Source organism: Aulonocara stuartgranti (genome assembly GCF_965226115.1).
Source record: "Aulonocara stuartgranti genome assembly, chromosome: 12".
Classification (NCBI taxonomy): Eukaryota; Metazoa; Chordata; class Actinopteri; order Cichliformes; family Cichlidae; genus Aulonocara; species Aulonocara stuartgranti.
In genome coordinates, this window is record NC_138948.1 from 22,101,565 (window position 1) to 22,389,922 (window position 288,358).

The following is a 288,358-nucleotide window of genomic DNA, read 5'->3' on the forward strand; positions in this document are numbered from 1 at the left end:
AAAGTGATTGTACGTGGAATATTTTAGCATTATACAAAAGATAAAAAGACATCTTTTAATGGCTTTCTCAAGGACGCACAGGTTCAAAAACCCACATCTCTTTTCTCCTTACTTGCAAAAATGCAGACTTGTGCATGGAAGTGCCTGAGCGTGCATATATGTGTGCTGGGGTGGGGGTGAGATGAACGGTGGAATGGCAAATCATTGAAAGTTCTCAGGGAAATGCTTGTGTCTGACCATGGAGGAGGCAGCTGATTTGGGATAAGGTGTTAGCATAACAAAAAGCCCGAGCCTGTGAACTTGGGGCACCTTACGACCCTGGCGCTGTGGGGATGAATAGTCTTTGGGCCTCCCTACAGAGCACCCCCATGGCTTTCCTGATCGTGGTTAAATTGTTAATCAGGGTAATTTAATATAGTTTTCAATATGCCTCACCTCTCATTGGGAAAGCATTCACCACCTTCTTGCCTTCCCGTCTAGATAAAGTCCCTCCTATTCAAGTGGAAAAGACAGGCATCTCTAGTCTACACATCAGAAATTTTCCTACATCAATCACCCGAAGGCCCTATGTGTGTGCATTTGAGTGCAAATATACGATTATGGGCTGCTCATTTAACTGAAATTTCCAAATTTGAGTGTTGAAGCGTGTTAGCACATTTCAATATCCGGATATGAAAAAGAGAACAGATAAACAAAGAGACAAAATTCTTGCACAGCTTCACCTGACTGTTCGTGAGCGCTGAAACAGTGGTGGCTCGACAGTCTTTGTTGTCACAAAGTGAAATGCTACATGTTTACTTTGACATGTGCTCAAGAAAGGAGGATATGAGATGGTGCCTTAAAGCACTGACCTACCAGACATCCTCTGGCACTCTTCTCTAACCTGGATCAGAGTGAGGTCACTGCAAGCAGTAACTCTGTCTCAGGACAGGTGACGTCAGCTCTCCTGTGGCAGCGTCCAGTAGCTAAGGTGAGTCATGGGCACTGGTTTTAGGCAGTGTGAGCTGGAAAGACCTATCCACCCACACATGCACATCCATACTTGCTTGCAAGGCCCGGGTCCTGACTCTCATCTATAAATACAAACTGTAATCGACGATGACTCAGACACTTCATGGCTCTCCATAGGGAGGCAGAAGATGGAAAGGGGTGGACAAGGAGTCTCGGAACAATGGAAGCAAGCAAGCAAAACCCTGCATTGGTAGGGTTAGTGTATAATTTAAACTTGAAAGCTCTCAGCTAGCTTGGTGGTAGAAAATGGAAGACAAAGAACAGGAAGTAGGGTTTTCTACAAGAAGTACTGAAACACTAGGTGATGCTTTTAAGGGTTGTTTTGAATCAGAATGAAATATGGCTATCACAGTCTTGCCCATGAGTACTAGTTATATACTGAAATTAAGATAGATGACTAAAATATCTGTTATAAAAAAACAAAACTAAAACAAACGATATCATATAAAGCTAGTCACTGGAGCGTTGCATTTATAAACAATTATATAATATCATTATCTGCTTTGTTAAATATTGTGTCTGCAAAACAAGAGATTCTTCTATGTGTGCCAACATGAAAAAAACGAACTATAGATATTGCAATAATTGTTCATTTTATTTCTAGAAAAATGTGGAGTTGATCTAACAGCACAATGTGGTTACAGAAATTAACATTTCTGCCAATGCCAATATTTCCTGTAACCATCTTGCTCCACATATATACTGAAAAAAATGCTGCTTAATTTCTATGAAAAGATTAGGGAAACCTAGTTTGGTGTACTTAAAATACAGCTGTCTAATCAATATCTATCTGGTCTTTGGTCACTTTTGGTTAGTGTTCATTTTAATTATTTTAATGCATGTAATTATTCATTTATTAAATGCATTTAATTGTTTACATGCCCATATTGCTTTTTTTTGTGCTAGTGTTTGCAGTTACATTCACTGAAATTTTGCACAGGATTGTTTAATTACACAAAGTTGTACATGTTGGTAGACAGCTTTGTTTTAATCTGCTCTCACGTCCTGCTACAATTACTGCCATACAAGGTGAAAACAGATCCGAGTAGTGACTTTTCATAGACATGAACTTGAGTTTCTCTGTGCCATTCATTTTAAAATCTGAAGCCCCTCACTTTAAACACCCTAAACGGAGCCAACATTGGAATGGTCATAAACCCAGCAACCCAATGCACTCGCGGTTTCACGGCTTAGTTAATCTCGTGAAAAGGTAAATAAAAAACATTATGTGCAACCGAACCCCTAATATAATAGAACGACAGAGAAACGCTCACTATAGCAGAACATGCGTACCATTGAGCTTTTAATGTCAGCAAATTCGCCAGACACACATCATTTAACAGGGCTTTTATTATGGCACACTTACAGCACTTTCATAGGCCCAGCTTTTAATTGGCTACTGATTGTTATTTTAAGAAATATGGTATAGATAAAGTTTAAATGTACAGTTAGTTAATAGCTTAAAGGGAAGAGAGGGAAGTAATAGTCCAGTAAGTCCAATTAGGTTTTTGCAAGTTTGACATTATTGAACTACAGAAAAACAACTTAACAGAAGCAAAGTGGTTATTATCTAGGAGACTACAGGGATGTACTATATTTATATAATAACACAGAGTAAACTGTTATACACTCTATCACTCTATTGCTGTTACAATTAGAGATGAGGAAAAAATCTGAGTATAATATCTTGAAATCAGAGACGTCTCCACTTCAAGTATTCTCTGAAACGGCGAATGAAACTGAATCATGGAGTGTACCTACGATTGGCTGGGGTTACATAAGTACATTTTATGCAAGACTAATTATAATAACTAAATATATTTTATACAAGCTGTTCTTTATTGACAGCACTTGAAATATAGCATGCATTTTTAATGTTTTACATATTAATTAAAGTGCATGTGTAAGCAGTAATTAGCATAACGCTTTGCCACGAGCAGGACTTAAAACGACCCTTTGACGTGTCAGCCAGCAAACCATGTTCCCTTATTGAATAGATGTAGACTGGTCGTGTGTGCTCTGTATGTTAATTTATGCTGTGTGACTAGATGATAATGCAAGCTTAAATCAACAGACTTCCCCCAAATCCAGACATGTGTCTGTGGGAACTGAGGACTTTGTGCCAGACATATTCTCATCAAACTTTACCCAGGTAACCAAAGTAAATGCAAGTGAAAAAAGTATTATTTTTCTGCAGATTGTTTTATTCTCATCAATAATTGTAGAATATTTTACAAAAACAATTTCTACACTATGCAAGCAGGACTTGTTGGGTAATTTGTTGTAAACAAATAGTTACCGACATAAAAAAACACACTTTAATTTTGCTCTATACTACACTCTGTCACTTGCTCTGTACATGCCTGTAGTCCAGGTTTCAAAGTTTTGATATCACAGGGTTTGTTGTGCTGCTAGTATGACAGGAAATGGAATTTATCAACATGAAAACAAAGATGTTATAGGCCCCTTGAGGGACAGGCTGTAACTGGGGTCAGGACTGTGGGGCCTTGTCTAGACGGTCTCCTTTTGCGGTTGCCGGGTTTCAGCCTCTATGTAACCTTTTCAATAGAAGAACTTGACCCGTGTCTAGTTGTTGTGGGACTCGCAGACAAGGAGACAGGGAGTTATAGGGTGATGAGACAGTGGGAAAGCAGTGGAAATAATAAGTTTTTGGTATTTTAAGTTATGGAGGGCCTGACTTTTAAATATGTTTTAGTGTGATAAACGTCTAAGTGAAACAGCTGGTGTGAAACTGCATTTCTCATTTCCTTTTCAGTGTTCTTTGTAACTTGTTTAACTCTACTACTATCAAAAACTATTAGGGCTCTTGAACTCTTAAGTTATTTATTTTTTTCAGCACCTGGGATCCACTACTTTGGGTTTTCCTTCAAGGCTAAGTACTTTTTTCCTCGTGCATCACTCAAAATCATACCTAAAACATAAAATAGCTGCTCATAAGGAGTCACAATACTAATAAACAGAAAACCACAGGAACACCAAAACATCTATTAGATGCCAAATTCAAATCAATTCCTCCCACTCTCTTAGTTCCTGTCTTGGTGTATATGGAGGGTGCAGGGTGCTGCTACAGGGCATGGTATAATTGAAAGGCTGAACAAGAATACTGCTTGTTTAAACCAACCAGCAGGCAGCGAGGGCATGATGGGAAAACAAAGCCGGAGCCCCAGGAGTGGGTGACACGACATCAATAATGACGGCGCAGAGAGGATCACTGCTTCTGTTGTGTTACCCTTAGTCCTCATGACAACCAGCAGGTCTGAGATACGGCAATGAACAGTTCAAGAATTCAAACCTGAAGTTTGCACAGATGAATTGAGTCAGTCCACCAAGGGCTCACCAGGAAGCTGGCTTCAAAGTTCATTTATTGAACTTTTTATGGAAATGTATCATGACATATGTGCAGTTTGAAGAAAAAACATAAAGAAATTATTCATTCTTATTATGATGTTGTTTTTACTTTTAAAAGAGTTTTCAGGCAGCTGCAAGAAACCCAGAAGAAGTGCTCAGACGAAGCACATGTAACCTAGAGCCTAGGTTTCTACCCTGTACACTGTAAATACACATTTATAACCAGGAAGTTATAGGTGAATGCACAGAATGCAAATAAGCGACCTAGACAATATTGAAAATCTCTGATTATCCCATTTCCAATGTCTTTTATATATATATTTTTTTCAATATATGGGACCATGAGGTATATCTCTGCTATAGCAATTGTGAATTCCCTCAAAGCAGCAGGCATGTGTGTCTCTTATTGACCCATATAAGGAATCCCTGCCTACCTCTCAGAAGACGGACGACCATTTTCGGCAGCAATAAATATCAATGTTGGATATCAATAAATTCATCAGAGAGGAGGGTAAAAATAGCCAGGAGGAAAAGAGGTTAGATTGAGCAGGGAAAAGATGAGGAAGATGAGAGTCGCAAATTGAGAGGAAAAAAAGGAGAGTGAGTGTGAACTAGAAGAAAGACAGAAAGAGAAGAAACAGTTTCGGCCCTGTGGTTTCGTGCCTCCAGAGATGGCTGAACACTGTCAACATCGTACACTTCAAACCCAATCACTCTCCACTGGACAAAAAGAGAAAGACACACATGCAAGCTCATACACTCAAACATGCACATGTTCACACACCATATTACAGGCAACGATTTTTGCCCTTGTCCAGCTTCAACAGGGCAGACTTAGGATGCCGAGACAGCGTTTAACACCTGACAGTTATCATGTGATGTGACAGAGTGAAAGGCATCCTCTGTACTGGTGATGATCACAATTCTCTATCTCCAAGTAGTAGTGCTACAGTGCTGTGCAAAAGTTTTGAGCCAGTCCTCATTTACGGTATTTACATTTTGCTTCCCAGTCATTTTTTAAAGTGGGTGGTCTTCAGATATAGTTCTTCAGGCTCTTTTTTTTTTTTTTACTCATTTCCAGTCCAGTCTTTGTACCTGTCAATTTTCAGAGGTGTGTATTTTTTGGTTAATACTCATCTAACTCAAGTGATCATCCAGTGTTGTTTCTAGACAAAACAGACAACTTGTCAAAAATAATTTGTTCTCATTTCTTTAATTATGTCTACAGAAAACACAACACAATTTGACAGACATAAAATAGTATATTTTGCACCAACATGGTGATTCCCAAATAGCCATTAACTGAACACTTACCATATCTCAGCACTGTGTACAATGTGTCCTTAAAAAATAGAGAAACAGGTAACTAGAGGAAAAACAAAACATGGATGGCCAAAAATCAACTGAAGATCCAGAAGCATCTCTCAGATCTTTGATGGGGTTTTTTTTATTTCTTAAGAACCTGATTTTCAGATATCATCCATCTGCTGTAGTTTTTTTTTTCTTCCAGTTGTCCAGTTTCTCCAATTTTTGTTTATTTGTTTTTCTTTTACACAATCGGACTATAAGTCATGGATTGGCCTCCACAGAACCTGGACCTCAAGATAATTAAAGCAGTGTGCAAATGTCTTGGCAGACAATGGAAAAAAAGGCAGCCAACATCCAAAGAAGAGCTTTAAGATATCCTTCAAGAAGGCTGAAGAACCGTTCTTGAAGACTACTTTAAGAAATTACTTTAAGAAATTAAAAGAAAGCTTACAAGAGAGTTCAGGCTCTGTTGAAGAATAAAGGTGGGCATACCAAATGCTGACTTTGAACCTTGTTAGAATTGTACAGACTCTGTGTTTGTCTTACATGCTGCATTTCCATGTATATTTGTACATATTTCAATAAATAGCTGAATGTACTTCCCATTTTCCTAGCAAATGATAAAGAAATGACGGTTGACTTAAGACTTTTGCACAGTACTTTACAAAAGCCAACATGACTAAACAGATCAATGATGAGAACTGATCACGTCTGTAAAATGATGATCAAATCAAGTCTATCACAACATTCTCATTTAAAAAAGCCTTTAAAAAGTAGGCTGAGTAACCTCGACAACGTTAAATAATAAGTCATCCTTTTTGCTCTTCCAGTCTACAGCTGTGATCTACAAAAAAAAAAAAGAAAAAGAAGGAATGAACACATAAGCAAAAACTGGTTTAAAATGCAAACAAACTATTTCATTGTATACTAAAACACCAGCAGATACTATGGTTTGGAGATCTTCAGCGGGAATTACCAGAGTTAAACACAAACCAAAGATAGTTTCAGTAAGACCTCATTTTTCTCTCTGTGAAGTTTCCAGACTTGGAGTTCTGTATCTTGTCGTCTGCTGGGATCATGCGGCGGATAGTACTTGTGAATCTTCCCCCAAACAAAATAAGATAACACAAAGTCCTGCTATTTGCAGATAAAAGTGAAATACTGTGCCGTCTAGTGAAAAAAAAAACAAGAGGGAGACAAAGAACGGAGCCAAAAAGTTCTATCACATAATAGAGTTTAGAAGTTCTATTCTTTACTTTTCCTCACCAGTAGTTACCAAGGTCATGTTCATGGGCTAAAACACTCCCACCTAAATGTGGAAAGGCTTTTTTTCATTGCTTCATAGCTCTGCATCAATAGCAGAATTCTTCCTGAGTAAGTGCCAGTTAAAGTCATCTGAGGTCTTTGTGTTTCCCAAATTCTCCAGGTTCCATTCAACAGTACTGAAAGATGTAGACAGGTGTCTTATGATTCTACAAAAACCGAGATTCACATCTGCACATGACTGAGTTTGTGTTCTTTGGATTTCACATTCATTCATGAACTACTGCGGTACAGTATTATCAGTGTTCTCTTTCATGGATAGCGCCAGGCTATTGACAAAGTATTTGATGTGATACAAACGCACCTTGTGTGTCTGTACACAATACACACATTGCATATAATTGAGGGACCAACCCAGTTACTGGGTATACTTTGTCATAACAGGAGAACAAGATAAAAATGGGCTTGTAACTCAGTTTCCATTAGTTTTAGTTTTTCAGAACATGACCTTCATATATATTCTTTAAAACATTAACGTCTTCTACAAGAACAAGTAATGTATGTGTGGTTGTTTACTGACAAGACCCATGGAATGAAGAGGTGTGTGTCCTTTTTGGGTCTCTGAACAAACCCAGGTGCTTGTGTTTATCCACACACGTTGCACATGATTGCATCATTATCTACTGGAAGTTACCCATGTTAGTGAAATATGAGAGCCTATGACTTTGCAATGAGGTAGTGTGTACAGTTTGTCTGTTTGTTTGGGGTTTTTTTTTACTTCTAAAGGTTAACCGAGTCACCGTAAACCAAATTACTGCAAGTAAATTACATTCAATAGTTTAAATTTAATTTATTTTAATTCATTTTAAAATTCCATTAACAAATATTTTGAGTTTCCATGACATTTCCTTTCTATTTGATTCAATGAAACAGATCATTTTGGATTCATTTGAACCAGTTTTGCTTTTAATGAAGCTGTAAACAGAAGTATAATTACAGAATACCTTTTTTAACGAATAAAGTAACATTTTTCTTCTGAAGCGTTCATAGTGGGCATGCTGGGTAAGTTCTGCCTTTGCAGGAGTCAGTTATGGAGTTCTTATACGTTTGTTCCATTATGTTGACAGTTGGAAATGTAAACTTAATGGAAATTGGTTGGAAATGTGAAGAGGAGGAACAGTAAATATGGTGCCACAAATAAGTATTTGCCCCCTTCCTAATTTCTTAGCTTTTAACGTTTATTTGTTTCAAATCATCAAATTTTAATACTATAAAAATAATAATAACTAACCAAGTAAATACAAAATGCTGTTTTTAAATGATGACCTCATTTAATAAACAAAAAAGTTACCAAACCTACATGCCCCTATGTGCAAAAGAATTTGTGACCTAAACGTAATAACTGGATGTGCCATCCTTGGGAACAAGAATTGCAAACAAGTATTTGTGATAACTGGCGATGAGTCTTTTATTTCACTTTTCAGGAACTTTGGCCCGCTGTTTTCCATAATTGTTTTAATTCAGCCACATTTAAAGGCTTTCCCACATGAAGGGTCTTTTTTAAGTCACGCCAAAGCATCTTGCTCAGATTTAAGACCAGACTCAAAAACCTTGCTTGTTGTTTTTTTTTTTTAACCATTCAGTAGAGCACTTGCTGGTGTGTTTTGGATCATCGTCTTGCTGCATACCCTAAGTGCACTTGAACTCCAGGGCACAAACTGATGCCATTCTGCTTCAAATTTTCTGGTACAGAGCAGAATTCATGGTTCCATCAATTACTGCAAGTCGCCCAGGTCCCGAAGCAGCAAAGCAGTCCCAGACACACCCAGCCACCACCTTGTTTGACAGTGGGTATGTTTTTTTGTTTTATTTTTTAAGGAAATGCTGTGGCAGATGTAATGAGACTCAAACCATCCAAAAAGTTCAACTTTTGTCTCATGATTCCAGAGATTATTTCCCCAAAAGTCTTGGGGATCAACATGTTTGTGGGCAAATGTGAGATGAACCCTTGTGTTCTTTTTTGGTCAGCAGTGGTTTTTGCCATGAAACGTTCCCAATGATACAGTTTTTGCCCAGTCCTTTTTTTATTGCTTAATCATGAACTCTGACTGTAACTGAGGCAATTGAGGCCTGCAGTTCTTCAGATGTTATTCTGGGCTCTTTTGTGACCTCTTAGGTGAGTAGTCAATGTGCTTTTGCTAGGCCAGTCAGTCCCGGGAAATTTCACCTTTGTTTCAGAATTTTTTCCATTTGTGAACGATGGCTCTCACCTTTGTTCAAACAAACATGCTTTCTTCCTGAACACTTGTGCTACAGTTAGCTGAATTCAGTTTTTGCGGGAGGAGGGAAATGATGAGGTGCTCTACAGTTTTTGAGGAGTGGAGATCTTTTTTTTTTGTTTTTGTTTAATTGCACAACAAGACAAGACTGTGCGATTGGTGAGATGCAGACTACTACACACAGACATACAACTTTGGCTCCCAGCAAGCATCCGTACATACCACATGCTAACACAAAGCTAGCCAAGAATCCAGAGTGATGTTTAAGCTGAGTGGATCGTCACTGCAGCCCAGGAACCAGGTCAGGAACCAGACCATGAACTACAACAGGTAAAACAGGGTAGTGGTGACCCATTAGGGTTTCAACATTTTGAGCCTCCATTCACCTGTACATGTTTCTGCAGTAGAATTACTGTGGCTTTAAAGTCTCTTTAGGGCTATTTTTCATCTTTGCTTTGTTGGTTTTGCGTTCATACATGAAATTGTTTATGTGTCTTAAACTAGTATAGGGGTTTGTGTTGATGTGTGTAATTGCCGCCTCGGGTTTTTATTGTTAACTGGTAATTAGGTACCAGCGGTTTCTGGTCTTTTCACAGAGTAACGTGAAATTGATGTAACAAACATTGTAAAAAAAAAAAACTTTTTCTGGCGAGGAATTTAAGTAACGTAAGTTAATAGGTTACACTAATTTTATGAAAAGTAGTACATAATACATTCATATTTTTGAGTAACATCTCCAACACTGGTGGTATGATTTGTTGCTTATTGAGACCTTTTAGCCTATTTTTACTTTGTCAGGTTCTATTTAAGTGATCTCTTGTTTCAAATTGACCTGAACTTGCCTTTTTTGGAAAGTGGAAAGTTTTGATTGTGATAAACACAGTTAATTAATTATTTAACTCAGGCTCAGGTGCATTTTGGTAGTTTTTTTTCTCCCCTTTATAAATTCTGGCATAATTTATGACCCACATTTACTCTTTTTTAATATTACCATTTGTTTGATGGTCTGAATAATATACACCAAACTAAGAAATCACGTGCAATGTAAGGCTACGTCCACACGTACCCGGGTATTTTTGAAAACGCAGATTTTTCTTTGCGTTTGCACCTGTCGTCCACACGTAAACGGCATTTTCAGTCACTGAAAACGGAGATTTTTAAAAGCTCCGGCCAGAGTGGATATTTTTGAAAACTCCGTTTTTGCATTTACGTGTGGACAAGAAAAACTGAGAAAATGCAGAAAACGCAGCGTCAAACGTGTGCACCTTTTTTGATGTCACACTGTGCGCCACGTTATTGTTTCGGTGAAATGAATTTCTACAATAATGTTACTGTTAATTGTATTCTCTGCAGTGTTTAAATGCTTACATATACACACACAATTACTGTCCCTCCACACATACAACTCGGTTCTGCTTCTATGCCCCATCCTTGTTTACTATTTCCCACCGAGGCTTCTAGACTTCTGATTGGCCAACATTTCTACACGGTTAGGAATATATCGCCACCTGTTGCTTTGGCATGTTCCTAGCAGCGTTTTCCTTCATTTCTGCGTTTAACGAAAATGGAAAATCTCCGTTTTCAAAAATACCCGTGTACGTGTGGATGTAGCCTAAGATAGGATAAAATGGAGGCAGATGTGGTGACCACTAAAAGTAGCAGCTGACAGAAGAAGAAAAAGATAGTAGTTGATAGTAAAGATTTGTGGATTAGATATGCATTTGTAGTATTATTGATGTCAACTTCACCTCCAGCTAATTCAGAACTTTACAGACAGACGCACAGCCCATACACTAACTAACTGTTCTAGCGCTAGCTGTGTTCACAATATTGAGGAACTCTTCCTGAGGACTTTGGAGAGGTCAGTACAGTTCCCATTTCAACATTTACATGTTAAAAAGTTATCATAAGTATTAACATTGCTGGTGCAGATGTTTACATTAGACGTTTAACTGTTAGCAATTATCTCATAGTCACATTAGCTGTGTATTATCATTAAGGTAGCAGCTAGCAGCTATGGCTAACAACAACCCTGTTAATGTGGAACCTGAGCAACAAATGCTATCAGTTCTGCCTCTCTGTAATAATAATAGTTATACGCTTAGAAACAACATGAGTTGGACTGTGTTATAACAGTGAATGCCCAATGCATGCAAAAGCTAACAAAGTTTTGCCCAGTTCCATTTCCCATTCTTTTCTTATTTATTACCATGGACCTAAATGGGGATATAATATGCTTATCAGTTAAGTCATAAACATAATTAAGACTTATCCATCCATCCATCCATTCGCTTATCCTTTTCAGGGTCGCGGGGGGCGCTGGAGCCTATCCCAGCTGTCATAGGGCGAGAGGCAGGGTACACCCTGGACAGGTCGCCAGTCTGTCGCAGGGCTAACACATAGGGACAGACAACCATTCACACTCACTTTCACACCTAGTGGCAATTTGGATTATCCAATTAACCTATCCCCACAAGTTGCATGTCTTTGGACGGTGGGAGGAAGCCGGAGTACCCGGAGAGAACCCACGCAAACACGGGGAGAACATGCAAACGCCACACAGAAAGACCCCGGCCTTATGGTGGAATTGAACTCAGGACCTTCTTGCTGTGCGGCAACTGTGCTAACCACCGTGCCACCGTGCTGCCGTATAATTAAGACTTAAATAAACTTAATTTATAAATATGTTACCTTTGTTATCTGGAAGAGCATAAAGTGAATGAGAAGCTCATTATATAGTTAACGGCTACAGTGCTAAGTCGTTTTTACCAGCTGCAGGAATGACAGGGGAGCTTGCACAAGATTTCATGTTGGATCTTTCAAACTGACACCAAGACATGTTTGAGCTATTTTAACACTCCTCTGACAGTTGTTGTTGAGGCTTCCTTTATTTTGCCATAGTTACCTGCAGATGTGACACCGCTGGCTCCAGGGCATCCTTTGTCTCATCACAAAAGCCACTAGCAGTTGATACAAACATCATTGGACACTCGTGGAATACACACCATCTCACCTGTCACACTGTAACGATCACATCGACAATGTGCTGCAAACACGAGGAGCAAAAATTTACACAGACACAACCCTCAGCTTAGATTCATGTCCCATATGACCACTGACGTGCATCCGTGTGAGCGCGGCTGTGTGTAATGTGTATGTTTTTATGTGTGTCAGTCTGTCTGTGTGGGGATAGTTGGAGGCCATCTTTCATCTCTTGCTGTGATCAGGTATTCTACATGATATGATATGATGATACAGGCCCAATTAAGGGATGGGGCTGTGTGAAAAATGTGATGACAGGGCAAGCGGAAGACTAGACTGTGATCTGACATCTGAGAGGGAGAAAAATAGAAGTGAGAGAGAGGAAAAGAGAGAGAGAGGGAGGAAAAGAATGAGAGGGGCGGTAAAAGAATGGTTTAGTGTGGGAGAGGACAAGTGAGGACAGATGAGCCTGAAAGATGGGTGAAGGAAAGAAGGGAAGAATGATGCTGGTAAAGGAAATGAAAATGGGGTAAGTGTGAGAAAAATAGTGACAATGAATGTTAAGTAGGGAGAAGCAGAGAAAATTAATGTGATTAGAAAAGGAGAGGGAATAATGAAGAGTGTGGCACTTTGGATTTTCAGTGACACCAGATTCATATTAATGAATTGAACCAATTAAAATAAATGTATCAGTCTAATTCATAAGAAAAGCCTTAATTTTATTGACCCCCAATTCTGTGCAGAATCACAGAGACAATGATTTGGTCCAAATGGAATGTATTTATCTCACATATTACATACATAATCAGCAAATAATGAGTAGTCAGGGTGAAAAATAAATATTTAATTGCAGAGTAATTATTAAGTGATCCTCCCTTTTAGCCATGAAGGACCAGAGTTACTATGCAGATCAAAGTAATGTGAGACTGGGCAGTGGGAAGTGTGCGAACAATCTACTGAGTGACTTAAAAAGATAAGATGGCTTTCACAGGCAGTTCCTTGTAATAGTGACCAACACAAGGCAACAGTAGTACTTTAAATTAGTGTCACTAATGAACAGACCTGATGAGGGAGCAGTTTCTTATGATGTAAGGGCAAACTTTAAAGTTCTAAGAAACTAAATAGTGTGCTTTGGTGAAAACTATTTCACCGGTAAATCTTGTGTGACAGCTGTCCTGTAGGGTGAGTAGGGTAACACAGAAAATTACCTTAAGCATTTTGATTGAGTGATTATGCATAATTGCTTGTATTATTCTTGTTTTTGCCATACAGGGTTGCAAGTATTTATTAAAGTTCATTGTGCATATTGTGAGAGTCAGGCATTAATCAAAAACACACCTTTGACCTGCTTAAATCACTGTAATCTCTGTAGTTTGACAAATCAAATATTGGGAGTCAGTAAAAAGCTCTGCACTCACGACATTGAGCCATTCACCTGTGTCAGTATCTTGTGCTTAAAATATTCCCTTGGCATTCGACAAAAATTACCACTCCTGGCAGCAAATATCAGACCCAAATCAGGCTCAAAATATGATGGTTTTTTTTCAGTATTGCAGTCAATGTACTTTGCAGTAGATTCCTTGTGAAAATCTTTGTAAATTAAGTTTGCATGATTCATTTAAATAAGCTCCTCTCCAAATTTTGCATGGGCGATCGTGGCTCAAGAGGAGTTCGCCTTGTAATCGGATGGTTGCCGGTTCGATCCCCGGCTTGGACAGTCTCGGTCATTGTGTCCTTGGGCAAGACACTTCACCCGTTGCCTACTGGTGGTGGTCAGAGGGCCCGGTGGCGCCAGTGTCCGGCAGCCTCGCCTCTGTCAGTGCGCCCCAGGGTGGCTGTGGCTACAATGTAGCTTGCCATCACCAGTGTGTGAATGTGTGCGTGAATGGGTGGATGACTGGATATGTAAAGCGCTTTGGGGTCCTTAGGGACTAGTAAAGCGCTATATAAATACAGGCCATTTACCATTTATTTTATAAAAAGAAGGTTTTGCACTGGCCTTTAGGCTTGTTTGATAAAAATATACAAAATTAATGTTGTTCTGAGGTTGTTTAACTTACGGCCCCTGCTGGGTGATGTCCCTTGTGAGTTAGCTGAATTTTATTCAGTGGCTTTTCAAGGGAAAGTTTACATACCACAGTTTTTATATGCTCCTTCTTCTGAAACAAAAACATTTCCAAAGAGGTGGAATTACGCTTGTGACTTCTATCTTTTGGTGTAACATCCTTTTGTACTGCAGTGCATTGCAGTTATATTGCTGATACTTGAAAGCTAGTTTGGCAGTTGTTGTACAGTTGATATCTTTGAGGGTTATAGAGGCATGTATTCAGGCGGAGAACATTTAAGCCTCAAATTTACTCAATTTTATTCTTTCTATAAGAAAGAAAGACTACTGGAATATTTTGACATTGAATTGTGGTTAATTTGGTGTTTTGTGCTGTGCTGTGTTTTAACTAGAGGCCCTTAAAACTATAAATGAAACCGAATATTAAACTAGTTAAGATCTAGACAACGCTAAAATAGAATAATCGAGGAATATACGCAGGTTTCTATGTCATATTATTTTCTTTACACAAATGCTACAAGTGAGCTCGAGCCATCACTTAATCAATTACAGTTTACAGCAGTTTAAATTGATGTTGCTAACTGGAAAGCAAGGAAAGCCCTTAAAATGACAACTTAATAGACTAGAGAGCTGCACAGAAATGAAAAATAAAGTTGGTTTTTACACTTAGTGGTATTTTTAAAAAGTACTTCACCAGACGCTGGTGTTTGGATACTGTGGGAAAACGCAGGATGTCAGTATGAGTTTGTCTGTATGTGTGTGTCCTTTACATGTCCAGTTTGCATTTTCCAGTGTCAAACATTAGCTTTCTACTTACCTCATGAAGTGTTATGATGTTATTGGTTCGCAGCCTGGTGTGCTGTATACTGGTAGTTGTGCAACAGGAAGGACATAAAAGCTGAGTAATAAAAGATAAAACCAAATTGTTTCTATACCGAACAATTTGTAAGATATCGTGATCCTAATTTGTCTTTGTAATTTAGCGTGTGGATATAATTATATAGACACCTTGACAGCACAAACAGAAGTCAGACTGTACATCCCCCCCCCCCCCCCCCCCCCCAAAAGGAGATATAGACAAAAATAATAATTATTGTAATTCTTAATTATTGCACATGCACTTACGCTTGATTTGACAGACAAGGAGCAGCGTGTCAAAATGGTTCACAGTGTTGAATGACAGAGATTTTCAAGAGGAAGGCTTCTTGGCGCCGACTGAAATTTCTTTCCTCTACATTTCGTAAGTTTGTCTGGGAAAACTACAACTGTGTCAGGTGTGTGATTTGATCAGGACACATAGTGCTTTGATCACACTGCCAGCTTTTATCAGTGTGCATGCTCTTTTCATAACCACATAGGACCCAATTATGTCAAGCACATTGTTCTTTACCTGGAGTGCCACAGCACTGAACAGAAAGGAAGAAATAACTCACACTTAAAACATCACTTATGGGGGAAAAAGTCTTTATTTAGCTGTCAGAAAATATACTTGTTAAATTCAATCACTGACATGAAATAAATACATGTTTTAATGTGTAGAATATTTTCATCTTATTTTAAGAAGTGTTTTTCCATTAAAAAAAAGAAAAGAAAATATGATACCCATCAGAACAAAGGCACAGTAAGTACTATTTTCAGGCTGTTGTAAGACTCTGTATTGCTGAAAGTTTGGCTCCGTTCTTCTTAATCAGGATAACTTATTTACCTAAAAAAAGAGAAATACAAAGAAAAAGAAATAGAAGAGAAATATGAGTTTATCATTACAGCAGTGTTAGATTTTATCACAGGAGTTTATTAATTACAGTTTTAAAGAAAAATATTGATGCTGCGTGGAAACAAATGTACAGCACACAACGTTTAGGAAATACTCTTTAGCTTTCAGTAAACACAATTTTTCCACCAAGATTGGGGAAAGAGTGAGTTATGCTTCATACACAACAAACACATAACCTCCGTGTTTACAGTTTGCCATCAAGCGTGAGGGACGGCATTTGTTGTAGAGTTTCGTCACATCCCAGAGCATGAGCCTTGAATGAAAGGAGCTCAGTGAGCTGCGAGTTCCCAGTGTACTTGAAGGCGACAAAGGCCTCAGCAATATCCGCTGACATTAGTCCCCCTCATATCACACTGCACTTTCCTCCTATTGTTCTCCCTGCACTTCTCACATGTATTGTCTTACATGATATCCTTAGAACCTGATAAGAAGCCCAGTGGAGGTTTTTGTAGCTGAGGACACAGGCCTGGGAGTGTCTCAGGGTTACAGCTGCTTATTATTCTCTAATAGAGAAGCCTAGAAGACTCTAAGGTCTGGGGAACGCCTTACCGGATCCCTGTACCCTCAGCCTAACCTGGGTTACCTGCATTTCCAGCCTTTCCTCCATTACTCCTGCCATACCCGACACTCCCTTCCTCCAAAAAGACATTATGGTATTAAATTTCCTCGAAACCATAGAGCTCGTTGACAAGCATGGAAGGTATTAAGGGGCCCAATACAAATGTATAGGCTGTACAGAACAGCTGGGGTCATTTGAGACAGTAAGGGTGGCTGAGTGTCTCGTCAGCTGCATCAGACTACAAAGACAACAAAGCATGTCATTTTATGAACCTGTGACTGCTGTTTGCTGATTTAACTGACCACTTGAAATAGCTGTAAGAGTGCACTACACCTTTACAATCTGCAATAAATCAGTAACTCCCCAAAGTTTTTTTTTCAGAGAAAACAAGAATTTATGGATGTAGTGTTTTGGCCAGACATGTTTCCTTGAACAAGTTTGTCTGATGTTTGGCTGACAGTACAAAATAGTTCAGGGCTGGCATGGGGTCCCTGGGCCATCAGCAGTCCAACTCAGCCTGACTCCAAAAGATGAAGGGAGGTGGATTCAGACAACTCAAACACACCACCCTGTCTGTTCACAACTCCTCAAGGGCAAACACTGCCTGCCTGTCTGTTTGTGGCAGCTGATCGCAGTCAAAACTACATGTGCCTTTCTATGCATCCTCCTGATGTCCTCTGCTGACACTGCAGTTTTATGCCTATAAGGATGATCCGCTGTATTTGCCTCTTTCAAAAACTTTCAACCAAAGTGTAAAATATTTCAAGAAAAAACAGAAAGACTGAGATGAAGCACACTGTGAAAACTCGTGCTTCAAGATGAATACTTAAAGGGTAAAATATTGTAATATGTTCGTATAACTTTATTATTTCAAATGTCCCAAAGAGAGTTTTGCATCTTTTACGAACTAGGGCATTTTTAATAGTTTTAGCCTTCGTTTTCTTGGTTGTCGTAACATTTCATTGACTGTAAAATTCAGAGAGAGACATTTTGAGAAAGCAGACCCAAGAGTTGTGAAATATGATCTTCCCATTTTTAGCTTTATGATACTGGTTGATGGCCAAAGTCTCAAACAGTGAAAGTGCAAGTTTTGTTGCAGTCTTGGATCTATGTGATGTCAAAGACAATGATATCATCCTTAATGCGGTCACCTCAGTCCAACATCTTTGGCTGTTAGCACAGCAGCCTGGCCTGCTTTCTGCTTGTGAGGAGTAGCCAATCAGAAGACAGTTTATTTAAAAGGAGGTTGGCCTTAAAGGGAGAGGAGTTAAAAACATTTTTTTTCTTTTTTATTATACAGAGGTTGAATTCAGGGACTGAACCAATATGTTTTAGCCATAAACACTAGTAGATTCCAAATATGAGCATAATAGCATAAGCATTGAAATATGAGCATAATAGGTCCCCTTGTCATTATTTTCATCATTTATGTTATAAAATACACACACATGCACACATCTATATTTTAGTTTACGGATATTGTTCGGTGACTTGGAATTTCCCTGAGCGGATCTGTAAACATGTATAGTTGTCGTGCTCTCCATCACAATGCGCATTTATGCAGAAAACACTGGAATTTTGGGGAGTGCTCTCTCCTCTTCCACAAAACAATAAAAAGGATTTCATGTCAAAGTGTCCCCCAGGAAATTGACAAAGGCAGAAAGTAGTATCTGGTGTTGCCCCAAGTTGTAGGAGGAGTTTTATGCCTTAGTCTCCTTCTGCTAACTACTCCCAGTAGACAACAGTCAGATGCTTCCAGTCTCCAGGAGGGAGAAAGTGATGCTGCTAATCTATAGAGAATAAGACCTGACTGAAGTCTATTAGAACTGGAAGAGAATATTTATACAAAGTCAGCAGGAACATGATGTATGTATAGACAGGCACATGCACTAAATAAGACTGTTTATTTTGCATTATGCAGTCTATGACTGGATATGTTTTTCAACATATAAGTGCATGAGCAGATACCGAAAAACAAACTGGGGGTAATAAACAGACATACAGATGCACAGACACAAAAACGAACATCCACAGAGATGTAACACACACACAAACACATCTCTCCACCATCCCATTGCCTGCCTCTCCTCCGTTCTCTGTCTATCTCTGTCCAAGCTTCTGAACCTTTGGGAGACACATTCTTTTTCATCTGTCAGTATGGATGGAAACAGACATGTTCAAAACACACAACAATGGCCTCACCAGCACCAAGGAGGCTCTATGTTTTGTATGCTTGAAGCACTGCATTATCTCTTAAGTGTCTAGCAACCTCAGTATAGTAAATAATGGATGCTCCTCTTCCTTCTGAAAAACCCCCTCTTTCACTTCAGGGACCAGTCATGGTTTACCTGTATAAATGCCCTTTCTGTGTCTTTGGAGAAATGGATAGCACGAAAGGATGTGGGTCAGATGATTTCATTAACACAGCATTTCTCTCTGTGTCTCCTTCAATCAGCCATTTGACAGAGGCAATGTCACTCAAAAGTGTCTTACAGACACCTCCATATCAAATGTTCTGAGAAAAAGGATGCACAGAGCAGGCCATGTAACAATGGAGCGAGTTCGGTTACCTCTGAGATCAGCAGAATGTATTCCATGTCCTTAGTCGGAGACTCCGGTCATTATTCCAGATGTTTGTGGATCATGATGGACTTCTGGTCCATCAAACCTGAAATAACAGGACATGTATATTGTTTAGCGCTGTATATATGAAGACATTTCACAGTTGTTCCATGTAACTAGACTTAATCAGAAGGTGAGGGGCCTTTCCACTTATTGACCTACTTGTTTCTTTTTACCGTTAAGTCAAAGCAGGATTTTGCAAGACTATATTGTGCCACTACATAACTAAGTCTCTTTGGTATCCCTCCCCCGTTCATTCTGAGGTTACATCGAAAGAGTTTCAGCTATTGTGAATTATTTACTTGATTCTCCATTCGGCCCTTTAACCCCTCAGCAAAAGCACAGGCAGTTGGGGTTAAAAATACACTCCCGCAGGATCTGAGTTTGACTCTACATCTGTGAGTGTGTGCTTGTGTGCATTTGTGCTTGAGTATGGACAGAAAGGTGAATTTAAAATATAAAGCAGTATATATTCCATGTCACAGAAAGCATCTTCCTCTGTCTCACTCTTGTGCACTGTCTCCCTTGTGCTGTCTCTCTCTCTCTCTCTCTCTCTCTCTCTCTCTCACACACACACACACACACACACACACTGAAACACATATATGTGCTACTTTATGAGGTACTTTCTGAGTGAGAATCCAGGCCATCCCAGATGGGATTATTATAACACAGCTTGAGCTATGCAAGACTCATGAGAGTGATTGTGTGACTTTGTGTCTGAGAATGTGTTAGTCTGTGTTTTAATGTTTGTTAGGCAGCGACCTGAGTGCACATGAGGGTGCACCTGTCTGTATCTGCGAAAGCATAAAACACACAGCACATAGGAGGAAATGCTGAACCATTAGCAAGAAGAACCACTTACAACTGTGTCAAAGTAAAAAACTGGCTTACAAAAGAGCACATCTATTTATGTTTAGCTTCTGAGTCAAAGGCTAAAGATATATGTCTATCAGCAAACTGAGACTTCAGCAGCTTCCCGGTCTAACTGAGGGAATACTTTCTCTGAGATACAGTATGTGGACCTGAATGGATCTGCACCGACACGTACACACACACACACACATCTACTCTCTTAACTTTCCTTGGCTATATTGCCGTGGTATATCCCTGCATGCAGTGAGGTTGTCATGGATACACCCAGACACATCCGCCATCCCATAAGCGGGGGGATGCTGAGCGCTTCAGAGGGGCTGGCGCCAAACCCTCAGTCCCCATTCTCTACCCCTTCCCCCAAAATGAATTCTGTCCCTATTCTCCCTGAAAACTGGCTCAACCTTAAAAAAGGCTCTCTGCTTGTCAAACACGGAGGCCTGGAAGAAAGCCGGAGTTATTTTTTTTGCTGTGGCCTCCTTTGCTCCTCACTGGAATGGATCATTATGGGCCTTTAAAGATGATGGAATGATGACGAGTAAGCTATAAACAGGGAAAAAAAACACATTGGTACCGATCTGACTCCAGTTGGAGAAAAGCTGAAATCAATGCTGCACCTGGAGAATGGGTGTATATGCATGTACTTTGTGTGTGTGTTAGCCTCAGGGCTGTGGTTAAGCCTGTAGTTCATCCTGAACTGATCCTTTTCATTAGCCATTATCAATAATTCAACATTGCACTTGCTTTAATGGTTTAATGTGGGCAAACCCTCAATCTGCACACATTCACTATGACACACACACACATACACACACGCTCATATGCTCTGCCTAATAGCGCTCGCTCTCTTGGCCTGTACCCAGTGCCACCAAGGTGAATATAGATGTATTATCGTGCACATAACACAGTCAGTGCACCTAAGGCTTTCAAACGTAAAACACCTATCAATCAGATGCACCATTTTGCCCTACCAGAGTCTTACAGTATCCTCTGACTTATAGGAGAAATCATTTTTTCCTCCTTCTTTTTTAAACTGCATATCAAGTTATATATGCAATAAAATGGCACGCCAGCTCCTCCTGTCTGAGATGAGGAAGTGAAAGGGTTAATCTTTTATGACGTGCCCCCTCCCGTTCCTACACTCTTTGCCCTCCCTTTCATATTCTCCACCATGGCAGTGCTCAGTAGCTGCACATATGCTGAAAAAATAATCCTCTTTGATTGGAAGGCTAATTTGAAGTGTCAATTATTCTTATGCAAATTAAGGTACAGTTTCTCACGTCTGAAACGGGTTTGGCGGCACAGATGCGTGTGTGTGTGTGTGTGCGTGCGCGCAAATCTCCTTCCAAAAAAAAAACAAAAAACCATACAGCACTATCAAACCCTTCCCCCCAACCAACTCTACATCTATACCTCTTAGGCAAGAAAGCTGACATACAAAGAGAGACAGTATAATGGGATGAGTATATTTGCATGCACATTGTCCATGCTGAACGCTAAACAGATCATAAATTGAGAGTGCAATGTCAAAACAGTAACAAAGGCATAGAAGTGCAAGTCAGCTCCCAAAACAGTCGACAATACAGAGGCATGTAATGTAAATAATGAAATGATGTCGGGTAAACAGGAATACAACGAGAGCTTGGATGTATCACGGGAAGTATTGTGGTTTAACAAAACAATTTGCGAAAGCTTTTGTCATCTAAACACTTTCCAGTAACATTCTCCCTTCTGCCACTGCCACACCAGAGGTGCAAAGCGAGGAATATAATCCCAGTGTCTCCACAGTAGAGAGAGAGAGGCACAGGAAGATCTAGTTTAAAGAAAAAGGAATAAATGGAGTTTTGAGAGCAGCACCATGCACCTAAAAGCACACATCTGTGTCTAAGTAGAGTATGTGAATGAGTGCATGCTCCTCTGCATTATAATTAAAACTTTGGACTCTAGCTTGAATCTGGATGAGGAAGTTGAGCTGACAAAGTGAGGATGGAAAAAAAGGACAAAAAACTCCCCCAAAACCCAGAAGCGGACAGACTGAGGACTTTACAAATAGACTCTGTTGTCTGACCCTCTCAGCTGATCTGGCAGCTCAAGTAAGAAAAAAGCTTTTCAGGCCCAAAACAGGATCAAAAACCTGCTATAGAGTCCGGTTACACCACAACAATAGCTTACATTCACTCTCAGTTTCAACACACAAGCTTCTTTTTTCTTTTTTTTTACCTCAAAGAGAGCAAAGGGAGAGAGTGCGTCTGGTTTAGAGGGTGGGTTCATGTGGGTATGTATACTGATATCTTAAACGATAATGGCGCTCAGTAGATTAGATGGTATCCGCCATACTGTGTTTGTTTTCAGCGGTCGACTCCTGCCTCTCGACTGAGATGTATGGTCAACCCTGCAGGCACTCTCCCTCTCAAGGAAACCTTTAGATACTGTCAGTGAAGAACACTGACAGATAGCATTCAAAACTCTGAGATAGAGACAGCTGTGAAATGGTAGCAGGAAGGATCATTAAATATATAATGTGAAATGCACTGACAGCTAAAAACCTGTGATTGTGAGAATAAGTAACCGTTAACTGGTCGCATTAAATATTTGAGGAATTGTGAATTCATTTTCAAGCTATTCGTACACTTTCCTTCATTAGCTCAGGATTTTATACTCAACACACACTGAGAGAGTCCTAAAGATACAACTTGCAGCTCATTAATCACACACCCAGAATAGACAGAATAATATCTGCTAACCTGCTAAGACCAAGCTGAATAGAAGCCCTGGCAGACTGTATTTGTTTTGCATTGGCTCAGTAGTTCGGAAGAAATTAGTATGCAGTTAGGGATGGGAGGGCTTGTCAAGATCAGGAAGAAATCTCTACCCACCCACCGGGTAGCTCTACATTCATGAACAAGGTTGACAAGAAAGCTGACTAGTGTAAAGACAAGGAGCAAATAAGATGGCGGCGAACGCGCTGAATATTCTTTTTCATACGAGTGCACTGAGAACACTTTCACAGACAGGCCTGTTCTCTGTCTGTCTGTCTTATATGTCTGCTCATCTGTCAAGACACTCACTCTCCCTTTTTCTTTCTCGCACCCTCTAGCCACTCTTTTCTTTTCAAAAACTATGTGTCATGCACGTCAAAATGCGAAGGCCAGCCCTTTTGAGGGTGTTCTGCTGGACCATAGAGCGAATAAACATCCATGTCAGGAGAAAGCGATCTGGGGCCCTTCTCTAACTGAGCCCGAGCTCTCCTGGGAAACACACAGCTCATACAATGGATAGAGGAGGTCTTTTGTTGAGTCTCTGGGAGCTGCAGGGCTAGCTCTGGATCAAACAGGGGTGTGTGTGTGTGTGTATCTGTGCATGCGTGTGTGTACATTTCTTCATTTTGTGCACACATGCACACACCTTTGCCCACACACAGAATCACAGACTCTCCTCATCTCCCTAAACTCAGTGTGACTAAGTAAACTTCTTCACCCTTTTATAGCCGTTACCTGAAATCACCAGCAGGAGAGGAGAGGTGAGACAAAAGATGAGAATTGTGACGCAAGCTAGTGTTGTACTGATTTAAACAGGTTTAGTGTCAGTCTAAAGGGGCTTTCTGATGTACTGTATTTAAATCACAGTTCAAAGCTTGCTGCTGTGCTGCCTTGCATGGTGCAGGTGCAAGACAGGAAAAGTCTGTAGGGAAGTGTCTAATGCTAATGGGTTACCTGTGTGTGTGTGTATATATATATATATATATATATATATATATATATATATAAATATATATATATATATATATATATATATATACATATGTGTGTGTGTGTGTGGCCCTGTTATGTATTATATATGCTTGAGAAATTTCTCAAGTATGTGATCTAATATGAGTTAATGGGGAAGTGGATGTGCACAATTTGACTACAAGAGAATAATAATGACCAGAATTTGTTAAACGTGCACCTCCATCAGCTGTTGTGCTGTTGTCTAAAAACTGTGTTTTTTGTGGCTGAACAGCATGATTATATGTGGTGACAAAACAAACACTGCAATACAAAAATAGTGTAGTTCCTCCCCTTCTCCCAGAATACATTTTAATACATTTCCATTCAAGCCTTGCTTCTGGCCGTCTGCCCCTCATGGAGGATCTATGAGAATTCTTCCTACTGAAATGAACTCACACCGTCTGACCTTATTCATCCCGAAGACTGCACTTTCTCTGGGACTCCCCCTTTTCCAGTCCCCCGTTTCCCACAGACCCCCTCACTCTTCTCTCTCTCTCTCTCTTGCACGCTTTCTCTCTCTTTGCATCCTCCTCTTCTTTCTCACCACCTTCCCAAGCCTCCCCCTCCCATCTCGTCTTTGCCTTGCCTTCAACTCCAATTTTGGGCACAATGAAGTTGTTCTGGCTGACAGTTTGGCCAGTAGAATAAGTGTTGTTTGAGCCTGCTGTGTGGCCCTGTAGTGGGCCCATTCTCCCCCTCGCCGGCTCAGTTACCGAGAGCCTGGTTGGTGGGACACGGAAGACATCCGTCCCCACACTCCCACCCTGACCCAAACAATTAGGCTCAAACCACCACGAGGCTCACCTGCACCTCCTCCTTACATGTTCCTACACATGCATGGATAAACGCACATCTGTTATGGTGTAGCTGTTGCTACACAAAAGCCAGGTTGGCCTGATTTACTCAGTTACTCCATGTCTTGTAGGACGTGTCAGAAAGGATTCTGTATTGGGGTCAGCTGGAAAGACAAAGCCTGCAGCCCTCTCTCCTCTGTCGCTTTCAGTAAGCATCAACCAGCCTCTCTCTCCAGCACCCCCGTCTCACACACACACACCCGTGCCCCTGAATCCCTCTGTTTCTTCTCTCCTGTTTCCCTTTTCTGATGAGTTACCAATGAAATACAAAAATGCACACTATAAATATTCTTCCTCACGCTACGTCCAACTCTGCGTGTACACACACAAAAGGACAGTCATGCACAGAAGCCAGGACATGGGAAAGTGGTTGGGAGAGGCACTTAAGGGGGGGGGGGGACCATATGTCCAGACGTTGTATATCAGTCGGCTCACCCCCAGCGCTCTGCCAGACCACCATAACTTAGTTTGTCTTCAGCACAAAGTTTGGTCCAAGCTTGGCTGGGTTCATTAGGAACCTATTCTCTGGAACCAATGAAGCTCAACAGACCTCCAACAAAGGAGCTAATCACACCCACTGCTGCTCTCTCTCTCTTTTCCTTACCTTCAGTTTGATTCTAAAAAAAAATGCCTCTATCATTTCCAAGCAGTACGACTCCTTTACTTAATAGAAAACCAAAAAATATATAATCTGATGATCCCAAACAATGATTATTCCAACAGTTAAATGATGCCAAAAACCAGCAGTTGTCAGCTAACGATACTATTTTATTCTTTTCTGCTACAGAAGCAAACGTGGATAATTGTGCCTTCACCAGAGAGTCACACATGCAGCTGCTTGTATATGTGAATGGACTTACAAAGTGTCATGTTCACACCTGACAGACACTTTCCTCCCTCAGATGTTTGTGCATTTTTGAATAGCTGTGTGTAGAATGAATCCCTGCATACAATGTCTCGTATGTGAATCCAAGTGGATGCGTGAGCAAAAGGATGTGGTGCACTGACAATGGAGAGCCCCGGGGTGCAGAATACTTGAAATGACCTTGAACCTCGGTATTCTCCATTCCCATGACTGCAGGGACGGTGAGTATGCCTGTGTGTGTGTGTGTGTGTGTGTGTTTGAGAAGCAGAACAATGAGGCTTTGCACTTTCTTTTTTAAAACACATCAGCTCTTCCAAAATTCTTCATTCCAGAAAGTCAGGGATAAAAAAATTCCAAGAAATCTACGTATATATATTACAAAAAAAAAAAAAAAAAGAGAAGCAGTTTTTCCCTTTGATAATTGAATTTTTAGATATTTCTTTAATAAGAAAGACATATTTAGACATATTTTCAAGTTACTGTCACAGAAAAGACCTTGTGAGTTGAGCTTATCACATCATAGTGAGCTATCCACTGTAACATACTCCAGTACCCCCGCCAGCCCACAGCAACTGTATTTGCTCACCCTGTATCCAGCAGAGAAAGAAGCTTGCTCCATACCATGTTCCCTACTGTGCTCACAGGCTAAAGGCAAGCATGAACGTGGCTGATCTGGACATGGCTTAAACACACAGACACTGTACACAGAGGATGGTCCCAAAGCACACCAACACACACAAGAAAACACACACACTCATTGATGTGCACGCAGATGAAGAGGACTTGGTGGGTTAAGAATCACAGTAGGGGGTGCTGATGGTGAAGGGAGACCCAGCGAGGGGTGGTAAAGGCCATACCACTAGGCCCTGCTTGGACACAAATGTCAGCAGCATGATGACCTGTACACAGGAACCCACAATGAGAGAGTACAGGATATGATCAAGGAGGAGAAATAGATAAAAAGAGCTGGCAATGAAACCAAGGCAGAGGTATATATAAGGTAAAGAGAAGCTCTTAAAATGTATAAAGTAATTTGAATTGAGGCTTTAGGAAAGAAGATACAAGCCGTGTTATTTTTTTATGTTTCGTCTTTTGTGTGTTTTCAAATGACAGCAAAGGCAACCTCTTTCCATCTCTTTCTTTGCAAGTGAACAGCTCACCAGCACTGGTGAACATTTCACCTTTTCAAGTGCAGGAGGAACAAAATACCCACTGAAGCTTTAAACAATGAATACATTACACACATTTGAATATTCCAGGTGATTCAATCATCTTCCATAGCACACATACAGTATGAAATGTCAAAATACAACACTACAGTGTTTCCAAAAACTCAGAAGACAAGAAATATAAACACAAGAGCTGATCCAGTTACACACAAGCAAACAGACAAAAACCAAAGATATCATAATTAATTAATAATTATTTGCATATTCTATTGAGAAAGGATACGATCTGGACTAATTGTGGTGTTGACTTAAGCTCCATTAAGGGTGGTGTCAAATTTCTCTCATAGCAAGCTCAATAAAACATACTGAATAGCCAGTAATAGCAGTTCACACACACACACAGGTATTCACTGACGCATGCATGCACGAGTTTCTTAGCATACACAACATGGCTGGTGACTCTGCCTTCAAAGTGAAATTCTGCTGCTGCAAATCGACCTGCTTTTTGACCGTTTTGGGGGTGGAACTGGCTCCTGTGATTGGCCACTAATAACGCAGTAACAAGCACACAGTCTCCTTGATTGGCTGATTCAGTTAACTTCCTTCCAGTAAGTTATGCTGTGGCACAAACATGAGCAACACTTTAGTAACGCTTCAGAACCAAGCTGATATGTAATATGCCAGTACCATAGGTACCAGCTGTGCTGCCTTTCTGTTGACCTATGTAGGCATGGACTTTCAGAAATCTGCCAAATTAAGTTCTCCTACTTGTATGGAAAGAAATGTAATTTTTCATGTTACTCATTCATTTTTCCACCATATGAGTCTGAAGTGGACTTAAGTGATAAGAGATGAGTATGTCTTGTATGTCTTTTTAAATAATTAATTAATTAAAAACAGACTTATAAGTATGTATATATGTATGTATGCAATGTTCCCTCCAAGCTGCGCACGTGCGCAATTGTGCACTGCTCTGCGCACAGAAAATCTGCGTTGTGCACAAAAAAAATCTAACCTGAATTGAAATTAAATTAAAATTAATACTTTAACAATTCTGTTTTGCTGTGTGAGTCAGTAAGTGACTGGCTGCTCCCGTATGGGATTAGAACGATGCCACCTTATTCCATAGCCCAGCCAATAATGCGATTCACATTCGTATATACGCAGCTAATCAACGTCGTTGGCAGGCTATGGCAGCGCCCTTAGCTAGCAAAGCGGCGTGGCTGATGTGGAGTGAAGCCACGTCAATGACAACGTGTACAACCATTGGAGATGTGAGCAGGACAGACGGAACAATTGACGGAAAAAGCATGGACTTTATACCAGTTTTTAAATTGCGTTGATAGGCCACGTAAAACCAGAGTTATGATAAAAATATTAGCAATGTTTGGTTTTCTTTCTGAATACTATCGTTGTTTATATTTACTGCTGGAAGAAACGGTAAAAACTGCGTTTTATAAGGAAAACGTTCGAAAGCACTCTCCACCTGTGAGCAAAGACGAAACCAAAAAACCCCACCCTTTCCTATTGGTCGAAAAATGTACCATGTCACCAGTGTTGGGGAGTAACGGAATACATGTACCGCCGTTACGTATTTAGAATACAAAATATGAGTAACTGTATTCCGTTACAGTTACCGTTTAAAAAGGTGGTATTCAGAATACAGTTACTTTGTTGAAATAAATGGATTACACTGCGGTACTTTCCTGTTTCATTTTGTCGCGGGTCAGGACTGTTTGGGTTTTGTTTGACAGCTACGTTCTGTTGTTCCAGGCGGCAGCGTTACGGTTGCCATAGTTACAGGGCGACGCTCTCTCTCTCTTTCTGCGACTGTGTGTTTCCTGGGTGAGAGAGCGCCTTTTCGTTGTTGTTGTTGTGCTAAGCTAACAGGCAGAATGCTACAAGCATAGCTCTAAAGAATGTAGCATCATGGGCAGTATAGTCCGTGTTGCAGGGAGAATGCACTGCCATACACGTTATGTGTCTGTGAGCGCGAGGAGGGAGAAAAAGGCGAGTGGAAAGGTACGAGTTGTCGTCGAGGAAAAACGGGAGCTGGAAGCATGTAAATATAATAATAACCACTGCAGCCAAGAAGAGTGCCTGACGAGCCCAGTTGTAAGTAAGCTATTAAGACTCGACTGTACACCGTGTTCGTGTTTCCCTCCGAAAACAATAAGTTCCGTTGGAGCAGTCTTTCAACGCCTCTCTCTGTCTCTGCTAGCAAAGTTGACCCACACAACAAAGTAAAGCTATTTTTCGGCTACGAGCTGACAGGGACCCCGCCGTATTAGTCAGAGGTCCCTTTACTACAGTTCGGAGTCGCGGACCTTCAGTAATAGTAATAAATCACACAGCAATAGTACATTCACGTTGTTGTAAAAAGCACGATAATATATTAAGTAATCCAAAGTATTCAGAATACGTTACTCTCATTGAGTAACGTAACGGAATACGTTACAGAATACATTTTGGGGCATGTATTCTGTATTCTGTAACGGAATACATTTTAAAAGTAACCTTCCCAACACTGCATGTCACCAATCAAAAAATGATATGGCAACATGGCATTTAGTTGTTTAGGAAGAGGGAAGTTTTAGGAGTGACAGCGGTGTTTTGAGATGTGAGAGATTTGCGATGTTTAGCGCAAATCTTGTGTAGTTCGTGTGTAGTGTAGTCGATAGTTTTGTTGTGTGCGTCAGAACAATGAGGCGACTGCTGAATGTTACAGGTGTTACAGCAGTGATACATCTCCTGTTGTCAGGCCTGCAGGTATCAGGCTGTTGTTCTCCTTTATGTCATAGTGGACAGAAATTATTTTTTGGAGTGGCACAAATAATTTGTGTGGCATCAACTTTGATGCAGAACACCTGATTGTTCTGTAAATACTTTGAAATGTTTTTTAAAAAAACGCCTTAGCTGCATTTTTAGGTAAACTCGGTTACTTTTTTGAAAAAGTAACTATGTAATTACATTTCCCAACATTGGTCATTGTATACTGTATTTTGCAGACAGACAGCTACAGAACTCTCTCCCAGACCACAGACTCATAATACAAGTCAGAGCTTTATATATATATATATATATATATATATATATATATATATATATATAAAAAAAAAACACCCAGCACGCCCCTGCGGGCGGTTTATCCTTCAAGCTCGGGTCCTCTACCAGAGGCCTGGGAGCTTGAGGGTCCTGCGCAGAATCTTAGCTGTTCCCAGGACTGCGCTCTTCTGGACAGAGATCTCCGATGTTATTCCCGGGATCTGCTGGAGCCACTCGCCTAGCTTGGGAGTCACCGCACCTAGTGCTCCGATTACCACGGGGACCACCGTTACCTTCACCCTCCACATCCTCTCGAGCTCTTCTCTGAGCCCTTGGTATTTCTCCAGCTTCTCGTGTTCCTTCTTCCTGATATTGCTGTCATTCGGAACCGCTACATCGATCACTACGGCCGTCTTCTTCTGTTTGTCTACCACCACTATGTCCGGTTGGTTAGCCACCACCATTTTGTCCGTCTGTATCTGGAAGTCCCACAGGATCTTAGCTCGGTCATTCTCCACCACCCTTGGGGGCATCTCCCATTTTGACCTCGGGACTTCTAGGTTATACTCGGCACAGATGTTCCTGTACACTATGCCGGCCACTTGGTTATGGCGTTCCATGTATGCCTTGCCTGCTAGCATCTTGCACCCTGCTGTTATGTGCTGGATTGTCTCTGGGGCATCTTTACACAGCCTGCACCTGGGGTCTTGCCTGGTGTGATAGACCCCAGCCTCTATGGATCTTGTACTCAGAGCTTGTTCTTGTGCTGCCATGATTAGTGCCTCTGTGCTGTCTTTCAGTCCAGCTTTGTCCAGCCACTGGTAGGATTTCTGGATATCAGCCACCTCCTCTATCTGCCGGTGGTACATACCGTGCAGGGACCTGTCCTTCCATGATGGTTCCTCGTCTCCCTCCTCTTTCTTGGGTTTCTGCTGCCTGAGGTATTCACTGAGCACTCGGTCAGTTGGGGCCATCTTCCCAATGTATTCTTGGATGTTCCTTGTCTCATCCTGGACTGTGGTGCTGACACTCACCAGTCCCCGGCCCCCTTCCTTCCGCTTAGCGTACAGCCTCAGGGTGCTGGACTTGGGGTGAAACCCTCCATGCATGGTGAGGAGCTTTCTTGTCTTTATGTCAGTGGCTTCTATCTCCTCCTTTGGCCAGCCTATTACCCCAGCAGGGTACCTGATCACGGGCAGGGCGTATGTGTTGATGGCCCGGATCTTGTTCTTACCATTCAGCTGACTCCTCAGGACTTGCCTGACCCTCTGCAGGTACTTGGTGGTTGCAGCCTTTCTAGCGGCCTCTTCATGGTTCCCATTTGCCTGCGGGATCCCCAGGTACTTGTAACTGTCCTCTATGTCTGCAATGTTGCCTTCTGGTAGTTCAATCCCCTCAGTTCTGACTACCTTCCCTCTCTTTGTTACCATCCGACTACACTTCTCCAGTCCGAACGACATTCCAATGTCATTGCTGTATAGCCTGGTAGTGTGGATCAGTGAATCGATGTCTCGTTCACTCTTGGCATACAGCTTGATGTCATCCATGTACAGGAGGTGGCTGACAACTGCTCCGTTCCGTAGTCGGTATCCGTAGCCAGTCTTGTTAATGATCTCACTGAGGGGGTTCAGGCCTATGCAGAACAGCAGTGGGGACAGAGCATCTCCTTGGTAGATCCCGCACTTGATGGTAACTTGTGCTATGGGCTTGGAGTTGGCCTCTAGTGTTGTACGCCACATCCCCATTGAGTTCCTGATGAAGGCTCTTAGGGTCCCATTGATCTTGTACAATTCTAGGCATTCCAGTATCCAGCTGTGGGGCATTGAGTCATAGGCCTTCTTGTAATCAATCCAGGCAGTGCACAGGTTGGTCAGTCTGGTCTTGCAGTCTCGGCTGATTGTTCTGTCTACCAGTAGCTGGTGTTTTGCACCTCTGGTATTCTTGCCAATTCCTTTCTGTGTCCCGCTCATGTATTGACCCATGTGCCTGTTCATCTTAGCCGATATGATGCCTGACAGGAGCTTCCATGTAGTACTGAGGCAGGTTATTGGTCGGTAGTTGGAGGGGACCGGTCCCTTCTTGGGGTCCTTGGGGATCAGGACCGTCCGGCCTTCAGTTAGCCATTCCGGGTGTCTCTCGTTAACTAGCAGCTGGTTCATTTGTGCTGCCAGACGCTCGTGGAGTGCAGTCAGCTTCTTCAGCCAGTAGGCGTGAACCATGTCGGGCCCTGGTGCTGTCCAACTCTTCATACTGGAGACCCTTTCTTGGATATCTGCCACTGTGATGGTTACTGGACCCTGTTCAGGGAGGTCGCTGTGGTCTGCCCTCAGATCCACTAGCCACTGAGCATTGCCGTTATGGGTTGCATCCTTCTCCCATATGCTCTTCCAGTATTGCTCCGTCTCCAGCCTTGGTGGTGCTGTTCTCTTATTGTTCCCTTGCCACTGAGAGTACACCTTTGCTGGTTCTGTGGAGAACAGCTGGTTTATTCTCCTGCCTTCTATCTCTCTGGTGTACCTCCTCAAGCGGCTGGCCAAGGCTGTGAGTCTTTGCTTGGCAGTTTCCAAGGCCTCAGGTATGGACAGCTTGCTGTATTTCTTAGGCACCTTATTTGTCGCACCTTTCTGCAACTCTGTTAGTTGGCTAACCTCCCTCCGTGCTACTTTGATCTTGCCCTCTAGCCTCCTTCTCCATGGAGGGTACTGCCCCTTGTGGCTGTTCAACTTGTAGCCAAGCATCTCACTGATCACTGCTGCCGTATTGTAGATCAGCTTGTTAGTGTCGGTAATCGTGGTTGTAGGTATTGCCCGTGGGCAAGGGACGAAAACATATATATATATATATATATATATATATATATATATATATATATATATAGATATCTATATATATATATATATATATAGATATTTTTTTTTTACTTCCAATAGTGTTAACATACTACACAGGTCATGAACAAGATTTTTTTTTTTAATTTTCATTGTAAGTGGGCTAAAGCAGTTAATTAAAAGTAGTCTAACATAAATGTAAAGGCTGTAATTTGATTATTTTAATAAACCATGTAACTTGGATGGATTCGATGCTGGCGTGACCACAGTGCACACGTCTGCTGTTGCTCACAGTGGTCCAAAGGACCGCTCAGGGAGTTTGTGTGTTCGCTGAGACACATGAAAAATTAGAGGGAACATTGTATGTAAGTATGAAATAAGTATAGACTTTACTTACTTAACAGCTTTGTAGTAATGGGCTTTGTAGTAAAGCCCATAACGTTCATAGTTTATAGTCTTTGTCTGCTGTGCATTGTGAATTAAATATATTGCAACATCATTAGAAAACAAATGCTTTTTTGTGGTAAAACTAGAAAAATTAATTTTCCAAGAAAACTGAAGGATTGTTCTGTATTTTCGCTAATTTGACCTTTGAGACATTAATCCTTTTAAATGAGAAAATTTAAAATCATGTCAAGCATCAAAGTTCATTCTGAAGGACATTTGTACACCGTTTGTTTAAGAAATTGTATTCAGTGTTAGAGTGTATTATGCCCCATGCCATAATGGGAAAGGTGACTGAAATACACACACACACACACGGGCGCAATCTCTAGATGGCCATATTGAAAAGTGTGAATGCCCTGACAAAAACAGGAAAAGCTGATTCGCTGAACCCAAACCCGTGGCCATTTTTCTCTCAGTGAGCTCTTTCTTCAGGGGAAAAAAAAAAAACAAGTCCTGAATCCTCACTCTTAATACAATTTTTCCTCTCTCTCATGTTCCTTCATTTCCTTTTGTTTCCTCTATCTCCAGCCTCTACCTCGAATCACAGCAAAGTTCCTCGGTGAAAGCAGTCTATTCTACTCATCATAGACACTTCTACAGATCCTCAGCCAGACAGTTGTGATTTGTGCCTGTGTTAAGGCAGAACTACTCCTTGCCTTTTTCACAATAAAGATTGCTGCCATTATCTGGAGCTATTCCTCTAGATGACACAAAAAAGAAGAAGAAAACATGGGGGTAAGAGGATGAAGGAATTTCATCCAACCACTGTGTGAACTGCTGATGGAAACTTGACTGACAATTTCATATGCAATTGTCAGTGTCACTCACAGATACGTTGTCATGTCTGATTCCCATCTTCTCAAGCTAAGCTTTAGTGGGTAGAGTGTGTCGTCAGTGGACAGCTTTCAAATGTCTAATAAACTTCGTATTGTTTTTATTAGTGTAGATAAATGGGACTAAATGGGGTTTGGGAACTTGTTTTCTAATTCCAATTTAATGAATGCTTTTGTTTCTGTTTATTCAGTCACACACACATGTGACCTTTGACTGCAGTAAAACCTGAGTAATAATTCAACCCATGTGGCGTGAATGTGGGGGACATGCAAATTCAAAACTGTCCCCTTTCACATTGATGTATCAAAGAAGATCTTTTGTGGCCACTGGGCATTGAGGGTGGGAAAAACAGAGATTCGAGGGGGTCCCTTCAGTCACTCGTTTGGGCTTTGAATGAGCCAGTGCCCAGGCAGGAAAGATGGTGTGCCAGTGGTGTGTGCTCTCTGCTAATTGATTGCCTCTGCTAACAAGAGCATAATGTATTCTATTGTGATCATCCTTTGCCCATGTTCATTAAGCCAGGAAGCAGTGTGATCTTTTCTTTTTGTCTCGGTCCTGCCTCTTTTACTCTCTCATGCTCCTCTCATCCACCTCCCCCCACTCCCGCTCCTCTTTTTCTTTTTCTCCCTCCTCTTCTCTCTGCCCCCCCCCCCCCCCCTCTCTCTCTCTCTCTCCGGCACTGGATGGGAAAGGTGATACAAAGGTGGTATGACAGGCAAAACATCCCTCACCATCCCAAATGCAAAAAAAAAAAAGGGGAACAAAGGGCAGGTGGAAGGAATAGAGTAGATGACTTTTAGAATGATGAAGGATGGAAGTATCGATGAAAGGCTGAGAGGGAAAGACGGGGTAGAGAGGTGTGTTGGAAGAGAGGAGGATATGGAAACAAGAGGGAGATGGTGAGAAAAAAGACACAATGATAGTGTGAAAAAAAAAACGAGGATCAGAGAAGGACCTCTCACTACCTTCCTCCATACCTCTCTTTTTCTTCACTTCCCCCGCCCGTCCCAGCTTCTGTTACTGCCAGGTTCCCACCTGCTCCTGCTCTCTTCTCAACACCCCCACCACCCCTTTTCCCCCTCTTGCCCCTTTTTTACCCACCTCTCATTCCCATTTCCCTCTCCCCCATCTTTGGTTCACTTCTTAATTAGAGCCGACTGGACAATAGTACCACTGTTGCCCATGTTTGGAATCCTGGACTGAAACAATCGCTGTTTACCCAAGCGGTGGCACAGCCTAGACTCTCTCCTTCATTATAGCTGGGCCAAGTCTGATTACTTCTGTTCTGCAAGTGCTAGAATACACCACTGAGCCCGCCACTACGACTCATCCACTTTCCCATCTTTTCAGTCATAACTTCAGCTGCTCCCAGTTGCTAGCCTTAGTCTCCTTTTGATTTACATATTCATTACCAATGACCAACAGAACCGCATTTACTACAGGAGGAGAATAAGACGGATAAAGAAGCAGAGAAAGCAAAACAGAGACGAGATGGGTTATAAATGATAAAGTATTTCAAAAAATCATTTGTTGAATCTGGTCTATTTTCAAAATGACCTTCATAAACTAGGACAAAGCTAATTTCTTTATTAAAAATTCCCACCGGGGTTGAACATGCTGCAGGCAGTGGCAGCATGACTGACTGCAAGAAATAAGAGAAAGCTCTCTTTCCATAATGGTCTGAGATAATAAAAAAAATGGCATGGAGGTACTGTTATCAAGCTGATGCTTGTGGCGAAGACACGCTGAATCAGTGGATTGAAAGCCTTTTCACTCAGCCACATCCCCTCAGCTCTGTGGCTTGTAACAGAAGTATGCTACCAGCACTATGCAAAACAGCATCATGAATATGCGTAATTAGGTGGGACTAGTGTAATTTTTCTGGGTTATGGGATGTGACATTTGTGGGGCAGGAGCATACATCAGTGCAAGCCCGACTGACAAATGCAAATCCCTTTCTCTGCAATAAGCCTTTTTACACTTTGCAATACAAAATATCCACTTTGCTTTTATTCACCTAATAGCTGTATGCAAAAAAACAAAAAAACATACACAGGTGCACGTTTACACTTTGCATGCATAAACATAATAAAGACACTAAAAAAGCGCCTTGAGAACACAGCACAGCTTGTGTATTTGAGCACAAACTCTCAATCACACTCCATTTTAACAACACAGAGACAGGTAAGCACAGTACATTTGTGTTTAGACAAAAAAACCCAGCAGCAATAAATGAAGGCCTAGTTGCTTTTAAAGGTAGCGGACACGAGGGCATCACAATTACTTCATGATAATAATGAAAAGCACAAATCGATACAAAAAGTCAAATTAAATGTGTCTCAGAAAGACTTAAAGGATGCCAAGAGTCCAGCAGGAAGGTTAACAGAGGGCTGATACGTCACTGTGTTTAACAGAGCTACATATCCTTTGATAATGAGCTTTTAGCAGTATTGTTTAAACCACAAACAATCCTCTAAGACAACCCCAATCGAAACTATATTGTTAGGAAATTTATGCAAGGTAAGATTTTCTGCTTTTTTTTCTAGATTTCATTGAGTTATGCTGTTATGCCTGTTATTGTATACCTTGTGTTTTTTTCTCCTCTCCTTTTTGCATTAGTATTCAATTCAGATGAAATTTCAAAAGACCGGAACATATGAATTCACAAAAAAAAAGAAAAAGGAAAATGACAGGTACATGGCCAGGGGTACATTGCCAAAAGTATCTATTAATAATTGGATCATATTCTTATACAACCAGGCACACTTGCATACACACACAAGCATGCACACTTTCAACACACCTCTCTAGCTCTTCAGAGAGAACCAATTTATACATACTGTACTGAACCCCCCACCACCACCTCTCATCTCTCTCTTTGCCTTGCCATGCCCCTTTTCCTTTCCCCATTCACCCATATAGACACAAACACGCACACACACACAGAGACACGCACACATAAACACACCGGCACGCAAAGCACCCTGACACAATCCACCACCCTGCCACACATACCGAAGGGGAGGACACATCCCTCATAGCGCCCAGGAAATTAACTTGACATTTGATGCAGACAGAAAAAAATATATTTTGGTGGGGGAAGGAAAAAAAAAAAAAAAACAAAGTGTACCAAAGCAGGGATAGCATAAACCCAGCCCTTGTTCACCCTTCCCCACTCCACCCTCCTTAAGCCCAGGGATGCATTCGAGGGGGATTTTAGCGATCTGCAATGCAGACGCCACTGGGTGCCCATGGAAAAATGAGCTTCATCTTTTGCCTGTCCTTGCCAGTATATGCTGTCTGTCCTTCTTTGTTTCCATCTTTTATGATCTAGCCGCTCCATTTTCATATCCATATTCGTGCAGATTTTATTTGGAAGGAACTTGAAAAATATGTGCCACACTTGATGTTGCTTGCATTTCAAATTGGCCACACCCTCTAAGATATTCTTTGTGAATAAATATGATGAAGGATGATGATGTTTTAATTTGTTTCAACTTGGCTTTTTTTTTTTTTTTTTAAATTTAGCTGTTATCTGCTAAAACCTTGGAATGCTACACCCACTGCTATTCTTTCGTTTACATGCAATATTTAAATAGCTTTGCAAATCTGGTTAATCACTCCAAAATGAATAAGCGTTTAAGAAAGCAAAAAGCAATAAACGGTCTATTGGTTGCAATTCTGTGCAAAAACCAAAGCAAACACGGATGTTTCTTTAGCAGCGCACCTAAAATTTAACGCAGCAGACTAGAAAATAAAGCGCAGCGTGATCTTGCATAAGATTAACATAGTCTTGTAGTAACCTCAGCAAGGAGCCCAAACACTGAGAGCGAGAGCAAGCCACAGTTAATACATCATTATGCCCTGCTACCGTTTATACCCGTGAACACACACAATGTGCAGCGAGACTGCAGACCAGCTAGTGTCTGTCTCAATATCCCCTGCATTAGACATGCAGGAATGTTAACATCATTATGCACAATTGTGAGTGTGTTTTTGTGTGTGCCCTCCCCCCCTTTTTTCCTCCCCTGCCATATTGTGTCTGCGGGTTGGTCCGTGTGTGTATGTGTGCACGTGTGTGTCTGAAAGAGGGCGGTGTTATTTAAATATGATTGTTTGCAGGCGAGCAGAAGGCATTACTGACTGTTGACTGTTGTCTTGATCAGCTTTGGTCATCGGGGTGAGATGCTACAGGAATTAATTTCAAATAAATAAATATATTGTGCAAAATGTTCAGTTGTTGATAAGGATTTTATTGGGTAACTGCAGGATTTATATTCAAATAAGGTATGAAAATGAAATACAAGCAGGGAAATCTAAACCAATAAATACATTTCAAGAAAAAACAAAACAAAAAACATTTCATCTAAAAAAAAATGCTATGCAATTTAGGATGTAAGTAATGTGACTTTGAGTTTAGTAGACCACAAATTATTCTTTAAGGAATTCTATGCTGATGAAACCGTGATGATGCAGTAACCCTGTCATGGCTCTGAACATCCACATTAACAGCCAATTCTAATATCAAGAAATATAATGCAAGCATATTGCTTTTTAGAGGTAGAGGGAAAAGGACCTGGCTGTCTTCACCTAATCCCTACAGTTTCTGTATCACGTACGATAAAGTTTTCACTGTGATGGCAAGGAGGAGGGGTGTGACCGTTATTAGCATGGTGTCACTAATATCTGCTCTGCATTTTTCTGAGGTGGTGCAGCCAAAATATTGCATCATCCCAGCACGCACGCTCACACAGACACACGCATGCTTTTTGCAGCCAGTGAATCACATTTGCATTCACTGCATTTACAATAGCGTCCTCAATGAGCACTATACATTTTGTTGCATCATAAAAATGGAATGCGGTTCTCCGCAAATAATACAAATCCATATATCGTTTATGCATTGCGGGTAAACAGAAATAAAGAGGAATTTATAAGGAGAAAGTCTTGAGAAGAGATTTACAATGAGATTCAAAAGCAGTAAAGCAGTATTCTTCAGTTATATGACACAACTTAAAGAAAGACTGTGTGTGTGAGTGTTGTATACAAAGTCCTTGGCATCCCTCTCTGCTTATACAAACTCCCCCCCTCCTGCTACTACGCTTTCTCTTGCTGCCAGCAATTTGCATGTATTTGCATGATTTTTACGATGTGCATATCCTTTGTTCTGACTGTATGGTGATGCAGAAGAAAGCCTCCCTAAGCAGCGCTATTACACAGCCCACTGAAAGCTACTTAGATATTATATGAAAAGGGGGAAAAAAGAACTGTAGCTTTATATATTTTAATTATGAATTGATAAGATGAGATGTGCACAAATACCAAACTCATCCTCTGGTGCATCCGTGATTAGAATGAAGGGTGTTGGGGGTGGGAGTGGGGAAAAAAAGAGATGAGGATGTTCTAGTTTTGTGGAATTTTTGAACAAGCATGGAAAAGACATATTATGCTAAGAGGCATGAGCATCTGCAATATATAGCATGGGGAAAGGATTGCATCCAAGCATGAAATATGGAATTACTTGACAAATAGGAAATAGGAAAATTATAGATGGAAACTAAATCATTGAAGAGAAAGAGAGAGGGAGAAAAAAAACTTTCAGTATTTTACAGTGTGTTTTTTAAATAATTCACTTTTTCTCCCTTAATTTCCACTTTGATTTTACTCATCCTTTTCTTTTTTTTTTAAATTGTCTCTTCTTGTATAACCTGATCATGAAGAATGAAGCCTTCATATTTACTGTGCTGTTAATACTGTGCAAAATTGTTATTTTGCTCTTTGGGATTGGACGAATGCGATGCTTTCTCGTATGCTGGCATCTTTTGTTCTGTGCTGTTGTTTTATCTACGAAGACCAGACAACATGCGCGCACGCACGCACGCACTCGCACACACATACACACAATGACACTTTAATGCTCCTTAATCATACAGACACATGCAGATGACTTCATTAATCGCTGTGGGATAGCACTGATGATACAGAAGCCGGCCTGCAAAGACTCGAGGGTTTCGCTGAATGCAGGCGGCACATTATAAATACTTACTCCCGCTGGCACCCTAATAGTAAGCAGCTGTACTTCAAATCTGCATGACTGATAGATGATTATGACTATAGCATAACAAATGAGGTGATGGAATATAAACAAACAATACTGTGTAGCAGACATCCTTTATTTTTTATTAGTGCTTGTTTTAATGGTCGACAGATATGACTAAAGGAAGATTTACAGTGTAAATATTTTTGTGTTGTCTAAGTTGTGTGAGAGAGGGAAAGAGAATGAGGGTGAAATTTAAGACTTCTACAGACTTTTGCAGTGACTGCTCCTACCAAGTGACTTGCCCTGACCTTCTAATTGGCTCTTCTGAGAAGTCCACCGAATGCGTACGAGTACTGGGAGTAATTAAGAACAGTAATGCCACAGGGCACTGTGACCTAAGGGTGCTAATATGCCACCATACCGGCGCTTCTTCTTTCTTTTTTTTCTTTTTTTCAGCATCAGCAAGAATCAAACTAAGAATATATGATATATATATGGAATATTATGAGGAATATTTGCTCTTGCTGTCAGCTAATTTAGAAAGAATTTCATTCTTATGAGAACCATTCATTAAACTAATCATTAAAATATCTGTCTGCCTACGATTGCATAAAAATGTTGCATGTGAACAGCAAGATGCCTTGCACGTAATTAGTGTTAATGTGCGGGTTCTGGTAGCTAGAGGAGATGTTTCTTTTGCAATCACTTCCTGGTTGTAGTTACTGTTTGTGTGTGCATTGTTGTGATGATGAATAGTGAGCAGTAACCTCTGTTTCCCCCGTGCTTGTTGTCTTTGGTATCGACCACAGGGCAAAGAATGGGTCATGGGATTTGATATTGCCCACGATCACGTTGCCTGAGCTCCCTTCAAACCGCTGTTATTCTGTTTACTGTGTCCTCTGGACCACTGCTAACATCTATGCCTTTATCCAACACACACGGGCTAACTTTGCTGCAGGCAAACACACACACACACACACACACACACACACACACACACACACACACACACACACACACACACACACATCGGTGGAGATAGGCATAGAGGAAAAAAAAATCAGTCAAAACAACTGGCAACAAAGAAATTTGGATGTTCCAACAAAATTCTTTATTATTTTGTATTCAAAACATCCAAATGAGTTTCAAATGCATAATAAGACCGCAACATGTGTCTAGCAAATCGATAATTCAATTATGTTTTATAGAATAAAACAATTATTAATAAAAAGCCAAGCAAGAAATTGGTACAGAGTGTTTTACTGAAATGTTTTGTCCTTGAACTACCAGAGGTCACAGTAAACTCATGTTTCTGATAGATACACAAAATGCACTAAAACTAAATGTTCATACACGTTCATTTCGAACAGTTTAGACCAACAACACACACACAAACACATACTTGGTTTATTAACCAAAGCTCACCTCGTGTGGGTCCATTAGAGAGCAAAACCCCCGAAATCTTGTGTTGACCTCTACTTCCTGCTGCAAGCAGTTCCTCTCTCAGCTCCCTTTCTCCAGCACTGCAGCAATGAAAGACATACACAACACAAGCAGGGAGTGTTTACCAAGCGGTAACCTTTACTTGTTGAACAGCTCTTCCCGAGCAAATCACAATTAACGGGTTTTCACCAAAAAAACATCAGAATGACAGCAAACACACAGTTATATGGTTAAGGAGGGAAATTGCTAGCATAGCTAAGTTTGCTTGGAGGAATTCAAATTGGCAATAACTTTGTGCAAATGTCTTCTCAACCTTTACTCTTTGCCACAAATAGTACGCCAAACCTGGGACCTTACAGAACATGAACGGCTGACTTGCGTATCACTTGAAGGTCATGGCAAGCAGTTTTGCATACTTCAAAATATCATTATAAATCTTTGCTCAAATGTTAAAGTTTTTGCTGCGGCGTTTAACGCTATAATATTAAAAGAGTCTGCTATTTCTTGTAAACTGCCTGATTATCTCTGGTGTATGCCAACACACTTTCTGCAGCCATGTTGTTTGAGTAATGCATTTGAGGTCAGAGATGGTCATTCCAGACTGCAGCAGCCTATGAGGATAGTTTGAGACTTAATTTGTGACTTTATCCAGCGAGCCACCATGTGAACCTGAACACATCCTTAAACAATCAGGATTATTTCATTTTAGCTTCTCATTTTCTGTCCTTTTGCCCCCTGTATATGAAATATGACCGGTGGAACTCTCCTCACCTTGAGACAGAAGTCAGTTAAAAAATTGGCCCGATGTCAGAAAGTTGAACATGGATGACAAAGCGTGCACTTTAGACATAACACTTCTTTAGGTTTCGCCGCTCTCATGTGGTGCTTATGACTCATTAAGAGGCTATGTACAGAAATATACTGTAGGCTACTATGTAGTCACTTTAGACTGGCTTTCTTTCCTCCTGTGTTCCCAAGTGATTGCGAGACTCTTTTAGCGAGTCAGTGTCAAACTGACAGGTGCCACATTTTATTAGAGCCCTGTATTAAAGCTCTCGCGCATGTGCAAAACAACACATTCACCCTTGCAGTGCGTGCTGTAAGAAGTAATTAATAATGCATCTACGACATCTTATTTTTCCCATTTACTTGCCTTTTTATTTCATCAAATACAGGTTTTACAAGCGCATTGATATCAAGCACCCTGAAAGAAACGTGGAAGTCTTGCATCTCTAAATTCAATCAAGACTTCGGGAGTAAAAAAAGAACAAAAAAAAAGAACCTAAATAAATAAATAAATCACTGAGATATCGGTGCATATTCTCATACTCCCCACTGCAATGTTCCACATATTTCTGAGTGTGTTTTGCGGTCGTGTGGCAAACCAGTGTGCGTGTGTAAGTGTCTGCATTCGTGTGTTGCTGTGTCTATGTGTGTTTCTAGCCCTACGGCAGAGTTTAGGGTAACTATACAGCATTCCCCCTCCACCTTCACCCTGTTCCCTTTGCGGCTTGTGTGACTTGTCTCATCCCATCTCCCTCCTGCTCCTCTATCTCCCTGCTTCGCTCTGCTCCCCTTGCTCTCCCCACCACAACGCTTTGAGCCTACATGTGTGTTGGGTGGATTGGGGGGCTGGTAGAGGTGCTACACTCTACCAAAAAAAAAAAAAAAATTCAAGCCGGCTTTCTTTTAAGCGACACTGTGGTGATGCATTGGATGCTAAATATAATGCAAATTGCAGACGTATACATATCACAGGCAATCGCGCTCCGAGGCAATAAAAGACAACATAAAGGGAAATGTACACGAGCCATAAAATGATTATCTTGTGTGGAGAAACATTTTTTTTTTTTAAAAAGCCCATTTAAGTGAGCTGCAGAGATTTGGAAGAGATTGTAAATTAAAATGGGGAAAAAATTACGACTATTTTGACTGAAGTGACGCAGGATTGACGGTGTCTTTCCCACATTGTGCGACACCTTCCAATTGCACCTGCCTATATGACAAAAGGGAGTAGTCGCAGAACAAAAGCATTTGCTTTATGAGAGGTGTGTCTTCTCTCCACCACCGTGGCTTACAGTGTTTCATTATCCAAAGTCAAGGTCTGCTTTGCCACCCAGCTCCCCCATGCTGCCTGTCTCATTTCCTCTCAGTAACAATCCATTAGCCAACGCGAGATTCAAACTCACAGCCTTTTAATTATTCTCACATCTTTGGCAATGCGCCAGGGCATACCACTCATCAGAGGAAGGTAGGGAGGTAGGGAAGGGGATCAGCTGATATTGTGTATATACTTTATGCATGGAAAACTGGGACAACAGGCAAGTGTGCAAGGACGCAGAATTCACATGGGAATAATTACACGTAATCTTTGAGACAGTTTCAATGTATAAGGATGGCAACTCACAAATGAATAGACTAACAGCAATGCACATCCACGTACGGGAGTTAACGGCCATTTTAAGCTAAATCTTGAAATTGTAGCGAGAGCCAAATTTCCTTCAGTAACATACTTTCCCCAGATTGGTGAGCCCCATATTTTTTGGCGTGTAAGCTGTGTGTGTGTATTTGTCATTGTATGTGTGTGTGTGTGTGTGTGTGTCTTTGCCTGAATCCTTGGGATGATGTGTGGCATAATTCATCTTGAATAATTTCCTGCACATTCTTTTTCATGCTCAGGAGCACTTCACGATGAAAGGGAATGCTAATGCTGCGTCTGTATCTGACTGCACAATGTGTGTTTGTGCGCTGGGGATGTGATTGCGTGTGTGTGTGTGTGCGCGTGCCCGTTTGTGCCCGTGTGTGCCAGCTCACTAAGCACATTTATGATAATTAACAGATAGGAGAGGTCAGCTAAAGTGTGTGTATGCGACAGCGAGAGTGAGTAAGAGAGAAGGAGACAGAAAATGATAGGGAGAACAGTAAAGCGTTCATTTACATAAACTTACAATATTGTCAGTGCCTTTCTTAGCCTGCTCTGTAGCGTTCGTATTGTCATTTTTGAAATTTTGAAATTTTGAAATCTATATATATCTATATAGATATATATATATAAAGAAATAGTTGGAGTGTCTCATTACAGTGCTTTCATCGAGGCCTTAACGAAGGCTCCGCTGAAAATTGTTTCCAGGGATAAAAATACACTGACGTGCCAAATTGAAATTCCCAAAATATTAGCAAATGTGATAGCCGCAGTGCCGGTATTAGCGCTCGTACACAATAAGCGGCGAGCAACAGAAAGCTAAACACAGGTCGATCTGCTAAGTGACAGTAATCGAAGGAATTAATAGATGCAAATGAAATGCTCGGCATGCATAGCTGCCGACGACAGTATCTGAATAATTGACTCTCAGATCTGTGTGCTATCCACATGCTTCACGGAAATTTGTATGCATTAATGTGTATGCGTGCGTGTGTCTATGCCAGCGGACATTTTAGGTCTACCCTCCCCACAATCTCACTACCGCCAAACGCCTTAAGATGGTGGCACCTTGAGGCAGAGAGAGACACTCTTACAGAAAGCCAGTCTCCTCCTCCCTTTCCCCCCCTTCTTTCTCCTCAGGTCCTCATGACAACACAGGACAGCCCCCCCCACCCCCACCCCCCTTCCTAACCCTTAGCCCCCCTAATAAATATTTAATTCATCCCTCTCTAATAAGGATATTAGGCGAGTACACCCCAGCCCTGGCGTATATGCATGAGTCCTTTCTCATCAAATTTACATAAAAGGGCCAGATGCTAATGCGAGTGTAGCAACTACTGCTCACCATTCTATATGCAGTGGTAGTGCTTCCTCATCCAAGTGCTCATATAATTTAATTGCCGAACAGCATATATTTTTCAAACGATTCTCCGTATTCAAATTTGTAGCCCGGCCTCAATACCACATGCCTTACAAAACGCGCGACGATGGGCATATTTTAATTGTAGGGGATGCGCGTCTAAAATATTTGCGCTTATTTAATTTTTTTTGCGAAGCCCCTCCTCTCATACATAATTACAGAGGCACTTGATATGAAAAAGGAGGGGAAAAACAATGAAAAAGGGCGTTGTGTTTTACACAATCAAGAGCCCGCTCAAAAATGAATTACTAATTCAACGATTAAAGCCAGTAGAGTTTGGGAAATTGCGTTAGGATGACAATGCAGAGATAGTTTTATAATAGGAAATGATTATGAAAACAATGAGAGGCAATTTGAATTAAAACTGCACTTTGGAAGCAAGTATCTAGATACTGACAGATTGCGGTTGTGTACACAATGTGTTCTATATTTAAGAAAACAACATCTGAGTGTGCGTTGCCCTAACACCCTAACACCATCTAAATGCAGAGTATAGCACGCAGTCTTGTGTATGTAATTAATAGAGAATGAATTATGCAGTGACACCAAATGTATTATTTACACGCTTTGAAGCAGGTTTCAGATGCAAGTGTACTAATTCATTTATAGTGCATAGTATTTGCATAATCAAAAGCCAGCAGAGCACAGATATAGACAGGCAGACAGCCAGATTCAGACTTTAGCAAAAATAGCACTTATGCGTACAGCCTTAGTCTGCACTGCTGCTGCCACAGTGCTGATATCTTATCGTACAGCCACGAAGCTGAAAGCATATTTTACTAGTAAGTTGTTGTAATGTTAGATTTTAGGGAATTACAAACATCTTATCAGCTTAAAAAACACTCCATTAAAAACTTCAACAGGGGGTGCAGGTAAATAGTAAGATAAGCTATATATCAACTTGGATTTCAATTATTTATTTATTTATTGATTTTTAGACAATAAGGTGGGAAATTCTTTTTCTGTTTTTTTGTTATGCATTAAAAAGGGCTGGCTTGTATTTCCTCAAAATTCCCTCCTATGTCTGTTTTTTTTTAATTGTCTTGAAATTGAGCTTTTTGTGGAATATTTTTTACACTGTGATTAACTTTAAAGGTGATGCATAAAATATGGGGGGAAATGTAGGGTGCTTTGAGAGCATAGCATGCATACTGGCGATGCAGATTAATAAGATTTGGGTTTGGGTTAAGTGAGGGGGTTAGAAGTGTCAGTCTTGGAATTACCAAATTTCAGCTTCACTTTTGCCTTTCCTTAATGTTCAGTTAATGGAATAAAGTTCAGAGTTTTACGCATGCTCAGAACATTTTCAGATTATCATAAGATAGTTTTAAATGATGAATGTAAACTCATTTTGGTTCCAGTTTTGAAGTTTTGAAGATGAAATTTTTAAACATAGTCAAATAATTTGACGGTCTACTTACATTTTATTTCTAACATCATACTAAAAAAGATTAATGATAATATTAACAGAGCTCATAGTTGCTGACAAAGGCAGGATTACACCATACAAACAACAAAAATGTGTTGCTTTCAAACTCAATCCCATTATGTTGCATAACAGACATTTGACAGTTAAGTGAGGTGTCTGACTAACATGTCGGTCATGCATATCCACACAGTTAGTTGAAAGAGGGGGGGCATACAGTGTGGCAGAGCACAGCATACCCGCTGCTCCCCACAAGACATTCAAGTGGCCATGCATGATGTCATTAAAAAGGGCTGGGCCATGACATTCTTTAGTGGATTATTGGCAAGTTATGGTTGGCTGGTCTGTTATGGAGAGTGGCTGATCAGATCCCTGTTAATCAGCAGCGACACCCTTAGTGAAGTTAGTGACACTTTTAAGCGTGCGTGTCTGTAAAACACGAATTTGCTATCTCAGACTCTGTTTTGTGTTATATATCGAGACGCTTGTGAATTTTTCACGAGCTAGATTACCATAATGACTTCAGTTTATGAATTTAAAAAAAAAGAGGAAACAAGAAGAAACCTGAAGCTAATCAATTAACAAATGTCAGGGATTTAAGCAAAAAGATGTAACCTTACACAAAAAGCTGTGTTTACGCTAAGCCACGGAGACAGGGGTAGGTGGCATTCTAGTTTCTTGCATAAAACACTCTGTATTCACCTGCGCACACAGACACGCACACAAACACACACGCTGAAACTAGGAACCTGTCCTGCATTGGCAGGGACTGATGCTGCCATGCGCAAGGTGATCTCACCTACCGTTGCCAAGGCGACACCAACCAGAGGGAAAAGTTTATTGTGTGTGCGCATGCGTCTGTGTGTATGTGTATGTGATTGTGACAGAAGCTTGAGCTGGAAGAAGAGAGGGAGGAGTAGGAGAAGGAGGGCCTGCAGGAATTCACATTGTGCCTGGCTTGTTTAAGGTTTATGCCTCATTCACTTACTACCCTTTATCAGGGGAAATACTGAACTGGCTCATTCAATTATCAAGGCAATGAATTCAGCACAGTCGTGTTGTTAAAATAGCAGGCCAGCGCTTTATTGGAGAAAAGACCAACATATGGGGAGGAAAAGAGGTCCGTGTCAATTAATTTGCATATGCTATATGGAGAGACAAAGATAAACAGGAAAACATGGAGGCCTTCATGCATACATGCTCACACACTGACAGGCATGCAGACGCATACAAGGATGCACAATGCAGGCATACACGTAAGGTCCACCACACTTGCACAGCGCTACTCATTTAGGGAAACAGACAAAACAATCCCCCCTACTACCAGCTGGTAATGTTGAATTCTATTAGTGATGAAGAGCTAACTCAGACTATAGGAGTCATCTGCTCATCAATGGGTGGTGGTGGCCTAGGCTTGCTCCACAGCCATGAATGCACTGAATTCATTACCCCTGGTGCACAGATGGTGTCTGGCCGCCTGTCTCAAGTTCAAGTTCATGTCCAGGGGACACACACACACACACACACACACACACACACACACACACACACAGAGATATACACAAAAAGAGTGAGACATGGCCCAAGCCAGACAGACGTTGTTGACTGAGACACAGCTATTGTTCCCTTTCATCAACATGACTGTGGTAGTCTCACTAGCTATCCACGATGCATGGTAGGGCATAAACGCCACTATGTAGATACACATGATGTCTTTTTTTTTTTAAACTAAGTGGCTGTAACTAACTAAGTAGCGTGTATAATTCTGTATACCCACAATCTGCCAGCTTTTCTAGCTGCACAGGAATATATATATATGTATATATGTATATATATATATATGTATATATATATATATATATATATATATATATATATATATATATATATATATATATATTTATATATATTTATATATATATATATATATATATATGTACATACGTGTGTGTGTGTGTTACCTGTATACTATATACTATATTCACATCCTTTGTCTGGCGCACAAATTATCCAAGTCTGGTACATACTATAAACCTGCTATTGCACCTGCCTTACACAGCACAGAGGCACAGAGGAATCACATAAAGCGCCCAGACACATTCACATAAAATATGCTGATTGCACGGCCAATGAATATGAAAACACCTTCTATGATGGTCGTCATGGTTATGTTACTCAACAAATCAGGTGACAACAGTGGTGTGGCAGCAGTGGACTGCATGTGTGAACATGGATGGAAGGCTAACCGATTATATATATATTTAAATATATATATATATATATATATATATATATATATATATATATATATATATATATATATATATATATATATAGATACGAGAATGAGAGCCTTGTTTGTATACTATACTGTACTAGGAACACCTCCGTGAATAATATAAAAGCTTCCTCACAGACTGGAGGACACTTAACTAATTTAAGGCATATTTTAGAGACCATGCACAACAGAAGATGCACATTTTCAGGATCAGTTAAATGTAAGTTTCAGATGGGGCCAAGTAATCATCACATGTAGAGAATCCTATTGATTATTTTTTGGACTTATGGCAGCAGTGGCTTCCACTTCATATAAAACCAGCATTTTGAACCAAATTAGAATTTAAAAGCCCAAAAACTACACAAACGCTAGCCGCCAATCATACTGCATCTTCCCTGCATGCAGCAAAGGAGGTTATTAAGTAGGAGAGACATGCAAGTGTGATTTGCAACTGTTTGAGACCTGATGCTGCTCTCTCCTGGTAATAGCACAACCAAGCATTACATTTCAAATTCTATTCACAAGCCTTGAACTAAGGTCCATTAGTGACTACTAGGATAGATCAGCAGCATACACAAATTCAGCATATATGCTTTTTCTTTCTTTTTCTTTTTCTTCTTCTTCTTCTTCTTCTTCTTTTTTTTTTTTTTTAAAGAAAACCAATATATATATATATATATATATATATATATATATATAGCATAATTTGTAATAAGGACAGGCTGAATATGCCACAGTCGAAAATTTGGCTAATGACAGGCTATGAGATGTTGCCTTAGTGACGGAGGCATTTTTTTAATTTTTTTTTTTTATATTCCTGACTCCGAGTTGACATTTGGTGTGCCCCCCAGACTTAAAAACACTGTTCTCTTTCATAACGCTAGACAAGGATTTCAATCGACTTAACCGAGGACAATAAGACTTGTTTTATTCACCGCAGCTCGGCCCAAATTGTGTTCTCAAATTTCTTTCGGCCAAACGACCCGGTATTGTATGCCGTCTTTGACAGGGGTCGGGAACAAGAGACACTAGTTTTGTCTGACGGTGTGAGAAAGTCTGCAAGAGACCTTTTCAGCAAAGCCGGTGTTGAATTCAGCCACTGTGCCTCTGTTTAACACGGCACCTAAATAATCCTCTGTTGCAAAAGACTGTGAACATATGCTGAACTTGAAATAGGACTTAATCAGATGGGGTTTTTTAATCTGAACTTTTTTAAAAAAGAAAGGGAAAAAAGAAAGGAAAAACATACACTGTGAATGGGAGTACAAAGAATGAAAATGAAATTAAATCTGTAAATATTCAAAATAAACAGGCAAGCTGGAAACACGTGGGTTGCAATGGAAACAACCTCTCATTTTTAAGATCAGGCAATCATCGAGAAGGCTAGCAGGCATCTTCGCAAGCTTACAGGCGTTAAAAGCTCGGATCTACAGCACCATGAGTGATAAACTTCTTTTACTGGAGGGAATGTGTTTTCTTTTTTTAAAGGCCCGTCTGAGGGAGGCAGTTAAATGTGCGTTACAACGCTTGGTCCCATGTGTCACCCCACAGTTTTATCTGTGCCAGCTAATTTTCTACCCCCGACATTGTTTTCTTAATCTCAATTAGGACGTTCGCGGTCAAGTTCAAATACAAAGTGCTGAGCTGTGATTCATTCAACTGCTCCAAGACTCATTTGCAAAATTATTCTCGAGGAAAATGCCCGGATACGCGCGCACACAGGGCACATGCGGCCATAAACCGCAGAGTTTTAAAATAATGACACCCCCCCCCCACCAAGTCCTCATTATCACTTGCTACAATTGTGGAGACATTAACGCATTCAGGACCGTTACTACTCCAAGTTTAGGAGCGCCGCGTCGGCTGGGGCTGGGAAACGTCGCCTCTTTCTTTGGGGATGCAGATGAGTCTGGTGCACTTGACGTCTTTTCATGACCCCTGTCGTCCCCCATCCCCCCACCCAGCCCCTCCAGGTCCTCACGGCGCTGTCTGTCATACTGGGCCTGGGCATGGCATTGCCACTTGCCCCACCGAGCGTGGGAATGGGATCGTCCAGTCGTTCACATCTCCTGCACTGCGGTTAACGGAATCAATTAAGCGGGCCCGATCCCCCACCCCCTCCCACCCCAACATCTCCCCAATCCCCTCCCTCCCTCCTGTCCTCCCTCTTCTGCCACCTCCCTCCTGCTTTTACCCCTATTCCCCACCTCTCTCTCTCTCTCTCTCTCTCTCTCTCTCTCCATTTTTGTCACTCCAGTATATGTCCTAATTATTACTGTTTGGAATGCCAGCGCCGTTTCCTGGCCGGACTCGATCATGCTGGAATAAGAAGCATGGAGTCGTACACGTGGATTACTACAGAAGCTCTTAATGCCAATCTTTAATGCTCCCCATAAGCTTAAAAACTACATTTAGATTGAAAACAATTTGTAGAAAGTATGAAACAATTTAACATAAGTGTTTCAGTCTAAGGAAAAGTTCAGCGTGCGTGTGTGTGTGTGTGTGTGTGTGTGTGTGTGTGTGTGTGTGTGTGTGTGTGTGTGTGTGTGTGTGTGGTTAAATGTGGATAAGCTTGCACGTGTGTAAGGGGAGGGAGGGATACAAAAATGATAATAAATAAAAGAACAAAAATAAACCCATTTAGATGAATCACATCTACAGTCTCAGGTCCATGGGGAAACTGAGTAGGAATAGGTGGTCCAAAAGTCCTCGACGAGTCTGGAAGTAGTTTTTACTTTCGGTTATCTAGCTTTATGACGAGCAGAACACTCATACAGCTAGATAACCAAAGATAACAACCCACTTCCCAATCTTCAGCAATAATCCACATGTGTATTTCATCTTCTGGTCTCCAAGTTTCCATCTCTCAGAACTCAAATATACATAGCGGTGGGGAAAAAAGTCATCAGTTTCCTGCTTCAAGTCACATTGTGCATTATATCCCTTATATTCCCTTATTTTTGTCGTTGAGGGGACCATAGTACAGCCCGAACTGTTAGACACCTGGTGTAAAAGAAAAAAAAAGATATATATTCCCAGTGTTAATGTCATATTCACTTGACATTAACCAGTATTACTGAGCTGAAGAGGGCCTTCAAAATCGCGGTAAGGTGTAGTCATCCTTGCACAGGGGCCATCATTTGCAATGCAAATAGCTTCAATCCCACAAAAGGCTCTTTCGCCTCTATTAAGTCGTTGTGGCAGTGGCAATAGATATCCTGCGAGGCCAGTGGAGAAGAAACGCGGCAGAGAAGGTGGGAAATCCTGTTTCCTGTGGAAAGTGCAATAACAGCAGAGGGAATTACGACGCAAATGTTTCGGATTATGAAGACAGGTGCTTGTTTTTTTTTTCTTTCTTTCTTTTTTGGCCAGAGTGTCAAGTTGTCCGCTCGCATCCAATGTGTACTTAAGGAAAGATAAAAACCGATGACTATGAGCCAAAGGGTCCGTTCTGCAGGCTTGCATGGTCGATCAGTCTGAAAAGGGGGGGATAAGGGCCATCCCCAAAGGATAAGGGGCTGGGGGTGGCCAAAATATGGACCAACCCCAGTGAGGTCAAAGGCCTCAGACCACGACAAAGTAACTCCGGTGATGTCATAAAAAAATCGCAAATGCAGCCTCATATCAATGCTCAATCTTCATCCATTACACAGAGCGCGTTGGAGTAAGTCCGCCTTGCAGCGAGCAGTCTGCACACCCTCTCTCACACAGGGATGAAAATGGATCGCAGAGGGAACCATATGTGGGTTTTTTTTTTTACACAGAATGAGAGCGATACTACTGCTTTTAGTGGGAGACTCGAGCAGAAATTGCAGCTATTAAACAATAAAAACGAAACAACTTTGTGAGGAGAGCATCGCTGCGCTGCTTGAGCGCCAGCGTCTTCCTGTCTAGGCTGTATTTTTCTATTCGCAATAACACGGTACCCGTTTGCTCACTGCTCTGCTCCTCACACGAGACACATCTGTACAACAGGAGTCAAATTGCTCTCACGTGCTCGATCTTTGCGTCGAAATCCTTAATAGCCGCTTGTGTGTTGTTGTTTTTGTCTTTTTGCCATCGTCGCAATCAGATGGGCAGACTACAATGGCATTCAGGTAGGCTGCCGGTGTCGCCTCCCGCGGAATGAGACCCCAGCGCTTTTCCGCGAGGATGTTAACCCGCTCACTTTTTCCGTAGAAATGCAAGTAGTTAACTGATAGCTCGGCACAAATAGGTCAAAAATATAGGGGCTCTGTAAGTGTGTCAACAATAACACGCACATGGAACATGTGATGGATCATGCGCAGGAGCATGCAGCTGCAGGTTATCGAGTGCATTTCTTGTATCCTGTGCAGAACTTTGATTCTGTTCGAACTGCGAAAGGCTCTCAGCTCACAATAAAATAAAATTAAAAAGGTCAATCTCACACCTTGGCTGAGTCGGTTCATGCGTGCATATCGGTGATAAATTAACATCCAGTTATTTGTCAATGGCACATTAACTTTTTTTTTCTCCTCTTCTTCAGGTGTTCCATTCACTTGCTACAGTTTTAGACCTGGCCCTCAAGTGTACTCTCATTTCGTGGATGGGAGGGGCAAAGCAGAGGTGTTTTAATGAGCAAATATGAGTCACAGGGCCTGTGCATTTCAATGGGGGATTACTCTACACACTTTACTCCTTCAAACGTTCACAGTCACATCTAGTAAATTCATATTTGCGAATCTCAGCTGTCCATTTCCAAACAACATATTCCACTCGCAACGTGATATATCCGAATTTGCCCAAATGCGATCTCCGCACAATGGAAAATGCCCCCAAATTATATAATTTACGCACACATTGTTAATGTCTTTATTTCTTTTAATGCACCGTAAGCTTCACCACATCCAAAAATCATCCTGTCCTTCTGTTGATCTGTTGGGTGACTAACTGCATATCATTGCGGTTTTCGATATAAAGCACACCTGATTAAGGTAAAGAGGGGTTCAGAATGGGCCTCCACACAGAGACCACGCTCTCATTACAGCTCACCGTTTTTCAGAGGTAAGACCTGCTGATCCTTGTGCAATTACAAGAAGCTGCATTTCCGCGAAAGTTAAAGACACAATGCCGAGAAGCCAAACATTTCAGAAGGGTGCAGTTCTCTTTGCAGTATTAGCTTTATTCGAACATACGACGCATTCATGCTAATAACACCTACATAAGTAAAACTGTACAACGAACGCTTTGTTTTTAAGACGGTGTGTGACGATTTTGGTGACGTTATTCATTCAGAGTAAAGTCAAACTTTTTTGTGTTTTTTGTGTCTTTTGTACCAAGACATTTCAGGTCCAAACACGGTGGATTCATTGGCGCTGAAGTATGCCTTATGTGGGTGTAATAATAATGTCAAATTTTGGACAGCACTTCTTTTTATGCTCGGCTGTTTTTCATAACCAGAGAGGACGAAAGAAGATTATCTCTGACGCACCCTTTACTCTAGTAAGACTGCTGACAATCTTTAAAGATGACTTAATTGCAGAAGGCTGAAATGAAAGAGTGAAGACGCTCTTAAAGTTAATAGCATTAAACTATTCTTTGTGAGAATAAAGCCTAACTTAGGATCTGAATGCATCTAAAGGCTGCCAATCAGTGTCTTATTACCAAACTGTGCAAAAAAGGTTAAAAGCCACAAACTTCACATTTCTTTCCTGAAAGTGTAACGCAATTGCGAGACATCATTCAGCGACGTATTTTAAGAAAACAGCAGCGCATGTTTTTAAACGATAGTCTAGATTCAACTTTTGCGCACAAGGAAATCTTTAAATCAGACACACAAGTTGCACTTACTTCCTAATGGCGAGTCACAATCAGACCAGAAGCCGTCCCAACCCGGTGAAGAACAACGGGGTCCGAGTGTACCGTGATATGGTGTATGTTCCCTTCAAATATCCCAGCCGTATTATTTGGTGGGTGGGGGGGCGGAAGGGAGGGGAGGGGGGGACTTTAAAATTGCCGCTAACACTCTAGCCTGTATTCGGCGTGCTACAGCTGCTCTGTGCAAAGCATGAGCATCCCACGCACATGACAGACGAAGAGAAGGAGAAAGAGGGAGGGATGGGGAGAGGGAGAGACACAACTTTCCCATAACGTCTACAAGCACCAAATAAAAAAAAAAGTGCATGCACAGTTGAGCTTCTCAGAGTGTGCAAGTTTTTTTCTCCCCCTGTTGATGGTGGGTTCGGATGAGGAGGGAGGGGGTGATGATGATGATGATGAGGAGGGGTTGTGGGTTTGGGGGGGGGTAAAGTCCATCCTTCTGTGTGAGCAGAGGACGTGCTCTGAAATTCAAACAAGTTCCCTCGGTTCTTTTGTTGCACGCACGAACTAAGGCAGCATTGTTCGCGGTTTGGCGTGGACAACTCCCTCCTCTTGCCTGACCAGGTTGCGAAGTGAGCCTCGCAGTTGGGTGGTAATGAATTTGCTGCAGGCGCTTCGCTAACACGCTTTGACAAACGGAACGCATTTACCGGTTTCCAGACAGAGGGGAAATGATTTGCTACATGCAATTCCCAAACTAAGTCTAGAATGGGGTCAATAATGAAAAGAAAGGGGAGAAACACACTTTTAAACTTCACTCAGAATCTTTTGATTCAATCTCGGTGTACAGCACAGGCCCATACTAAGACTTATAAATCCACCTTGGTCCCAGTTGCCTAATAAGAGGTAGGCTAATCTCATAACACACACACCGCCCCTCCCAAATTGGACACACACACACGTCCGCACGTATACACAGCTTGGAGAGAGAGTGAAAAGAAAAGAAAGATGAGATTTTTTTTTACACCACAAAAAAAAAGTTAGAATGAAGTGACCCACTTGTCAGTAACCTACAAGTAGCCAGTGTCTTTATATAATTCTCTCGGTGAAGACGTACTTTTTTCTTTTTTGGGGGTGGGTGGGTGGGGATATATTATACTGTTCGATATTTCCCAGTAAAACTAGTTAAAAGGCTTTCCTCCTGCCAGAACACCATTTCTTCCAGGCAAACGCCTCGGGCTTCCCGCTCTGTTATTTCCACCGGCCACAATTTCCACGTAGCCTATTTTTCATTTCTTTTAGCAAATCATCATGTGACCGAAACAGGGAAAATGCAAAAAAAAAAAAAAAAAAAGGAAAAAAAAAGGAAAAAAAGGTTGGGGGGGGGCTCCAGGCATCCTCTCTCATTTACCCCCCTTACCCCAGCCCCATCCCTTGCCTAATTGCAGGCGTATCCATTAGATTCAACCGGATTCACGTTTTAGTTTAACAGCGAGGGCACGTTCAATGACGTAGACAAGCATATCAGCTACGTGCAGCCATATTTAAATACATCAAGGCAATTAGCGCATCAAAATATGCAAATCCCTCTTACTACATAGTCCGCCCGGCCGCAGTCGGAGTATTTCCCCTCAGCCTGTTCTTGGTGCGTTGCCGTATTGAAAGCCAACATAGCTTTGTTTTGTCTTCCAAAGAAGCTTCCCTAATGTGAGCAAGACAGAATTAAAGGGAAACATGAAGAGAAGGAGAACCCAGGCTCCTGCGTGGAAAACCGCCCATGCGTAATGAGACGACCCGCTCCGCCATTCTCAATTCTCCGACGCCGTTGGCTCTGGTGTGCGTATTATTTTTAATATTGATGCATATTCAGAGGGTAGATTTGCATTACACACTTCTTGCTTGCTGTTTATTGCGACGCATTTCCTCATGTTTTGACCGTTTAGATCTGTGCAGAGCTCCTGTGCACCTTCGTAGCGATGATTTCCTTTATTTTTCAAATGCAGTAATCAAATTATTTGACTAATGCTGGCTTATATTAAGCCGACAGCGAAGATAGCGACGTCACTGTGTGCTTAAGAATTAAATAATACACTGGATCTTAATGTAAATCGGCGGTGTCTTTTGAATACGTAAATGCACCATGCATGAACAAAGAGCTCTCTGGTGGGCAAACAATGGGCACTCAGCATAGGTGATAGCATAGAGGTGATACTGATACGACTGTCTCAGAGCAAGAAACTGACAGTGTCGAAAAGTAATAACTAAAAAGTCTGCTGTCCCGTTTGTGAGGGGGAAAAAAAACAGTGACGCAGCGCTGACATTTAGGTTGCAATTGCTCAGCCTGTCTCCTTAGTGTCCGTGCACGCGCACAGAGCTGACGCCAGGGACGAGAGCGCGAATGCAAGTGCTCTTGGAGAAAAATATCCACAAACATGATCACATGTTTATATGAAACCAAGTAGAAATGCGTTAAAACATGGCAGTTTTCACCTTTTTTCTCCTCCCCTTCCCTCTTTTTATGATTCATTGTGTTTCCGCACGGGTCTTAAATGAAAAATCTGACCACTTACCTCCAAGTTATCATAATCCAGCGCTGCTGTTGCTGCTGCTGCTGCTGCTGTTAATTTGTGTTTGGTTATAGGTCACTTTTCGATCAAGTTGCTAGGACGTTTTCCGGGAGGTCAAACTTTCTTCTAGCAGCCACAGCAGATGCAGCCCCTATGGCTACTCCCCTTGTCATTGAACCTTATTCTTAAATTGCTCGTGACTCAACACCAATGGTCAGGCTGGCTCACGTAAAGATATTCAAAGCCACAAGAGTCCGTCACCACACCTATGCGTGGCTTCTAACTAGAAAGCAGCCCAACATTACTTGTTATAAAAAAAATATTAGAATATTTGGGAATCCATTCATCATCCTTTGTTGCATCACACACGTATTCATCACCATCACCAAAAAACAAAATGTAACGCGTAGGCCTTTATCGTTGGAAATGATAAATAACTGAGCATATTGATTAGTGGTCAATTTTAAGAATGTTTAGTGTTCACTCTGGTGCTATAGCTTGAACAAAATGAACGATTCTTGCGGTAATAGTTATTTTGTGATTTAATGATGACGATGTGAAGAAAGGTTTTTATACTAAAGGGTCTGGAAAGGAGGCTTTCTCTTTTTTTAAACAAATGTAACCTTTTATTATTTTACTTGTTATCCTTTTAGTGTAACCAAAACGGAAAAAGAAAAAAAAGAAATGGATCTGCGCAATTCGACAAAGCAAAAGAAAGAGCTTATGATGTTATACGTTTTAATTGGGAGACCACTACGTTTCTGGGCACGAACTTACATTTACACTTTCCAGTTCTGTAATCGGAGTTGGGGAGGAGATCAATTCGCTGTTCCGTCATCCTCATTTGAATTGTATATAGAAGAGACACCTTCATGGTGGATTCCCACTGTTCCTCATGGTAAAATCACTTGTTTGCGTGGATAATACAGCCTTTATCTCGGGTCTTATCAGGACAACAGATCCCCAGCAAATGAGACAATGTGATTTCAAGTAGGGGCACAGAAAATCGAAAGGCATGTCGTTTTTAGGAATAAAAAAAATATTATTGAGAGATGAAGCAGTGATTCGGTTCTCAACATGCTGAATTTAATCCTCGTTTAAAAGGGAGCAAATCAATGAGCGAAACCAGTTTGGATCAGATAACATTAACTGATCTTCGAAAAGACAAAAATAAATAAATAAACAAAATAAAATAAAAAATATTGCCTATTTTCCAATTTGAGGCCAGGGTAGACGTCAGCCTACGATGCAGTTTGTAAGAGGACCCGGGGCGCTTTGTCTGGCACATGAAAACGGTATTCAGAAACTGGCGTAATGAAACACCTCCAAGGTAAAGAACCAGCCAAGCTTTTTTTAAAACTGAATACCTGAAACTGTAAAAGTGCGAGGTCTCTCTTGCAGCTGTGTTCAAAAATAAAAACTTTTTTTCTCTTATAGTAATAAGAAAAACTGTATTATTATTATTATTATTATTATTATTATTATTATTATTATTATTATGTCACAGTTGTTGGGGTTTTTTTTCTTTTCTTTGCAACAGAGTACACATTATCATTGTTTTCACAATCGGATATTAAGCAGTAATTGTTAGAATTAAATGATAATAAATAGTGTATTATGTATTTACACTTACCTCAAAGAAAAATGGATGAAGCAGCTGGTGGAGTGCACGGGACCATTCAGGGTCTGGTCTACAGCTTCTTTTGGAGAAAGACGGCGAGGAAGATCCAGGTTGTGAGGGCATCGACTAAACAGCTAAACGGTGACATCTAGTGGTGATTTCTAGTTTGAGTACTCACGGTGAACGAGTGTGCAGCCTACAAGGGTGAACGAGTATCTGTTCCTACCAACGCCACACTGAACTTGCGCAATCCAACGTCATGCGTGCAATTTAATGTACATTCATGATCTTAAAATAAGCCTGATGCTGGAAACACACATGCCCTCAGAACTCTTTCATTTTAATGTTACAAAAGCAGCAACTGAAGCCCTAACTGGGCTTTAAGCTAAGAATGTATTTTAGATATTGTTTTCCCCACCCTGTAAATGTACAAGTGCTGTCTTGATTTTAATTTATTTATTTTAATTTATTCACCCTGAAGGCGCTGATTTTTTTTACAATTCGTTTTTTTTTTCCTTTTTTCATTTCTATAGTTTTTTATCAAAAAAGTGGCAGCCCGTTTGCAGATTCAGGTTTATTGCATCAGTTTGAAAACTGTGAAACCTGTTGTCACAGTATATTATTTTTGATAGATAATTCATTATGTTTGGTCTGCAGTGACCTTACAAACCTTCTTTCACACGTTACTGGTAGAAAACTCTTCAAAATCACTTCAGTGTGTCTGGTATTAATGTAATGGCGAAAGAAAATGTGAACATTTAGACCGTTTAGGAAACAGTGTCAATAAAGATGCTGTAAACATTAAAACTGTTACTTGCCGGCATCTGCACACTCCTGCTCCAGTCTGCACAAGTGAAGAAGTCAGTAGAATACATCGGAGCATTAGCCTCATTGTTATATATGATCTTAAAAGAGTAACTCCGTTACTTTTAGATCGTGAACAATTGTTTAAAGCATATTTAAAGTGATGCATGTAGACATGTTGCTGATGTAGCAATTACTTGTGAAATAAAATAATATCCAAAACGTGTTGAATCTGTTTCTTCGATTTGCCATCTTTAAATACGTGCAATTAATAGATGACGTGTGACAAGTTTATGTATCATTTCTTGTTACCTATTAAAGAAAAAAACAAAAACATATTTCTCAGCAAAAGAAACGACGGCCAAATTGTAGACTACAAAACGGTAGAAAAGCAAACGAAACCTAATTGCAATTAGTTTCTCGATAATTCTGAAACCATCCTACAGGCAGGCCTATGTTCACAGCAACCCACTGCAACGTTTCTCTTCCTGGAAAATATATTTATTCATATCGATTCACAATTTTTCTGCATGTAGTAAGTAAATAAATAAATAACGCTAACGTTAAGAAGCGATAACTTCAAGGAACAATGACTTCAGACTAACAAGAAAAGATAGAAAAGGGGCCTTTAGAAAATATAGACGGTAGACATATATTATATATATCTAAAAAAAGAGAGATTTATATAGAAGAAAAAAATGAAAAGAAAAACGCTATCAAAAGGATTTCTTTGGCATTACAAAATGTTCGAAATCTCGCGATGGATTTATTTTTTATTTTTGTAAAACTGTAATTCGTTTGTTTTTTCTCTCTTTCTGTGTGTGCCTGTCTATATGGGTATTCACTAATGTTATTACATTTCCATTCGAAAAAAGTGATTCTTTCAGGTAAGCTATACAGACCTGTACTGCCTGCAGAAAAATGCATGAACAGTCAGGAAAATTTCTTCCTTTTTTGCGTTTTGATAACAACACAACCCAATAATTGTTACAATAAAGTTAAGCTATATTTTGGGGGTCAGTCATTGCGAAATAACTGTTATAAGAAAAGCTGAAAAAAAATAAAGACTGTCATGTATTTTATAGAATAAGCTGTCCACTCTCTCTTTGATTCAGACTTCTGAGTTGTTTTGCTTTTTTCCCACTTTTTTTTATTGAAGAAAAATCGAGTAGGACAGGAGTAGGCCTAAACCTTTACCTTGTTTCTTGTGGTGTGGAGCATACGACTGTGATTGCATTGTTTAGGATCTCTGTGCTCTCATGTTTAAATGTAGTTTGATTTACTACTCAGAAAGACGATGTAACTGTAATTGTGAGGCCAACTGTTAAAAAAACTGTTTAAAATATTAAATAAATGTTGCTGTTGCTTTTTTACAATTATTATTTATTTGTCATTATAAATATAAAAATGCACCTATTGAAAAAAATGTGGATGACAAATTATCTGCGAGTGAAGTTGCTATGGCACCATGTCCCTTCATTTCCTCATGGAAGCTCTTTGTGTTGATATGTTTTTTGAGTCTGCATGGTATGAAAGCAATCGCTGTATGGGATGCATGTAGAAACAAGTCAAACACAATGAAATCACACCAAGTCACATCAGGATAACTAAGAAAGCCAGTAACTTTACTGAAATCTCTGCAAAATACAAATAGCCTTTCCCTCCTGCAGAGGAGACTTTTATTTCATCCCCATACGTTTTCACTACATACAGCTGAATCAAGTCCCTTGAGTTACAGAGATGTGATTTTAATTTAATACCATCTTAGTCTCAAGTGGCGACAAAGGCCAGCTTATGCCGCTGAAAGCCGCTCCTGCATTCCAAAAAACCTTAGTTACAAACGTCCGCCCCCATCATCAGGTTTATACAAGCTACATTGATACTACAGACTGACTTTTTAAGTATTTTAACATATTACTCTTTTTTTTTTAATTTCAGCTTTTGAGTACAACTTAAATAAACCACAAACACAGAGGAGCAACAAAGAATCCCGTAGCATGTGAATGTTGGGACCTTAAGCAATTGTTATTACACATGGCTGTACAGGTGAATGGTCTCCCCTTTGCACGTTAAGTGACTTATCAAAAAATCAGCTGAGGTACTGCTTGGGTCAATTTTGAGGTACCAACATTTAGTCTGATATAGTAATGACAAAGAACAACTGATCAACAGATGAAGAAAAAAATTGGCTTCAAATTGAACAAACGTAGAAAGAAGAAGAAGAAAAAGCAACATCAAAGATATAAAGACAAGCTTTCTCCATGTCTTTGGTTAAAAATACTGTCAAAACTATAGCACTCTAATTAACTGTCAGGACATGTTGGCATTATTTTATTCAGCGAGCAAGCAGTGTGTAATGTTGATTGATGAAGTGAAAAACAAGTACAGCTTTCACACGGGCCTGAATGATTCCGAGTTAAGTAACAAATTGTAAATAGAAAATGCGTTTTTCCTTTCCTTTTTGTTTTTTTCCCCCATGTAACCTTTTTCGATACGCTGCACAGGGAGACAAATGAAGAAGAAAGCAGGGAAATTAATACGATTCCTATGGACAATGCAGTTTGATGGCTAAAGCTACAATAACTAACTGAAAGTGAAATGTGAAAACAGTTGTGAATTTAAGCAGAATCTTTTATTATCTTGTTTCAATGCTTGCAAAACCAAAAGAACAAAAAAAAAAAAAAAAACCCCATATATGAATGTGAAAATAAAAGCTGACTTTACAACACAGAAATGCCACTGGCTTTGGTTTCTCCACACTTATGCTGCCTGAAACATCATGTTTATTTTTTTCCCAACCTTTTTTTTTCTATTGAAGTTTAAAAAAAAGAAGAAGAAGAAAAACACTGTTATAGAGGCTCTGCCCCATTTGACTACACAGACTGTATACAGTAACAACCTAGTGATCCTGCATGAAATATGCACATAGAAATATCATAACACTTAAGTGACAGCAGATACGGGTGTGGGAGGCGGAGAGATATGTGGCTAGTCTCATTGTTTAAAAAAGAGAAAATCAAAGCTATTCATCAAGAATAAACAATTGTGCTTCTCCCATACCAGCATGATCAGTTTGTTCTTTTTTGTGTCTTACGCTGAACTGTCTGTGACAGTGTGGTAAAGGATGTGGAACCCTGTTTTCGAGACTGGAGCGACACAGAATTAAATTAGGTTTGAAAACAAGAGTACTTAATCACGATGCATAAATCGCATTACGTTAATGCGATTCAAAGGAAGATTTTACAGTTTGCGTCTGAGCGACATCTCCAACACAAGGTAGACTGGGTCGAAAATTGAAGGTGGTATTCAAAATCGATGAGGTCAAATCTATGTTTTATGACTACGATTATTAAATTATAATAATTTGGACTCCTAACGAAATATCCGGATGCATAAAAATGTATTCGGAGACTCCGGCTTTGTCATATTTCCTCATCAGTGTGACAATCGTGTACATTACGTGTCAACATTTATTTCTGTGTGGTCTCCAGATTCAGCCTCGTGACATTTTCCACTAGAAATGAGGTTTTTCAGCATTCAGGCTTCAACCCTGGCAATGCTTTCCAGCTGGTTTTTAAGGTTAGTCTAAACACCCCGCCCAAACAGCCCTGTTCAGAGTTAAAATGAAACAAACCAGACAACATGTGCAACAGCACATAGAAACTTCACTAAGAAACCAACAAAAAAAATCATTATTATATATATTTATATATTAGAAAGCTATACACAAGCATGTTAATTTCACAGATTTTTTTTTAAAAGATTCTTAATATTACCATTATTATATATAATAAGAAATACACGTTTAAAAACAAACCTCTACAAAGATTAAACAGTTCAGCAAAGCATTGGATCTCAGTCTGTTTTTCATGGCTTGGGGCTTGAAGCCCTGTCATTTCCCCTCTGGGTGAACTATCCATCTCTTATTGGCAAAGCTATCAAAAAACACATTCTGGCTTATAGAAACTACAAAAAGCCACAAAAATGCTTTGCATTTTATTCCTTTCATATGAAAATATAAGCAAGTGTATTGTACAATTGTTTTTTTCTCTTTTTTTTGTTTATCAATACTGAATAGTTAATACTAGATCCAGAGATTTTCTTGATTACGCCGACATAGCTCTTAGATCAAAGAGTGGTCCTCACTCCGTTCTTTAAGGGGAGCACGAAAACGATCAAGGGTTCCACACATCTAGCATCGGGTTTTCTCGTTTACCTGTACAATCCTTCAAATGTTGCATAATAGCTTTTTCATTTAGTGAGTAAATAAATCTTGTAATGTCTGGCGACTTTTGACCCCAGGCCCTTTTACCCCTTTGACCCGCTATTTACATAAATACGTTGAACCTGCAACATGACATCATCTAATGTTAACACACATTTTTGCAAGGTAAAACTGCAGAGAAGGTCTATAGCAATGAAACTGATACTGTACACATGTATTGTTTGTCCAACTCAAGTGCTAAGGTGTTTTTCACTGGACACAATCACGCTCATCTTGTTTTTTTTGTTGTTTTTTTGTTGTTTTTTTTGTCTCTATTCACTGATATAGCACTGGGGCAAATTGTAAGTACGTTTTATGAAACAGAGTACCTGACCTTTTTTTTGTATTTGTTGATATGCACATCTGTAGACACGTGTTACACGTGTTAAGATATATGCATACATGATTCTTTTTTTTTTCCACAATACAATTTATGCATAGTTCCCCAACAAAAATACCCCCAGATCCCATCCCATACAACAACTACCCTCCCAAGCCCCCATTACAACACCCAACTGCTTTATATAATGTCAATATGTATAACACGCACACACACGCACACTCAGCAAAATCAAAACAAGGAACAAAAAATAAGGAAAAGAAATTACAAACAGATTTTTGGAAAGGGTTGTCCCTTTGCTTTCCTTCAATAAAGAGAAAAAAGGAGAGAGGCCATGGGGTTGGGCGGTGAGTGACTCATGAGATCGAGTGCGAGGAGGAAGAAGAGGGAGCTGACTGTGGGGCATCGTAATGCTGCATTGTCGGGAGCTCGGGGCAACTTGGGGCACTGCAGAGGAGTGGACAGTGCAATCATGTCGCCCATCCTTCTGACAGGCGTACCCGTTTGATGGAGGGGCTCTCACGCTCATCCAGGGCGGGCCGGGCCAGTCCCAGAGGTGAGTGGAACTCATTCCTGTGCTCATCGCGGTCGCTGCCCTCATGGGAGCTGCTACAACTGCTCAGGCTATCAACAGGGGAGCGTCCCGAGTCCTGGCGGGACGAGGGGTTCTGGGGAGGTGGCACCCCGCCACCGTAGCCCCCCGGTGTGCTGCTGGTGCGATCTCTAGGAGGAGAAACAGGTTCGGACTTGATGTGGAGGCTTTGAGCAGAGGGCAGGGACAGATTTGAACCCTGACATAAGTGAGAGCTAGAACAATTTCTGTTGGAAGGAAAGGAAACGCAAAGGGGTTACAGAGTTACAGAGCAAGAAACAAAGTGATTTTAAAAGTCAGCTCGTAACACGCACACATACACACATGCCAGCATGCATACATACACACTCGTGAAAAAAAAAAGTGAGGTGTCACTTGTGTTCGATCTTGCAAGTGAAGATTGAGAACAGTAAAGTAGATTTATGAGTGTGGCATTTCAAAAAATAAAAAATCTCTGGGAGTAATTCATGTGTTACTTCATGCACTTCCCAACAACACCTCAGAGTAAGCTCTGTGCACTCACCCTAGCTGGCCCAGCGCTGAATGCTGCATGTTCTGAAGGTGTTGCTGTTGCCACCCACTCATTGAACCAAGGTGTAGAGAGCTGCCACTGTTGAAGCCAGACAGGGAGGAGAGGTCTGTGCTATTCAGGGAGTACTCTGTGTGCAAACACATATGAAAAAGAAGAGGAAGATTCACATTATAGTTTGTTCAATGAAGTGAAAAAAAGACAAAGTTGGAGCTCTGGTAAATCCTGCTGTGACATGAACGTGTTCAAGTCACTGGGTGGGACAATATCACCCTCTGCTGTTAGATTGCTGTATAACACCCATTTGCACACAGAAAAGAAAAGCTTGGTATACACAATACAGAGTTTAAAAATAAATTTGGATTTGATGGGTCATTTTGCGTGTAATGCAAAACTATACACACTGCACAAAATAACTCTATGTTTACAGACACACTGGGCAACGTACCGGTACCATAAGAAGTAGAAATGGCAGATGGGTAACCGCCCATGCCTTGTCCTGGTAGAGTAGGAGTTGCTACTGATACCACTGGGGTGGCCAGTGACTGAGCAGACTGAGAGTTGTTTATTCTCTGGTTCTGTGGCAGAGGAAGAGAAGACAGAGAGAAAAAAGGGGAAGATGGGAGAGGCTTGAGAACATAAAATCTACTTCCAGACAAAACAAACAAAAAAAGTAATAAACCGAGAAAGTTTTTTTCTTCCTTCTTTCATTTCTTTCTTTCACTCAACAGATGCTGAAAGAATGAATGTGATGCCAACTTCTGGAGAAATTAATCACTTGACATGCGGCAAGGCTGAACCCTGCCAACCCTATCATTTACCACCCTTTTTCCGAGGGCCTACTGTCGCTATAGTAACACCGCCGGTTTCCACGGCAACGCGGGGTAGCAAAGGCAAAGGAAAGGCACTTTAGTGAGGCAGAGGGGAGGGTTTGTCAGAAAATCATGGAGGTTTGATGCAACATGAAAGTGTACTCTTTTGTTGCCTTTCATTTCTACACTCTGAGCAGTTCTGTGAGTTGCACATGTGCAACACACAATTCTCCATGCAGGTGAAAAAATATGAGGAAGAAAGGGAGGAATGGATACACACACACACACACACACACGCACACACACAAATAAAAAGGCCAGGTTGCTTTTACTCTGGCACACCACTGGATGGCACCATGTGCCCTCATAAAACATCGCATGAGGCGACACTGAGGCCTTCAGCAGAGTCAGCAGCAATAAAGGTGAAAGTTTCTCTGCAGTCAGGATGGCTTTTCTTGCAGTAATAAGCCCTTTAGTCAAAGCAAAACTGGATTCAAATTAAGAGGTTAGTATCAGGGGACTGCATCGCTCTAGGATCATTATGCTTCTTAGAGGTTTTTTTCTTTACTGGAAAACTCGACAGCTTCAGAATGTTTCGACTGTTTCAGGGTTGTTCTTTTTTTTTTTTTAATCTCTGATTTTGAGTTGCAGTCTGACTTACCAATAGCAGATCGACATCCTCAGACTGATGGCATTGAAAGGGGAGGGTAATACATTCAAATTAGTGAGTGTAGGTGAGCACACACAAGTGGTGGTGGCTAGGCGTGGATCTAGGGATGGAGCTGCATTGGAATTGAGCCAACGGAAGCAGAGCTAATGTGAAAAGAGGATGCTAACAGCTATTGTAACTCTACTAACGTAACACACTCATTTATAGGAGGGAAGAAAAAGAAATAAGGGGGACCTTTGGAAGAAGCATCAGCATACACAAACAGACACAGCAGAAGTGATACACCGTAACTGCCAGAATATCAGCCTTGGGCCAAAAGTACATTTTAAAGAAAGGCTTTGGTTTAACAAGCTGCCAAGACTAATCAGAGAAACGTGTACCGTAAGTCACACTTATCACAAGCATAACCTCATCAACCCAAGTCTGATACGATAGGATGAAAGCAGCAGAGAGGACATGAAAGGAAATAAACAATAACAGCCAAACCTGACAGGATACCCCCCCCCCCCCCACCCCACCCCTAGAAAGGTAGCAGGATATGCAGGAGGGAAAGTGGATGAGGAAAGGAAGCAGGTTGAGAGAGGGATGCAACCGCTACTCACAATGGACGGCATGTTGTTCTTGGCACCAGGGGGGATGAGCACACGTAGGTCAGGTTTGCGGTTGTTCATGCCCAGGTTCATGGGTGGGGGAGACTTAGTCTGCATGTTCTTGTTCATGCCACCTGGAGAAACCAGCAGACCAGGCGAGTTGCGGTGGTTCCCATATCCATTTCCTAAGAGAGAGCACAGGAAAAAGGCAGAGAAACATTTAATACACCAGTGTTCTCCTTTGGTATTTCTAGGAAGGCGCACTTACATGTTATTAAACCTGTGTCATTTATTAGCGCACCGTCCTGAAGAGAAGACTTGTAAATGGTGCTTCATGGAAGCGGTGCACACTGCTGGCGGAGCAGATGTGCAGTTTTTGTCTTCATTACCAGTTTTTAGTGCCCACACGACAGCACCTCACCCTAAAACTCTGCTACCGTCACTGAAGGCTATATTGTTCCCGTTTCAGCCAGCGAATCTTACCGAAACATCTAATTTTGGGTAGCGAGACCACAGAGGGATTGGGTAAATCGTAGTTAAACACAGTTCTGAGGCTCTTCTAGACAAAAGTCGTGCCTTTCTCTTGTCACTAGACCTGGATTCCTCTAAGCATGGAAGGTCAAGCATACAGCACCAGTTTCTCCCTCAAAAAAAAAAGAAAAAAAGAAGAAAGGTAGTCCTAGCAACATCATTAAAAAATTGAAAGTGGAGACTTATTGCAAGCAACATGGTCTTTGTTTCTAACCCAATCCCACAGACTGCTTTTCCCCCCTTCCATTCCTTCCCTCTTCCTAGGGGTAGAACACAGGGCACTGTGTGGACGTTCCCACTTGAAAGACGGGCAGGAATTATACGTTAGACATAAATGAATTTCCTAATCATATACTCCAGGGGAAAATGAGTCACAGATGTCTTCCTGGGCAATTTCCCCTGCTGATCTTTGTTTAATTTGAGAGCGAGGTTTTTGTTGTTTTGAAATGAAAAGTCTCAAAAGCTCAATTTGAACAATCTGAAGAGTAAACGACCGCTAGCAGCGAGAGAAAATGAGGCCGCCTGACAGAAAACGAGAAAAATAGTGTTGTGTTACTGTTGCCGCTGATGTGTGTGCCGACGCGTGATGCCTGATATTAGCGCAGACTTTGCGTGTCACTGTATGTTTTGCTGTATGCAATGTTTCACGCTATAGGCGCCGTATGACTTGAGGCTCTGTGAGAAACGTTGCTTCTGCACGAGCCAGGCGTATATGGATGCACATGTGTGTTTTGTATTGGACCCTCTTAGTTCCAATGTCAGTCTCACATTAGCAAAGAGGCAGCTGCCTCTTCAGTTTTCCCGCTCTCTCATTCTCATGGCTGGCCCTTTGTGAGATCGAGTGGGTGCATGTGGAGACAGATGAATGAGATCTCACACACACATAACACACACCCTCCCAGCACACATACACATACTTTAGTAAATAACCCAGCAGGAAGTACATCACTGTTTCTGTACAGATGAATCAAAAAGACAGTGAGCAATGGAAAGACATTAATACACACTTTGGTCAAGATGACACGGACTTCATCTTGGTGACAGTCACTCAGACATCTGTGTATTGCTACCCTGTGGAGATGGCTGCAGTCCAGTCAATTATATGCTGGATGACTTTAATCATGAGTGGCACAGGCCAGTCCTTTAGCACTTCAAAAGTAGAATCACAAGTCAATTAAGCTAATGAAGCGAGAACTGTGACTCAAATCGTTCTATTCTGCAGCGTGATCAACCTGATTTTAGGGCGCACGCATTCAAAAGAGACAGATGATAACCAGAGTTCATTTCCACTCTCCTCCTCTATTACTATTTTGCGCAGTCGAAGTGCGGCGCAGGCTGGCGTCAACTGTTTAGAGGAAGTACCAAAATTAAACACGGCCCAGCAGGGAGTCTTTTTGGCTGTTGCGTTAAACTCGATGTAGGGAGAACAATATCTGATCTCAGATTCAGATAAATAAGTTGTTTTTTTTTGCTATTGCTGAGTTGTGTGTGTGTGTGTGTGGTTGGGGGGGATAGCTAAGGTCAGAGCTGAATGATTACAATCTGGCTCCATGGTTAGCTAGGGTACTTCGAGATACATGTGACAGACAAGACTCCCCCCCATCCATCCCCCCATCAGAGTGTTCTCTCTGTGTTTTTCCATCTTACACACACACAAAGCGCACACACAAAGGAGAGGTGTGGTTAAACTCATGTAGATTTTACTGTTACTGAACAAATTTCTGATGTCCTGTTGTGGTCTAACAGGCGCGCTCCATTCTATTCCCCATACACACACTCTTCCGTTGCGGTTTGGCCAAACGCGCATTCAACCCTGAATTCTCCAACTGAACAAAGGTGTCACACTTGTTCAGTTGGTGTAGGATGCTGCCAAAACTGAAGCAGACACTCATCAGCTTGACCTTTTGTCAGTTACTATATGTGAGCGCGTGTGTGTGTGTTCCCTTTTTATTAAAAAAACTTGAACGAATGCGATCAGAGATGTCCTCGAGATGTACCTTCTATGCAACTCATTTAAAGGAGGAATCGAGGCACGAGCGGAGTGAGAGGTGAGAGGAGAGTCTTGTTAATTCCTCGCTGTGCTTTGGTGAGAAGCGTGTGGACAGATGACACTTGCTTAATTGCACGCATTCTGGTGGAAAGGTTTTCACAAGCCGAGGCCTCCATCCGGACTTCTTTCCTGAGTGCTCTTTTTTTCTTTCAACTCACGTTCTGTCTCTCATCATGCAAATTGACAGATCAAAACATATGCTTAGATGTAGGCATGAAAACTTTCCATAGGAAAGCTACGATGACTCAGCCCTTCAGTAACATGTCCTATTTACACTGGACTAGAATCACCAGGGGAACTTTTGTGATTTGAATATACCCCCCACATCTGGGTTTCATGTGGCTGATTTGCAGATCTGTTTCAGTTGAATATACAGGCATAATCCACTGGATTATGTACAGATATGACTCAACGCAGCATATCTTTGTGCACTGAGAGAAACAGCCGAGGTATTTCTTTTATTTCTTTCATAGAAGCACAAAAGAAGTTGTGTGTTTCTGTGTGTCTTAAGGCTCCTCTTATGTTACTTAGGGCACATGATTGATGACACATACACGGGGCAGATGGCCACTCGTACAATCATCTTATCAAAACTTACACTGGGGAGAAGAGGAGTGTTAAAACAGTCCTCGAGGTGCCACAGTGGCTGTGCCACTTCATACTGATGATTTTAGAGGAACATCATTAAAATGGCTGACCGAGTTCGCAGAACACTTCCATCTGTGTTCCCCCCTCTGTTTCTCCTTTACACACATGCTTCCACCATTGGTGGATATTCATCACTGTGCCCCCCCCCCTCTCCACCCCAGATGAGATTTAAGAGAGCACTGAATGGAATCTTTCAGCTCCCACATGACTCTCTCTCCACGTTGTGTTTTTCGCCGCTGCTGAGCGACGCGCAGCGCTCACAGAGTGCCTCTGTTCCTTCAGCGCAGTGACACAAAGGCTACTTTTGAAGGATGCACTGCAAAACGCAGTCAATGGAACACACGCCACAACAAATGGGCCTGTTGTGCGCGCGTATGTGTTTGTGTGTGCGATGACTGTCCAGACAGAGAAACCAGGCACTGACCCCTTGTGATAGAGCCTCGGGGGCCAGACAAGGCTGCCCAGCTGTGACCCACTGACGCCCCCAATTCTCTCTTTTTTACACTCTGCACCGTACGCTGAAGTCGTAAAAATTCAACCCTTTAAAAGGGAGTCTCTTTGTTATAAACGCGGGCCTCACATGTCCTCGGGGACATACCCATGTACAAACAGAAGTTAACACATAAGATGTTTTACACGTGTTTCCCAAATGTGTGTTGCTGAGCTACCGGCAGGATCATTATCCCACCGTGAGACTCTCTAAACACTGAATTAATTTGGTTCTAGACAGAAATCCGAGAGGTGACAGAAACAACAAGACAAATTTGTATGTGTACATTAAAGAATCTAGCAATATCTCTGTTATATCTGCTGCCTCAGGATATAATGCCATTTTACTTCTCTTCCCCCCACTTGCTCTACCATTTTATAGCTGAACACAGGCAGGATGTGTCACAGCCCAGGCACTGAGCAAACATTCCCAGATGAACTCCACGACCACTAACTTCAACACATCATGGACAAAATCTCCACTTGGGTTTGGGTTAGTGTTAGTCATGCATTTTATGGCCCCAAGTGGGTGAGTGGGTGCCATGTATGTGTGTGAGTGGGTGTATGTGTGTGTGCATGTTAGCAGACATCTGTGTGTGAGAAGAGGAGGGCTTTCTTACCAGCACTGGTGCCTGCGCCAGTGGTAAGGTCGGCACCCATGAGGCCACCTGTAAGATGAAATAGAGAGCGCAGCAAAACGAGAGAAACCCATTAGAGGATAGACACCCACACTGGCTCCACTGCACCTTCTGTCTCTCGCTCGGTTTAATCACAATGTGCTGTGTGTGTGTGTGTGTGTGTGCGCGCGTGTCAGGCCGTCATATGTGCACTGACACCAGAAGCGGCGCAGCTTCCCACTCCAACTTGAACACGCTTAGCAACTGGACACTACGAGCGGATGCATTAAGCTGCCGTCCAAGAAAAATGACACATTATTATTTTTAAGGCATAAGAGGTGGATGAGTGGGAGGGTCCAGAGCGTGTGCGGTTTGGCATGGATGCTGCAAGCGCCAAAACTCATATTTAGTTTGCGCTGGCATTTCTAGCATCCAGTTGTAATGACAGGGTGAGGGTGTGGGCAGCAGCCTTCAGACCAAAGGGACAAAAAAAGGACTTTGGACAACAATAACAAACCAACAGGCCCAATTTGCTTATGTCACCAGCAACTCGGTGCCTATATATAAGGCCAGACGTCCTGTGTGTACAACAGAACACTAAATCAGCAGGCCTGTGGCTTGGGATTTTATATTGCATTAAATCATCAGCTCACTTTGAACAGAATACTGAGCAGGCAATATGTGAATATATGTGGGAGGGGACGACTTAGGATTCATTAACTGCCTTTAGGTGGAAAATTGTGGGTAGCTGTCATAAAATAAATTGCACATTTCTATGTGCGCCTCTATTATCATGACAGACAGGTACACACAGTTGAGAAGATAGACAGATGGGATAACAGCATGTACATGGGTGCATGAGTGCGTGCGAGACCCGACCTGTATTACCTGCACTGGGGGGTCTGTGTGTAACTCCAGGAGACATGCTGTTTCTCTGTAGGCCGTGGTGTGCCAGTGGCAACAGATTGTGGTTGCCTAGGGATCCACCGGGATGGCTGTAAATGAGATTGTTCTGGTTGCTAACAGGAATGGACACGGGCATGTCGTAGTTCGATGGGGGCACGGCCTGCTGAGACGATAGAGAGACATAAACATGGGTGTGATTAGACTAAAGATTGCAATGATTCTGATGCTTGAATTGTTATAAAACAAGGTTTGCGAAGTATGAGACAAACAGAAAGAAAGAGAGAGGAAAAAAGCATGACAGGTCAGAAATAGTCCAGGAACACAAAGAAACTTAAAGAGTGAAGTTCAATAGGACTAATGGACAGATGAACTGAACTCCTTACAGCAAGAATAAAAATACAAGATAGCAGAGTTGGGCAAAAGCAGCATTGCATGAAAGACAAAAGGAAAACTCCTTTCAGAGTTACTCAAATTGCCTCAGTGATAATATAAATGGACTGGCGGTACTTTTTCATTTCAGTGTGATCGAGTTACTTTGGAGGCTACTAATGTCTTTACGCAGGAGTCAAGTGCTGGCCCTGACATCTTGTAACATTTGCCATTGTAAAAGTCAAAAGGCTGACCAAAGGAAATATTATGCTGAAGTCATTACAGTCATACATAAAAAAATGGAAGGCTGTGGTTCACAGGGAACAAAGCCAATCGTTTTCCACTGTCCCAGCGCTTAAGATAATTCAGTCTATCTTCACCTCACTAACAAGCCTGCAGAATATCTTGCAAAAGTAAAACGGCACAAGAGAACACAATGGGGGATCACTTATTTTCAGATCATATGGAGCTTATGTAAAGTGTTTTAAGTGACGCACTCAGATCAGTCAATAGTCTCACCAGGAACATGAAAAGCCTCCGGCATCTAGTTTGTCATTTTTATTGTGTCACTTGGCATAAGGGTTTAACCTTGGGAGTGCCCTGGAAGTGGTTGATCCTGCATTGTTAGTTTTAGGAAGTAGAAAATAGCGCCCTAAATTACTGCCATGTGTCTCAGAGCCATGGAGGGAGTGCATCAGGGAGATCATCAGCCTGGCTCATGTGGAAGTGGGCGATGTGCCTCAGCTTCTTTAATTTTCTCCCCTCTGCTAATGTTCTGTTAGCAGGCCAAATATTATTTCAATGTACAAAGATGATTACTCTAACCATATTTCATTATGGGCCTCTCCACGTTTCGCTTTAACTGCGACTTTGCACGGGAGTGGCTAGCCAAAACCTATATATGCTATTTTTTTTGAGGGTCTGTCTCTGGTTCTGTTTTTTTTATTCCCACCCACCCTATTACTTCTTCCATCTCTGACTCTTTGGTGGACTTTTTTGACCTAATTGGTCCCGGTGAACTATTATTTAAAAATGCGTGAGCTGTCGTCGTACGTGCACATTTCTGCATGTGTACACACACACACACACACACACACACACACACACACACACACACACACACACACACACACACACTCTACTGCTGGGTGTAAGGGCCCCGTTTCTGAGCTGTCCTTTAACTGGTGCCATCCTTCCTGTTTTCACTCATCTTCCTCCTTTGCCTCTCCCCGCAGTCCCCTCAACAGTCCCCTGCAATCCAGAGGCCCAGTGCTTGGCAGCCACTCTGACCACACACTGAACTGCCACTTGTTGTTTGCAGAACCCCACCCCACCCCCTCCATCTCCCCCACCACCACTCAACCCCACCCATTCTCCGATCCCAAACACACCCCACCTCACCCCGACGCACCACCCCAGCTCACCAACCACTGCCTCGCTTCTAACCACATCTCCTCCTACTCCATGCGGCTCAGACACTACTCTTCTTCTCTGAGTGATTTACCGTGGAATTATCTCTTTGCTCCGTATGGCCGAAGCGCTAACCATTCTATAATGTGCTCTCTGAATGAGTGGCAAGCTCAGTTTACATAGAAAGAAGGCCTCAATTTTGTAGTTCCTGGCAACTAGCTATAGGTTAAAGTCTTCTGTAAAGTTGACACTACATAATATAAATCCAGCAGATAACACATCTAGGCATATACAAAGCTACAAAGGCGTTTGCCTGAGGAGAGATAAGCAAGTTTTTTGAGTTAGGAAGACGGGCTTATTAAGAGTGTTCGAATGCCTGCAGCTGTTTCACTGCCAACACTGTCTGTCCCTGTTGTTGCAGGTCACAGACCACTGGGTTTTGGTGCAGGAAAAGGAAAAGCGCATGCAGACCACACCTCTCCTGAGAGCCAGGCAAGGCATTATGGGTAGAGCGGGTTCAAGGTGGGAACCGGGTGAGGTTAAAATTTGTCATAAAAGAAACTATGCTGTTAAATCAGCAAACGTGCCTACTAGTTATGGTTGCAGACATGTCAAATTAAAGGACCATTCCTCTACTGTAAACAGGAAAATTCAAAGATCTGTAATTTTGCAGAGTGCAATTTTACCCCGATCTTACTCTCACTCTCACTTTGTGTAATTAGTCTGCTTCCAAACAATGGTGGTTAGCTGGGTTAGCGCAACAGTTACTTGCCAGTCAGCGTTTTGTCAGCCTGCTGATTATAACCCAGTACTTACAGGTATCTTATGAGTTTTAATCATGTGATCAAACTCTTCGTTAATCTGTTTGTATTTCTCCTCAGTGTGCGGGGTGAGGATGAGCGCAGACTCGAGCTCCGGGCTCTCGCCACCTTTGTTCTCCTTCTTGCTCAATGCCTGCCAGGTCCCACAACCACAGAGAAGGATGGAGGGGAGACACACACATGAAGGGACGGAGAGATGGACGGTAGGAACAGATGACGATGACAGGGATGAAGCAACAGAAAGCATGTGGGGGGAGGGAGAGAGAGGAAAGAAAAGGTGAGAAGAAGGCTCTGGGTTTAACAAGAAGTACTTACACACAGTCTCTGTCTGCTGATCATCAGATCAATGTCCTCGTTTATTTTCCTGTACTTGTCCTCAGACTCGGGGCTGTGGCCAACCGAGTCATCTGCGTCGGGATCTGGGCTGTCACAGCCGTTTAGGCCCTTCTTTCTCAATGTCTGCAAACAGAGCAGTTGCACAACATAGTTGAAGGGCTTTGGGGGTAGGAAGAGAAACCCAGGTGAACAGCTTCGGAGGGACATAATGGTAATGAAGTGTGAGGAGGTTCATTTTCGAATGTAAGTCTGATTAAAGGACATCTTGAAAAAAAAGAAACACTTTTGAAAAGTTCTTAAACCGATGTGGTTTTATATCAAATTAAAAAACAAAGAACAAATCTGGCTTACTGCGTAGGGTAATGAGATCTTTGCTACAAATTATCTTAATTTTTAAAAAAGCTTTAACAAAAAAAAAACGCTCACGGTATGAACTCTAACAAGATGGTATGGGGTGAGGACACACGGCCTATTTTTATGAACAAGTAAACATGCCGCTAAACACAGAAAAAAAAGGCACAAATGATTCAATCACATTCAATAACAAGACATAACAGAATGACAAATCAAGGGGGGACCTTAAAACCTCATAATTGCACAGAAAAGGGAACAGTCATAAAAGTAAAACATATTTTACAACCATAATTATCAGCGGGCCGTGAAATAGAATTAAAATACAGCCGAGGTGCACAAGTTTACGAGTGTGGTGTATGTGCTATTAAATGTGGCAGTTTCTGTTCTGGCCACCTGATGGCCACCTGCCCCCATTAGAGTGGACAGAAAATAGCACGCTGAAAGAAGAAGGGGAAAAAAGCGCACGCACACTCTCCACTCGATCACCACTCCCTCTCACTGGAGGAGAGAGACAGACAAAGAGAGCATTGGAATAAATAAGAAAACGAGAGGTGGTGGTGGTGGTGGTTGGCGCGGGGGGGGGGGCTGTATCTGTAGCTGTCTCTGTCCTTTTTTAGATATTGTTGACAACCTTAACAACAGGGATAAGTTTCAGAGCGCATTACTGTGTGTGATAGCACGAGGGTATGTTTGCTTGAGCAAGTGGGCATGTAACGATAGGTGCTGTGTTCATTTGCCTCGCAAAAGTGAGAGAGACAAAGACCGAGCGGCAGAGAAGAAAAGTACAGTAGCTGACAGTTAGAGAGATCTCATCAAAGACACCACCTCCTCCTCCTCCTCCTTCTCCTATCCACCACATGCCCCCCCCGCCCCCCCCCTCCCCCTTGCCTCTCTCCTCCTGGCTTTAATAAAGGGAGATTAGTCTACGGGAGGAATATCACGGGCCTGCTCCTGTCTGTGCAGTCATCGCTTCACACTGCGCTCTCCTACTTTCATCTGAAGCTCCATATCAGACAGACGTAATTAAATTTACTTTAGCACACCTTGTATTTGATGCTGATCAAGTGTGTGAGAGTGTGCGCTTCTCTGTATATGTTGTATAGTGTGTGTGTGTGTGTGTGGGTGGGGAAAGAGGGGAATGAGTCTGTGTGTGTGTGTGTGTGTGCATGTGTGGGTGTGTGAGAGTGGGTGTTAGTCAAGAAAAAAGAAAGAGCGACTGAGCAGGAGAAAGGAGGAAGATAGATGCTAAGATAAGTTAATCTCGGTGAACTTCTTCCTCTCATTTGTTTGTCTCTGTCAGTACTCACTCACAGAAGAGATACGAGTGCTAGCTACTCCATCACAACCAGCAGCAGAAGTGACAAGGAGCGATCTGCCTGCTTAGAAAACAAATAAAAATCCAGTCATCTCTCATGTCAGCACAACAAAGGCCTGTTTTGAGTGTGGTTTTAGTGAACTTAGAGGGCTTCTTTTGTGTGTTGTGTGATAACTGTTTGATTCCTGAGGCGTCTCGTGGCGAGGCAGCTACTGTAAGTGTGTCAACATTTGCTGGCTCTCCTTTTTCTCTCTCTGAATCCTCACTTGGCCCCTGGAGTGGAAATCTGGAATTCTGAATTTGAAAGCATCTCTCACATCTTTGACAGTCTTCAGGAAATCACACCAAACAAATCACGCTAGGCGATGCAGGAGATCTGACTTCCAATAGACCTACAGTGAATCAGGCACTCTTGCTCTATCTGAGGAGGATGAGTCAAGAGAACAAAAGGGGCACAGAGGTTTAGCATGCTGTCTTTTTTGGCAAAGGCGTGAGATGTAAAACTTTGCTATTTCTTTTGCGTAGTTTCAATCTGGCCTTGGCGATGTATCATATCGAACTGACAAGAGCTGAACCACTGGCCTTTTTCCGCTCACATGAGAATGCATGCAAGGAAAAAAAAAACAACAAACAAAAAAAAAAAGAAGAAAAATCAAAACAACTTTTCTTCCTACTTGCATAGATTTCCACCTACTGCCACCAGCACATGAGTCCATGAGAGAGTTACTTCCATTCTTGGAAGAATAGCCGTGGAGCATTGCTGGGAGAGGAGAACGGGGGCCGAGTTAAAGGTGACACCCATATGGGGTAATTGAGCTGGCGGTGTAGCAGTAGTGGGGCAATAGTTGCCCTGTGTGTTTATGGAGGTGCATTTAGCCAGGGTGTGAGTATTGCATGACTGACCCAGGCTTAGCTTTCCAGCCGGCCTCGGTTTATTTAGGGTGCAGTACAAAGATGTTATGCCATTCATCTCAGTTATGCCCACCTGTTTAAAGGCATCACACCTGTTGCCAAAGGCCTAGCATACAACCCAGCAACCAATCAGAACTGCTGAAGAGCTCATGTAGCCTTAGAAGGACTTCTCCCTCTTCAGCCTTCCACCTCACCATCCTGCTGCCCTACTTTCAAGCCATCCTATGTGTTTTACCCTCCTCTAATAGCCCATTGCTTTATCTGCTCCTTGAATATGCCACTGAGTGCTGCTCCAAACTTTCAGTCTGTTATACAGTAACATCACCATTATATAAGGCACATCCAAGACTTATATTTCAAAATAATGGGGAGAATAATGATCAGTGAAAAAAAAGGTTGCTGTTGTAATATTGAGAGAAACAGGAGTACAGGAATGAAGACTTGGCATGAAAAGGGAGTCTTTGGGGAATACGGTAATAGGATGAGGATTAAACAAAAACACTTTGGTGCAGTTCACTTGTGGCAATAATTTTATGCACAAAGAATTCCCCCACATTCTCATGCCTAAATTAAAATTATTCAATATTCTAAGTAACTTCATTTTCTTTCTGTATTCTTAAAAAGAAGCTAATCTTTTGGCTGCTGGCATAAATGAGCATTATTTAAGTTTATAGCGTTTTTATTACCCCGGTTTGCGATGACTGACATTTTTTTCACATGAAATATTACCCTCTGCTGCCGTGTTGTGAATCACAAGAAAGAAATGGCCAAACAGGGACACCAGATTATGAGGAGAAAGTGTGAGAGGAAGGAGGTTAGAAGACAGCAAAATGCTACAGCGATGTAAAGAGTCATGCAGAATGCTATAGAGAGTTCGTGCTGTAAATGTGAGAAAGAGGAAGGTGGGATATAAAGTATGGCGAGGAGCAAAGACAGCAAAAAAGCTGTGTCTTCTTGCTTGGCTCTGTGTTTCTCTCTCTGGCCCCTTTGGAGGCTTGCTCCTAATTAAACTCCTTCTTCATGATGCTCCCTCATGACTTGACTCACAGGGCCTGTGTGAGGCAGGCACAGCATAGACAAGGTGTCCTACATACTTGAGACGCCCGTCTCATTGGTACCCTTCAGTTTTCACACCCTCAGCTAAGCTAGCCTAGACTGGGGCTGGTGTAAGAGGAACGGCAGGATGCCGCTGTAAAAACCTAACGGAGGTAACCTGAGCTGAGACCGAGGCCAGCTTGAGCTACAAAGAAACTGATTCACATTCTAACACGCTTGCCGTTCCCTAATGTTTTAATTGCAGGAAAACGCTTGCTCTATATTCACTTCATAGGTTGGGGGTGTGAGCGATAACTTCATTTAGCTCCTGAGAAAAACAGCGGAGAGTATTTGGGTGTGAATCCCGGGTGGCCCCAGGGAGTCTGCTAGGGACAGCTGACGCCTGCCCAGAGCTCCTGCCATACCAGGATCCGTCTGCTCGGCATTCTGCCACCCTGCTCACCCTCTCTATCCCTCAATCCGTCTTTCTGCCCCCATATTTCTGTCTCAGTCTGTTGCTCAGTCTGTCTCTGTCTCACCACCTCTGCGCTAGTCCCCTAATTTTCTGCAAAACCACCACATCTCGACAGAAGCTCAGTCAAACACTGTTGACTTGACGGGTACATCTTTATTTCTGATAGACTCTGGGCAGTTGAGGATTTGTGTTTGGAAAGAGATCCATTGTTGACCATTTTCCCTCTGTAGTTATGCTGGCAGTGGCTGAAGGCTACGACACATTCAATATTGTGTTTATAGCTATTGGCGACGGTCAGGCCAGTGAATGTTCCTCAGTGTCTTCAACCCAATAACAGGGAGCATCGGCGCAAAGGCGCTCCACCAAACGGCCAGTGTATTACAGGTCATTTATATCTCTGTCAACACTGTGTGATCTTCAACGCACATGCACTACAGTAAGCTAAACCCAGAAAGAAAATAATATATAATAGCGGGAATGTTTCCCACCATAAATGGACCCAGTTTATGGGGTTTGTGGCATATTTCAGCAGTGGGTGGGAAACAAGTCTGTGATAGACAAGTGCAACATAAAAACATCAGTAACAGCGCCACTTATGGTTAATCATGATTGCTGTGCTGTTAAACTAAAATAAAACGGCACTCAAATGAAATCTTTTGTCTAGAAGGCTCCAAGCTTGCCATGTTGCACTATTAAAAATGGCTTTACTTTATTCCAGCTATCAAACATTCTCAGTAAGCAGACTGTATATATCGTACTTTGCAAAGTGTGAGGAGTCAATGTAGGCTGGGGTGTGTATCTATTTAGAAAACCATCTCTTGTCACATTGGTGAGAAGCAAAGGGGTTTTGTGTCCATAGGGGTGCACAGACAAATAGAAACATTGTCTTTCTTATCAAAAATAAGATGGAGGTAGTCATGAAGTGGACCTACTGTGGATTAAGACCTCTCAGCGCCAATTCACAATAAGCACCAGCAGGGTGGTCTTCCTGGCGGCAGGGAAGAGGTAATAGCATGTCTGAGATGTGATCTTATTCTTCTTATTTTGTTTCTTCTTCTAAGTTTTTTCCTCTTTCTTTCGTTTTTTTCTTCTTCTTTTTTTGGGTTCGTTTGGCTCAATCTAACTTGCTCCCATTTTTGTCTTTCTTCCTCGCTCGCTGTCTCTCTCGCTCGCCCGTCCTTTCTGTCTGCCTTTCAGAGTGGAGGGAACATCAGAGGGATCAGGCTGGCTTAGTTTATTGGAAGCAGATGGCAGACCAAAGGCAAGAGGGCCACAGTTTCATGAAGCGTGGTTTGAACATGCCAGGACCATGTCGAGGGGCATGCCCATGGATGATGGCTACATGGAGTGTGTATGTGTGTGAGCGATTTGGGGGAGATAGTTTATTTTGTAGGTTACCAATCTGAGGAATAGGACCTCTAATCCCTAATGTCCCATCTAATGTCCCCGCCTGCTTCTTTTTTTAAAGTCATTATCTCTGTATCCTTATTCACTGTTTAAGAAACTATCGCATCATTGGCCTTTCAGTGCTTTAGCAGCTTTGATGCCCCTTACCCCTGCTGCCCTGCTGCACTGTAATAAGTAATCAGACGTTGGCACCTGGGATCCATCATCCCTGGTGGTAAATTCTGTAATAACACCGCCTAAACATGTGATTATTAGCTTTCGAGAGACTACAGAGTTTACTCAACATTACAAAAGGGAGTGAGATATATAGCAACAAACAGAGAGAAAGTGTTAAGGCAAGTGAGAGAGGCAGAAAAGAAGACAGAGGGAAAGGGCACTGTGTGCAACAAGGTTCCTCCACATTTCTCCAAACTGTGCCACTTTGATGGTGCATGTGCTAAAATCACTATTAAGAAGAGCCCACTGCAGACGAGAGCCCACTCACAGACACACAATCTTAGCTAGCCAGTACACATCAGAATACCAGATGGTGCAGTGTTTCCCATATGGAAGAGACACACACTAAGCACATGTCAGAATCCAACACTGTTTGTTACAGCAGCATCCCGGCCCTGGGAACAAAGTGGTCATTCAGACTTGTCACCACACTGTATAATTAGCCAGATAGACATAATGAGACACAATGCCAGCTCAGTGAAACTGGATAAAGAGGGCACTTATGTCTGCGCTGTTAACCTAGCCATCTTTCATCCCCATCTACACTGCAGTTGAATAACGCTTCTCTATTCAAATGAGAGAAATGAGTGCGGGTCTATATGTATTTCTGGTGCAATGTAGAAATCGATTCGCAATGGTTAAATTGTGTGTTTTCCACGCGTATTTAGCTTTGCATACTTTGTACAGTGAAATTGCACGTGGCCTGTTTATGCCACAGTCATCATGTGACTGTTCTTGAAACTCCACCTAACCCCCAACCCTTTAGCAACAACAACAACAACAACAAAAAAAGACAACCACTACAAATCGTCACTTATCGTCTTTTGTCTCTCTGTCTCTTATCGCGTGGTGCCAAAGCAGGAAAAGGGAGCCGGGGGGAGGCCTTCAGTAACAATGACCAGCCGGCTGACCTCTATACAGTGACCTTGAGTTTCCACACCCTGCCCAAAGCAGTAACCATGGTGGGGGTGGAGGAGGTAGGGCCAAGAGGAAGCTCTAGGCAGGGAAGGGAATGCCATATGTAAAAATAGATCTTTATTCTGAATTTTCCACAAATAGTTTCAAAGAACAAGGCATCATTTCATCCTAATGGCTGGCGTGAATTGTTTTGGGCTGTGTGTAGTGGAAAAGTCTTGCCTTTTGGCAGCGTGGCCTCAGAAGTGGCCTGCCTTTTTCACTGCTCCTCACCACGGGGACCACATATTGGCACATTTCAAACAGTCTATTTTTAAAAACCTTTTGTTGTTGTGTGAGTACTTCAGACTTCCGTTTCAGTATTGACCTTAAAAAAACACCTCTGACAGCGATCTAAGAAATATAGTTTCTTGCCTTAGCTTTTGCTTTTCTGGTCAGCGGGCATGTGATGTGGAATAAAGTGCCACGCCTGTGGATCACATATGCTGTATTATCTGAAATCTTGTTCTTAACCACTTTTTCAAAAAAGGGGTGGGTGGGCATGAATTTGTTCTCTTTGTGCCTTGATGCAGGGTGGAAGCCACAGACATATGGGTTCTCCGGGCTGATCAATTGTATGTAAAGCAGATCTGCTGATCAAAACGTACTCAGATCGGCCCAAACATATGATAGCAATTCAGAGAAATTAATTTCCTTTTTCTGTAATGGAAAAGTTTTTGAAAAGCAGACAGGAAGGCTCTGTTTGGTGGAATGAGGCGGTGGATCAACAAGAGAATTGCACTAAAAAACAAAACAGAAAAAAGACTATTTCATTCAAAGGACCAAATGTTTGTAGGCAGTTCAGGGTCTCAAACCAGTGGTCTTATGAATGTGGTCGCCGAGGGCAACTCTTCATAACTGATCAACAAGAACAGAGAGAGAGAGAGAAACTGGATGAATATCCTGACACTTTGCTTACTCACTCCTCTGTTTCAGAAACAACCCCCACCCAGCCTTGTTTAAAACACAAGGGTGGGGGGGGGGACAGAGACAGAGACAGTCTTATTCTTCTATTCTTTCACAGCAAGAACCGCCAGCTAGACGTCTATATTTAGTTTCACCGTAGACTATTTTTAGAAAGCAACTACTTTTTGAGGAATTTATTAAGAAATGGGTATTTTAAAGAAAATGGTGGGTTGTTTTTAGGCTGTTGCTTTAAGTGGTGAGCTCGATACATTTTAGAGGAGTGGAGTAGCTGAAAGTACGTACATTTAATGATCAATAATTTTTTGTATCTCAAGCTTCGGGTTGAAAAAACGTCTTGCGTAACTGAATGAATAAAGAGGCAATGTGTTTTGTTGATTTCAAAGGAGGCCAGAGACATCTGGCAACAGGCTATTACACTAGTCCAGTATTCTTGTAAATTAATAGATGAATTGTTGCTAACACTGTAAATATGAATTATGCACTGATGATAGAGATGTGTGAAGCAGTATTGAAAGTGGTACAATTTCTCTTTCCTGCTTTTCAACGTTAATTAACATGCACTCAACCCCACATACAAGGAATTTTTGACAACCTGCTACAGCATGTAAACAGTCTGTCATTGGGAGCCTTTGTTTTAACAAACCGCTTTACTACGAGCTCGTCAGTGTCACAAGGTTAATTTACTTAGTCCCTCAAAGCAGTTTCAGAACTTAATCCTTAGCTCATCAGGACAAACAAGCCTTGCTGTCAATCGCTTCATCCCCGGTAAACACCGAGGCCTCGTGCCGACAACCCCTTCCCATGTCACACCACATGCAACCTCTTCCAAAAAACACAAAATGACTGCACACTCAATTACCGTGGACAACCAAAGCACAAGATATGATACGACGGCCTTATTTCTCTTGGAGGCGACCAACGCAAAAGCAATAGGGTATAAATTGCATTCTTGTTGGAGCAATTAATACAGTTTTAAGAGCTATGAGAAGAAGCCATTCAGTGAGCCGATCAGCATCGAAAAACCGCTCAAGGCTAATGTTCTCGTTGCTGTTTAGAAACCAAATAAGCACGCAGAATAGCTGGAAAATATTTTCATAAGAGCGAGGCAGAACACGAGCATACTAGCACTTCAGAGAGGGAGCTCAGGTCTGGTTGGCTTGGAGAACTTGAGAAAGTAAGTCATTTTTTGAGGAGATGGCGAATCGGCTAAGCAGTGCTTAGAATGTATGGTAATGTGATGTTCTTTCCAAATGGCTGAGCGTTGAGCTGGAATGCATATACCTGCTTGATGTACTTTCTCTTTATGTTTCTTCATTTACACCCCTCCAGCAGCACACACCACCCCCTCTCTCACACTCTCCCTCCCTCAAGTGTACTGTCACTGGGCTGAAATCACACCTGTGCTTCTCGCACATCTCGGCACACGGGTGAAACATACGCAGGGTGAAACATGGTGAGGGAGCTTTGCTGAATCTCATTAGCCAAGCAGGTAGTCATTAACAGAATGACCTTTGGAAATAATTACCAGCCTTCCTCCTGCCATCCCTCTTTCCCTCCCTCCTTCTCTTCTCACACTCATCCATCCCTCTGTCCCTCCCGTCCCCCTCTCATTCAATAGCTTTTTTTCTGGGTAAGGACAGAGGGAGGGAAAGTGAAAAAAAAAAGAGTTGAGGATAGGCAGGGAGTCAGATCCCTGCTGCTGCTGTTTAAGATTACAGGGTGAGCTGAACTTTCAGATTAGGTTAATCTGCTGGAAATGGGATTGGCCAGTGGCCATCCTCTGGCAGGTAGGCAAGCATGCAGGTCACTTCAGTACCAAGAGCCATGTGCTATTCCATGTGATACTTGAGCCAATGGCATCGGAGCGTGTGACCCTGGCTGAGGTCATCACAATGCCATTAGTGCTGCAGGGTTTGAGCCAATTGTCACTGTGTATGTACACACACATACACCCATGCAGTGAGGCCACTGTGAGAGCACACCTACACAGCAAACACATTACTGTGTTTTTGTGTGTTTAAGCACATATATGCTATAAGTGTGCATAGAGGCACACAAACACTTTTTCATTTGCAGGTTTTTTTGGGTTCTTTTTTTAGGTGTTGAGGTGATATATCTTCAGATCACCACACACTCACTAACCCTTCAGTTGTTTCAAAAACCTGTGTTCTTTGTTTCAACAGCGGGGGAAAACAAGCACATTGTAGAAGAGGGATTTGGCAAAGCCGAAGTGCGTTGTTGGATTTGGGGCTGTTCGATCACAGCAAGACCCAGCCAATGCTTCTTAGGTTTGGGATAGATCTGCAATCATCAGGAGGGGAAGAAAGGACTCTTTCATGTGCTATTGCAATTAACAACCCCCATACCGGAATATAAATCACCAGTAACGGCTCAAAGTGATTGTTCTTAAGCATGAATAAAACCAGCGAAAAAGCGAGTGATGAATCTATTCTATTGTCATTTCCCAACACAGCTTACCATTTCTCCTCTAATGCTGTTCACATGTACAGGAAACTGGCCTGGCAGACAGAGAGTATAGGAAATCTATCTGCATGTTTGACTGTTTTATCCGGAGCCAGACTCAGAGTGTGCTGTAGACCTGCCAGGACGGCACACTTGGAACCTGCACGGACATCAAATGATGGAGGGTCTGCCTCTGTGTTTGCTTTCATCGAGCTACTAGAGAGAGATCAGCTTGGATGTGTTTTTGAACACTTAGCATTAATTAAGTGGACTTCTCCGTATTTTTATGGAAGAGCTACATATTATGTTTTTATTTAATCCAGTCACTGGAGTCTGAGTGGGCTAACAGGTCCTACATGAAATAGGATTAAATTGAAGAGTGTATAAGACTAACTTAAAAAAAAATCCTCACTTTGTTTCTAATTGCTACTCTATTGATTAGTATATGTCTTTCAGTTCATTCAATTTTATTTATATAGCGCCAGTCGCCTCAAGTCGCCTTTATATTATAAGATAAAGACTACAATAATAGAAAGCAAGGCCCAAACAGTCTAAGAAACCCTTTGAGCAAGCACTTGGTGACAGTGGGAAGGAAAAACTCCCTTTTAACAGGAAGAAACCTCTGTCAGAGCCAGGGAGGGAGGAGCAGATTGGGGGTGATGGGAGAAAGACAGAATAAAAGACACTGTGCACTGTGAACATAATTTCCATTAGTGATGTCTCTTTTGTTTCACCACTTCTCTCACAGGAGGGTTAGCTTTGGTTTATTGTTCTTTTGCTTTCTCATATATTTGAACAAGTGTTGTTCCTAGATGAAACGGTTTTGCGGTGAGTCATCAGACCTTCTTTACTACTCCTCTCTTTCTTTTTTCTATTTCCTATTTCTGTCTTTCAAATAAATAAACCCACTGACCCAAACATAAATTCTATATAATAATAATAATGAAAAAAAAAAAGAATAGCTTAGCGACTCCAATGAGAAAATAGATACAGAAGAGAAAGGCAGACTAGAGTGAGAGAGGTAGAGAGAAAAGCCCTCCAGCCTCTTGTAAACATGCTGTTGCTAGAGAGGCTGTGCAACGTACTCAGTGCCACTCTCTCAACAACGCTAATTATCAACCAAAGACATGCTAATTACATAGAGCTTTATTGCTAATGTAGCGGGCCTCTATGCCAGCCGCCCACACTCTGAGCTCCGCTCCCCTACCTCTGCCTCTCCTCCCACTACACCTTCAGGCACAGCAGCAACAGAGGAAGAGAGATGCATGCATTTGAGCATAGTGGCAGAGACAAGAGCTTTCTACAAATTTGAAATTAAATCTGACATATATACGACTTCATATTTAAGATTTTTATTTTATTTTTTTGCTTTGTTTTGTTACACTTTAAAATCAGCGCCTCATCTTGTTAAGAACCTCCTCTTTTCCTTTTCATCATCCTGCCATCTCAAGAGGAAGTCTGCTCTGCTCCTTACTTAAAACTCAACACGCCACCCATGTTACTGCAGCTTTGACGTCGGCACACATGGCTTGTAGGAAAAGATCTGACCATGCTGTTCCCCTTTGTTCCCCCTCCCTCTCTGTACCCCCCCATCACCCCCCCCCCTCCCACCCACGCTAAACGTGCTAGTGTCAACCCTGTGGCCAATCCCTTTAGCACACCGCAGCTCAGGCTAAAGGCCTCTTCAGGTCGATTTCTCCCGCTGTGAGTCTCTCAGAGATGGCAGAGCTTCCGTTCTCCAGGGATCACATTATATGTAGTGCTTTATAGCACTCTCCCCCCACCAGGCTCTTTACCATCTCCCCCTGACATGGCTGTTTACACGTTAGCTATCCTCTGCTCTCTAATGGAGACAGTTAGAGAAAGAGCTTCAAAGCAGGGAGCTCTTGTCACAAGCACTAGTTATACATCACTCTCTTCATGGGTTCAGCTGGGGAAGGATAATAAACTGACTACAGAGTGAGTGAAAGACTTGGTGAGCAAAGGACACCTGTGCTGAGAGGCAAACTGGTGATAAAAGTATGCAAAAATTACTAAAGGCATACAATTAAGGAGTATGAAACTCCGGCAATTGATAAGTATTTCTAGTAACATTAAAAAATAAGCTGTGGTTACACACAGTGTTTGACAAAGATCATCATTAGCTAATGCCTAATGCACTTAATGTACAACAGTAGTACAGCATTTCTTACCACATAATTTATTTTGGCTAACTCCAAACATGACATGTAGAAAACGTGGGCAATATGTACATGTACATGTGAACACCAGTTGATGTTAGATGGGCATGAAGCCCAGTAACAGCCATATGGAAAAAGTCTCATACTGTTCTGTCCTGTGTTAGAGTGGCCAACCGCTTCATAATGTTAATGTTTTTATTTATTTATTTTGTGTATCTTCCATGAACATAACCAGGTGACTGATCATTTGCAAGCAAAATATGTTGTGAATCAGTTGTATTCTACAATAACAATTGATTTAAAAATAGGGGATTATATATGGACACAGACTCATTTCTTAACCTCAAAGTCCTAAACAGTATTTATGTAGTATTTACTGTCACAATAGATTGCTCTAAAATTAAAATGGGATACATATTATTCTACTTGTGGTATTGTGTTGGTCGGTGGGTAGAATTGGAACCATCAAACATAAAGAGGATTTTAATTCTGGTTAGCAGGCAAATGTATGGAATTAGCAAATGTTGTAGTAAAATGAGTCTAATTAAATCTGGATTTATATATTTAAGGATTCTGTGTAACAATAAAGACAAAGAGCAGGGATTCTAATGTTCATATATATACATATATGTAATATCCATTCAGGATTGCTTTGTGGGGCAGGCACACTTACATTTGCAAAGCACAGTGTGAGCGTAATTAAGAGAGAGAGCAGGGGAAAGGGATAAACTTCACATGACTGCATTCATGTTTGTGTGTGGCCCACGAGGTCAGAGCTCCAGAGTGAATGTTGCATAACAGGTTCACGTTGAAAGCTTAAGGATTCAGGAGGGTGCTAGCGTCATTTCCTGCTTTATCTACCTGCCTAGTGGCGTGGCTGACAGCGCTGTTTAACATCGCCTTGAGCCACTCTAGCGACATGTGTCCAAAGCAAGTCCGATCAACATCCTCCTCTCACAGGCACATCAATGGTGACAAGACACCAAGGGCACAGCGTGGTGATTACACACCACAGGTGACAGTCTAAAAGGCCCAGATCAATGATAGGCTACTTCTTTTATGCTGCAAAGTGCAGGCGACACAAGAAAACAATTTGAATAAACACACTGTCTTGAAATTAATGACTTATTGTGAGTCTTAAAATAAGTTTTTCTAACAGTGATTGATAGTGGTACTGAACCCTTGGGGAAAAGTGACAAACTATGGGAGCAATTATTTTGTACACTATGTTAGGTGTGAAGACTAAAAGAGAGAAGTAAGGGTTGCTGAATGAGTCACAAATGCTGTAACCATCTGTCTGCTTGTGCGTTTGCATGAGCGTCCATGTCTGCGCCCGAGCGTGCGCTCCTGTGTGTCTGTGCGCGTGCACGCGTGTGTGTGCCGTCTGTGTTTTCTCATAGCTTACCTCCACAATATCAGAGTTGGTCCTGCTCTCATGGGGCTCATTGTACTCAGTGTATTTAAGCAGGACCTTGTCCATGTCTGTGCTGGCATACTGGAACAGCTTGTTGGTGCTGTTGAAGATGATCAGGGCAATCTCACAGTCACACAGCACGCTCAGCTCATACGCCTTCTTCATCAGGCCAAACTTTCTCTTTGTAAATGTCACCTGAGTGAAAGAAGAGAAGAAGGGAGAAGAGGGATTTGTGTTTAGTTTACTTTTGTGGCACACTTACAATCAAACTAGGCTGTTTTATCTGACTTGTTATAAGAATTTGATTATGACAAAAAAAAAAAAAAATCCCCCACCCTCAACCGCTTCGCTTGCAATGAGAGAATAAATAGGAATTTGACACCGCAACTTTCCTCTTTAAAAATTTTGAGTTTTCAGGGAAATGGCATTAAAGGAAAGTGAAGTCTGCTAATGGTTTAACACCCACTGACTGTAACAGTCTATCCACTATACCAGGAAAAAGGAAAAAAAGAAGCTGGGCTTGCATTTAAGGAACTGAAAATACTCTGTCTCAGTCAGATAACGGTAAAGAAGGTCAGTTATTGCTTGTACATCAAAGCACACAGAGTCTCATCCTGGAACATATGTCAAGTTAAATTGTCTTTTTTTCAGATGGTCCGAATGTGTGCTTCTGCACAAAAGAAACACACACTATTTTCATCTAAAAATGAGCTGAGATTAACCGTTTTCCATGTAGCGACATTAACACTAGCTCGGTTATTGTCTTGCCCAATTAACCGAGTCTCATAGCAAATAACAAGCAGTGATATAAATAACAGATAGCTTCCTCGACCATACTTAAAGCACTTAGTCAGCGCACAGATCGTGATAACGCGCTTAACTTGAACCACAAAAAGTGTCTCTTTCCCCTCTCTCTTACTGTTCCTTCATATATATATATATATATATATATCTGTGTGTGTATGTGTGTGAAGCCCAAGACAAGTACCTTTAGTAATACAGGCACACAAGGACCAACACTGTCAAAATAGAACAGCCTTATTCCTCTATTGTTTGAATCAAAACTAGAACAGTGAAAGTGAGTTAATGCCAGTGAGCTGCACCTGGTTTCTTTTCCAAGCCATGTGTGCGCACTCTTTAGTTGAATGGGAAAAAAAGAGAAAATGCTCCACTGCCAGCTTGCCTCTCTTAACACAGCATCATGTTTCTTTCCTCCCCTTTTTTTTAATAGAACTGTCTCTTGTGTTCCTCTGTGACTGTGTGTATTATTTACATTGGAGACTTGTATTGACAAAGTTTTTTTTGTTTTTTTTTAATAAAGAGGAAATTCTGCCAGAACTATGCCCAGCTGGTAACTAACAATCTCAGTTTGTTGATTAACTGCATTTTTGCCCATTCTACTCTAGCACTTAAGTGGGCCAAAGATACCAGATGAATGCAGAACAAATACAATCTCCGAATACAGTTATAAGGCCCTTATAAAGAAAGCCTTGCTTGTGATAGATCCTGAATATATTTTTTTAGCATTTACCTATCATGCCTTGCCCTTCACATTTTCTTTTTACAACTGAAAGAGGAGATAGGCTTGAATAGATATTGATAGATAGTTTTGAATTTCTTGAAACAATATCTCCCAGGATACACCAGGGGAACGGAACATCAAACCATCCCTAACCTCCACCCTGACTTTCTCTTGCTCTGCCTTTCTACCAGGACTGGACCGTCTTATCCTGGACCCTGTCGCTGCCACCCCATTACCCCACCCCACCCCATCTTAAAGTTTTCCACTGATGTCACCGCCTCATGCCAAACTATCTCGTCAGACAACAGAGGCTGAAACCAAAGACACGGACATGCGGCGTGCTACCTCCTTACAAAGCACTGTGTCAGGTTCTATACCTCGGTACACACACGTGTGACTCACTGACGAAATGTGTAGAAAAACGCTCCCCTGGGCTCTAAATACCATGCTGACATTTATACAGGCATGCTGAAAAGTGACAAAAAAAACAAAAAAAAAACAAGCCTCACTTTTATAGTCTAAGATCAAATGGCATCTTGTGACAATAGGATTAATTGTCATATTCAAATCACTCTGCGCTCTTTATTCACAACTGAAAAGTGAGCACCCCAAAAGAGGGTCTGCAAGCCCTACAAGAGTGAGGCTGAAGTACAAGTTGTGCAGGTAAATAAGATGACAGGACTGCAGAACATAAGGTCAAGGCGTGCTCTTCAGGGACAGGACAAGCAGAGTGTTGTCTTCCCTTGGTGTTTTGATGCATGGGGCACCGGGGGCAGACGCAGGACACAGCTAGCTGGCGGCCAAGCTCTGTTATCAGCCACTCACTCAGTCACTCACTCTGCTGGGGCCATTAATGTTTCAAAAAAAAAAAAAAAGTGCAGATGGGACGCACAGTTGGAAGGGGTGTGGGTCTCAGAGGTCCAGATCAGCCGGTCTCAAAGGTGAGGACTGCCGCGAGCTTCACCGCACTCATACAAATGCTTCAATGTACTTTTCAGAGACACGCATTCTCGGCTTCTCAGCTCAAAATGCAGAAAACAAAGAGCGGAATTCAATCAAAGTTGTCTTTAGCCTCATGCTTTAAATGAGGAACTGCGTGCAGAAGCATTTCGCACATATTATAATTTACACATAGTCTGGCTTCAACAGCACCACAGGGAAGAGAATGGGTGCGATTATGAAAAGTTTTAACTGACCAAACTATAACACCTACATAAATATCACATCACACCCCCCCGCGCCTTATCTCAACCTGACACGTACAACATGCTACCTCTAAAACACATACTACTACGCTGTGTGCATACATCCACGAATATAAGACAAATGCACGCAAGTAAACAGAGTGAATGCTTAAAGTCCGCAAAGGTCTTACAAGGCATGGAGGATATGCTGATTTGCACCGTATCAATGCAGGTTTTGAAGCTCAATAGTTGACTTTTCGAGATAACTCTGTTGTGACTTCCTGGCATGATATGATGTCATCTTGCAATACTTTTTTTTTTTTTTTTTTACAACTTTATTTATAGTTTTCCAACAAAACAGTCCAGAATTTCTTACAAAAGTTGCGAACCCTACCCCCCACCCCCATCCAGGTGGCATCTTGCAATACTTTTAGCCTATCAACGTCCAATTTGCTTATGTCACCTCCAGTCTTTCCTGTGCAGGCTTAAAACATCTCACTAGGCCCAAACAGAAGCGGTTAACAGGTACTATGAACCTGTTTTCCAAGTACTTAAAACTAAATCCATGTGAGGTGTCATTGGTTTACAGTCTTTTGAAGAAACTTGATAAAAGATGAAGTTTTGCAATATTTAAACACTTACATGCTATATTAGTAACCAAAGATCAGGACAATAAGCTTAATTTGTAACCCAAACACTAATGTACCTTACCTTGTGTTACTATTTCTAAGTTTGTATGGACTGAACAAATCATCACTTTAAAAAAAAATCATAAACATTTACATTTGCTATACATGCAAATGGATGGATCTGAAATCTGATACATTTCTTTTACTCAATGAGTCCTCTGTCTTTGCTGTTAAAACACAAAACATTTTGTAAACCACCCATATGTCAGTGTGGGTTTAATCTTTGTTTCCTTGGTCAGTGGGTGCTGTTAGTCACATCACTATGTTAATAACAGAGAGAATGACATTACAGTGCCGTGCATGGAACAGTGCGAGTGTGTGAGTGTGAACCCAACTGTGTCTTTTCACAGTATATTGGTAACGAGAGTGTGAAACCTATCTTCACACACATAAAAGCACACATACAAGTACGCAGGAAAAATGCGTTGACTATTTTTGGTCATCGTTGAAGGTAAAGACCTAAACCAATTGGAATGGGACACATTACTTTACAGATGTCTTGGCATGCTAGTCTAACCATATTCAAATTCTAACCCTGACACATAAATTCTTCCCATAAAATATGCAAAAAACGAGTTTATCAGAACTCAAATCTCAGTGATGTCTCAACGTGATGCTTTCTGATTTTCGTTCTTCAATTAAAAAAAAAGAAAAAGACAGAATTAGGATGTTTGGCCTGAACCTTGCAAAGGTTGAATGAATGCATGTGCAGGGGAACCTCGCAAGTATCAGAAAGTCCAAATGTTACTTCAACAAGCTTAAGCTCCTAAGAGATTACTCAGTTATAGAAGAGATCTCGGCAACGACTACCTTCAAAAGACCCTGTGAAGGACACTAAATCATCCCCACACTTCCACAGCATCTACAAACAATTATTAAGTACTACTCTGGGCATTTATTTACATGAACTAAACTATTCGTAAACTGTACACTCGCTGCAACACACATCTTATTCACTCACCCCTATCCTCCTCCACAAACCCATCCCAGGAGAGCTTTAGACTAATGCACACACACAAACAGACAACCCAGCAACCACTCAGCTGCGTTACCATTAGCTGCCCTGTTAAAGTCTCTCTTTTGTAAATTTTTATTGAACAAATTTGAGTTAATTTGTTTTTGTTTTTCTTTCTTTTTTTTCTGTCAGCTTGTGAGTTGGTGTGCTATCACCAGAAAATGACTGGTGAAAAAAAAACAAAAAAAAAAGTAATTCAAACAAATGTATAAAAATTTAATAATTTCTTCTCCGCTTGCTGCATTTGATCTGGCTCACATGGAGAGAAACACCCAGGAAAAGCAGAGGGACACAGAGAAAGGAGGGGAGAGAGGCTGAATCTCTGCCACATGGGTGAGAGAAAGACGAGGGGAAAGACGGAGGAGAAAAGAGGGGGCGGACGCACAGGAAGCACATTTGTATGCATTTCCTCTCATAACAGGAAGAGGCCAGTGGCTTCCCCTTCACAATGGCTTCGCTTCTGCTTCCCACCTCCTGCCTGCTTCCCTGGGGGAGGAGGAGGCGAAGGAAGAGGAGGAGTGGGGAGACAGGCACCAAAAAACTGCTGGTTAGCAAACCAAACATGGCCATGTGAAGACACACACATGCACACACACACACATAGATGTCAGTCACCTATGGAGCAGCGAGATTTGACTTGAAACAAACACTTATCCCATTGTCAGGGGCCGAGCAGGAAGACACGAGCTTACGCAAAAGGAATAAGAGGAGCCGAAGACCTTGGCTTGAACTTTGCCTCACAGCCAAGACGCTGTTAAGACAGGCATTACGACAAAAGAGGCTTTGTCCCACCTCTAATATATGCCGTGCTCTTCTCTCTCCTCAAAAACCCCACTCGTCATCCTATCACAGGGTGCACTGTACACCGAAGAGCGGGAGAGAGTGTGGTCCAAACGTTTTGTATCTTAATCCCACGTTAGTTAAAAAATTGCGTGTGAAAATTAATGGTGATAGCTTAATAATGGCAGGTACAACCATAGATGTCTTCAAGTCCACGCCAGTTTAGATTGTTTTTCTTAGCCGAGCAAGTAATTACATCTCAGCATGTTCTTGTTTATGCTGAAAAACCGCAACTGGAAAAGGATATACCCGCTGACTAAAAAAAGGGGATGTCACATTTGCAAGGCCCAAGTTAGTGGTCAGAAAGACAAAAATAACTTTGCTGTCATCCATTTGAAGGGTATAAACTGTCAGTGTGGCACTGAGGCCGAGGCTGTATACTTTATGCAAGGGATGCTATTTTTACTTTTAGCAGATTTTCGCAATAGGAAAATAAGTAAAAACAGGGAACTAATTGGTTTAAACTCATTTCACTTTATCTACATGTGTGTCTGATTGTTCCGGTAATCAGTTTGGAAGAAAACCACATTACCCCATTTTTTATTTTTTATTTTTATTAATACATGAGAACATTTTGGTGAGAGTGCAAATGATCTGCAGATTACGAGCTCATCTGAAAGTTATAGATGAAAAAAAATGAATAAAACCAAGGCCAAATAAAAAGGCTGGTGTCATTAGCAACAAACTTTTTATGGTATGCCCTCTATTTTTAATTTTTTTTACTTATCCAGCAAAATATGCTTTCATTAATACACAGATTTCTTTTAATAGCTCAAAAAGGGATGAATTCCAGAGCACACAAAGGAAAGGAACTATCGAAAGCTATAACATTGATGCTTTGTAGTGGGGAGAGTGGTTAGAGTGAAGTGACGAACTGGCGGATGAGACAAAAAAAAAATGAGCGGAAAAGATGGGGGAAACAAAGTGAAGGTGAGAGCTTAGCGAGCCCACAGGTTAGCTGAACACACGATAGAAAGGAGTGCCACTCTGTGTGGTAAATGAACGAGATGGTAGAAGGTGGGAAACAGGGAATTAGAGGAGGGGTGCAGGGGTGAGGAGCTACCCTGTGGGCCTCATTATTTTCCTGCTGTTAATGTCACTCGCACATTTTCTCACCCTGGTACTGTTGATTGGAGGGAAGAACGCTTTGTCGTAGAAACAAAAAGACCCTCTTACTACAGCGACAGCGGTGCAGTTAACGTGGCTCTCTTCACCAGAGAGAAATTTTTTTTAAAAACACACCAAAAAACAAAGTCACCGCACTTTTAAAGCTTCTTTTGGCCGAGTGTGTGCTGGTATGGCTGTTGTTTGGGGGAGTTGGGAGATCCTCGTGTTTTACTTCCTGTCACTGATGACCTGATACATGTTTAACCTTTGGCCTCGGGTCCCTTCCCCCATGAAACCCATATGTCCGACACAAAGACGCACACACACAAACACAATGATTCACACAAACAAGTCATCCTAAATTAAGCCCACTGAGCAGACTGGCTGGAGAGGTAACACTAATTAGAGCCAATTGCAACAAATTAGTCGATGCACAACACGGGCTCCAGAGAGATAGATGTGTTTTTAGATGTGTACATGTGCATACACATATGCGTTTGTCACTGCTGCGTTAACAAAGGCTCCAAATGAACCGTCTAAGGTGTGTGCTACGATCGGTCTACGCCCATGGTGTCGACGCGTGCGGGCGCGTGCACACACCTGTACGTTTAACTTGTGTGCGCCTGTCCATCTGTGCGCGTTTGCAAGCTGGCTCAAGAGTCTGCTCTTTGTGAACAGCCCATGAGTTTATGACACAGGGGGCTCTTTCATGTGCCCGAGGCTAGGAGAGGGTCTGAGTGGTCGGGCGGCTTGGAGCCAGGGCTCACACACTGCTGCCCACTGTCCAGCACTCCGGGCAGCCAGTCAACGCCAGGGAGGCCTGGCCCCTCTGCCACTGCTCTTGGGAAGTGTTTCGGGGCCTGGAGGTGGCAGCCCAAAGTGGCCGCCCAGAGAGAGCCAGGCCCTGTGCCCAATATGATGGTGCAGCTGCATGGAGAGCAGGGGTGAGGAGGCACTAAAGCCCTGTAGGTGGAAAGGTAGCGTTGACAGCTACACAGAGTGGTGCCACTCCAAAGAGGGCTGCGTTAGAAAGAGTGTCATAACCAAGGAAATGTTACAGTCGCTCTATATATTGTATTGAAGGACAATGCAGGAATTGCGCCATATCCTGTTTTGTTTTTTATGCAACTCCCAAAACTTTTGGAAATGAATATTATGGAAAATAACAATATATTTTATTTTATAACAATATTCAAACAAGATCGTAACCTGCTAAGGCTGTAGAAGGGCTTTCAGAAACACGTAAAACACTGAAAGTATGTGAAGAATGTGAGGTCAAAAGCAACACTGCAAAAAGTCCTCTGGTGTTTATTTGGCTCAGGCTCTGGGACATTTCCTCAAAAAGGAAGTGAAAATATGTAAAGCTTGAGCTTCTGGTTTTTTTTCTTTAAAAAAGAAAATTTAAGTTTCTGTGTCTGTCTCCGTCCCTGTCTTGTGATATCCGCCTCTTCAAAACACGGTGATGTCATTTTTATTTTAGGCTGTAGGTTTTATGACATTATGCTCCACAGAACATGTGGTGCTTTCCACATGACTCGATGATATAATATCAGGAGGAATCGAAATCGCTTAAAAGCAACAATGAGTACATAATATCAACGAGCACTCTATGGTTTTAAGGATCAAAACAACAAAATCCTGCGATATATTGATTTTCTTTTCCCAATGAACCCTTTCTCTCTCCTCAGTCTCTTCTCCTGCCTCCTTCTCCTCTCCCTGTAAGTGAAGCCCGGATATCTCAGGCATCGATTTCCCTCAGGTGTCCTTCCTGTCTCCCTCTTTCTCTCCTTTTCCTCAGGAGTCGAAGAGCCCGGGCCCATTCTTAGGTGGGATAAGAGAGGAGGGCTGAGATAACAGCAAGGAGGAAGTGTGGGTGCTGCTGAAACACGATAGTTTTAGTCCTCATCTAAAACTCGGTGACCTCTTCCTTGCTCTTTCTTTGTTTCTCTGCCTGTCTGTCCGTCTGGCTCTCTCAATAACAAACAAAGATATACCATCTCACATCCTCCATACTTTTCAAAAACTGTCTCTATACATGACTCTTGGTTACACTCTTTCTTTTTATGCTGCATCTGTGATTCTGAGAAACAACATTTCTGATGTGACCTTCTTCGAGTCCAGCACGCAAACTTTCTTACACACTTCCTATTATCTTCTTGTTTCTTGCAAACACACTTGAGCTTAGTCACGACAAGGGCCAACATCTACTTCAATTACTCCCCCGGCACACTCCAATCAATTCACCGAGCCTTTGCTCCGGCCACATATGACTGTTTGAAAAAAGCACATTGTGAAATGGCTCAGAAATACTATTGAGAATGTCACGCGGTGTAGAAGTCTCAAGCAGCATTGAAACGGATTGTGTTCAGAACTGTGTGTGTGCTGGTGTGTGTGTGTTTGACCTGTGATCCGGGGGCCACATTAGCAACGTATGGATCCAATTGGGCTGCCAGGAAGCTGACAAAGTGTCAGTGGTCAGCTATGCCACAGGAAGTGATCGATTGTGGGCCTCAAGGGCAGTGAGAGAGCTCTGTCTCCTGCCTGAGACAGTAGTGTCCACAATTTATTATCCCAAGTCTCAAGTGATGCCAGCTGTCGTTAAGAGGATTCTTTGACTCTTAACATTGGTTGTTGACATTTTGTTTTAAATTAATGTGTATTATTCTAGGCAGAGGAAAGCTACAGCACTTCCACTGTTACTGATTTAGCTCGAGAAAAATAGCATTTCAGTGTTTGCGTCCCAGTGTGTCATTTCAGACCATCCCGAACCCTCTGTTTGGTTGTTTGTTTATATTTTCCTCCACCCTGCCTCACTGGTGGTACCACCCTCTGCCCGGTAATATTCCACTGGCAGGGAGCTAAACAGGGTGGCATGGTGTGAGGGCTTGGGTGTGTGAAGGGTGCTTCAGTTGAGCGTAGGCTGCACCCCTCAGACTTCTCTGCGATATGCAGAATGTGCTTTAAAAATCCCAACAGTTTTAAAGCAAAATCCATTTTAGGAAACACTGTACACTCCTCGTGTCCTCACACTGGATTGTTAGATTGAAGGGAAACAAACATTGCTATTCTAAGCTGATGGAACTCCTCCACCAAAAGCAATATCTGTACTTTCCCTGCAAGGACTGCTCTGTCTCCCAGCTCGCATATTGCCCAGACTCCCAGAAACCTTCATTGTTAAGAGCTATGTGGGGTGTAGGGTGTTTCTCCTTCCTCCCTCCTCCACCCTTTTCTCCCCCATCCTCATACTCATCCATCCTCCCATCCCCCCGGGACTTACCTGTCTGTTGCGTTCATCCATAATCCGCGTGATCTGAATCTTTTTCCTCCCCATCGTCCCCGTCTCTTTCTTTCTCTCCTCTTTCTAAAGAACTTCAAGCTTTCTTCTCTCTTCTCTTTCTTCTTCTCTTCTCTCTCTCTCCGGTTCTCTTCACGTTTCAGCTCTTCCTTTGCTTTGTCTTTTCTTCTTTTTTTTTCCTGCTTTCTATTTGTTTCAATCAACTCAAAGATTCCAGCATCTGTACCTGCAAGACAGAAGGGAGGGGTCGGGGAGAATAAGCATTAAATGAAATGAAATATGGCAAAATACTGAGAGGGGAAAAAAAAAATAATAAAAGTGGCATCGTGGCAGCCACAAGGGAGGGTGAAGAAAGACAAAGAATCTGTCAACAATGTTGTGAGAACCGCTGTGTTTTTCACTGTCGATATCATGCAAATCAGTTTTTGCATTTTTTTTTCTTCCTAGGCACCGACTATGAGAGGAGACAGCACTGTCAGGATCTCGCCTCGTTCACAGAGAGTTTGACAGTGTTTTGGAAGTGCCGCTAACTTAAACGCTCTAATCACCAACACTGTAACATTACCTCCACACTGAGAAATACATTTTGTTTCTTCCCATGAAACTGCACTGTATTGACAGTGGAGCTGCCAGCCGCGACTTTTTTCTACTCTATCTGCAGCTCATCTCCAAAATGGCAGATGCGATATGCTAGGATAGTATACAGATGTAAAAAACGAGGACCTAAGAGTGTTGCCATGTTCTGGTAAAACAAAGCCTTTGTAAAAATAAGTAAAATGTGGCAACATAACAGTTTGATACACAATGGTTTCTTGGAGAAAAAAACCCTTGCATGTCCGGAAGATATCGGAGTAGCCAATAAACGCGTGCACAGTTTAATGTGAGTGTACCTGTGTTCCAGAGGTGCAGGCCAGCAGCTGAAGCGCCGGACTGAATGGGCGGAAGAGCAGAGTTGCGCTCTGAAAAGTTTGCATGACTGAGCGACTGTGTGTGTGTGTACACGTGTGCATGTACATCTGTGTGTGTGCGTGCGCATAACTGTGTGCTCTTGTGTGAGCTTGGCTAAGCCAGAGCTCCAGTGCATCTCTCCAGAGTGCTAAAGTAGGCCAACCCAATCTATCTCAGGGAGGAGCAGAAGAACTGTTGTTGTGTTTTCTTTTGACAGTAGAGGTGATAACGTCCCTCGTTATGCAAATGAGCATCCCATTATTTAAGCTCAGTGCAATGCAGGGGAGCTGTCAACGCCGTCACATGAAAAAAAAAAATAAAAAAATCCTCCATCTACCCTGCCTTTTTTTCTCTACTTTCCCCTTCTTCTCTCTTCTCTCCTTTCTGAACCAGATTTCCGGCACCTGGCAGCACAAGCATCAGACATTGATGTGGAAGACGACACCGCTTCACCAAAAGACATGTCAGTCTCAGTCTCTCTCTCTATCATTCTCTCTCTCTCTCCTTTTTCTCAAACACCCTTGCTCTTTTCCTCACTCTCTCATATTCTCTCCTTTGCGCACTCCTGCACACATACCTGCACATTGTAATGCACTTCCTTTCCTTTTTTTTTTTTTACCTCCTGCTAACCTGAATCCATGTATTTATTGAGTAACATGCACAAGAAAGATCTGAACCCCTCAGGTGAATGCAGCACATTGCTATGCACTTGACCTTTTTGTGCTAGAGAGTAGGACATTGATAATGAAAACTCATAATAGAGACATCCAGGGATGCAGTGGCTCTTAATGACAGACCAAGGCCTGTAGCGCAAGCAAGGCTGTAGCTATCTTTTCCATTTGCAGCATGAAATGCAGGCTCTGTGCTTTATTCACGACTCAAAATTTAGAATCCTGCATTATAATTGAGGCCTTCTCAGTGTATGTATGCGAAACACGGATTTGGTAAGTATATTACATTGTATTAAAGAAACAGCATTGCATTGATTTTTATGGATTTTATAAGATTGCCTGCCAAAAATGTCCATCACACAAAAACTGAAAAAAGTGAGACAATACAGTCTCAACAATAATGAAATGCATGACAAAAAACTTCCTGAGATGATGGTTTGGAATACACCCACTCATGGAAGAACTGAGATACGAACATAAATGCGTCATTTGGCAGTTAGGACAACAGCCGGACTGCACCATCATAATAATAACAAGATCTAAAATAACTCTGTGGCAGCTCTGAAGAGGCTATCCAAAACATTTTAGCATTGCTCTGTGCAAACACACCCATCCGTAGACAGACACACAAAGAGCTGCCCTGTGGAAGAAAACAAAAAAGGATGTTGTCAGACAAACTAGGATTACAAGCCAACACTAAGGCGCTTGGCACAAGACAGCCAGACAAGGATATCAATCAAGCCAGCGTACCTCAATCACAGGCTGACAGCATCATCCCCTCCCAGTCTTTGTACTCAACACTACCCAGTCCGGGCATCGCTCCAAACAAGGAGGCGTTACCTTCATGATCCCTGCCTCCTGGCCTGCACCTCCTCCGTGTTCCTCCCACAGCACGCTGAGCAGAGTTGAACCTCTCAATGTCAACACCCGCTGGGGCAACACCTTAGGCCTTACGTAACATTAACACTAAGATTAAGCTCATGTCCTGAACATTTAATCCCCGCTTTTGGCTCTGAGCACCAGCCAACGCTCCCTGAGGTGAAGCTCTGCTGCTGCTTACCCCCATGTTGGTGCCTCTTAACTTCACCCAGCCTCCTTCCCCATCCCATCTTTTTCCTGCTTCCTTTACCTCCTCCTACACAACAACAACAACAACTCAAGTTGCCCCCCCCCACTTCCCCTCCCCACTCCTGCCACCACCCCTCACTTTTCCTCACACCCACCCCCGTCCCTTATGGGTGCCAGGCAGCTCCTGGGTAAAAAAAACAAAAAACAAAACAAAAAAAAGAACAAGTGCCCACTTCCCCATTGCGTTCCCTTCCCCAGCGCTGGAGAGATCATCGGTTAACTTAACAGATTAGCAGTGAATCACTAAATCCAATTTAGCCTCGTGACGCCAAGACAGTGAAGTGGAGGGGAAAGCAGGAAATAAGCACTGCTTAGTGAACGTGGTCAAGTGGGACAACACAGTTGTCCTTGGCAGGAATGTCTTGCAAGGTAGCGACACTGACATCTGACCTTGACAGGGCAAAGAGGATGAGAAAGAAACAAAACAAAAAAATGAAGACACATGGTGCAAGACAGCAGAAAAAAAAAACCAACCTAGCAAACTTGCACATTAAGCCAATTTACTAATCCCGAAGCAGGCAAATAGGGAATGAATCTGTGGGAGATGAAGAATAAACAAAAGAGCTCCGTTATACTCTGTAGACTTGTTGACTAGCGGTATGTCTGTATTCACACTAATGTGTGGTAACTGGAAGGAGGCCGGGGTGGGCAAATGCTAAGGTCAGAGGGCACGCCGGCACCGAGCGTGCTGAAGGACGACGGTTATGCCTCTGCCAGTTTTATCGTATCTTCGAGCTTTAAAGGTGACAATAAAAAGAGAAGAAGAGCACTGGGAGAAAAACAGAGAAATGGAGAGAAGCATAAAGAGGGATCTTTTGAACAGGCACCAGGCCTCTCCAGGGGGAGGGGAAGAGCTGTGCCCACGACCCTCCCATCTGTTAAGCAGACGGATGGAGAGAGAGAGAGAGAGGGAGAGAGCCAGAGAGGGAGATATGAAGGTTGGGGGAGGATGGGAGAGATGGAGAGAGAGAAGCAATTCAGCACATAGATCTAATGAGCATTTTCTCTCTGTGTCTCAGAAGTGTAGCTGAGAGGACAATGAGAACATATACACTCAGTGCACCACAAGGCTTGATTCTAGGTCGCCTCTCCCAAGTGTTTAGTCACTAAAAACTAATATACAGCACATGGCACTTTTTCACATTCTAATAGACGTCTGTAGGGTGCTTGTTAATGTGGCTTTGTTATTGAGGACATACACTGAAGATGACTTCTTTGAATCAGGGGGCAACAAAAACAGGAACTTTACTTTAACTCATGCTCAGGGCTAATTCATCATTTTGAAAGACAGTTTCAGTTTGTGTTTTTTTTCCCCCCTTTTTCTGTGAATGAGGTGGATGGACGTGGCAATAAATAAGGAGAAATGAACACACGATCCACTTCCAAGAACTAAAGTTGTGCACAACCATCTGTTGAGATTATTTCTGCATTCAGAGAATTTCTGTGAGAAACGTAAAAACAAAACTGGGGCAACTGTAAATGAACTGTGTGCACAAGTGCAATGCCAGTGTCCTCCGTCCCTCATGGGAAATGTGGTTGTGAGAATTTGAAATAACATCTTACACTGCAGTAAGTAAACCTTTTAGGAGGTGTATGGTACATTTAAATAAACGCTCTCGTTTTTAAATAAACTCCCATTTCCTGGAAGACGAGGATAGAAAAAAAAATGTTTTAATACCATTTTACACAAAACAATCTCAACGTCAGTACACACTCGCGGTGCTCGATTTGTACGCGAGTTTTTCTGTTATGTAGGAAACTCTTTTTTTTGGCTCAGAAACTGTTTTCATTTTTTCAGTGTAGATTTTTCGGAGGTTTCTTTCTTGTGTTTTTGCTGCAGCTATGTGCATGTTTGCATGTTAAATGTGCACTTTGTGCATTTGTACTTTTGATTTGGAAATAGCAGCAGACAACACTTTATCTTCTGTAAGGCGAGAAGAAGGCATAACAGCAGCAGAAATGAGAGGCGGGGAAGAATCAAGCAAAGGAGCAAGTTGATGGCTAGGCAGGATGGAAAAAAAATGTGTATCAGGTCTCATTGTGCCTCTAATGTCATTACAGGCAGTGACTCCTCTATGTGGCACGCCACGCTCCCCATCTGTCAGAACAAGATAGGCAGGGTGACGAATGGCTATCACTGCCACCCCCCCCCCCCCCCCCTCCCTCCAGAGTCTGTATCTTTTTTTGAGTGAAGGGGGAGGCGAGTGACCTAAACCTGGGCGGTAGCCCACACGTAGGTGGGCCTCTATGGTTTTGAATCTCAGCAGATATTAGGGCTAATTTAACATGTTAGCAGCTAAAGAGATTAGCAACATGTACATCTGGGGATTAGAGTGATAGCGGTGGATCATCTTATAATGTGTTCATTCCTTTTTTTCTTCTTCTTTTTTTTTTCCCAGTGAGCATTCGAGCTAAACTTGAAACTGAGAGGCTGCTGTGTAAGTGTGCACGTATATGTGTGTTGGAGGATATGTCTTCACCTGTCTCTCTCTATTAGATCATGGTTTAGTTGTATCATTACCGAGACAGGGACGCTTTCTCATGTATTCTATTTTCAATCTCTAGGTGCCTTAGAACTGAGACACCCGTCTATTGATGAGGAGCAAAGTGAGCCACTAGTCTCTGATTGGCACAAGTTTTAGACACTCTCCCAGCAACTTATAGTGTGAGAGACATTATAGAACAAAGTAAATAAATATTTATAAATATATTTTAATAAGTCCTCAAGGTGACGTCTCAATTCCTTACCAACCCCACTTTAACTTAAAACCTAATACCTGAATTTCAAACTTCAAACTGATTTTTACAACAGTAGCACTGCCTGGTCTCGAACGACGGAAAGACGGGAAGTAAACACAGATACGCGGGGAGGGGGAAGGATGTGACATCAGCAGACATAGACAATCAAAGGTGCTGAAGGTCTTTCCTTCCCCAAATCGCAGGGTAAGAATTAGGGTTCAAAACTCAACTGCTACGCTCCCCTCTCATTTCCAGAGGACAAATGAACAGAAACCATGTTTTTCTCAATACGAAATACTTCAGGCCTCAGTTACTTCTAGTTCCTCAAAACGTGTCTCTTGGTTTTGTAAGGCTATGACATATTTTGAAGGAGTGTGGGGGCGGGGTAGGGTGGGGGGTTATGCAGGAACTCATGAATCAAAGCAAAAGGCAAAAAAATAAATGTTGAAATCATAATCTTTCTGTGACGCATCAGACGAAAACACTCACTGGTTTCAACATTTTTGAACAAAAGAATTTGTCAGGTTTGTTATGAGTGCATTTTTAGTTGTTCTTGGTTGCACACCCCCCTAAACTTTTTTTTTATTTTTTACTTTTGAACACATCTGAGCATCTTTTGTGATAAATGCATACCTGTGAGGGGAGTGTCAAAATATCCCCATGAAGAAAAGTACCTTGATGCGGTGAACGTCATTCTTCTTTATTCATTCTCTGTTTACTTTGCTGTGGCTTTCATCACAGCAGCAAACTTTGCCAAACATTTTCAAATTAAATTAAGGCATTAGGATTATAAAATAATTTAGAGAGTGAATGTAAATTGGAGGACTAATGCATAAATGATGATGTGTCTGTTTTTCGTGTAAACTACAAGAAAGCTTACAGACATGTTTAATTGTGAAAGCGTTTACGGATGCTCCCACAAGTAATGTGTCTATATAATCACTTTTGCATTTTTCTAAAATTTTAAAGTATCACATTGATATGATGAGTGAATAGAAATGGAGGCGACAGTGTACAGAGGTCTGCCCTTCGTTTGGGCAGCTGTACGTCTCACTCAGCACCAGGAAATGCAGGCCTTGGGCCATCAGAGCTGCAACGCAGATAGGTAGCCATCCGTCAGAGCCAGTACGGAGACAGGTGAGAGCCATCTTTCCATAACCTAATGCTGCCTGCCCCAAGGACAAAATGATTTGACACGATGCGTCAACCCCTCTGTTTGAAAGGAGGCCAAGGGCTGTAAGCAGCAGCTGCTAGGCCAAAGGTAGATGAGCAAACAGGCCCACACTAAAGCTAGGTAAAGCTAGCTCGACAGCAACAGGGAGATGGACTGGCTGTTGTGGCTCAATTCTCAGCAGCTTTTTGTTTTTTGTGACTGTGACTTACGAACATCAGAGATATATAAATACATTTTGAGGACCGCGGCTCGCCACAAACATACTCTTGAACCAAGCTGGAAAAAATGGTATCAGTGAAAAAAGGAGAAGAGAAGAAAAAGCAGAAGCATAGGCAAGCCACATTTTGGAGAGGCCCCGGAAAGACTGGAGTGAATCACCATTTCGTACATTCAGTCTTTCCGTGGCTCGAGCATAAGAAGTGACAATGGCTGAATTAAAGCATAATGCATAGATAGAAGTTATATATTTAAAAAAAAGAAAGATTAGCTTAAAAGAGGTGACAAAGTACCCGACAGATCAGTGTACAGTGTGAGAGGCTGAAATTAGAGGTATCAAAATGGTTTTGAATATGGAAGTGGTGCTGATTGTGGCGATACACACATCTGATGTTTAAACACAAATAACTTCACTAGGTTTCACTTTATCATCACCACCACAGTTTCTTTCACTTCTTCTTCATCTCTCTCTCCCCCTCTCTCGCCCTTCAGTCAGCATTAACCACTGTCTCAACTCGCATGTTTCCACGTTTACCGAAGGACCCAGGTGCGACCAACTGCTGACACTAAAGGTACAGGAACAGAAAATTAATGCACACACGTGCTTAAATGACCACACTGTCACAGGACAAGGTCTGCGTGCACGGATAAGGAGTTACATGCTTATCTGGATTTAGAAGAATACAAGTAAAACCATAATGAACAATAAGCCAAATGTAACAAAATTGCAGTAGAAACCCTTTAGTGAGCACACCCAGCCCCCCACAGGAACAGCCGGGAGTCATGTCACTAAGAACACAAAGCACTGACATATTCACCCAATTATGTACTCTGCCGAGTATGACAATGTCTCGGGATGTTAGCAATGTTCTCCAGTCGGAGGGGAGGGGAGAAGGGCAGAAACTGTGTGTATGTGTGTTTTGAGTCAAGAGGTTTCAAACTGAAGCTAAGGCCTCATTACTGTAGGGGCTATGCTTACTCCAACCCTGTCTCCTAGGATTGAGGTTTATATATACAAGTAATTTCTAATAGTGAATACATTTTGAAGAAAATTTTGCCCCTAATCATAAGAAAGAAATAGTGTCTGTTTGGCTGGACATGTCAGTAAAGATTTGAAAGTTAACCCGGTTCCTTTATTTATCTCAGCCGCAGAATGTAACAGGTCTTTGTCTGAAGCAGGCTTGTTAATGAGACAAACCTTCGTTTCCCTTGACTACGTTAAAGTTACTTCACCAGTCTGTTAGAGGACAGTGACTCATTCTGGATAAAACTCAGAAAAACAATTGAGTACTTGGCACTTGCTTATCTCTACCAACACAGAGACGGTCATCAACCAAGGGACCTAAAACACTCACACAACAGCTGTAGCTGAACTGTATACGACACAGAGCAGCCAGCTTAATTTTAAACACATCATGCAGCCATTTCAAATTAAAAGTTCTTTTAATAGAAACAACCTATTATTTATTTACTTTGTTTAACTGAGGCTTTTATTGTGAACATGCAACAAGATTAAGGTGAGAGACGGCCGGCCAACATTCTGGGTTCGGCCTTTGTTCCTGTCTGCGGCGGTGCCCGCTCAGCAGACACAGAGGCACGGCTTTAAATAGAGCATCCTCTTTTAATTGAGGAAATATTACATTAATAATTTTTTATGTGTATTTTTAGATACTAGCAAAACGTATCGATCTGGTTGAACAGAAAAAATGTCAGCGCCGGTTAGGAGCTCTTGCAGCACTCATAAAAAAATACAGTTCTTGAACAGCTAGATTTAATTCGCTCCACACTGAAAGCGGTAAAAGAATTTGCTCCAATAGGATATAATTTCTAGGGCGACACGAGTTGCTGACTTATAAGATACAGACAACTTCCCATAGCAGTCGCGTGCCCCAACTCTTCACCCCACACTGTATCAAAGCCACACATCACGGTGAAGACAATCCACTGATGATTTCATCACACCCCCCACCCTTTAGTCTTCCTCTATGCCACAGTATTCTAATCACCCTAATTAAAAGCTTTGTTCATTTAGAAATCTCTGATGACAATTTGTTTCACTCTACCCTACAGCAGTGGTGGCTGTGAAGAGAGGAGAATTAAATTTGATCTTGTGACAGCAATTATTAAATGCTCCCTCCTGGCCTCAATTAAGGCCTTCAGGCTAATGCTAACATGGCTAACCCTCACGCAACTGCAAGGGGCTGAGTGCAGTTTTGTTCACCAACTTCATACTGTCACCCAGTTTGTTTGTGTGTACATATATATATATATATATATATATACATATGTGTGTGTGTGTGTGTGTGTGTGCTTCAGTTTGGTAGCTATGGAAATGAGAAGTCGCTTATGGGCTGTTATCTCTTTTGCATTTTGTTGATGGGAAGAGATAAATAGAACAATTTCCCTTTTTGAGGTTGTTGGAACTAAGTCAGCATGTACAGACAGGCAGACCTATGAGGAAGCTGTGGAATTTACTATTTTTCCTTTTCTCGCTTCATCAGCAAATTTAGAGTCCACAACGATACCATTATATAAAACGATTATATTTTTGTCCTCCGCGACGAACGAGCGCCGGAGCTGACGGTACATCGGCACCTCTCCCGTAGCTGCGATGCTCCCAGCAGCGTTACATGTCATGGTCACAGCCTTGCGGAGCTGAAATGGGAGCCACAGCTCCGCTTTGACTCTATGCACAGTGTGTGAGTAATTTGCAGAGAAGTAGAAGGTTGCACACTTCAACAAGCATGTCCTTCATAGATTCGACCTTCTGTTTTTCTTTTTTCTTTTTCTCTTCCTCCGGTCCCTGTGCTCTGCTAGGAAACCAAGTAACCTAGATCATAAAGTAGGGAGAAAAAGAGTGAGTAAGAATGAGAGACAGAGGTAGAAAAAGAGACCGAGAACACGAAACTGCATGACAGACTGGCAGGAGACAGCCACATTATTACACCCTACCACTAACAACACTTAAGAACACACACACAAAAAAAAGAATACAGAACACACTACTTGGATGATGTCATTTTTTTTCTTTCTTTCTTTCTTTTTGTTACCGCAAGCTGATTGTGCTGATTATTGGTGAGCATTGTTTCCCTGTTGATGCTGAGCATCATTAAACAGAGATTGTTCCATTGTAAGTGTTTGTTTAAGCATGGCTGGTTTAATGTTTCCAGGCACTGCCTTTTCACCACAGACACACACACACACATGCACACACACATGCTGCTCAATGTAAACCTGAGACACAAGCTGTATGTGCCGCATCTATAATTTATGCTACTACTGGGCTTTTGTTTTAAGCCTCGAACGTAAAGACAGCCGTAAACGCAAAAGTGAAACAAAGCACTGAAAATGTGTCCAGTCTCATAAAGAAAAGAAAAACAATACATACATATATATAACGTGTAACGCGCACAACTGCGTAACGCGAGTCTTTTCCACCACACAGCCTGAACTCTTCTGCTCTCACAGAGCGTTACAGTTCCCAGGGGAAGGGTGGTGGCGGTGGGGTGCATGAGGCAAAAGGTTGTATGGAGTGTGGAGGGCGTGTGGCGGCATACGGTACCTACAGATCAGCCTCTGTTTAGGGGAGTGGCCCCACCAAGGCTCGAGCCAGGCCAGACCCAGTCCAAGCCTCTCATTAGTCATCGGCTGGGTGCCGCGCTCCTTTTTGGAGTGGTTAAGGGGGAACTGGTGAGGGTCTGGCTGTTCCACTGTACTCCACTCCCAGCACCATCACAAACCGACCTCATCAAAGTGAGCGCTCGTAATTTGTCACAGAAAGCAGCCAATTAACATATGTTAAGGGAGGAGGGAGGACTAGGAGAAGGGAGGAGAGGGTGAGTGAAAAAAGATAGCGTGTGATTAAAGAGTCTGCACAGCTGCACAACATCAAGATGGCAAAGTGAGGTTTGAAAGAGACCTCAGACCCAGTAATCTGATAAAGCATACTGTTACTTAACCCTCATAAGCAAGAGCGAGAGAGAGGGACAAGGAGAAAGGGGAAGAATGAAATAATAGAGACAAACAAATATTAAATTACTGCTGTGAATCTACAAGCTTTGGCAGAGTGCCTCTGCTCTCAATATGTGGCCGACTGCGAAGGCCGCTCTATCACACAGAGCTGACCACTCCCGCCAAAGCGCCACTGCCGTTTGACCACACTCTATTTTTAGCTCAGCGCTCACCATTGTCTTTGACGTAGCTCACACTTACGCTAGATTCTGCCAGGAATTTTTTTTTTGTCCTTTTTAACTCTTTGTCTTCCCATGAAACGAAAGCTGTTATTTCATTTATACTTTTTTCTTCTTTTTCTGTCACAAAGTCTCATACCAGTTGCTTACATTCTGACTTGTTTGTTTGCTTTCAAATTCTTGTTCCTCATGGTTGGTTTTAAAACGTGCAGCGCGCCGATATTTATGCATGTGTGAATGCCTGTGTGCGGCTGCATGACTGCGCCTCGGCAAGCGCACGCGCGTTTATGCGTCTGTTGTTGTTGTTGTTGTGGGGATGTCTTGTGAAGTGAGCTGTGTGATATTCTGCCTTGTTGTTGGATACGGTGGCATGCTGAATGCATTAGCAGCGCGCGCTGATGCCATTCTGTGTTCTGTCGTCTTTCAGCCACCTCTGCCTTGTCTCGCTCTCTGCGGCGACTGATCACACGTCTTGACAAGCGAGTTTGGGTCGTCGTCTGCGTCGCCATCTTTTTCTCTACGTGGGCTTCAAGTTTTTTTTGTTTTTTGTCTTTTCGTTTTCCACCGGGGAAAGGAAGAGAAGTGTGGAGTTAGCTTTAAACAAATTTGAATGTTAAGTTGTTGGGGAAATCCCCTGAATAAAAAAAAGACAGAAAACAATTCTTTACTCCTTGTATAGTTACTTGAGAACATTTAATTATAAATTATTTTTTATCATCATCATCTTCATCATTATTATCTCGTTTTTCAATTGAAAATCGGAAATGAAAATGCATAAACGGATGGCAGAAAAGCAGAACAGGCATTCTATATAAATCGTGACTTGCTCCCCCCCTCTCTTCTTTCTCTCTTTTGCACTCTTATCCTTGCCATCGACCATCAGTCGTTATTTATTTATTTTTCCTATTTGGGGAAATAATGGGCTAAAGTGGCGGAGCGGAGGAGCAGAGGAGTGTGGGATGGAGGGACAGTGAACAGAGGGGCAGAGGCGGGTTTGTGTTTTGCTTCGCTGGGCTTGTTTCTTGGTTGAATTTTTCTCCTCTCATCGGCTTCGCGAGCTGGTGGATCAGTGAAGGACCTGGCCGCCTGGAGAAACCACCACCCCCACCCCTCCACCCACTCCCTGCACTCAAATCCCTCTGCTGTGAGCACAGCTGCACCGTTCACATAACCTCGCATGTCCCCCTCCCACCCTACCCCTGCCCCTCACCCCCTCCGCTAATGATAGCAGAGCACGTCCCCTCCGCAAGGCAACAGCTTTTTCCACTTCACGTACATACACACATATTCTGCTGTGCACGCCCTCAAGAGCGCTGGACACATGCATGCACAGACCAACGGGCACGACATGCCCCTTTTTCCTTCTTAAGGTTTTTCCCTTGATTTTTTTTTTCTCATATCATTCAATTCCACCCACCCTCCACCCCTCCACTCCTTCTCTGCCCTGAGAAAAATCCCCCAGCCTTATGACCCAATGAAGGCCTGAGAACATGCACAAGAAAGCACACACAGATACACACACACACTTAGATGAACCCTTTAACTGCAACTGCCCATTTTTCTCCCTCTGTACAACTTGCCACAGCGAGTGACCTGCATCACAGCTGTGTGTGGGAATCTGAGTAGGAGGGTGTGTTTGTAGGAGGATTGAGTGTGTGAATGTATGTATGAGCACATACCTGGACACGTCAGTGTTCACACCACATATGCTGCGTCTATATTTCTGCATAACTGGCTGGGCTATATGTTCACTATATGTATGTATTATCTGCTGCGGGCCCGCGTGCGTGCACGTAAGCGGCGGAGGAGGGAGGCGAGGGCAGTTCTGGCCTTCTGCAGCACCTACTGTGCATTATCCCAAATAAACAACTCATTACACGTGTATTTAACCAAGGGGAACTGGCGAGTAGTGGAGGCTAATCCCCGTCATCGTTCCCAGCGTTCCTTTTCTGATTAGGCTACAGGGAAGTGGAGCCCAAGAAGGTAGGTTGCTTGGTCGGTGCAGGAGGAGGAAGAGCGAGAGGGTAAGAGAAGAAAGAAAATCATTTAAGTTAACTTCCCACAAGTGCCTTTCTTAGTTATAGTATCCTTTCTCCCTCTCTCTCTCTCTCTGTCTCCTGCTACCCTCTCGCCTTCTCTCCGTTCTTCTCCCTGTGGATTTTGCATCGCTCTTCCTTGTTTTCGACCATCTCTCAGAACTGGGTCATCGACAGATTGTGCGGCACCATTTTGAAGAACATGGGAGGGGAAAAAAAAAAAACACGTTCTTGCTGTGAGAACAATCCAAGGTTTCTTTAACAAGTACCCCGCTTATCAAATTAAGCTGTCAAAAGCACATTAATAACAGGCAGCACAATTCTCTTCACAGAGAAAGGGGTGGGGGTGGGGGGTGGGTGAAAGCGCATTCGGGAAAAAAAAAAGATTTCTCATTCGCTGTGTAAAGAGACAGTCAACCAAGGGCAGTGGAGCTTTTTAAAGATTTCTCCCTCTCTCTTTTTTTGTCCCACTTATAATATGATTATGGGGTCCCTATTATGAGGGGCCAAGATGCAGAGTGTCACTCATTTAAAGGGTGAACAATATCTTGGGTTAGAGTGTAGCAGTGATGACACTCGTGTTTAAAAGAATTACAGATGAAAGAGCATCTCGGGATAATAATGTCGTTTCAAAAGCAAACAATTAGATATGGGCTTGAGGAGCACGATGCCCTGTAAAGAATACCCGAATTAATCAAAAATAAATGTAGTCATCCACCCACAGAAGTGAGACAGTAAAAATGAGTTTGACCCTGGAAAATGTGAATCTTTGAAAACAATAAATGAATGTCAAATGGTAAAATCTAAATAACATCCAGTTCTGCTCCTATAGCTAACCCTATTTATTAAATGCTCTCGTTGCCTTCGCAAATCTGCAGTCGAATGATTCCATAAGAAATTGAGAGTACAATGAGAAGGGAGTGAGGATCAGACTCAAAGTTAGGCCCCATAGGCAAGACATAGAAATGAAATCAACAAGACAACTCGGCATTCAGATGACAGATAAGAGAGCAAGCCAGCCAGTGCCCTTCCACACATGAACTAACTGTGGAAAAACCCAGTTCTCACACACTCCCCTTAAAATCTTTACTCTCGACTACATTTGAAAAGAAAAAAAGGGGAATTAGCTTGTAGGGTTTCTAATCTGTACGTTACAAAATCTGACAGTGTCAGCTAAGACTTCTCGCACTAAACTGCGAGCCCTTTCTGCGCTTTACTCCAGAGGCTGATTTTCTCACACCCTCATTCTGAGTCCAATCCTGTTTGCACGGGCCCCAGAGGGGCTGCTCTGTCATAGCCTGGAGTGGGCCGGCGGTGGATGGATGTGACGTGGAGGAACTGGGACTCTGCTGTGGGGAGGCTGGAGCCACGGCAGGTATCCCCCGCACTTCCTCAGCTATTTTTAAAACCACGAGTCCGGAGATGGGCCAAAAATAAAACAGAGGCCATTTTGGCCCATGACAATAAAAGCAAATAAAGATCCCTCACTCGCACACGTTAACGCACACGCGCGCGCGAATATGAGAAACAGAAAAGTATCCACGCACACCGCCAACAAACAACAACAGATAAGAAGTGAAAAAGGTCTTCACCTGACAATGAAACTATATGTCCTGCTATTGAGCATACACAGATGTGCACATCCGCACATACACAACAGACAAAAGTCAATATCAAGGCTGAGCTATTTCTGTAGAGAGCACTATTTAGGAAGTGCGGGCAAAGTGCCAGTATTCTCCTCAGTATCGTCTGGCTGTCATTGCAGTTATACAAACTCACCTCTTTCCTCTCTCGCCCGCTCCTCACCCTTTCCACCCAACCCCTTGTTCCATTGTCACTGCTCTCTCGCTCTCTCTCTGTGTTGTTCTTATATACACACACACACACACCAAGGTTATTTGTTTTTCCACTGGGTCGAACCACAGTGGCAGGTGAAAGCATCTATTGGCAAGATAAAGAGAGTGGCTGGTGTGAGAGCACAAGGCCTCACTCTGCCCAGCAAACCTTGAAGTGAAGCGCCGGGCTGGAGTTTCAAACAAAGTGCCCCCTCATTCATTATACATGCAACTGCACTGAAAATCTCCTTCCGCAATGCCATCTTCTTCACATCTCTCTCTCTTTCTCTCTCTCTCTCTCACTTTGCCTCTCCAGGCCTCTCTCTCTCTTTCCCTCTATCTTCTTCCCTCTCTTCTCACATCGGCCCTCTTCGTTTTCTCTCATTTTTTCCAGACAGAGCATCCATAAAGTATGAATAAAATTAATGACATCACGAGCTGCACTTTGGAAGAGCCACTGTAGGAAAAAGCCATACATCACAGTGCAGAAGGAACCGGGCTGAAAAAAGAAGAAGACAGAGAAAGAGAGAGAGAGAAAAGAGTGCGTGAGGTCTACGCTGTTTCACTCTTCACCGCCTCCAGGGCCTTTCCTACTGTGTGCTATAGTGTCTTATTAAGTTTGACTTCAGATGCACATTAGCTGAAAAAGTTTAAACACTTTTATTATTGTTCAGCTTTTTCTGCATTTCTTTGTCCCGCTTTCTCCTTAATTCTTTGGTCAGCTGAGTAAACTACGTTTTCGAAACAGTCCCGTGTTGCACATTATTTCATAGGCTGGCCTTTGGTGTGGGAATGGCACAGATGACAGTGGAAAGAAACACTGGTGTGGGCTTTGGCAGGACAGCGGCTGGTTAAGCAGTGTGCTCTGCAGAAAAGGGAGAGCACTGAGAGCATGGATTCTTATTTTTTTTATTTATTCCCCAACTTAGAAAGTGTTAACAGCATTTTCAACGACACAGAGGATCTCCTTATTTTACACAGGTTGTCCAGATTTCTAAAGCTGTGGTGAAAAACAAGCACAAAATTTGAAAAAAGTCTGCGATATTCTTCCTTGGAGCACAAAAAGAGAGACAGACGTATCAGTCGTGCCATCTATTATTGGATATTTACTGTTGCGTTGTTGTATTGGAAAAAAAAAACAGCAACTTCACATAAAAAGCCTGACGGGGTAGAATTCAAGTCCTAATTCCTCTGAATTCGGTGTGAACACAAGATCTGTTATAAATATCCGATCGCGACGTGACGCTCAGCGGCAGCGCGGATGGGGAGCGGTGGCGGCAGCGGCGCGGATTGTGGCAGCCGAGCGAGCAGGGGGTTTCAGATGGATGCGAGCTTGTGTGAGGCCAAGGCACAGAGCTACCTCTGTGCGTCTCACAGGACTCTGTTGCACAATGACTCGGCTATGTTGCAGTTGTGACAAAGATAAATTACAGCGACTGGAAAACATTTCTACATTTTTTTTCCTCACTCTCCCCATCCCTACACCTTCTTTTTTTTTTCCTTTTTTCTTTTTTTTTTCTTGGCATTGGGTGGATTCCAAATGCGTCCCACACCAAAGGAATATGGTGAAGGCGGGTGGGGGCATCTCTCTCTGAAATAATATTAGGGCGTAAGAAGTTGCTCCTAACTATTTACGGGTCAGGAGCAGGGTTTAATCAAAGAAAATGCCTTTGGCTGCTACATTTCCATAAACAGACAGGAAACACTTCTCTGACAAACTGGCTTCTAAAAAATCTGTCAGATAAATTCTGGTTTCGCCACGTAACGGTTCAAGTCAGCATTACAGATGTCATGTTTGCGTTACCCCTAAAACTGTCTGCACTGTGCAGGAAAAGAAGAAGAAAAATTCTCTCAGGATTGAAAGTTGGGTAAGTCTTGGGAAGTTAATGTGCCAGTTTATAAGCCTGAAAACTCTTATTTAACTCTCATTTGAACATTTAAGTCTTGATGTTGGAGGCTTTCAACCTAATTGGAATGATCTCATGTTTGGACAAAGAAACCCAAACTCTGCTCTACTCTAAATGTTTCTCTTTGTCTTATCATTCAGACTCCTCTGCTCCTGCACTCCTCCAGCCTTCTCGCCTCCCGGGCCTCTCTCTCTTTCTCTCTCCCTGTCCAAATATTTCAGACAGCAGGCCTCAAGTATGGTGAGGTGTTTTGGGTGTCTCTTTAGGTGGGCTGCAGCTGATGATATGATTGTGCGGTCAGCACTGCCGAGCACAGACCACCCAGCAGGCTGCTGCCGTAATAATGGCCAACAGGCCAGGCAGGAAACAGGAAACAGGATGAAGAAGGGCAGGACATCCTGTTCATCTAGATCACTGTGTTAAACATGACATCACGAACGCATCGACATCTTAACGGAGGGTTACCTGAGCGGAGGCCGAACACTTTGTCGGCGTGCTCTTAACTAACCTCTGCTCAAATAAATTTCCATCTGCGTTCTCTCTGCGCGCGTATCTCTCTCTGTTTTCATGTGCATCTGTCTTCTCAGTTTGCCTTTTCAGCCCTCACACTGACACTGTTTTCCAGACTGCTCCATCATCGCAGACATCAAATCCTACCCTCTTCAGTGTGAGAATAAAGGAGAAAAAGAAAAACAAGCATTTTCATTTGAATATACACCAGCAACAACCTCACAAAACTCAGACGAAGGGAAAAAAACAAAAAACACGTACGCACACAAAAGCACAAAGATTCCAGCGCACGAATACACAGAGACAAGACGCAAAGTTGAAAACGCACACACACACACAACTCCCAGACACACAGCACACACTGACAGACAAACACACAAAAGAAACAGCAAGCACAAAGCACAGCACAGCCAGAAGTCTACTTTATGCAGAAATATTCTAAAGTGTGTTTTACAATACAATTAAACATCAAAGGCTGATATATTCCTCTGTGATCTTTAACACCCCAGTGAACAAACCCCACACACCCCCATCCACTTACAGCATACAGAGAAAGTTGCTGAACGTCACTGCTAATTACTAGATAGAGACAGAAGAATACTTTGCATCATTATGCAAAAACCAGGACATATTCAAATATATGCATTCAATCCACCAAAAAACCATTCAAGGACTGCATTATTTACTTTTTGATTTTTGTGTGTGTGTGTGTGTGTGTGTGTGTGTGTGTGCGTGTGCGTGTGGTAAGTTTTATGAGTAATTGCAGCTCTTATGAGAAGATACACAGACAGTGCTCCTAAGGCAAAGATGCATTTGGATAAACATTTCTAACACGCACAACAGTTAGGACAATGAAAGCGAGATCTGCTGAAGACGAGTAAATAAACACATGGTGAGGTTGAGCCCTGCGTATTTCACTGCTACTATAAAACGTATGAAAAGAGAAAAAAAAGAAAGAAAAAAAGAGAAAAAAAGGAGACTATTCCTCCCATGCAGCAACTAGAGAACACCTGCCATGTGCAATAAACAGGAATGCAAGAAGCCTTTAAGTTATTATAAAACATAAGCATTTTCATCTGCTTAGAAATTGGCAAGAAGAATTGTTTTCTCAACAAATGCCTTAATATTTCTGTTATTTATGCGAGGCAAATTTTACTACACACACAGCCTGCACTTTATTGCGTTACATATGCTGCTAAACCAATTAAACGTTTTCACATGCGGGATACACAAGGTCGTCTCGCAGCATTTTAAGACGCTTTCTTACGTTATGAAGCATTGCATGTGAGGCAAATACAAATGTCTACATCTGAGTCTTATATCAGCCTCTCATTTGAGCCAAAGGGCATGAAGTCCACTTAAGAGTTCTTCAATATCTACCTCACGATCTTGCCAACCGGCAATCTGCAAATGAATGTTTTACTGATGTTTAACTGAGTAAACTCTGCAAACTTCTTCCAAAATATTTGAAGCCATTAGTGAAAAAAAACAAAAACTTTAAAGCACAGCTAAAGGGGCTTTTAAACTGTTTGCTTAAACATAAATACATTGGTTGTCTCCATTAAGGAAAAATGTTTTCATAGATCTGGTTTTCCATAAGGTGGGGATCTTTGAAATGTGCCTCTTGTACAGTATTAAATGTCTATGTGAGCAGAGATCAGGGACCACAGTGGTATAGTTTACACCTTTTTCCCCCCTGAAGATGGAAACTTGGTAGCAGGAATAGAAGTTACCACCAGTAAAACTAATTTATGGGTGTTAAATTACACATTTATAAGCAATATATTAGGCATTTCAAATGACAAATATTTGCTAATTATGCTGATTTTGTTGCAGTGCCTTGAAAACACATGGAATTACCCTGACCGTGGCATACAATGTGTTCCCTTCCTTCACTTAACTAAAGCTTTACTGAGCCCCTGGCGTACAGCAAAGTGCCCTGACAATCGGCTCAATGCCCTGGCCAATCACAGAGACACGTGACCTTCTAATCCCTCTCTGTGAGAAGGGTAAGAGTGTGTTGTCGCTGTTGGTTTTGTGAATCAGCGCCTAAAATCCCAAATGATTTGTCAAGATGGAGAGGTCTTAAGAGAATAAGAGAAACAAAAGCAGCGCAGGCCAAATAGTGTGGGTGTTGATGCATGTGTGTAAAAGTGTGTGTGTAAGGAGGGAGAGAGAGAGCGAGAGAGAGAAAGGAGACAGAACATGCTTTTGTGCACCTGTGTGTGTTTGCGCACGACTGCATACAAGTGTCCGTGTGTGTGTGTGTGTGTCCGTGTGTGTCCGTGTGTGTGTGTAGAGGGTCTCTTAGATTACAGAGCTTGGCTGACAGACTTCTCAGTGTGTAATCGTGGGTCCACATGCAAGTGCTCACCTTCCTCTGAGCGGATTAACCTATCGCTAAATCCCAAGAGAGCAACAGGCCAGACAGGCCACACAGAACAACTTCATTGACGATAGTCAGAAAAGGAAAGCCACACTTATGATGTTGTTTTCTAAAAAAAATATAAATGAATGCACTCTGACTTTTTTAAGACTAAAAAGTTCACATAAAAGTTTAATAAAGGGTTACTGGACAACTGGACACCACGTTCCCTTCAGAAGTTCTTAAAAATCTTAAAAATTACATACGTCTTAAAACACGGAGCATCTCTCTTTTTTTCCTGAAAGTGAACTGAGAAATGCAGTCAAGCGGTACGCAGTGTGTTTTAAACGCACACATTAAATAAGCTGGTATACAGCTACACACAGAAACACTTTTACCATTCTGTAAGTGCCTTAAAATACCTCATTTACATAGCTGTTATTTTAAAATTAATTTAATAGTTTAATGAATCTCAAAATATTCTCTAAAAGTTACATTAATTATATTAAATTTCAAGCAGTTATCACTACATTAAAGCCCTGTTCATGTCTTACTTTTTTATATAATTTATTTCACAGACAAAACTGTGTTTCAGCTTAAGAACTAATTCAGCTCAATATAAGTAAAGAGATAAACGTTTATCCCCACATTTGGCATACGTTTTTTTGTCCACAGCCAACTCAATCCCAAAATCTATCTAAATGAAAATGAAATGTATAATAGTAATTTTAAATGTCACTGCAAGCCCGAGTTTCTCTGCACATTACATGGTGGGCCTCGTGTCCGTACACTTTAAGTGTAAAACAAAGAATCCATTTTTAGCTCCAAAGCTGAAACCTGAGAAAAGTTGCCACAAGTTAATTGTAGCCTCGTGATTTTTCCTCTCATCGCAACAGGTTTAGTTGAGCAACGTGAGGCTTAACCAAACTCGCAATATGAATTTAATCATACTTGCTCTCTTGTAATAAGTCAGTCTCAGTCACAAAGGCACAGAGAAGAAATTATAGTTGAGCCTGAACAGCCAAACCTCCTGTAAAACACTGATTTACAGCACAGTCCGCCGTGTCGCTCATCTACATAAATTTACATCCAAATAAGTGTAAAAGAATGTTTTCCCCTGTATTGCAGCGATGATGTGATTAGCTATTTATTTAATAATTATCAAAGCTTCCTACATAATATACCGGTTTAAAGTTTAGCACGGCATAATTGCCATCAGTTCACCTCAGTTTAGAACGTTTATTTCGTGCGCAAAGAATATCCACAAACTAGGATCACTGTTTCCCTAATCTGTTGCTTTGATGGAAATCTGAGATGTAAAAACTTGTGCATCTCCTTTTGCCTTTGTAATTTTGTTTGAGGTAGACTGAACGCTACATTTTACAACCCAAATGTAACTTTTCATATGCCACCCTGCCCAAAGGCGCAAAAAGAGGGCATAAAGTATAGTGTTAATGTGACCAGCCTGTTCATTGGCTTCTGGACTGTGCGCCTGCATGTGGACGCGAGAAAGCTGCACAAGGTCGACACAGCAGTGACACCTAAAATCACCACACGGATCTCCTAATACACCATAACCAGTGATTTGATGTCGCTCGGTAACTATATTACATTGCTGTTACCGGCACGAGTCGAAAGGGGGTCACAACAAATCAATACACGCAGTTGCTGTACTTTGTCAGGGGAGACAACGCGCATCAAACTAGACCCTCAAGTTTCCCCTTACGGAACATTTCAAATAAAATAAATAATAATTTTTTTAAGAACCATACGATGGAGTGAGGTGTTTGCCAGTGAGTGCCAAGTGGTGCAAGTGCGGTACTTACTTTATCTGAAATCTTGTCCCGAGTGAAGCGAGAGAAGGCTACAACAAGCGGTCCGCCGGGTGTTTGGTCCGGCCGTTTGACAGGAAGGTTGGAGCCGCTGCTTGATGGGGAACGGAGTTCGCCGAGACGCACTTAAAATCCAGGAGCGCAACTAAGCAGGAGGACGGCGCCGAGAGGAAAAAAAAGTAACCTACAATACGTGGTATGAGTCCCTATAATGTCAGAGAAAACTACCCCCCTCTCTCTCTCTCTCTCTCTCTCTCTCTCTCTCTCTCTCTGATCCGACAGAGCTCGCTCAGGAGGCGCTGAGGACGCACCGTCTGGTCTGCTAGTGCGTAGTACCGGTGAGCGGCGAGGGACTCGGTGGAGCGGCTGTGTTGGAGGTGGTGCCGGTATTAGTACTGGACGTCTGAAGCTTAATAGTGATGTTGCGAAGCTGTTTCTGTTCCTCCCCACAATCCCGACCAAGTCTTTCCCTAAACCTTCTGCTCTCCTGCGTGAAGAAATAATCGATTTTTTCCTCTCTACCCCTTTTCTTTTTTTAAAAAAAAAACTCCTGAAAGGGGGCGGTCTCACATTTCCCAACTCCACTTTAATAAACGAGGCAAGGCTCTTAACGCTTTATTATCGCGCCAGGCCCGACGGAGTGGACACAATTAGTGCTGAGAGAGGACCGCTAGAGGAGGAGGAGGAGGAGGATGAAGATGGGGCATGTGTTCTTTAACTAATGATGTCACGGAGAGCACCCCGAGGTCTGCAGGCGACAGCATGCGATGTGTTTCGCTCAGGCAGGTTAAGTTTCCAGCCAATTGTTTCATGCGAGTCACATCAGATGCCAAGTACACCAAAACTTAAGTCTGTCGTAGCAAGAAGCAAAACACTTCAGCGTGTTTCAGCACCTTTAGTTTTTTGTTTTTTTTTTAGAAATACTTCAAAAAAGACACCATTTTCTACAAACACACACTCACAGATGATCCAACATCACTCATTATTTTAACAATAAGAGTTTAAGATTAATTATCACATTAAATGACATGATTCTTCCCTCAATGCGATTTCGCTGGAAAAGTAGGAGCAACTTTAGCAACTCCCGAATAATGCCATTTTCTAATTCTCAACAATTCCTTGGATGTCTGCTCTGCCTCCTTTCTCAGACGCTGCAACACTTTTGCACATGCTGCACCCCGCCAATCATTCTTAGGGACCCAGCTATCTCCTACAGATAAGCCCTGACAGAGACAGTAAGCATTGGGGAATTGCCAAGCCTTTATCCGTCCAACCAAATGATTTCAAAACATCCACTCTATTAGTGTGAAGATAACAATTAGAACAGCAAGTTTGCCACTTCAGATAAGACACAGACAGGCAGTGCACTGGCTCTCTGTACAGAGATGTATACCAGATAGGCCTCATAATACCAGAGTTCTATTATACTCACATTATATGGGTGCCGTATCACGGTTTTAGGATTTTTAATGGCTGCCCTGAATGGAGCTTGTTACGCTACAATACACCGTTAGGCCCCATTGTTGACTTTATATCAATTTAACATTGAAAAAGGGAAAACATTATCACAGGCTTCCAAAAGTTTCTTCCATCCTGATATTTTAACAAACCAAAAAAACCCCCCCAAAGAACACTTGTGGTCTATATACAGTTAAACAGCAAACCCCTTTCTCTTTATTAGCTTTGCACTGTAAAAGCAATACAGACTGCGTGTTGTGTAAATAGACGCCGAGTGACTCCATAATCTTCCCTTTTGAAGTTCACCTACGACGCATAAGCTATGCAAGCAGTCAGCCACCCAGTCAATCAGTTATTCAGTCAGTGACGGTAGGAAATGGTAAGACATCAAGTAATAAATAAATCAAGCTGGCTAATCTGCTTGACGGGTGAACATTACAGCCTGTAACCGAAGCCGCTGGTGTCTGATGACTCTGAATGCCACCTTCACATCACCTGACCCTTTAATCTTTAATAGCATTTCCTCTGGTCCCTAGACCTCCATACTAATCAATAAGGCGCTGTTGGACACAGCAAGTTCATAAACGCGACACGGCAGATATCAACGGCGTTACATGTCAGCATGTATGAAACGGCGAGTTCACAGAGTCACAGTTTCAACAGACATGATTTCCTCCTTTCAGACTTCTTCTGGTGCTCGCACCTGACAGTTGCAGTAAGTCTCCAAAATATATGGATAGCTGTGGGTGCTTATGTGGTTGTACATACCACATGCAGTGTTCCTTCTACTTCTTCTTCTTCTTCTGTTCGTGCCCTCCCTCTTGTAGCTTTCTATGCTGTTTGCGAGAAGCTCACTGAAGAGGTCCTTTCAGTGTTCCCAGTGCTTGAGGTCGTCATTTGGTTAGCACCTGAGAGGAGAAGCAAAGTAGGCAGGCACGGTGAGAAGAAGAGTGAACCTGCCAGTGAAGTGCTTACTGCTTCTGTGTAAGAGTATCTATGTTAACATCTGTGTAACGTGTGTGTGTGTGTGTGTATGATAGCCATGTGAAACAGAGGAAAAAAATGGGGGGATGTGGAATACATTTGAATGGTGAAAAATCATTAAATGAGGCAAACACTGGCTCATGCTTATTCATAAATGACTGACTTGTCTACGGGGATAAACCTATGGTGAAACCATACTAACAGCCTCCCTCAGTTCTCATACATTTAATGCAAAATAGGGAAGACCTGCTGTATATTTTGCTCTTGAGACTACTGAGCACAGGGCTAAGGCTAAATATCTATATCTATATGTATTATATACAGCATTATAACCAGGCTGATATTAATCCACATTGCAGAGCTGAAGGTGTGCCACATTGTGCTATTAAAACTGATAAATTTAGAGTTAGTTACACAATGACTGTGTGCAAATAAGCAGAGCGTGTCGTAAGTTAAATATTATATGTTTTGGCATTTGTGTTATCTTAAGACAAACTATTTTCTCATTAATCAAAATGAGCGAAATTATTAGTTTCTTGCCATCTGAAACTTTCCCAGACCTACTCATTAGCCATTGTCCCTCCCTCCTACATGAATCCTGAACTTGTGTTCTGAGGAGTGTGTTTGAGAGTGTGTTGGAGTGTGGGTTGACAGTCTCATCAAAGCCTGGTGGAGGAAAAAAAATCAGTTTAAGAGTTTGCCAAACAATTATGTAATTTCAAAATATGTCACAGTGTGCATAAACACACTCTTTAGGCTTTCGGGTAAATTCAGTTTCGTGAGGTTTGGCTTCGGCTGTGCATAAAAAGTGAAACAGGGGAAACTGCGACTGGATCTTAAGTCAAACATATAAGTGCGGTTTGCTGATATTGATCTTGGTTGGATTGTTTCTTAAGCCTCTCCTGGCAGCCACTTCACAGCATGTGTCACACGCACGCACCGAACGCACACGTGCAGAACAGCTTGCCTAAAAATGTATGTGTGCGCGCACGCCCGTTTGTTTTTGGTAGCAGAGGGAGAAAGAAAGAAATGCCTCTCTCAAGCATAAGATAAACACAAACACATTTCCAGGGCAAACAAGAACAGCCCGGGCTCAGTGCAATCTGTTGTCGATCATGCTCACGTGAAAACACAATCTGCCTGTCACAGTAGATGATGTTGTCAAGCGCTCTGCCTCACTGCTCCTGAGAATTAGCCAGCGATTACAGAAGCACTACGAAACACGCAGAGTATTTGTTGTATGTCGGATATGTCTGAAGATGCTTGCAGCTTTATTTGGTATTTACCGCTTTCTCTTCCTGCACTCGTTCCCTAATGAATTTTAGACACGTTTGTTTTTTTGACAATAGATTGATGCTACATGATGTGACGACCAAAGGCTTCACAGAAAGCACAGAAAGACCTGCAGGCCAATTTAACTCACATGCTCAGCTGGGAATCCACAGATCTCCCTTTTGCAGGTGGAGATGTCTTATGGGTGTTTCAAGGGCAATCACAGCAACATTTTTTGACTTGGTATATAATGCTAAAAATTCAATGCATATTTATTTAAAAAAAAATTTTTTTTATTATTCTTATTCAGCCTTATTGAAATGCATCACATATTATGTATCATTATAGTTAGGGTTAGGGCAAACCTAGATTGATTAAAGAAATTTGGAAAAAAAAAAACAAAAAACTGTATAATAATTAAAACGTTATTCATAATTGTGAATCATTTGCACGTGTTATGTGTATGTAATGTGACAGTATACATTCAAGAGCACAAATATCGAGGAATCCATAACATGGTCTGTTATTTTATACAATTATTAAACTATAACGTCATTCATTCTTTGTTCATTTGAACTCCTAGTATCTAAGCCATACAGTTCTCACTCAGCCTCAACATCTGGGCTCTGTTCTCAGGAAAAACACACCTGCTTTAGAAAATGAGAGACATTCCCCCGCTGATCTGTGTTTGGTCTTTGGGTAAGTCATCTAAAGCGTGGTATTATAAATAATTTGAAGCTCCTTATTAATAAGTATTATAATGAAACTCACAGGGCAATATCATCAGTAATTATAGTCGAAGGAATTGTACTACAGTACTTTATAATTAAGGGAGCAAAGGTTAGAAAATCAGGTTTAATTAACTGAAATCATATTTCTCCTTGTTATAATATATATAAAACAAAGAGAGTCATATAACCATGAGGAAGTATTTATTTGCACTTACGAATGTTTTGTTTTTTTTTTTATATGTGAACATGCAATTCAGCTATTAGGCAATATCTCCTTGTTCATTTTATTTCTGAAAGAAAGCAGCGACGCAGTTCTGCCTTAACTTGGCACTCATGCCTCGAGGTATTTTGCCTCTGCAAGAATCAGTTGTATGCAAATGTAAAAAGACTTGATCAAGATACACATATCATATATTCATTTCATCTACATCATAACTTTAGGTCACTATTGTATCACTTTACAAGAAAACAGATTTTTAAAAACTGTTGTGTCAAATATTTCTACATCCTGTAGTTTTACTTGTTATATCTTGAAATGTAATAAATAACAAGAGAAGTGACCTGATATATTTCAGTGAAACTGTATACGGTTTTAATTTTAATAACACATTTTTTTTCTACCATGTGGCTACATCTTTAATAATATCTATCATCCAAAACTGCAATGGCTATATAACAAGCCCTTAACAAGCAGTGTCAGTCAGAGACAGCTCGGGTGATTTGCATGTGTTGCGTTTAACCAACACTATTCTGTCTGTACACCTTTCCTGCATTATGGATGAGGCACAAGCTGAACAACAAATTCTCCCTTTGTTCTTCTTGATTCTCTGGTTACATCACAGGAAAAGCTCCATGGTCCTGTCTGTGACTGCACTGGCACACTGAGACACAGCGATGCTGGGCGCGCTGTTAATCAGACCTGTTGCTTCTTCGCTTTGTTATATTGCATCTACGTGGGCTTTTCGACACGCAGAGACACAGACCACAAAGCAAGCACGTCTTCCACATATTTAATTCGAAGAACTAACCGTGCCACCTGTCGAATGGATGATAATAAACAATTTCAATAAGATGATCACATTGGGAAGAAAATAAAAATAGCTCACGTCGACTACAGAGGGGATTATTCAGCCTTGATACCTGCAAATTGACTGCCTGCTTATTTTATTTACAATCAAAATGCTTTAATGTCACATATATCATTAATGTGACAGGTGCCATCAGTGTGTGCCATCTGCTATATATGAACAACACAGTGTACAGGCACTGCAATTAAGTGTGCTGCCTGCAGGGGAGGTCTGCACCCTTCTTAGGGGAATGGAGAAGTTTAGCACAGGGGTTCACTGGAGGTGTTCTCTGTGCCCCAAAGTTTAACCAACTTTTTACCCTAAACTACTTCAACACGGTCGTCTGTTTAGGCATTTTAGCCAAGTATTAAAAAAAACAAAACAAATATTAAATATCTCTAACCGCTATCCCACAAATATTTTAATTGTTTTTAATTTACTTCCTTCATTATTCTAATCCCTGGTGGTTTTTTCTCTCCCACCTCCTCCTCTCCCCGTGTCTTCTTTGTGCTTAACTGCCACGCTTACTGTCTGTATATCAAGGGCTCAAAGTTCTCTTTGTCTCCAGCAGATTGCTTCGCGAGAGGGAGGGAAAAGAAACTCACTTTCTGCTAATGATTTTTCCTCATTTTGAATGGTTGGAAAGTAATTCCCTATGAACTGCTCCAACAAAGGCACAGTTATTCCATTGTTCTTGCTGCCCTTTCTCTAATTGTGCCTATAAAAGAGAGATGCCAGTGATACTTTTTTTTTATGTCTCAGTTCAAGGGGTGCCCACCGGTGTTTCCTGAAGTGGTGCAAAAGCTGTTTCTGAAACAACATTATTAGTGTTAAATGTGCGGCAGTGGAACAGAGCCCACGTCTGAGCAAAGTGCCATGATCAACATGTCAAAGAAGAAATGCAGACTTAAATTACAGCTGAAGTTTGGCTTTGTTATGTATTTGTAAATAATATTGAGCGTAACATGTGATGGGAGACAGCTGTTTCTTTCTTATTTAACCATCAACTATGGTTTCTTTAAACCACATCCATGATCGCTCCCTAAACATAAGCGCATTTTAGAAAGGAACTGGCAAAACTTGTTCTGCTGACAAAGGAGGCAAATCAGAAAGCATTAATACGGGTCACTGGCATTGGTGGTTTAATTAGAGGCAGCAGAAGCAATATAGTTACATGCTGAGCAATAAAAGCAGTTTTTAATACTGAAGAATAAGTAAAGTTACATTATTTTTAACAGAATATTACAATATAAAGAGTAATATAAAGATGATCGTTTGTAAAAAGTTGCACTTACACTTCCTGAATAACAAAAACCAGCTGCAATGCATCCAACTATAGCACAAAAGTCTGCAGTTAGCTTTGTTTTGATTTCCCATAATAACTATTACACAGCAAAAGTCCCTCCTGCAGCTGTTGACCTCAGCCAATTCTCTTGACAATTAACAATCATTCAGCATGGCTCTGCAACTTCTCCCACACTCTCACCAAGCAGCTGATAGTGTCTCACTGCGAAGAAAAGCAACTAGAATGGAATACGTTGCGTATCTAAACGAGGATTTCCCAGCTCAGATGTATGAGAGCGAGGCCGACCATCGGCGCAGACCTGTGTTACACAGTAGAGCTTGGCAGACAAGCGGTGATGTCTAAAGCTCTTTGTGCCTCCAGGATCACCCCCAACTCATTCTTATTCAGACATGATCAGAGGAGAGGCAGGCAACTGAGATTAGCTGCAGATCAAAAGAGCTGCCTAGCGCCAGCGCTCGTGTTTTGTAGATTTAGGCGGCCCCGGCACACAAGCATTGTATCATGGCGGCGGAGCGTCATACTGTTTTCTGGCCTTGACAGTGCTCAGGGGGTTAGAAGGAAACAGAGTTTTTAAACAGAAGGATGGACCGCTGCTGGAAGTCTTCCAAAATTAAATAATAAAGATAATAAAAAGGGGAATGAAAAGGAAAAAAATAAGAGCAGAATTACTACGCTGTTACTGTAAGCCATTACAGAACCAAGGTACTTCATGCATCACAATTGAAATCACTCCCATATGTGTAATTGGTCTTGGTTCAGTTCTAATTTGTTTTAAAAATGAAATGCACTTTCTACAGTAACATAGTTTCAGTAACTCGGGAGCATCTGGATCAGTGGTGCCACAAAATAACCATGGAAACTAAATACTACCAATGCTTTCTGTCAGCAGCAGCTACACAGTAACAACAAATCAGCAAATTACTTCTACAGTGTATCTTAACGTTCCCTCTAATTTATACAAAGACACTGTGACACAGTGGAAACCACAAAATGCATATCTGCATTGAATTACCTTCCACTTAACACCAGACAAAGTGAAACACTGAAACTAAAAGCTACATTTTTAGGGAAAATTTGTGCTCGTATTATCACTGACCAAACTTTGACATTCACATTTGAGACATTACCATTTAAGTTAAAAATGTATTAATAATTATAATTTACTTACTATTCATACAACATAAAAAACAAACAAAACAAAACAAAAAACTGGAAGCAACAATGAAACCAATAGCTGACTTGGAAGGTGGAAAGACAGGATGAGGTGAGTTTCAAAGGCAGAGAGGCAACTGTACAAGAGCGCTCACCACCCTACGGAGAAAGAAAACAGTGCGTTTCCTCAACTCCGCTGACCATCAAAGCCATGGAATTCAGGGGCAGAGAAGCAGTAAAGTAAGGACTGCACTGTTCCTGTAAACTGGGTCAAAGTTTCTACTGTTCTGCTTTTTGGGTGAATAATATGACATGTGTGCATGTGTACTTCTCAAGTTTAGATGTATATTAAAAATGAAAAATAAAACTGTTTTCATTTTCAAGTAGGAGTATAATAAAGTTTTATATCCACTGTCTGTGTCAACAGTTGACTTAGTAACGATTTTAATAAATAGTCTAAAATACCCTGAACTTCAAATTTAAAGATATGAAATTTATAAGCATCAACAAATTTAAATCTAATGTGGAAACAAACTTAAAAAATAAAAGCCTTTTACGCAGTTTGGGACAAATGACATATTCTTACATCCCCTGGTGACGAATAGTCCCCTTTCTGTCAATCAAAAGTTTGTCCAGTATGTCTTCCTTAGACACCAAAATGGGAAACACACGTTTCATCTGAAGTATGTATTTGCATCTAGTGCAGCCACCTTGAGGGAATGAGTCATTTCTAAAGCAAACAACACTTTAAGGCCACGCTCTTTCTTTCACTGATAATTCCAGATCGTGCAATGAGATGTTCTGAGCAATTACCCATAACGGTACAAGTAACCTAAACTGACTGTGAAGAATTAGAAACTGAGAAACAGCACAATATAAAGTTCCACTTTACTGACTTTAACCATTTTTCTTGCCTTGGAGACATAAAAATGTACACTCCTAAAACTAAACACACACACACGCACTTCCAGGAGCCTCAATCAGCTATTCCCCAAGTGCTCAACAGAGGTGATTGGCACCAGCTGGGACCTCGCTCCTCCTACAACACTGTTTGAGATTTTTTCTCTTTTTTTTTTTTTTTTGGTGTCTTTCTACTTTTTCAGGAGCAGGGAAATCTAAATGTAAACAGCAGTTAAGTAGATATTCTAGCCTTGTTCATACTGGTATAGGCACTTCTGTGTTGGGTTACATGACAAAGACATCATTCACTAAATCCTGCGAAGCTATAATGAAACAATTAGGCAATGCGGCTGCAAAATAAATTTCAGAATGGTTTAAATTGTGCAGCTCAGATATCCAAATTATGGCTTAATCTGTTAAACATGTCATGACCTGCTGTGCAAAGTGTTTGAAGTTCTGACAGAGACAGGTTTTCCACTAAGAGAATGAGATTCAGACTAGAGGGTGGAAAAAAAAGTGGAATAGGTGTAATTTATAAACTCACCCGTGCCTTTTCTCTGCTTCTCCAGGAAGCTACACCCTCCAGCACCAGCTGAGGCCCGACTGAATCAAACAGGTAAAAAAAAAGTTGAAAAAGAGAAAAAAACAAACAAACGTGATAATGGATAAAAAGAAAACAAAAGGCCACAAATGACCTTAAATAGATGTCCTGCATGTAATAAAGCCAGACCAGCTGGCTTTGAATAGAACCCCCAATTTGGGTTGTCTGTTTGCCCCCGGTCTCTGACTGAACTGAAACCAGGTCCGGTTCTTTCCAACCATCTCTACCACCCCTACCCCTCTATCCCAGCTGAATCCACCTGCCCCTATCACTCTTGGGTAAATATAGCCTTCTGAGGGATCAGTGTCACCCCCCACCCCCCATTTCCCCTGATGCATACACATGCCCCAGACCTTTGTCAGCACTGGCATATAAGCCCTACCAAGAATGCTGCCACCTCCACAGTGGCAAAAAAAGACTCCCCTTTTTGCCCCTTCACATATCCACAGTTCTGCTGCACACAAACTTTCAATATCCTCTTTTAATCTTTCTTAAAAGTATGCGTATATATACATATACAGTATAACTTTACATAACAAATACTCCTACTCTTTGCATAACCAATCTGTGTAATTGTGCAAATAAATGAGCCACTGGAAGGGATTTGTCAGCATTGATAGCATCTTGTCCAATGTCAAAATACCAGGTGCAGTGGTATACACCTATAATTTCGTAATTATAAGCTCATTTAGCTGAGTTTATCTATGACTAAAATCCACCTACAGTCTTGTTTTTTTTTTAAAAGAAACATATTACTCAGGAAATGTTTCTCCTTTTCATTGCTACCTGATAAAAATCATACATCTTCATCCAAAAGAAAACTTCTGAATTTCCCAAAGCCGCTGGCATCCAGACTGTAAGCCATTTTCCCTTCTAAATGATACATTCAGTAGGGTGTAGGAATCAACAAGCTTAAATCATAACATCCCCTGTGACTGTTTGTACATTAGCTGAGTTTTGCGGGGGTGGCACAGGGGTAATTGTAATTTTATCACAAATTTTCCAGTCACGCTCTCATACCTGATGCCAAAATCTAATGTAGATAATGACAGAACAATACACCTAAATTAGTGTTTTATATATCCCTCTTAAGTCAACCAATTTGCTAATGTGGAGACTGATGGCACAAAGGAAAGATGAGTACTATAGATTGGTATTTTCCCAGAATACATCCAAAAGAGTGGATCCACTGAGACACGAGATAAAACAGTGGTGTTCCCTGGATGATAGGTGTTCACACTCCTGACAGTGAAATATGGTTTGTATTGATCTAGTTGTATTGTTTTCATGTTTCTGGGCACAGATAATCAACTAATCTGTTTATCTGGGGAAGTTTTTCTGTCACCATGACTACCTGTACACCAATCCAATCCAGGGTACCTATACATCGGTACATTTGCAGTGACATCATGAGCAGGAATTCACTAATCTTTTTTGAAGGGAATTGGGTGGGGAGCGGGTTGTTGGGGGGAGCTCATTTAATTGTGACCTACCTCTATGAGGGATTCAGTGTCTTGATCGAAGATGATATGACCGTGCTGTATTGTATTATTGTGTATTTTGGTTAAAGACTTCCCCTTAGTACACCCCCCCAAATATCAATAGAGTGCACTACAGATGACCAAATCCTGGTTGTCTGATTATGAGTGTGGAGAAAAATGGTAAGAAAGGAGCACAAGTACCAGTAAAGCTGTAGCACAATCACAAAACCCTTACATGTGTATCTTGTCCTAATGAGACAGTTTTAATTTTAGAAATTTTTATATTTCTTTAAAAAAAAAAACAGTTTGTACTTTTCTCTGAGCTTTGTGCTTTACCTTATTTAAAGTCATATCTGTGGGAGAGTAAAAACAAAAGTCACTTTATAAGCTATAATAAACTGTATGAGGACGTGTCAGCTGCTCAGGCAGAGAGGAAGCTGTGTGTGATTGAATGAGGGTACCTCTCTGCACTGGTGGATATTTTGGAAAGATACTCTGCTAAATGTTTATTCTTGCTGAGTGAGTGTCAGGAGATATGTAAAGATTAAGCAGCTGATTAAAGTACCAAAAACATACCCCACAACAATTCAGTGAAGTCAAGGACAGTCGTCTTAGATTTGAACGGGTAAAATTAGCAATATCTCAATCATAGCAGTTATGCTAAGTAAACAAAATCATAATTCGTGATGTGCAGCTGTTGCATGTCTCCTTTAGGTATCGCAGTACTCTCTCCAGTAACCTCTACTTTCATTGGATGTTGCACTAACTCTCTTCTGATTTTGACAAGCCCTCATCAATACCTTTGGAACAATCTAACAAACTCCGTGCTAGTTTTATCGGGAAACCTGAAAAACCCCACAGCATTGCACACTGCAGCTATATGACAATGTTCTGATTTTGTTTTTTTTGCATGTGGATGCTTAAGTTTGAGTTTTATTATATTTTTCTGATTAATTCTCGTAAGGCTATACGAAGGTGGTTTCATAACGTTATTTATAATTGCTAATCAGTTGTATGCACAGGCTGCAGATGTCTGTGCTGAGCTGGTATTCTTTGTTGGTCTGACTTAAGTATTCTCACCCAGGAACTGATGGGTTTTTTTTGTATTGCTTTTATTTTTCTTTAAATTAACAGTAAAGTATGGTAATCCTAATTTGCATCACCGCTGGGTTGATGATGATGTTTTCATAGCTTTTTCATGCATGTGGACTGTTAAGCATATATTCTGTGTATATATTGTATATGCTTCTAACTGCGTGCCAGTGAGGGTGAAGGTGTTCCTTTGCTATGGCTCACAGCACTGTGGGCTATGCCAGCAGTGAAACACAAAGTGTTCTGTCAGCTGGAAGGTGACAAGTGTTCAACAGGAAACATGGCATGGCCTCTCTTCTGAAAACTGCTTTCACTGTTTTTTTATTTTCTCTATTTTTTTCTGTTGCTTTATCATTAAATCATCAACAGAAAATTAAAATAATTATTGTAATGAACTCACTGACAGGTTTATGTAACTCTGGGTGGATTTATGGGTGCTTGTATAACAAGTCCACAGTAGTCTGGGGCAACCCTGCAGTCTCACTTGGAGCTGATGATTATGAGAATCATGTAGGAATACGTGCAAGTGTATTTAGCGTTAGTTAAAAAAAAGATAATAATGCAGAGTCGGGTAGAACTAATGCTTTTTAGTGAGTAATTGTGGGTGCGTGTGTAATCCTGAAGGATCATCTTTTTCTTTTGCCAACAGTACTGCGTGGCGTGAGCTGATTTTAGTGTGTCTGCCCACCCCTCTGCTCCACACAAGGTCACTCTGTGTGTGTTCGACTTTGGAGAATGAGGGGAGGCCATGGCACACAATCACCACTAAGCACATACCTTTCTGCCCCACAGCCCCATCAGGCCAGACACAAACCTGTGGGCCGCATGTTTATCAAGCGTCTAAGAGTAAAACTGCTGATTTAAGACCGCTGGTGCCTTTCACCATACATTTCATCGTGAATCACTCCGAAAAAAAAAAAGATTTGAAGTGCTGACTTTTTATTCGGCACTCTGGCATTTTTGATAAATATTAGCTGAACGCAACCTAACCAGGACTTACCGAGCCGGGTCTCCAGAGGTCTGCTCTGATGAGCTTTCGTTGGTTTTATAGGGGAGACCTTTGACAAGATCAGATAAAACACAACAGGAGGAGGATTTGAAGGAGTGCTGGAAAGCACAAGAGAGAAAGATTGAGAGAGACAAGGACGTAGGGAGATTGAAAGAGTGCAAGAGTGAGGGAACACTTACACACCTCAATCCAAAAACAATATTTTGACTGAAACCTTACCCTTTCCATCTGGCTCTTTTGAAAGGTGGGTTATGCCCAGTGCCATGGCTAACTCTTTAGCCCACACTGTTCCTTCTGTAATTCCAGTCTGACATTTTTCCAAAAGGGTAGTTGTACATGAAATAAATGTGAGTCTTGTTACTACTGTAAGGAATTCAAAATATACATCACATGTAGTCATGATCTTCAGTTTAATGAGTGAAATAAATCAGGCACAGAAGTTAAAAATGTCAAATACACTTAAATCTGTATGAAAGAAATAAATGAAAATATCTTCACGCATAATACAGTTAATCTTGTATGTAATCAACTAACATTCAGATCTGTCATGAACACATATTTTGCCGCACGCTCCCCTCTCTGTTCATCATCTCTTGTGCTGGAGAAAAACACAAAGCATTTTCAGGTGGCCATGGTAACAAAGCAAAGCAATTTCCCTTGCACTTACTGCTCTGTATTTGCCTTAACTTCCACATAAATCTCCCCCACGTTTTTCACCCTGTTTCCATGGGGCTGAGTGTAAATTGGGAAGGAAGGCTATTTTCTTGTTACTGTAGCCAATGTACAGTGTATTCACCCTAAATACATTTTGTAAAATAAACATATATAATATGCTTTTTGAACTTGTATGACGATTGCAAGTGGCAGAAGATTTAAATCAGCCTAATGTGACATGTGGTCCAATATAGGACATCAGCCCTATATTTACAATGCAGGGATAACATCATAGATATTAGCGCAGTAAGAAAGGCGGGAAAATGGGATGATTTATTTCTTGATTAGGGAGATCTCATAAGCTTTCAGACCAGTCGATCAGACCAAACTCACAGTATCACAAATGTAAACTTGATTAATATTCACACATTTAAGTCAATGGAAGAGGGCATCCCCCTCTCTCTCCCCCCCATTCTAAGACTATACTGTATTAAGCATGAGCATAAACAGCAGGTCTTTTGCTTGTAGATTCAGAGCAGTGCATACCATACTTCTGCTGTTTCAGTTAATGGAAGATAGGTTTTTCTTACTTTAGACAGTAAGACTGTCTCTTTAATTGTTTATTTTTTTTACTGACTGCATTTTAAGTAGGATACCTCATTATTTGAAGTGACACTGCTTCTATGAGCGTATGTCGTATATTTACATATGCTCACTTTTTCTGGATGTCAATATACAAAATAGCAACATTTTTTATAACATTTTGTTAAACCCTGAAGTTTTAATCAGTGTGAAAGCATACATAAATAAATAAATGAACTAATCATTTCTTAAGTTAAGTTGACATTCTTTATGTACCTGGTAAACTAGGTACATAAAGGTAAACTAAAGAATTTGTGATCTTTGTGTGCAAAAAAGTATCTTGTTTTTCGGATATAAACACCTCAAAGAATTCATTCTGTTTGTCAAGTTTTCTAAGCTGTTATTTCTCCTATTTGGGGGGATATATCACTTTCAAAAGTTAAGGTTTAGTTAGCAAACCACCAACACAACAAAAAACCCCCAAAATCAACCTATTTATCTTCTTATGCAGATTCTTTCATTACCAAACCTTCATGACCTAATTATTGAGCTCAGTCTTGGGTCATTTGAACTGTGGTATACCCAAACTGAGTCATATTTTTTTTTTTAGTCATAATGATAAACACAAACTGTTCACAGCTGTCTTTGCTATTTTTACATCATTAAATTCAAATCAGAATCACTAATACTCCTCTTTTCATGTTCAACACTCTTAAAGTCCCGTATACTACTTCAGTTTTTCTAGCAAGTCCAGTAATCTGGCTAAGGTGTTTCCTACGAGCTTTCAGAATATGGCAAACGTGACATGAGAGACTACAGTTAAACAGCCACAGTCTGCAGTTCACAGACCAAAGTCTGATTAAGTATTGTGCTTTGGTGCCTAGGGAAAACAAAGTCTCAGACCAGAGGTTTAGGGTGTTGCCTGCCCCTTCTGTCAACTGCATTTAACATGACAGAGCACAACTCTGACTCAAACCGCAGAGATAGAAAACGTCTGACTATGTCAGGGGAAAAAATAATATGTCAGTTGTTTCATTGTGGCATTGTGTGATTGCCACGCATGCAACAGAGTGAAGGTCCTAACCTGCTCTAATTTTAAGAATAATTTTTCCTGTGTAAGAATCTTATTCTTCTACAATGATTCGGACGATGCAATGCATAGGGTATTTTCTTTACATACTTACAAGATAAAAGTCCTTTTTTGTTGCACAAAACTCATGATTGACTAACAATGGCAATTTTATGATGCACAGTTCGTGATTTTAGTGTAAGTTGGTTTCAGCCATTTGGTAAACATGGGTGTGTGTATCATCAAGACGCAGGAGACAGGAAAAAACCTTTCTGCAAGTAGAGGTCTGCAGAATCAAAAGCATACAGATTTATGATATATATTGGAATCAGAATATCTATGAGAATCTACATAATCTACAATCTGCTCTGAATGTGATACTATGCAAAACAACCAGCTGATGACAATAAAACTTTCCTGTAAGTACAATAAATACCCTTTGAACAACGTTATTAAAAGATTTGTAAAAAATAACATTTAAACATTTAAAATTTTAATTTATCACTATTAACATTTGTCACAGCAAACAAGATAATCGACCTTCAGCAACATTATGAGTGTTGATGTTGCATAGTTTGTCTATGTCACGACAACCAGCTGATTCTGAATATCTGATTTTTAAATCTCCAAATATGAGTATTAGCTGGAAAAACCCCTCATTAGTCGAGCTCTATAATTTCATCATAATTTTATTTTAAAAAAACAACTCATTTTCCTTTTTTTGGCATTATATGTTAAGGTTTCATTGAAAAATATTTATTTCATATTTAATATTAAATGTACCTAATTAAGGTGGAACATCCCTTTTCTCAGGCGAAGTCGTCCTTCCACTGTTGCATCTGCGTCTGGTTTATATTTGTCCTTCTGATTTATATTTCAGAGAACAGTGTGATATTTCTTAAATTAGCATCTTCATTACAAGGTGTCTTATTTCTTCCATTAGATGCTGTCATTGTAGCGATACTGTAACCCGTCTGATGTAAAGCTTTTCTGCTTTGTGGTGCCTCTGAGTAAGAAGCTCCACAGGGCTTATACTCTTGCCTGCCAGCAATATCACATCCAAGTTCACACATCCTGATGAGTGAATGCAGACAAAGACACACAAAGACATTTATACAACACGCTTACAAGCGCACGCTTACAAGCGGAGCACGGAAACTCAGGCACTGTGAGCACAAGCTTATATAAATGTACATACTGATACTGTGCATAGGTTCACAGGAGGAGAAAGAGATAGAGCGAGACTTGTCATCCACCTGTCAGGAACGGTAATAATTTCAAAGTATTTCTCACTGCGGCCTCTGCCACACACCCTCCGTGTTGAACACTAAAGAATAATCATTTAAATGTCTCCCAATCAGCCCTTTTGCCATCTTCAATTACACCTTTCCAACCTTACATTTATATAATTTTCTAATCTAGCTGATGCGTGGGGCTGTCAAATGTGCCAGAGAAAGCAGCAAAGCACCAGCAAAGACTGACAGATGGATCCACCAGGATGGAGAGGCATGCCTCTAGATCTTCCATATGCCCTGGCACCACTGGTGGATTATGGTCACATCCGGCTGGATTTTAGTTATTATTATGGGAAGTACCAGTGATTGTTTTCTGTTTGTTAACAACAATGCATTCCACTTTGAAATAACAGCAAAGCCGAACTAGTTGGTTTCTGGAAGAGCATTTGTAAGAAAGGGAAAAAAATAGAGCACTATCAGTTCACACAACAAAATGACTACTACATCTAAATTGTTAGTAGGTTAAACAGAGGTTTAGCATCACCCAGGTTGACTACTTTTTCTGGTCTAACACATTATTTGGGCTTGCTGTAGCTCAGATTCTCCTCAGTATTGATTTTCTGTCATTTTACGAGTCTAGAACTTAGTACCTTTGTGTAGAGCCATTAAAGGGTAAAAGCATTTTGAAAGGGCAGCTCTTGGTTGTGCTTAGTTTCTGGTAGTGCTGTTCTGAGTAGATGGACATGGAGTGCGAGTATAACTCTGAGGTGTCACCCATTACAGTGTTTTAGGTTAAAATGCCCAACTGCCCACTCTCCTAACATAAAAAAACACATCTAAAAGGACAGTGAATGGTGCTTTTTATTTATTTATTTTTTCTTGGAACCTGAATCATGGAATTATGGAACTTGAAAACATAACATCCACGTTTCCTGTCTCTCACAATAGTATCTGCATTTCCATAACATGTTTCACTTGCTAGTGGCACATTCAAAACAAAGGGAAAAAAATAAATGTTTTAAGACTGTGTCACTAGTTAACTACACTTTGCAAAATGATACAAAATCTAATCGGTGATGTTGCCATTGCCAGACAATGACAATGTAAAAAAACATTTTTAAATGGGAGTGCCACAGTAATTTTCAAAAGATGTGTGCAAGAAACACACACTTCCTCTTATACTTTTCCATTCTTGTCCACTTCTGACTGAGAGTCCTTTGATGGTGAGTATATCCGGTGGTGATGGTAGTTGTTGTGTTCCACGTGATCTCCATTGCTGTCACCTGGCTATCTTTCGTCCTTTCCTATGCTTATGTGTTCATACTGATTCGCAGGCCTCGTTACCACGTGATGCATAGCCTCAGTGATTCTGAAGCTGGTATTTACTGAGTGAAATAGGCAAAAATATAAATGCATCTCATTTGGCACCTGTAAGACATCTTCTACGTTTTCAGTTTTAACTAGCACTGTTGAAAAAATGACACAGACACCAATTTCCAATGCTTGAATGGATCTTGTCAGACACTACATCTCCATTCCCGATTTACCCTGACCTTATCATGCGACTACAAGTGAGCAGTCAACCTCCTGCTTTCTGTTGACCCCAGCCCATAATGTGTAATACACATTATGGGCACATTTTTTAAAACAAGGTGCTCAAATACTTGCCTCATGCAAAGTCACACTTTCAATCTTAATGGGCATCATGGCTTCAGCATCATTTATAAACATTAGAAACAAATGCATCTCACCTGTTGGAAATATAAAAAACTTTAAGAAAAGGAATTAATAAACAAATTTATTTTGCATTCAGTAAGCTTAAAAAGAGGTTGGCACTTCCAGGTTACTCATCATTGGCTGAACTGAATCTGTACCAAACCACTGTGCGGGCAGCAGCAGACAACTAAAATCAAGTTTTTTTTTTTTTTTTTCAATAAACAGATATTGCTAATCTTTTTTTTCTGAATTGTGTTAGCTTGTGACTTTGATAGAATCTGTGTTGGCTTCAGCTTTACAACACAGATGTGGCAATTTAAAAGACAGAGACCATCTTTTGTCACCATCTGTTTAGAGCAGTTTAATCCAGTGCTTCATATTATATTTGATGTCTTCAATTTTCCTCATTTCTGTGATATTGTTGAGTGACACATTTTATTTTGCAAAGGTCTGAGTTTTTACTAAAATGACTGATAACACTTTTATTTAAAAAAACTTCTTACTGTTAGCTAAAAAAATAAAAATAAAAGGAAATTTAACGGGAAAGATATTACATTTCACCAGCTGCGCAAACTTCACCAACAGGTTCTGAGAAGCTGAAGACAGAAACACTAACAAACTGATCATTTTGAGCAAGTCATGCAAGTGTAACGCTCTCATATGCATCACACCATTGTGTTCTTCTTGCACTGATACATGCAACATAAGCTGTCCTTGCTGAACAGCTTTCTTTATACGTGTAGCTGTTCATATTTTCCTCACCGGACTTTTGACGGCCACGTACACAAACAGAAATGCAACACCTCTGCAACAGATTCCTCACCATGACGGAGGAAAGGAGTGTGGGAGAAAGTGAGTATGAGAGGAAAACCCGACATTGTGTGTGTGTGTGTATGGGCGTGTGTTTGTGTGCGAACAATATGTTCTTAATGTTCTTACCTGTCACTGATGAATATTTTATTCTCAGCCTGTTTAAAACAAGACACTCTCAACTTGCTATGAATAAGAGTCATCTGTCAGCACTATTTTCAGACGCGCTCTCAAAACTGAACACTAAACTGGGCATTCCTCTTAGAAGCCAGGAGTGAAAGTTGACACAAATCACACATTATAATCTTTATGTTTGAAGACAGCTGAACTAATTCCTTAATTGAAAGTAGGAATCAAATGTACCATGAATGATCTTGTTTACAAGTTTAAGGAAACACACAGAAATTGAGGTAATCCACTGGAGGTGCTTCTTTTTTTTTCTCTCTTTTTTGCGGTAAGGCAACATGCTGCACTTTTATGCATTTCCAATAATATAAAATGACACTAAAACAGCAAAACCAATGTTTAACACTGACATGTGGAGGCTGAATATTGTTCTTTACATGAATTTTACATTGAAGGGTTGTCATAGTAACTCATCAACCAACTCGGTCTCCTGCTGTTTTGCACAAAACCTGTCAAATGGAGATTTTTTTTCTTTAAATCCACAGATTCTTATGCTTAACTTACATTTCCACTAGGTAGCCAGATTATCCCATTTCTTATTCAATGAAAACACAACTTTTGAATTTTCATCTGTGTTTGGATTGCAGATTTTCATTTCAGGGTTGTATGTGACACGCTAGTTAACTATTATTTCCAGTTAACATCCTCATCTTTCTTTGAGCTAAAACTAACTACTGTTTATTCATGGGCTGTTAATAAACCAGGCAGCTGTAAAACTACAAATTCTATCTTGCAATGGGACACATTCAGTGGTAATTAGTTCTCAGACCAGGCCTGTAAAGTACCTACTGTACCTTTGTGGTAGTCCTTAATATGGTAGGTATAACAGGATCAATATTTACCAGGATCTCTCTGTCTCTCTCTCTCTCTCTCTCTCTCTCTCACACACACACACACACACACACACACACACACACACACACACACACACACACACACACACACACAAAGACACACAGACTCACAAGCTGAACGTTCCAGCCACGCTGTGGAGCTGGTAATAGGATACAGAAAGGGGAGAAGGTAGTTGAAGCTTATATCCTGCACATCTAACGAACATTTCTAAATGTGCGTATTACAAACAAACAAACAATAAATAAATAAACAAATAAAAATAAAACTAGAAGACTTGAGACGAATTTCTCCTCCAGATGCATCTTGGTCATATCCATCACTCATGAGTGTTCAAATCTCAAATGATAATTTCTTTGAATTATATTATGATTTCCAAGAAAAACAAAAGCTTGAAACGCCTGGGTTTAAAGAAATAGATGATAAAATATTTAAATACCAACTTTAAAAAAAATATATACAGACATGTTATTATTGGTATTCAAAAGGAAAAATGTGCTGCAAACACAAGCTCACGCTAGAAACAGATTAACACATTTCAAAAAGTTGTTTTTTTTCCAAAAAGCTTAAGGAGCAAAATAAAGTGCAGAAATCTGCCAGTAATTGTCTCAGCAAAACTTCATTTTGTAGCCGAAAAGGGAGGGTTTGGACCTCCACTGCGACTGATAAGGCTTTGTGTGGAGTTAGTTATTTTTTGTGGGAGTGGTGCAAACCGACTAAGGGACTTTATTGATTCAAATTAATTAATCCACTTACAGAGGAAGGGGATTCTGTAGCTCTGGAGCGTCTTAAATAGTCCACACAAATTAAACTGTAAATTTGTTGCCTTTAATGATATTCCCAAGTAATTGAATTGCAGGAATGTTTCAAAATATATGGCATTAGCATGCAAAAACCATGTGTTTTAGCAATGGATAACCCAAATAAATTTGATATAAATTAATTTTTGATACGGTTGAAGCCTATTTAGTGTGATTGTAATTACCATCTCTGCAGTGAAGTAAATGCATGTGGATTTTAGAGAGAAAGACAAGATAAAGCTAATACATATTTATGTTTTTGATGTAAGCAAATATTTTACAGGAAAACATATGTGAAAAGAGGGTTACTTGTGCATTTATCTTAGTAGCACATAATGTCTTTAGCTATTGGTATAATAATTAATATAATAAGAATTAACAACATGACATTCAAAGAGTTATTGAATGTTATGTATTTTCTTTCCTCTTCTTCTTCTTCTTCTTCTTCTTCTTCTTCTTTAAATATATATACCAAATTTGGTCTGGCAGGAAAGTTGTAGGTGTCCCATATTGCTCCTGTTCCTCTTTTTTTCTCACTAATACTTTGTGACAGCCATAGCACGACATCCTTGGCTAATCCCAACAGGAAAAATATAGATTAGACATTTTATACCTGCACAGATGATTTTACATGCACTCTATGACAACTGCCACTTCTCATGCCAAAACCAAAAAAGTGAAAAAGATAGACACGGTAGGAAAATAAGTACGACATAATTATCCCTTTCTAATTTACTGAGTGAAGTCGGTGAGATAATTGATGCAGTGTTGTTCCTAGCGCATCTGTTTTTTTTTTTGTTTTTTTCGGTGACACATGGCACAGTGTTTGTATGCATCTGTGTATGTGTGTGTGCGAGTGTGTGTCTGTGTAGGTTTCAGATGCTTCCGGCTTTAGACAGGTGAGAGTGCCTTCACACCTTTGCTGTGGCTGTTTTTGTCACACAGAAAAGCATACTTACACAATCGCTACACGCACAGAACAGTAACACATATGGCTTAGTTAAAACAAAACAAAATGACATAATCATCTCATTTCCTTTGTGCATATGAATCAACTTTTATTTGTGCATATGTAGCTTGAGTTTGATTTGAATACAATTAGACTATGTGACATAGTTGACCAATCAGAGAACACACTCAAAGTCACACTAATTATTATTTATTTTCCCCATGACACCAATATTCCATCAAAACACATATTCAAAAATTTACTAATTGGATGGTTGGTAATTTCCAGGCAGCCATGTAACTTTTCAACAGACTTCACTCTAATACGACTTTTTAAGATTTTAGCGTGTATGTAAAAAAGCAGGTTTCCTATATACAAACATTGTGAGTATTTCTGTGATATTGCAGCCGTCTCTTGAGATGCTGCGTCTAATATATTTTCACTAACAGTGCTAAATCACATTCACGTTACAGCAGACGCAACAGGATGACCTCCGCAGTCAAAGCTTAACCCCACGCACCCTCTTTTAAAGGATCCTATGGCGAGGGCTAATGAAATACAACCCCTTTCCCGCTCCCCAGTGAGTGCAAGAGGGGTTTTTTTCTGATTGAAAACTTCCTGGATGTGTCTTGCTTGGTTTGTGAAACGTTGTAATTACTGCTGGGGGTCTCCTCCTGCTCTATTTGCAGGGGGGCTGAGCAGCGTTTGCTTGCACTCCAGGGCTCTCCCTCAGTTCAGAACACTTAGGCCCATCTAATTAGAGTCTCTGCCACATCTCTTTACTGCTGTCTCCACGCACAGCTGGGGACAACCCCCAAATCAAGCTGTGGTGCGCAAAGGCTCACAGACCTACGTTCTTCAAGCAACAACAGGCAACACTCTCAATAGGTTCTGAACATTAATGCTTTCCCTTGCTTTCTCATCCATCCCCTCCCTTCTTCTCTTCTGCAACACCACCACGACTCTCTTTTCTCCATCCTTCTTTTTTCCCTTGCTTTGTTCTCCCTGTTCTCCTCACCAAGCTCAGGCACAGCAGCTACAAAGAGCCCCACATAGGAAGATGAGAGAGAGAGCAGAGAGTGAAGAGGGTTCAGATGTTGCACAGGGCTTGTGTGTTCGTATGTGTGTTTGTATTTCGGTGTTTGTGAAACTCTGAAAGTGTGAGGCGGCAGGAGATCGCCAGGGTAGTGAGAGTTGGTAGTACACCCAGAGGCACTGAGAAAGAACAGAGAGAACACTTGCCCCCCCATCAAGAGCAGTTGTTCAACCCCCCGAGGCAAGGTGATGCAGGGATGGGGGAGCAACAAAGGGCGGAGAGGTGGCAGGCGAAGCTACACTCTTCTGCTTTTCTCTTTCACCTGTTCACCTTTACATTCTCTTCAAACTCTCCCCCCACCCCTTCTTTATACCCAGTGGGTTCATGGAGAATGGTTGTGTAGATTTTTATCGCACTCCTCCTTGTCTCAGATGAAGTTGAGAAAACACCAGCTGTCTGTATACTTGCAAATCTATAAGATATGAGCAGATGTAACAATGTCTTGGACAGGTGAAATTCCTGTGAAAGTATGGATGTATCTGTGTGCCTTTGTGTGCATTACTGTAAAACATTCGTCTAGAACTGTCCGAGCTGTTTATTCCTTTGAGTATTTCATTATATGTGGCCTTTGATAGAGGCTGGAGTTTCACAGCTACTTTAGTCAAACCTCACCTTCGACTCTGCGTGTGTTACGTCTGGTGCTTACACCAGTGCTTACATGTGCTTACATGCATTTGTGTGCGTGTGTGTTTCTCTAATGAGGGTGGGATTTAAAAAAAAAAAAATATATATATATATATGGAAGGAACAACAGTCTTTGAGTCACATATGATGAGGGATGAAATAGTGTGTAACATTGAGCACTATGCACCCCTGGGACACATACTGTACTCATGTCCCCGCAAACACACACTCACGCACTCTCTCTCTCTCTGTGCATCTTAATCAAATGATAAAAAAGAACACAAGAGCAGCAGTATTTTGAAGCGGCCCTTGTTCCAATTAGTTCAAGCAATGCATATGTATGGATACGTGCATTTTTCTTTCATCTCTTATATACACAATAAAGAAAAAGTGAGGGAGGGGGTGGTAGAACAGTGATGCCATCCTGCACCTGGAAAGTTGAAGAAGTGACCATAGACCACATGTGCTCTCAGTTCTGTTCTGGCTTTCCCTGCACTTCTCTCTCGTCTCTCGTGTTGAGAACACGCACCTGCAGTCAGCCTGTAACCACGCGCCACGCTTCAGTAATCTGCTGACTCCCTCTGATTTACAGCTTTATGCCTGGTAAGTAGCCAAAGAACTCTGACTGCCTGGTAACTTTACAATGAACACTATTTTTCAGAGCCACTCGCCTACACTGTGTAGTATACCAAAAGGAAGGCAGCATGTGTCACGGCTAGGTTTTCTCACTGAAATGCTATCTTTCAGAATGTGTTATTTCGTGACAGGAACACTGCAACACTGAAAATTGCCTCACTTTCATGCATATGGAATAATGTGCATGTGTGTGTATATATATACACACACATGACAACAGCAATTGGTACTTTTAATCTACATGTATTCTTGTGTAACTGTATTTGTATTTACTAATCTAATATGACGACACAACACAGCATACAAAGACATTTTTATTTATTTTTTTGCCCACTAGCAACTCACGTTCAAAGAACATAGCATAGGTGATAACATAACTGTCAAAAGAAAAGCTCTTAAAACGAAGCCTGTCATGCCATTTCCCGCCACAGTGTAGGCTGTGCGGATGAACTTGTCATCAGTTTAGTCCTCACCCTTGTTTTAACACATCTCCAGGGATCACTCTCTCTTGAGCAGACATTTACATTTACTCTTTTACACTGATTTTTTTTCTTCTTCTCTTTAAACTTGTTTCTTGGCAGGTTGACCTGTCGAGAGGAAGCCCAGGGTGCCTCACAGCCAGTTGAGCTGTGTTCAAAAGCTTTTAGAACTGCATTCAAAAATGGTTTCTCTGGTTTCAACCTCTGGGGAGCTCAAAATACTCCAGAGAGCAGCTTTTCCAACGTATGCCAAACATGAGAATATGGTAATATATTTATAACATACAATAATAAAAAATTGTAAAGAAAAAAATACACAGCACTTATCACCTTAAGATTTAATTTGTTGATGAAATCACTTCACTTTTGTTTTATTAAGACTGCGGAGTAGCACTTTAGTGAATAATTCTTTTCAATTATTACAGCAAAGAATGAAGAAGGGCACATGAAAGAAAGTCTGTGATGAACGATATAAGTGAAAAACCAGCTGGGAAGTCTCTGCCAGTAAGTCTGAAATATTAACTCTGGCCTTAAGCAGAATTTGAGCAGTTTCTCAAGGTCAAAAACATGAAAAGCACTCAAGGCTTAGAAAAGCAAGATTATGGCTTGTCCTCAACAACAAATATAATCTGATGAAGGCAATCCTGTCAGAATATTCTTTAAAAAATAAAAACAAAAAAATGCATGTACAGAATACATATGTATATATGTAGATCACAAGTATACATAGCAAGACTGAGTGTGTGTTGTGTGCTATAGTGTCAAGAGTGATATAACTGCGAAAGCAAGAGGACGTAGGAGGCAGCCGGGTGGGTGAGGGGTGAAAGGGAGCCCATCTAAACTAATTTTGAAAATCACAACTTCTTTTCTAAAGTCAGCATTTCAAATCAGAGCGTGTCCCCTCTCATTTAATGCATCATTTTGCAAAGTGATAAATTTGTGAATTAGACATACATCCTTTTTGCTTTTAAGATACTGGGTCTCATAAGGGAGGAAGCACTGAGGAGGATTTAAGAGCGTTTCGCCGTGTCAAACATTAAAACCCACGGGGAGAGCATCAGCACAATTAGACTAGGGTGAAGGAAAGAGAGAAAAAAATTCACAGACAAAATCAGGATCTTAAGAGCAGCGACGTTATTCGTCTGTACAGTAACGTGGTTATCTGTCGCGGGTGATCCTTTTAAACGCTTCGTTTGCAGGGATAAAAGCAGAGCTGAGGAAATAAACTTAGTTCTGCCTCCAATCTGCAAATCCTTGGTGGTCATGGAAGATGATCCCAATTTGCTTCTGAGCAGCACTGTCAGATCTCACAATAATAAATAATTTAAGACTTTAAGCAGCAATTATGCTTGATAAATGTGGAAAGCCTTTAGACCACTGCTTGCCATAGCAAGATGATGCTTAGGTTCCTGCAAAAATACACCGGTCTCTACTTATGTCACAGCCAATAAATCATGTAGAAAGGTTAATGAGGAAAAGAAATATTTATTCAAGTACAATTCGTGACCTACTGCAGGTCTTTAAGTTCCTATCAAAATTCTAGGAATTACTTTGTTCTCGTTGTTTGTTCTTCAAAGATGTTGTGTGTCCTGGCAATGGCATTCAGTTAATTAATGATGAATACCACCACCTAGAGTTCTGTTTAAACTCTCTTTAACAGTTCAAAAATATGGATTTTATTAGCTTGTAATGTTAAACCCTCCCAGCATATAAATAAAGCTTTTTTTCAAATTTTAGCAGACAATTTAATCAAAACTAGGCCTATAATGTTGTATTACGTTACTATATATGTATGACAATATACTGATATAACAGATTTTACTTCTTGCACATAATAAAATTACAATGCATATAAGCTCATTAAAATATGTTATGGTCATTTTCCATACTGTCATTTTTGGTCACAACGTGGCTCAAAAATTTAAAAAAGGAGACCGCATATAGTCTTAACATGACGTTAGGTATTTTAATTAGATCAAGAAGAAATGTCATCAAATTAGCATGTGTTCAATATGCATGTGCGTGCTAAGTGTATGAGTAAGTGAGTGCAAGAAAAAATAAAAAGAGAAAACCAAACGTTCTGTCAGCCAGCCAGCCTGGGGAAGAAGAGAAACACTAAGAGAAGACAAAAAGCTCTGGCAACACTGCCTCACAGTGCCCAACCTGCTTAGGTGTACTGCACCTTTAAGTCGCTCAGCTACACCCACCAAAGAAGACATACACAGAGCAATAGGGAAGGCACTGCCCTAAAAGAGAAGGTACAAGAAGCCAACCTGTCATATTTTCCACAAATGCAAATGCAAGAAGAGGTTCTAATTCTACTCACATTTATTATTTTTTCTTTTTACATACTTAGTAAAAGCAGAAAAGGAAGGACAAAAAAATGATTGGTTGCATTTATCACATAAAGTTTGAAGAAACATCAATAACAGCTAAACGCATTAAACTCGCTGCATGAAACTTGATCTGTCATCTCTGGTGAGCGTTGTCTTTTGTTTCATTTTATCCTTGTAGCTGATAGACAGCACTTTTCAACTACTACCTACTCAGCTTGACTCGACTCGATTATAATGGTCGTTTTCCATTATAATCGAGTACCACCTAAATTGTGTAGGGTCATCATGGCAACGCAGCCGAATGTCCAGTAACGTCATTCATATGCAACACGAACACCACAAAAATGAAGGACATTAAGTGATGATATACCTGGCGGTTGGTGAATGGCTGTTTATCAGGCTTGGGAACCACAGCCTTGTTTCTTTTATGTAGCCATTTCCCTCCTTGTCAGGTTTTAAAAATTGCGGTTTTGATTTTTGTGAAAGAAATGCTTTCATTACTCATCGAGTGATGCCCCTGATTAGCCAATCGGTGGCATGCAGTCTGTTGACGTCACATTTTCAGATCGCTTCAGATAGCTTGGTATCAGGTATGTCGACCTAATGGAAAACCCTAAAAAATGAGCTGAGCCGAGCTAACCCGAGTAGGTACTAGTGGAAATGGGCTATGACCACCTTGAAGAAACTAACCACAACAAAGAGGTGGAACAAGAGGGAAAAAACCCCTGCAGTATCGTATGTAAAACACACGATAATTAACACATAATCCAGCACCCACAAGCACAAATGCCGCCAACATCGGCTACTTACATCGTAGACTCTACAAAGATTCCCTGGAGAAGTCTAAATCAGCTCCTAGACTATTCAAGGAATTTGTGCTTGAGTTTTGGTGATTGAAATTGTATTTTTAACAGTCTGTTGCTTTCACTGAAAAAATTTATGAATGTAGCTTGCTAACCAAGTGTCCTAGCTTTAGCTGATAAATTAACACTGCACTCTTTCATTCACATGAGGTAAAACAAACAAACAAACAACAACAGAAACCCCCATAGCATGGCAGCAGCAAAAACCCAAATACTGAAGCTGCAAAATGCAGAACTCAAAACCAACATTTAGGTTGACAGGGACTCCTTGAAACTATTGCATGTAATTTCAGTTCGTGTCACCGAGAGTCTGACTGACTGGAATCCAAGAAACAAATCAGTCAAACAGCAAGTAAACAACAAAAGGAAACTATCTACCGCAATGTGTGCACAGAGATACGGCCTTCTGATTTCATAAAGCTGTGCTTTTGGTTTGATTTTTCCTCAGTGGTGTGGTTTGTTCTCCAGTGAGCTCTTCTGCAGGCCCATATTTGCATTTTGTGTCTACCAAGAGCATGCCAAATCCTCAAGTCTCTTGCATGTTTCACAGCTGCTTAGGTGAGATATTAAGTGCAGAACAATAATTACATAAATTTCAATAAAGAAAAGAAAATGACTCTCAACTGCTTAACATGTTTGTTCTTTTTACAACTTAATGTCATTTTAATCTTTTTTATAAATATAGTTTTGAAGTAAACCTTCCCCCAAACCATCATTAGTTCCTTTTCTAGAGAGAAAATAGAGCCAACACAGCATTTACATTTATTACTGACTGGGAGCATTTAATTCCAGGACATGAATTGTGAGGTCTGTTAAACAGCATGTTCATTTTCATTTTTAATCTTGTGATGGGTTCAGAGAGAAGCGAATCCACGGAGCACAAAAAAATGAGACTGAGATACTTACAGAGGAAAGGAGACTGTATGGTTTATACTTTGGCACAAGCCACTATTTACCGAGAAGAGTCACTGTGTCCACTTGGGTTAGATGGTTTGGTGGCCACTGGAATCCAGTTTGTGAATACCTGCATTGAACCACTGGGGCAGAGGCAAGGCTGTGAGGCAGACAGGAGCCACTGGTCACCACAGTTTGAAAATGGTGCCCTCATGCTGTTTACTCCTCTGCTGCCTCCTCTGCTGTATGGCTATCATTGTGTTTTCTCAGGTGTGGATATGAAATAGCAGCAAATACGAAGTGATGTGTGGACTGAATGCCATCTCGCAGGAACCACGATGCGTGTTTACTTTATTCCTACAATTTTTTTTTCTCATGTGTGCATGTTTGTCCAGCTCATGAAAAATTCAGTTTAAGAGATTTGTGTGTTCAAATGCTTTATTATTAAACACATAAGCACTTGTAGAGGAATTTTATTCGGTGTAAATTTTAAATTAAAAACATTTTGAAATGTTTAAAAATGATCACCATGAGCGCCTAGTGGATTTATATCTTGTCTACACTGTTGTCTACAAATTACAACATTTAATCAAATTAAACTAAAGGGTAGAAAAAGCAAACAAATGGAAATAAATAGTAACTATTTCACAAACCAAGAAAGATAATATTTCCTTACATGATTAGATAAATTTGGGCTCAATTTTTATCATTATCATTATAAATGAATCCTTCAATTTATTTACAACGATAAAATGGCTGCGTTAAATACGAAAGGATTGAAGGAGTACTGACTGGAGGAGGAGATGACTAACATAAGACACATAAAACTCTCTGTCAGAAGCCTACAGTGAAATGTTGGGAATTCAAATGGCATTACATGAAATAGCATACTGACATTTCACAACAGACATTGTATTGACAGAAAGTTAACAGCCCACAAAATTCATCCACTAAAACATTAGTCAATAGTATAGGACTGTTTACTGTGGTGTGTTTTGGTGGCGTCGCAAATAAGCTTATTATCTTATTTGACTCTGAAAATGCTTCTTTTTAAAAAAAAATGAAAAGCCCCATCTCTTCTGTGAGGCTGACAAGTAATGCTGAGTGGCAGCTACTCCAGAACAGTGCCAGGGTCCAGTCTGTTGCTGAGGTTATGACGTTATGGCTCTCAAACGTGTGGATAACTAATATTGCGGACAAAAAAAATAAATAAAAAGTATCTTACCAGAATCGTATGCTGTTAGCATTTCCACCCATTAAGAGTCAGGAGTTGTGTGGCTGTCAGAGGAGGCTGACAGAGAATTGGCGAACCAACACCATTGCTGCAATAAGTGTTCACGCCAAACGGCAATTTGCAAAATTTATGGAAAAGCAAATTTAAAACTGGCACAGATTTGAACTGGGTGACATAAATAGAGGGAGATCTAACTTCCATGCAACACAGCTTGACGCTGTGTCGCAAAAGCCCATCAATGGCCTTTGTCCCGTAGCCCATCAGAAACAACAGCTGGTTTATGAGATGGGCAACACACGGAGAAAAATCATAGGACTTACTGTTAGATAGATAGATAGATAGATAGATAGATAGATAGATAGATAGATAGATAGATAGATAGATAGATAGATAGATAGATAGATAGATAGATAGATAGATAACACTATTGTCATTGTTTTGTTGGAGAACATTAAAGTAATAACAGGGAACAACAGGAAGAAACTTACAGTCTGGCTTTTGCACAGTATTGTTAGAGAAGCATAAATGTCCCCCTGAACATGAAGAGCTCTGTTGTCTAGTCAAGTACATTCTGAATGGAGCGTAATTTCATGTCCTTGTGTAAAAGTATACCCTATTGTTTGAGAATTAAGCACAGCGTATAGGCCTGTAATTATACCTCCACAATAGCGGGTTTTCAGAAACAGGCTGGAAATAGCATTGGAGGGTTCCGGTCTGAGCTTCAAACTACAGAGCTACTAACAGGCTGACAGACTGTAAAATGGTAGAGAGCAGAGAATAGAATCAGAGACTGCTATCGTTTTACTGCCTGTGGATTGGAGGGGGTCACCGCCATTGTCCACTAACTTCCTTATTTGCACTGTGGTGCCTTGTTTATAAATGTGGGTACAATGCTATGAAAGCTATTGTTAAAGGCAAAACTAGTGCAAAGAATGCTTGGAGGCGAGAAGAGACGGAGAGAAAAGTAACCAAGATATGTGAAGACTGAAAAGGAGGCAATTAAAATAGAAACATGATGTGGAGATTTTAAATAAGACTCTTTATATCTACAGACCCACTCCACAGCCATTTCATATCCTGAAATAATATCATAATGGTACCCCAATTTCATAAGAGAGCCGCCTGGCATAGTGCCTAACTACCCAGCAAATAGAGGGAATAATATCATTATATCATATACAACACAGGGAAATCCCAGTGGTGAGCAGGCTGCATGAGCAGCTGTCTGATTGAGACAGTAGGTGTGCACTCATGTGTGTGCCTGTATGTGTGTCTGCATACTCTATTACAAAAAAAAAAAATCATAGAGAGAGGTTTACTGTAGCTGTGCGTGTGCTTGTGCACGTCATCATTGACTTTGGCTTTATAACAGGCTGCAGGGCAGTGCTTTACCTGGGACCTAATCAGTCAGTGAGCCTTACTATCTCCTGGGACCTCCCAGCTGGAGGGGGAGACAGAAAGGAAAGAGAGAGAGTTTAAGGGGCGGGGGCTACAGACTGTTGTGCTGAACAGAACGGCCTTTTGGGAGCCAGTACAACCCCACCTTCTCAGTTTTGCTGCCCATGGCTCTCTCTGACTGACCACAGTCAAGGTGATCTTCTCTTTGGCAACAGACACCACCACAGGTACATGCACACGCAGAGACAATGTAAGTGTGCAGACATACTAACGCATCATACAGAGAGACTGGAATGTCATGTTGTTACATTGATGTATAGACACAGATGTCACAAAACTGTGAATGATGGCAAGGTCATGCATTTTTTTCCATATCCAAGTTTGGTTTTTGGCTCCAGTATTGGAGGGAAATAATCTGCACAGTTTAATCAGGCTTCATTGTAAATCCTAACTGACTCTGACAGCATTCACAGGACATAGCAGTCTTTGTCTGGAGCTGGGAGCGCTAAGTATGCCAAGGCGGCAGTCCTTCTGGATGAGGAGAAGCTGGATGTCAGCCGCACAGAGCTTCAAGAGCCCCTCGGGCTTCAGTCCCTGGGGTGAGCATGGGTTCAGTGAGAAACCACGCACCAGTCAATTGCCAGTCCACAAGCCTAAACGGCCAACTTCCACCTGGAGAATCACTTTACATGGTGAAAAAGAGGTGATGAGGTGGAGAAAAGGAGACCAAAGAGAAGAATCATGGTTTGGGGGGGAGAAAACATAGAAGGTTGCCATGGCAAGGAAGGAGTGGAATAAAACATAAACAAAGGCGGGTGGCACCAGGGTTCTCGGGCTTCAGAGCAGTGACAGGCTTCCTGGCATGGCTGGCACAGTCTTATGCACAAAACCTGGTGGACACAGAAACTCAGTCTCTTCTCTTCTCTTCTCTTCTCTTCTGCTGTCCTCCTTGTAAAGTCAAACATCAGACAACTGTCCTTTATTGTTTTCATTGAAACTTCTCAGTCTCTTGTTTAATATAAACTGTCTTGTTCTATGAGTATGATTACCTGTCTGCACTAATCCTGCATAGTCATGGTCCACTGGTTGTGACAGGAAGACCACCTGTGGTCTGGCAAACCGTGACTGTGACCTAAATGGAGCTGCTGGCAGGTCGGCCATTGTACAGTATGTGTGTGTGTTTGTGTTTGTATTATCTATGACGTTAATAATTCCATTTACACAGACTCTAATGGGCTGTTTGGGTTGCATACTTTGCACCTTTTCTAGCCTAGCTGCTATTTTTGAATTGCTCCCTGTAAATTGTGTTCTGTCAGTCATACACAGAGGACTCTGACATGATACTGTGAAATGGCAATACCAAATGTACTGTTAATCTCCCAATAATATTTCAATACATTAAAAGAAAACGTGCCAGATATTTCTCTGACTGGCAAGCTATCTAACATCATCGGTCACTGAGGTCATGGTGTAGCTGCACAACTCTATCAGAGTGTAAATCACATTTACAGATGGATGAAAATGTTAAAGCAGTAAACACAGTGCCTTAGCCCTCTGGAAACCAGTTTGTAATTTTATTAAACACCAACGTTTTAACTGTCACTACACACTGAGTCTGAGTCTGAGTTTTAGTTGGCTTTGCTGCACAGCCAGAGCCTGCAAACGAACAAAATAGGGGCTTGGTCTGAAACGCCAATTTTGCTTACTACAATCCTAATATGTGAATATTATGTGTGATTTCAGCGTGTGCAAATTAGATTTTCTTTGTAGATGACATGCTTCCACCAAATCTGTTCTCCCAGCTCACAGATGGGCCTGCCTTATAATGCTGGTAAGACAATAACGTGCAGACATACTGTGGAGAACCTGGCAGAGGAGAGCTGGCTATTTGTAATAGGGGAAAACAAAAATGATATAAGATTTATTGAACCAACACAACAGAGCAAATGAACAACAAATGAACAGAGCTCAGTGAAGGATCAAATAACACAATGGTGAAGAGGCATCCACAAACAGCAGTAAAAGCAGTCCCGTATTGATTTGGAGCAGTGAGCCTGCCAGCTACTGCTACCTTCCTCTTTCCAGGAAGACTCTGCACGTACAGGATATACCTTAAGGCGTCTCACTGTACCCTGCTTGTGTGTGTGTTCATGGACAAGTTAACAAAGTTGTGTAAACTGTATATTATACTAGCTATACAATATATGTATACAAAGTACAGTATATGTACTTTGTAAATCATCTTCACTCTGGGGTCTCAAACTCATTTGACACATTAAAAAAAAAGCTGGGTTTTGAAAAGAAGAGGGGGACATGCCCTCTTCTTTTCAAAACCTTCTCTCAACTAAGTTCCCGAGTGTATGGTTCTAAGTGCCTAAATGTAACCAAGCACCTTTTAGTGCCTAAACCTAACCAGGGGGTGAAAGTCAAAGTAAAAAGCGTGTGAGACTCAGAATTGAGTGACAAAAAAAGTGAACTAAGTGCGAAACGCAACGGTCAAACGTCAGGCAAATCACAGACTCATGGCTCATAACTCTGCAACTTATGACCAGTGCCACCTCTCTGTGGACTAAAATGGTGCTGTTATCTCTAGCCAATAAAATATTGCCGCAGCTGGTGGACATCATGTGCATAATAGTGGAACATAAGCGCATCTGATAAAAAGGTATTGCGTGATGTCTCTTGTTTCTTGTTTATCTGTTTGTATGGGGTTTTTGGTTTAGGGTGTTTGGGGTTTTTTTTGCATGGTGGAGTTAACTTGCATTCGTGGCACAGTGACGAACTGTGTTTATGATTTTTGGAAGTGTTCCTGAGCCCATGCAGTGATTTCCACTCCTCTGCTGTTTTAATGGAACAGTCTCATTCCTTTTTACTGGCATTTCTCTGGATTTTCTGAGTCTTTTAATTACGTTATGTACCATAGATGATGAAATACCAGAATGTCTTTCAATCTGATGTTGGGGAAAGATTTTTTTTGTTAAATTTCGAACTCTTGCGCCTTTAGTTCTAAAAGTTTTGTCTCTCTTGGATGCTCTTTTTATACCTAATTGTTTTATTAACCTCAGCAGTCTTGATTTCCTACAACTTCCCAACTTTTCCAGTGTTCTGTCATCCCTTAGCCTAAATTTTCAGATTAAATCAGATTTACAGCCATACAACCAAATTTCCTCTTTTGGGCATTTGATTTGTTACAAAATGATTTGAAAATAATTGCACTTTCTTTCGTTGACTTTTTAAACACTCTTTCAAGTCATTTGCACATGTATTGGTCAACACACAATATAATAGTGATTGCAAATGAATTAGGTGAGAGTGGGTTGAAATGTCACAGCGCACACAGTGACTCAGTTAACCACCTGGAATATATGACACCACGTCTCCTCTGGTGAAGACAACACATCCCAGTACTTTGGGGAACTGGGTCAAGGCTGAAATATTTATGGGGTAGACTATCATACACACATAGACACAGACACAAAATCACACATAATCACACTGGGACCGAACTGGGAGGTGCCAGCCTGATGCTTGGGTTGAGCGTTACAACAGCAGCTAAACTTCCTGGTTTGTATATGTGTATGTGTCTGTTTGTGTGTGTGCGTAATATAATCTGTTTTCAGGACGTGAAGTGACAGCAACTGGGTCCACTCACGTGGCCATTTTGGGTCTGCTTGCAAATGCATGGTTACAAACCATCGGCCCTAACCCACAGACCCCAAGGTTATTTATGCATCTGTGTAAGTTCAGGTCCATTTTCATGTACATAGTCAGGTACTGGGTGAATTAAGTATATATATATATATATATATATATATATATATATATATATATTTATTTATTTTTTACAAAACATCAGATGTTCCTATTAAAATCGCTGCTGTGGTTTTACTATCTTTTATATATCAAAGCAGAGGAATTGCATCTATCTCGTACGTAAATTACATATTACCTACATTAGTGTTTTCACTCAACAACATTCTATACCATTCGAATGTAGAAATTCCCTTTCCTGTTCAGTGAATTTCACACGCTCGTCAGTAGCGCACTTGTTAGCTAACACTGTTCCAATGTATCCGCTCATGAGAATGACACCATGCCACAGAAATACTTTCAGTCGTCATCATGTGGTATTTTCTCAAAGGCGGGTGGTTTAGCTCGAAATTTAAAAGCAATGCTAAGAGTGTGGGACAAACTGTCGAATGTGTATACTCCCCCAAACCCACCACCCAAACTTTAATTTCAATGCATAGAAACCAATGTACAGTTTATTAAAAAGATAAAAAGGAAAGCATTTTAGTAGCGAGAGAGTGGTAACTTTCACATGAAATACTCACACACGATGCTGCATATGCTCTGTAGCACATTTTAATAAGGCTACAGCTGTGTCTCCCACACATTTTACGGCTTCTCTCTGAACCCCTTACAGGATGTCAATCGGTAGTAATTAAAATGTATATATGTGGAGGATGCCTGTTTAAAGTGTTTTTTAAAATTAAAATATAGATAAAATGTAGCAATTTAGAGTCAACAATTTCAAAAATATTATTTATACTAATGAAAGTTTATGCAATGTTTTTTTTTTTTACTCAACCTAAGCTTAGGTGGACTTTTTGTTTATGCATTTTGTTTTATAGCTTTTCATGACCTTAAATGTACCTGTTTGTAAGAAGAATTGTAAATATTCAAACTTGCATAAATGAAACTTTTTCTGACATTTTCTTATTACTTTATTATAATTAGGAATTCCATCAGATTATTTTTAATTTTAATCAAGCTGTCTTTCATTGTTCGCTGTCAAAAACAACATATCGCCAGCACGTTTCTTTTTTTTTTATTCCGGCACTATCACTGTTGCCTACATCTATATTAGGAAATTGGGTTTACAACAAAGTTTGATCCAACACCATCTACTGTACCATCGCATCCTTACATTATGCAGTAAGATTTTTAAACATCTTGTTGTTTCACCTCGCCTGGTGCTCGGTATGTTCAACACTGTAAACAGATGTTATTGTTGTACAGGAATAAAGTTTCTGTTTCCCAAACGCCACAGTGGAACAGAAAGAATCAGACTCAGCACTGTTCCTACCTCTGCTTTACACCACGCACATGCACACACAGGCACACACACGGTGAACTGAGAACACAGCCCCGGCACAGCGGCACAAACAAACACACTAAAAATACAAACTACGCATATCCAAACACTCTCACTCCTTAATGAGCTAGCACTTTTAAGAAAAGACTCCGCCACAACTCTATACCACACACTGATACCTTGAGGAGAACTTGCGATCGGAAGAGACGAACAGAAGAAAAGAAGCACTGTGGGATATGAAAGGGAGAGAAAAAGAGGAGGTGAGAGGAGAAATCAAAAAGCGCCTGGAGAGAGGGAGGAGAGCAGGAAGAGGAAAGTGTTGCACCTCGCTCCTCATATCTCTAAGGAAGATGATAGAGGGGATAGGAAGAAGGGGGGAAAGGAGCAGGAGCAGAGGGTGTCTGGGTTGGCGGTGTTGGTGGAGGAGGGGTAGCATGCTGTCGCTCTCGGCAAACAAACGGGTGAGTAAATAGACTCATGGGCTTAAAGAGTGGTGAAGGTAGGTGAGGCAAGGGATGGGGTAAAGGGGTGAGGAGGGTGGGGGTGCACAGATGCTGTTGTGCTGGGGGAAACTCAGCTGTTAGGGCTCCATCTAGAGACTCAGGGCCTATACGTTGATGAGAATGCTGTATCTGTCTCGTTTCACCAACTCATACCCACCAACCCACCGAACTCCCCCCCAACACGCACCCTCCTTGCATCGCTCTCCCATCAGCACTTCCCCCCGCTGTCTTCAAACATCCATAACAACCATCTTCTCCATCCTCCTACCCGCTCTCACCCACTCCCTTTCTCCCCAGCCCTGCAGGCCGTTAACCTAGCTCTCGTCTCCCCATTCCTTAAGCCCTCCCCTTCTTCAGCAGCACCCCCACCACCACCCTCTGTCTATCAGTCTGTCTCTCTCTCCCTCACTCCTTCTCTTCACTCCCATCCACCGATCATATCCCTTGGGTATATGCACTGCTGCTCGGCTGATGAGGGGGAGGATATCGCTGCCAGTGCTTTGATCCTATGAAAGCTGATATCCAGAACAGAGCTACAGATCCCGCCACTGGGCACCTTGGCATTTGAACGACATTGCTCCGTGTAAAGCCTCAGCGAGAAGGCCATTCCCCTATAGCCTGCCAGCTGGAAACTTTAAGTCTAGACAGGTGGAGCTGGCTGGTATGAAACTGATCATGCCTAAAAGGTTGTATGTAGAACATAAGATAGTAATCAGGGCAGTTGGTTGGCATCAGTTAAAGTGCTTTTATTAGGTACACTGCAAAAATAGTGTCATGTGATGCTGGTTACATTGTTTCCAAATATGCAAAAAATTATCAAAACTTCCTTTAATCTCACATGGAATTAATAAATAGATAAAGACAGAAAATAACACCTTATACTTACTACTACTGCACACTGGAATGGCTCAGTTCCCCTTACTATCCAAAAACAACTGCGGGGCACTATGTGGATATTTATTGATTGGCAGGGTGCTCATACACAACCCTGCTTTCTTTTATGTTTTATGCTTCCCTAATATAATTATTAGAGGTCATAATCTTTGTATTAGTAATAATCTGATTTTATGAATGTTTAAATTCCTCTAGAGTGAAGAATGCTGATCAGGCAACTTGGTGCGTAAAACCCCAACAAAAAAACATAGCACGGTCTGTCTAGCGCACTCAAAAAAACAGTGTCATGTTTTTCCACAAGCACAACCGAAGGAAATAAATGGGTGTAATACTGCCAAGCAGGACCAGTGAAAGAAAACAAGAAATATTTTTTTCAGGATGGAATAAAAAAAATGAACATCTTTAGGAAGAGACCATTGTGGCACATCTTAGAGCACGAGACACACAATATCTACTTAATCCTTCCAAATTCACATGTGGGAGACACTAAGCTAAAATAAACTTTAGTGCAATGACACACAATAATTATATATTAAGAGAGCGTAATGGAAAATATTCAGCTTTCGACAGACTTCTATAAGTGTCTAGCTGGTTACATCAAAGCAATTGTGAAGAAAATAAACAATTAGCCATGGACTGGGAATATGTTCATAAATAATGGATTTCTTTTTTCTCTTAGAAAATAAGTTCTGCAGTGAGTAACCTTATATAGATCTAAAAGTTTCATGCTGTGAATTGACACACAAGATATTAGCCTTTCCCCCACAGGCCACCAGAAGGGGAGAATCAAAGAATGCCAATGACATTTGCGTAAAACCAAACAGCCACTGAAAACTTATGTTTCAAGTTATGTAGAAGCATGTGAAGTTATAGTATAATTAAGCAACACAGAGAACTACTAATACAAAGGAAAAAAGAGGGGAATAAAAGGAAGTTCCTATTCTCATTTTTTATTAAAAGTTTTTTTTATTTGTCGGGTTTTTTTCTGCGACTTTCAGAAAGAGTGTTTTGTTCACTGCACTCATAAACGCAAATGCAGGCGTATACAGACACCTCTGAGCTACATTTACAGCAGGTTGTCATAGTGTCAGTGGAGTATGGGAAAGGAGATCAACAGGAAAATAAAGTTTCCCGCTTGTCCATCACAGAGCTATCAGAGTGTTATCTGTGCCAGACGCCCACCATCCTTAGCAGTGATACTGAGACAGCATCCAGGACCTCAGGACGCCGCGGGAAACACAGCAGGACACCAAGAGAGGTGTGACAACGTCACTGGATGCAGCAGGCGTAGAATGCTGAACACACATGTAAGTGCACAAACGCACAAATCCTTACAGTACACACATGTCCACACAATGGATACACATGCGCACAGGCAGACTCTGAAGACAGAGACAAAGATGAGCACTAAGACCATCTGATATTGCTAAACTGTCACGCCTACACAAAACAGACGCTAGAAATGCTGTAAGACAGATATGTGTGATCGTCAATCCTATCATATAGAGGAATTAATTAAATTGGAAAAAGCACAGCTGAAATACTGTGGATATAATGTATTTTCACCATATTCTGACAGCAAGTAAGCCCCTTTTGGCATAGCTTCTATCAATACAGAAGAAAAATCGTAAATGATAAAGCTCAAAAGCTAAAAAGGAGGGCAGACAAAAAGTAATAAATAACAAGGAGTTAGCTGTTCATAGCTACCCATGGCCACAAGGAGAAGGAGAACACAACCAAGAAAGCGAGTCCAAAAAGCACTTGGAAAAAAAACAGATACTGCATGTTGTTCAATATTTGGAAGACTTGCTGACTGTCTGCTCAAATATTGCCCCATGGCTGTTGGGCTTGAGAGAGGAACAGAGTGGCAGTGAGACTGACAGTGAGATCTCTGTCCATAGCCAACACTCTGTTTATCCGTCTGTCTGTCTGTCTGTTTATCTAACTGTCAAATTATCCCTCTCAGCAAACAGCTCACCATGAGCTGAATGTAAATATCATGGCCAAAAGTTTGTCACGTGAGCGTGCTGGTCCGCTCTGGTCAGCTGAGGGTGGCCAGTTTCAAAGGAAACAAAACAGATTTTGGCCTCTGTGCAAGTAAAGCTGTTGCATTTTGGCATTATAACTATATCAAGTGCACAGAGTACATTTGTAGCCATGGACACACGTGCTAGCATTTACAACTAGAGCTTTTCCATTTGATTTGGAGCATTTTAATGCAAATTCCTTACAAATAATTAAACTTGCTATGTATTTAATTGTATTAATAGACTAACCAAGAACTCAGTGTTACCTAATATTAACTAGTGTGTCTGTTCATACAGTATATGGCTGTATTGCACCTTGCTAACTAATCTTGTTAGCATTAGCTGATAGCTTAGCTATATAAGTCAGCTCTAAATCAGGTCACTTCTGAATCTAAAAAAAGCAGAATGGTACCGTCCATAAAACTAAAACTGGGACTTAAAAATGTTGAATCCACAAACCAGTGGGTGGTTTCACAGTGAATATGTGGACTGGCATTTATATGATGCTTTTCTTGCCTTACTGACCTTTCAAAACACTTTAGACGAATAGCTACAGCTATATGGCCGTCTTATATAATTTTGTTTGATTTCGGTTTTAGAGTCATGACTAGACTTAGATTTAGCTTAGCAGTTTAGGATTCTTTCAGTAAGGCTTGGTATTAGGCATTTAACTGTAAGATGTAAAGCCATAAGAATCCAGTCAGCTCTGGTCTTTACAAACACAGAATCTGTGTGTGCACATGTTTGCTTCTTCTGAGTGCTAGGTCTCACCTGAACATTATGGGCTTGTTTGTCTGCCATTTTCCCTCAAGTCACAGTGTATGCAACAAATTACACAGGTTGGCCTTGTGAGTGACAGAAGCTTTCATTAAAATCAGATCATCCCGGATGAAAATATCCTCTGTTGAAAATCTGATTCCATGCGGATTACACAGCAAACATACAGCAGGCAGACATAAACAGACACATGTGAGAGCACTGATTCATAAACACACTTATCATTGTCAAAATGATCTCTTTTCCCATCAAAAAATCTAAATAAATGTCTCATCAGCTTTTGACATACATGATTTCAATACATGGCACGCCAGAACCCATTATGAATAAGAGCCTGACATGGATTTAATGCACAGGTCATATTCAAAGACCTTAGTGTCTTTCAAAGGGTTTTAGAAAAATGTGTTAACTAGAGATTATTCATTTTACATCATGGCTTGTTGTTAAGAAACCTTCCTTTTTGCCCAAATTTCTTGTTAACTCATTTGCTCCTTCCATTATATGTCTTAGTCAGTCTTGGTTTTGACACGTGTAAGCACATAGATTCACGTCTTTCCCCTAAAAAGTGTACCAATCACCTTGAAAACCAACAGGACTTTCCATTAGCGGTTGTTCTAAACCCTTTGGTTTAATAAGGTGTATCAGCCAAACCTCTTGGGGCAAGACTTACACGAACTGATATAAAGCACTCACTGTGCAAATGTCTGTCTGCGACAATGATTTCATTAATAAAGTTGCTCTTTAAAATTTAAACAGATGGAAATGTGTTTTACAAATTTAGACTGAGGATGATTTGAATGAGTCAAGACAATACAGTTTTCAACAGTCAGTTGAGTGCCAATATCCAACAGAGATGATAACTAACATATAACTAGTGAAAAACTCTTGGTAATATCGCTGAACAATAACATTAAGAACTGTGATTTGAGCAGTACAAAGCACGCCTTTGTGTATGTAAAAATATGGCTATAACTCACTTGTCACAATGACAAAAGACAAAAGTCAGCACTCTAACAGAAGGGAAAACTCGATTTCACATTTCTCTGTAGATTGCCATGCAAAGTACAGAAGATAAAAGATCTGCTTCCTTTTGGCATTATTGAGTCTCACAGGATCTTCTGAAGGAGGACACAGTTATACAGTCTGTGTGACTCCACTGAGATGCAGACAGAGAGATGGTCAGAGAAGGCAAAGGGAAAGAAAGACTAGCATGAGCCAAGGAGACAGCCCTTTCACTGAGGCCTGAGACCTGATGCCACCCAGAATGTATGCCAGGGTGCTGAAAAAGGGCAGAGAGAGAGGGGCCGGCATCCGACCACTTCACAGGAATGAGCAGGATGTTTGGACACAGCTCTGTACTTAACAAACACCACTGGAGCCTAAATCCTGTCTTGCAACCATGTCAGGGCTGACCTACAATATTGGCTCAGACAAAATATATGGATGTCTGTGTGTCAGACTCCCTATATGTACACCGACAGACTATTTACCAATGAGACTAGCAGCAGGACTTGTCTGTCAGTGTCTGTACATGATGTTTGATTATGCGTCTCCATGTGCATATATATATATCAGTGAAAGATAGATTTTGACTTGGATATGCTGGCATGCCCACGTGTGTGTTTCTGCATACGTTTATTTATGCATATGTGTGTATATGATTGAGGAGGAGAAAGATTGCGTGTAGAAAGCCAGTCCTGCTCCTAGCCGCTGCAGTCTAAACCTGTGAGGCTGCCAAAGAAAACTGTGGTCGGAAGAGTCTGCTAATAGAGCATGAGGCATGTCACCTGAAACTAGAATCATCTGAAACCCAGAAACCACAGCAGGCAGGCATCTCTGCGGTCCTCTATTAAAGGGCCGCCAGAAGCCCTGGGTGTGTGCCACCCTCCCACTGAGGTCCTCCCATTAGGTAGGCCCCTTCCGTTCGTGTGCCCAACTGCACCATGGGACATCCAGTAGTGTTAGATGCACTAGTAATGACTCTTCCAGTGTCTGAGCTCACCTTTGCACAGTTTTACTGGGAACAACCATCATGTGCAGAGGGACCCCTGGGGAAATCCTGCTGAGGTATATATCCTCAAAGTCATGCAATCTATCACAAAATTATGTGCACATGTGAACCAATACTTCTAATTTGCTTTCTTAACACATGCTCAACAAAGTAACATGTATGTGCAAGTGTTTTACAGGAACTGTGATAATTCATATATGAGGCCTCAGTCACACAGGCCTAAAGACTGGTCAGCAACTTCCTGTTGAAAAATGTGCAGTCCCCAACTGATTGCAGAGTAGTTATGGAGTAGGTTGCTGGCTGTAATGTAAGTGATTGCAAACAAGTGTTGCAGCAGAAACCTGCTTGTGATTGCGTTGGTCACTAGCATATTTTTGCAATTACTTGCCATTTGCATGGAAGACTTTCCTGCAAAAGCTCACCATTTACTCTCCAAGCTGTAGTGAAACTTAAAAAAACAGTGAAACCCTAAACCCTAAGTAGTTAAGGTTTGTGATGCTGGACCATATACCTCACTGCCAACAACCTCCAGACGTACACACTCTTCCAGGGTGTCCTTTCTAGAATTAATTCGCATTTAAGTTTCATAAAAACAGTCAGGGAATACATATTTTTCCCTCATGACTGGTACTTATCAGACCACTCCTTAGGCCTGCGTGACTTAGGCCTCTGTCTGAAAGAAATGAAGCTGAATTTATGTGAAGCCTGGATATCTGATATATTTGCTCTCAAGGGTTACAAACATGTCTCCTGAGCTTGTTTTTTCACATCAAAGTGCCATTTATTTTTGCAGTAAAAGAGTAACTTTAGTTTTTACTTGAAGAGTTCATTATAGAAGTAATGACTTAGATAAAAAGAACAAACTCGTTCATTTTCAGCAGACTGTAAAATCAAAAGCTGTCACATCAAAATGCCATTTTTCTGTCTCTTTTTGTTGAATGAAGAATTGCTACAGGCTTTATCCTGCAGAGTGAAGAAAACCTCAAATACTTTTCTTATGTCACACATTGAATTTGTCAGTTAAGGAATGCCCAAGTTGCCTCAGGTTTGACAACAGAAAGTGCTGTTTCTTTACCCTCACAGAAACAGCACCTTTCTAGACAAAACGTCCTATTTATTTCTCACTTTAGAGCATTAGTAAATGTAAAAAAGTTAACAACATTCAGTAACTGGGCCACACAGTTTGGGAATCAAATCAAGGACTCGTTGCTCAGGACATCTGCACCCCAACCGCTGGCTATCTGGTCACCCCTACACAAAACTTCTTAGAGACAAGAATGCACACATCTCATCTTAGCACAGGTGCAATAAAATGTATCCCCGCTGCAACAGTAGCAATTTGGTGACAGGCTGTGGGTGGTGGGAAGACGAATTGTGTCAATGGCAACCATTAAAAAGGACCACACATTCTCCAGTCACTGGCGAGACATGATGGATGATTATCTCAAGGTGTGACAGGTGCTGCAATGGTGGGGGAGCGCTTGGTATCCTTCCCATTCTGCCCCCCTCTCCTGTCTTTCTCAGCCTCTCTTAGCGTATCTTGGTCAATGCTTTAACACCCCACTAACATGACTCTATTGACACACTCCAGATAGCGTCTGGTGGCTAATGAGTGTCTGAGTACCTCTCTCTTTCTCTCTCCCTCTCTATGTTTCTTTCTCTCTCTGCTCTGCATCTCCTTGTTATCCTCTCTTTGCTTTCAGAGCAGTACAGTCAAGCCAATCTCACACACAAACCCATTAGAGCATGGCTGGTCAGACACACAAGCACACACACACACAAGGCATGAAAAACTGCACACAAATGCGTCAAAGCACAGCTCATATATACACTGTAGATTATCATGATACAGTTTAAGGTATGAAATCTATAGGTTTACGTAATGAACATTTTACTAATGAAGTCTGTGTTTTTCCAGATTTGCACCAAAGCCTTTTGAGGCAACAAGTATGTGAGAGTTATGTTTTTTTCTGGTTCACTCACAAACCAGGAAGTTTGTGCAGTCTTTAACATATGACCCCAGACAAGAATAAATCATTGTGCACTATATTTTCCCCAGTCACAGAGAGTCTCGGGAGTTTCTCAAGCGGAAAATTAAAATATTTAGGAAGTACAAGGTTACAAAAACTCCCCTTTTTTTTCTTTACAAACATGACTCGCTCATTTCTTGCCGTTTCTGATTACACAATAGTATCTGAACAATCTCCTTTGAAAAGCAGAATAATTAGTAATAGACAGTTGTGGTTTATTGTGTGACGTACAGGGTGGAAGTGATCCAGTCCACCGCTTTTATTCTTTGTGGTCTGAAAAACAGACGAAAGGGGGTTTGCCAGGTTGGGAGTCTGGAGGCTGGGGGTGGGGATGAAATGTAGTTGAATGCAATAGAGCTGGCATTTAAAATCATGACACCTTAATTTTATCCAAACTTTATGTTTTGGTAATGTTCACGTCAATTCATTCAATATAGCTTCAGCATCCACGCGAATGCTTTGAGACTAATATATATATAATGGCAGATGAGTTTGTGGTAGTTTAGCTGACTTCAATAAGTCTAAAAGTAATTAGTCTCAATTTACGTAGTTTTTGAATGACTTAAATGTAATTTTAAAATCCATCTCAAGCACTGAACACAGTAGCATTTGGAAAAGATCTGCTATATTATTTCAGACACTGAATTTTTCTAAACAAAAAAAAATAGAAATGACATGTCTTTAAACCTGATGCAATTATTAAAAAATATTTATTTATTTATTTTTTCATTTCAAATTCACATTTTCTAATTCATATTGCTTTAAGATTTATGAGCCACGGAGCCCATAGTGTTGATTGGAAGGTAGCCATCTCCTCTGAGGCTGCCAACATTGGGCTCACAGTCTTTGGCCATGTGGCACGATGCCTTGCTCATTTTTTTCTGCCAACGATCAAGACACATTCTCCTTACTTAGTGAAAGAATTGCAAATCTTGTCATCTGTGTGCAACTACCAAACATCTAAGCTCACACTTTCCTCTTGAACAGCAGAGGTCTGGAGATATTTAAATTAGTTAGATTTTATCAGGGCAGTGCTTGTGCCTTGCCTTAGTTTCCTGTTACTGCTAAGACAGAATAAGTGTAAGTTATTTTAAATTCAAAGTCAGAACTTCTGAGTTGGTTAATTACTAATTAGTAGATAGTAATTAGTAAAAAGAAAGAAAGTTTCTTTGCTGGAAATTTTTTTGTCACAATGACACCTGGTTTTGTATTTGTGTTGTTTTAATTTTCTTTTAAATCTGTTTTCCTGATAGCTTGGTTTCAAAAACGGAGTTTAAAGGTAACTTATTTGTATGATTGTAAAATAGTTAGAACTACTGTTGAGCTGATGAACATGAATATTAACAAACTAATGCATGACTAATCATTAATCAATAGCAGGGAAAGAGGTAATGTCGGAGTAACACAGGCTAACTGATTGTGTACAGTGTTTTATAACTGATTTTAGCATGAAAGCAGATTGTTTTACTATCTGAAATTATTTATAGAAAATTCCGGTTCAGGTGACATACCTGATATATGTTTATGGAGAGTGTGCTGTTTGTAATTGTTCATTTTACTGGGGGTCTAAAGTGTCAATATCAATAACTACACCGCCGATATATATTTCTTTCAGTTGTTGTCAATCTCAAGTTTAAAGCAGCAGTGAAATAAACAAATATTTCTAACCTCTAATTATACAGGAAAAAAATGAAGTAATTGCAATGCCCTATTTTGAAAAAAAAGGGAAAAAAAACAAAAAGCAGAAATATGAAAACAGCCAATTAACATGAAGAAAAGACCAAAAATAACACAAATAAATACAATACGTTCATTAGTCAATGTTGAATAATGGCTTTTAAGAAAAAGAAAGTGTTAATCCCCAGACAATAAGATCCTTCTGATACCTTCATTAAAGACTTCTTCCCTGCACTGTATGCTAATGAGATGTCTTAGTCATATTAATATTCGGAAAGAGAATATTTTAATTTCCATCTCCTGAGTCTCACGAAGAAGAACAGGAGGTGTTTCAGATCAGGGCCTGTCAAACATAGACCATCATTTAGGCTAGATGTAGGACTGCAGGACATACGATCCATACGGCACTGAGATGGTCCTGCTTGTAAGTTTATTTATCAATTTGTAACAGCAAGTACGAGTGTGTGGTGATACAAAATACTATTCATCCAACCTTGATTCAATAACGCAAAAATGCTATGCATGTTGAAATGGTGTAGTATAAGAGTGACTCCACCACAACTACTGGATTGCTGCAGTTAAGCTGTAAGGACAGACTGTGAAATAAGCAGGGCCCCCCGCTCCCCATCAGACCCTTCCCTCTGGGCGGATGGTATCTTCCGCACTATATCAATTTCACTGTTACTGCCCAAATTTCGAGGCTCTGTGAAATGGTGCAAATAGCGTTACAAATGGTGAGAGATAAAAGGGTTAAACTAATTGCAGTTAGATAGTAATAAAAGTGATTCGTTTTATTCTACTATGCAAGACTGTCTGCACTATATCCTCAATAATACCCGGCTGATTAAACTTTTTCCCTTGTCTGCTTCATTATTAAATGAAACAGTGTTATAAGACTCAGTGATGTTGCCTATCTCAGAAGACAGAGAATTCGACATGCTAATTTTGAATTATCACACTTACAGTAGTGCCATATACTCAAAAGATCTATGCCTATAACTATCGCTCTCATTCTCTCGTTAAGGAATCCTATTGTGTTCTTGGGTTTATAAATCAGTTCCACTAACAAGGCGTGACCAAATATAGAGCCACATATGTACATATATTCACAATATGCTGACATAGCTTTGATTTTCTTGGATGAAGTTGCTTTATTGTGTTTTATCTTAGGTCCTGTTGCAGCGTGGCGTCACTTAAATATCTCAGACAATGTGGCGAGAGAAAGTTGTCATTGATTTATACTGAAACTATAAAGGAAAGGAGGAAAAAATACCCCATCCCCCCATTTTTTTTAAAATAAATTGAACACACCTACCTACACACACGCACACATGCTAGATTATTTACAACCATTCAAGGGTGACAAGAAGGCCGCTAAGTCTTTGGGCAAACAAAGCCTTAGCAACACGTGCTGTGTCTGTGCCAGTGCATTGAGCGTTTATATAATGCAGGGCAAAAACCCATTATGTCAAAACTAATTTCCTGCACAAGAAAACTAAACAGGACCTCTGTAAAGAGGGAAGAGAAAATGGTAAATATTGTATTTTGAAAAATTGATTCAGCTTACCCAACCATTGCTGAGTAATGAGCTTGAGAGACATGACTGGGTGTTGTTTAGATAACATCCAGGTAGCACACTATGTCTGTACAGCACTCATTAGCGTTGGTGAGAACAAAATGCGGAGAAAATAACATATTGCATATGACCACTGAGTCATGGAAAGCAGTGCAAAAAAGCTTCATCTTCAACATTCTGGTATACATAAAAAAGTATTACGCTGTGGCTGGCTGCGGTGAAGTCGAAGTTTGTTTCTACTCTTTAGTCCTACAACAAAAGGAGCTGTCACATTGCAAGCATTTCAAGAACTTACCCACCTCAAATAAACTTTTTCGATAGTTCCCCAAACAGAACTAATGACCTTGAAAGGAGAGCAAATTAGCAAACATACAGAGCCATCTGTGTGCCCTGCAGGCAGGCGAATTATTTCGTCTTTGCCAAGGTAGTGTAATGAAGCTCGTACATTTTACATGCAAATCTCTGCCTAATCTTACTCTTACTCCCTGCCAATGTCGCCGCCAAATAAATATATAAAACCCAATTATGATTTAATTAATAGAAATCTACCGTTCCGTGGAATTGCTACTTTGGCTGGGTCGACTCCGGGAATTGAGCATATTAGTTGCACCGTTAAACCACTATGTGGTATCAAAGTGAAGCCTCATCAGCTCTTGCTCTTTAAAGAGGCCCCCCGGGCAGAATAGAAGGCATCCTGAGGTCTAAGCACCACAAACCCACCGACCCTTACAGTCAAAGCAAGAACACCACTAGGATTGGGCTCTCCTCCTTGCTTTCTATTGTTGATGCGCAAAAGTTACACTCGCTGTCGTGACCTCAGGAGAGCTCTTAATTTGCATCACTCCATGTGCTTTTGGTGAATGATTGTGTCCGCCCTCTCATTCTCTGTCACTGGAAAGAAAGCGGACATGCTTCATTAGCCTCCCAATGGCAAGGTGTTATTAGAACAGCCAAAATCCAAGAGACTGTCTTTTTGCCTCTTATCCTGCCACACAGAGGACAGCAGATTCATAGTCACTATATGTGCACACACAGCACTTTAAAACTTTGTTTTTATGTCCAGAGTCACTCAGCTCAAGTGAAGTCAGCGCCAGCTCAGACTGCCTATTTCAATCTGCATGACTCATTCACTCAATCAGATGCACGATAGGCAGTTCCTCCAGACCTCTTTGGTTTCCACCTTATATGAGTCAATCAGTCATTCGTTCCCAGTCCAATTTCTTGACGACAGAAATGTGACTCAGATGAACCTCAGTCTGCCTGCTTTACCACTAATGCACGCACACACAGGTGAAGCATACAAACAGAAAGGCAAAACACACTTAAGCTGTATCTGGGCAGTTTTGACACTCGCAGACGCACACATGAATGTACATACATAGCTTTTATGCCTAACACCATCACACAAATGAACAAAGTTTTTCCTTTTCTCTGGAAGTCATTTACTAAGTGCCTTGTATCTAGCTGCTCCTGAGTCCCAGCTGATAGGAGGACATACACAAGCTTAGCCTCTGCCATGCCAGTCAAGTGTCTGCCCATTAAAGGACATGCCTTTGTACCCTATTCCCCTGTCCTGTCTTCCACTCTGCTCTGGCCTGACCCTCTGCCCTGCAGCCTAAATGACTGGTTTTTCCCTATGGGAAGCTAGTAGGAGATAATGGCCAGTGCACTAGAAGTCTGACTTACTGCACTAGAGGAGAGCACACCATTGTCTACATCTGAAATCTTTAGTGTCACTGTGAGATGCATAAAATCCTGACACAGTGTGTTGGACACTTTGTGTTGGAGGATGGGATTCATCTCTGTCAGACAATATAAGCATTGACTTTAGAAAGACTACTGATATCTGCTGCTGTCTCCTCTGGTAAACATTATGTCGACAGTAAGACAAAGACCCGCACATTCTTCCTTTTGTCTTTCTCTGAATTTTCCTTCCTCTTTGACAGCTTCTGTCATTCCCCCTCTGCTTTCCCTCCTTCGAATTTTCCCTCTTTAACTCTCAGTAGGTGTCTAACCTGCCTTTCATTTTCCCTTTCTGCGTGGTAGCTTCTTCCCTCTCTTCCTTCTGTCTCAAGTTAGGGATCCAATGACTGATACAGAATGATTTTCCTGGGACTGAGGGTTGCAGAGCAGCTATCTGGGCCTTTCAATCTCTCCACTGCGGAGGGCGATAGCAGGATCCTAATGGGCCTGTTCTATCAGCAAGCGGCTGGTCCCTGCTCTGGAAGTAGACAGTGTGTGTGTGTGTGTGTGTGTGTGTGTGTGTGTGTGTGTGTGTGTGTGACTGATCGTTCTGACGCCTCCATCTGATAGCACTGGAGAGGTCCCTTGTCAAATGATACAGTACAGGCTCCTGTCTTTCTTTCTCTCTGTTTCTGTTTTCTATTCAGTTCTTTTTTCCTTCCTCTGTCTTCAGCCTGTCTATTTGCCATCTTGAAATATACATATTCATTCTCCTATGCTGAGCAAAACACTTTTTTTTCTGTCCTTCTCTTTTTATTGCTGTTAGCCACAGATCATATTCGCAATAACATATTACTGGAGAGTACAAACATTGAACAATGACAACAAAAAAGGTATCTGTCTTCTAACATTATTCATTATACACCTTTCCCACTTTAAGTGCATTGCTGTACATTTTAAACAAGTTATCTGTATCCCCACTTCCACACAGAGACAGATACTTATCCCCCCATAAACACCTTCCACCCACTCTTTCTGTTCTCACTTTGCAGCAATTATTGGGAGCTAATAGATTTGCAGTGTTGCCATTCGGTGATCCAATTACTAGGATCTCCATTAGCAATTAACTTCTAGCTAAAAATAACAATAATGCCAATTACATGCACACTTAATCACATAATCAGCATATTCTGTCACTACACAGTTATTGTGATTACCTCTGTGTTTCATGAATTGCCTTGCCAGAGGGACGAGAGCACACATCAATGACAATTTTGATTACATGAGAATTACAAATGCAACATCGTATGCTAGGATAATGAGTGGGCCAAAGAGGCCATTCTCTGGTTCCTAAATTGATTTCTGCGGATGACAAAAGAAGACGGGGTTTGGTTTTTGTAAGTGGATGGACTGTAAATTAATTGTGAGCACTAAGCTGACAAATGTTCATAGACAATCAAGCAATATTTTCATATTTCTCTGATTTCAGTAAGCTACTCACATTCCCAGCATGTTCACAAAATGTGCTTTTATTCTCGTCAGAATTTGTGCTACAAGATTTTTGGAAGAATTGGAGCTAAAACAAAGCTAAAAGTGCCAGCTGTTAGAGGCAGGCATCTATTATTTTACTGTTTATTACATAGTATAAAGATGGTTGCCATGCTTTTATGTGTTTTAAACTGCAGTTATATTTATATTTCCAAAGTTACATTTCAAGCCAAAACATAAAGTAGGTAAAAGTCTACAACATTTGGTCTTAATACACCCTGATGTTTTAGTATTAACACATTGCAGGATTTACAAAAGCATCCTATAAAATCCCTCATATCCATAGGCCAAAACAATAACCTATTCACTGTTGTCTATCATTTGATGCCCAGTTGTCCAAAGTTTTGACTCAAAATAGATGCATTGGGGCAACTTGGGGTTCATACCTTGCCCAAGGAAACTATGACACAGGAGGAGTTAGGGACTGACCTTCTGATTGGTAGATGACCTGCTGTACCACCCGAGCCACAGACATCCCAAATCTACTTGGCTTTTTCTAATCCTGTAAGCTCTCAGTAAACCTTACCCAATAGTAAAAACTTATAAAAGACTTGCATAAGATGTGGCCTACTTCATATAGTGAATCATATAAGGCTTATATGATTTACTCATGAAAGTGGCCACTTTCTTATTACTTTCATATATTGTTTTAGTAAGTATCCAAAACATACAAGTTTCATTTATATTATTTTTCAAGGGATCTTATATCTGTTTTCACTCTTGTATGCTTTTCATACAAGTTTCACACAAGACAGATACAAACTTTATAAGATTTATATATATCTTTTCCATATGGGTAGGAAAAACAAGACCCAGGAGGATGGACAACCATAATACAAGCACAACAATGTTAAAATGATACTCTGGTTATATTCAATTATCACACTTTGCCCTCTAGCACTTCAGGTAGTCAGACTGTAAGGGTAAGTTCCAACAAGAGAAAGTTATCATTCTTCTATGAACATCTGGAAAGTCAGGGAAAAGTGCTCTGTCTACTAAACTCCAACACCCGTTTTCAGTAGGTGGCTCACCTGCTGTTTGATTGATGGAATTCAGAACACATCCGATGACACCTCAAATTCCTGAAAAATTTAAGAATTAAGAATCAGCAGCCAGCACAGCAGAAACAATCACAGCAAAAGACAGCTTGTAGGAACTTTTTAGACAGCCAGGTTAATGTAACCTACAGTAAGATTATTGAGTTACAGTTAACCTACCCACAAACTAGGCAATAATCAAATCTGTAAAACCTGTGGTTATCACAATCAACCTAAAATCTTTTTTTAAAAATATATTTTATTTTAAAACTGTGAAATGCTTTACTATGTGGTTGTTTAACAGAACAGCATTATCAAGACCAGTACAAATCTGCCCTATGAGCAGTTTTTGCCGGGCCCCCAACACTTTTTCAACTTCTTCATTTCACAGTAGCAGTGAGTAAAACTCAATTCCCTTGCAGATGGTGTCCGCTAAGTTATGTACTAGGGCTGGGCCATATCATACCGTTCACGGTAATACCGGTATAATGTTGGGCAACGACAAGAAAATGAAAAATCGTGATAGAATATGGGTAAAACGCGCATGAGTAGTGCCTTTGTTTTCATACGCACATGGCGAAAAAGGCACGGCAGCGACGGAGAATGAGAAGGGCGAAAGCGGATCGTTGAATGAAACGGATGAACCAGAATTGGTTTGTAAAAATGCTGCAACTTCAGTGGTGTGGAACTGGTTTAGCTTTCGTCCGTCAGATACACAACAAAGCACTATTTTTGGTAGAGCATGCTAGCGGGCCGTCGTTATTACCATGTTTTTTGGTAAATACGGCACACTTAAAATAAATCCTTTGATTTTTCTGAAAATCGACAGTGCCCCTTATAATCCCGTGTGCCTTATGTTTGGATTCTGGTTGTGTTTACTGACCTCGAAACGATTTTATGTGCTACACGGCGCTCGAAAATCTGTCAAATGTTTTAGTACGACTTTGCTAAGCTACGAACCCGCACCGCTTGATGGATTGTCGGAGCATTACGGCTATATTAGGCAGGTGCCTCGCGGAGTGATACGTACTGTGCTTCAACATAATATTACCGTATTGTGTGTGTGTATAACCTCTTTTTAAGTTTTGTGGATATTATACATGGTTATGCTGAGGATATGTCGGCCAATTTCCACTGGAAATGCCTTTTGGTTAAACTGTCAGCAAGGAATTTGCATTTGCACTGTTACGTTTTTATACAACTTTAATGTAAAAAAACAGCTGCTTGTTTAAGTGAAAATACATTGATGGGGTTTTTTTTTGCACTAATAAAATTGTGGAGTTGTAAAGTATTTTGTCTAGTGTCAGTTATATCGACAGTTATATTATTATCGCAAATTTTCAAATCTATATTGTGATAAATATTTTTGGTCATATCGCCCTGCTCTATTATGTACTATTGACATATGCTGAACGTCCAAACAGACAACGTAACACACAAAAATCAAATTAACTGGGATTTTAAATAGATGTTAAAAAACAGAAAAACATATAGATATTAATAATTGGAGCATGTGTGATGAGTTTTCTTGCAAAGTTTAGGTCAAAAACCCATTAAGGGTACATACAGACGTACAGTATATACATACATATGCTATGATTGTTATAGTAAGATGTGGCAATACCAAAAGCAGACCGTAGGTGTCATTGCAGAGATGAACGTCAGATTGTTTCGAGACTTTGATACAATTCGGGCACAATTTCTTCAAATTTTTCCGTGTTCCACAAAACCTTACTTTCTTCATCACTAATCTTACAAAAAGTGAGCAATGCTACATTTTAGCAAGTCGGCTAAGTCAGTTACTCACCAGTGCTGTGTATTCGTGGAGAAAAAGCTTCAGGCATCTCGACTAAACAGGCTGAAATAATAGACATTAAAATTTCACCTGCTCCACTACTATAAAAGCAGCAATGCTTCTCTTACATGAGCGCTACAGCTATGGCTAGTGAAGGGCTAAGTAACCTTACCAAAAGTGTAACCATACAGGGAATAGCTATAAATCTTATTGGTCACCCCCCCCCCCCCCCCCCAAAAAAACCAAAAACAAAACAAAAACAAAAAAACAAAACAAATACATTTCGAAAATGTACTGAAGCTTTCGTTCCAACCATAACTTAAGTTTTACACTTTTATCTGTTAATTTAAAGATTTTCTTCTACTTTGAAATTTTTACTGAAGGACTTTATATTAGGTGATTAATGATTTCAATCATGCTTTTTTTTCTTTGTTTGTTTTGTTTGTATCTTTTTTACTGTGGGCCAGACTTCTCTTGTATACTTCTATCCAGTTTTCATTCTGGTACTTGCTGGTACAGTGGCCCTGAGAGGCCAAATGGACTGCAACTTAAGAAAACACCAGCAATACGAAAAATGCTGCAAAAGCACACAAAGCACAACGGAAATAGGAAAAACGACAACAGAAATAGGAAAAAACAAAATAGACATAGAAAAAAAACTGATTTCTAAAAGCACAAGGGAAGTGTTTCTGGGGAGACAATAACCCGATGGACCAGTTGCAGGAACCAATATATGCTAAGAACTGCGCTGGGAGACACTTAAAAGAAGTGGAGGATCTATCGGTTTTGTGAGGAAAAAAAAGATGAGAGGTAAGTGTGTTAGCCTAACTATTAGCCTAAAAAACCGTCATCAGTATTATATGAATCATTTCTGTATTCTTTTATCCTATTTCCGTTGTGTTTTGTGTGCTTTTGCAGCGTTTTTCTTATTGCTGGTGTTTTCTTAAGTTTCAGTCCGTTTGGCCTCCCAGGGCCACCGTATGCTGGGAACCAGGCATTTAAGAAAAAGACAAACATGATGAGCAGGGGAATGTAGTTGGTTCTTCAGTAAGGACCACAGAAAGTCCAGACTATAAACCTCTGAATTTCCTAGCACTCACTGAGGTCTCATACTGGAAAGTTCTCATGAGTAGGGCAACATTATGGGGGCAGTCATTTCCTTTTGTCTTTAAACTTCCTCTCCACCTAAAGACATTTTATTTTGTGTAACTTATTTAAAATACAGTAGTAGTTTGCCACATATATTGTATATTCATCATTTCAACCTGGTCATCTTCTAGTATCACCGTAGCAGGCCTACACAGGGACTTTTTATCAGACTGTACAGAGACAAAAACTTGAATGGCTCTCATGCATCTGCCTGGCTTTCTGTTGTTCTAATGTTTAGTGTCGGTCGTGATTGTTCAAGTGTGGGTCCTTTTATATCTATATAAATGTGCCCTCAAAGAGTCTCTCCCCACAAGCTACATTATATGTCAGCAGCAGCCATGTGGGAGAGAGCCTGGTGTCTCTACATGGTGTCTGGTGTCTCTGCAGTAATGGCCAACAGGTGTGTTCTATTGTTAGCACTTGGACTGAATGGGAGAAGGTTCAGAACCATATACGGCTAGGATTTGTCCAAATAGATCAGTGCATCCTCCATGACAATTCTTGCTTTCTTTTTGATCTTGCATCAAAAGCTAGATTGTTGCACGCAAAGCACATGAAATTTTGTGCCACTGTTTTGACCTCTTACCCATCATTATCATGGGTCCAAAAGATACTTAACCAAGTCCAAATACCTTTTCCTCCCGATGTATGGCCTTTTGTTCAAGTTTAGCTTTGAGGGATGAAAACAAGCTAGATACAAGTCTTCAAAAGGCCACAAAGAATTCTGTATCATCTGTTTTGGAAACATGGAGACAAAACCATTTACTGTTCTAGGAAAGGCGTTTCTATTGCCAGGTTGGTCTGGTGGTTGCATTTGTCCTAGAGGTCAAATTGTTTCTAGGGTATGCTGGAATGTAAACTTTGACTCACATTTAAAGTATCCATATATGCAAAAGAGGAAATAATTCTCTCTAAATATTATATATCGTCCTCTACGTATTTTATCCTATTTTATTTGTTTAAAGATTGTCCTCAAATGAGCATGTTCTTTTGCAAACAAGCAATGCTTGTTTATTTTCATATCACTACATTCAAACTGTCCTTTCTCCCCAACGATACCCTGAAATTACACAAATATGGCTGCTTGCTTTTGAACAAGTTTTTCATTTTCTTACATCAAACGTATGATTCTCTCATACACCAGTGGGTGTAGTGTGGTTAGAGCCCGTATAGTCAAAGGGAAGTGGGTTGTGAGAGTAATGAGGAAGCCAACACTGCCAGAGCAAATGAGGTGGTAGTGGGCTAGAAGTCGGTGTAAAAGAAACAACAGAGGTGGTGACTGCAGCAGGGCAGAGGGGCTGAAAGATGGTAAGGTGATTTGGCACCATCCAGCCAGAACAAGCAAGAGATCCTGTCTCTGAATAAGCAGTCTGCACTCTGTAAATAGTAATAGGACTGTGGTAGGCTAGCTCTCTGGTCGAGTTGACTTTCCTCTCTCTGTGTCACTCTCTCATCACTGACATGTGTTGTCTGCACGGGACACACTCTGTCATTCGAACTGGAGTTTATTAATAGGCTCTGAGAAAACACAGGCAGGTCTAAAAGTTTCCAATGGGCCGTACCACAGACTACAATTTCATAATAGGATAACGACATATATGGATTGGTATATATTATCTTTATTTATCCGTATTAACATTAGCCTTATTTGAAAGATGTCACTCATTATGAGTGGCAAGTCTCTTGCATGTCTGTTTAAATAGCTTTATTTGTGCCAGTATGAGAAGTACAGAGCTTAAAACTGTGTTTGCTGGGATTCAGCTTTTATGCCCTGCTAAACATAGAAGAATGGAGGTATTTAGTGAGCAGTCTAATGAGGTAGTGCATTTGTTGTGGTCATTAGATCTCATTCACCTTATCCATCTACTCTAAAATCACCACTTTCTCTAAGTTGTTACAGTTTAAATAAGGAAGGGGAAACCTTCAAACACATCCACAGGAATTCAAAGAATTTCCCTTTTGTACGAAAGCACTAGATTTGCTTCATCTCATATAATTTTTGGTTTTGGCCTGAAAATTATTTTTCATGCTCCTTTTTCAAAGCCTTTCTCTGCACGCATGTCAAGCTGTGTGATGGTTCTGTGAAGTAATAGCAGTTATTTGGTCTGCATCATTTGAGTCCAGCTATTCAATGTTATGCATTATTATAAGATAAGAAACAACTTAATAAAATGACTGCTACCAAAATTTCTGCCACACCTGTTAAAAAATGATCACGAGCAAAGATAATGTTGGGGTTGAAAAAAACAATGATGTCTGAATTGTGTCTGAAAAAGAGAAGGCAGCAAAAAGCCAAGAGAAAAGAAAGGTTTGACACAGTAGGTTAGACGTCATAGACAATATAGCGCTCCTCCATCATGTCAAACCCGCATTCAAAAACAAACCAAACATCAAAGGCTCTGTATTTACGTTGGAAGAAAGCTGTAACCATGTTAGTTACTTCTCTTCCTTTGAGATTCATCACTGATGATTCTCAAAGCCAGACCACTGTGTCTCTCGCCACCACAGGACTGGCCGCCTCCAAAACACCCTGAGTCAAACTTGAAAATCCCATAGGAGCTGGCTAGGTAACTGAGTGAAAAAAATGAAGCACAGATGAGCCAAACGACATTGGTTTGGGATTCTAAACTAATCCCCAGGGGCTGAGTTGATCGTAGATCTTGTGAAAGTTGTCTTGTGAAGTCTAAGATCCGATCTTGTACACAATGTTGGGAAGGTTACTTTTAAAATGTATTCCACTACAGATTACAGAATACATGCCCCAAAATGTATTTTGTAACGTATTCCGTTACGTTACTCAATGAGAGTAACGTATTCTGAATACTTTGGATTACTTAATATATTATCATGCTTTTTACAACTGCATAAATGTACTATTGCTGTGTGATTTATTATTATTACTGAAGGTCCGCGGCTCCGAACCGTAGTAAAGGGACCTCTGGCTAATACGTCGGGTTCTGTGTCGGGCTCGTAGCCGAAAACTAGCTTTGTTGTCTGTTGTCTGGGTCAACTCTGCTAGCGAGAGACAGAGAGAGGCGTTGAAAGGCTGCTCCAACGGAACTTATCATTTCGTAGGAAAACACGAACACGGTGTACAATTGAGTCTTAATAGCTTAGTTACAACTGGGCTCGTCAGGCACTCTTCTTGGCTGCAGTGGTTATTATTATATTTACATGCTTCCAGCTCCCGTTTCTGCTCGGTGACTGCTCGTACTTTTCTACTTCCTTTTTCTCCCTCCTCGCGCTCAAAGACACATAACGGGTATGGCGGTCCATTCTCCCTGCAACACGGACTACACTGCCCATGAGGCTACATTCTTTAGGGCTATGTCTGTAGCATTCTGTAGCTTAGCACAACAACAACAACAACAAAAAGGCGCTCTCTCACCCAGGAAACACATAGTTGGCCCTGTAACCATGGCAACTGTAACATAGCTGTCAAACAAAACTCAAACAGTCCTGACCCGCGACAATATGAAACATGAAAATCCATTTATTTCAACAAAGTAACTATATTCTAAATACCACCTTTTTAAATGGTAACTGTAACGGAATACAGTTACTCATATTTTGTATTTTAAATACGTAACAGCGGTACATGTATTCCGTTACTTCCCAACACTGCTTGTACATAGCAGTGCTGTTACTATGGTAAGACTGGCCACTATGACTGATGCCTTAAAGCCAGATTTATTACCAGTCAACAGTGATTCTTCAGTATTCTTTTAGGTATATTAAATTCTTCAATAGACAACTTCAGTGTATGGAAAGAAAAGCTGCATTGTCTGCTTGGCTTTAAATTTCCTGAAGAGTTACATATGACAACCTACTATTATTGCTGTCACATGAGTTCAAAAGGCATCAGCACCATGATACAATCCCAACAACCTTAAAGGTTAGTCTTGGCATGGTTGTGCTGCAGTCTGTGGTTTACAGTAAGGTTGCAGACAAGGTGGTTTATTAACTATATAGGTATTTTTCATTCAGCTCAACACGAGTCCAGTTCATAATTCAGTCTTTTATGGCTGGCTAGCCTTTGATATATATGTATATGTATATATATATATATGCCATTCTGTTAGAGAGTTAGGCAATTTAGCTAGCTAAAAGTTGGAGTGCATAGTCAACAGCAGGCCAAACATGAGTGAGGTTTTGCTTTTCTTTTTCTGAAACGGGGGCAAAAGCTCTGTCGTTGTCTGACCACAGGAATCTGACCATCCAGGCCGGTTGCTCTCATGTGGCCCGCCACCACAACCTCATGCATTCCAAAGCACACAAACATGTTGACTCCCCAATCCAGATTGTTCCAGCAGCCAGCTCTTAAACATCCGCACTGTTTTTCACTTGTTTCAGCAAACCACCTGTCCATCAGGCCAATACAGTTCTCATTAAGATGAACTCACTCTCAACATCCTGCTTTCCTTAAGCCTTGTTTCCCTGTTTTCAGTTTCACAGCAATAGTTCTGGTCTTATGCAAAAATGGATAACAAACTCCCTTGATTAAGTCAAGTCTTCATGTAGGTCCACTTTTTCTTTTTTCTTTCTTTTTTGGCTACTATGTACTGATTTAATTCTTGTTAGAAATAATACGGAACGGTCTACACTGCCATTGCAAGCACTGTCAGAACAATTATATTCTGAGTGCAGATGATAGTTTGTACTAATATAAATATGTCAGCAATGATGCTGATTAAGGTTGCTGGATAGGGTCAGCCTTCTTCTATCAGTGAGCATCAGGATCCTGTGATGACTCTCACATCAGGGTGTCTGAGTTTCACCGTTCCCATTCTTCTTTCAGTTTGATAGCTAATCAATGAGAGGCCTGGAGGAGGACCAGCTGAGTTCAGACGAAAGGATCCTAATTGAATCTGACAATAATTTTCACATATTTCTCCTGCCCTGTCTCAGATGCCATTAGCGACATCACTGTGATAATAGTTGCCATGACAGCATGAGCAATGCTCATTAATGACCCGGCTGGTGGTAATGTTCTGGGTCATATTTCCCTTTTCTCCCCTTTTTGCTTTCTTTCTTTTAAATCTTCTTTCAGACCTTTCACCATAAAACAGATGGGAAGTAATACATATATCAGGAAGTCATAAGTATGAAAGAATCTACATCTAAAACCTCATTTACGTTTCCTAAGAGAGTGACGTTCAATTTTCTTTTATTTGTAAGTTGTGCTAATTTCTGGAGTGAATATGAGAGGGTTTTAATTGGGAAATCTTTACATATAATAAACAATTCAATCAATAAAATGACTTTGAACATGAAGTCTGGGGCTAATTCTTGCTGTTGATCTAATCCACCAACCACAGTCTCCACAGTAAAGGGGCACATGTGGACAACAGCTTCCATAAGGATTCTATTCTTATGCTCCAAGCGCAACAGAGCAAAGTCAACACAAAACAAACATCTGTTGTGGACAGGCCTGTGTTTTCAGTGTGGTCTGGAGCCGCTTAACGAGAGCGGTGGACAATTTCCCAAGAGGCTTGGAAGGACAAACACCTCCTCTTTTACTGAGGACAAATGCTTCTGGAGGGGGCTGTGTTCGTCTGTGCTCGCTGTAAACACGAGGGTGTCAGGAACCAATGTCACATGCGACTGGTGGGGGACTTCCGGCATTGAGGGCCAAGTAAGCAACCACAGAGGCACTCTGTGGAAAGAAGCAAACAGCTGAACTCAAGAACCACAATCATGCACACTTGCACGTACAGAACATGGTTACACACACAGACACACACACATTTTGCTGTTAGCCAAATCACCCAAATTGTACAAAATTGAACTACAAGAAATTGGACTTTCTTGGATTGGAAGCCATCTTTTGCTAAGTAGTTACATTATCACTGAGAGTACAAGTGTCCGCTACTAAAAGGCAATTTTATGTCCTGAACTGAAAAAAATGACAATGACCGTCTGTCTGTACTTAACTAAATTGGGACAGTAGCATCTTGAATGGTAAATACAGTGAATATTACATTAAATATAGTAAATTGTATGTATTCACATATATAGAAAGATCATATGAAAAAGTTACCACATTAAGCTATTTGGCAAGAGGACAATACTACCAGTATGGAGGATAACAGTGATGAATTAAACAGATATTGTCTTCCTAAATTATCATACTTATTTATTTCATGAAGTTTGAATGTTTAGAACTGCTTTAAGCAAAGATATGACACATTTCCAGGGTATGCATATCATTTCCAAATGGCTAACAGGTTAGTTTGTAAATGCCTTGAAGTACTTTTGAAATTCAAGTGTAAATGCTGGCTTCTCAACAAAAACCTCATATTTTCCTGCTTGAGTGGATGCACGTTTGAACCCCTTTGTTACAGGAGAAAAAGAAATGGAGAAACATTTTGAAGTTGGCTGACAGATTCCATTGGTCCTGAGGCTGTTTGACGTGCCGCATCCCTGCAAATTAAGGTTAAGGCAAGGTAGATGAAATCTATCAGAGCTTGACTCTGTCTCATCAGATGGAACAAGCAGCTTCAGGGCATCCCTTGTCTCCGTCTTGTCATTACACACGTACATGTGCTCAGCCACACACTCATCCACATATGCACAAAGACACATGCGCACATATACAGATACACATTGTGCACGTGGATTTTGTATGCATATGCTTTTGTTCTCACTCTGTCGACAGATTTCTTCAAAGCAATGTACATTATTCAAAGTAGTATTCATATACAGTTTTTAGTTTTTTAAAAAAAGCAAAGGAATATGCTTCAATGCTGTTTGCAAAAGACACAATATTAATCAAAGTCCACCACAAAAAAGCAACCAGACAAACATATTTACTTTTTTTTTTCAATGAAATATCAGATCACTATTCCAGGGAAAGGGCATTTATAGACGTGCTTCATCTCCAGGGTTTACTATATCACCATTTGTTACTGCTGCACATGCTGCAGTAGTGCAAACAGTGGAAATTTAATGCTAAAAGACCCCAAGACCCTGTCTCCATTAAAAAGTGAATCAGGAAGTGCAGAGGAAAGCAATACCGCAAGTGATGTGCTCTTTGTGCTTTTCTTTCCTGTTTAGTAAGTATGCATGACAAAATGCTGCACAACTGATAGAAATAATATGGAAAATTTGAAGAAAAAAATGCAAAAAAAATATACATGTATTGACAGTGACTTGTTATTTCACCTTCCTTAATTCAGAAGGGAACGTGCGATAATGCAGTGTAAACACACTTCTGCCTTAATGCAGAGCAGCTGGACGAGCCTGAGAGGTGGCGTCCAACCGTTCAAACATGATATAAAAACATTTACACACTGTGGTGGAACTCTGTTCAACCTTTTTTTTTTTTTAAATACAAATAATACAAATCTACCAGTAATATCTGGTGCCACACCATATACACACATAAGCCACAAATACAAATTTATTTTACATTGCATTGTCTACTAATACACTGTACATTATCAAAAACTGACTATTTTCGGTGCACACTGGAAAATTGCATACTAGTCTGATGCACACTATTTGTTTAAGCTTAGCTCAGGGGCCTTTTATCTTGACTGGTTAGGTACAGTGTACAGACCACTCCTACAACTGTGCATGATGACAGAATGAGGACGGGAGTGGAATAAAGGTTTACACTGCTGCAATTACATAATTTTGTTTGTGAATGAGGATCTGCCCGTTTAAACATTGTGAGTGTAGACTGATAAAAGCTGAAATCTGTTGGTGTTTGGGTAAACAAACATTTGTAGGAGGTGTAACAGTTCTACAGAGAGAGAAACTGTACAAGTGTTGTTAAAAAAGATTGTACTGTTTGTAAATGCAAAACATATAAATTTCATAAATTGAAATTTCGTAAATTATTCAATCGGCTTATCATCTGTGTTCTAATAAACCTTAGTCTGTCAGACTTTGGCACAAACAAAACTAATCCTTAAATATACATTGTTAAATATGTTAAAGCCTATTTCAAGGAAAAGGATTAAGTATACTGCTGTCTAGGTATTTTTTTAAAAAATATTTTCTTTAAACACACATTCAGACATTCTCCACATAGCTCCATCAGAAAAACCTAACCTGGTGTAATCTACCTATACATGTATGGATGCTATGAAGAATATATCTATGCTTATCCTACTTTATGCATGTACAAAATGCATTATAAACATCTGGTTCACAGTGTAAGTCACGAACCTACCTGCAGTAATATGGCATCATCATCTGGAACTCCAAAAAAAAAAAAGAAGAAGCATTTTGTTGTTGTTAAAATTACTTTTATTCTAATCTAACCTTTGTATTATTGTGCTAAAACAATCAGAGTTATTCTCAGGCAGTCAATCTCTGGCATGTGTGCATTTGTGTGTATTGCCACATGTGTCTTTTGTTAGCAATGTAAACTTCATTAAGTTTCAGGATAGCAGCGTAGTAAGTCTAACAAAAGGCATTTGTCGAGAATGCATGCATCCCATTTGACTGTCTTTTGTTTAAGTGAGCAAATTAAATATCAGGGCTAAGACAGGAGCAGCACAGTCAGTTAATTATGTCTAATAAATCTTGGTCCAAATTGCCCTCCAGGGGTGGAAACGGCTGCCGGGGGATGGAGGAACCGAAGTGGCACTTTGGTATTTGTTATTCTACCTTCAACAGATTACGCACGCTGACTTGTCATCCTTCATCCAGTTGGGCAAGTGAAGTGAAGGGAGAACGTCAACACGCCGTTGGTCACTGCTTCTGTTTACCTCACTATAGCCTGCGGGGGGACACGCGCTAATCAGCATCCAGCAAAATGCTCTGTAATTGGCTGTGTTTACTCTGTTTTAGCATGATTTCATGCTTGATTGGATTGTCGTATCCCATTTGAGGAAAATGGTCTCCCACTTTTTGTGCATGAGATTGTGTGTACATGGGTTGGTCAAATATGTATATTTCGAGCTGTGTGTATGTGTGGGACTGGAGTGAGGTGCCATAAAGGGTGTCAGATGAGGAAGTATAAAAGTTTTGTTTGTAATCATGGTGGTTTTTCCCCACAATCAAATCTGAAAACAGGACACAGACTTTAGGATTTCATTTTCTTTCACCCTACTTGTCACTATTTACACTTAACATCACCTCACCTCAACTCAGTACAAAATATATCACTCTGACCACAATGTACCTTAGATGTAAAGAAGGAATATCCTGACATAAGTATGTTGGGGTTTTAGGCACATATATGCAGATCATGTGGGCCCTGAGGTTTGTCTCCTACTGTAAGCGCCCATAACACTCAGCTCTTTGTGCCTCTGTATGTAAAATGAAACTTGATAAATGTTCACCACAGTGTTCTGGGTTGGAGTTAAAGTTCTTTTGTGAAATAGGTATGTACCGTATCCTGCTACTGCATGTTTGTGTTGGAAAAAGGCAGTTCAGTGGATCCAGAAGTAAGCTAAAGAAAACTTTAAGTTAAACTTTCAGCCAGGCCCTCTCAGCCTTTCTGTATTTGTAAAAAAAAAAAAAAAATCCTAAACATTATTCTGACAATAAAAAAATGCTGACAACAAACTTTATCCTGTAATAAAGTTCAGAATATGCTAATGAAAAGAATAAAAAGCATTTCTGTCACATCTCTGGAGAATTTCAAAGATATTAGTTCACAAAGGGTTCTTAATGTTTTACTCCCTTACACCCTGTTTTTAGCCCAAACTAAAACCTGATATGTCTTTGAGGTATTTTTTAGTCTGTTAATACTTCATTTGAGAGACATCCGAGTGAAAACAACTTGAACTGCACCTTTCCAGAGGCTGTCCATGTTTGAGTTGGGAACTATAAAGAGGGGTTGGTTGGGGTATAACTCAGATGGGATTTTGCCATGAGGTAAACTGGCAACAAACCAATGATGGGGAGATGTCATAGATATGATTTAGAGGTTGGTTTTAGGGGTGCAGTGAGTAACCTAGACAAATTCGTACAGATCTTGAGAGGGACATAACTGCGGTGATTCTGAACGAGAGAACTCAAAATCAGATCAATGAGTAACTTGAGGCCTATAGGATGGACAAAAATAGCCTCTGTTGTGAAAACTGCTACTAGCTTTAGTGGTGGTTGTACTAGACAGATCATTTTTATATAAAGTTAGCTTATCTGTAAATTAAAAGTACTTAATTAACTGACGATCAACTTATGTAATCTAAAATATAAAAAAATTAATAAAGGCAAGGCAAGGCAAGGCAAGTTTATTTGTATAGCACAATTCAACAACAAGGTGATTCAAAGCACTGAACTCACAATGAAAGCATAAATTCTAAGAGCAATGAAAAAAGTTTAACAATGAGGCCATAAACGTACACTTATGCAACTGAGAATCTTAAGTAATTAAATAAAATGTGAAGCGGGCAGTAAAGAGGATTGTTAGTGAGTAGGCCATGGAGGGTATTTACACTCATTATTGAAATTAACCTCATCCAAATATCTCTCTGGGTCTGCTCCATGGCTGTGGTGCAGTTAGATTGTTGCTTTAAAAGGGAGTTATTTCCTTAGGTTTCCTTCTGTTGTTATTATTATTACTCATATCAGTGAAACTGGCAAAGGTGTCGCAGGGTTTGCAAACTTACCAGATTTTCCCAGCCATTGACTGTAGTAGAGTAGACGTCTCACTTACATCTTTGAGTCATGAGTAAAAATGTACACTACTGCACAAAAGTCTTGAGTCATCCATAATTTCTTTCTATCTTGCTTCCAAAGAGCCAGACGTTCTTGTATTAGTTTAGCAATAGTTTAGTGGTTTTTTTTTTTTTTAAATTTGTTAAACCACTACATACTGACACATTTTGAGTAATTCAACCATACAACACCTAGGGAAGAATCAGTGTTTTGTCTGCAGATAACGAACAGCTTAGCACAAATACAAATTCTGCTAAATTCATCTGGATTTTATTTATATAGTGCCAAATCACAACAACAGATTGCTTCAAGGTGCTTTATAATGTAAGGTAAAGACACTACTGTACTAGTCTATACAACTCTAAAGTGTATCCTTATGAACTTTGTTACTAGCAGCATATTACAGAAATACCTCATTTGTGCTAACATATTTAGTTGAATGTACAAAAAATGCCAACGATAACATTTGACAAGCATGAAATAGTATTTTTGCATTACAATATGATTCTAAAAAAGTTATTAGCTAAAAACTAGACATATCTTGGTCCTTACAAAATCTGAGATGATGCTTCATCATCATTCTGGAATTTTGGCTAGCTTTGCGTTAGCAAGCACACATGAACCACACATGAACTGATAATTGTAGTACAAGTGCAAGTGGAACTGATAAGTGGAATCGATAGTCAGGTAGGCTAACAATTTCAAGGAATTTAACTTCTGGGAAACAATTCTTCTCAATTTCCATCTCTTGTTAGAGGTCAGGACAGACGACTACAATGGTTCTCTTGTAGTTTGTGGCTGAATTTCAGTCATTGGTGCTGGGGATCCTGTCAAAATTGATGCAATTATGCACATAGAAAAGTGCCATCAGATTTCAAACCACCATGCAATACCATCTGGAAAGCTTCTGATTGGCATCAGCTTTCTTCTTCAACATGACGATGATCCCAAACCCCAATGCAGTAAAAGCAAATAGCTGGGTAGAAACACAATAAAATCAATAAGCTATTCACGGACGTTCCCATAGCTTGGACCTTAACATTATTGACCCAGTGTGAAATCATCTTGACAGAGAACAACAGGCAGCTAACATCCAAATTAGAGCTTTGATTGTCTTTCAAGAAGCCTGGGGAACTATACCTGAAGACTTTAATACTTAAATACTTAATACTTAAAAATTTTGCCTAAGAGCTTCAAGGGTATGTTGAAGACTAAAGGTGGAGATATGAAATATTGACTTTCAGGCTCACTGGAATAGCACAGTTTTATTGGCTTATATACTGTATTTCCATGTATGTTTCAAAATACCAATTTCCCTGGCAAAATGAAAAGAAATTTGTGTTGACTCAAGACTTTTGCACAGTATTGTATTCCTGTTCCAGGGAGCAGTTGGTTGTTTTTCCCCCTTATTTCTCAACTGCATACACTTACTGTGTAGATAATTTGGATTTATCGAAAAAATAAATAAATTAAAACTTAAATTAGCTGATGGTTAACCTTTATTCCCTCAACACATGGCTTGTCCTCTAAAAAAGAAAATGGTCCAAACTGACTGACAAAACATGCAAAATTGCTATTACATGGATTCGTTTCAGTGCTGGTGTGCGTGCAGTTTTTGTGTTTGCGTGGGGCAAAAAGAATAACTGAAACACCTTACAGGCTGTAGAAACAATCTGTAACATTTGTTTAAGCCATCTTTCTCACTCACACATAGATGTCAAAGTAAATGGAACATTTAAAGGAGCTGAATAACAGAATTAGCTAATGTATGCTTATAACATTATGATATCATGACAGCATGAGAGCAGAAGTCACTGGTTACATGTGGGCGATGCAGCAACATTTGGCAAATCCATTTTAAGTAAGCATTACTAAGAGAATATCTCCTATGTGTTGATATTCATACACTTACTTTGGTGGGAACAAAATGCAAATGGGGAGGGGGGAATACTGAGAATATTGTCCAAAGGTTCAAACTTCAGATGTTCATGGGTGCGGGTTTTTTTTTTAGCCATAGGGAATATGGGGGAGATTCTGAGGAATTCCATGCTTTGACCAGTAGCAACCATTTTTGTAACATCCTATTAGCATATTTACTGATGTCATTACTTTGGGGACATGCCTAAAATCTATATTTCTTATTTATAGTTGTTACGTTTTGTTTGTTTGTTTTGTGTGACCAAAATAACACAAATCAACATTTCACTTCCTTAGATGTCCAGCAATGCACTAGTCAAGTGTGTAGATCATCGAATGAACAGACACATACACACAGTTCACTTTTAACTTTTGTGTCATGGGATTAGAGTAGTGTCCTGGATCTGGTAGTGAACCCAACACTGTCCCAGCTTTGTTGGCATGGGTGGGAAAAACACTAAGCCACAATGACCAGGCTTGTCAAACATGTCCTCCAAACATGTCATTCTGAATCCCCTTCAAGAGCTGTGCTGGGCCGTGCTACCCAGGGCCCTGTTAACACTCCAAACATTCAGAGTCACAGACCCGTGTCCCCAGCCGTGCTCTTTAAACAGTTGTTAAAACTTACAGTTTTGCAATGTCAACAGCCTGAGAACGACCCTTCTGGGGCTGCTACTGCACTATATGCACAGTGGAACCCCAATGCAGAAAGGGAAAAGGAGAAAAAGACAGGGAAAGGGTGAAGGACAGGGAGTGTGAGAGGAAAGCAATGGATGGATGAAAAACTTCATGCAGTGGCTGTGGTGGCCCCTGCTCTCCTCCTCCTGTCTACTTCATGAAGGATCTGATTGAGAGACAGACCAACCCAACTCAGACCCATTCAACCAAAATGCTCCTACGCCCCTGACCTGCTGTCTAAACCCCCTAAATTAGACTACTGAGACCCTAGGAGCAAGGCTTAAATTACCAGAACCTGTGAAACCTTGGCAAGCCTCATCACCCTGAATGGAAATGCTGTGCAAATAAAAGCAGACTGGCCTGTCTTCGCTCTCTCTCTGCCCACAGATGGATGGTGAAAGGCAACATGAGCCTCCATGGTAGAAACTGGAGGAATAGTTAGCGGGTTTCCCTTCTGGACCCTATAGATCCCAGAGTCTACGTTAGTATACCCCATGGAAAGTCTAACCTGTCTAAGGAGTGTCTGTTGTTTGCCAATGCAAGCTCATTCTGAAAGAACAAAAGGAACCAAAAGACTCACGAGGTGACAAAACAGTGTGAATGATGATATACGTCGAACCAAGGTGAAAATTTGTCAACCTACCACTTAAGGGATGCATTTTGATGACAATTTAAGGGATATTTTAAAGGCTGCTCTGGGTAAGCCCCACCACCCCGCTGATATCCTACTCTCATGTCATCCAGAGGAAAGGGATAGCACAGAGGATTTCCTCTTTTTAAGAGAATGTTGGTGGCAACAAGACATGTGGTAGGCCACCCAACCAAATCATTTTACACTTACGCTGTGATGCTATTCATGCATCATGGAAGCTAAAAACACATAAATGCAGACTTCCAGAGACACACAAGCATTTCTCCACACCTCTACACATGCTCAGCTGGCTATTGTCTGTCATACATAACAAGGTTAGAAGAGCCTGCAGACAAACAGATACAGAGCAGGTGAGCTCACTAGACAGCCTATGTGCCTGTGAATATTTTCAGGCACTGGCCATGTATGTGGAAACTAAGGCAAAGGGTGATGGCAGGGGGTAGATTAGCACATACCCCACAGTGTGATCAAAAAGGAAAATAAAAATGTATTGTGGACGTAATAGAGCAGAATCAAAATTGGCCCCACTGGGCAACAAGAAATGGCCACCACTTAGATGCATGAAACCCCAGACTTTATGCAACTCTTTTCGTTCTTATTAATGTTTTTTTCCCCTTCATTTTGGATGTGATGAAGGAGAAATGTAATTCATCTGTGAATGTGTGAAGACAAGCTTCCTCCCCTTCCCTAACGTAAGGTGTCGGAAATAAGAGAAATGATTATGGAAGGAGAAGGGAAAGGAAACTTAATGGGAGGAAATCGTTTAGACTTTTCAGTCATTTTAATGTCCTCATGTCTGTTTCAAATCATCCTTGAAGGTACGGACACACTAGTCTATCATAGACAGGGCTTTATTGCAAACCTGTTCAACGCACAAGTTTTGTTGTTGTGCATAACAAAATATATTCTTAGAAATTGCAGATTCACTGAGTGCAGTTTGGAATGTGGAGTTATGGTTTGATGTCCTCCAAGCCACCTGAAAAGAAACTGGTGTTATACTGTCCTCATGTTAAAAATAAATAAATAAATGCATAAATTCTGGCTTACTAAACAATGTACTGTAAATGCATATAATGTGGAATCCTTACAATTGTCTCCAGAAAAAGCCCTCCAACCTTTCTTTTGCACATTAAGACACCCTGGAGTCAAAACTTCAGCTGCTGCCTCTGCTTGTTCACCCTGCCTGAGGCCCTTTGTCTTCTAAAGACCTGTTTGTTCACAAGTGGAGCACAGCAGGTGTTTGAGGAAAGTGCAATGTGGAATTGTGCATCCCACTGCTGCTGCAAGACTCATTTATTGAAATGTTCTCCATTTCTCAACAAAATACACTACGCTTTCAGGCTAGTGTGTACTGCTTCCTCATCACGAATCTGTAAAAGTTGCCAGTGGTGGAAAGGCACATCTTAAGGGGAATGCAATTCCCCATAGAAAATACTACTATAGTCTGTTCTAAAGCAAATTATTCAGCTGCAGACCTTCATTTTACCTGTCAATAATGTGCTCATAATTGGGAGGGATTGTGCATTTACAGTAGGTCTGCTCCTTAGTCCCTGCTCCTGGTTCAGGACAACCTTTGCCAATAATAAAGTGGAACCCAATCAAATCAAATAGACCAGTGGATCTTTACCGAGTAATTGGGGATCTGTGTAATCGTTAACCTTGGCTCAGTGTGGGAAGTTAATGAATCAAATCAATACCTCTCTCTACTGATCCATAATTATTTGAAAAGAGATGAAAAATTAAACAGGCCGAGCCTATGAGGTTATCATGCCATGCAATTAGTCCGCCGTAGGGAGATTATGTTACCTAGATACCATTGGGGAAGTATAATTTCTCTTACAGATGGAGTTTTTTTTTTTTTTTTTAATGAAGAGTGCAATTACCTAAATAGGTCAGCCAAAGACACACTGCTGCTGTTGCTGCTGCTGCAACAGCAGCAGCATGCTGCCTCTTAACATACCTGAGAGAAAGCTCATGGAGAAAAGAGAGAGAGAGAGAGAGAGAGCACTGTCTGCAACTGTTGCTGTTTCCTTCACTATCGTCCTCTTCTTTTTTATTGTTTCTCACTCTCCTACTGAAGCTCCCTGTATGATTTTCTGGTTTCCCATAATTGCATACATTTAAATCTTTGCTAAGCAGAAAATTAAACTTTCCTCCAAATGTTTTTTTCCAAATCAATTCGGTGATTTGTCATGAAAACGACATGTGCGGTAAGCCAAAAAAAGTGGCGTCTACATGAAATCAGCAAGACAGGGATCTTTTTTCAACACGTCTTTGTGCTGTCCCGCCATCCACTGTAATACATTATGTTGTTGATATTGTCATCATCTATGTGTTTGATTTTTCTTGCAGTTCTGCAACCACACACCAGTAATACTTGATTTTTTTTTAATGAGTGCAATGGATAGAGTTTATTTTTGTATACAATATACATTTTTCCACTGAAGTTTGAAAATTACAAAAGACAAATAATACTTATGGGAAGGAGTAGAATATTAACCCCTGTATTTTCTCGGACGCCACTCCACTGTATGATATCTCGAGATTCACTTAGAAGCTCGTTAAGAATAAATAAAAGCATTACACCGCCAGCACTATTGTTATGCTGTGAAATTGCCATAACCACTTCTATTTTGTGTTTATATTTTGCTATGTGGTTGCAATTAGGAAAAACATATAGCATACACTGAGCTCAGAAGGGCACTAATACTGACAAGCAGGTAACTCAGAGTGGGTACTCCTGTAGTCTGTGCTGAAACACAGACTACAAGGTGATGTAGCTGTAATAAAAACTGCGTGGCGTATAAAGAAAGTGAATTAAAGAACAGCCGTGAAAGGGGGCCACCTATAAATACGTTTTTTGTTACATCTGATCCAAAACCAACCCTGCAAAAGTAGGTGTTAATCTCTGCATGCACGATATGATTGAAAGGAAAAAATTGGCACGCGCATCCTCTCCTCAACACGGAACGAGTGACCTTGTGAACCGCCAAATGGTGCCTGTTTCAGGTTCTTAATGTGGCAGGTGCCTTGATCACGATTCAACCAATTTGTCAACAAGCGCTGCTTTCCTGAAACTTGGCAGAGACTGCATCTCAGATTCCAAGTTGAAACTTGGACGATCACATATCGAAGCTGGAGGAGTTTTATTTGTCTGTGATATACACCTCTTTGTTGTTGTGCTTGAACTGCACTTAAGAAAAAAAGGCACACTTTACCATCGCACGGGGGAAAACATCAGATAATACTTCAGGTATCCCGACAGAGAGTAATTTGATCCAGAGTGATAAGATCTGCAAATGACAGGGACGCCGTATTCATCCTGTCTTTTTTGATGGACAAGCTCTGCCCAACCCTCCTACACACTGACACATAGGAAATATGTTTCAGGGAATGACACTAGCATACCCTCTTACACTTAATCATTGTCAATCACTCGGCGCACTTGGCTCATTGGGTAATAGGAACAGATCCAACATCACATCCCCTCCAATCTGTTTGGCTCTCGCACGGGAGGTGCATGCTGTTTTCATGCCTGTGTGGGATGGCTTCAAGCTGTTTTCTTATCAAAAGGCCCATTCAGACATTCTCTTTGAGAGGCATCGCAAACCTCAGATCTCACAGCCTCCGTTCAACCACATGTCTTCATTTAAGAGGCCAGAATCAGATTTGCTGCCACGAAGAGCTGTCACTGTTAAAGAATGGGATGTGATTTATCATTCTAAACCACACACAGAAAAGATAACCAGAGCGCTAGCACTTGTACGCATATGCGCACGCAAGCACACACACGCATCCGCGCACCGACTCCCCACCCCTTCACCCTTACACCTCACATAAATACCTAAAAAAACAGATCAACACATGCTCTCAAGCTCACTCATCCCCTGCCTCAATCACTCCTATATGTTTTCGCACAAAACCACAATTTCACACAGAGGCTTTTTTGCCCCGCACTCTTTTGCAGCGAAGAGTTGGATCACATGCTTTTTACAAACTGCAACTACATCACCTTCCACCCAGGGATCCTGTCTAAACGTTCTCTTTTAAACCTCCACTAACAGTCTCATCATTGATTTTATGTCTGTGTTTTTTTTCCTTCTTCTTCCTCAGGTTGTAAGCAAGCAAACACAGCTGAACCCTAACACCCTGTGTCCCACTGTGTCTCCCTCAGGGTGTTCTCATCACAAAACAGCTCCACAACAACTCCAGAGTGAAACACCCTCAGCAACACAGGCCACAGAAAGGCAAAGGTGACAGGAGCAGGTTTTTTCACCATTTCAAACGTACAGAGCCATCAAATAAACTTCTTGCTCTCTCAACATTGGGAGGTTGAGCATAGTTACTTCTCCAAAGAAGTAGTTTCTCTTAACTCTATCCATTTCTCACTTTTTACCCTCCCATTTCTCTTTCTCTCACAATTTCTCTCTCGCGCTCTCCAGTTGCTGCTTATTATTTCTTTGTGGAAGAGTATGTGATTGCCAAGATTGCTTGGTGGCTGTCTCGTCTGAAGTTGCCTGTTTCAACACGAAGGCAGAAAAGACTCAGATTCTCCACTTTAGATCTCGCAGCCTCTTTCTTCTCCTTGCCCTTTTGTGCTCTCTCTCTCTCTGGCGCTTTTTTGTCAACCGTCTCGGCGTATAGTGGTTTCAGTGGGGTAAATAATCATCATAAGGTGTGTTTGGTGGGGAGTGAGGGGTGTAGCGAGGAGACTAAACTTGCCAAAGACTGCAAGTGTACGGCTCGTCTCCACTCCCGTCCCTGTTAGCTCAGCCATTTTTGAGCGGTCAGGCTGTCTTGCCACAATCACACGCTGGCGCCACAATTGCCTAGTCCCAACTGCAACCCTTTCACTGTGTAATGAATACATCCAGAAATAAACTAACCACTCGTGCCCCGCTGCTTGCCCCCTGTGTGCATATGTACAGAAGAAAGACTGGAGTAATATTTGCGTTGTGCCGTGGATAGTGGTAAGCTCACCTGGGCCCGGGACGTCGCGTGGCGATGGCGTGGTTGTGGTTCCAACACAGAACCGGTCAGTGAGAGAGAAATGACCACCGGCTGGTGTCACCTTCTGGTGTGATCGTGCAGATCCCTGGTTGAGGAAATGTTTGAGAGGAATGAAGATGACCAGAGAGGAAGAGCGGTGTTTACGACCCCCTCAGAGATGTTGATGTCGAATTGTACTCATTTTAAACATTGTACTCATTTTAAACAGCACGTTCATGCAAAAGATATGTATGTGAAGACATGTTGAACATTTTGCTGTTCAAGCAGCAGAGTGTAAGAAAATGATTTTTGTGTTATTCAATTCTGGCTGCATGTCTGTTTAAATGCCACAAGAGATAAATATACCTGCACCAAATCCAGTCTTGATTGTGCATGAGGAGGTCGGATCAGAGCAGTAATTTTCCACCTCTACACTCAGCCTGCTTGAGTGTACCTTAAAGGGTGTTTCTATGAAGCGCTGCATGGTTTTATATGTTTGTGTGTGTCCACCGTATGTTTATATGCTTGCATGTATTTTGTCTACGTTTGGATTGCTGTTTCTTTTTGTCTTCTGCTGTGCTTGTTCGGCAGCCGCTGCGCTCCTTCATTTAAGCTGTCGTTTGATTTGTTTATTTTCATCTCATCTCTCTAAGCAAATAAAAAAAGAACACCTATGAAATCAGATACCACAACATTTATTTTGCATTTCCATCTGTAATAAATGAAACCAATTAAGCCGTACTTTTAAATTAGGGAGGAGGCAATCCTAATTTTCTCCTTAAGTGCGGTTTCCACGGCAATCAGAGGCCTCTGCAGGGGGTCGGGAATGGAGGCGTTGGGTGGGAGCGTGCACAGCAGGGACAAACTGACTGAGTGCAAGAGCCTACTGCACTCGCAGCTGAATCTTCTGCTGGCATGCACTTTCTCTTTCACATACACACGCATATGTCGGTGCGCACACACATGCACACTCAGAAACTCCGAAGCAGTCAACATCACACAAACACTTGCACATATTCTCTCTGTTTATTCAGCCTTATCTACAGGCTTTATGTGAAACTGAAGGTTATAAAAGTGCTCGTATTTGTCTTATTGTTGTCACTTAAAGAGATGATGGTTGAGTGATTCACACAGTGATTCTCATAGTCTTTCTAATATGTATGTCTGACGCTGAGACATCCTCTTATGTGTCGGCCCGTTCTTCTTATTTTCCTATGAATTAATTTGTCCCCGGGCAAATGTGGATATGACAGCTTCCTCAATCTGTTAGCAGAAGTGTATACGGTTCCAGTCAGAATATTAGGAAACTTGGCCCTGTGTCATTGTTTCTTGTCACGTCTGGCTGGATTCTCTCTTTTGCTCTTACGAGTACGAACTGTGATTTTTAAACAGACAAATTTTATTTAACCGCACATGAAAATAAGTTGCTCTTTGTTTTTCAATGTATCACATTTCTGGAGAAAATCCGCTTCGCCTGAGACGACAGAAGACTGGAGCTGTAATTGAGAGGGGGAAAAAAAACACCTTTAAATGTCCATATATTGAAATAAGTGCTAAGCGACATCAGACAGTTTCATTTTGCACAACGACTTCAAAATTAATAAACAAACTAACTGAATAAATAGAAGCTGTGCTGAAATGTTGACCATGTAAACAGACATACAAGCAGGCTGGCCAGTTGTGAGTATTTATAGCGTCAGTTTGGCAGCTGTTAGAGGAAGCTCAGCTTTTCAAAGTGTTCTGTAGTTTGAAACAACACGGATACGTGTTTATGCATTTTTCTATTTAGTGTTACGTGAAAACTGAAGCTGAAATTTTGGATCTTTTTTTAAGTTTATGTTTATTGTTTCAACATAATTCATCAGCTGGATTTATTCATGTAGACTAAAGTAAAAATACAGTGTTTTGTTGAAATGAAAGGGCAATTAAGGATAAATTAGCATTTTTCCCCCTTTTTTACATTTATTGATAATGAAGAAGGTTCGAATGAAAATGCAACTCTTCCCTTCTCATAGTTGACAGAGATGAAACAGTAAATCGATTATTGAGATGTAAATTTCACTTTTTGTATTTATGTATATTTTGCATTTTGTTCTTGACTAATTGTCAGTGTATCTTAAAACATCCACTGCAATGCTAATGACTAATCAATGACCAAAATTTAAAACAAGAGAACATAGGAAATGTTGCATATACTCAGTCAGTATCACATGTTGTGGTCTGTCATACGAAACTTCAGCCAAGCTTTTTAAATAGAAGACTTCTTATTCCAACTTTACTTTGGCACCTCAACAGAACTTTCCCTGTAAACAATTAAAACTTTCCTCTTGAACATGACTCTGATACCTACAATTTATCTAGTCTGGCAAGCATTTAGCTTTTTGGTGACAAAAAGATGGAAAGGAAGGAGGGGGGAAAAAAAAGCTGGCATTCAATCTATCACACCGGATCTGACATAGCTGTCTTATAGTTTGAGAAAGCAGCTCAGACACAACAGTTGCTAGTCAAACAGAAGTATTCCACAGGCGGAGGAAAGGAAAGACAGAGGCACGGAGAAAGAGAGGGATGAAAAGAAAAAGAAAACGCACAGGCCTTCCCTCGGAAGGGTATTCATAGAGTCAGGCTGTTTCAGGTTCATCTCTCATTACTCCTGGGTGCTCTCTCAAGCTTAGCAGAAATGGATTACGCGACACAAAGAAAGGAATAATCATCCCATTCTCCTCCTCCTTCTCTGATAAACACACACCACACACGGGCACACGCGGACACTTCCACACTTTCATACATGCACTCACAAACATACGCACACTCCCCTTCCAGTTTGTTGTTTCGCCATACACACTGACATACGCGCACTGAGGGAGCTTTGTGTGGCTGTGAGTCGCTGAGTGTGGCGCTCGTTCACTGACTGCATGCCAAGGGACTCGTCAATTATCTCCCCAAACGCACCCAGTCCTCAGGGGGAAAAGGCAGTGAGGGAAACGTCCCTGTTTTTGAGGGAACCTGGAGTTTGCAACATTCAGTTGAGTGACAATACATTCACGCTCTAATTCTAGGCTAGCAAATGTAATGTTTTTCTCTATCTCGCCCTCTCTCCCGCTATCTCCTTTTCTTTTTTTTCTTTGTCTCACTCTTTTCTGCTCTCCTTGTTCTTCTTATCATTCCAACTTTGAGAAGTTGGAGCTCCTAAAGGCTTTAGTCAGTGTGTGTTCTGTGTGGTTTTGAGTGGATTTTGAGCGTCTGTTTATGATTGCTTGCTTGCGTGTGTGTGTATGTGTGTGTGTTTGCATTAAAGAGTGTATGCTTGCAGTTTGATCTTTTTTATCTAATGTAGGCAAGGTAGGTACTCCCTAAAGATTTTTTTTCCCAAAGCAAATTTAAGAAATGTCTGGAAAAAAACAAACAAACAAACAAACAAACAAAAGAAAAAAATAACAATGTTATTATATGTTATCATATTCATAATTAATTGCGCAATGATTAGCATTTTCTCCTTTCAAGCATGAAGCATAGAAAAACCTTAACCCTTTGTAATAATATAAACAATCACACCTAGCCTTTCATGATTTCAAAGTTTTCACTGAGTGTACTGTCATACAGAAGTATTTTGATTACTTTTTGACTGACTATATTCAACATTTTTGTAACAGATGGCACTTATAGCTTTACAGTTTTTTAAGCCTCGAGTCTAACATAAAATTGCTATGTGTTCTGGCAGTCAGTAAGCAGATTGTCTCAGTGAGAATGGCTTTAAAAAAAAAGATGTCCATGTCCGTGTTTGTCTTGCTAGTGTGACTCACTATATCTGTGAATTCTGGGCTGTGAGGCTACTTCTACCTGGTTAAATTAAAGAGAATATGAATAATAGATGGAGAGAATGACACTTCCGTCGCCAGGGGTAATGAAAGACCGACTCCTAGCTCTCTCTTGTCATTCCTCTGACTCACCGAGAGCGCTAATAAAGATGACACTTGACAGCTAACGAGACCCATCACGGTGAGGACATGCCCACATACACATAGAAAGACAGAGAGTGAGACTCTAAAAGAAACCGTACGAAAACAAATGGACGGCAAGAGTCGAGAGGGCATCTAACCTTGAACTGGCCAAAACACCTTGGTGTACTGTCAGGGACCAACTTAAGGTTTAGCCTTTTCTTTGAACTGTTTTAGAGAGTCAGCATCTGACCATCACTCAGGGACCTGCACAAAACAGAGAGGAGTAGGGAGAGAGGCACACACACAGCACACAGAAAGAAAGAGACTGAGAGAAATAGAAGATTTTTTTTTTTACATTATATGTGTTAAAAAAATTATATATATATATATATATATATATATATATATATATATATATATATATACACACACACATAATGGAGAATTTTATGCAAAATACGACAGAGGAAAAGACAGCAAATGAGATTTTATGTCTGTCCATAAAGGCCCAGTGGTGTGTTGGAATAGGAAAGGTTGGGAGCTTCACCTCCAGCATCCAACGCAGATTGCCCAAGGAGTGGGTGTGCCATTGTTTACTGTCCGCGGTGTGGGTAAACAATAAACAATGAAAAGACTGAGGGGTTGCCAGCTCCTCACCCTAATGTTGCCAAGTTGGGACCTCAAACACGCCCCCATGGTCCTCACAGGCCCTACTCACCACCCACTCCCTCGATCCCCTTTTCTACCTCTGTTACCTCCCCCTTTCAAATTCATCCACAGCCCCAGAAGCCCCAGAAACCCCAGAGGGGCGGTCGCGCAGCCTGCCCACGCTGCCCTCCAAGAAACCACGAGAGGGTGTGGTTCCGCCTGGAACAGGGAAGCCATTTATTTTAGGCGCATCTCTGCTGACTGACTCATCTGTTGACTGGAAAGTTGGCTGCATGCTCCACGGGCTGAGGCTCCACCAACCCTGTGGGCTATCAGTCCTTGACCTGCCCTCCCTCCTTTTGGGCCCCCTGCACCTCGGCTTGCCACAAGTTCAAATGCACCAATAGTGACCCACTCCTATCCTCCCACCCACTCTAACCAGCCCTCAACACCACTCTATTTTTGTCTTTATGCTGGCTCTGCTACCTAGTCTCCTTCTATTGGTCTCAAATTGAAGAACTGTCATTGTTTTACATCTTCAACTGATCTTCAGCTTGCGTTTTTTGTTTGTTCACAACTCACAATCTGAGTTAGTCATACAAAAATACATAATCATGTATGATATAGAGGATGAAAAAAATGCTATCTGCAGTGGAAAACACCTTAGCACCTGCCAATGTTATACTCTTCATTATTTTATATTTCACTTTAGGTATATAGGCTGTGGAACGGTAAGACTAACAGATAAATTCTGCAGATTTTCATATCTGCACCCAAGATTTTTTCGTTTTCTACCTGGCAATAAAAGCAAAGTCTTTTTTTAATAATCTGGGTCATATTTACTTATTCTAATGTTACCACAGAATGAGAACTTAGCTGTGGATGTGTCGTTTATTTCATTTTAAATATTAGTAATAATATGTGAAGCAATTGTAATTATTGTCATAATGTATCGTTCCTATTCCTACAGACGTGGCTGCAACTTGAGTATCAAGTACGCTGAATTAATGCATCATCATTTTTTACCTGCTTGTTATTATGTAGTGGTCAAAGGAAGCTGTGATGTAAGGTGCTTTTTATCTTCTCTGTTTCTCCCCAGGGTTCCTATATTGCTTTTGAGATATCTGTGGGTTCCATGCTATGGCGTGGCGTGCTGACATTCCCTCCACACCCACACTGGCAGCCAATGTGCCAATTAGTGGCCTTCTCCGCAGGGGTGTATGGGAGGTGGAGAACATAGAACAGAACAACGAGAGACAGAGGAGAAAGAGCAAGAGAGAGAGTGTGTATTTGAGTGTCTGTAGATGTGTGTGTCTGTGTGAGTGTGTAACAAGGCCTCAGACCTCAGACATTCCTTTTGCTATGACCTAGGGTACAATTAAAGGGATGTCCCTCCCCTGCCTCCCCTCCTCGGTGGACCACATCAACGGAAGTCCTGGCCCAGCTGGAGGCTCTAATGATGGGAGGGAGGCCAGGTCGCGACCCTGGTGTGCCACCTCAGCACCACACCCTTCCTGTTTAGGTCCAGACAGGGTCCACACCAGGAAAAGAGGAGAGGACAGAGGAAAGGGGAGACAGGGAATGGGAAGGAGTTTTGCATTTCTAAAGATTTGAAGAGTTAGTTCAGAGAGGCTGGAACAAAGTAACACTAGTAGTTTTCCTCATGGTGACAGACTCTGATTTGTACTTCAGCGAGGTTGCTGTACAAGCTGAGATGACTATATGTTTCTTAAATAACTTACTGCTTCCACTCTTTCCGCTGTTTCTTCCATTAAAACATCCTAACTTTGGCTGAGGTGAAAGGCACATACTGTATGGGCTTTACAGACGGCGTGAGTGTCTGGGTATTTGTTAGTATGCACAGAGTTGCATTAAGAGTATCATGGGACTGTGGTCCTCATCTCTGCTATCATCAGACACCCAAACTGATGGAAAGGCTTGGATAATGATATGTCTGTCTGTCTGTCATGCCTCTGGATTTGCTTGCTCCACTTGTGAGTGAGGAACAGCATGGGACATGAGGGGGTGGTAAAATGTGTGTGTGTGTATGTGTGCGTGTTTAAGCGTGTGTGCTGTATCAGGCTTTGAATGCGGATGCTATACAAGCAGGTTGGTCATGCGTGCGTGTGTGTGTGTGAGAGTGAGAGAGAGTGTGTGACAGGGGTCCCCACAGATTATAGCTGTTGATGAGTGTCTCCTCTCAGCTTGGAAACCCTGTAATTGTCACCTTGCTCAAGTAGGGGAGATGGGAGAAATACACATTGAATAACAACACTGAAAACCAGCAATCAGAAAAGGGAAAGTTAGAGAGGTATATAGCACAATGAAGAACACGCAGACAAAAAAAGAGCAGGTCTGATCAATTACATGACATGTCAGTGACCAAATAAAACAAATGTTTGCAACACCACATGCAATTTGTGTGGGGCGCATTCAACCAAGTCTCATATCTGTTTGTGTGTGAGAGTGTGTATGTGTGATCTTTTAAACTACCCGGGTAGTGTCCTTTCACATTATTATGCAAAGTAGCAAAGATTAAAGTCTGACGTCTCCACATTGTCTTGAAACTTTAAAAAAGAAGAACAAATAGGATGTTTGGTTTCGTCTTGTGTGATAAAAATATATGTGCTAATGATTATACCTCAGTAAATAGTTATCTATCTCAATACTCAGATTTTAGTCCACTGTTTGATACTGCGCTATTGATATGCACATGTGTTACATGTCCTTAATAAACTTAGATAATATACATTAAAAATAAAATACTTTCATCCATCTATTTTCTGCATCTTTCTAGGGCTGTACTGGGTGCATAGTGGGGAATATCTTGGACATGTTAGTAATCCATAATGAAATGTTCTACTGTATATAGAAAGGCCCAGACAAACATATTGGCAATTTAAAGTTATTGTTCACTCTCCCTCCATGTCTTTTGACTATGGCAGTATAATTTTAATGATAGATTTTACACATAGAAATATTAGAATAATTATGGTTTACTAATAATGCCAGTCTGTGTTCTTTAATGTCTTACTGTGTTGAAACTCTAAAGACACTGTAAAAACACAAATTTTCATTGTGCCGCTACTCTTTCTCTCATTAACTTCTATTAATTTATTTATCCTTCACAATGGCCTGACACCACCCCCAGAACCCTAGTCTTTGCCAAAACCAAAGTGACACTGGCTCCGCTGGCGAGGTTGGGAGGCCATGAGGTCATACCAAGGATGGCACTAGCTGTCGACCGGTGAGATGTTGGGCCCGTAGGCGGTGGGGTGCTAGGTGCCTGCAAGGGGTGAGTGAAGGAAGTGTGCCGCAGGAAGTGAGACATTCATTAGGAAAGCCAAGCTGACGCTGTCACCCTCACCCTTGCCTGCTTCTAAGGAGTCTGCTCAGACACACGGCAGCCTCAGCTGCTACCAGACTGTGGTTGTGCTCTGCAGTGACATGCCTTTGACATTCAAGTCACAGTTTGTGTGTGCATAAATACAGTCTATGTGTGCAATTGAATGTTAAACTGGTGTTTTATGCTGTGAAACACTGTCATGCAAATGAGGCTTCATTCACAGAGTCTGATGATAGGGAAAAAATAAAGATACGGATAAAGAGAGATGCACACCCAATGAGTCTATTATAAAATGGAAGATCAAGTTCATGGTTCATATGCTGAGGCCTTATTTGAGGCAGTTCTGATGACAAATGAGACAACCATGTTCCCTCAGTCATCTTGCACGCCTGTGAAAGCAGAGCCATTTTATTGGGTCGCTAATGCGACGAGAGAGGCCAGGAGTCAATTACTGTGTACTTACTCCCCCCGCTGCCTGAACACAGACTTGTTAACGCTTCCTAATAATGAGCTACAGCGAACAAGAGTGTAACACTAGATCCTTTTGACTCAGAAAAAGGAAATCATTTTCCATTCTAGTTGTGCCTTTGTACCCAACCCTATCACAGATGACTGATAAAAAAAAAAAACATGAACAAAGAAAAAGGTACAGCTTTTCTGGCTTTTTGCTGATGATACAGTGTCAGATATAACAAATCCTAACAAATTAGCAGTATGAGTCTTTTTTAATAGTATTACATTTACTTCAGTGGTACACTGAGTCCAATAGAAGTAGACTATGAAGTTCTAGAAAACCCAAAAAAGACCTGACTCACGTGAGTTGTCTTCATTGTCTTTATCTAGGACTGTATCTTTAGCCAGCTCATGCTAGAAAAACCCCTAATGAGCCTCTTATCTGCATCATTATACTCACTTAGAGCTAACAACTGGCAACAGTTGATTCGTGGATTTTACTTACTTTATATGTGAGAAACGGGGAGTGTTGGGGTGCATGAATAAGTAATAGCCTTGCTGTTGGAGAAGGATTTAGGATTTACATAAAGGTAAGAACTCGGTAACAGCTGAGCTAAACTAATAAATACTGGAAATGATGCACTAATTTTTAGATACCTTTCTTTCTTAATGAGTATGTTTTATCTTTTACTAAAATGATCTCTTCATCATGATGAACTAAAGCTAAACAATACTATTTTGATATGTCCAGTTTCTGTTAGCCTGATCTTTAAAATTAGCAGGTTTCAACCAGACTTGCTTTTACCAGGCATTAGGCTATCCGCTTCCAGTTTCACAAGGCTATTTATCATAAAACCAAAAATTACTAATACTATCTCAAGAGCTTATACTTACACAAGATGTGTTCTTTTAGGAAAAGCAAGGCAGACAGTGCTTGCCCAGTGAAATCTAAAAACAGATTAAAACCCAACAGCGTGAAAGAAATCTATCTCTTAACACCTCAAACAGCGAAGCAAACATCTTGTAAAGAATCTTCCACTGCCTGTTTGCAAAGATTTATCCAATAAATTATTGCCATCTTTGGGCTGCAATTGGATATTCCCTTTGAAAGCTAGCGTGAATCTGTTTTACCGGAGCCGCTGGAATAAATAATTTTCTTTTCATGAAAGGAAATTATAACAAAGGCTTAAACTTAAAAAGCTCAAAATAAAAAAACCTTTATCTGAATGTTTGAGAATATTCAGGATAAATGGGAGCCCATCCTGCTAGACGAGTTTTCGTTGGCTCTGTTTTCACTGCTCTGAGGAAAAATTACAAATCTCATTTTGTCTACGTGTAGAAATGTATAAAAACACTGGTAGCAGTAGTAAGTAAATGAGAAAATTACTCTGTGGTTTATCATGTTAATAGATATGTTTTTTCTTAATAATCACTTTGGCCAACATGTGTGATGTTGAGGAGTTCGACTGAAGTGTGAAGAAACTTGTAGTGACAGCAGACACATTCACCAGCAAACTATAAATAACAAATGTACAACACAAGAACAATATTTTCTTCTATTGCAACAAAATTTATGTAAGTTTACTCCACATCTCTAGTCTTTCTCTTGAATGCAATTTAAAGGTAGTAAACCTTTAAGTCTCTCAACTTGTGGCTAATTAAAGTGCTGATAAATTAAAGTGGCAACTCCTGCCTTAAACCAGGTACTTTGCTATCACTTTCAAAAGCTTTGGGGGATGCTCTCTTCACACTTTTTGAACTGTTAAGTATGTTTAATTATTCTGGATATTCTGTCAATTGCTGCTTTTCGCCCTCTATAAATGCTGTGACTTTCTTTTTAGCAGTGATGATATTTGTTTTTTACTTAACGTTCATCGATACTGTACCTTGCCTCGTAGTATACTCAGCGGAAATTAGATAATGAATTCCACTGCATTACATTTTAATTCCCTTCAAATGAGGTTGATCTTTTCTAAATCAGGTTATGAGAACCCCTGGCTTTGTTCATTTGTTTTAATTAACCAGAAGAGGAAAGGTGAGAGGAAAAAACATCGGGACATTGTTAGTGCAATGAATGATTAATTCCAAAGTAGTGCATACAATAGTGTGTAATGTGGGGGGAAATATCAATATTTTTTCAAAAAAAGTGTGGTTATTTTACTTTCTTCAAAATAAAAAACCATTACATGCGCTTTAATTCCTATTCATTTAACATTAGCAGTTATGTGGATGAAGATAGTTATTGTAGATGCAGTTTAATTTAGAAGCTCAGTTTTAAAGAATAGAAAAGATTACTCCACCGTGGGCCTCAACAACTAAATAATATTTATTCAGTGATATAATCTTCCTCTTAGGGTATTGGTTAAATCTCAGACCATGTTGCCTCAGTGTCAAGGCACAAGCTTTGTCAGCAACATCAGCTGTGTTCTATTTTATACAGAACCGCCTCAGAGCCATGTGTAACTGCACTGGTCCTGTATATAGATTTAACATACGTGTAGCATATCCAGTCTGCTGTGTCCTGACTTTGTGTAAAAAGGCTAGCTTCTTCCTTACATATAGATCTCATATAAAGATGTGACATAGATCTAAAGTAATATATGGTCAGAGGGCCCGGTGGCGCCTGTGTCCGGCAGCCTCGCCTCTGTCAGTGCGCCCCAGGGCAGCTGTGGCTACAATGTAGCTTGCCATCGCCAGTGTGTGAATGTGTGTGTGAATGGGTGAATGACTGAATGTAGTGTAAAGCGCTTTGGGGTCCTATTGACTAGAAAACCGCTATACAAATGCAGGCCATTTACCATTTACCATATAGCTCTAATTGCATTTTTAAATGTAAAAATGTAATAATAAAGCATTTAATGACACAATAATGTGGTATATCATAATCTAATGTATGTGCTCCTTCCTGTATTGAAAAAAGACTTGCCAGCCATCTGATTTACAAAGCTTTGTTTTATCTCCATCTATTTTCTTCCACGTACCCAATATAGGGACAGGTCAGCTGTCTGTCATGTTTGTTTCATTTAATTAACCAGTAAAACAAGTAGAAATAATTCTATATGTAGGAAATTAGGCTATTAGACATATTAAGTATATTGAGAATTTTGCCTTGATAACACGAAAAAACCCTTAGGCATATTCACTGAGCTTTTTTTGTCATTCCAGTTGAATGCTTAATTACCTAAATAAACTCATTATGTATTTCACTGAACTATTTTGACCAAAGCTTGTGGGCCTCGGAGACGTGGATCAATGTTGAGTGCTAGAGAAAAGAAAGAAGTATGTGGAAATGGAAAAGAATAAAGACGATGGTCTAAAGACTTTGTTACAGGTTATATCTGCCGTTGCTGATCATGGCTGCAGTATGTGGTGTGCTTTGATGAATACAGGTAATTAGGTCTAAACTACACAGTGTAAAACAAAGAGCAACAGTATGAAATGACAGCAGTCTTCCTACAGTGTAGCCCATCGCCTGTAGGATGACTACATCAACTCAATCATTATGCCACAATATGCTGAAAGTGATGATTTTAGCCATAGTTTGAAACAGCTGATGTTGCCAAAAACTTTTTTGTAGGTTATTCTTCTCACCAATCCATCATCCAGCATTATGTCAGCAGATCACAAAAACACAGAAAAGCCTGCTGAACACTGATGGGAAAAACGCGGGGAAAAAACCCTCTCAGTTTGGCTCGAAAACTAACAGGAGCACTACGTAACACTAAAATGTAGCCCAAGTAAACTGTTTGGTTGGACGTAATTGAATAGTACAGTGAGGATTAACGTTGATCAATGTTGTATGGATATTTTTGGCATGAGCAGGAACTAAACCTCTGAACTAATTTCATGAATCACTAAAAAATGTTAGTTAACATGCCAAGATGTTAGTTTCTATTTTAAAACCTTAGCTTTGCACACTGCTAATTACTTTAGTGGGGGAAGGCGACCTATCGCAAAGCTACTTAGGGAAGAAAATCTAGTGTGGTTACCTAAAGTAATCTACTTGGTAAATTGTTATTAAGCTGACAACATATTTCTCATGTTAAATGTCCATCAATTCATACCTGCTTTCAAGAATCAAAGAGTCCATGTTATGAAAAAACCTCTAAGACATTTCCAAATACTTGGATTTTAATAAAAATAAATAAAAAATGACAACATGGCCTTTGTTTGTTTGTTTGTTTTTTCTATGTTTTTGGCTTGCATTCTGCATAATAGACAACACTGTTGGGTTTGTTTGTGGCTGCATTACAAAAGAGTTGTAAATCATGAATGAGAGTTATTTTGCATTTTGTCATGTGGCTTTGGGCGGGATGAGTGTGATGGATAAGTCTACAGTGTAGCGGACAAAGGAGTGAAAAAAAATACGAGCAGAGTCAAAGGTCCTACTATTGTCCAACAACAAAAATAATAAATTTTAAGATAGTACTAGTAAGCAGACTACTGCTTAAAAGCTTCACAGCTAATATATGTGGTTTTGTTTGCTTTGTTATCATATGCCTATGCTTATATTCATGTTTTTCAAGCTTCTCCTCCCATCTCTTATCTGGCTCTGCTCAAGTCCTGTTCTTAGGGACCATGGGGAAGGACAAGTCCTGGCTGTCCTGGCTCTTGACAGAGGAGATAAATCACTCAGCACACCGGAGGATAGCCTTCTAGTCGGCAAGCTGGGAACTTCATTATCCCGCCCCTGCCACACATTACCATGCAGATCGTCACTGATTGGACTGGCGCTGTGGCGTATGCAGCCTACTTCTGTCACTGCCAGAGGAGTCTCAGATGTGTCTGTGAGAGGAGAAGAGAGGAGAGCAGAGGAGAGGAGAATAAAAAAAATCACAAAAAGAGAAATGTGGAAGCTACGAGTAATATATTAAAATAGGGAGATTTTAAAATGAAGAGAAATTTTTCACTCTTAGCATCTCAGTACGAGGATATTTAGCATAAAAACACAGTAAAGCAAGTTTCTGTCGATATCTGCAAGACTATGTCAATTCAGTCAAATATTTTTTGGTTTAAATTCCATGTTGGTGTTTTCCTCACATCAAGGGAATCCCAACTTTTTTGTTCAGTTGATGCATTTTAATTATATTCATCTGACTTGACGTCTTGTATGCTTCAAACAGAGAAATCTTCTTCACACACAGTGCATGAGGACATTTCAATTAATTAATATAGATCAAAGTTGCAATTAAAATATAAGAGAGCTAAATATCAAGTTAAAAATTGCTTTTCTTGTAATTCTATGTAATGAAGTGACATTAAATATCGATATATAGTTGGTTTTATTAATAAGTGCTAATAGTGTGTGTGTGTCTGTGTGTGTGTGTGCGCGTGTGGCTGGAGGGGTCCTGAGGCATAGAATAATATGATGTATGTGTGGGATCAGTACTCTCCCGTCTCAGTGTGAACACACACACAAACACACACCACACTGTACTAGAGATTCCTGGCATAAAATCAGCCGTAGAGCAACACAATTTTTGAGTGTCAACTTTAATCCATTCAAATGAATTCCTGTGTATGCGTGTGTGGGGGCATGTGTGTGTGTGTGTTTGCAGAAGCGAAAACACTCGTAGTCCAGTATGCGGTTCTGCGTGTGTGTGTGTGTGTGTGTGTGTGCATGTTTGCCTTGTGTGTTGCTATGCAGGCAACAGTGTGAAGAGTGGCAAAGTGAGTGTGACAGTGAGAAAAAGGAGGTGTATGAAAGTGTAGACTTCTTCATGATGCATTTTTTTTTAAAGTAGAGACAATATGAGAATTTTACTCTCATGTAACCTGCAGCAATCAAAGCATCAAAAGTGGTCATTTCTGGCATTACACATAGAACGAATAAAGCGATATGTTCACTCACTTGAAAGGAAAAACACGCCGTTAAATCGGATGACTTTTCTTTGTCTATTTACATACAGGTGTTTATTTCTGTTTTGAGAAGCAACACTAGACATAACTTGTGCACATTGTTAGTTCTTTTTCTTTGCCCCCTCTGGATCCTCCTTATCCTCTGGTCATCAAGTTGGATCCATGCATTTGCAAGCGGTAACTTTATCCCATTGATTGCCTTCAGTGAGAAAACAATGGAAAGGAAGAGAAGAGCAAAAACAATGTCACAGGCCAGTTGAACATTTTGTATAAGAAAACAAACGTATAGGGTGAAAAAATGTAGAGCTAGAATAGCTAAAAGTTTGAGACATTCAAAGTCATTAATTGTGTGACAGCATTAAGTTACCACCGAAACACCTCCACCTCAACAAGATGGACTGTCAGGATGCAACGCTAAGGAATCGTGTTATCACTGGGAGTGGGAGGAGGAAGTAATACAGGGGGCAGGGGTTCCAGGTGTTTCTAAGAAGAATAAAAGCGACATCTGAATTAACAAACATTTCTATCCACACATCTGAACTGTGGCGGGAGTGCAAATGAAACTGGGAGGTGAGTGTGACTTTTCCACCTCTCAGCCTCTAGTTCTCACCACTGTCAGCAGATGTCAGTTAACTTCTGCCAGCCCTGCTGTCATGCTCTCTTTCCGTCTCTCTCTACTTTCTCTCTGACACTGATTCATGAAAACATTTTAATCGGATATCAGCAGAAGAGGACTTTGAAAGAAAATGACAAGAACCCATCCTTTCTACCTCCCCCCTTTTTTCTTCTTCTCTTCCTCAACTTTTATATGCCCTCCTCATTTTCCCCCTTTCTAACCCCCCCCCCCCCCTTCCCACCTCAGCCCAGGTCTTATGTGTCAGAGGATCCCCAGGGTGTGTGTGGGCTAATTAGGGTGAAGCAGATCGGAGGGAAACACAGGTGTTAGCCAGACCGTACTCGCTGTACAGAGTAATGACTGTACAGAAGCCCCTCATCCCACCACCACCCCCTAGGGTAATTTGTCCCTACTCTGTATAACCATGCATCTCTCTGCTCCACTTCTGTTTGCTTTTCATTAATTCTTTTTATGTGGTTATTTGTTAGCATTATTTATGGCCCACACAAATATTAGCACCATTAGCTGGTGATACAACAATGACTTTGCCACCATGGTCCTTACCGAAGCCGCTAGGGCTAGAAGTATTGATGCGTCTTTATCAGGTCAAGGTGGTCCGTTAATGTGTGTGTGCATGCTTGCTTCAGTGCATGCGCCCATGTTAGTATAAGCTTTGCAGACTTACTCCGCTCATGCAGGCTTACAGTACTTATTTTCTCCGTTTGCCATGGGTTTATTGATTCTCACAGATGCGTATGTATCACATTTCGAACTTGATATAGTCTTTTTCAGATTTATTAATGAGATTGGACATGACATACATGACTGTGCAAATCTAAAAAAAAAAAAAAAGAATGACTTTAGTCCGCTTTCTTTCTTTCTGATTATTAAATTATGACTAGGGAGATGGGTAAAGAATTTATGAGCACAAATTGACAAAGAGTTGGCGTAACAGACAGTAAAAGGAGAACGCAGAACGGATGAGTGAAGGAAAGAGTGTGAGATGCAAAAAGAAATTGTTGAGACAACTAAAAGAAAGACGGGAAAGGATGAAGAGTGGAAAAGAAAGAGCACACTACTGTTAAGTGCATAAGCGGCAATATGCGCCCAGTGAGGTGGAACTGGACCTGGTGAATATTGTCCTAGGTCAAGCTAAGTCAGAATCACTTGGATGACTGTTGCTCACTAGAGCAGAATGCAGACGAGGTGGAGAAAGCGGCTACAAACCTGAGTCAGCGCCAAAGCCTATATTACAGAATATATGCTCTTTGCTACCATCAGTAAATCTCCACCAAAAATAATTATGTTGGGATAATTACATTTTTTTCACCTTGAGACTCCAACAGTAAGTACTATGAAACATCTGATGTGCAAAAATGTTCTGCTTTGCAACCCAGACCCTTACTATTTGTGCTGATCTGCTCAAACTTATTTTGTTTAGTAGATTTAAATCAGTTTCATCTCATTTTAAAGAAAAAAATGTTAAAGGATTACAGTTTTGATGATTGAAAAGTAATTGGCCAGAATGACATAATGTTGTGTCAGAAAGTTAAATAAGCCATTAAGTAAGCACATAGTCAAGTTGGATCCATACAGATCCCCCCTGATGACATGGTCCAAAAAATAAATAAATTGTGGCCACAAAATACTACTTTATGGGCATGAAATGGGTATAACGTGCGCACAAAATGCTAAATTGTGGGCCAACTTGACCGATAACCGTGATCCTTCCCAGGCCCTTGCAGTTGGTTGACAATAAAATCTATCCCGGCGTTCAGGTCGTACTTACGTCTGTAAAGCAATTGGGCTCTCAATATCCTGTTTAAATGTCCGTAATAATGGTTCCTTGCCTTGCCAGGCTTTTCAAAATGCATTTGTAGCTCATTCCCAGCCTAAAATAAAAGTCAGTTATACTGTCTCTGTCCATGGTGTATAGGTTTAGCCTACTGTTAGGCTATTTCTCTATGCAGCTGTCCAGGAATTGTATCAATATGATGTGCGCATGTTATCTATTTCGTTGCCACAAATGCGTAATTCATTGCCATGTTATACCCAATTCGTGCCCATAAATTAGCATTTCGTGCGCACGTTATACCTATTTTGTGTCCTCAAAATAGTATTTCGTGGCCACAAATAAGTATTTCGTGGGCACGTTATACTATTTCAAGGGCACAAAGTAGTATTTTGTGGCCACAATTTATTTATTTTTTGGACCATGTCATCAGAGGGGTTCCGTAGATCCAAGCTCTAAAGACTACAAAAAAGATGTAGCTGACATCAATATATGAGAATCTTATTTTATTAGGTGATAGGTTAGGCTGATAATTGTGTCCATATTTCCATAGCACAGCTATTTCTCTTCCAGTAGCCCATTGTAAATTTAAGCCATCAAGATATCAAGGTGACAGAGATTAGATCTGAGGACTGAATATATATGAGATCATGTGCTCATCATCAGCTGAAGCATTTTAAATGGTTGCCACTGGTTGACGTGTCTTATGTGAGAAAATATTCAGATACCACTTGCTTAGATCCTCGGAGACATGACAATTTGTACATTTTCACAGGATGTATCGTTATCAGAGGCATTTCTATTCGTTTGCTAGTCCTCTGTCTCTCTAGTTATGTTACTAACCCAACACAGCAGTAAAATATAAAGTCTAAAGTGCATTAAAGGAATTAAACATACATTTTTAAACTTAACTGAGATGGACCTGACATTTTTTGACCTGGTGAAGGTGAGTGATTGGGCACAGCAGAGGGTGTTGTTTCTTCCCTACCTTATATTTGGCATTACTGCATGCACTGAATGTAATGTTTAACTAAAGCTAAGTTGAGCTAAGTGATTATGTGTGACGTACCTCTGAAACCTTTACCTTTTACTCAACCAAAAAAAACAGCAATGTGCTCAAAGCTGATCAAGTCAAGAAGTAAGCAGTGCTGAAAACTAAACATGAAAATGTTCAAGCCCTTAAATGGGATTTATTTTTAAATGAGTGAGTAACAATTAAAATTTGTGAAAGGCAGCTGAATTGTAGACCTGGATTAATCACTTTATTAACTCATTCACTGCCATTGACGTCTATAGCCGTCAATTGCAGTGAATGCGTCAATGGGTTTAACTCATTCACTGCCAATGGCTGGCAGTGAATGAGTTAAGTGTAGTATATGTGATATTTTGAAACTCAGTATAGTGTGACCTGCACTTTGCATAAAGTTTATTTTATACTTTGTTTTTTCCCAACTTACACCTGTTTGATTTGAGCTCAGCTTACAGTCTACTGTTGTTGTAGTAGCCCATACGATCCACCAGCAGCTAGTATAGGAACCTTATACTTTTAACTTAATTTGCTCCCAGGAAGTAAAAAGCTTGCAACGCCTCTCTCCCTGCCTACTTTATTTCCTGCGCTTCATATTTTCATTGTTGATTAAATAGAGCCGGTAATGTATACTGCAACTTTTTCTGTCTAGTTGCTGGTACACTTTTCTCAACTCCAATCCATTACTTTGGGAGAAATAAAATACTTTTTAAGACACAAATAATCATTTTATCCTGTTAAATTAACACTATCTATTATAATGTTACAGATAAGTGGGGCTGATAACATTTGCTGCAACATTAATTTTATCATTTTATGATTAGCCATATTTGTTACCCGCTATCTAATGTTGGAAACTGCTAATAATTAAATGGTGCTACTGATAGGGTGTAGCAACCTGGTTAACATTTATGATGACCGTTTAGTACTTATATATTGTTGAAACAGGAGCTTTACTGACTTCACAAAATTCTTCATGAAGACTCAGTCTTGAACATGGTTCACCAGGTTTGTTGTGCTGCTGCTGCTATGGCTAAGCAGAGGAACTGTGTGCCTTTCTGCAGCCCAGTTTTGTGTAGTTGCTTGTCAGCATTAGAAGGCACTACTGGTGTCAGTACTGGTATAAATGAGGACCTAATCTGACAGTTTTTAAGCTATGGTACTGAAAAACAAACAAACAAAAAAAAACCAAAGGAAAAACGTAGATATCAATTTGTACAGTAAGTATCAGTTTTGGTGACTTGCCTATCTAACAGTTTCATGTAGTGGGTTCAAGGTAGCTTGGAGGTGGGTATGTGAACTATAGTACTGCAAAGTTGGCTTGGTGACATTGGAGGTTTAAAGGGGTGTTCATTGGTTTTTTGCAAAATAATAAAAAATAAGACAAAAATAAGACAAAACTGACACAGATTAAAAGTAGAATAACAGCCTTTACTAGTTACAAACATTTTACTAAAGCTAATATGCATCATTAGCAAACTAAAACTCAGCACCAGATGCCAAACTTTGCGGTCCTCGTGACTAATTTTCCTTAGAGGTGGGAGAGTTTAGCTCTGGTCAGAGTAGAGGCGTGCTTGCAATGACTGGTCACATTTTTTAAGGTAGTGGAGTTTTTTGGTGGCTGGTCTTCCCAGTTTGTTATCGCAGCTAGTGAACAAGTTGTCATAGCATTGGATTATGGATGATGGGAGAATTATTTAGTTACTAATTTCTTTGTTTTTTCACTCTCAACTTTAGCATTCCCTACAACTGGAAGAAAAGAATTCTAACTTCGAAATACATTGAAATAACAACAATAAAGAAACTGTACGGCTCCTTCACCTTGGCCACTGTAATTGGCTTAACTGATGTGTTTTATTAACTGTCAGAAGCACCAGCAGGGTCTACATTATACACCTGTCACATAGGGAGCCTAGGCAGAAAATGGATAATAGAGCAGTCACTGTCTGACATTTTGAAAAGGCTTTTGCTGCTGACACTGGTGAGTGTATAACAGGGAAGTTATATTACACAGACGATTGGATAGTGAACTAACTGATCACTCGTTCATTTGCACTCTTTCACCCTGGGGTCGGAAGTGTGACACGAGGCGTTTGTTCATTTTTCCACTGCTGATGTCAGTTGTTTTTTAATCAGCACCACCAGTCTGTAAGTAGTGCAGGTGTGGCACAAAGAAGCAGTAATGCTGAGGATGTGTGAAATTACACTCATTACGGTGTAAGATGAGCAGCACCAAAGAACATTGTAAAAGTTTGCATTAACAAGTAATTGTCAGATTTTTCGGAAACTTAAATTGTTAGCAGGTTTTGAATTCAGCTCTTTCATCTGAGTTCACCTTCGAAGTTAGAGTCAGTACACAGTTCAGTCAGACTGAGAGGCTGTTTATATGGCATTAGTAATTACTGTTGATTACCAAAGAATATTGATTCCCGGATTTGTTCAGAATAACAAAATGGCTATATGTCGAAAAAAGAAACTACAAGGGCAAGGTGGTCACGATCCATTAAGCATCCATAGCCATTCATTCAACAGTCATTTGGATGACCTCGTCATGAGATGAAAGAGGTCATCCAAACACTGTGTTAAGTTTCACTATATTCAAACAGCAACAATGATGATGAATTACATTGACGAGTAATATGAACAGATTCCTGCACTTAGCAGTTTGTTATTCAGGCTCCAGAAACATCTGCTTCTAGTATATGTTAATATGAGTCTTTAATCTTTAAAACTTAAGGAATGGAAATAAAGTTTGGTTTAGTAATCTTTTCTTTTTTTTTCTTTTTTTTGTGTCCCGTTTGGATCTTTAGCCATCAGAATTGTTGTCTGAAGGCCAAGAAAGATGCAAGCAGATTTACTTTACCAGGTGGATCATCATGGCCTTGCCATATTGGTCCATTTGATTGACCTTTATTATAATTATGTATTTATTTGATTTGATTTTCGGTTGTTACAGACGGCACAGACATTACTGGGGGGTAGGACAGGGAGAAAGAATGAATAAAAATAGAGGGGAGAAGAGATGGTGAGAAAGGGAGAAAGAAAAATAAGAAAAACAAACAAAACACCTGGATCACCTGTATGGAGATAAAAAATAAAAAAAACAGGAGAAAACAAAGAAAAAAGAGCAACATAATAAATCCAACACCTTCACAATAAACTAGCTAACAGTAGATAACAGTAGATACTAAATATTAAATGTTATTGCGCAGCATGCAAGATGACAGCGCACAATGTGCTTTGAGGTAGCAGCCAAGAAAGGTGTAGTTTGTGTCTGTGTCAGGTACCCCTGCCCCCAGAGGGGCAAACCGTACCCGGACCCAGGAGATGTAACCCTTCTAACTGGGGTGGAGACAAGCAGACCGCCTATTATTATCTGCAGTACAAGGGAGACCCGGCATCCCAGACCCCAATCTGACGGCCAGCACCTCCTCCCAGCCCCCCAGCCCCGACGGTTAACAAAACGGGGTTGTCATGGTCCTGGGTCGAGCGACCCAGTGTTTGAGTTTTATGTATCTTTTGTATTCATTTGTGCCTAACTTAGTTCACCTAGTTAATTTCTAGATTGCAGTTTAGTTTTGTTCCTTAGTTGGTTATGTCATCTCCCCCTGTACTAAGTCTCCCTGGTTTATGCGTCATGTCTGCGTGGTTATGTTTAGTTCTTGTCATGTCTAATCTCCATGTTTCCTGTTTTACTTTGAAAGTCTGTATTCTATGTCAGTGTATTTAGTTTCACCTGTCCCGTCATTAGGTTCATGTGTGTCAGCTGTGCTCCCATGTGGGGCCACTACCCCTGATCATCCCTCATGTGTATTTAGTCTCTGTGTTTCATGTAGTCTGTGTCGCGTCGTCTGTGTTCCCACCCTCCATGTCCTCACGGCCAGTCTGTACAATCATCGTCATGGTTTTCTGAGTCTCCTTAGTTTATCAGTATCTGTTTCCCAGTTTAGTTTAGGTTCAGTTTAGTCACGGTGTTTCTGCTTTGTGTTGAGACCTGTCATCAGCCACAATAAAGGCTCGCTTTCAGTTTAAGTTTACTCCGGTCTACTCTCTTGTGTTCACACCTGGGTCCACCACACACACCACCGCACGGTCTGTCCCCTCAGATCGTTACAGGGGTTGAGTGAAGACCCCAAACCTCCCTCCGCCCGCTCATATGTAGTGTTGCTGTGTGCTGTTCTAAAGTGCATTTATTAGTAATCATTTCTAAGAAATACTGTTTTAGGTACTCCTTAATTTTATCTGAAACCCCTTCCTAGTTTAGCAGATGTTAACAACTTAAAACACCTTAAAATAAATAACAGTCATACTATTTTTTTAGTAGATTAGGTAGTATTCAAATTACAATTTTGAAAATAAGCTTCAGATAAACTACAAAAAGCTTAACACAAATTTACACCTGACTTAGTGTTAAGTTAAAGTTCAAGATGCTCCATTTATGCACCTTTACACTATCCAGGTTACTCTTAACATTAGTTTCTCCAAATTCTACCTTGAAAAAAACAGTATACTCACACACTGCACAATGCAACCAGCATTAAAGTCTTTTGAGATAAATACAAGTTTATGCAGCAACAGGTCAGTTTTGAATCAGTTATGTGATCTAAAACTTTGTGAGCCTTTGAGAAAGCAATCAAGAAAACAGCAAAGATCGCTGAAACTAGGCTCTTCTGTGGACTAAGAAAAAGTCCTGGACCTGATCTTTGTATCCAGGTCTGTCGTGGTCCATATTGTCGTATAAAAGACTTTTAACAAGCTTCACAAAATTAGTTTCAGCTTTGAAGTAGAACATTAGCAAGCGTGAACACAGTAACTTACACAGCTATACTATTGAACACATGCTAACACTGCTAATATGCTGAACGTGATTAGCCGCTACATTTTTAACACACTAAATCTCATCGAAACAGTTCAGCACAAATTGGTATTTAAAGTATTTACCTCCTGTAAGCCTTCAAATGTCCGTTAAGAATGGGCAAACTCTGAATTCACCATGGCAATAAGCAATTATTCTCCAGTAACTTTGACAATGTTTACCCTGCATGTCTGTGGTGTTTCTCTCTCTCTCCCTGCATCTGGCGGCTGTGCTCTAGAGGTCAACTTCACATCCCACCCCCAGAAATCTCTCTCTCTTTGTCTGAAAGCTTTCTGATAAACAATACAAAAAAACCCTGATAACTGATAACTAAACATTTATTTAAAATGTACTCGTGTCACAGTTCACTTATTTATGATGGTCTGCTAATCAAATTATAAATAGAATTTAAAAAAAAATACATGCACTGTGTCATGAGGCCTTGCACCGGTGTTACAGTTTTTAAATGGATCTGCCACACATTGCTTACGTTTGTCACTTGCTCAATCATAAAGGCTAAAGAGCAGAAATACATAGATAAGACTATTTAAAGTGTTGTGGAAAGTCTACACAATGTTTAAGTCATAGATTTTACATTATATACATTTATCTTCTATTGATTGCATCCATTTCACTACAATTACCAATGCCAAAGGAGCCCTAGTTTGAGTTTATGATAGTTTGCTCTCTTCCAGTGGTCTGACTAAAGGTGATAATTGAAGCTATAACAAGAACATGTAATTGCATTCAACTATGACAAAACATATCAGTGTACACAGCAGTGTAGCACAAAGCAAAAGTTTGGACCAAATTGTCAGTTACTAATTTCACTAATTTTACTATTTTCTAAATCACGGGACATGACATGAATAACATGGTATTGAAAATAATGAAAATATAAGTATGGCCTATGACAGCTGCGACTGGTTGATGTTCATCTGCAGTTGCTCGTTTTATCTAAAGTCATTATTTTACCTGTTTGAGTCTTACTGGAGCTGTCATTTGTTTGTTAAAGCCGGTTGGAGCGGGCACGCTCTGTTTTGCATATGAAGGAGTTGTACTTACATCTTATGCCATCAGCTTGCCCTAGGTCCCGGTTTCCTTCCACATAAAGCTTTGCATAAAAAGCACTTGCAGCAACAAAAACATAATATTCCAGAAACACGCTTTGCCGATCCTATCAGCTGTTTGTAACACTTCCTACGTCCATCAGCGCAAACTATCGCATGCCCGCCATGACATGCCCGAAACCGGAAGGGACGTCATTTTCACGGAAATGTAGTTTTTTTTTACCATCAGTGCCTTGTAAGCCTATAGTGGTGTTTTCAAAAGTTATGTTTGACTTTATGACTTTCTGTGTCGTTTCTGGGATGCTTAGAAGTCAAATTGAACCGCTGAAAATAGTTTATTTTGATGCATATGCTGTTTTTTTTGCAAATTTGCATTATAATATTTATTTTCGTTTTTCCTGCAGTATATATAAAAATTGGTGTATTTCAAAAATAAAACTATGAAGACACTCAAAATTAATTTCCTGTAGTGGGAAACTATTTTGTGCAACTTTTTTGTATTTACAGTTTTAAATTTCTCTAACTAGAAATATATGTTAAAAAAACAAAAACGATTTTCAATTTTTTTGCACTTTATTGCACTTTGTTGCAATTTATGTAATTACTATGCACTTAATGCATACATATTATTAAAATTTGGGCTATAATGGTTGTATTGATGTATAGCAACTTGAAATGCTCCCAAAAATGGCTCCACAGCATGTAAAAATATAATCTAAGCTCTGGCGGACTTGGTTCTATGGTAGGTCTTAAAGGGTTAAAGGGTTAACAGGGCTATTACCACCCCCCCCCCCACCCACCCCAGGCTACGTGAGGAGAGTGGAGCGCAGCGTCTAATAATCTGGCCTGTGCACTTACCACAGCTAAACCCAAAGCCGATGGCTTGGTCAAACAGTTACAGTGATGGAATAACTAAGGGCATGAACTCCTTCAAGACTGTTAGAGGTGACTACATCATTAGGGTGTTTGACAGAATGCCAAGAGTATGCAAGAGTATAAAGTTTTTTTTATTGTACTTTGTGTTTACGTAATAATTCTATATGCAGAACTTCACTTAATTACTGTTAGACAACTAAAAAAGGTCTAATAAAAATCCCTTGAACAAGTGTGTACCACCAAACTTTTGGCTGGTACTGTACCTCTATTTCAAACACAGACCGGTGCCTATGTCCAAATATGGCAATTTCAGTAAGTGACACTTGTCTCCTAATGACAGATAATGATAATGATATCTGCTCTGCTAGGCCATTACAATGGTGGTCAGTGTGAAGTAGCCTTTCTACACAGGCCCTTAGGCCACTCGACCACCCAGTGACCTTGCTTTATACCCCACAGAGAGCCCCAGTTATCCCCTTATCAGAAAGTAGTGACCTACACTCTTCCTTTTAGGAATTTGAGTTTTGAGAGTAAAAGCTTTAGAAATTTCTGTGACCTACTATCTTAACAGTGGGTTTTACTCTTTGACAAAGATGATGGTTTAACCTTTAGGTGTAATTTTTAGAAAAGTAATGATGTTCCTGCAGGCTTTCTTCTCTGAAATAGAGAAGAATTCACTTTAAGTTTTTCGATTTCATAATCCACAGTTCAATGTAAAGAGGCCCCAGTTCAAAGCCTTTTAGGGCCTCATTCATTTTTATGAGTATTTTTTTCTTGTCAGGTCCAATTCTTGTCTCTTCAGCTCCTCGAAAACTATCAAAAACTCTTTTATTTTCCTTTTTAAATAAGAATCAAAGACCCTCTAGGTGAGGCCTCAAAGACAGCATACAAAATATTCCTTTGGTGGGTTATGCCTAATGTTTACTTGGCATGGGCCTGTGCCCAGAGGCGGCTGCTCTTGTTCCTTCTCTGACACCAGTGTTGTCTTGTGCTACCAGTGGAACCCGTTACGCCCACAATTAATTTCCGCCAGACACAGAATATTTCTCTGCCGTCTGCGTGAGACTGGCAGTGACAGGTAGGTCCATGGTCTTGAGCTTGCTCTTCAAAAGACATCTATTCTAGACTCTTCTTGCCCACCTAACAGTTTTTTTTATTTTCTTTTATGGCCATTTGCCCACGTATGCTGATAGAAATTCTCTTTCAGTGGAATGTAAAAGAGTGTTTGCTTAACATTAAACCAGATTTGAATTTCAGTCTGATGTTTGAGCCTGTCTAATGATTCAAATCTTTACAACCTTCACTGATAGGGTGAACATCTTTGTGGTGATCATACCAAAACTTTAATGTCACCAAATAAATTCAATAAAACTATTGTTCTAGAAAAATAAATACAAATAATCCCATGACACGTGATTTGAGTCACTCTAATACAGATAGCAACCTTGGGTGTGGCACACATAACAGTATAACATTTACACAATAAAGTTTAAAAAGTGCTAGACCAGTTTTATATCTCATATTAGTCCTTCATTTCTAATAATATCCAAACCCAGAGACATCCATTTTTTTATTGTAGAGGTTCCATTTCATCTTAGTTTCCAGGTAAGCTGGTAAGAGTAATACAACAATGCAATACCACTGCTATAACAATAGCTGATCACATATTGGTAAGTTAGTTGAGATTACACAAACCATACATCTCTAAATGGAAGATCAATAAAACTAATACAGTACTTCATTAGTGAATGTTTTCTCTGCGTCAGCTACTCCATTTGTATTTTCGTCAGCAGTGCCGGTGAAGACGAGAACAACCATGATGGGATGCCATTTGCAGCAGTAATGACCAGGAAAGCAGTGCTTTCTTACATGGAAGCGTGTCACATCATCACATCTACCAATCCCCTTTCCTAATAAGGGCTGTGCCAAGGTGTATAGCATCTTGTGATCCTTTTATCTTTGATTTGCTAATGACCTTTAGATGCTAGCAATGTAAGGAATGTGAGAATGTTAACCGTTGCTCATTTGAATCTTCTGTGTGCTCTGGACAGCAGGCAATGTGTCATCAATTTCGAGCACCCTCTGAAGTGAGGAAGTTAGGTGTGAATTCAAAAATACCAAGAAATAACAAATGAGAGGCTAACATCACCTTATCTAATGTGTTGGGATCAATCTAAATACAGCGCTAAACTCAGCAAGGATCACAATAATTTTACAATAAAGATTCCTTTGTTATGGACAATGCATCCGTTGTTCCAGAATCAGGAAATGCATTCAAAGATTAGTGTGAACATGTGAAGCCCTGCTGATCATCTATAATCACAGTATTTTAGGAGAAATTAGACTAGATCAAAATTAGACTCCAGATTAAACATTTTAATAGTTAAAAGAGTAGTAGGAAAACTCTGTATACATGATGTTTTTCTAAGCCCATAGATTTGTTAACAGTGCCGGGTAAGGTAAAGCACACTGCTTGTTTAGGCCTACAGACAACTTGTCTGTAGCTACATACAAATCCAACAGACCAATATGTGAGACAGCCTGGCTGCCCCTAACTCAACAAACATTGTCACAGCAAACAAATCTGCTCCCAATTTTAATGTGATCAAATAAATTACAGAACCACTTTTTTCCCCTTCACGGGCTATACACTTTAACTGAGACATCCAGCTGGCTGATGCCAGAAAGGAAAGCGTACAGCCAAGATATTTCTCCTTCAGGAAAAGCTCTGTGAAGTCATCCTTTCTATCTCTGTGACAGCAAGGGACTGAGAAGTTTTGCTGTCTCTAGAAGCTCCCCAAACAGCATTTTGATACAGTTAGAGCAAAGGCAACGTGATTATTTGTGCTGTTTCCTTCACAGTAAATGTGCTCTGCTGCAGGGAATGGGAGTAAAACCATGACATGCTTGTAAAATCCATGATGTGCTTGGGATTCTTTGCCCTTATCACCATGTGGGTCTTTTTTCCAGCTGGTTTTTGAGGCATAATGCCCACCCCTCTTGTCCTAATCATGCCCTCTGCATGAGACAGCCTGGCAGACCTCACATTCAGCAAAACCTGTTGATAAGTGGCTAGTATTGTGGCAGGGATGAAGCCAAAAGTTGAGTCTTGGGCAGATGCCAGGAATCAGCCATAGCTGGAGAAGAAAGCAAATAAAAAGTATGAGATTTAATTGTGTGTGTGTGTGTGTGTGCGTGCGTGCGTGCGTGCGTGCGTGCGTGTGTGTGTGTGTGTGAATTCATTTAGAATGTTTTGATCTTTGTTTGAATGGAAATTTATGTCACAATAATAGTGTGAAATTCATACATCCAAAACACTACTCATACTCAAATATTTTTTTTCTCAAGGTTGGGTTGGTGGTTATCCAGTGTATGGTCCAGTCAGTGGTGATACACTCCCCTGTCCTCAGTATTGCCTCCCACCGTGCCCCTTAAAGAGCAAGGGTTCATGGGAATGACCAATGGGAAGCATTGCTCAGCTACTTCCCACAGCCAAGAGACAGCTGTAATCCTTTAACCCCTTCCCCCATATGAGTTTTCAAAAACACACACAATGGAATTTGTAGGTACTCACATTTGTGCACGTATACAGAGAACACATTCCACACTACACTTCCTCCCAGTTGTGCTGTGATACTGAATTGATGGTGTTTCTGCTGCAGTGTCCTAGATTGCCTCTGAACATTCATCACTGGACCCACCATTGCAAGCTGTGGCCACTGGCCTTCGCTCAAACCCCTTCCCATAGTGCCAGTTGGGCACTAATAAAACAAACACATTGCTGCATACACCACGACCCTCTGAGTATGCATATTATAACTTGCTCTCTCCTTCTACCTCTTTGAATTGTTTTCTTCCTCATTCACTCTCCCTCTATCTTTACTTCAGCCTGTATAGACCTCAATCCTATTTCTTCTAAGACTTCACCTCCCTCGCTGAGATGACCGGCCTCCTCCTCCTCTCTACACTTTTGTTGTGGAGGCTGGAGAGGGGAAAAGAAAGAAAGGGACTGAGTAAGAAAAAGGATGGCAGGAAAGTGACTATGAAAGGGTTGGAGGATATGAGCTGGAGCACTGAAGGGTAAAGAGAAGAAATGCTATTTCCCCCACATTTCAGAAATTCTTTATTTACACATATTGTGAAATAATTTGCCAAATATACATCATGTTTTTTAAGGAAATGCTGTGCTTTATTGCTGCACTTATCACTTATACTGCATATTAGGATATCTTATTTTCTTCCTCTTCTCCAATTCAGGGCTGCAGGGAGACAGGCAAGCACACCCTGGACAGGTTGCCAGTCTATTGCAGGGCTAACACAGAGAGGCAGACAATTGTTCACACTTGCATTCACACCTATGACCAATTTAGAATTACCACTTAACCTAAACCCATGCATGTCTTTGGACAGTGGGCAGACTTTAAGTCTTCTATAATATACAGAGAAGTTTAAGGTTAGACTCAGTTTAAGGATGTTAGTGCTATTCTGCACAAGTTAACTTATATTCCATGCAGAGTTAAGAGATTTATGATTTATGTTGTGCTTTCACTCTCATATCTACAGCTATGTGCAAATACGTACATAACAAGCACTGGAAGAACTTTTGATACTAACACCAAATTTTAGTTCCTAAATGATTAAACTACCTTTTTTTAAAAAAATTTTTTACAACAGGAGTATCAGCAGTTAGGCTAATTATGTATTAGCAACAAATTCGTTTCACACAGGTAGTAATATAACCTGCTTAGACACAGACTGATCGGAATGAAAATGAAATTACCAACTAACATTTGTCAACTAGAGATGTTCCAACATTTAATGAGCACATCATTTTAAAGAATGTAGTCTTCAGAGAAGCAAACTGAAAGAAGCTTTCTTCTGACAAAGTGGGTTTAAGATGGATTTCTTTTGTTCCAGTACCATCATCACTCAGGCTTCCCGTCTCTTTTTTACGCCAGCCACGTGCAACATTAAAACCACTGACAGATAAAGTAAATAGCTTTTTAATGCAACGTTCAACTGGGAAAAGCTCGGGTTTAAACATTTATATGGATGTAATATTTACAAGCCAAACTACATAAATATTGTTACATTCATCAGTCAGGCATTTCGAACTGCATCGTTCTGGTGAATTTTTATGCGTTAAACTTTTTGTTGTTTGTTGCCTTTGCTTGTACTGGAGTGGAGATAAAGGCATTGAGAAGTGTCACATTACCTGTACTGTACTTTACCTGTGTGCCAGTAGTGTCTGTAGTGTATTAAGTGCATATTAGCAGAGGAATAAGGCATGATTATAAAACTGTAAATCTGAAAAGTAATTATTGTAGACCACTGAAATTTAATAAAAGTGATGAAGGATGTTATATCAATCAATCAATACTTTATTTATATAGCACATTTAAAGACCAGAGGTACACCAAAGTGCTTCTCAATAGTAAAATATGAAATAACATTAATTACATATGGGTACGATAGTAGAGTACAAATACACTTCCAGACAAAACAAAACATAGCCCCTCAAAACATTGAATACGAAGTAGGGAGATGTGAGTCTTAGTAAAAAACTAAGAAAAAAGGAGAAGACTATGAACTAACCACGTATACTAATGTTAGCAAAACGAAACTACTAGAGCCAAAACTGAAAACAAGACAGCCGGTAACTTCTAACTTAACTCAGAATAACAAATCTGCAAAAGCAACTGAGTAATAACAGTGGATGTGGAAGTAGAGGTGAGTGAAAGAGAGAGACATCAGGCCAACCCCCATGCTTTATCTTCTCTGACTTTAAATGTGTGATCGTGAGTCTCCTGCAGCCAATCAGAGAAGTAGTAGCAAGTTAATGAGAGTGATAAACATCAGGATGATAGATGTCCTGGCACACTGAAGCAAACGTGAAAGGGTACTGAAATTGTAGTGTGAACTGGTGTTTTCATTTCTTCCATCTACATTTGCTGCTAAAACTATTTGTAACTCTGCCATATGAATATCTTTTTTTTAATTCTGTCTGGGGTGTAGAGTGGAGTCTTGTTAACAATCCATTAAAATTTGGGTAACATCCACTGAGGTCTTCGTGGTCAACTTAATGATTTATTGGTCGAAAATTGACAGAAAGTCTCTGACAAACTATGACTCTTACAATTGCAGTGTGGACTAGCAACATGAAGAAAATACTGTATAAAGATTTAAAATATCATGTCACATTTGACCCCTGACCACAATTTCAAGGTTAATATATTGAACTGAAGGTCAAAATTGTAGTAATTCTATATAGAGCAATTAAACTATGTTTATCACTGCCGTTGTTTGTACTGAAAGCATATAGATAAAAAAGAAATAATAAGTGGAGATTCTAAATATCGCATTGCTTTGGACATTTGACATCTTCTTCAAGGTCAAGTGTTCAATATATAAGTTTTATAAAGTGTCTTCTATCTTTGAAACTATGCTTAAAATTCCACTTTTAACACATGGTACACATGTACTATATCCACATAAATAACACAAAAAATTATACTTAGAATTATGTCAAGTATATTAAAAAGCACTGTGCGCTCTCGGACACCTTCTTGTTGTTTATATGAAATAAAACAAAAGATAACTATTTTTTCCTCACAGAAATGTCCTGGTTATGAATATGCCGAATTCTCCCCATGTGTCTGTTGTTTAGAGAGAAACAGAAAAATCCAGAGCGATTCATATGTTTTAATCTGCTTGATCAGTTTACCCACTGTGTGCAAACAGTCAAAGTTTCCAAACATATCTGATTGTGAGCATCAGGCAGCAGCCATATCTGCATGGCTTTAACAGTTAAAAGCTAATGTTAATTATGGCATCAGTATGAATTACACTTTACCTGCTACTCTTTTTGACACGGTAGAAAAGTACAAAAGAAGGAGTTAAAGTGAATTTCAGGGAGAAAACTCACTTATTTCCACTTAAACTATGGTTTTGGTAGCGGCCTCCAGTTAGAATGGGAGAGAAAGAGTTTCTATACTAAGTGCATTTTTGCGTCTGCCTGGTTGAGCATGGAGGCGTTAATGTCTCACTAATCACATTAACACACCGCACTCACCCAGTCATGGGGATGGAACAACATGTATTCTCTTTGTGGCTTAGGAATCCATCCGCTTTTTGCTCAGACAGAAGCATTATAGCGCTAGCAGTTAAAAACAAAGGTTCCTTGATGGGATCAGGGGAGCTATTGAGAAGTACTGGTCTCACAGTTAGCTGAAAAGATTTAGCATCTGTTTAGTGCTGGAGGAAATTGGACATACAACACAAGGAGATATAATATGAAAAGATCAAGAGACTGCGTTTGCTGACAGTCAAGGCCCGACTTAAAGTAAGATAGAATCAATTTTGAGAACTGAGAGGCTCAGTGTGTAGAGGAGCTTAGTGGTGGATGGCTCTTCAGAGCTGTGGCTGTTATAGCCAAAGGAGAAAGGAGTTGGTGCATTCAGAAGCAGTGGATTTTTTTTTCCTGAGTTAAATAAGCAGGCAGAAAAGGGATGGAGAGGGAATGTACTGGTGTATCCATTCAGCATTCTGTCATAAGCTCCTGAAATGTACAGCAGCAAAGCATGGAGGTACTTTATCCCCACAAAAAAAAATCTGAAAACATCCTGTTTTGGTTTAAATCACCTCTTCCCGGTGTTATCCACAATGAGAAGGTGGATTAATCATCATTTAAATAATAAACATTCCCAAATCACCCTCCCGGAGGCTCTGGAATTACTGTACAGTAAAATCGCTCAAATATGCAAAGAGACCGAGTCTCAATAGCATTAGTGTTCACCGCCACCATCATTACCGCTTAACTGTCACTTCTGTCATTTCCACACAGTCCTGTTCCTCATGTTTAACTGCCCTTGCATTTTTTTTGCCGTCTTCTTTGCCATCTAAGAAGCAGGACCTGACGCTTCATCCTGCCCACCTCCTAATGTTATTTGGCAGAACAAAAGCTTCAGAGCTCATGGCAACGATCCCGCCAAAAGAAGTTCTGGAGCATATGAGTTGAGTTGTGCTGAAGGTAATATTGCGGCTCTCAACAGTGGCTGCCTGTGTGTCAGGCTATGGACGTAGAGAAGAGGATGTTTGTCATGTTTCCTTTGTTTGCGGTGCATTCTCTTCTCTATATGCACGCTCCTCTAGTGTCTGGCCTGTCTGTCCTGCTCCTTCTTGGCTTTTTTATTTCACTTTCTGTCTATGGATCCTCACCTCCCCCTCATATTCTCATTCTTTGTTTGACATCTCGTTTTGAGTTGTTTCTCTCTCTCTCCCTTTCCCTCCCTTTCTCCCTCTCCCTCTCTCTCTCTCGTTCTGTCTCTCTATTTCTTCTTGCATCTCTTTGATGCCCTCATAGTTGGTTGAATGACTGAAGCCATAAGGCTGTTCCACCCACGCATGTACACTGAGCAGAGCTGTCCTGTGCTGTGCTGTTGATTCTCCTGCTCAGCCCATGTTAAAGAGAAAGCAGAGTGTGACTCAGATGCTAAGGTGGGTGGTATGGGCCCAGGTGGGTGGTTAAATAGGCTAACTGTAGCTTCAGCTCACTCACTCTTACACGGGAGATATTCTGATAAGTAGCTAAAACAGGGAAAATTGGAGAGGCGAACAGCTTTGAAATGTGATTTACAGTTCAAAGATTGTCGCTGTTATATCTCTAGGTTGTTCTGGAGACAAACCAAAGCTCTTGATTTGATTTGCAGGGATGACTGTTACTTGCTATGATAGCTTTTCTCAGCCTCAGAGTCAAAATGACATTAGCAGATCAGCATTATCATAATCATCCAAACCATGCAGCTTTTGGAGTTATTTTCATATTTGCCGCATCACAAGAAAGTGTTTTGGAATCCATACGTATAAATGAAATGTTTGTTTTTATTAGAGGTTTTGAATCAGTGTGAAGGCTATAAAGTGATTGAATAAAACATGTTGAGACTATCAAAAATGAAATCGGTGAGACACGATGGAGCGGCACCAGCAGATACCTCTTTCTGCATGTGTTTGCCTCATGTCGAGATTAACATCTAGATTTTTTGTTTGTTTGTTTTTTAAAGACAAAGGTGATTTATGAGCTAAGGAAATTCAAGTTTATTAAACTAAATTCATGAATATGATAACCGTTTGCTGGAGGCCCACGAGTCAAATGCTGATAGACAGCACAGCTCTTCCCCTTTAGTGGAGAGGGTTTAAATTTTGCCCTAAGTTATAGATTTGGATTTTTACTTCTACCATGGGTAATTCTCCCTGACAGCCTAAAGTGACTAAGTAACATTGCATGCACTGAGGGAAACGGCAACTGGCTTATCTTTGAACGTGATTATCTTTATATAATTTTGGCTGTCTGTAAAGCAGTGTGTGAGTCACTGTCTAAGGGCTATGTTTCATCGCTTTTCTAAACGACACAAAACACAAAGAAAGCGGTTAGACTCTTTCACCGTGCACTGAAGATTTGCTGTACACTTTTCATACACACTCACGGGCCACTCCATTAGTTACACAACACTAGTACCCGGATGGATCCCGTTTTCCCTCCAGAACTACCTTAATTCTTCGTGGCATAGATTTAACAAGGTGTTGGAAACATTTCTCAGAGATTGCGGTCCATGTTGACATGATAGCATCACACAGTTGCTGCAGATTTGTGAATATCTCGTTCCACCATATCCCAAATGTGCTCTATTGGATTGAGATCTGGTGACTGTGGAGGCTATTTGAAACTTACTGTCAAGAAACCAGTTTGAGGTTATTTAAATACTTAGCTCACGGCAGCCATTCTCCTCATTTTCACCCAGAGAACTGTCACTCTCTCTTTTTGACCATGCTTTGCAAACCTTGGAGATGGTTGTGTAGAAAATACTAGTAGATCAGCGGTTTCTTAAAAACTCAGACCAGCTCATCTTTCTCATCTTTCTTCCCCGTCCTGATGCTCTGTTTGAACTACAGCAGGTTGTTTTGAACATGTCTACATGCCTAAATGCAGATATTTGACCAGATATTTGTGTTTTTCAGGAGGCAAAGCAATATATCTACTAGTTAGATAGTTGACGGTTCAGTCACTGGTTGCTCCAATCCACATGCCAGATACTGAATACTGGGATATTGGGGAAAATACTGAACCCCAGGTTGCTCTCCAATGGATTCATTGGAGTCTAAATGTTAGATAGAAAATATTTAGACATAGGTGAATGAGACATGCTGTTTAAGGTCCCATATAAGGTTTTTGCATTAATGAGCAGTTGAATAGGGTACCTAATAAATATGAAAGTGAGTTTAGTTTTAAATGGAAAGCAACTTTTTCACACTGCAACCAGTAAAAAAATTGTTGCCACAGCTCACTGGTTAAATAAAAGATGGTCGGGTATCCAAGTGAAAAATGACAATTCATTATTTGTCATAATAAAATATGTCATTTCCCCGAACCCTTGTCATCATCTCTTTTCTGTCTCCTTGTTCACAAACCCACTACTGTGAAAGCATTATTTTATCAAGTTCAAGCCATCATTAACTGTGAGGCTGTGATATATCACACTGTTTATGATTTCATGCTTTAGATTTGTCATTGTTAGTCCTTCGTTCCTCGCAAATACAAAGGAGACTCATAAAGAGAATAACGCTCAGCAAAGAGAACTTTGTGAATGTAAATATTTTAATACTCACCCTCGGAAAGACTTTTTTTCTCTTAGCCAATTTCCTTACTTGTTATGTTATCCAGCATGCATACATAAGAAACACATAAACAATGTAGAAATAACAAAATAACATTCTAAAAGAATAGATCTAGAGGGAGAGACTTAATGTGTAAATAAAATGAGACCGCATCGGGTAAACTCCACATCTGATGAAATGTGGAGGCGGCGGATTCTCACACAGGTCAAGCACATGATACGCTAGACAGGCTGCACAGATAATTGTTTTGAAGACCACTTTCTTACAACTGCTTTTGAATGGTGAGATAATAAAATAAAGGATAAAAGTGAAAGATTCCCGCTGTTCAACTAAGTGACAGCATTTTTATCAGCTTGTTTCGGCGACAATATGTTCCTCTTTTACAAAACAGCACCTAGTCTGACGAAGATATCACCAGCCCTGTCTATCTGACACCCGCAACCATCTGTTGGGAGCCTGTGGTGGAGCCTTGATGGCTGTGCATTTGAGTGGTAATTGAGCTTGAAATGTGCTTAATAACGATTGTCCTGCCTAATATGCCACATCAGGAGCTCAGAGCACCGTGACAACCCAGAGCAGCGGAGACAGGCAGGCAGATAGGAGAGATGGGCAGAAACCACAGTTCTTCTCCTCATTAGCCTCCAATAACTGGGAACAGCCCACATAAATGCATCATTGGAAATGAGCTAAAAGAAAGTTACTAGATTAATAGTTCCCCTGAAAGGCCATGATACATGCCAGTCCTGATGGGTTGCAGCGATTGTGAAATTTATTCAGATGCTCCTGTTTGATTCGACCGAATGGCTACAAAAAATGACACGCATATATTGATTTTCTGTCATATGTCTTACTAGTGACTCGAGCTAAAAATTAACATATAACTGCACATTTAAATCAAAATGCCTGAGCTCAGATCTTCTTTTTTCCCCATATCTTTTCATTTCAGCCAAAAAAACAAGCTTTTAATTCAGAAAAACCAGATGAAAAATGCCCCGGCCGGATAATGATCCTTCTTTTGAATTTATTTGTCATTTTCAAACTGATCTTGGCTGCCCCAACAACGAACGCGTCCTCTGGGAACAGATTTCTTGAGTTATTAATGGGTGTAAAACGAGTTGTATGTAATAATACAGTGTATTCTGGGATGGGGACTCTGCTCACCATGACAGCTGCCCCCAGGAGACCATGTGGCAGTAAGGTACTTGTCAACAGCAGGTTATAGACAAAAGGCAGGCATCTTCCCAGTCCGCAGGGGACAGTGTTCAGGATCAGAGGGCGTGATATCCTGTCCAGTGCCCCTGCTGAGGATCCAGAAAGCCCTAACTTCCTGCACCTGTCAGGCACCGCGGGGAGGTTGGTTTGACGGTCTCACACTAACACAAGTAAACGCCTTTCTCCTGAGGTGTTCCTGTACAGTAATCATCATGGTTTCGGTTTCAGATCTATAATCAGTCGTTCAAACTGACAGAAGCACTGTGTTTATGCCTGTATGTTGTGCTGTGTTGAAGCTGAAGAGATTGGTGTGCTTTGGGTTTGGAAGTGTAATTGCCTCACAAAGTGAACTGAGTCGTGAGGAAATGAGCATCCTCAGAGAAAAATCTGTCTTACAAAGTAACTCATATACACAACAACTGGATTCTGCTGGTGAGGCATTACTTATTCCCTCTCAACTTCCCCTGCTATCCATTTTCCAGTCTGTTCAACCTATAGTGTGTGGGTGCCGCTAACTCATCCAGCCCGCATGTGTAACCTGCTCAGCAGTAGCTAAATGTTACTCTGGGGATATAGCTTCATAAGAGCAATGCCATGCATCACAGAGACCACATTTAAATACCAAATATTGCCCATTCATTTTTCCCTCTCCAATCGTGGAGAAGTGCATGGCACTGTGTTTAGCACAGGCCAGGGGGATTTGAGCAGGCAAACAGATGGGAGCTGTGAAAAGGTATGGATAAGGTACAAATGCAGGAATGGGAATCCCCTTGAGAGCATCCTCCTCATTCTGGCACCCACTTTCATGGTGTGTTTAGTGCCCTACTCTATATGAATAATGAACAGACCCACAGACTGATTGTGTAAAGCTTTGAATACAAAGTGTGTTATGTACTATTTGTTAGCATAGCGATAGAGTAGTTAAGATTTCTCTGTTGGCGTGTTTTACTAAAGAAAGCCGGCCTGTAATGCTGTTGTTTTAAATTAAATATTACTTAAACTGCATATATTTTTCTCACTCAAACTTATTTAGATTTCCTTGATGCAAAAAAAAAAAAATTGAACCTAATTCAAAAACAAAAGAAAATATCCCCTCGTATCTCCTGAGAAATATACACTATGTGTATGTCTGTGCAGCAATCATGGCAATCAGCACTCTTATTTCAGGATTTGTCCAGACTGTACAGCACTGACAAAACACATGTAGGAGCAGAGCCGACAAATCTGGATACAAGATGGGCACTCTGACCTTCCCTTGGCACGCCGCCCACATCCTGCAAACCCACTCAACATGACGGTTATCTGTGCGTCTCTGCTGAAATCATGGCAGGCATAATTGCGCCTCCTGTCCAAGTGCGAGAAAGATATTCTTAAGGACCTTTTCTCTGTTCATCTCTGTAAGACACGACAGAACAAGAGTACTCATCCTCATCTGTGGATCAGACCCCAAAGGTCCCTTGCTTTAGTCGGAAATGTAATGAGACATTGTTAACTCAATTTTCACAATTTTCAGAGGAAATGAAAAAAGGCTTTTCTGTGGGACTGCGGAACATCACTACCCTTTAATTCCCTTGTGTGGAGCCTGATGTGGGTGAACAAATGTGGCTTTGACACTTAAAATGTCACATTCATAAGTAGATGTGGTAATGGCCTTGTAGCAAAGTAGCATTCTTCCTCTAATATTATAATGCGCACTATTATACATAACTGTGTTTATGTTTATACTTGAGCCCTTGACCCCTACAGTGAGGGGATCCGGTGGCTCGTTTATGCTCAATACAATGTTGCGCTCAGTGATTTATGTTGTGGCATACATTTCTGTGCTGATGAGATTGATCACTTTTGGAATGACATTACCTTGGCCATAGGAGGAATTACGTGAAAATTTTATGTGACTCATACTATGGTCTTCCCTGTCACCAGCTCTCAACTCGATAGTGCACTTTTGGAAGATTTTGACAAATCATTTCTCGCTGCCACTCTCATCAAAGCACCACAGAGGGAATATCTTTCAGGTGAAAGCGTTTCAAGAGTTCTAGTGTAACCGGTGCACGTGTGTGTTTCTCTGTGTCGTGTGTTAGAGATGAAATGATGGAACAAGAAGCGATCTTGGCTCAACAGTCCTTACTGGCACCTGTTTGGTATGCACAAGCCATAATAATTGTGAGCTTCGCAGGTGTGGTCTACGGACCCTGCTGCATACCTGGAAAAGGCTCTGCCCTGTGAACACGTACGTGCTGCACACATCCACTTGCATGTATTAATCAATATACACGGAGAAATGTGAAAAATAAAATAATTAAAACTCGTTACAACAGCAGCTTGGAAAATAAGTGTCAAGGTGCACTGAAGCTCTTCTGGCAGCACACGACAGCGCAATACAAATGTGTGTGTACTTGTTATTCAAATACTTTACATTTCTTATATCTTGTTCTGTGTTTGTGTCTGTGCATGTATTTCTTTGTGTGTGTGTGTGTGTGTGTGTGTGTGTGTGTGTGTGTGTGTGTGTGTGTGTAGGTCAGTAAGACAGATAATTAACCCTACACCCTGGTTATCGCTGTCTTCTGGGAGGTAAAGGCATGCTTACTACAAACACTGGTCATTCTACACATGCCCTGAAATCTAAACAGCTTTCTGTGAACGCAGACAAGTTCATTACCAATTAAAGAGAAATACAGTGTTAATGTGTGTCACGCCGTCCTCTGAAAAGATTGGGCACCCTTCAAAAGCACCCCCACTAAAAAGGACAGTTCTTTGTACCGACACGTGTTGTCAAGGCTGAGGTCACGGTGAACTGTGTCACTGTAAGCTCAGGAAACAAATGAGGTAGGTCTATTATGCCAAATCCTGGTTACATGGACATGTTTAGGGAGACACTGGGGCTGTCTGCTTGAAATGAATTCTACACCCTGTATGGCTGGAAGAAAACATGAGAGAGCAATGGTCTGAGTTGTACCCCTCTGTCATCCTTTTATCCCACTTCCAACTGAACATACGTCCATCGGCTAATACAACTTCTACATTTGGAGCTAATGAGTGTCTCACTCACTAGTGCACACAAGGGGTAAGTGTGACCCTTTGCAGCGGACAGCAACACCCACTAGCTATAATGTGGCCCTCTCATCCACTACAGCCTGCTTCTTTAAAACACACACACGGAGTAAAATAACTACCAAAAGAAGAATGCATGGAGAAGAGAGAAGGGAGGATTTTCTGCATGTACACAATGTAAACCTTTCATCTTTCTCTACAAGTGTGCTGTAGATTATACGAGGTGCACATCACATGCTGTATGCATGTGAATTGCTCGAGGAGGCAACCACTGGTTTGAAGATGCTCGCCTGTCAATCTCTTTCACACATGAATCCTTCCAGTGTGATGTTAAGCTGCCGGCCTGGGGGCCACAAGAGAAACACACCATTGTTTTTCCTGTTATTACTTTCACTACTGCTTCTATGTTTAAAATCTCAAGATTTATACATGTGCATGTTGCTCCTTTATTTACAGAATGCATCCGCCCACACAGACAAAGTGTGTGTATGCCCAATGGGACAACTGTAAGAGTGTGGCATGGGGCGCAAAGGAATGTGTTTTCTTCCTCCAAACCAGACTCGCTGCCACTGCTGAGAAGAGGGATTTCAAAATCAACGTGTCCTTGGTAACAACATACTTTCCGAAAAGGCCAATATCAGCTATTTGATCACTCCAATCAGTGAAATTACCAACACAATTACATCATCAGTGCAAAAACATCAATGCGCAGTTCAGCATTTCTTCCTGCTGAAATTGGAGATGTTGTGTTGGTAGATAATTAGCACTGATGAACATTACAAAGCCACATTTGCGTATGACACATGAACCAAGTGTTTGGTAGTATTCAGCTATTAGCAGGCTTCAGTTAATAACAATAGCTTGATTTTCTCACTAATAGTATTGTGGCCATTTAAGTGAAATGCATAAAAATAGGAGACCTGTGTCACTACTAACAGAAATCCCTTACATTATCTCATTACTATGGCTGGTGCTCCCAAGAAAATGTTACAGTATGATTTTTTTAATGTGTATTATCTAAGCCATCTCTTTGTCAAAACATTGTTTAATTATAATAAAATTTAAAAGGTAACAATTGAAATGGAAAGAAACACTTGGCAGGTGGACAGACAACTCAGTCCGTAAAGTGTATTTCCAAGCCGAAGCTTTAACACATCATTACAATCATCTACCCACCCCCCTGTCCTTCCTCATGACTAAATAACTAAATTGATACCACCAAAAAGCATGCACTTCACTGCTGACACTGTGAGGGGGATTTGGTCCTGCGGGGATATAAATACCTTTCCGAATCATGAAATGCCTACCACTGAGAGATGGAGGAGAGGCCAATCAGGTGAATAATGGCCATAGTTTTTACACTGTAGTTGCAAATACTGGTTGCCATCAGTAGTAATGTCCACCTTGAAAAACCCTAAGTGTGCTGTTTGATCAATGCTGCCTGATGGGAAGGGAAAATCAAGCCCATAAATGGGCCCTTGGATGCTAAAAGTGGAGTAAGACCTGAGGGACCGAGCATTGAAACGTATGGTGAGAGGTATATTGATGGCTGAGTTCCGAGAAATCGAAGTGTTTGACCCTATAAGGCCTTGCAATATTGTAAAATCCACGCCTTGTAAAGCTTTGGATGTATGTTTTTTGTGCTACAGAAATATATTCACAGGCAATGTGCGTATATGGAGTAAAGATGATCTCTCCGGTAGCAGTACGGTGCTGTGAGACAGTTATGACCTTCCGACGTGTCCCTGAGATCATGTTTCTGTGGTTGAAAAGTTCAACTCCTCAGATGGAAGAAAGACTCTAGCATTCTCTTAAAGCAAGCAACAAGAGCAGAAGAAACGAAAAAAGAAGGATAAAACAAAAACGAAATAAGTAGCAGCAAACTTTCTCTTCTAAGCAAAGAAGAAGGCATGTTTCTGTGTCACTGTTTTCCCTTTTCATGGCAAAGGGAGGAGAGCCAAGGTCGAGCGTGTCAGTGTGAGTCAAGCCTGAAAGTGTGAAGACTCCAATTAGACATAACCTCGGGTCTGACTCCAAAAGATAAGGATAACACACACCCCTCCGTGAAAATGTGCCAAACAACGCATAGTGCAAACACAAACACACGCGCGCATACACACACACACACACACACTTGCACACACCACATGTCTTCATGTCCCTGTTTTACATGAAATGCATGTTGATACCACAGCTGTTTGCACCCCATCCATCATCTCTAGCAGGCAACAGGCAGAATTATTAACAAGCAAAATCTGTCATGCCCTATTAGCGCAATAAGGAACCTGCTAAGGCAAGTAAACAATTTATTAATGTATGGCTGAAGTATCTAATTATCGTGTGTTTGAAAAAGACCAAATACTTATGATTTCACAGTCTATTTTCACTTAATTGAACATGCTGTTTGTAGGAATATCAGAGCATTGATTATTTAATGCGTACAAGGAAGATTTACAAAGTTTACAGCAAATCTGCACCAAAGCTTTTTGGTGGTGACATGACATCATTGAATTTTTTATATGTTTGAGCAGTACTTCTTGGTGGTAAGCTTTTAAAGAAATAAACAGGAGAGAATTAAAGAAACTGTACGGCTTGTATATTGTACAAAATTAAGGTATTGAGACAGCAATGTAAGGTAATGCATCATGGTCATGTGCTCTGTACACCTAACAAAAATGTATAGACCCATGCCAAACAAAATAAATAAAATAATAAATGAATAAAATTAACTAGAATTCAGCTGAAAGGGGTTATTCAGTGCTCAAGTATATATAAATATATATACATATATATGTATATGTATATCCTAATTCTCTTTTGGCTTAGATTTTTTGGGGGGTAAGTTTAATTTAGTTTAATGTTAGTTCAAATGTGGTTTTTCATTTGAGTGTAGGATTGTTATTGTTACTGAAATAAACTGTAAAAGTAGATTTTAAGTGGGCTGCAATGATTTTTTTTGTTTTGTTTTTTGCCTACGTCATTGAGCAAGATTATTGCAAATGTAGCTTTCTTTCCTCCTATTTTTATACATACAACCTGGATGTGTGAATGGTAAAAAGTGCTGTGAACATATCATAGAAAGTAGCTTGTGCTAATACAAGAGTCCTGTTACAAATACCTGCTATGATGCATGGTTTGGAGACAGTAGTCTTGACAAAAATAGAGGATGTTGAGGAGCTGGAGGTGGTAGAGTTGAAGATGCTCAGATTTTCATTGGGAGTGACCAGGAAGGACAGAATTAGAAATGAGTATATCAGAAGTTTGGAAACAAAGTTAGAGAGGCAAGGTAGAGACAGCTTGGACTTGTGCAGTGAATATGCAGGATGAGATAAAGGCTGATGATCTGTTGTGGTAACCTGTGAAGGGAGCAACTGAAAAGTGAAGATTCTTGTTACAAACAAAATAAGCGTCTCAGTGGCTCTTGGTTTGGTGTAACGATGACAACAACAGTAATTCTCAGTAATGTGAATGGTCATAAAATCACTAAAAAAAAATCACTAGACCCTGTCTTGTTCTGAGTTTTCAAATCAGCTACGAATGATCCGTCTGTCTTGATGAGATAACCAGGATTATAAAAGGACTCATCATATTATTTGAAAACGCTGATTAACTTAAACATCAGGATGATATAAAAATAGGATAGAATAGGAAAAAACAGACAAGCTGCTATAACTTTCTCATAAAATGACTACTTCTTAATTTAATTGAACAATGCAATTTATACGCCATTAAGCAAACTGACAATCACTTTTATTAGTAAGTCATTGCATGACGCATGTCATACATATGTTGCATATTGCAAAAATGCAAAATAAACATATCTACAAAGTCTTTGTGCAGAGTAGATGGGTACTAGTAGAAAGGTTGACATTATAACAGTGCAGAGATCTACAAAGTCTGCACTGTCACTATTGGCAAAAGCATTATAGAACTTGTTAGGCTTATGTTGAGGTTAGGTTAGGTTGAGGCTGTCGGATTTGAACCATAATGTATCTTTTGTGGAGTGAAAAACATATTGCAACATAACATAATTTACACATGACATGATTCACACAGCTGAATCTCTGCCTAACTGTTATTAGAAGAACCATTGTCTTGGATCATTACATTTCATTTGTCTATATATTTAATCACCCCAACGAGTTATTTAGTCAATTCCGTATCATTTGCTTATGTTCATTGATGGCTTGCAGAAGAAATGCATGAAATACTCTGCAAATAAGTGCAACATGAGAGAGCTAATTACAAAACATGCTCACACGCAAATCAAAGCAGATGTCCGGTGTACAGTGGGAGTTAATGAGGCATGAATGAGAGGCAAGTGGAGGTGTCTCTCCCTATCTGTGCAGCCATGGGCTGTGGTTGGGACACATCTGGTACCTGCCCCCCCCCCCCCCCCCCCCCCCCCAACTGCACCTGTGTTTTAGATACTCAGGGACACTTGTGAAAGAACTACAATTATAATGTCAACCTTTCTACTAGTACCCATCTACCATTTGCCTGTTGCAATACAGAACAAAACTGAGTTGGTTGTATTAATATGCTGTCTTTTTGATTTCAAAATAAAAAGTTTAACCCTTGTGTGGTGTTCATATTTTTGTTACTCAGCCAGTGTTCATGGGTCTGGTGGACCCGCTAGAGTTTTGGCTTTTGAAATTAACACTATCAAACAATTTTATGTTAAATTACTCAACAGATGTTCACTTCATCCCAATTACAAACCATATGAACAGCAAACATGGTTAATTTTTTCCCTTTACCTTTGTTAGATCATATTTATGAATTAATGTGCTTCTCGTTTTTTGTTTTTTTTATAAAATGTTATAAAAAAAATCAGTTATAATCAAGTGGAGTGAGTGGAAAGACACAACACATTTACACGTGAAGCAATATGTTTCACAACTAAATGGGATCAGCTGTTCATCAATGGTGACATTAGGCCCAGGGTAAAAAACAGGGGGAGGTGGCGCACACACTTATCCCACACTGTCCAAGCAGCTAGCTTGTCTCTCTGCCGTCGAGCTAGTCTGTCGTCTCGGTTATCAAAACAGATAATCCTGGAAATTTTGTGGAAGTTTTCCAGAGACATTGGTGCACGGAAAGGTTCGTGCCGGTTTCTGCATCCCACAGGGATTCTGTCGATTCCCCTTTGGACCTGAAAACTCCTGCAAGGATAAGAACCCCAAAGTAGGCCTTTGGGGTTCTTAGATGAATTTGGTCCATCTCCTTCCTTCTTTCCAAAAACACACCTTCCTTCTAGATTACTGCAATCCAGAATAATTTTCTGGATGGAATCTGGGATGAAAAGCTCAAATGAAGACTTGATGTCCTGCACATGAGTAACTGTCAGCCGTGTTGGCCCTGGCTTATCACAGTAACAGCTCTGCATTTCTTGGGCAAGAAGACCATCCAATTTCACCAGTTATTGAGATCCATATTTCTTCACTTGCTGACTGGTGGGCTTGTTCTGGTCCTGGAGCTGGCTGCAGATGGGGTACTCGTCTTCGTTTAGTTACTAAATGGTGCTCAACCTCATCCTCTTCTTCAAAGTCACTGTCAGACTCTGAATTTTCAGAAATGTGAAATATTCTGAAACCTCTTTGTCAACATCCGAAGCTCCTCTCTCTTCCAAAATCAATTGGATGGCCCTCGCAGCAGATAATCTTTTGCCATCTTGATCAGTTGTGATAAAGAACCACACTGGCAAAGTCTTATCTATAGTATTATGCCCCTAATTAGCAGGAGGGACAGGGAATGAGAAAATAAAATTTGGATCCCTCAAGAAAGAGGGTAAAATGTGCGGGAATGTAAGAGCAGACGGTGTTGATAGTTGAATTTTCAACAATGTTGCAACTTTCTGCGAGAGCAGGAGGGGAAGAAAACACTATCAGCAGCACCAGAAAGGAGGAAGACAGAGTATGGGAACACAGGACCTTCACTTTCAACACTTTTATTAGACCTGGGTCCAGTGGACCCGAACACCTTGTATGTAATGTAAATGCGTGGGGGGAGGTACAGTATGAGGTCATTGAAAATGAGTTCGGATTTATGTTCTTCACAGAAAATAAGCCAAAGCCAATGAATTTCAGGTTGAAAAAATAATTAATTGTTTCATTTTTCTTTTGAAAAAAAGTGAAAACGGGTCTCACAGACCCGAACACCATACAAGGGTTAAAAGATTGCTGAAGCCTTTTGTTTGAGTTGGATGAAACAACTGTATTAGGCTAGAGTAAAGAAGTGATTATTTCTCCGTAGTGAAATAAGTACGTAGCATGACTTTGTTCAAAATTAACACACTGTAGTCGCTTTAAACAGGAATAAAAACAAGTTTATAGTTTATGTGTTTATTCTTATGCTTTAATCACCTATACATTCCTAGCTCAGACTTAGAGTGCTGTTGGTCTTTATATCAAACACAGGAAATAATCTGCTCCTTTAATGTAACTACATACAAACCCTCCAGATGATATTACACACATCTTTTACTTTTTACTTTCAATGTTAAAATACTAAATACTAAAAATGACAAAAATTAAAATTCAATGATAAGACATTGTTCATTAAAGGTTTTAACAATACAAACAATAAAATAATACTGTAAATAAATGAATACATGAAAAAAGGAAAAAGTACCCAAACTATAAGATATATGTGACAAATCTTTTAAGATTCTCTAGGTAGTGAAAAAAGAAAAACCAAACCAAACATGCTTTTGTTGCTGATCAAATAAAGCTGGTAAGGTAGGCAGTTTGGCAACTTGATTTTAGACTTTTCTCGATATGGAGCTTTAAGAGGAACATACGACGTTTCAGTCAAAAATAACTGTGTTATCAGTTGGCTATTGTTGTTAAAAGCTTACTTGTTTCGTGCTTAAATGAAATTGTAGCTGTCTCCATTTTATGGTCCGTCTGTCTGCGGTTAACAATGACTTGAGCTGAGACGCCAGCAGTTTGCTCTGATTCATAGCATATCCCAGCTGTCATAGGGTGAGAGGCGGGGTACACCCTCTCTGGCCAGTTCACCAGACTATTGCAGGCATAACACAGACCACCATATGCACTTGTATTCACCTGGGCAATTTAGAGCCATCAATGAATCTAACCGCTTAACTGTGGGAGGAAGTATGAGTACCTGGAGAGAACCCACAAACACAATCATGAAAACTCCATGCTGAAAGGCCCCGGCCAGTTGGTGGATTCAAATTCAGGACTTTCTTGCTGCAAGGACAACAGCGCTAACCACTGCACCACTAAGCCGTCACGCCACACTCTGAAAAAGTAGGAAATCTATGACTACAATGCTTGATACAGATTTTTTTTTTTTAACTTTTTTGTCCTTGACAGGTTAAACCATAATGAAGCGTGATCATGTGAGCACTTGTTGGCAAAGTTGGGACAACATCTGAGGAGGTAGAGAAATTATTTTGAGAAGACTGACCTGGAGCAGTTTTGTGTCTGAGGTCAAATATCATTTTACTATTTCTATATCATTATATTTTCACTGTTTATTGAAAAAAAATCTGAAAGATTTTGCATGATCTGAAAAAATACACACAAATTTGTTTTCTAGGCCAGTTTGAACTACCGCTTTAAGAATTAGTGAGTACAAAAAAATTTGTTTTTTTTATGTGCTAAATATTTTACGCATCTGGTGTGGAAAGGCCTTAAAACCCAAGAAACCTATACAGGCAAGCACAGTGAGCTACCCAAGCAACCTTTGCACTCCTTCTCTATAGTAACTCAACGTTTGTTTTCTCTATATATTTGAATTTAGGGCAGGGCAATATGGCCAAAAATATTTATCACGATATACATTTGAAAATTTGCGATAACGATATAACTGATGCGAAACAAAATACTTTACAACTCCACAACATTATCAGTGCAAAAAAAATCTCCATCAATTTATTTTCACTTAAACAAGCAGCTGTTTTTTATGTGCATTAAAACTATATAAAAAATTAACAGTGCAAATGCAAATTCCTTGCTGACAGTTTAACCAAAAGGCATTTCCAGTGGAAACTGGCCGACATATCCTCAGCATAACCGTGTATAATATCCACAAAACCTGAAGAGGTTATACACACACAATACGGTAATATTATGTTAAAGCACAGTATGTATTAATCCGCGAGGCTCCAGACTACGGTAGCCGTAATGCTCCGACAATCCATCAAGCGGTGCGGCTTCGTAGCTTAGCAAAGTCGTACTAGAACATTTTGTGACAGATTTTCGAGCGCCGTGTACGACATAAAATTGTTTCAAGGTCAGTAAGCACAACCAGTATTCATACATAAGGCACACGGGATTTTTGTCACTATCCAAACTCCATTGGCATTCGGAGGTTGGAACTGACCTTTGCTGTGACTTAGAAACAAAATGCTAAAATTTCTTTGGGACCAGGTGAAAGTCCTTTTCTTTTTGACAACCACCATGTGTGCCAATACCTGTCTCCTCCTTCGCTGGCATCTGCGAATAGGTTCGTGAGTTGTGCCTACAACAGGTGCCAGTAAATTTTTAACCATGGCTAAGATAAGATGCTTTATTTCAGGAGGGTTTTGGATAGTTTGTCATAGATTTCATGTTTCTAACAGTGATATGTGAGACCTGAGTGCTTGGCCTTAACTAACACTTTGTTTCCTCTCTGGTTTTCTGTCTTTTTGCAAAACGCACCTTCACTAATTCATGTGAAGTGTTAGCAGTGGTAAAGGTAAATAATAAGTAAAGTGCATGAAGTAAACAACACACCTGCAGCAAGAAATCTGTCACAATCACTTCTGAATTATCACTGATCAGACTGCCAAGTTTATAAGAGCAAACTTTGCACACACCTGCTTTCATAAATATGGCAGAACACTAAGTGGAGAAATTGCTAATGAGTCTTCAGGTGATAATATAACATCCAAAACGATAGCGTAGAATACATTTTTAAATGTATTCTACGCCCCCCCCCCCCCCCCCCCCCCCCCCCAGCGTTGCCATGCTTACTCAAAGAGAGAATAGCCCATGGTTTTCTGCCTTACCGTGTAACATGTCCTGAGATTAATATTGCTGTGAATTGGTGTTTGAGTTGAACTGAACTCATTTTAATTGAACTGAACTGTTTTTTAGTTACCAGCATAAGCAATTTGCTCTATATCTGACAAAACATAGGGGATATAGTGGGTTTTCTCAATTTTTGAATAATGTCATGACACACAGTCATATGTGGGCTTGCTAAGGCACAGGTAAGGTTTTGCATCAATGTTTGCAGGCTACAGTGATATAGAAAAATACACTTTTTTGCCCCCTTCCTGATTTATTATTTTCTGCATATTTGTCACACAAGCGTTTGCTGTAACTGGCAATGAGTCTTTCACACTGCTCTGGAGAAATTTTGGCCAACTCTTTTTTGCCACATTGCGGGTTTTTGAGCATGAATGGCCTGTTTACGTTCATGCCAAAGCATCTAAATCAGATTTAAGTCCAGATTTTGACTAGGGCCCTCCAAAGCCTTCTTTTTTGAGCAATTCAGAGGTGTACTTTGAGGGTATACCTGAGGGTACACGGGTGTGTTTTGAAACATTGTCCACGTGTGTGCTTGAGCTTCGGAGCACAAACTGATGGCTGGACGCTGTCCCTATAGATTTTCTCATAGAGAGCAGAATTCATGTTTCCGGAAAGTCATCCAGGTCCTGATGGAGCAAAGCAGAATATGATACATCCCTAAAAGTCTTGAGGATCATCAAGATGTTTTTTGGATTACTTACAGGTACAGGCTTGTGGGGATAGGTTAATTGATTAATCCAAATTGTCACTAGGTGTGAATGTGCGAGTGAATGTGAGTGTGAATGGTTGTCTGTCCCTATGTGTTGGCCCTGCGACAGACTGGCGACCTGTCCAGGGTGTACCCCGCCTTTCGCCCTATGACAGCTGGGATAGGCTCCAGCACCCCCCGCGACCCTGAAAAGGATAAGCGGAAGCGAATGGATGGATGGACTTACAGGTATGTTTTGATATCCCTTTTTCCTTAATAAATGAAATCATCATTTAAAAATGTATACATTGAGTTTTGTATCTGCTTGCTTATATCTGTCCCAATTAAAATTGGTTGATGAGCTGAAACATGTAATTATGCCAAATATCCCCAAAAAATAAGGGATAAAGAAAGGGGGCAAATACTTCATAGCACTGCAGCTCAGAAAAACATGTGCTACTTCTACATCCAACATAACTCTTGAAAATGGGTTTAAAGGCTTTAGCTAACAGTGGTTACACTATAGCAGTTGAGGTGATGATGGTGGGTGTGTGTGTGTGTGTGTGTGGGAGGGGGGGGGGGGTTGGGGGGTTGGGGGCTGGAGCAAACCAAGGCAGGAAAATCTCAGGATAGAAGGGTGGACATCGATGACGGTCAGTTGTTTCCCCACTGGTCCACAGCTAGCTGACCCAAAACCAGAAACTCCCTGCTGTCTGCCTCCCAAGTCCTCCATTGCACTGACCTGATTTAGACTGATTCATCATTTTCCAAGTGATCAAATGTGACCCCTTAGCCACGTTTCTCTACTATAGAGTTATATATTTGGAAACTCTTTTTTATGTTGATGTTTTTAATTGGTGACTTTAACTGTTTACACATCTATCAGACTACTGTCTATTCGTTGCAATATTGCTTTTCCACTGAGAACTTTTATGACAGTGAGAAAGTAGTTTAATATTGAAAGACGAGGACAAAAAGGAGAACAGCGGTGTTTAGAAAACTCTCTGTAAGATTGGGTAGCGTTACTGTTTAACAAGGTTAATATTCTCAAAAGAGGGACTTTGTGTCTGGAATTGCTGTTATAGCTTGAATTCGTGCCATAACATGGACAGAATTTGCCTGGTAGTTTCACTTCAAGGTTTGATGAAAAAACTCAAAGTCCGAAATTAACTTATTATATTTTCTCTCTTCTTGCACAGGCTCTAGTTAAATAATGATATCTGAGTACAGTATTACATTATCCTTGCACAAGTATTTGGAGTTCCCTCTTCCTCAGGTACATATACGGTTCATCAGGTGCAAATGCCTGTCAAAAAAGATTTGTTGCTAATTGCACACTGATAAATGAGTACTGCAGGTGCAGAAGAAGCAACACTTAGCAGTAAAAATAAAATGTTTTACTGCTTATATATAAATTGTATATCTTTTTTTCACTACTTAACATCACTGTCATTAGTATTATCATCATCAATCCCATCATTGTTCTCATTTTAAGCAGGAGCTGCCACAGCTGCATCGTCATTATCATCAGAGTCACTAATGGCATCATAGTTCTCGTGATCAGGTCAGTAAACAGCTCTGATTGCTTGCCATCGCCCAGTGTAAATTCTGTGTCTAGATCAGAAACATAGAAGACAACTCCATCCATCCAACCAGCCTGTAGAAAAGAAAAGGCAAAGAAAAGAGAGCAGAGGGAAGGACTCACTGGAGGCCTCAGAGCAGCCTATGTGCTCCCACATTATCCTCTCCTGTCCAAGCAGCAGCAGCTCACTGAGTTAGACTGAGTGGCCCTGCTCCAGCTTGTTGAATAATGAATTAGAGGCTGATATCCTGTGACGGAGACTGGGAGAGAGCACTTCCTCTCTGGGCCAGAGTGGGGCTTGAATACCCGTGAATAATACATGGCCAAAAAGTGGGTCTGTTGAAATGACTCAATACTGGGAGTCAAGTGCAAGATTATCTTTCCACGGTTATGAAAATATTGCAGCCTTCGTAAAACAATACGAGAGGTGGGAAGATGATCGTATGAAGCAGGACAACTGTTACTTTCCATGTGAAAATTTTGATAACACGTTGTACTGGATAACTGAGCCGTATCAGAATTGAAAGGCTTGCACAAAGGCATCTGTGTTTGGATACTATTTCAAAATACGAGTTAAAGAGACAATAATAAAAAGGCTATGTGTGTTGCATACCTACAAAGAAAGAAGAACTGTATCAATATTTCTACTATTTTACTCTTGCTTTTTATTGGCTATTGCCCCCCCCCCCCCTCCCCCCAAACGTCCCCTCTTTTCTTTTTTTAATTAAACCTGAAGAAAGAAATTGTGGCACATTCTCATCCTCATACAGTTGTTAATTTAGACATTTAGAAAAGGATTTTGGCTTCCCATAAGACTAACCAGGGCTCCCGTTTTTTCACTAGGCCAAGGCAGACCCTCCAAAGAAGCTGGAAACCTCAGGCTCTCTCAGCCCCAGTTCCCCCAGCTAACCACTAATCCATGTGTTTGATATATTAGACTCTCGGCTTGGCTTTGTTCTGCAGGGATGGGTTGTCCCTCCTCCTGCCAAGTCTCCCTCTTTCCCTCAACTATCTCTTTTGCTCGTGCTCCCTCTTGCTCCCACTACAGACCAGAGGATTAGACCAGACTCCATGGGATTTATCTAATTGTGTTTAATTAGGGCTAGGTCAGGCCAGAGTCACAAAGCTCAGTCCTGTGGATTCATGGAAGAATGTATTGTGAAGTGACCCCTCCAGATCTGAGACGTGCAGGTGGGCTTTAGTGAAGTGAGACAAAAAAGAAAGTGTGTATAAATAAATAGATTGAGAGTGAGGACAAAGAGAGAGCGATAGAGGGCAGAGAGAGGTGGAAGACAGGAATCATAAGGTGGCGACAGTGTCTGTGTTTGATTCCCCCAAGGAGAAATCAATTGCCACGTGCCTCGCTGTTCCCCAGACCTCTCCTACCCCATGCTTTTCTCTGTGACACCATGCTTTGGGGAGCCGTAACTCACTGTGCCCTTGGTCTGGGCTAAAGCGGATTGTGGGTCAGGAAGTCTTCCCTTTGGCATGATGTACTGTATCCTAGCTAAAATAAATTCTCCATTGAAGAGCATTAACAGTCAGTGGTGTCTTGCTCTTGTCTGATGAGGACTACCAAGGGCTTGGAGGAAGAGAAAGACACAAGGGGGTGCAAAAGGAAAGAGCAGTTTTCTTTGATTTCACATCTACTAAGTACATCCAAGTCTGTTGAGACCATTTAACACTGACTATATCCGGCCTACTTGTGTTCAGTTTTTCACATTAGTTGTATCATTTTATGCATACTGTGTGCAGTATATACTGTGTCCACTATGGAAATAGATGTCACCTTTTAATGGAGCCACTACATCACCTGATGTCAGACTAGTCCAAATTTTAGCCATAGTAAATGAACCGAAGTGCTTACAAACTATCATTTCTCATCATAGGTGAGGCATATAATTTAAGTGAATTTTTCCATTCAGTAGTTAAATGAAACAGAACTAGCAGAAGTTACAAATAAAATAAAAAATCAGCAATGCGCCAGAGTAAAATGTTTATTCTTGTAAAGGAGCTGTCATGTTAAATCTCTCAAGAATTTTCTCCTGTTACAGTCAAAATGAATCTGGTCGCCTGGTAATGAGCACTTATTATGGCATCGTGTTTATGTTTGGTGAAACAAATTGTTATTCCTGTGGGGAGGGCTGGAAAAAAATACATATGTAATGTGTGCACCACAGTATTGTCATCAGGAGTTACTGTAAAAGCGGACAGCCTCTGAAATGTGAGCTGTTGGCACACACACATGAACAAAAGTATGCAATAGTAAAGCCACAAAAAAGGAGTTATGGGGCCCATAAAGGCACGTTGATGGAGCAGCAGTTGCAAATGAAATGTAATGAAATGCTACTGCTTGGTGTTGTCTTAAAGCACTTCATCACTTTGTGATATAAGGCACACTCCTCGACTGGGAGAGATATAAAGTGGAGGCGGGGAGGGGGTCTCCTTTCACTGAGTATGTATACAGGACTGAGAGGGAGTGAGTTTTCCAGTGTTTCAGTTGAGTTTCTTCCTTTAGTATTCTTTAGTGTCCTACACTAGAAGTATTTACTTGTACAGTGAGAGAAGTTCAATAGTATAAGTCCATTTGGAATACAGTAGCAACAATTGAATTAAAATGTTTCACTGGCTGCTACTTTCGATAACCATTTTCAGCTTCACCACTTAGTGAATCCCACAGTGAGGGGAGGACAAATTAACATAGGTAAATGCCAAAATACACAACATCATGCTTAAACCCTCATAAAATAAATCTGCTGTAGTTATCTAGCTAGCGCTGTCATCATCATCTGCATCAATGTACATGTCTCCTCCTGGCTATAAATATGGTTCCTCCCTTTCCCAAGATAGCAACCATTCAGGATGCACAATGTTTAGTGGTTCACTCTCAGGTTTTTGACCCATTATGAGCGGAGTCGGTTTAGGCTGTGATTTCCCTTCCTCTGATCTACATGTCCCTGCTTGTTCATTTTAGTGCTGCATCTTCAACACCAGTCAATACACAAGTATTCAATTCAGGAATGGACTTTCAGCTCTCATGATCCGACAACAATAAAGATGACAATAAGAGGGAGGTAAAACGGTGGACTGCCCAATCAGAAGCTACGCTACAGGACGCACTCAACGACATAGACTGGGACATGTTCAGAGCATGCGCAGTCGACATCAACGAGTTTACGGAAGTAGCAGTATGCTTCGTCAATATGCTAGCGGAGGAGATTATCCCCACTGCGAGAGTCACCACATTCCCAAACCAGAAACCGTGGATGGACAGATCGATCCGCACTGCAGTAAACGCCAGGACCGCCTCCTACAACGCGGGTCTCGCCACTGGCGATATGAGCGCCTACAAAGCGGCCTCATACGGCGTGCGGCGCGCGGTGAGAGATGCCAAACGCCGGTACCGGGAACGTGTGGAGTCCCGCTTCCACCAGGGCGACACACGGAGTATGTGGCACGGACTACGCACCATTACGGACTACAAAGCCAGGGACACTGCGCCGATCAACGCCGACTCTGCATTCACCAACGAGCTGAATTGGTTCTACGCCCGTTTCGAGGTTAGCCAGGCGGCTAATGCTATCTACCGCCTGACTACCGAGGACAGTGACGTCATCAGCGAGAGACCGGTGACCAGCATCGCGGAGCATGACGTCCGAGCGGCACTGAGGAGAGTGAACACAAGGAAAGCGGCGGGGCCAGACGGCATCACCGGCCGTCTGCTGCGCTGCTGTGCTGACCAGCTAGCAGGTGTGTTCACTTACATCTTCAACGAGTCCCTGGCGAAGTCTGTGGTCCCCACATGCTTCAAAAGATCCACCATCATCCCTGTGCCCAAGAACAGCAAACCCTCATCCCTGAACGATTACCGGCCAGTTGCACTGACCTCGGTAGTAATGAAGGTGTTTGAGAGGCTGCTGAAGAACATCATCTCCTCCTCCATCCCAGACACCACAGATCCGCTGCAGTTCGCCTACAGATCCAACAGATCCACAGAGGATGCCATCGCCCACGTCCTACACACCACTCTCAGCCACGTGGACAAGAAACAGGGTAACTATGTGCGAATGCTGTTTGTTGATTACAGTTCAGCGTTTAACACAATAGTGCCCTGCAGACTGTTCACAAAGCTGAGGGATCTGGGACTTAACAGCCGTCTGTGTGCATGGGTGTTGGACTTCCTCACTGGTGCTTCTCCAACAGCATCACCATCAACACAGGAGCACCTCAGGGATGTGTCCTCTCGCCACTGCTCTACTCCCTCTACACTTCAGACTGTGTGGCCACCCATGGCTCCAACACCATTGTGAAGTTTGCTGACGACACAGTGGTGTTGGGTGCCATCTCCAACAACGATGAGGCGGCCTACATGGATGAAGTGAAGAATCTGGCATCGTGGTGCCAGGACAACCACCTCCAGCTGAACGTCAGCAAGACCAAGGAGCTGGTGGTGGACTTCAGAAGGGGTCAGCACAGAGACTACAAGCCCATCATCATCAATGGAGCTCCAGTGGAGAGGGTGCAGTCCTTCAAGTATCTTGGTGTCCACATCTCCTCAGACCTGACATGGGCTGCCCACATTCAGGTCCAGACCAAAAAGGCTAGGCAGCGCCTGTATCACCTACGACAACTGAGGAAGTTCAGGGTCTCTCCAAAGATCCTCAGGATTTTCTATACAGGCGCTGTGGAGAGCATCCTCACACAGAACATGACATCGTGGTTTGGGAACAGCTGTGTGAAGGACCAAAAAGCTCTCCAGAGAGTGATCCGTACAGCGGAACGCTGCTGCAGGATTGCTCTCCCCCCGCTTCAGGACACCTACACCAGGAGATGCCGGACTAGAGCAGCGCAAATACTGAAGGACCCGTCCCATCCAGGCAACAAACTGTTCCAACTTCTGCAATCTGGTAGAAGGTTCCGCATCTTCCGGGCAAGGACAGAGAGACTCAAGAGGAGCTTCTATCCCCAAGCCATCCGTGCCCTAAACACACACACCCGCCCTCTCACATCATCTATAATTGACTGAGACAGGACTCTCTTCCAGACACTCTAAACCAAGGCACAATGTACATTTCAAATTCCATCCATCCATCCATCCATTCGCTTCCGCTTATCCTTTTCAGGGTCGCGGGGGGCGCTGGAGCCTATCCCAGCTGTCATAGGGCGAAAGGCGGGGTACACCCTGGACAGGTCGCCAGTCTGTCGCAGGGCTAACACATAGGGACAGACAACCATTCACACTCACTCGCACATTCACACCTAGTGGCAATTTGGATTATCCAATTAACCTATCCCCACAAGCTGCATGTCTTTGGACGGTGGGAGGAAGCCGGAGTACCCGGAGAGAACCCACGCAAACACGGGGAGAACATGCAAACTCCACACAGAAAGACCCCGGCCTGATGGTGGAATTGAACTCAGGACCTTCTTGCTGTGAGGCAACAGTGCTAACCACCGTGCCACCGTGCTGCCTCCATTTCAAATTCCTTTAATTTTAAATATGTTTATATTGTCTATCCTGTAAAATAGTCAGATGTCTATTCATATTAATGTACAGAATTCACCTGCTTGCTGCTACTACTGCACATTCACCCAGTGTATATACTATATGTATGTATATATATATATATAATGTTCTTCCTCTACACCCCCCCCAATTTTTGCACATGTCGAGGAGCGTGTCAGGCTACATTTCACTGTGTGTTATACTTGTATAACTATGCATGTGACAAATAAAGAACCTTGAACCTTGAACCTTGACACTATTCAGGGAGTAAGATATAATCCTCTTCCTTTCCAACTTTTCTTTAAGCTATCAGTCACCCAAGTTTCAGTGTCAAAACTACTGCTATCTAAATAAAAGAGAAATGAAAAGCATTAAGAGGGTCAAATTTTACTGGAGACTCAAAAAAAAAAATCCCAGAAATATTCCTAATGAATTCCAAACACACTCAATACGCCTGATCATCTACATCAGAATTTCCTACAAAAGCCAAAAGTTGTGGAACTTCTTATTTCAACTTGTTGAAATGCATCTATTCACTGGGGATGCTGTCTCACATCCCACAGTTAGAAACCCACGCTATCAAGGCTCTCTCAAGAAATATTAAGCACACATTTTGTTAGCTTTGCAGCTGATGGTGAAGCTGTTGTGATGGCTCAGAGGGGGGCAACCACACTCCTGTTTGAAATGCTCGGCCATAGCTAAGCTAGAACAAGACAGAACTTGCAGTCCAGGATGCTGTAAAACACATTACAGAGTAGATTCTTTTCACACATTTATTGACACAGCTGGACAAATAGCACCAAGTGGAAGGGGTATTTGTATTTTTTGATAGGTTAACTGGATAACCTGCAACTGAAAGGGAAAATATAAAACTTACAATACTGCGCATATTGATTTAATTGAAAAATACGTCTATACAGCTATGGCTATATTTTAAGTTTTGAAGCTGTTTAGATTATTATTATCATTCTATAAATGTATACATATTAATAATATAGCATGTTTTTCATTTGCTTTGCACTCAATAATAAATAATCATCCATTTTCAGGTTTAGAGTTTTAAAGGCTGTTTGTGGATTTATTAGAAAAGTATACAAGTGTAAGAGTAGCCATGAAATATAAACCAGTAATTCTATCATACATTTCATAACCAATGTGTTGATTCAGCAATATACACAGATATCCAATGACAGCCATTGCTATCAACCCCAATTGACTCCAAAAGCTCCCACAATTACTCACTACCTCATAATCACAATGACCCCTAACAATATCCAAAGCACTCCACTGAGTCCAGAAATGGTTCATTGTACAATTATTCAAATCACAGCTGAACAAGAGCAATGGTTGGAAGTGCTGGAATTGAGTAATTATAGAGGTAGCCAGCAGTGACTCCAAATGCCACAAGCTGAGCAATTAAGTAATGGCTTTGAATCCACAGTAACCTTTTAAAGGAAATAATATCCATATTATGACCCCATCTGATCAGAAGCATACAGAGAAGATTCCACCATTGTTGTGACCAGTAACACATTACAAGGTTATTTTTGTACCACTTAGGTCAATATTTATTTTTAATACAGTCAAGCTGTTAATTTGTGTTTAGAATAATGATGCACTGTTTCCAGGGAGCCTGTATGTCTGTTCAGTCAGTTTTAATTTGGTTTTTGACTTGAGCCTCTAACCTTGCCTTATGGAAGGCCTTCATAATGGTAAATGGTAAATGGCCTGTATTTATATAGCGCTTTACTAGTCCCTAAGGACCCCAAAGCGCTTTACATATCCAGTCATCCACCCATTCACACACACATTCACACACTGGTGATGGCAAGCTACATTGTAGCCACAGCCACCCTGGGGCGAACTGACAGAAAAGATGATTTAAATGCAGGCTGCCCTTACAGCAATGTTGTTGATATCCAGGAAATAGCTATCACCACTGCTTTGAACAGTCCCCATATTTTGGACTTCTCTGACACCTGCACGTATACTATCATAAAGAAGAAATGAAGGGAAGTCAGTCTGAGGTTTCATTGCATGGAACGAGAGATGGAGAAAATGAATAAAACTTTATTATTCATCACATGGTGGGCACGGCAAACTACTGAACACAATATATCCATTTGCATCACCCTAACAACTCAGTCCCCTGTCATCTGCAGCATTAAGAATTGAGCTCTATATGTGATCCTTGGTCAACACCTTTCAAGCCTTTGCTTCCACAGGACAATGACCTTCATTTGCTCCGCTGTATAATGTTTAGCTGTTTAGCTGCTTAGCTGTTCTATTTGCATATTAGTATTTGTACATATTTAGGGATTTCTTTGAATCTGAGTTTAAAGTTGGACACCAAATTGAAAGATGATTTAAATACCTCCTGATATTTAAATGTAAATAGATTTTACTCATTTGATGATGTTCAAACTCAGTAAGGTGTGACAGTGAGAATAGCGTTCAAACCTTCATATAAATCCCAATAACACAAATAGCAGGATTAATAGACAAAAAAGAATACTGGGTAGCCTTATAACAGCAGCAAGTGAAGAAGGGAGGAGGATGTTTTGTTTTCTTAGTGCAAGTTACTCAATGAAATATAGTTGCAATGTCCTGACTGCATGAGGTAAAAGTGGGACACAGCCGGACTTAAATTAGAGAGAAGCACAGCAGTTGCATGTGTGCACATAACATTGAGGCCGGTTGCCTAGTCACAGCGGAACACTGTGCTGCATCCTGGTCCCAGAGAGTAAACTACAGATGCTGACTCAGCCAAATCCCTCAGCTGCAGGCTGGAATTGGCCCCCAGGAGCACGATGTCTGACCCATATAACTCAACACTAGGTTCCACACAGTATCAGCATACATTAAATTTCATAGAACTTTACTTTACCAGCACTTCTGGTAACATCATGTCCTAACATGATAGCTGTGATACACTTGTATTCGGCCGTAGTTAAATATTGCACAAACACGTGCTTCTGAAGCAGCTAGTGAATAAATTGCCTGTCCTTACATGACCCGTGAACTCGCGAGGTCTCTTTGTTTATGCAGCTACTTTGTAATTTGTGAAATATACTGCAGCTTTCCTCATTTTAGTGAGCTCTTTTGTCCCTAAAGGAGATTTAAATTCCACATTGGCAATATACTGGTCAATTACACATACCCAGGAACACACACACACACAAACACAAAGGGTAGTCAAAAGTGCGATGGCCCGAGGCTTACTTGCCTGCAGCAACAGACCGCATGACCATCACTTCCCATTAACCTTCTCCAAAGAGAAGGGAGAGCACTGCAAAAAGACAAGACCTCAAGACTTTATATTTAGAGGTGTGCTGCTGAGACTGCTACATATCTGTTCTGTCTTTGTTCCACCTTGAGAGGAAGAGATTGCAGGCTAGCAGTAACCTGGCAACAGGTTAGGTAGTCTTCACTTATTGTGTGCTTTTTTAAACACACACACATATGTATATATATATTTTTTTTTTTTTATTTGACTGTATAACACAGTTGAGAAAGTTAGGTGAGCTCACTCACTCTGGCAAAATTGCTGCCCAGATTTGCTTTGGTCACTGGAGGTTAAAGACCTTTTCAAAGGTTTAACCTTTACTACATCTATGCCTAAAGTGCACTCATCTCCAGCATTCCCAAGACCTGCCCAACACCGATTTTTGGAAATCCTTTGGATCCAGTTTGTGTTTTTTAAAAATATGTGATTGTGCTTTAATATGAGACATGAAATGTTGTCAAGTGGAGTCAAAATTAAGCCAAAACAGTATAGTTACAGATATTATAATAATTGTATTCAGTGCCACTTTACCACAAAGATCTGGTAACATGTTACTGTCATTCAGAATTCCTGTTGATCATCAGACCAGGCAAAGAAATTATTTTTAAAAATCCTAGTCTTTTTGTTAGTGCTTTTCACCAACTAATGCTCACTAAAGATCAGAAAAATGGGTTTTCACACATCAAATGTTTCATGTTGTTTTAAAAATTCGGCCTAGATGAGCACGTCACATGTTTTATTTAGTTTTTTTTCCCTTTTTTTCAAATATGTTGGATGCTCATGTTCCCTTTATCTGGTTGATGAAAATAAATATTATTTCAACATCATTCAAGCTTGTAAAAGAGCATGTTTTTGTCTTTTTTTAAAGCAGCACAATGGTTCAATCAATCAAATCTTTATTGCAAACTAATGTTAATACAAATAAAAAACATAAACACAAAATCATTGAAAGCCATATTCACATGGAAACATATTAAGAAAATGTTGACCATTTCCCTTTTGAAAAGCAGTATGAAGAAGCAAGTATTTGTTAATATGTACCCCTGTATAGCTCAGTTTTTATATCTGTTTTGATGATACAATCTGAAATATATGTATCTGCTATAAGTATAGAGCCTAAGCATGAGCTCCTTTTTCCAAATCTCACACATGAAACTGGACATTTTGTTTATTTTTCTATTATTTATTAATTAATAGTTTTATAAAAAGGTGTATTTTTTCAGATTTGATTTTCCTGTAATTGCGTACGGCGATCAATATTCCACAGGTGACTAATTAGATCTGGAGCTGTGTGAATTGATGGCACAAGCTTTTAAAATCTGCTTTCACAGCGAGGGCACTTAAGTGTTGCAGTTCGAGTTTTGCCCGCGCCCGTAACGTTCTGTAAGGCACTGCTTGGGTAATATTGTTCTGAAGGGCTTCTTCCATGCTTCCAATCAATAATTCAAGGTGTTGCTTGAGCAGTGAGCAAACAGTAGATGGATCCTGAGCTATTTAGATAACATGACCTCCATTACATGATCACGAAGACATAAAGGTCATTGATTGGTGGGGAAACGTTAGTTACTGCCACAAGCTGGTTCTTCTGCAACCCCATCTTAGGCAATGAAGGGATACTGAATAGAGATTAGCGTCTACAGTTTCAGTTAATCAATGCAGGCCACTGCCACCAAAGATCAGTTACCACAAATGAAAAAGACAAATAAAATTAGTTAATACAAAAACACTGACTGGACATCCTAAGTGCACGTGACACTTAGCAGATATCACTGAACAGATGTATGGTGGTTTAATGTAAAAGCCTGTGTGTGTGCATCTTTCCATGCCAACTTTGATCAGAGCCCTGAAGGAAACAGTCATCTGGACACTGTAAGGGAAAGTTTGTGTTAATTGTTAAAACTAACACTGCGCAACCTGTACTGTGTTCTCCTGAGGTCTCTGTGGGCACAGCGGCAGCTGGCTCTATTTTGTTGTCAAATACAGGAAGGCAGGGAGGAGAAAAACACCATAAACTTGTATCAGTGGAGAGAGAGGACACTTGGTATTATTAATAGTAACAGACCCATGACAGTGAACAGAGAGTAGTCTGTGCGAGCTGCCTTTTATTTCAGCCACCCTCCCAAATACCCCACAACCTCCAACTTCTCTCCAACCCAGCATCTTATGAAATATGTACAACGCAAACAGAGGTGGGGCTGATGCGCGGACCTTCCTCCTCTATGACTAACCACTACACGTCCAGTACCATTACTTATTTATAAGGCATGGCGTGTAAGTGCCACAGTGGCCTCGCTCGCTTCCCCCACGCCATAAGGGCACTTTCATAACACCCTGTTTACATTTCAACCACCAAGAGAGGAGTGATAACAAAAAAGGATCTCCAATTAGTTACAGTGTCCAGAGCATGGCGAGACGCTGGCAGCGGTGAATGCTCTGATAAATATTTGTAATAAGTCATAGAGTCCTTTGGTTTGTACTGGGAATCATCCAAAGTTATTGAAGGAGATGAGTTGGAATACTTCTCTGTAAAATCTCATCTTAATTTTAAATTACGGTAAGGAAACTGCAAAAACAGCAGGGATTAGATCTAAAAGCATGAATGTATATTGCAGCTACAATAAGGGAACAAACTATGTAAGCGCAATTATGTTATTTCTTTTTCTTTGCCTTTTTTCAGGCTACGTCTTCTTCAAAATAGAAACAGATTGACATTTTTATGTTACAAACCAATACTACTACCAGGATTCAGTGCCATTACTACTATTCATGGCTTAAAATCATTTGGCAATGGCATTCATTTCAGTCTGTGTAATGGTTTAAAAGAGATGCACTACACACTGAAAGGAATTACAGATATTCAATAGCGGGATTCTCCTGATACACATGGATTGAATCGTAATTAAAAATCAATTCTGACAACATTATTATAGAAAATCCAATCAACACAGCATTCTTTTTAGCACAGAAACCACAAATGTGGGAGAAACTTGGTTTCTGAAGTAAAAAACAACAACAAAAAAACATTCACACTCAGTTGCATAGAGGCAGGTGGGAGGATTCATTGTCAGCAAGTAAACAAAGCGGTGTGACATGCCAGTACCCCTCCCCTCTGTTTCTGAAACACAATAAAGAATCAGATCAAATGCAGATTAAGAATGAGATACTTGTGGCATTTCATACACGCCCTAAAACTGTATGGATTAAAGGTTTTGCTAGCCTACGTGCTAGAGGACACCATTTGGTATACCTATATTCTTTTAGACTGTATTGTGGGCAATATGTAAGATATCAGGTCATTATAATGGATTACCAATCCAACAAGTTGATAGTACTTATCAAACAGGTTAAAGCAACAACTCTGCAGAAAAAAAAAAATTCTATAGGGCTCAACTATATGTTAGTCAAGTATATGTTAAAATAAATAAGCGAGGTATTTATGAGATAATATCTGAGCAAAAACTGAACATGTTGTGCATTTGTATACTGTACACATCAGTATGCAGGGTGCTTCTGTGTGCATTGTGAAAGCTAAGAATTCTCTTCTCCCTTATGGCAATGTAGGTCATATTTTCCTCCAACTCGGCCTCTTGTGTGCCTCAGCATGAGGCTAGCCCTGCTCCATCTCTGGATGCCACCAAACACAGAGTTGGCATAAACTCACGGGACACACACACATATGCAAGGCCACACAAACACCCTCCCACACACACACACGCACATTCTGACAGATGTGATGCCAGGCAGAGCTCAGACATGTTACCATACTGCACCGCTGTCTGGGACTTCCATTGCCACTGTATCCCCAAACCACTATCCTGCGCCATGCCTCATACATTCAGCCTTAGGCCAGGCCGGCCCTGCCCAGCTGTGTGTGATTCAGCGCGGACCTGGCTAACACAAGTCCATCCTCTATCCACACCAAGCACTTTATCCTTCTCCACATCTACCACACCCTGATCTCATCACTTGTCTCTGGATGAATGGGGGCTTGGGATTGACGGCAGGCTAGCCGCCTCCGTCCTTGCCACCGCCATCTGCTTGGTGAGCCCAAGGAAAGTGAGAGGAACGCTTGCGTGTGTTTGCCAGCCAGCCAGCTAGCCTTGCCGAGGGCTGTTGTGTCCAAAAACGCTGCGCCGTGCCATAGAACCTTAACTCACTGTCACAAGGCCGTCCAATGTGATTGATCTGGTCCATTTAGTCAGAGCAGCCAAATCTGGGGGAGGCCTGGTGCTCCTGTAGCCTCTTCAGCCCGCTTCATCCCACAATAGCCCTGACATCCCAACTAGCACAACACAAACACTAGAGCCCTGCCAGCTGGCCCACAGGCTGGACATGCTCTGCCTGCTTATCAGTTAACACACCACAGGCCTAAAACCAGGCTTACATGGGCGTCTACGGCTCAATTCTTCTGGCTGTCCTATTGAGGGGTAATTGAACTGAAATGAATCATAGTAAATGTTCATATTGCAATATGTTTTCAATCCATGATAATGACATTTTGTTGGAAATGGTATTTCATTTGATGTCAGAAGATCGGTGGCTCAGGAGGTTAAATGCAGTTTCATTTATTAGAAGCAGTCCAGTGCACTAACAGATTAATGCTCAAAGAGAAGCTTTTATCAGCTCTATAAAAAAAGACTGATTCACAAAGCACACTGTCGTTTATATTTCAACAAATGCATCTCCCAGAACATCCTTGATACATTTATTAAAGGCGGATGAAATTGAGTTCAGAGTGAATTAAAGAGGTCAGGAGTACAGGTCTCTGTGTGTATGTGTGTGTGGAGGGGGGTTGTTTTTTTTTGGAGGTTTTTTTTTTCATTTTACAAACCTAATATTATTTCCTGTCCTGCATATTTGCCTATCCTTATCCCTTTTATTAGATGGCTGGTACTCTGGATTTATTCACTCCAGGGAAGACATTACATTGGTGTTTAGTTACTATGAAAATGAGCTCCCTAGACACATAGGTCATGGCCACAGCCCTTCATCTAGTTGCTATTTGTGCTGTGTGTGTGTATTACATCACTTTGAAATGGGGCTAGCACAGAGCTCTCAGTGCTCCTTTTTTAACAGACTGTGAGCGTTATTTTTTGGGATCTACCCGCAGTTACAGTTGTCCTCGAAGTTCCAGCCACATAATGTGGTGTTATTTCTTTTTAGATGTCTGACTGCTTCGGAGGAATCTCTTCTCAAACTGCTGAACAGTACTCACTAAACAGAAAACGACTGTAGACTTACTGCGAACATCATGTGCGGTTTACTTGATTTGTGACATTAAGCTGAAACAAACAAAGCTTTAAGCTTTAATTGTGAGCGCTGAAGTGAGGCAAAGACACAGAGCTTTTAGATTCCAGAGGACTCGGAGGAGAAATGGATTCTATGTACTGCAAGCGCACTAAGTGAGTTTAAGAAACTCTGGGAAGTTGTTAGGAATATTGCATGTCCTCTCACCTTAATATTTAACAAGCGGAGAGCTTTTTCTCTGAAACTTTTCAGGATCCTTTGGTTCGCTGTGTATTTTTCTCATCTCACCAGATAACTGTTTCTGCCTCTCCCTCACTCTCTTACGTTCTTTCTTTGCTATTTCTGTGTTGCATTTACAGCAGCAGAAGGTATTCTTTGCATCAGACCTGGGGTAAAAAGGCCAAAAGAGAAAGGTTTGTCCATGTGGCACTGCCTGGTCATGAAGATGTGATGTATATATACATATATTTTTTAACAGAGTGAATTCATTTGATCCTGGACAGTATTTTACGGTAATTCTCATTGTCTGTGATACTTACACTGAATTTGAAGGCACACTGTGGTGAAACAACCTAAGCAAACTCCTTATCTGACTGAGGCATTTGGCACAGAAGTCTGTGAGCTGTCCAAAGACCACCATGGGAACTTTACTGATGGGGGGGTGGGGTTGGCTGGAAAGATTGTGGGAGTGTAGTGACAGTTGGGGGACTTTTCTCGTGTGAAATGAGCCCAGCCATTTCATAGAAAAACACACCACTACAAACAAAGAGCATCCATGGCCTGATAATAAGGCAATCTGAAGTAGATCGTTTAAAAGTAGTCTATATACACCCTCCTGCCCCCAACCCACCCCTTTTTTGTGCATGCCTCCATTCGTAATTGTAGCCAAGATAATTAAAGAATTCTTTCCTTAATTCCCCAGAATATAATCATGACAGTTTCACAACCGGCAAGGTAATATGATCTCATATTTTTGTTTAGTGGTGCTAACCGTGTTGCAAAGTAGTTTTAACCGTGTCTCCAATGGTGACATCTCATCATGGCACAGTATGAAATGGTCCTGAAGTTGAATAAGACTCAAACAAAAGCGTGAGGGAATTAGTATTTGCGAGGCACATTTCCAGAAAGTGTTTATGTTCTTCTTACAGCCTTTCTCTGGCAGAAGCGATTACATGAACGTCTCCTACTTATTTGTTTTCATCTGAACATTTGGCTGAGGGGTTTATCCATCTTGACAAGCACATAATATGGCTTTTGGTGCTGTGAGGAAGAAGACGGCAGAGAACGGAGGAGAGAGAGGGGAGAAAATGTGGAAGTTAAAACAGAGGCTCTGTGATGGGGTTTTTATCACTTTCCTTGCTTTTCCCTTCCTTTCTTTAACAACATGCTTAACTCCCCAAAGATGTGTTGAAAGATCACAATAATCCCCTCGAAATGACATTAGTCCTCACTCTCCTCTTTGAGTAGGTGGAATGTATCTGAGCCAAATTACTGAAGACACTCTAGGGTGTTGGGAACGATGTGATAAACATATAAAGTTCCCAATGTAATTTGATTAAGTCTAAAAAGTATAAATATGGTATCTGCTCAACATTTCCATGCTAAGCCTATTAGAAGCTCTACAGTAAATAAAATTTAGTCCACATGATAGCTGACTTGACTTGAAGTAAAAACGTATCCTATCAAATAGTTAAGATTTCTTAAACTTTTCATTATCCACTGCTGGTCGCTCTATTTTTATAGGAAAATCTCCAGCAGAAAAAAAAGGTTGTCATTATTACACAGGGGGAAAAAACTGCCAAAGGTAAATTCTTTGATCACACTAAATGAAGAATTTATCAAAGTGCTGTTCCTGTTCTTTGTTGCGTTCTATAGGCTGCCCCCCACACCCACCTCCCCACTACCAGCCACAGGAGATCACAAATCAAAATATTACCGGCTGAAAAAAGGAAAACATGTGATTGTCTGGCTGGATTGTCCTCGCACACTATCTTAAGCCCTTTGACACGACTTGAAGCAAACTTCAAAATGGAACATTACAGAATATGGACCTCTCCCTGCACCAGTGCTGCATTTTGAACATTGCAGAAAGAGCACCAAAGTGCTTATTTCTGCTCCATCAACTTGGGAGCCTGGAAGGCTGGAATGGAGTGCTCAGCTCCAAAAATTGCTGCCAAGATACGCCACTGACTTTTCAACCAGCTTTCACTCATAACAGCCTAATACAGGACTGGAAAGGAGGGGCTATTTTATGACCAAAATATTGTGGTTCAAACTCTACCTTCCCCTTATATTATTTATTTACTTATTTCTCTCTCTCTCTTTCTCTCTCTCTAACTATCTATCTATCTATCTATCTATAACTTTTTTTTATGTCCTATTGGTGTGTGCATACAGTGTTTGCAGCCTGTGTGTAGCTGTCTGTTTGCTGATTCCCTGTGTGAAGTGTTGGATAATTAGCTGGCTTATCAGCCAGGGACATGGGCAGTCTCTTCACCAATGACAGTTCATGGAGCCCAGCACCTGAAGGAGGCTGGAGAAAAGGAGAAGGTGGGATGATAAGGCCGCAGGAGGAGAGACAAGGAGGGGAGAGAGACAGAGAAAGAGAGAGAGAGCGCAAGAGAGGGAAGGAGTAAAAAGGAGAGTGAGAACAGGGCAGAGGAAGGTGTGGGGGGTAGAGAAGCAGACAAAACCTGAAAGAGAGAAATGAGATGAGGAGCCAGACAGAGGAGTAGACAGAGAGATGGAGCAGTTAAAAAGGGGGAGACAGTTAGGCCCCGCAAGGACAGAGCAGCTGCTCCGGCCTATCAGCTCTTCCACGAGACCTCGGCGCTCATTAGCATAAATTCAAATGACAAATGTGGCCCGCTTTGGCAAAGACTAATTAATTCACGGAGGGGGGAAACTCACCAGAGTAAGAATTCAAATCACTCAATGCCACGGGCCTGTACAAGTGTTAAGAGGGAGTGTGTTGAGCTCCATTGTGTTTTGAAATTACTACAGTTCCTCGCATGTCCTGAAAAGGTTACAGATTTAATGTCAGTGTTTTGCCTGCGCCTGACGATTTAAAAAAATTTTTTTTTATTTATTTAGGTTGGGCACTAACATTTCGGAAAAGTTTAAGTTTTTTAAGGAGCAATGCTGCTTTTTGTAAATATTCCATATTTATATGGCATGTGTGGGTGGGTGTGATTTGGTTGATTAGACTGACTGGTCTTTTCACACACACACACACACACACACACACACACACACACACACACACACACACACACAAACACTCAGTAGTTCCTGATTTATAGCAGGGAACAATGGACTGGAAAAGATTGCTTGTACTGAAGTGAGGGCAGGCTGTGTGGCCTGGAAAAGATGGGGAAAGAATAAGTGCTCCCCCTTGTGTTCAGCACATATATTTCTACTTTTACTCCTGCCTCACTCTGTGGGACAGTGCAACACTCCCAGTCCCATTAGTAAAAAATATAGAGTTTGCACTCAGTCATTATGGATACCTGCACAAAGTTTCGTTAACAAGCTTATCATTCTCAAGGTATGTGTGCAAATTAAATCAATCCAATATGCCGGCATGTGTTCTAAATGATGTGTTTCAATGACCGTGCAGATACAGGCCCCAGCTTCTGTTATCTTTCAATCTGCTTTGTTTTCCATTTTACAGAAGGCTTAACTGTCCTGAACATCTGGCTCTCATCAAGTCCAGGTGTTCCTGTAACCGTGTGAATGTGTGTAAGTGTGTGCGCGTGTGTTTGTGTGTTTGCCTCTTCATATTTTGCGTTTCAGTTTCTCTACCTGCTTACACCTCTGTCTTTTCCTTTCTTTTCCTTCATACTCTGAAAACACACTGAGCTCAGCCAGGTGCAACCGTTTTTCTCACCAAATGCCTTGTTAAAGACCCCACAACGGTTGCCCAAGAGCGCTCTCTGCTAAACCAGACTCTTCCTGCACCATAATTACATCAAAACAGAACATGTTGTGCAGTGTGGGGACTATTTATACATCTACATTTAGAGCCAGTTTTCGCTCTTTCTGCTTCCAAGGAACATCCTTTCAGTGACTACAGTGTCTACACACCGTGTGTGTGTGTGTGTGTGTGTGTGTGTGTGTGTGTGTGTGTGTGTGTGTGTGTGTGTGTGTGTGAGAGAGAGAGAGAAAGAGAGAGAGAGAGAGAGAGAGAGAGAGAGACTGTGTGTGTGCTAAGGGGTGTAAATGGGTGGTGGTTGGCAGGGTTGATGTTATTCTCCAGGTGGCACACAGAGGCCCCAGTTGCTGCTGCCCATTACAAATTACTCCAAGATTCATACACCTGTAAAAAACATCACATCTTGACCAAAACACTGAAAGTATGCAGTACTCTTTTTGCTTGACAGTGGCAGACAGCTAGAACTATTTCAAGCCAATGCTATAACCAACTGTTCATTCAAAAGCAATCATTCAGGCAAAACCACAACTATTATGGGCCTACTATTCATATCTTTGTATGAGGCCATCACAATTTCCATGCTAGCTTCATATGTACTATGATTGCTCTCTGGTTTAAACTACAGAATGGTCTTTGTTGGAGAGATCTCCTAACCGTGCAATATTCCAGCCTCTAATGGGCAATTACACTGTAGGCCTAGTCATTTATTTATTTAATACTATCGTTGCCATGACGATAATGTTTGCCCCATTCATGCGAGCGCGCTTTCATTGAGAATTTACGTTCACTTCCAAAATCTCCAGAATCGCAGAGAAAAATTACTTTAGTTTTTGTCATAGGAAGACATCACCTACAAAGCAAATTCAAATATCGTTTTTCGAGCATGTTTTCGTTCACCCAAAGAAGAAAAAGAAATTATAATTATAATGGATTATACTGCAAAATAATTGCTGTATTCCTTATAAAATCACATATAATAAGTTCTGGCCCAGACATTGCCCAGCAGGGCTCTACACGAGAGCTTAAATGTCCTACTTACAAGCAGCACTCTTGCCTAAACCAATTTTAAGATTTTCAGTAGCGAGAATGTATATGCTTATTTTCGATGCAATACCCAAGTGAGGTCAACTGTGAATAAGGTCCACAGGTCATTTCGTGACGTAATCCGGAGTTGAGTCAAACTAAAAATGAAAGTGTCAAAGCACATGTAAGGTAACTCAAATACCCTCAAAATAGCCACAGTAAAACTGTCATCTTACAGAACTAACCAAAGAAAAGAAAAATATTATAAGAAAGCAGTATCTGTATGACAGAGTTGCAGTAAGGTGTATCAGCAGGTTGTGGAGCTTTACAAAGGAATGTAACTAGGAAAGTGGTTTTTTGAAAGAATATAAAATATGGACATATTTAATAGCCACATATGTACATTTCACTGTCTGTGTGTTGCAGGAAGTTGTTAAATACATGCATTCGTCAGATTAATTTTTTGGGATATATTGCATCCAAGAAGACCAAGGCTTACACATTCAACCTGTCAGCTTTGAAGAGTCATGGACGTTAACTTTGATAGGTCATCCACTGACCCACTCTCACATCACTGATAATTCTTCAATTCCCTTCAGCTACAGAGTGTGAGAGAGAGAGAGCTAATAAGCCCCACCAAAACTCACATCTATTATTATTAATCACACTTAAAAGTCTGAAATTCACCCATGATGACTAATTTTATGAGAGCAAATGTGTCACAGTCATTTTTGACTGGCAAGATATTGTTATTTGGTTATGCAACATATTAATTGGCATGGGTCACCAAACGTTATGCAGACATTAATGTAAGCTTCATGTACTGTCACGATTCATTAAATCGATTTTCGATGACGATTTCGATATTAACTGTCCCTCGCACCCTGATTCCACAGTGTGTGTGTCTAAGCTCAAGACTAACATATGACTAATGCACCTTGCCATACCTTGCTGACGCACATAGAGCAGAGAGGAAGGGAGTAGAGGAGTCACGGGAGGAAATGGTTTCATGGCTGAGCTGCCTGTTTGTATTAGTGTATCTGAAACGGGGATCGTCTACTAGCAGTCTGACATGGTGTTGCTCTCGCCTTTGGCATGCATCCATCCCTTCAGACTGACACACATGCACACACAACCCCGAGTCACACATAAAATCACACACAGGCACGGACGCGCACAGTGACATGCGGAAACGCACATCGTGCATTTAGCTTGCCTTCCTCCGACCTCCCCGCTGTGCCTGACACAGCACCCATGATCCTTTGCCTCGCGGGTTGTGAGCTGTCAGAGTGACAGGGCATGAGGAGTCTGACATGTGACGCCGTGAGACAGGATCAAATGTGTCATCATCTCCTCAAACAGAAAAAAACAACAAAAAACCAAAAAAAACAAAGAGATGAGAAACTCTTTTCTGCAACATAAGCTTATTTTTGTCAGTAATATCACAGCCAGCTCTGGGTTTTTTTTTTATCTAGTTTAATTCTTTCATCTATGCTGAAGATTTAAGTTCTTTTTCTTCTCTGGGGTCAGGCAGAGGGAGGGCACACTTTCCAGTAACAAAGAAATGTCAAACGAGCACTGTTTTGGACAAGGCACAGAGTTATGTAACAATAATTTAAGTTGCAGTATTAAAAAGAAATGAAATCAGTGAAAACACCACATATTTGATGAGAAAAGTAGCTCAATAAATATGCAGAGTGAGCAGACTGAGTTGTTAATATTTGACAAGCGCACACACACACACACACATGGTTTCACTAGCTCAGTCCAGTCTGTCCTAGGCCGTCCAGGTCTCTGCTGTGTCGGTAGACCACACATCCACATCAGCCCTTTATTGTTCCTTCCACTGTGGTAATGGAAACCAAGTCAATGTGGCACGAAGCAGTAGGAAGTGGTGGCCAGAGGACGTGGGCCCCGGGCCTTGCATGGCCCCTTCATGGTTGGCATCTCTCTATATATACACACACACACACACACACACACACACACACACACACACACACACACACACACACACACACATTTTCACATACACATTACTGCACACATTTTTCACACCACATTTCCAGCCTTCCCGGGATTTGACACACTCATATATGAGGGAGATAGTCAAGCCACACCATAGTGAAAACACACGCCGTACCCACCTCTGCATCCTTTCAAATGGTAGGAAATCCTGGACATGCCGAGCACATTTAGAAAAATGCTTGTGGTTTGGGAGAAATTGGAATCACTTCATTCCCAAAGTAACGTGATGCTGGTTATATTAAAAAATGAAGGGGGTTCCATATGGAAGCCATCACGGACCTCGTGCATGCACATACAAATGAAAAGAACCCCATCCCAGCTGCTAATGAGGGTGACTGTGACGTTTTTATGTTGTTATCCTTCTGTGTGGCTAAAGTAATGGCTATATGGATGGGATGTTTCATCCACACTTGCATGGGGGGTCTAGGCATTTTTGCTACAGCCTAAACACATTTTTTTAGTCATTTTAGCCTTGGAATAACAGTATCACCTCTACATTTGACAGGTAGGCTTTTTGTGGTTGGTTAGCAAGTTGGATTTATTTACTTTAAAAGACTTGCAGGAGGAGCCGAATTAATATAACGTGGCTGGTGTTTACAGTGAGGAGCAAACAGCAGTGGTTCATCTGAGGAATGCGTAATAGAATAGGAGACGGGCTTTCATTTCCATGTTGCAGAGGTCTAGTAAAATCAAAACAGCGTGATGAGAATGCTGTTTTTTTTTTATCTTGGCGATCCTTTAGTGTGGCCTTAATTGATCTGTCTGTGAACAAAGAGATGTTAGATGTTATGGCAATGATTGTGTGAGTTCTGGTTGGAGTTAGTATGCACGTGACAGACGCAGTGCATGTCTATTTGTGCATCTGTGCATGTACTTGCATGCTCCGGTGCTATCAGTCTTCGTCAGGACCCTGCCCGGGTGTGTGAAGGTTTGTCTCCCAGTGTTGTTGCAGCCTGTGTAATCATGGTATTAATTATTAGCTGTTTGCTCTCCATCATCTACCTCCCTTGGGGCGGGCACCGTGCCTGGGCTGCCAAGGGCTGGCACTGGATGTCTCTTCCACTATAAATCTGCACGGTTAACATCACAGTCAGTGGAACAGCAAAGTGTTCTATATACGTTGTATAGACATTATGCAGAGTGAAATAATTGGAAGTGGATGGATTAATATTGTTTAAAAGTTAATCAAACATTATGTTTTTGTAGTCCTTTGTCACTGGTACTTTTCTTGGTTGAATCATGCAGTTCAGCCAGGAAATAAACACTGCGTCCCTTTGGGACTAGCCTAAATGGTGTGAGAAAAGATGTCTCACATTATCCTGCCTGGTGTCCTTAGGCCAGGTTGTGAATTAGTCTCTATCTGATCTCATATGTGTCCTTTTCTCTCACTGCCACCGGCATAACTCCATCACTTGTTAAAACACACACACACGCGCGCGTGTATGTACATTTGTCTCTTTCAAAACCTACCATCGGCATTGCTCTTTCAGAGATACTTGTGAAATGAATTGTCTGAAAGAAAGTCACAGCATCTGGCAGCGATTGTGGTGCCAAAGGCAATGTGTCTGAAACCCAGAGTGGATATGTGTGTGCGCGTGTCAGCCACCAAAGGGACAGGGATTTTCACCCCTGTTAGTCTTTAGGGTAAGAGACAGCTCACCCCGTCATTGACCTCCAGGATCTTGCCCGCACTTTTATGTCTACCGATTACAATTTAGTCCCCAGTTTAAGGTCATAATTCTTATTGATAACAATTCTTTATTCTTCAACCAACTGCCAACACTACTCTGGATATGACTGTGTGCACAATCACAAATTATCCTTAAACCACTCATTCCATGGATTTAAAGCGATTTAGAAAACCTGAAGTTATCACTTAACTTTGCCAGTTTTGCTTTAGTTGCCTTTCATGTGTAGTGTTTCGCCTTTCCCTTTAAAAACAGTGATAGCCATAAAGACCACAAAAGATCATTTTAGAAAAACACATTTTATGTCAGTTTATTGAATGGAAACATAAATGATCAGGAAGAATAAAGACCCAATAAATCTAGACCAGAGAAAGAAAGATTTCTTCTGGAACCAAAGCACAGTTATTAAAAAAATACTTATGGTTTTCAGAGAAACAACAGCTTCTCATTGTTCAGGGTAACAGCTTGAAGATGAGGTAAGAGATTTAGACGTGCCTGTTGCTAGATTCAAAGCATGTTTTTCCTCTTTTGAATCAGTAAAATAAAGCATTTGTAGATTCTGTTGCATTAATTAACAACTACCAATGTTCCCCTGTGGTTTCCATCCACTTTGAAGATTCCTTCACAATAGACTGAGAGATTTAACCATTTATAAACTGAAGAGGGGGGAAAAATCTCTGTGATTGGATCACAATGCCACATGTTGGCTGATTGCAAGCGCAGGAATTGTATCGTAAAAGCAAAAACCGCCTCTCGGGAATCACGTCAGGAAAAATCCTGATGTGGAAATGCTGCCAACTAGTTTTCACCAATGATTGTTAAAAAGAGATTTTGTTTTTCTTTAAATCCATTTCTGCAATTTTTTTGCTTCAAGACTGAGAGATGTTCTAATCCTCTGTTCATTGTTAGGGTTGTGTGGGACTGGCCGAGGAAAATAGCTTTTGATGGCAATGGAAGGGATACGGAGCTTTGCCAAAGAGGGCTTCAGAAGTTAATGGGCCGGTTTCTATGCTGACAGTAAAATCTTGGCTGGAGCCATCATTAGCTTCCGAGGCGTTATCTACTTCAGCGGTTTTGAAGATTATCTTTAAAGGGAAAACAGAAAATGACAATGTCAAGAACAAGAGACGAGTTTAAAAGCAAAGGTTTAATCAAGACTTAAGCCAGATGGAATTATCACCAAGCTAAAGCTGATTTATGTTGGATAACAGTTTGGAGAAATTCTTCCTAGATAACTGCTGTAGCCTTGAAACTGTCTCAAAAGCAAACTGCATCAGTTGGATTCACGTCTTCTTCTCTTTTTTTGATACACCACCATGCTAGCTATCTATTCCCAATGTGTAATGTTTGATCCACTCATATAAAATGTTGCTTACACTGATTGTTTGACCTAAAGAACAAAGAACCACAAAGAAAGTGAAACCCATTTTCTCAGTGAGGGCTCATGCATGCTTGCACCTACAAATACTGATCTTTATTTCAGCAAGGGACGAGGAAAACCAGGAGCTTCTTAAGTATTTTAAGAATAAAACTGCATGCCTGAGCTCCGCTAAAACCTTTACCAAAGCAGAGGACAATAGGGACTGTTTGCTTCACAGCACTTTGGAGAAGGGAAGATCTGAACATGCAGTTTTCTTACCCAAAGACTGTTAAGGTAACTTGAAGCCTCGAGGAGAGAGGGGGTGACCCCATCCTTTACGCTTCCTACTGCAGAAAACTCAGCCAAAAAGAAAAAGAAAGTCACCCAGGTGTTTACAGTTAGGATGAAGAAGGTAGGATGGAGGGTTTTTTTGTCTCATGTTAACTGACACCACTTTCAAACATAATTAATTACAAAAAGTTGAAGATAACAGTGGTGAGGGCTACGGGCTCGCCTCCGAAATCTGAACTAAAAGCAGTGAACGCGCACATTTTTTGTAAACGTATGCGTACCCACGCTTATGCGCCTCCATCGCTGTGCGCGTGTGCTCGCTATCCTCCCCTTACAAGTAACTCAGGGGTCGCCAGAATCAGCTTCGGAACAGAAACACAACCAACAGGCCACGAGCCATCAGCAGCCAGGTCAGATTAGGTTTCTGTCGTTGGCAATGTGCTGATAACGCTACAGTGAGTGGCACTTCCCTACCGCCATTTCACCTCAGCCGTCCCACACTCGTCAGTCCTCGACCGGTCAGATAGGGTCTGTCAGTTAAATAACAGATAAAGGAAAGGGAATGTAGGGGTGGTGGGGATTGGAGGGGGGGTGCTTTAGCACCTTACTCAAAGGGGTTTTGTTAGTGATGAGGGTCACAGAAGGAAGGAACAGCCTAAAGACAAAGGGGAAGGGAAAGTTTGACTGGCACATTAGCCGGTGTCTCCCTATCAATCTCCTTAATCTTAAGAGACAAGGGATATCTTGAGTTGTGGGGATGACCATGAGAACAGGGATCTGGCAACACGAGAGAATTGGGGGCGCAACTGTCTCAATTGATTTGCTCTTACATTCTCTGCGCACAGATGCCCTCTCGCTCTGAGTTTATCTCCCACTCTGTGCCTGTTTATCTCTCTCATGCATATGACTGTAAAATTATATACATTGGCATTACACTATGTATCCATTTTTACTCATTTTACTGCAGCTTTAAAACTTTTACTTTTTTTTCTGTCTCACGGTTTTGCTCATTTCAGGTTTTCATGGTTTTGTCCTTGTAAACCAATTAGTATTTCATAAGAGGCTCATCACCCTTTCACACATATCACTGATGATTAGCCTTCTGGGATAACTTCAGCAGAATAGTCTCCTGGATAGATTTAGTCAGTCTGTCAACAGGCATCAGTTCAAGCAGGATGAGACCCATGTCAAACATTACCTCTCTATTTCAGAACAGAGGCACATCTGCCAAACGCTGTTATTGAACTGGCACTACAAGACCGTAACCTAGCCCCCCATAAATATTAAAGGTGTATGGTTAAAAAATATTAATGTCAAATTCAATCAATCATTATTACCCTAGGGGAAAATCCTGTTTAAGGTGTAGAAGCATTAGCAATTTTTAGCTTTGGAAACATCAGGATATCCCACTTCTAAACTGTGTGTAACAATGAGCCCCCTCTCTGCCTGTCAAAATATTTTGCCTTTTGTCCTGAGGAATCTGTTCATTTCACTGAGCTCTCTTTCAAAAATGCTGTCACTGACAAATTGGAAAAGGCAATGTCTCCACCTATAGGTGCAAATATAGCACTGCTACAACCATTTTTTGTTGTTGTTCTTTAATAATCAGGGCACAGTATGTGTGATGGAAATACTTGCATATTAAAATATCCCCAACACTAAATGCTTAAAGAAATAAAAACTTTTAAAAAAAATTGCAATTTTCATGAAGTTCTGCTGTTACAATTTGCTATTTAGATATTAATGTGTTCTTACATGAGAATGAATGTGATTTTTGCAAGACTGATGTTGGTGTCAAGTTGTTTTGGCTGCAAGTATACCGTATGATGGCCAGTAAACTGTGTGTTATTGTTGTGTTTATACAATGTCGAGGCATTTTTTAAAATCCTTTTTTAAGAAAAGTGCTTGAATTCTGAAAAAGAATAACTACATTTTCCCGATACTTAAAAAAGGCTTTAGCTGTAAAATATTATCAATGCTGCATATTAATATTATTTAAAGAAAGAGACAGTTAACAATAAAGAGAGTAACCACTGTATTTTGATTGTTTGAAACAGTAAAAGTGAAGAAATAAGCAGGAGACAAACTTTTAAAGATAGTTTTGTTTGTAGATGCTATGTAAGTTTGGAGTAAATACAAAATAAAAGAGCATTAAACAAGCATACAACATACAAACATATAAACAAGGATAGAAAAAGGACTTTTTTTACATTATTATATACAGTGTAGAGTATAATGATATTAAAGAGGATTAAACCTGGAAGATGTTTCAGATCATCTTTGTGTTGGTATAACGCAATAATTTGTTAATATCTAGGCAAATAAAAGACAAGCTATAATCACAAAAAGCATGGGAGGAGATCACCATATGAACAAAATATAGCCCAATTTAAAATATAGTTATTATTTTTTTATCGTTTGCTATACCTCAGTTCTGGTTTGGGTAATTTAACTGTGCGCTGAGACTTTCAGAAACAAACGCCATGCTACAAAATAACTCAGGGAATACAGGAGGATGATTATAAGACGATGTCTGATACATGTATACAAATGGCGAGCAGAGTGAAATGCTTGTTATATGCGTGGATCAAAAAGGAGACTATACACTATAAAAATCTGTTTGTGTTTCTTTGACAAAAAAAAAAAAGTTTGTGATCATTTGTCATTGTGATCTGATCTCTCCCACCAACATTTCTACTGCATCTCAAAAGGAAATAAGTTATTTTGGTGTAAGAGAAGGTCTTCTCTATTTTATCCGAGAAAATGAGGCTGGGTAATTTCTGCACACTTGTGAGAATTTTTGTTTTCCTCAAAAACATCAAAATCGTGAGTTACACTTTTCTTTTTTGCTCCCTACAAAACAGGGATCCTCGTGTTTCTTTATTCTTCCAACAAAATAGAGAGTACAAAGTTTCAGTGGGAGGATTAAGTTAAAAAAAACACGCATTAACGTGAGGGAAGATGGCGTCCCTGAGTGTGTGTCTATGTGTGTCTGTATCTTTGTCCTAGCGTGTGTCTGCCTGACTATATGGTCTCCACATAATTGGCAGGAAATAAGCCCTGACGTCCGTCTTTGCTCCATCCCCTCCACCAGGCTTTGTCCACCGTCTCCACGTCCGTGATGATGTCACCCGGTTCAAAGGAGATCTCAGATTCGTCCTCTGTGAAGAACAACAAAATAACACAGTGAAGATCTGATAATCACAGTGTAATTATCGTGAATGGAGGCACTTTATGTTCCCATGCATGCCGATTATCCTCTGAAAGGCAGCTTACCTGCCTGGTAGTCGTAAAGAGCTCGGACGCATATCTGTTGCTCGGCTAAAACCTGAAGTGGAAAGGAAAACGGAGCAGAGGAAGACTATAATCAGAAAATATATTTCATGTTTAACTACAATTCAGAAGATTGAATAAAGCAAAAAAAAAAGAAAATCATGAACTTTCATGAAAACTTTCTCATATGAACTTTCATTTTATATGTTTTTTTTTTCTTTTTTACTTGTTTTTAACAATTCAAATGAAAAGGTCAAAATCATCTGTGGGTCTGCGCTACTAGCAAGTATTGGATGATAAATAACATACCTCAACTTCAAAAACTATAAAAAAACCATCACTGAACAGCTTCCATGTTATTTTACTATGATTTTCCCTTTCTTATTTTTATTACGTTATTATTATTATTTCCCAAAAAATGCACAAACGTCCTCCTGTTGAAGTAATGCTTGTTCTAAACTGTACCACCCATATGGCGTTCCATACAATTTACACAGTAGACTTGTTCTTTTGTGGCATTCAGTGACACAATTAAAACAGTCCTCATCACTTGTAGAGATGACATCATACAATATAGTTTGAATTTAAAAAAAAAATTAATTACATAAACAGGTTTTGTGGGCTTTGCATTAGCAATATTATTGTCTGCGTGTCTGTGGACAAAACACCTCTTTTCCATTTTCTGAGATCTCTTGCTTCTCATCTTCATTGATGTCGTCCTCCTCTGCAGTGCCGTGGAGACTGTAGCACGTAGTCACCTCTGAAGTGCTGAATTCAGCTTCAGATGGATTCACACATTGCACTGAGGAAGATCAGTGTGAAAATCACTCGTTATTTCAACTGGTGCGCTCATGTGATATCAAAAAAAACAAAAGCATTGTTTGAACCGTCACTGGTTGCCCGACCTATGCCATTATGCTCCGCTGTGTCATCTCCCAGTCCGATCCCGTTGCTCGACAGTGTTACGGTCTCATGTTCGATTCCTTGACAAACTGGTTCGGCATCTAAAAGATTGGTTTGTTAATGTTAAAGTATCATTTTCAGAAAACTGCAGCATTGCATTTAGAAATAATGACACTGTAACAATCCACTTTAAAAAAGGTTTCTGTAAGAAGCTGAGGGCTACCTGCAACTGCTGAGTCTTCCTGTTTCTCTGAAAGCTCAGCAGTGGGCTGACTGTCTTCTGACTGATTATTCTTCTCTCCATTTTCCTTTGTCTCCTCTTCATCCGTTTCTATCTCAGCTGGTTCCTCGATTGATGCTGGCTCAGTTTCCTCTTTTAATTCTTCCATCACCTCCTCCTCCTTGTCCTCCTTCTCATGGTCCTCCTGTTCTTCCTGTTCTTCCTCCTCTTTTTCTTTTTCTTCTCCTTCTTCTTCTTCTTCTTCCTCCTCTATTTCTATCAGGGCTGGTTCTGTGGTGACAGCAAAAGGCTCTGGTTTTGTTTCAGGATTATCTTCCTCCTGCTCCTCCATATCCTCTTCCTCATCCTCCTCCACCAGCACAGCCTGTACTTTGTAGCCAGTGTCTGAGACCAGCTCAGTGTGCACATGACTGGCTGTGTTGAGGTCTGTGGATTAGAAAATTATAAAGCTATAAATGCACACAAAAAAACAAAACAACATCAGTGTATTAATAAGCATGCATGTTTGTAAAGTGCACATTGAGGGTATGTGTAATCATCATTTCTGTTTCACAAGCCATTGGTTAACAGTCCCTGGGCTGATTTACAGCAGTATGTGGAGTAGCTTTTGCAATAAGTACCAATGAAAGTTTCCTGCACGCTAAACCATTAATGACTTTGAAGGACATGTTTTAAACAGATAAATATGTTTCTTCTTAATTTTGCATCTTCCTAAATATTCTTCTTGCTTGTCAGTATTTTCCTCCAGAAAAGGTATGGTACAAAGAAAGTGAAATATATCTGACTGCATCATGTTTCACCCTACCACTGTTTGGCTGTGGAGTCTCATTAAGAGGAGCTCCTGGAGCCTCTGAATTCAGAAGAGGCTTGGAGTGCAAAGCTGATTCGTCAGGCTGGGTGTCTGGCTGTGCCTCACAGGGGTTGACATTTGCTAAAGTGGGGGGCAAATAAGTCAAGAGACTAGGTGATGCTGGAGGTGCAGAAGGTTCTGTTGGAGATGTAGTTTTGGGTTCATCTGCAGCCTGGTTATTAGTTTGTGGAATGCTAGGAAGAGGTGAAACTGGAGGGACAGGACGAAGAGGAGACAGGGGCGGTGACGTGGGCGCTCTGGGCTTCTGCGGAGCTGCAGCGAGGCAGAAATTAGGGCTTATGGGGGGGGAGACGGCACGGTAAATGGGGGAAGGAGGAGCCCGGTAAAAGGGGGAGACCAGGGGAGAACTGCGAGGGGAGGATGCTGCACTCTCTTCTGCTTTTGAGAAGATGAAGGCTGTGTCTGTCAGGCTCCGCTGGTATCGTCTGAACGGTCTGCCTGGGTAGAAAGAAAAAAAAAACTGGTGTTAGAAGGTAAAACATGAAAAACACGTTTTATAACAAACAAAACTTGAAAGTGGATGCACTGAAATCTAGGGCTTATTCTTGTGTTTGTATAACCATGTCTGCTACTTCGGGCGAATACGTGATAGAATCGCTTTCTTTTGAAGCTCTTACCAGTGCGGGAGGATCCAGGGCTGGTGGGACTTTGTGACGATGATGATGACAGCTGCCGAAAGAACTCCCTGGGGTTCATGGAGCGTTGGGATACTAGCGCTGCTGCCTCCTGCCATTCAAGTAAAATACAGTAAGCATTTTCAATATCTTAACCATTTCCTTTGACTTTTTCCAGTCCAGCGGTGTAGTGCCAACATGTACACATGTGTGCACTTAGTTGGGTTAGTGCTACTTCAGCGCAAGATTTAGTAGAGCTACGTGCATCTTTATATTAGTACAAGAATCACTTACTGCTGCTTTCTCTATAGATTCACTCCGTCTGAGACGAGCCCTCATGTCTTCCTCGTGCTCCCTCTGCTGCTGCTCCTGTCAGTGCAAAAACACACATGCAATCATGTTTACGTGCTTGCTGTAAGGGCCAGCTTATGGGCTGCAGCATAAAATAGAGGCTGGAGGCGCTTGAGTTTGCAAAAGTGAGAATTTCATGTAAATAACTAAGTGACAGTGAGTATGAGCTCCAGCAGCAAAAGAGTGGAAGGTGTGCAAACCTCTGCAGGCATGCCTTTTTATCCACACCTTCTCAGTTGCGTACAACTGAAAGACAATCAAGCACTTAGACTTCAAGGCCAGTAGGGGTTGCAGAGAGGCAAAACATCAAATAAGCATTTCAAAGCTTTTATCTCTTTATGAAGGTACGACTAATAAAAAAAAAAAGAGTAACAGGAAGGCGGAACACTGTTGTTGTGTCAGACAATGTGAAACTTAGATTGTGAGCTATCATTAACGCCCAGCCAGAAATCATCACTACTCTCTCTTCTTACTTTATATTGTGCTTTATATTGTGAGATAATGACCATACAATAATAGAGACAGCCCCAAAAATCGGGTGACCCCCCTACGAGTGGCAGTGGAAAGGAAAAACTCCCTTTTAACAGGAAGAAACCTGCAGAACCAGCCTCAAAGCGGAGCAGGCATCTTCTCCGAATAACTGGGCATGAGGGGAGCTAAATAGTTTAAAATAAACACTGTGGAAGAGAGCCAGAGATGACTAATAACTCATGATTAAATGCAGAGCCGTGTATAAACAGAGTGAGTGAAGAAGAAACAAATAGCCCGTCATGGGAAGCCCCCAGCAGCCGAGGCCTATTGCAGTGCAACTAAGGGAGGGTTCAGGGTCCAGTTCCTGATCCAGCACTAATTATGTGCTTTGTCAAAAGGGAAACTTTTAAGCCTAATCTTAAAAATTTTGTAAGCAGCCTAAACTCGCACATCCTCAAATAAAGACCAAAGGGAGACTCTGTACTCTCTTTCAGTATTGCACAGGGCCATTTTCAGTTACAGTAGCATTGCTAAGATGCAATTTGAAAACTTCATATTCATAGGAGCCACGAGTCTATCTTGTCTTGCTGTTTCAAGTGAATTTTGGCAAGACTTTTTCACGCACCCATTTTGATTTCTCCTCTCTGCGCAGCTCTTCTTCTTGCTCTGCCTGTTTCCTTCTGCAAGACATTAAAAAAACAAAAGGAAATCAGCACCATATTAATGTCATCAAGTAAAGATCGTCAAATACAATACAATTATCATCTAATCTACTTTACCACATTGTTTTTTGGTTTTTTTTAATCTGTGCAAAACATGGACTAAAAGGCACTACTGACAGGAAAACGACATTATTTCAACCTCTGCTCCTCAATCATTTGTAGTTTCTCGTTCATTTTTCTGTCCCTCTCCTCTTCATCCCTTCGTTCTTTCAGAATCCTTTCCCTTTCGAGGCGCCGTCTCTCCTCAGCTCCTCTCCTCCTCTCCTCTTCTTTCCTTTGTTCTTCTTCACGCTGATATACACACCAAAAAAGTAAAGGTCACAGTACAAAAACTATTCTGTATTTTCACTTCAGTTTTAACTCAAGCTGTAACTCCCTTTAAAAGGGCCCCTGAAATACATTTAGCCACACCAAAAAGTATAAAGGGTACCTCTGCTCGTGCCCAGAAGGAGTCTCTATTTATCAGTCTCATCTCCATTGCAGCATTAGTTTTTCTGTAGTTGGTACCCTATTAAAAAATTAAAATAAAAGGTTTTGCGTAAATGCAATTCAGTGAATTTTCCACTATATATATACATATATATATACATATATATATATACATACAAAATATATATATATATATATATATATACATACAAAATATATATATATATATATATATATATATATATATATATATATATATATATATATATATATATACACAAAATAAATAAATATATATATATATATATATATATATTTTTTTTTTTTTTTTTTTTATTTATTTATTTATTTTTAAATTTATTAATCTATTTGTATTTTTTTGCATGGTTAAGACCTACTCAATTGTTATATTAAAAAACATTGTATGTTTTAATCTTTTCATATTATTGATTACAAAACATAAAGAAGGCTAAAATAACTCCTAAAACACAGAAGTCGCTGGGGTTTTGTATTCGAGGGTCATTATATATATGTTATAGACTTTGTCTCCCTCTGATGGATAGCAGAAGCATTACAGGAGACTTACCACTAATTCCTCCTTTTCTGCAGACTTAGAGCTCCTTCGCACAAAATGTGTGGGAGTATGAGCTGGGGCCTTGCTGAGCTCAGCTCTTATCTTTTCTTCTGTCACATCCTCCACTTTCTCTGCACTAATGAAAGCATGCGCTTCCTGAAACATGGAGGACAGGGAATGAAAAAGGCATGGTGAGATGGTATCGAGTAAGATAGATGAGAGTTTAATCCACTCCTCGGCATGCTGTCCTTTAGCCTCTCTTACTCTCCCTCTCTCTCTCTCTCTCTCTCTCTCTCACACACACACACACACACACACACACACACACACACGCACGCACGCACGCACACACACACACACACACACACACACAAATTGTGTGACTGCATGTGTTACAAAAAGGCAGAAAAAAAGCAAGACCCTCAACTAACACTCACGGCGGGCTGGAGTGGGTATCCTAATATCCCCTCGGCTTGCTGCCGGTAGGTTGGGGTTTTTCCCGGTGGACGAGAGGGTTTGTTCCCTGCGCCTTAGGGTCGGGGAACGGGTCCTGACTGTCATCTGCGCTTATGCGCCGAGTGGCAGTTCAGAGTACCCAGCCTTCTTAGAGTCCCTGGGGGGGGTGCTGGAGGGTGCTCCACCTGGAGACTCTGTTGTCCTGCTGGGAGACTTCAATGCTCACGTGGGTAACGACAGCGAGACCTGGAGGGGCGTGATTGGGAGGAACGGCCTCCCTGATCTGAACCCGAGCGGTGCTCTGTTATTGGACTTCTGTGCTAACCACAGTTTGGCCATAACGAACACCCTGTTCGAACATAAGAGTGTCCATAAGTGCACGTGGCACCAGGACACTCTAGGCCGTAGGTCGATGATCGATTTTGTAATCGTATCAGCAGACCTGCGACCATATGTTCTGGACGCTCGGGTAAAGAGAGGGGCTGAGCTGTCAACTGATCACCACCTGGTGGTGAGTTGGATCAGGTGGCGGGGGAGGACGCTGGACAGACCTGGTGCACCTAAACGCGTAGTGAGGGTGTGCTGGGAACTTCTAGCAGAGGCCCCAGTCCGCGAGATCTTCAACGCACACCTCCGGCAGAGCTTCAACAGCATTCCGAGGGAGACCGGGGACATTGAGTCCGAATGGACCATGTTCAGCGTCTCCATTGCCGAAGCTGCTGCATTGAGCTGCGGCCGCAAGGTGGTGGGTGCCTGCCGTGGTGGTAATCCCCGAACCAAATGGTGGACACCAGAGGTGAAGGGAGCCACCAGGCTGAAGAAGGAGTCCTATCGGGCTTGGTTAGCCTGTGGGACTCCGGAGGCAGCCGACAGGTATTGACAGGCCAAGCGGAATGCGGCTCGGGCAGTGGCTGAAGCAAAAACTCGGGTGTGGGAGGAGTTCGGAGAGGCCATGGAAAAAGACTTTCGGACTGCCTCGAAGAGATTCTGGCAAACCGTCAGACGTCTCAGGAGGGGAAAGCGGTGCTCTACCTGCACTGTGTATAGTGCTGGCGGAGCGCTGCTGACGTCGACTGACAAAATTGTCAGGCGGTGGAAGGAATACTTCAAGGACCTCCTTAATCCCACTGACACGTCTTCCGAGGAGGAAGCAGAGTCTGGGGATGAGGGGAATGACCCGCCAATTTCCGGGGGCGAGGTCACTGAGGCAGTTAAACAACTCCTTGGTGGCAGAGCCCCTGGTGTTGATGAGGTCCGCCCCGAGTTCCTGAAGGCTCTGGACGTTGTAGGGCTGTCCTGGTTGACACGCCTCTGCAATGTTGCGTGGAGATCAGGGGCAGTACCTGTGGACTGGCAGACCGGGGTGGTGGTCCCCATCTTTAAGAAAGGGGACCGGAGGGTGTGTTCCAACTACAGGGGGATCACACTCCTCAGCCTCCCTGGGAAAGTCTATGCCAGGGTGCTGGAAAGGAGAGTTCGTCCGTTAGTCGAACCTCGGATACAGGAGGAACAATGCGGTTTTCGTCCTGGTCGCGGAACACTGGACCAGCTCTTTATCCTCTCCAGGATACTTGAGGGTGCATGGGAGTTTGCCCAACCAGTCTACATGTGTTTTGTGGACTTGGAGAAGGCATTCGACCGTGTCCCTCGGGGTGTCCTGTGGGAGGTGTTGCGGGAATATGGGGTGTCTGGCCCATTGCTACGGGCCATTCGATCCCTATACAACCGTTGCAAGAGCTTGGTTCGCATTGCCGGCAATAAGTCGGACTCGTTCCCGGTGGGTGATGGGCTTCGCCAGGGCTGCCCTTTGTCTCCGGTTCTGTTCATAATTTTTATGGACAGGATTTCTAGGTGCAGCCAAGTGGCGGAGGGCTTTCGCTTTGGTGGCCTCAGAATCTCATTTCTGATTTTTGCAGATGATGTGGTTCTGTTGGCTTCATCGGGTGAAGGCCTCCAGCTCGCACTGGAACGGTTCGCAGTCGAGTGTGAAGCAGCGGGAATGAGGATCAGCACCTCCAAATCTGAGGCCATGGTTCTCAGCCGGAAAAGGGTGGAGTGCCCACTCCGGGTCGGGGATGAGTTCCTGCCCCAAGTGGAGGAGTTCAAGTATCTCGGGGTCTTGTTCGCGAGTGATGGGAGAAGGGAGCCGGAGATCGACAGACGGATTGGGGCTGCAGCTGCAGTAATGCGGACGTTGCACCGGTCCGTCGTGGTGAAGAGGGAGCTGAGTGTAAAAGCGAAGCTCTCAATTTACCGGTCGATCTACGTCCCTACCCTCACCTATGGCCACGAGCTGTGGGTAGTGACCGAAAGAACGAGATCGCGGATACAAGCGGCAGAAATGAGCTTCCTCCGAAGGGTGGCTGGCCTCTCCCTTAGAGATAGGGTGAGAAGTTCGGCCATCCGGGAGGGGCTCAGAGTAGAGCAGCTGCTGCTCCACATCGAAAGGAGCCAGCTGAGGTGGTTCGGGCATCTGACAAGGATGCCCCCTGGGCGCCTCCTGGGTGAGGTGTTCCAGGCATGTCCCACCGGGAGGAGGCCCCGGGGCAGACCCAGGACACGCTGGAGAGATTATATCTCTCGGCTGGCCTGGGAACGCCTTGGTATTCCCCCGGACAAGCTGGAGGAGGTGGCTGGGGAGAGGGAGGTCTGGGCCTCTTTGCTTAGGCTGCTGCCCCCGCGACCCAACCCCGGACAAAGCGGATGACGATGGATGGATGGATGTATATTGACAGCAAAACTTACAAGACATACACTGTATCACTCTGTGTTGCACATTGTCTTCACAATAAGTTCAAAACAGCAAAATGAATTAAAGCCTTTAGTTTCAAGAGAAAGAAAAAAACTGTGCCTGCATTTCATGTTTACTGGAGAATGGACAAAAAACAAAACAAAGAACTATATTTTACTTTGTTAAACATGGACTTAACTCATGTCTGTGTGTGCATACAAGCATTTGTATGTGGCCAGGACCTCGGTATAATTTCCATGGAGAGTAAATCTAGGCTTGTTGATGGAGGGCCTGGTCTGTCAGCCTCCAACAGGAAACCACAGATTTATCCAAGTGACAACACTGACACTGACACTGAGCAGAGAATTCAGTGCGCCCTGTAATACATGTCAGTACAGTCCATAATCCATATCACTCTGGCTGCCACTGCCAACTACACACAGAGTTGGCACAGAGACCAGAGAAGTAGTCCACAGTGCTGCCAGCCGCACTGGGAAAATCATGGAAACAAATCAAGGTCTACGGGAACACTTCTCAGTAGCACAGCCCAGTATTCTCTTATGAATGTGCAAGTGCAAAACATTACAGACAGTCTGCATTTAATCAAGTACAGGACGAAAGTGTTCATCAAAACAACTCACACTCAAAGCAAATGCCCTTGTAGTGCTGAATAATATAAAGCAAAATAGGTATTACCATGCTTGTAATTTTAAGAGACTTAAAAGTGTTAAAAATGCACTGGGAAAATGCAAGGGTTTTTCCTTCCCAGTGTCGCCAAGTGCTTGCTAACAGGATGCCCTGTGATTGTTTTGGTTGTCTCTCTATTATTGCAGGATCTTCAGGTGACATCTGGTGCTATTTAAATAAGATTGAATTCAATTAAACTGAAATAACAGTTTTAGGAAAAATGAAACTATCTGTATCTTATTAAAATGTATAGAAATCACCTCTAATTCTATTCAGACCATTTCTATAACTCATATGTGAGCATGTTCATGTCATTTTACATCATTCGGATTTCATAATGGTCATATGTTAGGACAAAACCTTCCTTTTTAATCTTTGTAACTGTAAGCTCTTGAAGCCCATACCATACTGTGTTATGTTCCAAACTAACATCCATCCCACAGTGTTTCAACCACATGGCATTTGACTTGCTAACAATGCAATGACCTTCATTGGTTATCAGAAAGCTTTAAATTTGTACCCAGATTCAGATAATAACATACTCTAGCAAAACAATATAAATGCAAAGCTTCAAAAACTCCAAAACGTTCTATATGAGCTCAAAGTACTGCCTTAATAGTCAACCTCTCTATTCAGAATAACGTGTCTTGGCCTAGTTATTTCCATGGGAAAATTTCATAAAGTGGGATGTTGAAACAGTCTTTTTGGGACTTGTGACACTGATGACCTTGGCATTGAAAACTTACTATAGGTATAACGATATAACCTGCCAGGGAGGGAAAGTAGCCCAAGGTGATGTGACAGGTTGAGAGACTTTTTAGCTGTAATTGGGCTCAAACTCCACACAAACTGTCTCTCTGCTCTGGAACCAGAGTGCTTCATAGTCTCTTTCCAACTAAGGAGTTGCTCAGAGTAATAGGCAGTAGGTGGATTCGGGGCAACTCAAGTTTCCCCAGTTAAAGTTTGTCCCACTTGACTGATGGGTTACTTATAATAGAAGTTAGTGTTGGCCAGCGCTTGTGGCCGAATTATTAGTATTGCAAACATTTATTCTTCTTAAAAAAATGCAAGTTGTTCACGAAGAATAACACCAATAAAACTGTGAATTGACAAGATTGCTATAATATTTGGGTTGTCAGTTATTATGACAGACAACATGTGTGATTTGAAGTGCTTCAAGATACCTTGACCCAAACATCTTCAATTATTCCTTATTTACAAGCCTAATGTTTTTTTGAGACCTAATCTCCTGTTCCACCTTAAAAAAAACATTTGGCCTTAAATAACAAAGGCATAATGTGACCGAATAAATGTATCTACTTGTTAAGTATGACATCACTAGCCATCCCGAGATCTAAAGTCTAAAAATCGAACTCAGGACCACTGAAAGAAAGAAAAACAGGACAAACTCTTTCAGCTTCCCCAGCTGTTACAATAAGGTTTAACGTTCAGATATCAAGAGGTTCACAAAGTTTAGCAGAGTTAGAAGTTGCCGGGAAGTTAGGAATCCAGTTTTCACCTAAAGATCAGATACCATGTTTTGACTGAAGTACTTCTAAAAAACTAAAACACAGTGCTCTGGTGTACCTTTGAAAGTAGACTAAATAGCAATGGTGGTTGGAGGGTCAGTGAAGATGGGCTAGCTGACATATCATAAATTGCCTGGTAGCTAGCATACAGGAGGAAGAAGATCCTGAAAAAAAGAGTTAAAAATGGGCCCATTCACAACACAAGGTTAGTCATAACACATTGGTGCCTGGTTTTGACTAATTCCTAAAATGTCAACACTGAACTTTTATTCAGCCAGAGAGATTCAAATATTTGATATTCGAGCCCATGGACTGCAGTTTTTAAAAACTTAAAGATATGTATAGTCGGCTGGCTGACCATGATCCCTAATGACTTTTGGGGGGCTTGTTTCTATTAAATATAACAAAAACATTACAACGTGTTAAAAAGGTGACAGTGTCATTTGTAACAGTAGACCCACAGTAGAAAGGAGACCCAGAAACAGGACTGATACATTATCATTTAACCAGCAGATACTTATTGTATGTTTGATGAACCAAATGCACATTTTATAAATATCAGGATTGGAAAAGATGTGCCTTTGTGAGATGTCCCCACTCAGTTGAGTATGCATCAGAGCATCCAGGTTCTCTGCTCTCTACAATGCTCCAATTTGTGTCTTAATTCAAAATGTCTTGAGTCTAACTAACTTCTTTGTTTAGAATTTGACACTACTGTTTCTAATCTTATGCACTTGGACTCACACATACACACACACACACACACACACACACAAACACAATGCTCTTCTGTCAAAACTTAATTCAGTTATTTGTTTTTTGGTAGAAATTAACAATGGAAACACCTGCACCCTATTCATAATTTAGTTTTCATAACTTAATGCCACATTAACTTCAGTTTATAACACACCCAAACCAGACTCGCCTCGACAAAACCCCCTCACTGCCAGCTGGGACATGCAGCATAGCGAGCCAGAAAAAACAGAAACAAAGTGGAGGGAAAAGAGAAAAAAAAAGAAAGATAAGTAAAAAACTTATGGCTTACTTAGGGTAAAAACAGCCATGATTTTAAAAAAGAACAAGCTATTGCATCCCCAGATGTTATCACCCATCCAATCTGTATATATTTATAGATCATTTCCATGGTTTTGTTTTTCACGTCACTGCAAGGTCAAGTACGGCTCAGAAATAAGAGAGCTGTTTAGATTATAGCATCTGGTTAATGTAGGCATTTAGCAGGTGAGGGAGTGACTTTTTGTGTATCAATATTTCAGCTACTGATTTGTTAAAATAAAACAATTCTCAAAGACCAATATCAGGTAGCCTTTGAGTCTCCAGTATATTGCATAATCATAATTACGCATCGAATCTGTTTTATTGGACATGGAACAGAACAGCGCCTGTGATAGATACTGGGGTCATTTGTGATCCTTAAACGATTTGTCTCCACAAACATATGAGCTGTTAATAATATTAAATCATCGACTGTACTGTACATTGGCTATGCAATTCTACAAATAAAGAGAGCTTAAGTCTGAATATAAATACTTTGACAGATAATTTTTAAGGTTCACTACACACCAACTCCAATACAACACAAGCCGGAAACACACCAGTGTGTTTGACGTTTTTTCGTAAGCTGTCTTGATACTAGTGAGATCATCACCTGTACTGTAAATTATGCCATAAGTGAGCATTTTAGTATTTGTGGGAAAACTGATTAAAGACGTTTGCATGAACAAAAGACAGTTTTGCATAGTCATGTATGATCACCGCGTACTTCTACAAATGACATCCATGCGTCTATTGTATAAGGTCAAATTAGAATAAATTGTTTCTCTTCCTTTTTGCATTTTACATTAGCAGTAGTGACCACCGGGTACTTAAACAGTCCTGCTTATTAATGAGCATGTTTGTGTGTGTTGGCTAAGTTTAGAAGCCTCTTTTGTCCCACAGCTCACCTAAGGAGAAGTGATTTTCTTCATTCCCCTTAACGTCCACCATGAAATCATGTTTCTATGATTATGAAATCCCACAAGAAATTCTGATCAAAGAAGCCTCACACAAGACTCAGAGAGGGGATAGTGGGCTTTCAACTGGTTTCTTATAAAATCCCAGAGCCCACATTCATTGTTTTAAAAAAAGAGACAAAAAAAACAACAAACATTCCACAGATGCTCCTACAGTCGACTGGGTGATGCCTTTGTATGGAAAGTGGTAAACCTAGGGGTCGGTTCAATCCTTTCTACTCACTGACACACAAAATAAATACTGTTTGAGGGGCACAGACAGGGGAATCGTCAGCAGTGATGGACAGTTTTTGTCATATGCTGTAAACACACCTGAATCCTAAAAATATGCACATGCAGCTGAATCATAGAAATTACACAGTTCTCTTTTCTCTGGTCCATCTGCTTCCTGTCTATCTTACCACTACTTGACTTTGGCATGGGACTTGTGGGTTGTACCACCAACAACAGAATTTTAAACAAAACTTAGCAATCTCACCCTGAACCAACAAACCAGTAGGGCAGGAAGGGGTCTGAGGACAGGAAACTCTCAAAACAATACTAAGCAAACTACAAAGTGTAAATATAGAGTTTGAGGGTAAACGGTCTAGAATTCAGGGACAAAGATTATAGGAAAGTATAAAACACATTTTTCACTATTATTTTGGAATTTCACAGGAAATTAAACAGAATCTAAATGAACAGAAAGAGTAACAGAAACTGCAAGTGTTTTTTGCACAGCACTACCTCCGGGTCTAAACGGTCCTTGCACAGATGGAATTATTTCCTCTTAAATGAAGCCAAACAAAAACACAAATGACTGGATTTACTTTAGCAAACCCGAAGGCCATTGTCAAGTTCACATTCTTATGCACTGCACCTTAAAGAAGTTCTTGAGGGCTGGAATGTGGGTGGCACATTCTGTTCTCCTGTAGTCATCGACATTTTGGCCAACCTGCATACAAACAGGATGTAGACACTTAGACTGATATCACAGATCTCTCTTAGAAGACTAAAAAAAGACATGAAGGAAACAGGCTGGGAAACAACAGGATTCAAACGATGTCATGAGGCATCTGAAGACTGATCATCTTGAGAAGTGTTTAGTGTCGTCATGCCAATAAGTTCTCAAAGGGATTTAAAAAAACCAACTTGTCAATAAGTGCGTGTCTGAAAGAACAGGATTTCTCCAAATTATTTGAATTGAATTATTCCATTGTGAGGAAAACTATCAACAATTGTGTATATTTGTGTATTTAGTGACTATTTGTGTAGAACTAGAAATCTAAGCAAAGTCAGTCTAAATTTAAAACAACGGTCTCTAAAAAGACCCAAAATTTGAACCCAGGATCTCCAGGTAGCCTGAGCTGCATGTGTTTACAGTGCACAAATTTGATCCGCATGGGAAGTGTACCAGAATAAACTAAAGTTTGTAGATGAACATAAAATCAAAGAGTAGGCCTTTTGGAATGAAGTGCTCCTGACAGCTGGAAAGACAAATCAAAGACAGTAACAGTGGACATGTTTGGAGCAGAACAAAGGCAGCGTTTCTTTAGGGAAGAGCTATATACTACCATACCACTTCAAGCACCAGATACAACGGTGGTGAAAATATTATGGTTACAGGTTGCGTCTTTGACACTTAGGTCCTCTGCTCGCCTTGTAATTCACTCATTTTTCCACTGCACTGAGACATTTTCAAAGCTTTTCTTCCAAATTTCATGTAAGCCTCTGAAAACAAGAGTGCTGAATGAAAATAAGCCAGGAATATTTCGGGTTTCTCCAGAATACTTTATAAGTTAATAAGGGCGTACGCTTCTGTATCTGACCACAACAACATGTGAAACCCCTTATCTCAGAGCTGCAAAATGACCCAGCTGCCTCCAAATTAATTTAAGTCTGTGAGTCCTTGTGTTTGAAGCGTACCTGCTGTTTTCATGGCAAAGAATGCATGTGTGTTTGAGTAATTCGAGCTGGTATTTGTGTTATGATAGGGGAATGCTTACACAAGTTAAGCCCCATGAGCCCGTCTGCTACTCACCCAGCTGATCAGCACGATCCGGGGGGCTCCTGTCTCTACACTTCCAACTTTGCACAGTCCATATTGAGGCTTTGAGATGTGAAACTTAGCTGCCAGCTCTGCCACACCACCCGCTGTTAGGAAAGAGACAGATGCAGGGTGAGGGAACAAAGGGATATTGATGTGCAAATACGCTGCACTTTCTTTTTATATATCAACTTCTTTCAAGCCCAAGCAGAGGAGCAAACAAGCTTTTTTGTGGTCTTATGAAGGTAAATGATAAAAATAAGAGTCCACTTTACCTCCTGAGTCAGCCAGTTTGAGGTTGTTTGTGACTCCATCATATGCAAATAATGCCCTGTGAACATACAAACACACACAGGTCAAGATGCAAACAATAGCATGATTTCTGTGTATGCAAGCCCAAAGCCAAATGTTTTCCTGCGCATACCAGTGCTTTGTCTGAAAAACAACAAGCTTCCTTGCTGTGCAGAAGCACTATTACACCGACAAAAATAAATTCTTTTCAACTGTGACACACGTGCTCGCTCACTTTGTTCTGTCTCCCTTCCTGCTCTTGTTCACCAAAGACCCTTACAGCACAGAGATAAAACAGCACGGCACATTGTAACACAATAAGCTGCATTCACAGCATTTTCCTCATCGATGGGCAACTCCTGATTGTGAAATAAACAGTGTGCACACCGA

At 40.9% G+C, this 288,358-nt stretch overlaps 2 protein-coding genes and 2 long non-coding RNA genes across 14 annotated transcripts in view; 1 reads left to right on the plus strand and 3 right to left on the minus strand.

Annotated features, from left to right (window-relative positions):
• The first annotated feature begins 9,116 nt into the window (after positions 1 to 9,116).
• LOC309718960 lies at positions 9,117 to 62,445 on the plus strand. Its single transcript, XR_014280122.1, has 2 exons — positions 9,117 to 9,560; positions 58,935 to 62,445. It is a non-coding gene; the product is annotated as an uncharacterized lncRNA (long non-coding RNA).
• On the minus strand, positions 15,725 to 55,172 carry LOC309718956. The gene is made up of 4 exons (XR_014280114.1): positions 54,758 to 55,172; positions 41,383 to 41,480; positions 19,181 to 19,278; positions 15,725 to 15,982 (listed from the first exon to the last, which is right to left on the minus strand). It is a non-coding gene; the product is annotated as an uncharacterized lncRNA (long non-coding RNA).
• On the minus strand, positions 61,324 to 121,057 carry mef2cb (myocyte enhancer factor 2cb). Of its 11 annotated transcripts, none has more exons than XM_082554627.1 (11): positions 120,543 to 121,057; positions 98,980 to 99,223; positions 89,337 to 89,540; positions 75,673 to 75,816; positions 72,740 to 72,917; positions 71,855 to 71,902; positions 67,529 to 67,701; positions 66,918 to 66,941; positions 65,893 to 66,022; positions 65,439 to 65,574; positions 61,324 to 65,046 (listed from the first exon to the last, which is right to left on the minus strand). In XM_082554627.1, exons 2-11 carry the CDS (start codon positions 99,031 to 99,033, stop codon positions 64,794 to 64,796), a joined length of 1,344 nt encoding a protein of 447 aa, XP_082410753.1. In that variant the 5' UTR covers positions 99,034 to 99,223; positions 120,543 to 121,057; the 3' UTR covers positions 61,324 to 64,793. The 11 variants fall into 11 exon arrangements, with proteins under 11 accessions (XP_082410753.1, XP_082410760.1, XP_082410756.1 ...); XM_082554634.1 differs by having other exon boundaries at positions 72,740 to 72,920; XM_082554630.1 differs by having other exon boundaries at positions 61,324 to 65,142; positions 120,543 to 121,055.
• Positions 121,058 to 271,791: 150,734 nt separating this feature from the next.
• Positions 271,792 to 288,358, minus strand: part of LOC309719778 (uncharacterized protein) — a 33,781-nt gene continuing 17,214 nt past the window's right edge. Inside the window, exons 2-16 of the mRNA XM_082556149.1 lie at positions 287,953 to 288,008; positions 287,672 to 287,784; positions 286,511 to 286,585; positions 278,231 to 278,374; positions 277,646 to 277,723; positions 277,355 to 277,506; positions 277,119 to 277,173; positions 275,966 to 276,040; positions 275,675 to 275,783; positions 274,992 to 275,495; positions 274,169 to 274,612; positions 273,948 to 274,046; positions 273,711 to 273,844; positions 273,046 to 273,097; positions 271,792 to 272,930 (exon numbers count right to left, since the gene is read on the minus strand). Coding sequence (XP_082412275.1) covers positions 272,794 to 272,930; positions 273,046 to 273,097; positions 273,711 to 273,844; positions 273,948 to 274,046; positions 274,169 to 274,612; positions 274,992 to 275,495; positions 275,675 to 275,783; positions 275,966 to 276,040; positions 277,119 to 277,173; positions 277,355 to 277,506; positions 277,646 to 277,723; positions 278,231 to 278,374; positions 286,511 to 286,585; positions 287,672 to 287,784; positions 287,953 to 288,008 — 2,227 coding nt within the window. The 3' untranslated portion in view covers positions 271,792 to 272,793. The remainder of the gene's footprint in view (positions 272,931 to 273,045; positions 273,098 to 273,710; positions 273,845 to 273,947; positions 274,047 to 274,168; positions 274,613 to 274,991; positions 275,496 to 275,674; positions 275,784 to 275,965; positions 276,041 to 277,118; positions 277,174 to 277,354; positions 277,507 to 277,645; positions 277,724 to 278,230; positions 278,375 to 286,510; positions 286,586 to 287,671; positions 287,785 to 287,952; positions 288,009 to 288,358) is intronic.

Excerpts from the sequence above, each read along its gene's own strand:
- mef2cb (XM_082554636.1), bottom strand. The coding sequence starts at position 99,033 with ATGGGGAGGAAAAAGATTCAGATCACGCGGATTATGGATGAACGCAAC. Across the intron at positions 89,541-98,979 it reads TGGATGAACGCAACAGACAG|GTGACATTTACAAAGAGAAA; the intron begins GTAAGTCCCGGG and ends TCTTTCACTCAG. Across the intron at positions 75,817-89,336 it reads CCAACTCTGATATTGTGGAG|ACATTGAGAAAGAAGGGCCT; the intron begins GTAAGCTATGAG and ends CTCTGTTTGCAG.